At 37.6% G+C, this 288,358-nt stretch overlaps 5 protein-coding genes and 2 long non-coding RNA genes across 16 annotated transcripts; 3 read left to right on the top strand and 4 right to left on the bottom strand.

The window, feature by feature from the left end:
• Positions 1–53,649: 53,649 nt before the first annotated feature.
• LOC307171528 lies at positions 53,650–70,753 on the top strand. Its single transcript, XR_013823560.1, has 5 exons — positions 53,650–53,744; positions 60,430–60,505; positions 65,996–66,179; positions 67,932–68,013; positions 70,655–70,753. It is a non-coding gene; the product is annotated as an uncharacterized lncRNA (long non-coding RNA).
• Positions 70,754–121,531: 50,778 nt separating this feature from the next.
• On the top strand, positions 121,532–130,432 carry lbx2 (ladybird homeobox 2). The gene is made up of 3 exons (XM_079893211.1): positions 121,532–121,565; positions 127,146–127,962; positions 129,409–130,432. The coding sequence occupies exons 2-3, from the start codon at positions 127,635–127,637 to the stop codon at positions 129,852–129,854; spliced, it is 774 nt and encodes a 257-aa protein (XP_079749337.1). The 5' UTR covers positions 121,532–121,565; positions 127,146–127,634; the 3' UTR covers positions 129,855–130,432.
• Positions 129,042–274,535, bottom strand: tlx2 (T cell leukemia homeobox 2; the record flags this gene model as incomplete). Of its 6 annotated transcripts, XR_013823557.1 has the most annotated exons (5): positions 273,383–274,535; positions 266,748–266,985; positions 263,920–264,100; positions 263,242–263,400; positions 129,042–129,056 (listed from the first exon to the last, which is right to left on the bottom strand). XR_013823557.1 is itself a non-coding variant. In XM_079893209.1 (4 exons), exons 1-4 carry the CDS (start codon positions 273,861–273,863, stop codon positions 263,389–263,391), a joined length of 909 nt encoding a protein of 302 aa, XP_079749335.1. In that variant the 5' UTR covers positions 273,864–274,535. The 6 variants fall into 6 exon arrangements, 4 of the variants coding, with proteins under 4 accessions (XP_079749335.1, XP_079749334.1, XP_079749332.1 ...); XM_079893209.1 differs by lacking the exon at positions 129,042–129,056 and having other exon boundaries at positions 263,018–263,400; positions 266,748–266,982; XR_013823558.1 differs by lacking the exon at positions 129,042–129,056 and having other exon boundaries at positions 263,020–263,400; positions 263,920–264,153.
• On the bottom strand, positions 133,402–138,205 carry pcgf1 (polycomb group ring finger 1). Of its 3 annotated transcripts, none has more exons than XM_079893485.1 (9): positions 138,002–138,107; positions 136,295–136,400; positions 136,010–136,162; positions 135,847–135,918; positions 135,652–135,757; positions 134,978–135,020; positions 134,765–134,851; positions 134,054–134,134; positions 133,402–133,574 (listed from the first exon to the last, which is right to left on the bottom strand). In XM_079893485.1, exons 1-9 carry the CDS (start codon positions 138,086–138,088, stop codon positions 133,524–133,526), a joined length of 786 nt encoding a protein of 261 aa, XP_079749611.1. In that variant the 5' UTR covers positions 138,089–138,107; the 3' UTR covers positions 133,402–133,523. The 3 variants fall into 3 exon arrangements, with proteins under 3 accessions (XP_079749611.1, XP_079749610.1, XP_079749612.1); XM_079893484.1 differs by having other exon boundaries at positions 133,435–133,574; positions 134,765–134,848; positions 138,002–138,205; XM_079893486.1 differs by lacking the exon at positions 138,002–138,107 and adding an exon at positions 137,855–137,990 and having other exon boundaries at positions 133,435–133,574.
• Positions 142,847–144,707, top strand: LOC307171701. The gene is made up of 3 exons (XR_013823585.1): positions 142,847–143,452; positions 143,536–143,614; positions 144,419–144,707. It is a non-coding gene; the product is annotated as an uncharacterized lncRNA (long non-coding RNA).
• fgf24 (fibroblast growth factor 24) lies at positions 195,921–209,825 on the bottom strand. Of its 2 annotated transcripts, none has more exons than XM_079893212.1 (5): positions 208,970–209,825; positions 208,720–208,756; positions 204,280–204,451; positions 198,702–198,808; positions 195,921–197,459 (listed from the first exon to the last, which is right to left on the bottom strand). In XM_079893212.1, exons 1-5 carry the CDS (start codon positions 208,999–209,001, stop codon positions 197,181–197,183), a joined length of 627 nt encoding a protein of 208 aa, XP_079749338.1. In that variant the 5' UTR covers positions 209,002–209,825; the 3' UTR covers positions 195,921–197,180. The 2 variants fall into 2 exon arrangements, with proteins under 2 accessions (XP_079749338.1, XP_079749339.1); XM_079893213.1 differs by having other exon boundaries at positions 204,289–204,451.
• On the bottom strand, positions 228,725–253,885 carry npm1b (nucleophosmin 1b). 2 transcript variants are annotated; one of them, XM_079891786.1, is made up of 11 exons: positions 253,800–253,885; positions 253,322–253,404; positions 252,649–252,768; positions 247,584–247,677; positions 247,050–247,147; positions 245,250–245,332; positions 245,062–245,119; positions 242,475–242,558; positions 236,272–236,379; positions 234,663–234,737; positions 228,725–231,154 (listed from the first exon to the last, which is right to left on the bottom strand). In XM_079891786.1, exons 1-11 carry the CDS (start codon positions 253,846–253,848, stop codon positions 231,110–231,112), a joined length of 897 nt encoding a protein of 298 aa, XP_079747912.1. In that variant the 5' UTR covers positions 253,849–253,885; the 3' UTR covers positions 228,725–231,109. The 2 variants fall into 2 exon arrangements, with proteins under 2 accessions (XP_079747912.1, XP_079747913.1); XM_079891787.1 differs by lacking the exon at positions 228,725–231,154 and adding an exon at positions 232,757–233,076 and having other exon boundaries at positions 253,800–253,882.
• Positions 274,536–288,358: the final 13,823 nt, after the last annotated feature.

Raw genomic sequence — 288,358 nt, 5'->3', positions numbered from 1 at the left:
TTCAAAAGGAAATACATCCACACGGGACAGAAAAGCAATTTCAGTGCATGGTTTGCTGATGGTGATGTCATCACACAACCTCTGGTCCTCTCAGAGAGGGGCGTCCGGGAGAGAACAGAGGGCGTCCAGATCTTTCCCTCCATCCCCTCTCCCTTTTTCCCTTTCTCATCTCATTCAGAGACACACACAGCTGAGACACTTCATTAAAAATGGATAAATACAAAGTGCAATAGGGATTTTTTATTACGGCAGACAGTTGCAGAGAAGCCCGGTGGGTATCTCTCTCTCTCACACACACACACACACACGCACGTCTGGATAACAGCTTTTATTCCCCTGTTACTGCAGCCCATTTCCAATGCAGCAGGAGGATTTTCATAATTAAGTTAGTTCCACCATTTATACCGAGAGTCTCATATGATTTTAGCCAGAACAATGGAGAAGGAAAGATGGCTTTTATTACAACAGAGCCTTGAACTCGCTCCCCTCTGATTTCTCTTCTAGACAGTTATGGATTAATGGAAGGTTTTGCACTCATGTAATGTTTCTAATCTCCTTTGTGTGTGTTTTTGGAGACTTGAGACCACATACTGATCATCTTATGGCATTTGAACAGCATTGAAATTATTAGAGAGTCTGTGATAACTGTATTAAAGTTCTCGAATCTAGCGGCACGTTTCATTCTTTCTACATTTCTTTAATTCAATCATCAAAACAAGGCCTGATCCATCTTTACTCTCTTGGCTTCTCAAAACATGCAATGGCACCAAAACCTTTACTGTAACTTATGCTTTATAGTCCCCCTGTGGTCAATCATTTTATCCATTAAAACTCATCTTTGATCACCAAAATGAAATATTGAACGTTTTTTTCTTAGTATATGCGGTTCTATGAATATACAAATTAGCCCCGGCCCCACTCACTCACACCAGCTCTGATATCCACTATTGATATCCACTTGTTGACGATCACATGTTATAAGGTAGTTCACTGCAGTTTTAAGGAGAATATAATCAGCAGTGGTGTTGACTTATGAATTTGCACATGGTTTGTCTTAAAGCATATTAAAAACACTACATATACATATAAACAACATTAAAAGCTTGATTTTCACTACAAGGGGACTTTAAAAAGTATACATATCAATGCATTAAAGACCACACTATCAATGTGTCATTTATAAGCAAGCAAAATATAGTATAAGCAAACTATATTTATAGTACAAATAGTACAAGCAAAATATTTAGTCACAATGAAATGGAATTTGAGGATTTGGCTCTATCCATTGATTGGTTGTTGATTGGTTGAAGACGGATCTGAATGTGAGCTTGCAGGCATCTAAAAGTAAAGTGTTCAAGCTAACTATATGGATTGGAGAAGTCCTGCAGACCTCACGAGAGAGAAGTCTGTCATTTCACTGGAAGTTATTTTGATTAAAAATATCACAAGGTAAGAAAAATCCATTAAAAATTAAACATGCATGGATGAGTCATTCACAATAAGATGAATAACATGCATTTAGAAAAATGCATTTTTAGTATTTCATACACTAAAAAATCACATTGACACCAGTTGGTTAACTGTAATAGCAAACATGGCTGTGGTTAAATTTGTTCTGAGAATGCTCTAGAATCATGTTGCTTTTGGAGCCATTGTAACTCAGATTCTGTATTTCTGAATGCAAAGTAGCCTAACAGATGGGACGATATCTATCACAGCAGTGTGAACCCTCAACCCAAAGGAAGAGAGGTGACTCAATTCACAAGGAACAACTTTGAAAAAGTGAGGTGTATTTCACACAAATCTCGCCTTGATGGGACCTCCCAACCTGGTGAAAGTGCAAACGGTTGTACATGGAAATCAGGGGTGTGACCTCCGTGCTAACCGGGTCTGTCTGCATGGTATCCGGCCCTGCTTGAGCGTTTCGGGATCTCTTAGACTTGGCTGTGTGCCAGCCAGATGCACTCTGCCCCTGTACTGCACTTCTGTCTCCCGTCAAACGGAAACTTCCAGGGCTTTTTAACAGAATGAAAACATATGTCGGAATCACATGATCGTGCATGCTTCTGAGGCCTACAGTGGCTGCATATATGTGGCCAAATGTTTTGGATCAAGTTCGAGATCTCGCTCCAAGAATTTGTCGGGTGGGCGAGCTTGGTTTTAAAGCTCGGTTCGAGCCAGTTTCTATAGGGCACAGGGGTTAACTAGACTTCCTCTGCATTCGTCTGAGATGAAAGCACATAGCTGTCATAACCTATTCCAGCAGCCACTGAGCTGACGTGTTTTGCTATACGGTACAACACAATAACAGGAATTCTTCTTCAGGAGGAAAGGGCTCTGCGGTCTTTAAGTCAGAACGCTTTAACTCGAACCCTTAAGTACTGCAACTAAAATGAGTTTTCCTCTCAGTGGCCTCCAAATGATTTCCCATGAGTCCAAGTTTCACTCTGCGGTCGCAAATACACAACAAACGAGCTGACCCGTGATCCGTGGAGCCAAAGCATCTATTGCGAGAAACATTTCTTCTGCAACTTTCAAAATCGTTCTCTGTTTGTTGTAGTTTTTCTAAAAAGTTGTTATGAATGGCCAAAACACAAAAAGTGTTCAGTTTTTAGTTGAAAATGGTTGTGTAAACGGCCCATTAGCACCGGTGTTTTACATGAACTGTTTCTCGTGTTGCAAGGCCCATCCTCTCGCAGGGACCGGGGGATCATGTGACCTCGTCTACAGTCAATCTTGTGCTCACTTACCTTTAAATTCAGAGGGTTGTCTGCTGGCTGATGGGGTGAAGGCATAGAAGGAAAGAAGAAAACAAACACCATTGGACTTCATATGCAGGGTCTACACACACATGCAAAAATGCCTGTTTTCAACCATCAGAAAAAAAAAGTTCATTGCAAGATAAAGTTTTAAAAAAGAAGACAAAATGCGAGATAAGAAGTTAAAATTGTAAGAAATTCGATGGCTTATGCATGTACACCTATGACGTGTTCGAGCATAATCTTACATCCAGGACCCAAAACATTTTTGGACACATAAGTCTCACTTACAAATATGAATGCAATTATATTAGATAAAACATATCAAGCCAAATGGAACTGACTTTAAAGAAAGTAGAAGTATATAGCAATAAATCATGTCATAAAAAGATGTTTGAATGTTATGCACCAGCACTGAAAATCATAACAGTCATTAAAAAAAAAGAAAAACCCGACAAGCCCTTTAAAGATTTGAGAGAATAGGCTTTCATGTCAGAACAAACATTGTTTATTAAGATCTTTGCGCTGGGTTTGAATAGTTCAGTTCATAAATGATTCACACAAGCTTGGAAAGTTACTAAAACAGACAAAACAAAACTGTGTTTCTATTTCTCATGTACCTCAAACAGCATGTGCTAGCAACAAATGAATTGACAGAGCATACATTTTGAATGCAATTTAAGTTTTTATATTGTATATTAACATTCATTTTAACAGCAAACTTCTAGTAACTTTTAATGCTAGAATTACTTTGATTGTACATGCACTACTGCACAAAAATGTGGGGTCGGTTAGATTATTATATAATTTTTTTCCTCACCAAAGCTGCATTTATTTGATCAAAAACACAGTAAAAACAGTAACACTGTGAAATATTTTTACAATTTAAATAACTGTTTTCTGTTTTAATATATTTTACAATATAATTTATTCCTCTGATGGCAAAGCTGAAATGTCTTTACTGTCATTTTTTATCATGTGTGCCCTTTCTGAAATTTCATGTAACAAAAATCAATCAATCAATCAATCAATCAATCAATCAATCAATCTGACCCCTAATTTTTGAACGTTTCCTGTAACTCCAACAGTTGAGCATGGCACTAGCAATGCCAATGTTGTGGGTTCGATAAATTGTTTACCTTCAATGCAATGTAATTCTCTTTGGATAAAAGCATCTGCCAAATGCATGAATGTAAATGATAGGTAGTTTATAGTATAAACAAATATGCAAGAAACTTTTTAAAAACATATTTGAATGCATTCTGAATAATAAAGATCAAAAAATGATCTACAGTAACTAGTTTTGTCTGGCAGTAAGACTGAGCTGTTATACTCTACTCGTCCTACTGGGGGCGACCTGCGGCTTTTGTGTATTAGCACATTCAAATCCAGGAAAATTGTAGGAAAAGGGATTTATAATCCTTTATCCTTAATTTTTCTTTTCATAAATGTATAATTATAATAATATTTTGTATTATTGTTGATTTATAATTTCAGTTTTCAATGAAGAATCAAGGGAATAGATGAGATGGATTTGGTTCAGAAGCTTGTGCCTGTGTGTGTGTGTACCATAGTAAACTCTTCCCTTCATGTAGCTTTGCTTTTGATTCCAATCAGCTGTGGCCTGCCATTGCCATGAGATCAGAGGAATCAGTGGTAAATACATATTTCTGCTTTGATGTTTGGGTACAAAGAGACCTGACTTGAACACGTTGTTCCAATGTTGTTCAGATGCTTTCCAGGTTCATTATTAAACAGAAAGCCCAAATATCAGGCGCACTAATGACGCTTGGCAGAGTGGGAATGACTGTGTCTCTATTGTCTGGTTTCTATACACTATATGGTTTGGGTCCCTTCAGTAAATGCTAGATTTATCATCCAGCAGGCAAACAGTCTGACCAAAGAGTAATAACACACTTCTTCTCAAAAAGCCACAGTATTTGAGTTCATGTCACAAACAGACAAGTTCTACTCACAGTTATGAGTTTTTTCAATCACTAACCCTAAGTACTGTATGCACAATAGCAGTGCTTAGATTACCTTAGAAAGCGTCACTGTTTACAATATATATAACTGAATTAAGGTCTGGTGTATCTTTCAAGTCTTATATCATTTGCTCAACTCAATGTTTTGGTTCTCTCTCACTCTGCTGCTTAAAGCAATATGTGTGGGTTCAGTACAAGTTGCTTAATCAAATTCATTTTCCCCTTATACGTCTTTTTCTTTCAAAATGTTAAAGAGAGGCACTTACAATAGAAGTGAATTGATGAGGTAAATCCGTAAACTTAAAAAAAAATAAATAAAAAAAAAAAAACCATTGCTTCAATAGAACAGCCACAAGACATAAAAAAATGTGTTTAAAAAGATTTTAGTGTGAAAAAAAGAATCAGGGAAGAATCACGTACTATTATTCTGTGTAAAATTACATCCAATCATTGTCATGACAATGAAAACCAAAAAAAAAAAAAACATCTCTACAATTAACTTTACCGTACACAGAGGAATTAATGTTATTGCTTTGATAAAAACATTTCTGCTTTTGGGCCCCATTGAATCCCGCAGCAGGAACCTAACGAGGGCCAAGGCGAAATTATTTTTTGCGGTAATCAAATTGTATTGAAGCTTGTAACTTGTAACTCCAGGATATTCCTTTAAATAGAATTTGATGATCTTTTGCTTGACTATACTTTATTTTGGTCATTGGGTTCTGGAATGTTCCCACTGAGCGAACGAGAGCTATGATCCCATGTGGTTGTGGTTTGGGCTCTGGGTTGATGGCTGAGCGCTGGAGATGCAGGATGGAGGAAATTACTGCAGCTTCCTGCAATATGGTGCCACTAGGTACACTGAGCACACACACACACACACACACACGGTAATAAATATAGTTCATGTGTAAGTTAAACGAAGTCTTCAAGTACAGCACACAAACCACACACACATCCAGCATAACTGCACAGAACTGCCTCAAAGTACTCACACTTCACAGTGCGGAAACACACATTTCCCACATAATTGCACCCTGTGCTGCATGAGCACAACACATGCCCTGATACACACACAACGTATTTCTTACTGTGCCATCAGTTAAACCAAACACACACACTTTTCTAGTATATATAAAGGTTTGGTAATTAGTTGTAAGTTGTTGTACTTTGGTACTGCACATTGTGAGTCTGGGTAAAATCATTTGTCTTAATAATTTTACATTAATGTTCTTAGTAGACATTTATTTATTTATTTTTTACCAAAGCCGATTACAATAAAATGCACAAATCGTGTCTATACCACAACAGTAAGCTGACAATACACAAAGAAAGCTTAAAGGGATTCACCCCAAAATAATAATAATAATAATAAGCAATTGTCATCACTCACCCTCATGTTGTTCCTGTATGAGTTTCTGCTGTTGAACACAAAATAAGATATTTTGAATAATCTTGGTAAGACAGTTGCCATTCATTTCCATAGTATATTTTTCCCCTAGAAGTCAATGTGTGCCGTCAACTGTCTGCTGAATAATGACACTATTGGCTTGTTGAGGATTTTAATTTGTTAGTATATTGTGAAGCCGCTTTGAAACAATCTGTATCGTATAAAGCGCTATAGAAATAGAGGTGACTTGACTTGTAAGACAATTCAGTATAATTACAAAATAAACAGAAATGCAAGGGTGAATTATTATTATTATTATTTTTTTATCTAAATATTGAGGATCAAATATTGAGTGATCGAATTAGGTATATTTACATTATAAACAGAAATGCAAGGGGGGTGTAAATAAATAAATAATTCATTTCTCAAAACAATGAATTTTGATTTCTGAACGAATTATGTAAGTGTTTTAACACTTTTTTTTTCTTTTCTTTTTTTAATGCGTGTTTCCCAAATGAAACACAAAAGCTATTCGTTTGAGTGATGTGTCAAAAGAACTGTGTTTATCATTTGCCAAAAAGTGTAAAGCAGCATGCTTGCAATTTTGCAGATTTGGTCTAAAGATTAGGTACATGAGCGAATGGTTTCATTGAGTGTGTCTCAAGTAGGCCTACCATGCACTTTTAGCGTGTAAGCAATTACAACAAAAAACTGTAATAGAACTGCATGAATTTACTGGATTTAAAGATAGAGCTCTTCTGCCCTCTAGTGTTACTTATGAGGGACATATAGTGAAGAAAAATCTGTATTTGTATTTCTGGAAATACAAAACAAAGAAAACTCATGGCGTGAAATTCCGCACTAGATCGCTAAACAAATGTATGACATTGATCCTATTATCTGTTTTGCACAGTCAGACGTTCTTGCTTCCACTGAAACACAATATGCTCTTTGAAACATTTACAAATTAAGCTAGACAACACGGATTTTGCACACAAAGTTCATGCCAATTCTAGTGCTACCATTACAAAATTAACGCATAAAAACACAAGACATTCTGACATGTTCAAATGTAAAATCAATTAAACTTCACTTTTTTTTGTGCAGTGTGTGTGTGTGTGTGTGTGTGTGTGTGTGTGTGTGTGTGTGTGTGTGTGTGTGTGTGTGTGTGTGTGTTCTGCAAAAAAACAAACAAAAAAAGCATTCGAGTCAGTATTTCCTAGGACTTGGTTCACTGCTATAGTAAAGATTGCCTGTGCGGCAACACAAGTAACAGTAGATGTCGCTGTTGCGCAAGTCATGGTAAAGCGTCTCAACAGACTCTCATATTTCAGACTGAAACACTTTTTCTCAGTCGGATTAACAGTCCTACATTAATTAATTAGGGGAGACTTAACCCTTGTGTGTTCAAAACACTATAACATTTTTGATGTTCCCGGTCAAAAATGACCTACCTATAAAAATAGCTTATAAATCACTTATCATGGGTTAAAAAAAAATTGTCAACTTGTTCTCTTTCAATTAGGACTGGTTTTATATTTCTATTTGCATCTGATTAATCGTAGGCCTCATTTATCTGAGAGCAGGCATCTCATTTTTTGAGTAAAAAAAAAAGCATTATTTATGAACAATTTTCACAATATTAAATAAAATATGAAAGAAAAATGTGCACTGTTTATCACACTAGTCTACTTTAATGTTTCACTATGAAGTTTGTTTTGAAAAACTTTTATTTTGTACAAAATGGCACACTTGTGGTGTTTCAATGGGCCATTGAAAGTGAATGTGAGACCTAAAATAAGAGAAAAAATTAGTTTTCAGGAGCATGTTCATTATGTTCATGTACACATATGTGCATGCGTGCTTGCAAACATCGAGCCCTTGGACCTGTGCATATGTGGATACATGCATACACACGCTACCCAAACACACACACACACGTTAAAACACACAAACTATTTTGAGTATTACACATTCTTTTTCACAAAGAGAAACTTGATCCCACCCTGAACTGCATCTAATATCCATTCATCCATCTGACAGTGACATTCATACTCACACACACAAACACACACGCGTATGCGCGAACTGGATTTAGTCCCCAGTGACCCTGTTTCAAAAGAATCTTTCTTTTATGTTCTTTGTTTCATCACAGTTTTCAGACCAAATATTATGACATTTTGTTTTGGGACTAAAATGTACAAATATAGATGTTATAGCACAGACACATGCTTCAAAGTGTCTTACATGTCATTAATTTTGTAGCAGTACAATGGCGAAGAAGCTCTGTGCATGATGTTCTTCATCAGATCACTGGTCAAGACACAAGTGAGGAGGAGGCGATGCAGGATGAAAATGTCATTTTTGACCAGGAACACCACAAGTGTGACTATGAGCCATTTTTTTACTAAATAAAAGCATTTCAAAACAAACACCCTGATTAAACATTAAAGCACACTAGTGTGATAAACAGAGCAATTTTTCTTCATATTCTATTTAATATTGTGAAAATTATTCATAAATAATGCTTTTATTACTCAAAAAAAAAATTAGATACCTACAAGTTGACAAGTTGACAAAAAGATCGAATCCAATATTGGGTGATAATATATAGTATAATGAGAGATTTATAAGCTATTTTTTTTTTTTGTAGGCCAGTCATTTTTGACAGGGAACACTACAAGTGTAACAAGGTGACATACTGGAAAGCGTCCTCAGCGTCATGCACCTGTCGAGACACAGGTAAGCGAGCCATCTGAATAATATTCATTCTAGAGGTGTGGTCTAACCTAGGTGAAAAAAATCATGAAATCATAGTTAAACCAATAACAATTACTCCCCAATATGTAGGTAAAACATTTAAAGGGACATAATGCGGATGGTACCTACAACAGTTTCGCTATATGCAGCATCACAGCGCCAAATTAACGTTTCGATCATCTCGCGATAACTTTCTGACGTCAGACACCTGACAGTTAGTTAACATATATGTTGAGTTAATTTAACTACAAACGAAACTAGAAATTGAGTATATCCTCAAGTAATCGAGTCAATCGTAAAAACTGGGTTAACTAAACTAGGTGAAAGACATGAATCCTGAGGCGATCAGCTGTGACGTCATTAAAACCAACCAATGGCTGAAAACGTTATGACTACAATCTGTCTACTGTAACTTTCATAGAGTCGCTTCCACCACACCAACAAAAGGTAAACAAATAATCAGTCTTATTACTGAAATGTGTAAAATTATTGTCGGATACTGGATGATTCTCGTAATGTTTTTTTTTTTTTTTTTTTTTTTTTGGTTATGTAGCCTAAATGTAAGAGAAAATATGTTCAATCTTATCATTTTGCTAACATTAGTACGGCTTACGGGAACATTACTTTTGAATGTTAAATGTTAATTGTGTATCTGGAGACAAAGTGACCTGTAGCCTAGCTCTGCATTCACTGTCTGGAGAACCACTGTTGTTGAATGTAGGGCTAGGCTATAGGCCTAACTATATATATATATATATATATATATATATATATATAATGAAACACACTGACTTGTTGCTTACAAATACAGTAGTTGAAGTACTGTGTGTGGCATAAGGAGATGTCACACTTTTATATGTTTAGTGTTTTAGCTATATAATGTCCAGGGTGCAAATATTGCTAATTGGCACTGTCTGATAGCAACTTGCATTTCTTAATCAAATAACTGCACTGTAAAACCTAATAGGCTAGTTATAATTTAATACATGAAACGTGTTAAGTTCACTCAGTCACATATCACCGAAAGTAGCTTGTTCAGTTTAATTCAAATCAGCCCAATTTAGCCCTATTCCTGAACATTTTGTTGCTCTTCTACAGTCATTGTTTTGTTTAATTAATTGTGATATAATCACATGCATGTTTGCTATTGCTAACTAATAGCTGTAAACAATTTATTTGATTTCATGTGCCTTAATTCTCTTGGGTTTTAGCAGTTACACAAAATTTGAGTAGATGTTAGTGTGAATATTGTTTGGTTTATTTAATTTTTTATTTTATTGTGAATGGTAAGTATAAAGGCAATCGTTCCTCTCAAATTATGTGTTAGCTTGTAAGGTTTTTACAGTGTTTGATTAGTGGAGATTAGACCAGTTTCAATGGTTCTAAGTGCTTACTGAAAGATCTGTTCTGTGTTTTGGAGAAATGACAAAAGATTGGATATTTCAGGGATCTTGTGGATGCTTTCAGTTGCTCAAGGAAAAAAAAATTGTAATTTTTATTAGTCACCTTTATTTGTATAGCATTTTTTACAATACAGATTGTTTCAAAGCAGCTTTACAGTAATAACAGGAAAATAATGCAACAGTTTGTTTCTGCTGTACAGCAGATCTAGAGGAAAATAGCGTCATATTACTTCAGATATTCATTAGTGTATTTTTGTGTGTGCGTGTGTGTGTGTGTGTGTGTGTGTGTGTGTGTGTGTGTGTGTGTGTGTATATCAATTTTTTATATAATATATAAAATATGTATACATGAAAATTATAAAATACTATTTTTAATGTAAATATTTTTATAATAAATAATACTGTATGTATAAAAGATCTGCACTCTTCAATTTATTGTTCTAGTGTGTTTTAACTGTAAATTTTATATTATACTTTTTTTTTTTTTCACACCAACAAAACCCAAAAGAATTAATGTAAAAGTGACATGCATTTTTACTCATGATAACTTCTGAAGCCCAAAGTCAGTACTTGACCCAATAAAAGCGTTTTCTCCTGGAGTTCTCCCTTCACATTTCACAGAGGAATCCCAGTCGTTTTGTAGAGGGACCCCCATGAATGCAAACGCAATATGGTCACAGCCTGGCGCGAGGTGGGGTGGGTTTGTTTTCACATGCTTAATTCAGTTTGTCACCTTCATTCAGGGGGCTTTGAGTGCCCTAATTTGTGTTAATGAGGGGTAATAAAGTCATAGTCCCTTATATTAGTGTTGGGGGGGAGGCAGGAGAGAGAGAGAGAGAAAGCCAGGCTGACTGCTCTCCTTTCTCTTTTTCTCCCCACCTATCCATTGCTCCTTCCTTCCGTCAAAGCCAGAAAGCCTTGATCCGCTGTTCCGTCGTCCCGTGCGGCTCGCCTCCATTGTTCCTCTAATTAGATCTCTTTTGTTGGGTTAGTGGCGACGCCATCTGCTCTGCTGTCAGGAGCACGGTGGGTTTGGGACAGGGGCATTGTGAGGGTGCAGCCCATCTCCCCACTCCCCTCAACGAGCTACAAAAGAGCTGGCGTGTCCCCGGTGCACTCGCATAAGGGCCCTTTCACACTTGATGGAATTAGGAAGAGATTGATGTCCCCGTGCTCAGGGAAGACCATAAGATATTTGTAGAGCTGCAAGCGGGTTAAGCAACGCACGTCGCCTGATTGCACTGCTGTGTGTGTGTGTGTGTGTGTGTGTGTGAGGGGTTAAGGAAAGTTATTGTAAGCACTTAGCTGGTAATGTTAAAGAAAACAAGAGTTAGACCTTGCATAGCACGTGTCAGCTGTTGCACTGGATAAACTCTCAGTCTTTTGAGCTGCCTAAACATTGTTGTCAGAGCTGTCAAAACTCGCCCGTGTAAACGTGAGGCCAGAAATCTCATTTGAATACGTGGAATGTGTAGATGAGAAACCCCAGAGCTGCATTTGCCCCTTCTTCTTAGAATGGCATTACAATATAATGAAGATTATAAGTTTCTACAGCTGTAAATAATAATGTTTCATCTAAACTTGTGGGCATAGCTCACACTATCAGTGAAGGTCTGAGAGTGGCGTGGGGATGTTCTTCTCTGGGTCTGTAGGTGGCAGTGTGGTTTTTCACACATCCGTTCCCAGCATTCAGCTCATGCAACAGGAACTGACCACAGGTACCGAAGGACAGTGCACTCCGAACATCTATCTGTCTGACGCATGAGAGACATGCCTGAGAGAGAAACAGAAAACCAGAGAGATGGAATAAACCGATGTGAGCCTGTGCTGTAGAGAGGATGATATAGCAGCGTCAGGTTTGATGTGATTGCTAATGCATAAGGGCATTGCAGCTTCTCTGTATTTCTAGTCTGAGATATACATGAAATCTTATTGAGAATATAGTCATCTAAATTGCTTTGTGATCATGACCCAACTACTGTATGTGAAGCAGTTTTAATTTTAAAACAGTGTGTGTTTTCTGTGGTTTTAAAATACACACCAAGGGATGTCCCAACATAGTAGCAAAAATCTACATTAGTAAAGAAAAAAAAAGGGCATTTATTATTATTATTATTATTACTATAATATAACCAACAGTATGCACAATATAAATAATGCAGCCCTAATAGAAATAATGTTAACAATTTTGCAGTCGATAAGCCTGTTTTTTTTATTTTGTTTTTTTTTATATGAGAGACAACATATCATGCAACCTGTCCATGTTGGCAGCTGTTTTATTTATTTATTTATTTATGTATTTTCAATCGAGTTTGGCTGGATGCACAGCTTTTGACTTCAAAAGATATGTGAAGCGGTTCCCCTCCTCTTTTTTTCCTAGTTGTGCATTATATGGCTATTTGCTTTTTATTATTTTGTATTTAGACCTTTGAGCCATTTTTGGGTCATGTCCCACTAGCTGGTTAGAGTTTTTATTACAGCACTTGTGAGGCAACACTCGTTTTTTTTCTACTCGACAAATTTCTGCAACTAATTCAGCTTCAACATAATATACAGAACTTTATGTAAATCATGAATGCACGTAGAAGAGCTATGTTTAGTTTTTTGCAGACATTATATATTTCTAAATAAATGTAAGATTAAAGTTTAAAAATATCCCATTGACTTGCATGTATAGAATGTTCTCCATTTAAAATCTAACCAACAGCAATGTTATGCTTGAATTCTGATTGGTCTTGCTGAAATGGTTTAACCATTTATAGCCACGTGTCATGTGATGATTCTCAGGTGTCTAAAATATAAGCTTGCCTAAAACTTTCACATTCTGTTTTTGTTGCCTTGCCCGCACAGGTATTTCCTTTAGGAAATGCAAACATAGTTTAGGCTATTTTGCTATCTCTCAATAACAGAATGATGAGGCTCTGATGTCTCTCTTTTTCACTTCCCCTCACATTCTCTATTGTCAATCAGTATAAGTTATTTTACTCACATTCTTCTTCCTCTCTGCACAGGCGTTCAACACACTCCACGTCTGCATTCATTCCAGCCCATTCTCCCTCCTCCATATTTCCCACCCTCAAAAAATCCACAGAATGCTCCTTGGACCTTGCCTAACAACAAACACACGTGAAATGAGTTACTTTAGCTGCAAACATTTGGCCTGGCATTAGTGATGGTGCTCCAGGCTCATGTTGAAGTTCTTATTGTCGGGGAGTCAAACCTGATTAGGTCGAGGGGCTGATCCGGCATACGTTTGCATGTTCACAAAACTCATTCTGAAAATTTCAGAATATGGGGAAAAAAAAAAGAAAAAAAAAACACTCTGAACAAAATGTCAGATTATGTTAGACTAAAATAATTTAGTTTTGTTGTTATGTGGTGTTGAGTATTTTTGAACTAGCATTTTGAATTTTTATTTGACTTTTTGCTTTAAGTTGCTATTAAGTTGTGACTGAAATATCAATTGTTCACACTGCAAAAAAAAAAAAAAAAAAAGCTTTTCTATAGTATTTTTGTCTTGCTTCCAGTTCAAATATCAAAAACTTCTTGAATCAAGATGCATTTACTAGATTAGTAAAATGGCATAAGATATTATGACTTGTTTTCTGGTGAAAAATAAAATAAAAATCTAAATTAAGTGAGTTTTTTTGTTTAAAACAAGCAAAATTACCTGCCAGTGCGGTTATAAAAATAATATTGTTTCCATTTGAATTAAAATTATTTTTATTACCGCACTGGCAAGCAAAAACTCACTCACTTCATTTTTCTTTTTCTTTTTTTTTTTTTCAGAAGACAAGACATAATATTATTTTACTTGTCTAGTAAATGCTTTTTTTATATTTGGACTGGAAACAAGACAAAATTACTAAGTAAGTGCATTCATTTTCAATAGTTATTTTCAAGATTTTATTGTTAGACAAAATGCCAAACATTTTAAATTTCAAAAGACTTCTAGACTGACACAATGAATACATTTTAGATTTTTAAAAAGACAGACACTGAATAGATTTTGAAACAACCATTGGTTTGAAGATTGGAAAGTGCATTCACACTCACACTTATACATATACATAAAAGGCAGACGCACTTAACTCTATCCATTCTGCGCTGTGTTCAGAAAGGAAAGAGGAAAAAAAGCTCTTTTCCCTGCAAACACATGGAATCTTTTACAGATTTCACCCTTGGTTGACCATCACTCTCTTTTTCTCTTTCTCTCTACTAACCCCTCCTCCTCCTTTCAGACCTTGGCGGTCCGCTGCTCGCAGGGTTAAAATAAACGCTAGCAGTGAACCATATTGCGTTCCCTCCTCTAATCTCTCCTTATTCACAGGCGCGTAATTGGTAGTCAATTTGCACTCCCCCTTCACCCATTGTGCTGTATTTCCCTCTGACAGAGTGCGGAAGATAAATGACCGAACCGTGCCAGAGGGACCGCAGCTCGCCCAACACAGGCACCCTAAATTCATTACACCAATTTCCTCTTGTCCTGCTCTCCAAAAGAGAATGAGAGGGAGAATAAAGGAATGAAGATGAAGAAAAAACAGTCAGATGGTCTGTATAAATGAAGTGGAAAAGGGAAAAAGAAAGAACAGACGTGAGAAGGAGCATTTGGACTTGAGAGCATACAAAAAAGAAAAGCCGTTTTAACCATTTAGCTGGAATGAATACAGCTAAATGGTTCAAGCATTGTTATTATTGATGTATGTAAACTAATGTATTGAAAAAAAAAAGTTGTATTTTATTTTCTAGTTTACCTTGGTTGGTTCATTTTTGTAAAAATAAACTAACAATCATTAACAAAAAGTGAAAACATTGGTGAAGACAACATGAAATCAAAATCGATCCTGTATTCATGGTCTCATTATGCATTATTAATCAATGCCGGTGATTCTAAACAACAACAACAACAACAACAAAAACAAAAAGATTTTTAAAATCAAAATATAATACTTTTCTCAAACTGTGAAATGACTTTGAATTATGAATAATGAGCATTTCTCACTGAATATGTTCGCTTTATGTGGAAATGTGTCTCATAGAAATGTGTCTTTCAACCCTTAGCACTAAATTTCTGAAATCATAACACAGGCAGGATAATACGTCAGATTAACTTGATATTTTCTGTGTTATTCCGCTGACTCCCTTTGTTTTGTTTCGGACCCGCTCCGCAGTGGAAGCTTCTTCCAGACCTTCTCGTTCCTGAAGCTGCTCTGTGAGTGAAATGATTTATCTTCTGTCACTGGTTCCATTGCCTCAGATCTCAGAGCTTCCTGTCTTCCTCTGAGATCTGTATCGTTCTCTCTATCTATCATTCTGTACCTACCTAATATCTCACTATTGCTCATGCTAACTAAAGCACATTTCCATTTACTCATTTAGCATACACCTCTATCCAAATTGACCTACAAATAACAAATACAAGCAATTAATCTGTATGATATTGTTTGCTCTCTTTAACTTGTTCTTTCTTCCATTTTTTCTAACTTGTTCTGTCATTTTGTTTTTATTGTCTGTTCTGTTTGTTATTGTTTGTTATTTTTTCATTCATTCTAACTACCGTTTGTTCCGTCTTGTTTTATAGAGCAATTGTGCATTCTATCGTTTATTTAATAGCTTTCATTGGTTCTATCAGTTGTTCTTTCTGTATGTCGTTCATTTTACAGTATTGTTTTGTGTTGTACAGGACAGTTTTGTCATGTTTTGTTTGTATTGTTCTATACTGTAGCTATAGTTAATTCATTGTATTTATCTTTCATTTGTTCTATTGTCCGTTCTTTCTATTATTGTTTCTATTGTTTGTTAATTCTATCATTCTATCTGTTGATCATTTGATCATTCATTTAATCTGTTGTACAGTATGAATTGTTGTATTGTATGTATTCTTCTATCATAGAATTTATCTATTGCTTGATCTGGCTTGATTCTGACTGTTGCTATATGAATCATTTGTTCTATAGTTATATTTATTTTTCTATCATAATTTCTGTTTATCATTTGTTCTATTATTTGCTGTAGTTTGTTTGTTCCATTCGATTAGTTATCATTCATTCACTGTTCTATTAATTGTTAGTTTTAGTTTTCTATCATAGAATTGTTCTATCATTCTGTACGTCAAATACTTATCATTCATTCTATAGTTAAATTATTTCCATCGGTTCTATTGTTCTGTCTATCTATTTACTGTTCTATCTACTGCATCTTATGGTCTTTCATTCATTTTATGAATCTACAGTACTCTCCAAATTGGAAACACCAACGGCATCTCACGACCAATTCGTACAAATTTGTACGAGTGATTAAAAGGTGTCAATTCATACGATTTGTCTAAACCCACGTGATGGGTAGGTTTAGGGGCGGGGTCAGGGGTAGGTCATTCATACGAATTCATACGAATTGGGCAACTCGTAAAAAATATGTATGATTTAGCAAAAAATCGTACTAATTCGTACGAGTGAGGTCGTATGATTCGTACGAATTAGCCACCTCGTATAGATCGGGTTGGAAACACCCATGGTTTTCAACTTGAAGTTTTGAAAAAAAATCATTGTTTCTTTGCCTAAATGCATTAACGTAACTTGCAATTATTATAAAAAAATAAAAAGGGATAGTTCACCCAAAAATGAAAATTCGGTCATTAATGACTCACCCTCATGTCGTTCCAAACCCATAACACCTTCGTTCATCTTCGGAACACAAATGAAGATATTTTTGAAGAAATCCAATGGTTCAGGGGGGGCTCCATTGACAACTATTTAATTAACACTTTGAAGGCCCAGAAAGGTAGGAAAGACATTGTTAAAATAGTCCACGTGACTACAGTAGTTCAACCTTAATTTTATAAAGCGACGAGAATACTTTTTGTGCGCTAAAAAAAAAAACAAATAACAACTTTATTCAACAATTTCTTGCGTATCAGTCTCCGTCACAACTCATGCGTGTATGGTGATGATGCAGGAGCTGGCGTTCTGATGTGACAGGGCTGTGTTTACAAGCAGAGAAAGACAAACGCTCAACGTAAAACAGTTCATAACTATGTCTGTAGATTTCGACACAGAGGATGAATTGCATTTTTTTGCACAACCTTACTTATTCGAACCAGAATATACAGAGAACGAACTAAAAGAGATAGAAGAGGCTGAAACACAACGACAGCCACAAGCTTCTGAAAGACGGAGAGCAATGGAGAGCTGGTGGTGTAGATGTCATCAGTGCCAAGCGATGCCTACTGATCTATTGTGATATTGTCATGCCACATCTTGAAAGTTTGGATAATTCAGACGATGAGACGACACATGTATCACACGAATGTGTCGTGGTGCTCTCGTGAACGCGCGTCAGAGACTGATACGGAAGAGAAGAAATGCATCCATCCATCTTTCTCTCATTCTGTCATCTGAATAGCTTTCCCATGGTTGAGTACATAGTGATACCATCAAAGTTGTGTGTATTGTTGTAAATCATGGATTTATAATATAGTTTTATTTTCTTTTTTACCATAAAATCCAAAAGAGCTTCAGATTATGTTTTTTATGTGCGTGTGCACTTAGTTGTGTATGCCTGTTTTTTTCCCCCTCTGTCTTCACAGGCTGTGCGTTCATAACTCTTGTTTCAGCCTTCAAAGCCTTTGGCAGATTAACAGAGCCACAGAAGAGTGTGATTGAGCCGCTGTGGTAATTTATGTATCTTCCCTGGCTCTGCGATTCAGCTTCGCACCTGTTGAGCTTCCACAATCAGCTCTGTCTCCCTGCAAGGGCTAAAGCGTGTCAAACGGCCTGTAGAAAAGGCAATTGCTGCTGATGTACCTTATCTGAAGAGGGGTGGAGGACCGGGATGAACGGCATTCTTGAGCGAAACAATAAAACTTTCACATCAATGCAGACAAGCTGACACACACCTTTATCGGCAAGCTACTTAGCAACATGCCCGCAGATGGCACGGCTCCGAACACACCGCAAATGTTTCGCATTAAAGCCTCACGATGAGAGCGAGACAACAGAAATATGACAGAGGTGCAGGGATGGATGTTTTGAGCGTTAATAAAGATGTCATGTGAAAACATCAAGAGACACAAAGTCTCATTTTCGGCTAAGGTGCTGCCCTCCAGATGTGCGCGAGTCGAAGAGGAGATTGGGCCGTAACCGGGCCTGTCTGCCACGCCACTTCCAGCTAACAGGCACAACCTTGGTGCACGTTTGAAGTGAGGGCCAAGAAGTGTCCGGGCCCTTAACGACCAGCAATTTATTACAACACCGTCCTGCTGAGAGAAAAAGGTCAGAGGTCACCTGGTGAACCCCATAAAACCCCACTCTCTTGTTCTTTTTTCTTTTCTCTTACCCCAGCTAGTTTTCCCTTCAAGCCAGCCTGTCTTTCTTGTGCCTTTAGCACCTGTTTAGCACCTTGGTTCCTTTATGGGGGTTGTCAGATTGCTTTTAAGTGTTTCATGGTTGTGGTTCAGGGGGCAAATAAGGGTTGGATATGGTGCCAAAGGTAAGACGTGTTGTTTGGTACGTTCCAATCCATCTGAACTGTCAAGGATTCTGGCATCTTGTTGGATCAAATCCATATACAATACAAATAAAACCATCATTCCACCTTTCAACTTCCTTGGGTGCTTGTTGGAAGCTCCTGTGTGATATATTACTTTTGGAATATGACCAGTTTAGCGTTTCCCCTCTATATGAATAGACTTGCTCTGTTTCTCGTTCTCTAAAGCATTAACAGCATTAATTTGCAATGTTCAGTGATTACAATGTGGCAAGTTTTCAGAAATGTGAGATGGTAAAAATGTTTTTCAGAGACTGATATGATTTTCCTGAATCCTCTGACACAGCTGGCTCTGGCTTCAGCATGTGGTAATGTGAGAGATTCTGGTTAAAGGCCAGCGAATAATTTCAGCACAGCATGGACGGTAAAATTTGGCCCACACAGACTCCAAAATGAAATATGGGGAGGGGGGAGTCCCTTCCGACTAGTGCGACTAATATTGCTGGCTTTGCTTTAGACTGAGGTAAAACTGTGCCCAAAATCCCCAGCTTTGTCGTGAAAACGTTCATGTGCTGTACAGGTTCATTCAGCGTGGAAACGGGAGAGGGGAGGGCAAAGAAATCAAAGAACGTGTCCGCCAGCGAGATTTACTACATGGATGAAAAACAATGGTTTCGCTTGTCTTATAACCAGAAGCTGAGAGAGAGAGGGAAACGAGAGAGAAAGAAAAGATTATGTAGAAAGAGTGAGAGAGAGTTCAAAGACTAGCTGTTCTTGTTATCTGGCTGAAGTGCAGCAATACAATTCCAACTTCATATTTCGTACCTGCGGACCTGTGAGTTTGGAGAGTAACTGCATGTTTGGCCTTGTTATGCTTCCATTTATCAAATCCAGTTGCTTGTTAATTTTTGCTTATAAAAATAAAGACAAATTGTGCACTCAAAGATCATTGTGTCTCAAGGTACTGTAGAAACTGTCTTCTCTAATGCCTGTACATACATTTCGGCAATCCTATAAGATCATTATATATTACATAAACTTGGGTACGACATGTATGTAGACTGTACGATGATGAAACTATTTTTTCGTAAAAATCATAGCACTGTCACTGCCACTATGAAAGTGTTAAATGATTTTATAAGTGCTATTGATTCTAAAGAATATTGTGCTGCACTGTGTTTAGATCTTTCAAAAGCATTTGACACAGTTGACCACTGTTCTGTCTCAGAGATTGGTGGATATTGAAATGTCTCCAAAAGCTGTCAAATGGTTTGGCAACTATTTGAGTGGCAGAACACAAAGTGTTCATGTTGATGGTGTGTCCTCAAACTCATTATTTATACAAAATGGTGTTCCCCAGGGGTCCATTTTGGGTCCCATTTTATTTACTATTTATATAAATGACTTGTGTAAAAATGTAACAAATGCTAAATGTCATTTTTATGCGGACGATACTGTTTTGTATTGTTCTGCTCCAGCCTTGACAAGTGCTATAGGGGATCTGCAATCTACCTTTATAATTATTCAGAAGAATCTTCAGAAATTGAGACTTGTACTAAACTCTGATAAATCTAAAATGATGTGCTTTTCTAAATCAAGGAAAACAGAAGATGCTAGTCAAATTACTACACTAGATGAGAAAGTAATTGAACGAGTATCAGTCTATAAATATCTTGGTTTCCTTTTAGAAGAAAATTTGTCCTTCAAACAGCATATAGAGGGTCTAACAAAAAAACTAAGAGTAAAGTTGGGTTTCTATTATAGAAACAAAGGATGTTTCTCTTTTAGTACAAGAAAAACACTTATACAAACAACATTTATGTCAATGCTGGATTATGGTGATATTTTATATATGCATGCAAACAAAGCTTCTTTGAAAATGCTGGATTTATATATCATGCAGCACTAAGATTTGTAACTAATTCCAATTTTCGTACTCATCATTGCAACTTGTATGAGAGTGTTGGTTGGCCATCTCTGCACAATCGCAGGCTGGAACACTGGTATATTTGTCTTTTTAAGGCCATACTTGGTAAACTGCCTCCTTACTTACTGTATGTTCTCTTCTGACTCCAAAAGTCACTACCAGGAAGTGTAATCTTAGATAATATGGGCAAATCATGTATGATATCCCACGAACGCGAACTGTCTTAGGTGAAAGTGCTTTTAAAGTTTTTGCACCTTTTTCCTGGTATAAATTGCACAATAAGCTAAAATTTTGACTATTTACCGACAATGACACAATTTAAAATGAGGATAAAGAACTATTTGAGTACTAAATGCACATGTGATGTTACTGAGTGCTGCTGGTGAATATGTTGAGATGATGTTTAAATTGCCAAAATGTATTTTTCTGTTAAATGTTTGTATATGTATTTTTAAAATGGAACTATTATTCTGCCGTCTTGGCCAGGACTCCCTTGAAAAAGAGATTCTGAATCTCAATGGGATTATTTCCTGGTAAAATAAAGGTAAAAAAAAAAATATATATATTGAATTGTAGGCTATGACGCAAGTTAGTAAAGAAGAATAAAACTTCAGCATGCGCTAGTGTAAACAAATAGAGCAAGAAGAATCAGACTTTGGCGATTGTGCCTAAAAAAAGATTAGGATGCGAAAGAGGAAAATATGGAGGACCACCGCTTTGGAGCCACGACCACAGAAATCGCCACGATTAGTAATCTTTCGTCTGGAACAGCCCAAAATCATACAATGTATACCCGATCATAAGTCAGAATCAAGAGGCGAAGGATTGGTTGGTTAGCTTTACCTTGTTAGCCCCGGCTAAAAAAAATTACAATTACAATTATTATTAGTTTTTATTAGATCATAAAAGCGTGGACATTATTGATGTTTTCCTGGAGGAATTTATTGCTGTAGAATTTATTTCTCAGCTGAAAGCATTAATATAAAAATAGAGCAAGAATAAAAGTAATAATTGACGACAACAACGGACAATGAGATCTAGAAGTAAATGGCATTCAGATCAAAGGGAGAGTCATTATTAGACCTCAGACTATTCAACTGCCACATAGAGTCTGTCAGAGGTCTATATTTGTCCAGAGAAGTTGGCTCTTCCTCTCAGGAAATGCCAGTGAAATTCACCTGTTGCCTGTTACAAACTGGTTTCATAACAGTTCCAGACAATTAGACGCACTGTGTGTGTGTGATTGTGTTAGTAGGCCGTTGTTTGTAAGAACTATACAGAATATATGTAATTTGGCATGTCTGTGTAAGATAGTGGTGACAATGTTTTGCAAAATGTGATCATCCTCTTCGGCTGCGTTTTTGTTAGACTGGTCCTTAGTTATTTAATGTTAAATGACAAGTTGCACTGTACTGTTTGTTGACACGCTGGTATGGACTATAATGTACACCACAACCTGTCAACAGATACACAAACACACAGCATTGCCGTCCACCTGCTGCATCCACGTCACTGAAGTGCTTGTAATATTGGCGAGCGGATGGATGTGTAATGAGAGTGGGGTAGATGTCAACCTCTAGTGTTTCTGAGTGGTAATAACCATCGTTTTCTGAGAAGGAGAGTGAATCTGACCGTGACCTCTGACCCTTAGAGAGTGATTACTCTCATGTTACTGTTTATCACATGATGTTGATGAATGGCCTTTTTTTGTTCAATAATGGGGAGTGATTTCAGAAAAAAAAAAAAAAAAAAATTAAAGTCCTGAAAAAAAAAAAAAACATTTACTTTTCTATTTACATCAACATAAGTTCAAAATATGGGAGAACTTACTTGTATACAAATAATTTCATACTCTGAAATAGGATTGGCCAAGTTTTAAGCTGTTGACCTGTGATCAGTTGGAGGAAACACTTTATTTTACAATGTTCTTGTTACACGTTACATGTAGTTACTGTAGTAATAACTATAAATTATGCATAATTATGAAACTAACCTTAAACCAACCCCTATTCCTAACTCTAACCCTACAGTATGTAGTTAATTGTATTACTCAGTACTTAAAGGAACAATTGCACTGTGACACAGGCAATGTTTGTGTTCTTATTATTTGTATTTTATTTATATTCTTATATACTATGTTATTGTAAAAACAATATCGTATATAATTTATTATTATTGTTTTTTTAATTGATTATATTTCTCATAGCATATTCATTCAGAATCTGGGAATTATATATATATATATATATATATACTCATGTGAGAATTCATTATAAATAATTAATCTTTAAGGAACTATTGAGCTCAAAAGTCCCAAAATCATTCCCGGTAACTGTCCCGGCTTAAAATCTGAATACAAAAATATGACAAAATAAAAAATAAAAATATGAATAAAAGTATTTAAAATCTACTTGGGCATAATTGTTTTGATGTTTTCAACGATACCTACAAATGTAGTGATAATAATTGTCATAAAAAATATTTTTATTTTTATGACAGAAATACTTTTGTCTCCAAATTGTGATTTATCTTATGTTAACAGATATCAATGAAAAAACTAAAAAACTATCTATTTGATCTTAAAGATTACCTTAAAGTGATGATAGCTAAGTTGTAGTTTTCCATAGGTGGTTAAGTTAGTGCCTGAATATAAAGAAAAAAAAAATTTGTTTTGTCATTCCTGGATAACAAAAACCTCTGTTAGCCAGGACATGTCATCCGTTATCCATAACAATCTAGTTTTTAATTAACATTTGTAAACTTTTAGGCATAGTTATTATAGTTATAGGTGATTTTATATATTATAGGTGACCTTGAGACAGTAATTCATGCCTTCATCTCAACAAGGCTGGATTATTGTAACGCCTTGTATGCTGGTATCAACCAGTTTTCTTTAATGCGTCTGCAACTGGTACAGAATACTGCAGCCCGCTTCTTAATGGGGAAGAAAAAGTTTGAGCATATCACCCCTATTCTATTGCATTTACATTGGCTACCGATCAAATACAGAATTGAGTATAAGGTTTTGACTTTTGTGTTTAAGCTTTGCATGGTCTTGCTCCAGTTTATATTTCAGACCTTATTTGTCCGTACTCTCCTCGAAGATCTCTTAGATCATCATCTGAGAGATTATTAACTATCCCGCACTCTCGCCTGAAATCTAAAGGTGACAGAGCGTTCTCCGTTCTTGGTCCTAGACTGTGGAATTCGTTACCTCAATCTGTCAGGTTATCTTCCTCTTTATATGTATTCAAGTCAGCACTGAAAACGCATCTTTTCTCTCAGGCCTATTCATAATCGTGGGTATGTAGCCTTAGTGAGTTAAATTTTTTACTATGTAATTTGTACGACTTTTGTTTTTTTTGTGTGTTTTTTGTGTTTTTATTATGTTTCTGTGAAGCACCTTGGTCAGCAGAAATGCTGTTTTAAGGTGCTATATAAATAAAAGTGACCTTGACCTTGACCTTATATTATTAACATTAACACAATTTATATAATTGTATGTTTTTTGCAAAATGAAAATTCACCAGATTGTGTCTTTTACCCCTGGATGGTTTAGGCACAGAGAGCTGAACTACTGAGACTGCTTCAGTCCCAATGAAGTGGACATGAATAGCATAGATGTGTGTGAATTACCTACCAATGCTCCAGCAGCAACACCACTTCTTACTATGACACCAGATATTGTAGGAAGGTTTGTGATTGTTAAATACGATGCCCAGCCATTTGTAGGCCAAGTCCTGAATTTGGTGGGTGATGATGAACTTGAAGTGAGCTGCATACGACAGACAATGGGCAGAAACGTCTTTGTGTGGCCAACCACCCCAGATGTAATATTTGATTACATATCTGACATGCAAGCCATCCTATCGGAGCCTGAGCCATTAACAAACCGCTCATCACAACTATGTATCCCAGACTGGGAGAATTTCCAAAACATGTGGTAGTCACATGCCCACACTCATTGTGGGTGTCACAGAACAAAAATGTCTCAAGTTTATATGGAAATGTTCAAAAGTGTATATATATATATATATATATATACACTCACCTAAAGGATTATTAGGAACACCATACTAATACTGTGTTTGACCCCCTTTCGCCTTCAGAACTGCCTTAATTATACGTGGCATTGATTCAACAAGGTGCTAAAAGCATTCTTTAGAAATGTTGGCCCATATTGATAGGATATCATTTTGCAGTTGATGGAGATTTGTGGGATGCACATCCAGGGCACAAAGCTCCCGTTCCACCACATCCCAAAGATGCTCTATTGGGTTGAGACATGGTGGTCATAAAGGGATGGACATGGTCAGAAACAATGCTCAGGTAGGCCGTGGCATTTAAACGATGCCCAATTGGCACTAAGGGGCCTAAAGTGTGCCAAGAAAACATCCCCCACACCACCACCACCAGCCTGTACAGTGGTAACAAGGCATGATGGATCCATGTTCTCATTCTGTTCACGCCAAATTCTGACTCTACCATCTGAATGTCTCAACAGAAATCAAGACTCATCAGACCAGGCAACATTTTTTCAGTCTTCAACTGTCCAATTTTGGTGAGCTCGTGCAAATTGTAGCCTCTTTTTCCTATTTGTAGTGGAGATGAGTGGTACCCGGTGGGGTCGTCTGCTGTTGTAGCCCATCCGCCTCAAGGTTGTGCGTGTTGTGGCTTCACAAATGCTTTGCTGCATACCTCGGTTGTAACGAGTGGTTATTTCAGTCAAAGTTGCTCTTCTATCAGCTTGAATCAGTCGGCCCATTCTCCTCTGACCTCTAGCATCAACAAGGCATTTTCGCCCACAGGACTGCCGCATACTGGATGTTTTTCCCTTTTCACACCATTCTTTGTACACCATACTAATACTGTGTTTGACCCCCTTTCGCCTTCAGAACTGCCTTAATTCTACGTGGCATTGATTCAACAAGGTGCTAAAAGCATTCTTTAGAAATGTTGGCCCATATTGATAGGATAGCATTTTGCAGTTGATGGAGATTTGTGGGATGCACATCCAGGGCACAGAGCTCCCGTTCCACCACATCCCAAGCTTTGTGACATGGTGCATTATCCTGCTGGAAGTAGCCATCAGAGGATGGGTATATGGTGGTCATAAAGGGATGGACATGGTCAGAAACAATGCTCAGGTAGGCCGTGGCATTTAAACGATGCCCAATTGGCACTAAGGGGCCTAAAGTGTGCCAAGAAAACATCCCCCACACCATTACACCACCACCACCAGCCTGCACAGTGGTAACAAGGCATGATGGATCCATGTTCTCATTCTGTTTACGCCAAATTCTGACTCTACCATCTGAATGTCTCAACAGAAATCGAGACTCATTAGACCAGGCAACATTTTTCCAGTCTTCAACTGTCCAATTTTGGTGAACTCGTGCAAATTGTAGCCTCTTTTTCCTATTTGTAGTGGAGATGAGTGGTACCCGATGGGGTCTTCTGCTGTTGTAGCCCATCCGCCTCAAGGTTGTGCGTGTTGTGGCTTCACAAATGCTTTGCTGCATACCTCGGTTGTAACGAGTGGTTATTTCAGTCAAAGTTGCTCTTCTATCAGCTTGAATCAGTCGGCCCATTCTCCTCTGACCTCTAGCATCAACAAGGCATTTTCGCCCACAGGACTGCCGCATACTGGATGTTTTTCCCTTTTCACACCATTCTTTGTACACCATACTAATACTGTGTTTGACCCCCTTTCGCCTTCAGAACTGCCTTAATTCTACGTGGCATTGATTCAACAAGGTGCTAAAAGCATTCTTTAGAAATGTTGGCCCATATTGATAGGATAGCATTTTGCAGTTGATGGAGATTTGTGGGATGCACATCCAGGGCACAGAGCTCCCGTTCCACCACATCCCAAAGATGCTCTATTGGGTTGAGACATGGTGGTCATAAAGGGATGGACATGGTCAGAAACAATGCTCAGGTAGGCTGTGGCATTTAAACGATGCCCAATTGGCACTAAGGGGCCTAAAGTGTGCCAAGAAAACATCCCCCACACCATTACACCACCACCAGCAGCCTGCACAGTGGTAACAAGGCATGATGGATCCATGTTCTCATTCTGTTTACGCCAAATTCTGACTCTACCATCTGAATGTCTCAACAGAAATCAAGACTCATCAGACCAGGCAACATTTTTCCAGTCTTCAACTGTCCAATTTTGGTGAGCTCGTGCAAATTGTAGCCTCTTTTTCCTATTTGTAGTGGAGATGAGTGGTACCCGGTGGGGTCTTCTGCTGTTGTAGCCCATCTGCCTCAAGGTTGTGCGTGTTGTGGCTTCACAAATGCTTTGCTGCATACCTCGGTTGTAACGAGTGGTTATTTCAGTCAAAGTTGCTCTTCTATCAGCTTGAATCAGTCGGCCCATTCTCCTCTGACCTCTAGCATCAACAAGGCATTTTCGCCCACAGGACTGCCGCATACTGGATGTTTTTCCCTTTTCACACCATTCTTTGTAAACCCTAGAAATGGTTGTGCGTGAAAATCCCAGTAACTGAGCAGATTGTGAAATACTCAGACCGGCCCGTCTGGCACCAACAACCATGCCACGCTCAAAATTGCTTAAATCACCTTTCTTTCCCATTCTGACATTCAGTTTGGAGTTCAGGAGATTGTCTTGACCAGGACCACACCCCTAAATGCATTGAAGCAACTGCCATGTGATTGGTTGATTAGATAATTGCATTAATGGGAAATTGAACAGGTGTTCCTAATAATCCTTTAGGTGAGTGTGTGTGTATATATATATATATATATATATATATATATATATATATATATATATATATATATTAGAGGTGGGCATAGATTAATTTTTTTAATCTAGATTAATCTAGATTAATTTTGAAATTAATCTAGATTAAAATGGCTCATTTGAATTCTGCCGAAGGCATTCAGAATATGTGTGCTACCCAAATAATGACTATAAAAGTAAGTCTTTGTGAACGGGTTTCTCAAGCCAGGTGGCGCATTAGACCAGGGGCTCATCTCCTGTTTCCAAAATGCATCACAGACTGCTTGATAAAGCTGTTCTACTCATAGACTGTAAAGATTACTACTATACTGTTACCGTCCATAGGCAACATTAGGTAGGCCTATGTTATTATCAACTACTATAGGCTATCAATTAGGGATGGGCGATATGGCCTAAAATCTATACTGTGATATACATTGCAGCCTCTTGCGATAACGATATACAGTATATTATAATAAAACCATTTCAGAACAGGTTACACAGACCCTGCTAAACAACTGCTAAATGTATTTTTTTTAAAGGGTATATGTAGTTTTGAGAACATATATTGTGCAAAACTGTAAGTATACAACATAATTTTGCAGATAAATAAAATTTAAGTACACTAGCTGCAGAGACTTAAGTAGGTCTAATGTTTATTATAGCTTTGAGCTTATGAAACCCCAAATTTAAAGTGATAATATTGTCTAACTGATGTCTTTTCAGTTAAAAAGAAACACAACAACGAATCTTAAAATCGGGCATAGACAGAGATTATGTGTTAACGTTACACCACTAAGATATATTGGAATGAGAATAATACGCGCGCGCTGGTATTCAGTGATATCATGTTTCGTTTTGAATTTGAGGTGGTAGAACGGATTAGTCGTGTGTTAACTTACCGAACCGTTACCCCACACACTCTGTCTATAGTTTGCTGCTGTTTGTCGGACGGCTTAAATCCGAACCAAGTCCAAATAATGGATGTTGCAGCTTTCACTTTCAGCCGTGTTTACTTAAGATGACGACGAATATGCGTATGCGAGGTTTACCTCGCGGCCGCGGGTAGATTGCGTCATCATCTCCCAACCCAATTTGGGGAATAGATTAACGGCGATATTTTTTTTATCGCGCGATAAGAGTCTCGCGTTAACGCAGATAACGGCCCACCACTAATATATATATATATATATATATATATATATATATATATATAACGTTTTAAAAAGTTGCTTTTACCACAATGTAGTACTTTGGCCACTATTTAGTGTTTAGGCACATTTGTTGCATAAAATCATACATTTGAGCCAAACAACAAACACCCCTTAACCCTAGTAAAATTCTTGTAAGAGACAGATTCTTGCAGACTATACTGTTTCAAAATAGCATTCAGTTTTACTCTTATCATGTTGGCAGTATTTCTAGAGTTGTTGTGGCTTTGCAAAGAGTTCCCGTAGCAGACAGAAGCAGAGACCTCCGTCACACCGCATCAGAGTCTAACCCAGACAACACTGTCAGCATCTTACTCGGTGTCTCCTCCGCTGGGTCGCCATGAATCATGGAAATTGATTATGCTGTCACGTCCCAAATCCTGCTGGCCAGGGCTTGACCGCACTTGTGTGTGACTATCCACGGTCAAGCCTGCTTAGGAGCTCCGCAGCCAGTGACCGTGGCGAGGGGCCAGCCCTTGAGGACCAACCTCCAGGGTCAGCAGGCCTGAGAGCATGAAGAATGAAAGAAGATCTTTCACGTCCAATGCAGGGAATGAAGACGTGCTGCTTCACATACCAGAGCCAAACGCTTCTCTTGTTTCCTCTTTTTCTCTCTCTCTCTCTATCTCCTCTTGGCCTCTCCGTTTCCTCGCCGCTCAGTGACATCCATCTTAATCAGGTGCTGACGACATCATCTTTGAGAACGGATTCCGAGACTCCATGGAGACCAGACCAATGTTTTTTTGTTGGTTTTTTTTTTTTTTTTTCTCAGCAGCGTTCTTGTGGTCAGTTGATGACCACATATTTCAGTTATTCTGAAATATCTGCAAAAGATAGAAAAAGAACATGAGGTAATGTTTGTCTTAAGTTATTTATGAGTGTTTACATTCTGTCCACGTTACAAGAGAGTTAACGAATGCTGGTTATTAGTGATGTGAAAACAAGAATACAGACTGCCCTGTCTGCTAGCTTAGCACTCTTCCCCTGCTCCCTCGCTAATGGCTTCTGCAGATTGTTGTTCTTTTTTATTGTAAATATAAATCTCCTGTAACAAGCTGAAAACACCCGTAAATCTTGTGCCGGTTTCACGTCGCAGGAGTTTTTAAGGGTCAGCGTCAATCCGAGCGGGCCGCTTGTTTTTTTGTGGCACTGGAACAAATGCAACTTTGTTTTTCCTGAAAGACACCAGCGATAATCAGTTGGACTTTATGTAAGATTCTACATCATGCAAAGCATCTGCTTTTGATACCAAGATTGAGTTTCCACAGTGTTTCAATGTTAACCCAATAAAGAGCCGAGAGAGCGTAAAGGGTCTTGTTAAAAGCACCTGGTTCTCTCTGTCTTCCGTGTTCAACGCTAGCGACAAACTGTGAAAGAACCAGATGCAACCGACTCGCGCACACAAGGGGAAACGAGATCTGTGGCCTACGTTGAAAAATGGTTAACAGAAATGGAAGAGTAGCTCGAAGTCTAATTAGTCTAAAAAATGAGCGCAGCACATCTGTCAAAGCATTCCTCGTCGAATGTGTTGGCAAACATCACTGCATGAGGATAATTTGTCCATTTGTAAATTTTATCCAAGATTCCAGGGTTGACAAAATCTTATCTTTAGGTTTTTGCGGGGTTTTTTGTGTGCATGAGAAATGATACATTCATATTACTCACATCAAGAACTTCTGGGAGTTCTGGCGTTGTTGGCTGTGGCGGAAACATTTTTGTCATTTTTTTTTTTTCCTTTAGTAATTTCTCTTCTCTGAAATAAAACCGGTACTCTCAGTTGTAGCAATGGGTCCTATAGATGTCAGGTCGTCGAGCAGAGGCTCGTACTTTACTCTGGCCTGTGGTGGTCACTCTCCATAAGACTGTCATTAAAACGTCTTTGGTGATTAAAGGGACACTTCAGTCCAGGCTTTTTTGTCGTTAAGTCGTCTTACTTGGGTTACCTCAGCACAAAGAAAGCAAGATAATGTCCACAAAGAAAGCACGCCATGTGTCTGTAATTTGACCTGTGAACTTTTCAGGTTATGATATCAAGTGTTGTCTGAAGAACGATATGGTCCTTTTCTATAAATACATGAAAGTACATACTACTTGTTGTATTTATTTCTTTTTTTGTATTTAAAGGGATAGTGGATTGTTTTTCTTCCTTAAAGGAATAGTCCACCCAAAGAAAAAATCATTTAATCTATTTATATTTTTATAATTAATTTTATAATCTATTTATTATTACTTAGTCTTAATTTCCATCTTGTGTTTTATATGTCTATACATATACATTTTCTCTCTCTCTCTCTCTCTCTCTCTCTCTGGGGTGTGCATCATTTTTCACATGAGACATTTTTCTAGATATCTTCTTTTGTATTTCAAAGTGGAAAGTCATACAACTCATGTTTGGAATGAGCAAATGATAACAGAATTAACATTTTTGAGTGAGCTAACCTTTTAAGATTAAGCATGATGCCTAAAAAGATGTTTATTTAAAGGATATTAACCTGCGATGAATTGCTTGACCCCTGTGTGAGGACATTTAATATTATTCATAAAATATGAGGCTCTCAAAATGTTGAAATTAGTTTTTTTTTATGATTTTTTTTTTATAATTTATAATTTTACAGCATTATACATTTTGGCCCATTCTCAAATTTACCAGCCGTCAAAATTGTTCCTCAACACACACTCGCAGACACACACATACACAGTCCAATCGCCACTTTTCTTTGTTGATGCGAGTGTAGAGAGTAATGTTGTGAATAAAAGAACGGGTGAAAGGGAGGAAAATCTCAACACTTGTATAAATTTGTCAGTCAAAGTTTTTTGGGCTGATCCAGCTGACAGTTTGGACTGGAGTGTGTTCCTGATAAAGGCAGTGGTGCCTGATGGGAACCATATGCCGGCTCTCTGAATCAATGAACCGTAAAGTTTAATGGAGAACCTCCAGGGTGACCCTGGCCATATCCAGGTGAAGTTCTCTGTATAATGATGTATAGGGAGGGTCTGGGAGTGTGTATCCTTTTCTAAGTGATTCATCTCTCCCACTGCCATTAGCGATAGGAGCTTAAAGTGGCCCAATGGAAAGGAAAATAGATGCTGTCCGTTGTTTGATGTGTGGAAGTGTCACTTAAAAATGCTGGTCTGTTATCTCTGAAGTCATTTTGTAATGTCGATTCAGAGGTCATGCCATGTTCAAGTGCTCCGATGTGCTGACGCTTATTTGACAGGAGGTGCTTTTGCAGGTTTATCGCTGAAATGGATCTGGTGTTGTTCATGAAAAAGAATTTCACTGTGTAAAAGAGAATTCGTCTCCTGGCTCGGCCCTGAACACGCGTTCTTTGTGCCATCTTGGAAGATTTCCTCAAGTCAGTGATAAATGCTGAAACGATGCTACACTGCAGATGAATGTTCCTCCACAAACACTCTGAGGAGCAATCAGAAAGATTGAGCAATGATTCTTCTCTCGGAGACGGCCAACTTTCGGCCTATTTGTGATGCGATTGATCCGAAGCCAAAAGTGAAGTGCATGATTGTGTAGCTCTGGATGTACGGAGGAACAACTGGCAGTGATTAGCATGCGTTTGAGAGGATCTCCTCGTAGGACGAGCAGCCGGTCACAGAGAGCAATGGTCTCGCAGTGCCCGGATCTGGAGACGGCCCTCTTTCAGCACCTGATCTGTTTCGCTGCAGGGGCGCCTTGTTGGGAGTGCAGGATATATGGATGCTGTTTTCTAGCCCTCTAAAGGCTTGAGAAACACTAAACAGAATCTGAACCGGGGTTGAATGAGTTCTTTGATCTTCTCGTCTTTCTTCACTGAGAGGGATGCTGGTGTTCAGTTATTATAAATGGAAATTTGACACTTAATGGAGTCGTTGTTGTCCGCCCACGTGATGCAAGTGAACAAATGGTCCTGTGGTTTGAAGGACTGTGGGATACAAACATTCCATCACATTTCGTTTTCAAGGGCAATGGTTTTCCCTACACTATTTTTGTCTAGAGATGCACTCATGCAATGCTTGAATCGGTCTCCACACTGAAACTAATGCTTGGGTTATCAGGTAGATGTGACTGGTCCAAATGTGATGATGTATGTTACTGGAAAGGCACTGCTGTTCAATTTTAAAAAGATTTCTTCCAATAATTGGTTTACAGCTCTATTTTTAAATTTTACAAGATTATTGATTAAAGATTTTTACTGGAATTACTGAAAATTTTGCTACTGTAGCTTTTCAATTCCTTTTGAGACACATTTTGATTATGATTAATATATTTTGTTTAATATCAGACTATTCTTGTGCACTGAAATGATCAATGAAGAATAGATATTTCAATGCCTTGTATGAAAATGGGACATTGGTACAAGACACATCTTATGCTTTCTAAATAGTAACTGAAATTAAAGGGTTAGTTCACCCAAAAATGAAAATGGTCATCATTTACTCACCCTCATTTTGTTCCAAACATGTAAGACTTTAGTTCATCTTTGGTACACAAATGAAGATATTTTTATGAAATCTGAGCGATTTCTGTCCCTCTATTGACAACCACGCAACAGATTTAATTTAGACTTTTATTCACATATAAACATTCATCAATGCACACATCAGTTATGAAAAACGGAAGCTCAAGCATGTCCGCTTAACGTGTAAGAACCAATGAGGTTCACTCTCGTATTCCGCAGCGCGTTTGAGCTTCAGCAAGAACCAATGAGGTTCATTCTCGTGTTACACAGCACATTTGAGGTTCCGCAAGAACCAATGAGGTTCATTCTCGTGTTACACAGCACGTTTGAGGTTCCGCAAGAACCAATGAGGTTCATTCTCATGTTACACAGCACGTTTGAGCTTCAGCAAGAACCAATGAGGTTCATTCTCGTGTTACACAGCACGTTTGAGGTTCCGCAAGAACCAATGAGGTTCATTCTTGTGTTACACAGCACGTTTGAGCTTCAGCAAGAACCAATGAGGTTCATTCTCGTGTTACACAGCACGTTTGAGGTTCTCCAAGAACCAATGAGGTTCACTCTCGTATTCCGCAGCACGTTTGAGCTTCAGCAAGAACCAATGAGGTTCATTCTCATGTTACACAGCACGTTTGAGCTTTAGTAAGAACCAATGAGGTTCATTCTTGTGTTACACAGCACGTTTGAGGTTCTCCAAGAACCAATGCGGTTCATTCTTGTGTTACGCAGCACGTTTGAGGTTCTCCAAGAACCAATGAGGTTCATTCTCGTGTTACGCAGCACGTTTGAGGTTCTGCAAGAACCAATGAGGTTAATTCTCGTGTTACGCAGCACATATGAGCTTCAGCAAGAACCAATGAGGTTCATTCTCGTGTTAGGCAGCACGTTTGAGGTTCCGCAAGAACCAATGAGGTTCATTCTCGTGTTAGGCAGCACGTTTGAGCTTCAGCAAGAACCAATGAGGTTCATTATCGTGTTACGCAGCACGTTTGAGGTTCCGCAAGAACCAATGAGGTTCATTCTCGTGTTACGCAGCACGTTTGAGCTTCAGCAAGAACCAATGAGGTTCATTCTCGTGTTACACAGCACGTTTGAGCTTCAGAAAGAACCAGTGAGGTTCATTCTCGTGTTACGCAGCACGTTTGAGGTTCCGCAAGAACCAATGAGGTTCATTCTCGTGTTACGCAGCACGTTTGAGCTTCAGCAAGAACCAATGAGGTTCATTCTCGTGTTACGCAGCACGTTTGAGCTTCAGAAAGAACCAGTGAGGTTCATTCTCGTGTTACGCAGCACGTTTGAGGTTCCGCAAGAACCAATGAGGTTCATTCTCGTGTTAGGCAGCACGTTTGAGGTTCCGCAAGAACCAATGAGGTTCATTCTCGTGTTACGCAGCACGTTTGAGCTTCAGCAAGAACCAATGAGGTTCATTCTCGTGTTAGGCAGCACGTTTGAGGTTCCGCAAGAACCAATGAGGTTCATTCTCGTGTTAGGCAGCATGTTTGAGCTTCAGCAAGAACCAATGAGGTTCATTATCGTGTTACGCAGCACGTTTGAGGTTCCGCAAGAACCAATGAGGTTCATTCTCGTGTTACGCAGCACGTTTGAGCTTCAGCAAGAACCAATGAGGTTCATTCTCGTGTTAGGCAGCATGTTTGAGCTTCAGCAAGAACCAATGAGGTTCATTCTCGTGTTACGCAGCACGTTTGAGCTTCAGCAAGAACCAATGAGGTTCATTCTCGTGTTACGCAGCACGTTTGAGCTTCAGCAAGAACCAATGAGGTTCATTCTCATGTTACGCAGCACGTTTGAGCTTCAGTAAGAACCAATGAGGTTCATTCTCATGTTACGCAGCACGTTTGAGCTTCAGTAAGAACCAATGAGGTTCATTCTCATGTTACGCAGCACGTTTGAGCTTCAGAAAGAGGTTTGTTCTTGTGCGTCAATCAGGTTTGGTTGAGCTTCCGTTTATGTTCGCTGATCAATGTCTTTATGTGAATAAAAGCCTACATTTAATCGTCAAAGCAGTTGTGTCTTAAGAACATTTTTACTAAACCGCTCAATTCATATGGATTAGTTTCACAATCTCTTTATGAACTTTCTGAAGCATCAAAATGGTTGTGGCGTAGCTGTCAATGGGGGAATAGAAATCGCTCAGATTTTGTTAAAAATATCTTCATTTCTGTTCCGTAGATGAACGAAAGTCTAACAGTTTTGGAAAAACATGAGGGCGAGTAAATGATGAAATAATTTATTTTTGGATGAAAAGCCCTTTAAGCGCTAATTAAAAGGTTCTTCGTTATCTTTTCTGAGCCATCGAGATGGCATTAAAGTTTGTTTTCCTTGTGCATTCTTCATCCTGAGGGCCAGTGTGGCTACAATTCTGTCCTGCCAGAAACTCACTAAATGAAGTCCTAAGTGCTCTACAAATCCTGTTTCAGCATCTCAAGGCTGCTGACAGCCACGCCAAACATACATTTCTTCGGAGGAGGAAAGGGAAAAAAAAGCTGTGGTTTTCAGGCTTTTGACCAAGAGCATCTGCTGCTGATCTGCTTTTATTTTCCTCATTAAACTTGCTGCTTGTCCACAGAAATGGCTGCCGCTGTACATTAGATATTCCTGCCCGAGAGGCAGTGCCCACAAATCAGTCCGTGAGAGGATTCCGAGCCAGAGCTGGTTATCACCTCCATTAAACTTTCAGCAGCCATTTAAGAGCTTTTGGAAAAACTGTAGATCAAAATAAGAAAAAGAAAAAATGACACATGCTGGTGATGATATTCGTGCCCTCAGGCATTGGTGTGACTGTTTTTCACATGCTCTGATTTTCCATGCAGACTAGCAAATTGTGAATAACACATAGCCATTGTGTATGAAGAGCATTCTGGGAAAAAGTATAGTACATGCTCAAAAACACTCTTCCTTTACGCACAGGGCCTTCCAAGCACCCAGCTGAGCCGAAGTCTTTAAGATTCTGCCCGAGTCTCACACGTCTTAATACATCTGTCAGGTCTTGTCAAGCTGTCTATGACAAGGTGGATCTTTCAGGCAGTAAAGTGCAATAATGTTCTGTAATTTCCCACATCCTCCTCTAATCTTAGCTAATGAAATTGTCATCCGACACCGTGTTTGAAGAGGACTCGGGAAAGCGGCGCTCTGTAATTGACTGGATGCAGCAGTCATCCCCAGACTCACATCTATCATCTAATCTAGTTATTGCACTCACAAAAAAAAAAAAAAAAGACAATGTTCCGCTGGTTCATTGCTTTTTTTTTTTTTTTTTTTTCTGAAAGCATCTCAGTAAATAAATTAGCCAAAGCAATATCGCAGCATTTATCTGTTCTGTGTGACGGATTTATGTGCATTACAGAATAATGTTTTTACTGCCGATAAGAGCGATGCGGAATTCTGCTGAAAGCTACAATGTTGTGCTTTCTGGGATACGCAAACAAAACTTTCTTAATATCGTATACTGAGATAATAGTATTTTCCAAATCTTAAATAAACGACACTGAGCAGAAGCCTGTCTTGCATCAAGCCATGATATAATTTATTAATATCAAAGACATTTTTAAGTTTAAGAGTCAATATTTCACTTTCAACTCATAAGATACAATATAAAACGTTAATGGATGTGATTGTTAAACACTGTTGATTTTTTTTTTTTTTTTTTTTTTTAAATGGCCAAAGCTAATAGTTATTCAAAATTATTTCATTTCAGTCATTTTGTTTTCTTTTCATAAAAGCAAATCGCAAATTTTATGTGAAAGTATGCAATTAAATATTTTAATCAATTTACCGCCCTAGTCGGAATAAATTAAAGACTCAAAATAGCCTTATCAAACCAACTTGAGGCTTGCTTTGAGTGACTGTGGGTTAAAAGGTCACAGTCAATGTACAGTTATTGCTCAACCTTTTGGGGGAGTGCTTGAGATTGCTCTTTATTGAGAAAGTATGTTCTCGGCGGACAGATTCGGAGAAAGACAGCGATTTATGCTATAAAGAGAGAGAAAGCACAGGCGTGCAGCAGCTCTACACACGTGCGCTACGCCGCCTGCTCGAAGCTGTTCTTACGGCATTTTGAACTGATTTTTGGGGATATCGTAAAGCAAAAGATACATTTGTACTCCTGTCAGGAGGAGCTCTGCTCCGACTGCCGCCTCGTGGGATCGAGCAGGAATGCCATATATTCCGAGCCGTTTGCAGCAAGAGCGCTGTACGCCACAAGCCCCGTGACATTATTAGGGTACCACAGGAAATCACTCTTCTGTACGCTCACCTGTTCCCCTGACGTCCCGCCGCACTATTTAGAGTCAGAAAGATATATGTGGAGTGAAGGAAATTGAGCATGCGTCTTTTCAATGTACAACATGCTTTTAAATTTGTTAGTATTCATGCGGCTCACTTATCTATGTGCTTAGGGTTTGAACGGGCTCCAGAAAGATCTTGGCATGCGCATATAGCAGAACTGCCACGCCATATTGCTCGCCTACGATGGATGCCTCCAACACATGGGTCTCATGCATATCTCTGCACGTCGTGTTCCATTCAGATACGCATTTATTATTTAACTCTCTCAACGTTGGAATAGGTCAGCGCCGCCGAAACCTCCTGCCAAAAATAATGCACAATCCGTGTGCCGAAGAAGTGTGAAGCATGTGTTCCCACTGTAAATAGATCAATAAACTGTTTGCATTCCTCCGGGGGTGCAAATGTTGAGACGGGACGGATTCTATTGTGCTTTGAGAGATTAGCCAAAGCAAGCATCGCCATGAAATTTCATGGCGTGAGAACGGGCCCTTCTGAGCGTCGGGAGGTTGAAGGTTGTTCTGTGTGGCGTGGGGTCCTCTTGTTTGGCCCCGGGCAATAAAACTGAGATTTCTACTGTACCTGCCAGCTGAGCTTCTTATGATATCCGAGGCGCACACAGAGCGTAACATTCCAGAGGAAGCGCTATCAAAGGCCCGGGCACTCTGTAATGACATCAGAGCCCTCTGATGTAAACAGGCATGACGGCTCTCTGGACGCAAGTGCGGTTTCACAGAGCATAAGTAAATCGTACACAATTACAGTAACAACAGCTAGTCGGGCGGCCTGCGAGTGATCACTCACAATGCCTGCTACTGCGCACACACACACACACACACACATGCTTTGTACTGGTGATAGGAGCTGTAACTCTGACAGCAGAGATGGTTGTAAATGTTGTGTGGCATGTGGTATCAAATATTTATGGCTGAAAATGAGAGTGGGCTGTAAATGGTACAGGCATTCGGTGGCTGATGTTATAGGAGATGGAAATATCTGATTGAAATATTTCTTAGTTTATTAAATGCTCTGAAATATGATGCTGTTTTAAGATCTGCATAAGATTTTGTTGTACTAAATTGTTTCTATATCTTCTTATGAATTGTCTGTTTGCCTTTAAGACTTGCATGTATGCCAAAACATATTTGAACAGTGATAATCTGTCATTTTAAAAGACATTGACAAGCTACTGTATGTATAAGTTAAAATCAATTGATAGCATCTGTTGCATGCTTTTGATTACTACAAAACTATGGTTTTGAAGTAAACAGGTTATTTTTATTCAAGCACTTGAATTATTTATTTAAAAATGTATATTTTATTTACTTTTTAAATGATAAATAAAACTGTCTGCACACTTGAATCCTTTCAGCAAATTTAATAGCCAAGCTTTCGGTCAAACGACCATCCTCAACGCATTTACTTGAGGGGGGGGGGTTTCAGTTCAACCACATGCGGTTTCATGTCATCTACACACCCCATCGCCAAATCATAGAAAAATTCAGTTAAGACAGTTGTATTCATCTTAACAATACACAACAAATCAATATACAGAAAAAACAGATTTCTAAAATAAGGTATAGGCCACAAATCTGTGAGTAGGCAACAGTTTTCAAAACTGAACATGGTGATGTTGTGTAATATTCAGTTGTAAGAAACTGTTCCAGCGGGTGGAGTTTACTGGTACTGAATATTATACATCACCTGTGTATAGCCTACTCCATTAACTGGAACAGATTTTCACTGGAACTGAATATTACATCCAAATATTATGTAATCAATCAGCATATTGTTGTGTAACTTCACCTATTGGAACAGTATTTCACAATTTTTCACAGGAACTGAATATTACAAACAACTATTGCGAAAGAACGATTTACAAAACAACGATTGCGAAAGCGTGCACGGATTATGAATTTGTTCACTGTTACCGGTGTACGTAGTTTTTTTTTTTTTCTGTATAGTTCTATTTTGTTAATACATTTTGCATTCTATTTTGGCTTTCTCGGGTGACCCTATTTTTGTTGTGTTCCTTTTGAGCCACGGGGCGAAACGAGTACGTACGGATTGAAAAACCAAAGCAACTGTACGGTTTACAAATCTTTGACAAGACTTTTTCTCCGGTAGCCTACTTTTGGCGTAGGATATTTATTTCCATCAAGGTCAGGCTGCAATGTCAAATGTATTCCCAGGAATGAGTGATGCGCTTTCCTCTTTTAAAGTTTTATAAAATAAGTAGCCTATATGGCTTGAATGGTTTAAAAGCTTTAGTAAGAATGAAAGCGCATCATATAATGTAACGCCATGCAGCCAAAGGATGACAGAAAAAAACGGATGCTGCGTTAATTGCGTTAAATATTTACTTAACACGGAGTCTTTTCCCATTTCTACCAGAAACGCTTATTCAACTTCCGGCGTCTACTAGCCTACCTGCGCAGATATCGACGGCACAACTGGGTTGTAGGTTGCCAGGTTGAGCTCACAAATGGGTTGAAATTTGTATGATGTGTTCATTGCTCGAGTAGGATGTGTTTCATACAAGATCTGGCAACTGGACAACCTTGGAATAATATATTGATGTGATTATTTATATAACGACATTTGGGACATACAAATAACGGTAGTTTCACAAGAGAAATAACAAAGCGGGAGGGGGGGGCGGAAGATGGGTGTGAAATACGGGAGACTCTCGGGGAAAACGGGAGTGTTGACAGATATGGTCTATGTTTTTATTATAAGGTTAATATACAGTACTGTGCAAAAGTCTTAGGCATGTTAATACCCCACACACCCCCACCATCATCGAGTCCGTCTGTGATTACATGAAGAAACAGAAAAAACTGAGACAGACTAAATCCAGAAGAACTGCGGGAACGTCTCCAAGATGCTTGAAGAAACCTTAACGTAAGACTTTTGCACAGTACTGTATATATATATTGATTTTGAGAACATTGGCTGTTCTCACGTGACTTTTCACTTCTGAACCTTCATGTTGTTTTCATACTGTATATTACATCACCATTTGATCTCAAATTTCATAATATTTGTCTTTTATTTTTGTACTGTCAATTGCTTTCGAGTCTAATTGATTTTGGAAGGCACTGTCTCACTTGCACCTGCAACCTGCAGAGATCATAAATTCATCAAAATCGAAATCTTTGTATTCATCTTCCTCTGCAGAGATGGATATCACCTCCGCAGCCTGAAGATCGCTTTGTAATCTTCTTCCAGTGTTTTCAGTATGAAACCGAACCCTGGGAGCATTTCGACCTGTGCTTCAGAGAGCAGAGAGACTGATGTGCTTTTGTACATGATGACAGATACAGGGCCTTGATTTCACTTGATTAAATAAAGCAAGAATCTCTGCATCATAGAAGGAGACCATCTTTCTTTCCTGAACTCTCTAAGGTTTGAGGTCATTTTGTTAATCACACACTCAGACCTTCTGAGTCACAGGTTAAAACATGTCACAGCAAATACGTTTCTCCATTTTTGGGTTTGCTGGTGAAAAAAGCAGCTTTCTTTGAAAATTCATAAAAAAAACTATTCATTTTCAGCGATATCAAAGGAATGCATTATCCCTAATGAACACAATCTGTTGTCTTTTTGGTGGCTTTTTTCATTGTGAGAACAAGGAAGAGGCTTTTACTCTCCTGGCTTTTGTTTTCAGTACGACATTTCAAACTTTACAGATAAAAATATATGTATTATTACATATCTATTTTTAAGAAAAATTATGCCATAAATTCATTCCTATTTTGTTGGATCTTACATGTGTAATAGGGGTGGGCAATATGACCAAATTCTTACTTCACGATATGATACATTTTATTTCACGATAACAATATATATTACAATATTTATTTTTTGTCATTTTATCTCATTTCTGTTATTAATAATAAGAAAAAAAGAAGCCAATTACAAACAATAGGACAAATACATAGGTTTTTCAGGTAGCCTACGCCTACAGTATATTTAACATATAATTAGAACATAAATGTAATAATCAAATGTAAAATAAAACATTGCATAGTCTTCACTGTATGAATTAAATATAAATGCATTCTTATTAATGCTAAAAAAGTGATTCAGTCAAGAGCAGTTATTTTCTCTTTTGTTTGATTCACATTAATGAGGGAAGCAGCAGGGAGGTCTATTAGGCTGCTGTCACTTTAAAACCAAACGCACAGATCCATTATACTGATACACATCCAGTTGTACCCAACTGTTTACTTTAACTTGAGACATAACCGACTATGTTTTGACATAATTGTGTGTATTCGACCATTCAAGCACAATAAGACGTGAAAGAGAACTGAATTCATGATTGCATGCTGAGAGACTTTCTGTACACACTCTTATGCTGCGTGTCAGCGTGTGCAACGCATTAAGTACTTTCTCCACTGCTTATTTTACTTAACACTTTTTAACATTTGAGCATGTCCCAAATTCACGGTTGCATTCTGAGAGGCAGCTTTCTGTGCGCAAACTTTGGCAGTGCTCTTTATATGCATTTCATCACTCTGAAATGTCAATATATTTACACACCGCGATATACACGATATAGCAAAATCTCGAACGATAGACATTACATACCGTAGTAACGATATATATGTAGCCATACCGCCTAGCCCTATGTGTAGAGATGTTACACAGAACTAAACCTGTACTTCGTATTACAGAAGCAAGAGGCAGGAATTTTAAAGGTGAAAGTTTAAATTGTGAAGATGTTGATATGCCGTTTCAGCTGTGTTAGCTTTAAGCATGTGTATTTTCCATTTAGAGGACCATTCTGAGTGAGATCAAACCAGGCCAGGCCTGTTTTATAGTCTGTTACTTGCATGCAAAACTCTATTAATTCTGAAGGAAAAACATCTTGAAATATGTCTTTTTGAAATATAAATTCTTATTAAATATTCCCAGATCAATGGAAATAAACGTCTCTGCTGGAGAAAGTTTCGGGGGAGAGGAACTGAAATGGAACACCACCTTTTTGCGGTATGTGTTTCTTGACAAATGGAGTTGTGTATTAGTCTGTTCTATCAACGCTGATTGAAAACTGCATTTCTGCAGTTTGTTCACATTAATTGTAGCCATATGTTAATGTTCTGCTTTCTGTGCTTCTTTTTAAGGAAGTATTGATCCAGGTTATGAAAGGGCCTCTCTGTCCACAGAAGAATTCTGTGTGATTATTACCACTGCTGGTTTGTGTTTAATCTCACCAAAAGAATGGGCTTTTGTGGAACCATCTTTTCTTCTTCAGATTCACTCTTCACTTCCACAAGAGTTTGACATCCTGATTCTATTGGTGAACCTTTTAAGTTTGAGGTTTATTTGATGTTTCAAGGGATTCCCAAACTTTTTTCAGGTAATCAAAATATTTACTTGAAGCATGCCCTGTTTAAAAGAAGAAAAAATAAATAAATATATATATATATATATATATATATATATATATATATATATATTTGTTTATTTAATAGGGTCAATGCACATTAATGAACGTCAGTATAAAATACTTAAATGTAAACATCCCAGATTAAGGGCCAGATTTACTAACAGCTTACACTACTGCAAACCCTCTTTTGGCGTTAAAAAACTACTGTCAGGATTTACTAAAGACACGCAGTGAAAAATTAGCGCTGAAAATGCGTGGACAGTTGCTTTTGCGGCTGACCTTATCGCATATGCATTTGTAGAAGTTTCGCTTTCAGACACAAAATTTATGAGTAGAGTATTTAAATGAATCACGCAAGGTGATTTACTAAGGTTTGCGCTGGTTCATTTATTTGTATTTGCCCCATTATTTACCGCCCAAAAAAAGCATGTCTTAAAACAGTTTTTGGTCATTATGTAAATGACATAAAATCGCTAAATTACAAAAATGGGAGGTATGAGAATTGTAAAAATGTTAACTAAATCAACAAATTATTCAAAGTAGCCATCTTTTGCTCACTCTGGACAAGTTAAAGGTTGGGCCAGAATTTTGTTATTCTGGTTGAAACTCTCTTCTGATAGCAATCAATAATAGAAGTGGTTTAAATATATTTAAAAAAAATGCATATCTATGTGGAAGTCTCGGGTCCAAAAAAATTTTCATCCAATCATTGCATTCGGTCCGAATGCATTGATAGGATGTCCTACATGCCTGTCAACATATGTCTTTCCATACCTCCGCACACCTGCCTGCACTGACATCACACGTCTTCAGAGTTGTAGACAGACAGTCACCGATCGCCACAGACAAACAGAAGGCAACCTTTTACAGTTCCTCCTGAACCAAAGCAACGAGCTTTTGTTGCGTTCACAACCGAAAATTACGAGATGGCAACCCGTGACGTTCTACTGCTGTTCATGTCCTCAGACTTGAATTTATGCATTTCTATGTCAACACTTTCAATGCTGAAATGAATCTGCAGCTGTCAGGTGGTACAACTAGAGCTCTGTAAGTTTTTTTATGATCATTCTTATTGTGTAATTTAATGCCATCTTTGGTGACGCTTTGCAGACTCTACTATGGCTGTGTGCGTTCATGTGTTTTGAAGGAGGCATGGCTTTGTAGACGCTCTGAAGGGAGGGTGGGATCACATGCTTTCAAAGCTAGCTTGCTATTGCTAGCCTCTCCGAAATTGCCTACCCTACCTTTAAGTCAAGAGTGTCCAAACGCTCATCTGATGATCCAATAATGTAACATCAAGAACTTTTGTAATGTCTAGAGAACCTTGAATACTGTGTGAACTACACTTAAAGAGTGCAGATCATTCTAGAACATCTTGCCTTCTTGGTGTCTAACTCAGAAGAAGCTGTGCTTTTGGCCGATAAGCTTACTGGCAGAGGTATTCCGATACAGAGCCGATGTACTCGGGGCTGCACATCCTGTATGCGTCCAAGTGAGTGGGAGTAGAAATCCCTGCTGATGGATGGCTGGTATGGAGCCAGCGTTCCGGATGGGAATGGCTGCCCAGTGCTGGGATGCTCTCCCAAATCCCCCCTGTGAAACGGTCGCAGCTGCCACGTCAGTCACCTGAGCATTCCTGCTTTTTCATCGAACAAACTGCAATCAGGCCCTCAGCGGCTGACCTGACAAATTGATTTGGAATCCCTTCTGACGTTCCATCCCTGCCTCGCATTCCCTCTGCGGTCAACATCGAGCCGAGTGAGGCGGAGATGAAAAAATAACGGCCTGTTCTATCGTTCCTGCTCATCGGGTAAAATGATCAAAGGATGAGTTGGAAAATGAACGATTAGACCTAGGAGGACAAAAAACAAAACAAAAAAAAAAAACTGGCAGATCATTTTTTTTAATGCATCCTTTATTGAAAGTGTTGTAGAAATGCTGGTGACATGGGAACTAATCATGGTTGGTGGGGAAAAAAGAAGATATGTTTTAAATAATAGTGTAATGTTGCACTAAATTAGGCTTGCCACGATCATAAAAATTTGGATGAGGAGTATTTGTTATTTTATCATACAATTTAAGCTTAATACACATACACTTTAAATAAGTTTATTTAAACTTGGATTTATACAATAAAATGTAACATTCCCTTTGTATAGGCTTTGTATAGAAATATTTGACAAGGGTAGAATGACAGGAATAATATTTTAAATATTAAAATATTTACAAATGTTTAGAATATTTATTTTGGGTACACTCCATTTTTATTTAAACCAAGTGAACCTGTATAATATATTATTATAATGTTAATACAATTTACTATTGCTTTTTTGTAATATTTATTACAATAATAATAATAATACTATCATTACTACACTACTACTAATAATACTATACTACTATAAATATAATAATAAATATTTATTACAACATCAACATATATTTTTTTTTATATATTTGCTTCCATTATTTGGATGGCAATATGTGACTGGGAATTGCATTATAATTAGATTGTGATAAATAATTGTGACAAACTGAATGTTGTCTGATTGTTTATGTTTGTTCACTGAAAAAAAAAAAAAAGAAAAAAAAAAACACCCAGAATAACACTTTCCTTTCAGTTTCTCCCTTGTAATGCCCAAATTTACAGCTTAAAGCCCACCTTGAGGAAAGATGGACAGCAGGAGAGAGCGTTAAAGAAAGAACATAATTCCGTGAGAATACAGCGCTTCTACACACTCATTTGGGAGACATTGTGCTGTCAGTGAGATTCACCATCTCTGACCAACTGCAGCTGATGAGCACGTATCAAATTCAGCTTCTGTGTCTTCCCTCTTTCTATCTCTCTCGCTCTACCACCTTCCTCTTCTCCCTTGAGGAATCGTTTCAGTGTCTTCCTTGACTTGCTAAATGATGATGTCTAAATCTCCACACAGCTGCCATGCCAGATCCGCTGCAGGACCCGGTAATGATTGAAAAAAGTAAAAACTCTGTCAGTCATCCAGATACACTACTGCTTTCCCACAACACACCAGTTCAGGGAGCGAGTGAGATTGAGAAAGAAAAATGCTAAACTCATTTTAATCTTTCTGTATGCCAACTAAAGCCAATAAATACCTAAGATACGTGCATAAACACACACACACACTTGCACTAAAGCTTAATTTGGTTTATTGGCTGGGTAGATGGCTCATCTCCAAGCATAACATGTTTCTGCTCAGGTTGGAGAGCTGGGAAATCGGAGATGCAGTTCCAGTATAAAAAGTGAGAACTGGTCTGGCCTCTACACCCTGTCGTACCACAAAGCGCCTGTGTCCTTTACGCATTACAGGAAAGAAGGTGGGGGCTCCCGGACATGATATTTCATTTCTTCTGACCCTTAACTTGCCTTTTTTGAAGCTCTGTGCTTGAAAGTCAAGCCTGGAATTAAACGACAAGCTTCCGTTCATGCCTACCACCATTGGCGATTGGGATATTAATGAGTATGCTTTCTGAAAGAACATTATATTGCTTAGGTCTTATAAGATCTATACGTTTATGTGGATGTAGATTTTCTCAACATTTTAATGCTCTCTCACTGCTTGCTTGCTGCCTTTACCACAACCCCTGATGTTTGCCTGTCGAGGATGAATTGAAAATGCCTGCTCATCTCCGCTCACTCAGCGCCAGTGGCCTCATATGTACGCCGGCTTGTCATAAGCTCTTTGAATGTTAGAGTTATAAGCTCTTTGTCCTTGTGTCTTTTCTTGGCACCTTATTAACGCTGTAGCATCTCTCAAAAGTACATTCAGTCACGACTGCCACGTGTGGTACTGCTGGCCCACAGCCATGCACTTCACCAAAACCTATGTATAACCCGTCCAGGTCCAATTGGATCTCGTGTTAAAAACCCGAGCTCTGTCGTGGGTGGAGGTCACAGCAGATGGACATAGCGAGATCCCTCAGCTCTCCTGTAAAGCGGGGTGGAGGCGTCTTTTTCGGTGTTTTTCCGTCTCTTCTGATGATATGGCTGCTTATGTGGCCCCTGCGGTTTATGAGGAGATAATGTTTTAGATGTAATGGTGTAAGGAAAGAGGTGTGTTCTTTAACCCATTGATGCCTGTATTATTCCCAGAGATGTCTAATGCAATTTTTAGAAGCATTTTATTTGATAGTATGTATGGACTTATTATAGTTATTAATATCTGGGTAATAACTATGTACTAACCCTGAACGTACCTCTAAACCTAACCTTAGCCCATGTAGTTACCTTATATTACCCAATACTTTCTTAGGTAAGTACACTGTAAGTACACATACTGTCAAATAAAATGCAACCCAAATTTTATTTACATATGTTGTTGTATTGCAAATTATTTGAATATGCCAACTTTAGTAGGCGGTTTAGTAGAATGTGGAAATCCAATCATGACGCGTGTTGCTTGTTGAATATTTTATTTCTAAGCATTGGCATTAATAGGGTGTCACAACCTCAACCCTTCTGGAAACACTTCCCACTAGATTTGCCTCCCAACATTTGATGCACATTCAAGATATTTATTAGGTAAATGTCTTTCCATAGTAGTTTGTCGTCATAATGAATAAAAACTTTATCCATCTCAAGTGTGAGCATTTTAAGCATTAAAACAGAATTCACATAAAAATATGTGGATGTAAATCTAGTTATTATATGCCACATCATAAATATTTTTCTTTCTTATAATTAAAGGACTAGCCAAACTCATCAATCAGAAACAGATGTCACATACTGAATAATAATAAAAGTTGTAGTGGTACAGTTTGGGGTTGTTAATAAAATAAATTAATACGTTTAATCAGCACAGATGTATTAAATTGATCAAAAGTGACAGTAAAGACATTCATAATATTACAAAATATTTCCCTTTCAAATAAATACTGTTTTTTGAACTTTGTATTCATTAAAGTCAAAAAATGATTTCTAAAGGATCATGTGACACTGAAGACTGGAGTAATGATGCTGGAAATTCAGCTTTGCCATGACATTTCAAAATACAATAAAAAGATTACAATAAAGAATACATTTTATTTATTTTTTTTGTCCAACCAACTTTTGAAAAGTAGAGGAGCCTATGCTATTTTATTAAACATATTCACTCAAAAATATTTGCAGGAGGAAAAATAGTGATACTTTAGCTATTTTAGTTCAACTTTGGCTTGAGTAAGTTTAAGCACTCTTCACTTTGTTGTGTTCCTCATTTGTAAGTCAATTCAGATAAAAGCTTCTAAATGAATAATAATGCAATTGTAATAGAGCAATGCATGAATGTTAGTGGTGTTTATTTAAAGCTTCTGTGTTTAATTTCTGTGGCACTTTCGTTGAACTCTCACCTTGTCTGCCATTGTTCTCTTTCGGGTCAAGAGCGACCATTTTTACAAGAATCGTGCTGATTAACCTGGATCTCCTAAACATATTTATAGCTAACTGCCTTACCACATTCGGTTCATTGCCACAGGCATCTGAAGGAAAACAATCATCCCCTGGATTACTGAGGTTTGTTCCCAACAAATACTTCAATCATGTATATGTTTGTTTCTGATCTTGTAGTTACGTATAAATTTGGGATAGGAGGACACATTTTACCATAGGAAAAAGTGACTCGTATCACCCTTAAAGAATGGATGCATCCCCCTCACGCTCAAACATGACCAAAAAACGGCACGTGATCAAGCACACATTAATGCTGCCAGGGCCAAATCCAAAAGCAACTAAATACACACATCCTATACCAGATTAAACCCTAGCAACTAAACACATACACACTCACACTGCTGTGTTCAAGCCTCTCCTATTACTGTTTTAATAGGGAATTTGAGAGTGTGTGGAGGCCCAGGGGCGAAGGCTGTCTCTGCACATGATCGCCCGCAACTAATACATCCCACAACTGCACATGAGTGTGATGGAGCCCCTGCCCATATCACTGTGGAAACAGGTGCTCTCTGCAGCCCAGCAGATGTCCCATAATGCCGCTGTGGCAATATCTGTGCACAGAAACAATGTGTGATGCCCTGCCAAGGTTGTCCGACTTCTGTTTGACTGTATGTGTGATACAATCAGACTTGTATGTTTGTGGGTGGACTGTCCTGATTGGTTAAATACATCAAGATCTGTGACCTGCTGTCAGTTTGTGTAATACACTTATGCCAAGCAAGCAAACAAGCTTCACCTTGAAGTCATAACCACACTTAAAGTCAAAGAGAGCTGTTCAAAATATATCTTACTTGTGTAATCTAATGTATTCCGGAGTGAAAATAGATGTTCAATTTGGGGGATAATTCATTTTTATCCATCAGGAATTGATTGGAGTGTAGTGTTTGAATAACAAGAGGATTTGTGACATCAGCTGAGAAATATATAAATTAAAATATACAGATTAGATTGGGGTCGGGTGAAGCTGAAACCATCTTAATTTTCAATGTAACATTATAGCCTACCTGATAACAGACTGGTGTGTAAGTATTATTTTGGTAATGCATAATTAAGGTCAGAAAAGTAGTAAAACATCGAAAGGGGACAATTTAGGTTTTACATTTTTATTGTTGAAGGCTTTAACTAACTTTTCTGCTTTTAAACTCTCTGACCATCTTGTCTACCCGGCCTCCATTGTGAGCACATTACAGTTAACAAAATTCCATTCTTCACTAAACTAAAGGACTAGTCTAATTTGCAGTGGTAATTGGCCCTGTCCCAATTGGCACACTTTATTACGGTGCTGTGGACTTATAATGGCTGCTGTGTACGTGTGGTTTTGAAGCTCATGTCCCATTTGGTGTGAGCTCCGCAGCAGACTTCTACACGACAGTCAAAGCAATGTTATGTCACGAATGTGCGGCCTCGTAGGAAGACCACAAGTGTTTAGGGTGCAATTTGGGACTGGGCCATTGACAGCAGTTGTGGTAAACGGAAGCTCAAGCATGTTCGCTTGACGTGCGAGAACCAATGAGGTTCATTCTGGTGTTACGCAGCACGTTTGAGCTTCAGTAAGAACCAATGAGGTTCATTCTCGTGTTACGCAGCACGTTTGAGCTTCAGCAAGAACCAATGAGCTTCATTCTCGTGTTACGCAGCACGTTTGAGCTTCAGTAAGAACCAATGAGGTTCATTCTCGTGTTACGCAGCACGTTTGAGCTTCAGCAAGAACCAATGAGGTTCATTCTCGTGTTACGCAGCACGTTTGAGCTTCAGCAAGAACCAATGAGGTTCATTCTCGTGTTACGCAGCACGTTTGAGCTTCAGCAAGAACCAATGAGCTTCATTCTCGTGTTACGCAGCACGTTTGAGCTTCAGCAAGAACCAATGAGCTTCATTCTCGTGTTACGCAGCACGTTTGAGCTTCAGTAAGAACCAATGAGCTTCATTCTCGTGTTACGCAGCACGTTTGAGCTTCAGTAAGAACCAATGAGGTTCATTCTCGTGTTACGCAGCACGTTTGAGCTTCAGCAAGAACCAATGAGGTTCATTCTCGTGTTACGCAGCACGTTTGAGCTTCAGCAAGAACCAATGAGCTTCATTCTCGTGTTACGCAGCACGTTTGAGCTTCAGTAAGAACCAATGAGCTTCATTCTCGTGTTACGCAGCACGTTTGAGCTTCAGTAAGAACCAATGAGCTTCATTCTCGTGTTACGCAGCACGTTTGAGGTTCCGCAAGAACCAATGAGGTTCATTCTCGTGTTACGCAGCACGTTTGAGCTTCAGCAAGAACCAATGAGCTTCATTCTCGTGTTACGCAGCACGTTTGAGGTTCCGCAAGAACCAATGAGGTTCATTCTCGTGTTACGCAGCACGTTTGAGCTTTAGTAAACCGCTCTATTCGTATGGATTCGTTTAACAATCTCTTTATGAACTTTCCTAAAAAGTCAAAAGTGCTCTCAGATTTCATCAAAAATATCTTCATTTGTGTTCCTAAGATGAACGAAAGTCTTATGGGTTTGGAATGACATGGGGTTGAGTAATTAATGACAGAATTTACATTTTGGGGGGAACTAACCCATATCATACAGCTTTTTTTCAGTGTGTTGTATGGTAAGAGCTGCACAATAATTCTTCAATAATTCTAGTTTTGTTTTGAACAGAAAAAAATAGAGGTTTGGAACAACATGATGGTGAGTAAATAATGACAATTATTAAATTTTTGGGTGAACATTTTTGTTCCCACACTTTTATTTTGTACTCCCTCACAGTCTCTCAAAATTTCACACTGTTTCCTGTTTACAGAAATAGCCTCTGTCAGTTTTTTCTCCTCACTGGTTTAAACATCCTAAACAGCCCCTGCGTCCCGTGCCAGACAATGAACGTGATCTGTTCCTGGCTAAAAATCTGGCCCTGCTAATGCCGCTGTGTGAAGTCTGCGCTCAACCATTTGCTCTGTCTGTAGAAATAGAAGCAAGCATTACCGGCCTGATGGAAGTAAGGTTATGGCTCTGTGCCAGCCTCCGGAGAGCGCCAGAGCCAGATGGCATTAGACCAGGGCCCGACACACATGCACACACACCTTAATAACCAGCTGTACGGGCACCCTTTTGTTCACTGATGCTTTAACGATGTGCATGTTTCATGTAGTAACATGTGTCTTTGTGCATGTGTGTGTCTGTCTTTGAAGTCTAATGTATTCTGAGGCTGGACAGTGAAGTGTACAACCCTAAAAACCCTCACGTGATAACTAGAGAAAAAAAAAAAAAAAAAAAAAAAAAAAAATGAAAGAAAATGCAAAGCTTTTAAATAAAACTGAAATACACACACACAAAAATTGTTCTATATAAATTATTCTTCTAGTCTAAAAAAATAAGTTTCAAACACATGCTTAGTGAGGTCTTCATGTGACACATATATGTTCAGTGTTTGGCAGACAGGGCAGTGTTTAGCGAAGAGTCACGTACGTTGAGTTTCTGTGAAGTGTTGGGTCACGTTTCCATGTCCACTGTAGATCCACATGTCCAGGGAGCATGAGGAACTCCTCGGTAAGGATTGCACTTAGTGTTTGATATCATAATCCTGTTATGATTTTGACAGATCCCCAAAATGTGTCCCAGATGGTGAAACGATGGCAAAAATCACATGGTGTGCTCTGGGATTTAGAAGTGAATCGGACCTGATGGATTTCTTAAACTTCTGGTTGTTTTGGTGCATGTAGTTCAGGTTCTAAAACAAGTGAATCAGGATACAGGACCTTACACATACTTACTTTAATATCATTGTATATACCATTTGTATTTAGATTTTGAAATAAATGCTGTTTTCTTAAAAATATTAAGCAGCAATAATAATCAGAAATCTTTATTGAGCAGCAAATCAGCATATTAGAATGATTTCTGAAGGATCACGTGACACTGAAGACTGAAGTAATGATGCTGAAAATTAAGCTTTGCATCATGGGAATAAATTACATTTGAAAATGTATTCACATAAAACAGTTATTTTAAATTGTAATAATATTTCACAGTGTTTACTATATTTTTAATCAAGCAAATGCAGCCTTGGTGAGCATAAGAGACTTATTTCAAAAAAAAAAAAAAAAAACATTCTTACCAAGCCCAAACTGAACAATGGTGTAAATATGATAATCAAACAGTGATATAATCTCAAATACAACAGTGTTAAAAATATTTTGATTCCTTCTAATAAAAGTTAATTGTCTCCAAATTAGATATAAGGTCATCTGGGTGCCAGCAATATAGCAAAGCAGTTATTTTAAAGTAAACCTGAGGTAAATGTCACTTCTTAAAGATATAGATCATCACCATGGCACCTGAGATGTCAATACTTATATTTTTCAGCTTGATGGTCCTTTTATATATATATATATATATATATATATATATATATATATATATATATAAATCAATCAATATCCAATTAATTATGAACAAGCTGAACTGTAATCTGCAGTTACTCGAGCGGCTCTTTCTTTGGATTAGCAATATGTCTTCAACTAAAATCAATATTTCCCACCACTGTTGCTTTAGGCTTTAATTATGAAATATGCATCACTGAATCAGGAGTGAGACACATTATAGTATATAATGTTCACTGTGTTTATAGTTTATAATACCCACTGTGTCTCAATTTTTTTTCTTGTTGACACAAGAACTACACATTAATACGGTTTGAATTTTTTGTTTCTATTTCTCAGGAGTATCCGTCCTTCCGTCTGCCCATCCATCCATCCATAACTTCTCTTACTTTATCTGCAGTATAATAGTATGTATACTGTGCATAGTGTCAGTATGCATACAATGCCTGGATTACATGTGCCAGTATAGTGTGCAACAGAGGCACACTGCAAGGTATAATGTGTTTTTTTTATTTATTTATGTATTTTTTTCATCTTGTTTTCTTGCTTGTTCAAACTGCCAAAAATGTAGACTTTTTGAACAAAATTGGATTATGAATGCAAAATTTATATTTCTAAGATGACAACTGGATGCCACTCACTGAATTAAACATGAGCGATATGCCACGTGACAGCAATAGCATACTAATACTGTTAGAAAATGTTGCATAATGCATTCTATTGAATAATACTTATCCATTCAGTATTTGCATTTGTACTGTACCATTTTGAACATATCCAATGTCTCGATCCCAGTAGGAATGACTGTAGAGCAGAGGAAGGAAAGAGGAGTGTTGCGGTTCAGGACAGACAGGGGCAGCACTGCCTCACTTCATTCATTAGTCATCTGTTCACAATCACACCATCATCGCTAAAGCAAAGAATCTCAGCAGGGCTTTGGACAATATCGCTCTCTCTGTCATCTTGTCTCACAGTCTATCTCTTTCTCAATTTCTCTTTTGAAGGAATTTGCCTAATGACCCAGAGGTGTTAGAATGAGCTTCCTGTCTGACCATCAGAGCCAAACGAGATGAGCTGACTGTACAGGAAATGAACACACACCGTGACCAGGGTAATTACACAAGATTATCTTCACAACCAGCCCGTGACTTGAAGCTTTTTTGTGTTCTTTTACAAAGTCAATGGTTGTTATAAGAATAGTTCTATATAGCTTATAATATAAGTAATCAGAACAGATTAGATTCATCTCATTTCACGTGAAATTGTCTTTGATAGAGATCCACAATTGAAAAAAGTTTCCAGACAATGTGAAATCATCAGGAAACCATTTTTTTTTTTTTAGTATAGTATTTTATTTTATTTTTTTAAATAAATAAATAATCAGTAGTGAAGAACATACAATGTAGAGTCTTACTTTTTCAAATATACTGCACATAGCAATCTTTGTCATTTCATCTGATAAATAAATAAAAATGCTAAATTACAAACCCAAATGTTACCATATGGTGGAAATTATATTAGATTTAAGTTAACAACTCATGCTTACAGTAAAATGTACATTAATTGTAAGTAAAAGTTAGAATTGTTTTAAAAATTACAGAAAAATAACTACAGGACTCTACCAGATGTCATTGCTTGACATCACATTTGATTTATATTTTTATTTAAATACACTGTATTTTCATGTTTATTAGATTTGGTTCATTGAAAAAACAAATTTGATTAACTTTAAGTCATCGTATGGTCTTTTAACTAGCCACCTGTGTTATTGTGGTGGTTATTATATATTTTTGAATTTATATCAATTTAAGTAGTGATACCTGTACATGGTTATGAGCATCACTGTATTTTTGTGTAAATTGGAATGGTTTCTTTAGTGTCAGTATTTACTATAGTTTTTTGGGAAGCGGTGTGAGTATTATCTGTAGTCGCTGAGGGTTATCTGTGTGTTGACAGGCTAAATCGAATGGCCTCTCTAATCAGATAGCACTTGGTTTGAAGCACTGGTCCAATAGCTTAAAGATCACATAAACACCCTCGAGCTGTTCCTTTTCTCACCATGCCTCATACAAACACTCAGATATTCAAAGCAAAAGCTGCCGTATATCTTAGTAACAACCTGTTTTATGGCTTCAAAGTGTCAACAAATAAACGGTGTCTTCACACCAGCCTCAAATCCATCTTTACTCTCGACTGAAAGCGTTCTAGTAAACTGCAAGAGGCCTGTTTGTAAAAATGTGCATCAAAGAAAACATTCCAAGCACTCGCTCGCTCACACTGTTTCTGTAATGCTCTCTAATTTCACCACATACACACCTAGTTTAGTGGTAAACTTTGGTGCACCCCTGCTGAGAGGGACTTGGATTTTCCCACGCTGAAGAGCTCCCTCACATTTGGAGCATACCACATGTCTTGCTTTAGAGGATTTTCCCCCGCGTAGCCGTGTGCCTGCTTGCTAAAAAAGACATGGGCTGTTTTGTCAGTAGACTGTTTTAACAAGATCACAATGACATGACTGGCATTCTCCCATTAATTTGAAGAGCTTTATGGAAATCCTCTGAAAATAACCATAAACCAGAGTCTAGTCTTTTACAGTCCTCTGGGGTTGAGTCTTATTTACATGTCACAATGCTATGCAAATATCCCAAAGTGTTCATGATCAGTCAGCTACTCTTGTGCTTGTTTTGGAAAAAATGCACGTGTACCAGGTTTGTGCGCCATTCCGAATCGAATTGGGAATGCATTTAAAATTCCAATTAGGTTTCCGAGTTTAAATTGAGGTAGCAAACATGATGATGAATTGCAATTCAGATTTGATTTCAATGACCGTAGAATCAGAATGAATTGGAATTTAAAGAAACTAATTTCATTTTTTAACTAGAAAACCTTGAATGTTGGCTTGTTTGAAAGTTTCTAAAAAGTTTAAAAGGCCTTTATGGCAAGACACTACAGGCAAAACCATTGTTTGTTTGATATATGCACTGGTTAATTTTGAGATTTTGGCCTATTTTGCTTTAATAACATGTTTTCTCTTAGACTGGAAGAAAACATCCCAAGTGTTTATTTTATTACACTGTTTACCATTGGCAGTTTTCTCAAAAATATTTTTTTTCAGTACTTCAGTAGCACTTACATGCCAAACATTCCACTTTTATTCCTATCTATATTCTGGAGGTTTTTTACAGAGGGGTTTTTCATATATAATTCGACAGATTTTTTTTAATATACATATCATAATTCAAATAATAATAATTATTATTATTTATTTATTTGTATTTATTTTTTGGTGACTGCTGGCAGTATTGTATGATTTATGGATAGATACATATAATAAAAATTGATAATCTAAAATCCCCTATGTAAAAATCTTTAACTCTAATAGTATTTTGTAGAAAAATAAATATTCAGATTTCTGTGCCAGATATGTATGCAAATTAGTGCGCATTAAATTATATAGGCAAATGAGGCATTATTTAATGTAAATTTCACAAAACAATTGTCTCAATATACTATCAACTGAGGAAGTATGTTGATTTCTATTCTTTTTTCCCTGCTATTTGTGTGTTTTGCCTTAACTTTGAAGGTTTACAAACCAGATAGATAGATAGATAACTAATGTATATAATATAGTATATGATATAAACGTTGGAAAAGTCAGTGAAGATACTGACATGGCTATTCCTGGAGTTCTAATTTTGCAACGCCGTGAGTCAAACAATACACGATCGCTCGCCGGGATAGATTTCACATTCATACATGCAGAACACACACTAAGCCTATTTATAGTGTCTCGAGTTAATGCTAGCCCAGGTTGGGGTCCAGAAATACGAAAGTAATAGCTAACACTAATTCTGCCTTATACCAGTCGAACAAACAGCTGTGGAATCTGATACGCCGCGTGAGCCGTCATTATATTCAGGATCTCCATCCATCAAGACAGTGACAATGCTTTGGCCCATTCATCTTGAGGATCTTTTTGATGTGTTTGTATAACGTATCTGGATTGTCCCACTTAGCTGAGACAGCCATGGCCAACCTTTTATAGTCACCCCCCTCCCCCCTCCCCATTTATCCTCTGCCACAGTTAGACGGCTGCGAGGTGACTTTCAGATAATCTCGAGGTGAAATGGGTGAAATTATGAATCAGTTCACTGAAAATGCAAAGGTGACTGGTAGATTTTTCATAGATCTCTGAGAAGAGTGTATAGAGGGAGGCTGAGGCTTTTAGGTAAAGGACACACTCAGCTGCTAGATTAACTCATCAACGCCACATTGCTGGGTGTCAACAGAAATGTTTCACGCACAAGACCGGCAAGGAATGAGCAGCATTTGGAGGTCAGCAATGGCCTCTCCCCCCCCTTTCAAATGTTAGCGTCTGCCTTTGAAAAGAGCCGGGGTGTCACGCCGCACCTCCTCCAGGAACTGCAACGCAGCTGAACACTAGTGGTTTAGGTTTGCAAGCTACTAATGATTACAGAGAGATTCATTACTGATAATTGATCAGTTGAAATGTTCTGTCAATAATTGAATTTACGTTTTCTCAGCTAGAACATGCTTGGCGTGTGTTTTATGGTTTGGTGTCGTTGACAGATGCCTTACGGTGTGTGTAAGATGTGGATCAAATATCAGAATTACACTGTTTCACCATTTTAGAGCGCACAAGCAAGAATAAACTATAGATGTTTGCATTTTCTGTTGAGGATGGTTGCCAGGGAGTTGCCATATGCCATTTTAAGATATGAGGTTTCCGCAAAAATATTAAGCAGCAAAAACTTTTTTCAACATTGATAGAAATGTTTTTTGAGCAGCATTTCAGCATATTTTAATGATTTCTGAAGGATCATGTGACACTGAAGACTGCATGGAGTAATGATGCTGAAAATTCAGCTTTGCATCACAGGAATAAATTACATTTATAGAAAACAGTTATTTTAAACTGCAATAATATTTCACAGTACTCCTGTTTTAACTGTGTTTTTGATTAAATAATTGCAGCTTTTGTGACTTTCTTGCAAAAATATTTGTGTGTGCGTGCGTATATATGTTACTTTTTTAATATAGCTTAATCTGTTTTTAATAATGTTCTAATTATTTGTGTTTGATGAAATTGTGAGGATTTCGGTTCAACCTAGTTAATAGATGATATTAAACAGAAAGCTCTATGCCTCTACAACAGATAAATAATAAGTTTGTAGGCGTTTACAAAAGATAGAGAACTAGATGGACCACAATCTCTGAGACAGAACTATGAATTATTAAACCTTTTAGTCATTGTGCTTTTGATACCAAAGAGAATATCTCTGTATGTCTCCTAAAGCTACAGTAAAGTGTCATGAATTTCACACCGCTCTTGTATATTCTGAAAGGAAGATCGGGTGCAGGACTACGGTATGCACACAATGTGTTTACTCTGCCACACGTTGCACATCTCACTGGTGATCCTAAAACAAGTGCACAAATCTCTGCACACTGGGGCTATAGTTTGGAGGGCCAAATTACACCTTGATTCATGGGAAAAGTAATTCTCTAGAGGCGCCATGGACAGGTTCTGTGGCGTAAACACGTACATGCATTTCTCATGTCAGTTGCTGCAAAGGCCCGGCTCTTGACCTGTCCTGACAGTGTTCTTAGTGTAGTGTTTTGTCCGGCTCCCAGGAGGGTAAGGGGTTGTGGGAGGGTGCAAGGGGGCAAATAACCACACTGGCCATGTCAGCTCTTGCACTGCAGCTCCCTAGGGCTGGCGCCAGAAGCGCTTCGGCAGCCGGTGGGCAAAAATAGATGTGACACCTCCACCCCACAGTTGCTCAGACTGGGCGGAGGAGCACGAAGTGCAACAGCATTGAGTTTCCGCGGCTGTCATCGTAGCTCGGTCATTACTTCTGGCTAATTATCTCGGCCCATGTGTAAACAAACATGCTGCCAGTGCACGGCACACAATGTATTTGCAGATCCACTCTACTTTGCATTATCTGCTAGATTAGCTACTGCTAGGCTAGACTTAGCCAGCTGTAACATGCCTGAACCCGCTATTTCAAGCATTGTCTGTTGGTCAGCTCGGATACAGCAACATGCTGAACATGATCTGTATTATATAACCTGATTTTGATTTTATACGTGGTGAATGGATTTAAGTCAAGGTAGACACCCTATTTAATTTGTTTGCGATTAGCATCGAGGCTGTGAAAGGCAGGCCACCCCACTTTTACTCATTATCCCTAAGTTATGAACAGGAACAGGTAACAACAACTGAAAAAATAGCAACAATTGTATTGTTTTTCTGTTGATTTGTACTCTTATGTGAATTTTAAATGGCACATTTTATCTAATATACTCAATAAATGTTCACAACTCAAAACTACAATGATAAAATGTCAATCCACTTATATGTGGAGTGTGTGTTACAGTAGCTGTTACAGTATATTGAATACTATGTGAGGCTTGGTAGTTAATAACTGAATGGGACTGTTCTAACTTCATATTAAGTTGTGGTTAAACTAAAACTATTAAAGATTTAAACTAAAACTGGAATTGATATAAAACTAATAAAAATGACAAAAGCACATAACAGAATTACTAAAACTTAAAGTAAAATTAAAAGTGCAAACTGAAAATATTATATAGCCTACTAATAGTATACAGTATAAATAATACTAAAATAACACAGTCAAAAACCTTACTAATCGACTAGTTGACCATACTGAGCCATCCATATTAATGTGTCATTTAACCTTATAAACTAAATATCTTTCTTTTAAAGGTCCCGTTATATGCCCCTTTTCACAAGATGTAAAATAAGTCTCTGATGTCCCCAGAGTGTGTATGTGAAGTTTGAGCTCAAAATACCCAACAGATCATTTTTTACAGCATGTTTAAAATTGACATTTTTGGGGGCTCAGAAAAACGAGCTGTTTCAGTGTGTGCCCTTTAAATGCAAATAAGCTTCTGCTGCACGACACAGGGGGCGGAGCTTCATGAGCTCGCGCTCAGTCTGTCAGGAAAAATTCATCTCATGGAATGATGATAATATCAGAAACTCTCAGTAACGGCGTTCATTTCGAGTCGGACAATAATGCCTACAGAGTCAGAGTGCTGTATAGAGATGAAACAGGTATGGTTTAGTAGTTTAATTACGGTTATTATAACGTATTTGTCATCTGCTTGTAGGCTATGTATCCATTATTTATTAATAGCCTACAAGTCTGCTGTCTGAATGATGATCAAACATGTACTGATGAGTTTAATAAAGTTTATTGTACATCACACAAAAGATGAAGCGTCAGTTTTACTTCAGAAAATCACTGTAAGAGCTGAGTAAACACAGTAGCCTAAGTTATAAAAAGTGCGCAAGTAGCCAGTAGAGTTGAGGGAGCATTTCTGTGGGCGGAGGTTTAGTCAAGAAACTGTTCTAGTGACATCATTAAAGAAGGAAGTAGAGGGATGTAGTCCAATCGAGCCGTTTTTTGTAGTCAACTTCTGTTAAATAAAATATCTCGCTTGGCATTGAACTTTGAGCTTTATAATTTTACAGATATTATTTATGCTCTAACAGCAACATTACACACTAACTAAAGTTTGAAACATGGGATCACGCAGAACGGGACCTTTAAGTTTGCTTTACAATTCAGGGAATGCACAATGTTTTTGTTTTTTTGTGCTAAATATTTGCAGAATGAATGACTATTCATCATGATTTCTGATTATTAATGCAAAGAAGAGTAAAAACCCATCAAATCATTGCACCATTTCTATCACACCAGAGTCTTCATGCTCTTTTCCATTTCCCTCTTATCTTTCAGTCATTAGATGGGCGTTCCTGATCAAGAAGGCCCAACTGCAAAGTCCCGCCACAGAGAAGTCTTCCCATCTTCCCATGTGAGTTTGTTTTGTCAGGATCAAGAGAAAGTCTATGACAAATGCTTGACATGTTGCCAAACTGCGAGTTGTCACATGGATGATTCAATGGTTATTAGATGACAATGAATCATAAATCAGACGGCTCTTTGGCACATCTCCACTGCCAATTATGAGTGTTTGTCAGAGAATTGGCTGTCAGGATTTGCTCTGGAGTTCTAATGCAGAATGTATCCACTTAGAATGGACATCACTGGTGCTCGGTTATTCATGGATGCAACAGAAATCGCATTATAACATCCCCTGACGTGGCTAAATAGCTTGTTTGCGTGCTGTACCTTGTTGAGAGGGTCATGAGTCAGCTGTAAACTCTAGAAGGCTGTGTGATGAGCAGGTGCCACTAGTTATTCCCAGCTAATAGACTGATGCCGGGAAGCTAAGCACGGATTCAGCCATGGAATTATGCAATCGCTTTGATGGCGGCTGGAGTAACCCTATAGGTAATTAGCCTTTGAGAACATGTGCGTATATTCCAATCAATCCCAGTTTAGTGGGGTGTTATCCTCTATTAGCTAATTGAATTAGCGTGCTGTTTTGGTTTTAAATTTGAGAAGAGCTTGGTTAGAGATATGCTTATAGCATTCTGTCACAGAGCTCTGGGATTAGAGCATGGTATAATTATGAAGTGCAGAACATGGACCCGATACGACCTTTATCTGCAATGTAAACATTTGCCCGAAAGCCTCTTTCCCACCACTGCTGGACTCTGACGTGACAGTCTTCATGTAGATAAACCTTATGCGTAGATCATTTGCATTATGTAAATGCAACAATGTTAAAGTCTCAGGGAAGAAGGATGTGGGAACCCGTGAACAGTAAACGTAAATTGAATTTCAACATCAACACGTCAACAGGCACCCTTGTTGTTTGTGAACACAACCCGATAAGTCCATTTTAGCGAATCAGCGCGCAGTATTCAGGTCAGGTGACAAGGCTGCTAGTCACTTCGAAATGAAACTAACATTTTTTTAATTTACTTATTTACTTGTCTTGTTCTCTTCTTTTCTACAGTTTATCTCTACTCTAGCTTGGCATTGTGTACTTTAAATTTTGAGTATGTGTAGTCATAGACTTTCAAACTAACAGTCTGTATTGTTAAAAGCTGGTGTATTTATTAATAGAGAAATTAGCATGCATTTGAGTAAGTGTAGAGAAGTGAGCTGTTCGATTAAATTCAGAGATAGTGAAAAGGGGTGAAAAAGGAGGGTCATCGTCATATCTTTCAGCAGCAGAGTGAATACATGAAGGCACATCATTATTAACATAACTGCTGTGACACGGCTTTGACCCTTGACCCTTGACCTCTGCTGGCTCCCTGGTTCACAGCGGAGACAGTTCCTCTCTTGCGTCTCACGGCTCCTGTGACAAAAACCCCAGCCTTAATCTCAATGAAGGAATAACATTATCAACAATGCAAAATATTGAATGCTTTCTTTAAGAACGAGCTACATAAATTACATTTGTTCAGTACAATTGCACAGCTTCCTTTTGTCTGTTGAAGAACTTTTTGTCTGTTATGCCAACATTAAGACATTGCATTTGTAATGCGTTTATATGACATTTTTTAAAAGTGAAACTAAGTATTCAGCAGGAAATAAAGTAGATCAGGATTAAGTTTCTGATTGTACGAAGTTGGGAGGGGAAATCATGAAAGTTGCTAGGCTATGATATTATTAGTTAATATATTTCCACTAAACATGCAGCCTTGGTTATGTCAGCAGAAAGGAAAAGTTGTTTCTGAGACTGAGAAAGATATTACATTTTGATGAAAAACTTTATTTTCTTTAGAATAAAGTTGATAAATCATGCACAATAAGACCAGGACCATTTATTAATATGGTCAATATTGATTCGATTTTAGTTTTTGTCATAAATATCCATGAGTGTGCAGTTCAATTCCGGGTACGAGTCTATATTAATAACCAAAAACAGAAGATTTTAGACCTTCTTCTCTGGAGAATACCTGGAACCGAGCCGGTCGTGCTTCAGAGAAAGAGAGGATGAACAATCGCACAATTAAACTGTGATTGGAAACATCTGACAATTCCTTTGAATTAAACGTTTAAGTATAGTCCCTTTCAGCCTGTATATTAAAACAGCCTCACAACCATCTCCAATAGCTGACATAGCTTGAAAAATGAAAATGAAAGAATGGTGATGAAAACGTAAAAGAGAGAAAAGCTCAGCCAAGAGACTGCTCATTGTACAAGAGTATGAGCGGGTCCATCTCTTACCGAAAGCAATTAAATAGTGGTTATGGGGGTCTGGTAACATATGTTCGGTGTTGGTGCGCGGGCCGCAGAAGGGGGCGGGTGAAACGCATAGCCTTCGTAAGCCTGAATAATATGTGGAAATGGTGCGGCATTTGTTGTGCTGTCGGCCTGCCATCTGATAGACACTATCCTCTTACACAGACGAGCCTCTCCGTCGCTGAAGACATTCACAACTGGTGCCAAGGCCCAATAAATCAGCCAGTATCAAAGAGGCCATGTAACGCTTTCTGGATTTCAGCATATGTGGAACCAGAACCTGTCTGTCAGCGGGCTGAGCCACTCAGGGGTGCGGGGGTGGAGTTCAGCAGGACGTCCCAGCTCTAATGTGGACCATATGTGGACGGCCGCACGGGGCGCTACCTGCTTTCATCCTATCGTCGGCTGTCCCACAAATGAGAGGATCCCAGCGCTGGCAACTGAGCTTTGATAAAGAGGGACGCTTTCTTAAGCGCAGGGTGAAATCCAGTTTTAAAGGATGCTAGATTCTTTTATTATTTTTCTTAGTCATTTTATTAAATGCATTAACATTCATTGGAAATAATTAATCTGATAGTTGATTTCCAACCTAATATTAATTAATTTTTTGGTTCAACAATCAAATTTGGTTGAACTTAAGGGTTAAAAATTAATCATCATTAGTCAACATTTACTCACCCTAATGTTTTTCCAAACCTGTAAGACTTTCGTTCATCTTCAGAACACAAATGAAGTTCTTTCTGATTAAATCTGAGAGCTTTCTGTCTCTCCATTGACAGCTACGCAACTACATTTTGATGGGTCAAAAAGTCCAAAAACAGATTTGATCAGAGATATGACTGCTTTATATGATGACCAGATTTAATTTAGGCTTTTATTCACATCAACTCACACATCAGTTGTGGTAAACAGAAGCTCAAGCATCTTCGCTTGACGTGCTGTTCAAGAAACATTTCTGATAATTATCAATGTTGAAAAATATTTTTGTGGAAACCGTGATAAAAAGATTTTCAGGATTATTTTGATGAATAGAAAGAATAGCATTTATTTGAAATGTCTTTACTTGTCTTTAAATGTTGTTTTTTGGTAGAAATGTTATCCTTTACAGCAAAGGCATGTATATTTATAGAGTAAATCATTAGATTTTTCTTATTTATGAGCCGTCGTCAACAGTTAATACAGTCTCAGTTGCACTTGTTGTTGAAATGCTCATTTGTATCAAGTGAGACAAACATTTAACCATGCCTGGCGCTGTCATAAGAAGCCAATCCATCTTGATGTTTAAGACAACCCTCGCTGTCATCTGTGGTTTTAAGTTCCCTGAGCAACTGAAACTGGCATTTTGGCATCTCTCTCTCTCTCTCTCTCTCTCTCTCTCTCTCTCTCTCTCTCTCTCTCTCTCTCTCTCTCTCTCTCTCTCTCTCTCTCTCTCTCTCTCTCTCTCTCTCTCTCTCTCTCTCTCTCTCTCTCTCTCTCTCTCTCTCTCCATCTTTGGGTGTCCTGCTGCTTTGTGTTTAAGGTTTGTGTTCCATCTTGCCTCTCTGCAGAGGTAAAGATCAAACTGTGTTGCTGTTCTAGAGTAACTTTGTCTTCTAGAACTCTCGCTGGAGCCCATTTGTCTTAGTTGCATTACATGAGTAATGGTTACTGTACATTTGTTCTTTGTTATTCTTTTTTTTTTTTATTCAACAAAGCTCTATGCTTTTTTAAGCTCTATGTTCACATAACGGATGACAAATTACTGTCTGCAACAGGAAATAGAAATCAGGCCTTTCGAAATAAAAACATCCCAGCAAATGCATGTTAGTTTCATAAAGTATTATTAGTATTAACATTTATTATTATTATCATCATCATCATCATCATCATCATCATCCTCTGTTGATTATTCTATAACTGCTTATTTCTTTCCAACTCTTTTAATAATATAATATAATTTATTTCAGTTATTTAACTGTGGAACCCATAAAGGGACATGGTTGAAGGAAAAATATATGTGATGGGAGGAAAAAATACATGTCAATGCTTTTGCGTTCACTCACAAAAACATTTGAGTTCTTAGCGAGCAACCGCAAAAGTCTTGCGAGGGATTGCAACGGTATTAAGAGTGAATACAATGTTTCTCGGGGGAACCAAGAACATAAACATTAAACTGATTGAATAATTAATACAAAAACAATCAATTGAATATATATATATATATATATATATATATATATATATATATATATAGTAACTATTTACAATTGTATTTATGGAAATAAACTTATTATTATTATTATTATTATTATTATTATATTAGTGTAATAATCCAAGCCAAGTGCAAGTAAAAATAACAGGAAACTTGAGCAACAGAAATCTGTACAAATATAAATCATTTTGCAAATGAAAGTTTTGCAGTAGGCCTTGCAGTAAAGCTGATCTGGACTGAAACCGGGTCCTGCTGGAAAGTTTAGTGCTTACGAAGGAAGGGCTGCATAGTGAGCATTCCGAAGATGAGCGTAATTGACAAGGAATCTGCAACTCTCTGGGATTTTAGATCCAGGGATCAAAGTCTTGGTACTTTCAGCTGAACGGTGGGAACTCTCTCCACTCAGCACAAGCTCTCAAATAACAGTCTGAAAAACCTAAAGACAACATCTGAGACATAATGTAACTGTAGAGTATTTTTATACTTGTTAAAAATACCTTTTTTTCCTTAAATATAAGTTTGTACAATGCTTTTAAGCTTATTTGATTAATTAAAAACAAATATTGTGAATGTTCAGCATCATTACTCCAGTCTTCAGTGTCACACGATCCTTCAGAAATCATTGTAATATGCTGATAAGCTGCTCGAGAAAAATGTATTATTATCATTAATGTTGAAAATAGCTTTGCTGCTTGATATTTTTGTGAAAACCGTTTTCCAATAAAACATTTTTTGCATTCTATAATGAATAGAAAGTTCAAAAGAATTATATTGTAACATTATAAATGTCTTTACTTTCACTTTTGATCAATTTAATGCATCCTTGCTGAACAAAAGTAATTACTTAAAAAAAAAAAAAAAACTTTGAACGGTAGTGTAAATACAGTACCATCTAAATCAATTGGACAATCTGCCATTATCCGTGTTAGAGAACTGATATAGCAACAGTACACTATGCATATGCTTCTCATATCCTAATAATTAATATGAGTTGAATGTGCTGTTTTTCAGCAGATCTGTGTGTGTGTCGGCTGAGAGTTGGCGTCCTCCGGCCAGCTCAAGGTGACAGAGACGCATGGTCATCGATCCCTGTCTCGCCTCCTCTCTGTTATCAAAACGTAACATCATTATCTCCCAACCTTTGACCTCTTCTGATGGACATAGGTGACAGCAGTGCTTACATCAGCGCAGCGAGGTGAGGAGGGTCATTATTATCACATTATTCTCATCCTTTCATCACCAGTCAGTCATCAGTCGCTCCGGTCTGCCCTGGCGTAGATCTACACATCTTCTAGTGCACTAATAAGAAACTCTGCTGATATGAAATCCAAAAGACCACGAAAAATTGTTTTTGTTTTGTCAGAGAGGAAAGGACAGTCATGTGTTAAATGTGGTTCTTGCTAAGGTGAGCATCACTATATAATTATTACTATCATTTGATTTAGCGATTTCAACACTAAGCATTAAACTTTGGTGTGTAACCCGTCTCAGTCCCATAAACCAACAATAAAGGAGGAACTCAAGCCATATCTCAAAACCCAAATATCATGCATCCTCATAGCAACGTGTTAAAAAAAAAAAAAGAATAATAATAATAAGATCACCTTAGCATTTGCATAGCAGCGCCCTGGCAACCACTCTAGCAGTTGCATGGCAACTCTCTGGCAGCCACCCTAAAAATTCCATAGCAACACCCTGGCAACCACCCTAGATATTCCATAGCAACACCTTTTCAACCGCCTTTCCAATTGCACAGCAACACCCTGGCAACCAATCTAGCAGTTGCATACCAACACCCTGGCAGCCACCTTAGAAATTCCATAGCAACACCCTGGCAGCCCCCCTAGCAATTCCATAGCAACACCCTGGCAATCACCCTAGCAGTTGCAAAGAAACTCTCTGGCAGCCACCCTAAAAATTCCATAGCAACCACCCTAGATATTCCATAGCAACACCTTTTCAACCGCCTTTCCAATTGCACAGCAACACCCTGGCAACCACCCTAGCAGTTGCATACCAACACCCTGCAGCTACCCTAGAAATCCTATAGCAACACCCTGGCAACCACCCTAGAAATTCCATAGCAACACCCTGGCAACCACCCTAGAAATTCCATAGCAACACCCTAGCAGCCACCCTAGAAATTTCAGAGCAACACCCTGGCAACCACCCTAGAAATTCAATAGCAACACACTTTCAACCACCCTAGCAGTTGCACACCAACACCCTGGCAGCCACCTTAGAAATTCCGTAGCAACACCCTGACAACCATCTTAGTGTTGCATGTTGCATGGGCAAACACAAATGTTGTCTTCAGAAATTTCTGGGGTGTATAATTGCAATCTGTTTATGTCTTTGTCACATTATGATCACTGTTTCAATGTGGTGCATAAATGAAACATCACAGAGGACAAAGGAGGAAATAATTATTTAATGGACTAAACATATAAATAAATAAACTCACTTTATCATGCTGCAGCTGCACTAAATTGCCAGATTGATTAACTTCTTTGTCGTCCTGTGTGAATGAAAGCACTTTCCCTGGGGAATGAGTTACAAGACAGCATTTCAAAGACAAGCTTTCTCCTCTCTGTATTACACACACATACTACACACACTTAAATCCAGGCTGTGTTGAAGGCAGGACAGCTCGGGGCCGTTATTCCCAGAGGGCCGCTGTGTTTCAGGTCTGGGTTATTGGCTCTCTGCTTCACTTCATGTAAATGACTCGTGGTGTAATTGAAAAAAGAACTCTCGGGCGTGTTTGCCCACTTAATCCCTTTAAGATCATTATGAGTGTAGTCAATTGGCTTGACCCAGCTGCAGCAGGACGGGGAACAATGGGGTTTGTCTCCGGAGCGGGTCGATCTCCAGACCCAGCGGGCCAGAGGTTAATGAATGATTATTTCTCACTTTGTAACCTAGCTGGATCTGTGTCTCACTGCAGGGCCCTCGTCCCTGGAGAACATTTGGAGAACAGAAGAACAAGCACAGCCAGGCGTAGAGGGACACATTAGACACACACATTGGTGATTTACATTTTTTCATTTTGTTTGGTCTTACACTACCGTTCATAAATTTGGGGTCATTAAGATTGTTTGTTTTTTTTTGAAAGACATGAATAATTTTATTCAGAAAGTATACATTATTAAATTGATCAAAACTGACTAAACACAATTCGGTAAAACCTCACTGTAAGGTTTCATTAGTTAACTACTTTAGTTAAAACTGCAGTCCGTAACTTTTTTGGGTTAAAAAAGCTGCACATTCTCCTCAAAACATTGGATTTATCCGTGCTGTGCCCCGTGCTAAGGCACAACCCACGTAAAGTTGATAATTCCACGAATAACTGCAATTGCAGATTTCGAACAGAGATGACGACAAAGTGGAAAATCTACAGACTGCAGCTTGAACATGAACTAAGAATGAACAATACTTCAACAGCATTTATTAATCTCAGTTAATGTTAATTTAAACATTTACTAATAGGCCTACATTATTAAAATCAAACTTGTTATCTGTTAATATTAAATCAATGGATTTGAGATAAAATGAACTAACAATGAACATCTGTACTTTTATTAACTTACATTAACAAAGATTAAATGTATTGATCATTGCTAATGTCATTGTTAGTTCATGTTAGGTAATACATTAACTAATGTTAACAAATGAGACCTTATTGTAAAATGTTCCCAACAATTATAATGTCAAAGAAGATTAATATTTCAAATAAATGCTGTTCTTTTGATATACATATATAAGAGTTTCTATAGTTGTCCAGTACGTCGCAATTTATTTGCCATGGAATCTGTAGTAGTGATAATCCTGAATGGTTTGTAAAATGTATTATAATTATAGCTATAATTCAACATGATGAAGGGTAGTGGTTGTTTTAACTAATACTGGGGACTTGAAAATACATGTTCTGAGACAGGAGAGTGCCTGTGATTCACAGCGAGAGATGAGGAAATCAGACTTCCATAAGTCTCTGAAATATCTCCATCTGAAATAACACAGAGACATTGTCTCTGCTTCACTATGTGACCGGCCGAATGACTAATATCTTCCGAGGTTATTGCGTGCAACGCATAGTTATCCATCTACAGCAGCAGAAAACTGTAGAATAGACTGTCCCAGACTATTGTTTCGTACTGTGCCGTTTGATGTCGGAGTGGCTTCCTGGACAATTCCTGTATGAGCGATTTGTTTGCATCCACTTGGCTGCTAAATAACTTCTCACATCAAAGAGGGCCGATGTGTCCCGCTCACACAATGGGATCAGGACGGGCGATGAATGACTGGACTGTGGACAAGGGTAATGCCTTCCGCTCGTCTGATGAATATCAGTGTGTACAGATTTATGCCCTGAAAACTATAAACAAACACTGAACGTCGAGTTTATTTATATAGCACATTTACAACAGCCACTAGGCTGACCAAAGTGCTTTACAGAACAACCAGGTTAGTAATAAGAAAATAATACCTGCATAACAACACATAAAACACAAATAAAAGCAGCAAAGCTAAGAGCAACCTTAAAACCGGAGTAGCAAAACAGAATCAGACTCAAATATAAAATAGTAAAACCATCCTAAGAATAGAGATCAATATGCTAAAGAAAACAGGTACTGTAGGTTTTTAACAGAGACTTGAAGACAGACAGAGGGTGTTCTAGAGTCGTGGTCCTGCCACCGCAAATGCACACTCCCCTGTACGCTTGAGTCTAACGCGAGGGACTACCAGCAGAGCCTGGTCGCAGGATCTTAGGCTTCTGGACGGAGTGTAAGGATGAACAAGTTATGTCGAGATTTAAAAGCAAAGAGTAGAATTTTAAAATCTATTCTCTGTTGAACTGGCAGCCAGTGTACGTGTAGAGATTTGAGAATCGGAGAGATGTGGTCATGTTTGCGACACTTATGAATAAGTCTGGCCGCAGCATTTTGGACTAACTGAAGACGAGCAATTTGAGAACTTGATATACCGTGATATAAGGAATTGCATCTAGCCGAGACGGGGGGGGGGGGGGGGGGGGGGTGTGTGGGGGGGTGCCTATATCAAAACTTACTGTAAAAAAAAAAAAAAAAAATATATATATATATATAGAGCCTATGCAGACAAAGTGACCTCATATTGGTCAATTATATTATTATTATTATCAATATTTATAAAATATTGATGTTACTAAATGAATATTGTTTTAAGTATTAATATAAGTTGAATGTGTAAATTTTATAAAATAACAAATAATAAAAAATAGTTCATATAATAATAATTTATGCATTTTTAAATAAATGTTATTCTTTATGTTAAATTTATGTAAATTATTGTTGTTGCTATTGCTCTTATTAATATTATTATTATGATTGGTGAATTGTGGCATTTTGTGACTAATTTGGTCAATACATATATTTACCTTTATTTAAACTATTTTGCATGTCTATATTACGTTGCATGCTATGCATTTTTTTTTTTTTTTTTTTTTTTTTTTTTGCTAATAATAATGATGATAATGGTTATTATTATTATTATTATTTATTGTTGTTGTTGGTCGTCTTCAATATCTTTAATTGACTTGTCAACTGTCAGACATTTCAAGACATTCACCCATCCAGCCTCATAAAACACATACGAACACTTATTGATTTATCGATCTGCTCTCTCTACTAGACTGGGCCGCTGTCTTCCCCTCATTGAGCCATTTACCTCGACAGAGTCTTCTCCTCTTCTTCAAGGTGTCTTTGAGACGGCCTCTGTTAAAACGACCAGATGAACGGCAAGTCAAGCCAAGATCTGAGCAGTGACGTCTTCATTTCTCCCATAGAATGGGACAGCATGGAAATGCGGCCATTGTTTATGGGAGTCTGGTTTCTGTACCAAGTCATTTGCCTATTAAATGTTAACATAAAACAACCAGATGATTGAAAAAACAAAGATGAAAAGCAGTTAGGCGTTGGGTCGGCGAGGTTATTTTAAGTGGTTTCATACAGACAGGCCAGAGCATACACTACCTGCAAACCATCTGAAACATTTTAAAGAGATTGACAGAGCGTGTAAAGTTCAGTCCCACGCTGCAGAGACGAAGCCTGCCAACTCTTCAAACACGCCTTCCAATTGAGTTTTCACAGTCTTTTTATCTGACATTGAGATGATCTAATCATGAGAACTTTACAGCAGTAAAATGATTGTCATCATTGGAGTCCGTAAATGCAGCAGGAAACGGTGTAAATCTTTCTTTCCGCACTAAACACTACTGTAGAGGATCATTTAGGAAGCGGCGTCTGCTTGGCAACAGCGCCAACTCTCTCACGCTAAAGGATGTGCTGAGAGCCATATCCCGTGTCTTTACTAATCACAGAAAAGCATTTCACGCTCTGTCATTTCCTCTGGTGGAGCTTCTCTCTCTGGACCAGAGTAAATATAACCTGTCTGACAGAAATACACTGCTATCTCGACCGCTGGAGAAATGATGTCTGCTCGTGCGACGAGGATAAATCTAGTTGCAGTGAGATGAATAATGCAGTCCTGTCCAATGCATCAAGTGGCCCATTTTTGAGATCCTGGGCTTGACAAATAATAGTCCATTTTAAAAAAAAATATATTGATATGATAGTATGAACCCAAAAGTTGATTTTGATTGGTGAGTTGTGGAATTCTGTGGTCAAATATAAATATATATATATTTTTTAAATTTATATAATGGATACAAAAATATTTGGAAAACAGTTTCCTACATAGTAGTTCTAGTTTCATGGAAATTTCATGTTCATTCATTTCTGGTCCATGTGTATGAATATATCAGAAGCATTATTTAAACTATTTTGCATGACTCATGACTATATTACGTTGAATGCTGAATGTGTTACAATTTATAATAAAAAAATAATAAAATATTTAGCTAATAATAAAATATATATATGGGGGGGGAGAAAATGAGCCATTGCTGAAAACAGTGAACAATAAATATATTATTCATCTTTCAAATATGTGCAACTATTTCCAGAGTGTAGGCGGTGTAAATTTAGACACACTTAGACACTTTCATTCTATTCTGTCATTGATCTGCTTTGCCACAGAGGAAGAGAGCACACTTCTCTCAACACACACAGGAAGTCCCGGCTGCTCTGACGTCAATCAGGGACGTTCTCCACTCCGATTGGCTGCTCTTTCTCTCCAGAGTGCCAGGGGACGATGCCAGTGGGACGGGAAGTTGGTGTAGGTGGAGTGAAGTTGCCCAAAAGCTCACTGGCACGACGCAGAGCTAAAAAGCACTCAAGGCCAACAAACGTGCTCACATCCTCTCTGGAAACGCTACCTTTCTTAGCCACTTCCTCTTTTTTACATGCCATTAAAGTCAAAAAGACGTTTGAGTATATGTTTGAGTCACTCGTACTCTTTACTATACTGTGCACTATCTGTACTATATTTCACAGACAATGTCTGTGAGTTTGCTTTGTAATACTAATTTTTACTCAATTGGTTGCTCGTTTTGTCTTTTGACAGGTTTGATTGCAGACATAGGGAATTGAGGGCATATATGTGATGCTTTGTGGACGAGAGCATCTGCTTAATGCCTTGAATGTAAAATTAAATGAAACTTACTAAGCACAACCGAACAAGGCTTTTCATGCATACAGACTGACCAACGCTATCTCACGACCAATTCGTACGAATTCGTACGAGTGATAAAAAAGTGGCTAATTCGTACGAATTGTTTTTAATTTGTACGATTTGTCTAAACCCATGTGATGGGTAGGTTTAGGGGCGGGGTCAGGTGTAGGTCATTCGTATGAATTCATACGAATTGGGCAATTCGTAAAATATGTACGATTTAGCAAAAATCGTACGAATTCGTACGAGTGAGGTCGTATGAATTCGTACGAATTAGCCACCTCGTAGAATTCGTACGAATTGCCGTGAGATCAGGCTGGACTGACATGCAGGGTTTTTTTTTTTTAAGGTCTGCAAGAGATTTTGCCCGAGGTGAATACAGGTAAAGTAAGACACTTAAACATTTATTATTTTCTGTATGTTCCACCACTGAGCAAAAAAAAAAAAGAGTTTATTCTAAACTTGTAAAAAAGTATGGGACGCTGACAATGTTTTTCAAATAGAATCCAAATGGCAAAGTCAATGACAATTAGCCAGAAAAGGTCCCACGTTACCTGTATTCACCCTACTTATTAACATTTTCTGCAGAAATTTTATTTACATTATTTTTTATTTTTTTTATGTACTTGCTCATTCAAAAATATCCAACACAAACCTAACGTGTTGTTATTATGTTGCAGTTCTCTGTTTTCAGTGCACTGTTGTGTCCTTGCTAGATTTTTAATGCGGTGTTTTGGGAGGTCAAAACCCCACTAAGTCTCTAATATATTACTTATTAGATTACAAACGTTTGGGGTTAGTAAGATTTAAAAAGAAGAAGACATTTACTTTTTGTTTAAGAAGGACACATATACATTGAAGTGACAGAAATCTTTTCTAAAATTATAAATATTTTTACTATTTCAAATAAATACCAAGTTCTGGCATGAAACTCTAGATGGTGCAGGCTGATAGGTCTTTTGGTAGTGATCATCATTTACATAGCGCAGCTGATTGGGTGCTGTTGCATCAGAGGCCAATGAGCTGTGGCTCAACATTCAAATGAATATCGGTAGTGTTGCTGTTAGCACACTTTCAGAAACCCTCCCCCTTCCCCAGCTCCACCTGTATAGATCTGCTCTGGGGTTATTAATGTAGGCCTATGTACATGTGCAGCAGCAGCATGTCTTACATGCTCACAGCAATGTGTGTGAATGTATTGGCAGTAGCAAGTCTCGGTACATTCTCTGCAGCAGCGTATAGCAGATCTATTCTGATAAGACCAAATACATTAATATTGCCATATACATTACCATTACCATGCCAGTCTCTCAGAGAGTTGTCATGACAGAAATGCTATTCTTTTTAGCTTCCTATTCAACAAAGAATCCTAAAAAAAAAAGTATTACGATTTCCACAAAAATATTAAGCAGCACAACTGTTTCAACAATGATAATAATAATAATAATTTCTGAAGGATCATGTGACTCTGAAGACTGGAGTAATGATGCTGAAAGTTCAACTTTGCCATCAGAGGAATAAATTGCATTTTAAAATATATTAAAATAGAAAACAGTTATTTTAAACAATATTGTAACAATAATTATCAATATTGCTGTTTTTACTGTATTTTGATCAAATAAATGCAGTGAGCATAAGGCTGTATGTTTAGATTGCAGGTGAATGTGGTACAAATCCGATTTTTTTGCTCATGATTGCTCATGTGACTCTGATCTGTTTTCCTCATGACAGTGTGAAAGGCACAAACCACATTGAATCTGATCTATTCCATTCTGATTTGTGCCACTTCCATGTGTCGTCCTTAATCAGATTCAGGTCAGATCTTTTGCAATGCAACCACAGTCTGAACAGTCATACATCCGTCACAGTTCTGCGCTCATGGGAGTCACTTCAAAGATTTGACATGCACAAAGTTATCAAGACAGTTGCGAAAGGTAGTCAGTGAAGGACAGTGATGTGTCAGTACTCATAAGTATTACAGTGACAGCTCTATATACTGTACTAGCAAAACATGAAGTCTTGTATCATAAATGTTTAAAAACTGCTCTCTTTTTTTATGCATTCTCGTCTTAGTTTTCAATATAGCCTGCGCATAAATTTGCCGGCTTCCACGACAGATCACACAATAAAGAAATGTGTAATTGTTTACTTGAATGTCCCCTGTGTTTACTTCCACATGACAGCATGCTCCGGGATGTCTTTGTATCGTTCCTTTGCGCATACGGGTCAGTTCAGGATGATCTGTTCACACTGGAATCAGAATTGATATTAAGGCTTGCAATGTGAACGTAGACTAAGAGACTTCTTTCAAAAAAACCTTACCGACCCGAATATTTTGAATGGTTATGAGTTTTTGTCCGACCTGTTTATAGTTCACATAACATTAATTGTTTGTTTGAAAAGTAATATCACAGGTTTTAACAAGTTGCACAATTTGAGAAATCATTCATGGCTGAACTGCAAATATTTGATGTGTAATATTTAGGAATTAGGGATTCATTCAAATATCTAAGCAATGCTCTAAAGTAAGCAGTAAAAATAAAGATTCTTGCTTTAACCAACACTACTAATGTTAATTATGCTTTTCATTCAACTGGGCTGGTGCATGTGGCAGCAAATGTAACTCCATCTCTTCATTTAAAGGCAGAGTTAAAGGTCAGACATTCAGCTGACAGTGTCTCTGTCACACACTCACACACACACACACACACACATATATACTGCCCTGACTGTGATGCGTCAGGGGTCGCTGGGTCTATTACTAAGGGAATATGAGGGGACAACACTGAGGAGAATGAGGATATGAGCCAAAGATGCTTCAATTCCCCAGTCTCTCGCTCTCTTTCTCTTTCTCAGACCCTCAGGCTATGATCACCCTCTCCATCCCCTTCCCATCACTGCCAACATGGCCGTCTACATCACTGCTGCGTGCTCGTGTGTGTGTGTGGTGAGCAGGGGTGCGAGAAGGGTTGCAGAGAGGCATGTTGGTCCGTCAGCTCTGCTGGTGTCCCGGGGCTCGCACCAGGTGTTCACACTCGTGCTAATGAAAGAGAAAAGAGCAGGCGAGACGAAGGGAGAGCAGCCAAACTGAATGATCTCCATCTTCGCTTCGGCATTAACATCTCTATTAAACGCTAGCCAACATCTGCTACCGCTGAACAGGCAAACACCGTTCACTTACTCACCCTGCCGAGAGCGATCTGCCATGTGTGTGCGTGTGTGTGTCTAGCTTGACTGAAAGGCAACCCGCTAGTCATTTGTCACCTTTGCCTGGAAGTAAAAGATATGAGTAGAACCGCAGTGCATGATGGGATCGCCTCCTATACATTACCTCATGGCATGTACTAAATTAATTAATAACTTCTCAACAATAATGTTTTTTTCAGAGTTCTCGAATTCCCCCTTGTGATAAAGAAGTGAGCTTAATTGTATTGAATGTGCACTTCAAATCTTTAAAAAGTTCATAAAAAAAAAAAAAAAAAAAAAAAACTGTACTTGCAGAAAACATAATATGAATGAAATAAAAGGCCACTTAACTGTATTTAAAGAGAGTACTCTTCCATGGCTGCGTTTCTTAACACATTTTTTAAAAATGTCAGATTGTAAAGTGCACTGAAGAAGAAATTAGTTTAGAAACAATGTTCACTCAGAAATTGCCAGTGAATTTCACAAACGGTTACAAAGAAATAGCAAGTAACACATTAAGTTAAACATGAATTTTGAAGTAAAAAAAAAAAAAAACCTTTTTACATTGTATACATTTTAATCAGAATGTTTTAATAATCGCATATTTTGATGTGTTCACCAACATGTTAAAGCAAATTCAATTTAATTCACATTTATTTGTATAGCGCTTTTCACAATGCACATCGTTTCAAAGCAGCTTTACAGAAAATGCATGAGTTCACATTACAATAATATTTCAGAAATGTACATACAAATCACAGTTAGCTAAAAATGTATTAATTTAAACAATGTAATAATTTAAGGCAGAATCAATGAAGTAATGAATACTTGTTTGTTAACAAATGATTATGAGTAAATGTAAAGTAATTGACTATCATTAGTGTGTTTAATAGTGTGTTTTTTGATATTACATTTAATATATTTAAATGTACTAAATTGCAATTTCATCATTACAAATGTGTAAATACAAGTATATTTAAATATATGATACTGAAGTTTCAATAGAAATGACATTAAATTACATTGCTTTATAGTATATTCAGCAATACTCTTTAACCATATTTCAAAGTAATTATGAAATGACATATAAAGGTATACTTTAGTGGACCAATAAAGCACTCTAAATGTCAGCTAGTTGCATTTAATGTATATTAAAACTATGATAACTTTTAATTTAATTGCAATTGACATGCAAATACTGTAAGTGTCCGGAAACATTGCATTCAGTTTGCACTGAAGTATACTTCTTTTAAAGTATATTAAAGTGTCCTAAAAGTGTACTTTATTTTCTGCAAGGGTTCCATTGTCTTATAGGATAGAATGATCCACTGGTTGCACACTGGTTGCAGAATCTCTACAGATTCAATACATCATCCAGGAATAGTGTGTCTCATGACTACTGAGTTTTTGTACATTCTACTTATTTGACACAATCGATTTTGCATACTGTGTTTGAAAAAGTGTGCATATTTAGCCCTCATCAGGATGGGCTTCAACACATAAACAGTTGAGTGTGTGAGTGAGAACGAGAGTGAGAGAGACAGAGAAAAATGAAGAAAGAGTGCATCCCAGACTGGGACTTCATCCATCATTGGAATCAGCATGTGCTGTAATTACTGTGTCAAATAGATGGGAAGATGCCTTTGAGGAGGATGGCGGCTGTGTGTGTGTGTGTGCGTGCGTGTGTGTGCTTGTGCATCTCCCTCCTGATCATTTTCCTCTCCCGAGTCACTTCCTCCTGCACTGTCATCTGTCATGCCTACATATGCTGTCACCGAGTGCTGGCAGCTCTGGCCAATCCCTCCACTGCAGAAACAGCGGGATTTCATACGCGCTGAAGGTTATATATCACATCAGTCGACGAGAAGGCTATACATTAGGGAAGACTGATGCGATTAGGTAGGGACAGCAATCCACAACACAGCTGTAACCTTTTATCAGCACAAAATATTGTCAGTGCACACAGCGCTGGCTTGAGATCTAAGACTTGAAGGTGTTCATTTACGTTAAAGTGTTAGCCGGAGCCGTAGCGTAGCGGAAAGCGTACAGGCTTCAAGCACATTGAGCCCAGGTGCTCATGCAGGAGACTCACGTGGACTAAATGCTCATGCATTCGGTCCATTTTGCACCCTGTTCTCTTTTCCTTAAAAGTCATTTTTTCTTAACATTTTAGCAACATGCTAACATTCCTTTAGCATCCATTTAGAACACTTTAGTAAGAGCATCGCAATGTGTTCAAACTGCATAGAAATGTGCTAAAACGACATTAGCAACCACATGAAATGAATCTAACGTTAGCCACACCGCCTTTTGGCAACTTAATGAAATAATGTAGCCTACGTTAAATAAATAAAAGAAAAAGAAGTAATAGTTGGCTAGTTTTATAGATTTTTAGCTTTGCTGACTATCAACTAGCTAGGCTACAGAACTGGCCAAACTGGATTAGCAACGGTCCAATGTGATCAAAAAATGTTAATAGTGTAAACAATACATGGATGATTACTTCATATATGTAATTTTACAAGTCATTACACAAATATGAACAAATATTTACTTACCAGATTTGATGATTGATGGAAGATAAATCTGCCGATAAACTCTCCAGCATTGCCGATGATCGAGACCTGTTTCGCGCTTCACGTGATCTCGCGATAAATAACGAGAACTTATACCTTAATGGTTCAGCATATGTTTTTAATTTGAGGCGACACATACTCTAGTTAAGTCAACTTACAGACTAGTTGAGACAGTGAAAACTTAACGTTAAGTTGAACGAAGAAATTCAGAAACTACAAGTTGTATCAACTTACAAAATTACAATGAAAGAACTAAAATGCGGAATCATTTTTTACAGTGCAGGGCTTGATATTAACTTTTTTCTCCGCACCAGCAACTGTGGCTAGTGGTTTTTCTAAAGTTATAGCCACTCAGCATTTTCACTGGCCACAATCTTGACATTGATATCATAGGGGAAAAACTGCCATTTAAATATATTTTTTACCAGCCAGATATTTCTTAGATATTTGTCAGCAGGTATATTAGGCTTTCTGACACACTGATCCATGCGTTTTCTTTCTCAACTGTTTACGTGCACTTAAAACATAACTGACTATGTTTATGTGAATACTCGCCAAGTATTTTTGTGATTAGGCTAATGAGAAAATCAAAACACAATTTAATTATTGTCAGCAATGAGACATCTTTAAATTACCTACACATTTTTGACATTATTTTTGTGTATTTGACTGTTTAAGTGCAATATGCAGTGAAAAAGAACTCAATTTAGTACTGAGAGGCGGCTATATGCGTGCACTTTGGGTGTGAGCGCAAAATCTGCAGGAATGAGTACAAATATGCGCATTCACGCCAAAATTCGAACTCTGTAACACCAACAATATTCATACGGAGTAGAAGAAACAAGTGAGTGAGAGGAGGCGGGTTTGTGCGTCAACTCGCTGTCGGAGAGATGAGAGAGCGAGAAAGCACAGCTGGTATCGTCTGTTTATTCTGCAGAAAATGAGTACTGGAAGCGTTTCAGATATTCAGTATTGATATGCATAAAAAAAAAAAAATCTTTTTGACAACACTACATTGCACTTAGTTACTATTCCAGATGCCTTTTGAAAAAGGGAAAAACTACAATTGAAAATTGACCAAGTGACCAAATCCACCTGCACTGGGCGGGTTGGTGTGGATCAACATCCTGGAACAACATTCCTGTCCAAAAACATAGTCCTAACCTGATCCCTACCCCTAAACCTAACCCAACTAACCTAACATAAACTTGACACTCACTGAAAAACTATCCCTCAAATCTGATTGGTTGATTGGAATGTTAATTGGTTGATCTTATCACCACATATCAACTGTTCATATCAACAAGCATTCTTTTCAGAAAATGGTCAAATTTAGTTTCTCAAAATAATCCTCAAAGGAATGACTATTGGTGCTAAAAATATCAGTGAACAAAAACATTCTCAAAAAATAATTGATCGTAAACAAACATACTTTTTGCAAGATTAGTTGTAAAAGCTGTGAACGTGAAAAGCTTTTGTGTAAAAAAATGTAGCATCAATAGTCATGACAGTGGTTGTGGAATGGATCTTAGATCTGGGAGCTCATGTGTTCATGGAGTGTATAAAAGCAGTGATGTGTGTAAGACATGTCTCTCCTCCCCTCACATGCGCAGAAATCTGAGAGATGAGGAGAGTCCCGGGGCCATATGGCTCAGCTGGAGGTACCAGGAGTGCCCAGGCGAAACCATGAGGTGGAAACGCTTTACTCGCTCTTCTGATTCTGCGTCATGTCAAAGAGCCGCCGAACCTGTAAAGAACCCCCTCCCCCGCGCCGGCCCACATACTAACCTGTGTGACAGGAAAAAATGGTAAAACCATTTGACCCGGTGCTGGCCACTGTATCCTTCATCCGGATGAGGATGTCTCGTAAAAATATAACAAAACAGGCTGAGCAATGGGGAGAGGGAGTGCTAAGGTTTGTTTGTTTCATGAGGAAGAAGTTAATATTGGCTATGTAAATATCATGGTTTCCACAAAAATATTAAGCAGCACAACTTTTTTCAAAATTGATAATGATAATAATAACCATCATAGAATGATTTCTGAAGGATAATGAGTAATGTCTGCTGAAAACTCATCTTTGCCATCAGAGGAATAAATTACATTTATTAAATATATTATTTAGACAAGAATTATTTAAAATTGTACTAATATTTCAGAATATTAAAGTTGTACTGTATTTTTCATCAAATAAATGCAGCCAAAAACATTTCAAAATCTTACCGACCCCCAACGTTTGAGCGGCATTGTACTACCACTCCATAAAGCTTAATTATGATACCACAGATCCATTGTGTCACATACTGTTTATGTTCATATATAAGCCCTAGCATCCAGCTGTATATTAATTGCCTTAAAATTCATAACATTTAGGTTAAAAAAAAATCTATCTTTAGCCTTGAATTCATCGATTTATAAATTGAAAGAGAATCTTCACAAACTTCTTATCTTGCACATATGCACACTTTGAAAATGAATCACAAGCATGTCTTTTGCATGCTATACTGATTTGAGATGCACTCATTTCAATTACACACTGTTTAAGATGGTTTATTAATTCAGTTTTGTAAACGTTATTTCTGAATGTTCTCTGAACATTCAAAACGTCTCTTTCAAAAAGTTTCTTTCTTGGTTATGCTAACATTAGGGATGCACTTCGAAAATCCATAGTGTCCATATATTTGGCTCTATTTTCAGCATATTTACTGAGCATATTTCAGATGCACTAATTGTAATTGCAAACTGTTTAAGATGGATAGTGTGCAAATTGAAATGTAAAACTTGTAGGCCGAATCAGCTACTGCAACAACAACAACACACACATTTGACATCACCACCCAACTTGATGATTTGAGGTTCATCAGTCCACCGATAACCGTTCATGGGGATGTAAACTGGAAATCAATAAGTCATAATTATGCATACAAGCATGCCATGCAAGAAGAGGCAATGACCTAGCTACCAAGTAGTTGTGTTTTTGAACTTGGTTACCAGTCATATCTCAGCCTTTAGCTAGTTGGCCAGCCAATGTGTGCCCAAAAAACAGTTTGAACACCTGCAATTGTAGCTTGAATGTTGCAAGTCTAACATGATCAATGAGCTTGGACCAGCCAATGGCCATCTTAGACCAGCTGGAAAAATATTTTCGTCTTGGAAATACCTGCTTTTTCCCCTCCTTGACAGTTTGTTATCTTCCATTCGCGAACACCGATCTCGTGCGTTCACATTTAGGTGAGTTACACTAACAGGTTTTGTGCTTTCAGCGCTGTTGCAGCCGCAGGTTTATTAGGAAGTGGCAGCTCTCATGGGCTATTAGGAGTGTGTAACATTCTGTGCCATATGCTAGCTGGTTGTTTGGGAACAGGAAACGAGCCGCTGTGTGGCTGAATGTAACAAACATTTTGGCAGTTAATTACCACGGTGACATCTATAACCAAGACTGGACGACAGACGCCAAAGACAAAGAGACGAGACAAGACGAGCCCTCGTGAGACCAATAAAGGGGGAAAAAGGTAATGTTCTGCATTTTGATTTAATTTAAAACATTTACCATATGTTGTTGTTGCAAATATCTAAAATCTACCATTTCTCACTAAGCACTTCCCATCTAAATGTGTGGCATGTATGAGGGGGCTAGCATTCAGCAATTCTGAATTGCATCACAGCTCCAATTCCACTCAGGTAATTGGTTTGCACGCTCAGCTTCCGAACCCGAACTGTACGTTGAAACTTCGCCCGGAGTCAAACCTCAGGTCAGATCTTTATTACAAGAGCGGAATGAAACGGTTCCTTTCTTCCCTTCCTCCACTGCAGATATACAAAGCAAACGTGTCGTCCAAAGAGCCAGAGGGGTATTTTAAGCAGCCTCTGGCTGAGTGGCGTGCGTCGGGTAATCAGCATGCAAGGAGAGGTAATTTAAAGATGTCTCGTCGCTGACAAGAATTAAATTGTGTTTTGATTTTCTCATTAGCCTAATCTCAAGTGGGCCTCGTTATTGTGTAATTTTCCAGCGTTGACACGACATCTTGTTTTGGGAGCTGACAGCCTTATGCTGTCGGGGAGGTGGAGGGGTATCAAGCGTGAGCTCGGAGGACACTGATTGGTCCCCTCCCTCTGAGCTGATATGAGCAGGGATGTTATATATCGACACCTGGGGCGGGGCTGGGGAGGGGGACGTGACTGGCTTGGGCCTCTCTGATGGATCTTTCAATGTCACATTGTTTTTGAGATGCCATCACTTTTACAACAGAGTAAATTAGCTTTTCAGGGTCCTGGCGTTTCTCTCTGGGAGGCTGTCGGATCTTCAGTCATTCCTCTCGGTCTGACACTGGCTTCATATCCCAGTGCCGCCAGTCCCCTGTGCATCCGCTGAATCTGATCAAACCGGCGACCTCTAACGAAGTACGCCCGTAAGTGAACGCGTGCTGAAACTTCGTTTTTATCTAACGTTGAAAAGTTTCTTAATGTGAAGCCGTGTTTTTTTACAGCCGTGTTTTTTACAACTGTGTTTTGTACAGTGATTTTTAGCATGTCGTCAATATAATCATCAAATATACAATTACAATTGGAAAGATGCAAGCTTTGTTTCCAAATGCCCAAAATACAGATACAGTGTCAATTTAAAGTGCCCTTATTATGCTATTTTAAAGGTTCTTAATTTTGTTCTGGAGTCTCCTACAATAGGTTTGCATGCATCCAAGTGTCTGAAACTGTTCAATAAAGGAGTTTCTCAAAACCACTCCTTTCCAAGAGCCTACTCTGCTCTTATTGGTCAGATGTCCCAGTCTGTTGTGATTGGTCTACCACTTGCAGCAATGAAATGCCCATTTCCATATTGGAATTTCAGCTCCGAGTCTTCATTCTTTGGAAGTGCATGCAAAGTGGATTTATTTCTTGACAACATGAACCAAACTCTTCCAGGCCTCAGCTAAAACTAGTGTTTGAGGGCACTGGTTGACGTTGTTCGCCGGCAGCCAATGAAGACCATAGACTGGCATTAAACAAATTTGTTACAAACCTACGTAGGCTGTGCAGGAAGTAAGACTGGAATTACTGATGACCTGTTTCAGGCAGTTCAGAATCCATTCTTTTAATTAGGAGACAACAACAAGAACTTCCATTACACACATGAAAGGTAATATCCGGAAAAAAAGTACAATAGGAGCACTTTAATAAACTTTTGTGAATGAACTGCAAACACCCACTCTACTCCATTCAATCCGCTGCTGTATAAAAACCTTTAGTCATGTGGACCTCATTTCACTTTGTAAGATTTTAGACGTTCCCCATCTTACAGAATCACTGATGTGAACTTCTGGGGAAGTCATCTCCTCTTTTAAAATGAAAAACAAGAAAAAAAGAAGGCAACGTCTCATTGCCTCGTTATGATTGTTCCAATAAACCTCCTTAAAAGAGTAAAAAGGAGTGAATAGCACACAGTTTAGTCATACATTTTGAAAATAATTATTTGGAACATTAAGGGAACAACAAGACCCCTCAGCATTTCTACTGAAATCTGAGTGTATCTTTTGCATAGTTTCACCCTGATGCATTTTTATTGGCTGTCACATTTTTGACAGCGGAGATAAATCATCTTCCCTAATATCTTGGATTCTCTCCCTGGTTTCGCGTTCTGTTGCCAGTCTTTAGCAAGCCAAATGTGAACAGTGTGACCCCAGCTCTGCTCCCTACACCTGTTGTGCTGAATCCTGTGCTTAGACAGGTATAATGGGCTTCATTTCAAAGCAAAGACACAAGCTCTGTTGCAAAACATAGTGAGATGTTTGCCTAGACAGTATATTAAGGCATTATAAACATCAAAGACCAAAAGGTTGGCAGGAATATAATGCTGCCATCAAAGATATCTTCTTTTGTCTAAACTTAAGGTAGCATCAAATAAATCGTTGATGGAGGGTGTAACCCCAGAATTCATTGCAAGAAGGTCAGTGAAAGCTCAGTGTTCGTGAACAAAGTGAGAGAATTGTCAGCTATAAATGTAAAAGAAGGGGAAAATGTACCACGGTTTCCAGAACAATATTAAGCAGCACAACTGTTTTCTACATTGATAATAATAAATGTTTATTGAGCATCAAATCAGCATATTAGAATGATTTCTGAAGGATCATGTGACACTAAAGACTGGAGTAATGATGCTGAAAATTCAGCTTTGCATCACAGGAATAAATTACATGGTAACAATATTTCACAATATTATAGTTTTAATTAATTTTTTATCAAATAAATGCAGCCTCGTTGAGCTTAAGAGACTTCTTTCAAAAGCATTAAAAAATCTTAACGATTCCTAACATTTGAACAGTGGTGTAAATATATGTGTGTGTGTGTGTGTAATGTATTGTAAAGTTTACTAGAGTAACACTGGCTAACTGTAAAGCTACATTATAGGATTGTGTTTTTGCTACATATTGCTAAAAACAAAAAGATGTCTGCTAGATCAACTCATTTCTTATATGATTTCTGTGTTCCTTGACTTTGGCATCAATGCCGGTGCAAAAGTGACAGTCCACTTGAAGAAGTATCCATGCTTGCAAATCCTGTCCACTGCTACGTTAGATAAAGTTTGTAGATTTTCAACCTGACGTTTTGACCTTTTTAAGTGTTTTTCCTGTGCGATAAAAATCTGGTACCTTGGATGTGTATGCTAGTGTATTACATAAGAGCCGCTTGGCATGTCTTTGTCTTACAGGAAACATTGACTCTGAACACTTTACGGTTATTGTGTAGCGGTGACTCTGATAGTCTCTTATAATTCGGAGAGGTACTCTTGAGATCTATTAGCACCAGTCAGTATTACGTAAAAGCCCAAACCAAACAAAGGCTCATCAATAAAACAATACCGCTACATAAACAATGGAAGAGCTCAGACGCGACGCTCCATAACCTTGGTTCCCACACCTCAACACCATGCAGGAGCTACAAAAGACACGTCATCATGCTAGTTGCGCAGGGAAGGGTTTTATTTCGACAAGTCTTTCGCATGATGACAGCTTCCTGTTTGAGTAAGGATGTGCTAATTTCCCAGAGTTCCTGCAGCGTCCGTGATTTTCGCGACACACGCACAGACTTCAGCTGGGGTCTCGTTTCTTACCCTCATTTGTCACATTGGCACATCCTGGCCTTTGATTATGGCAGGCATTCATTGGTTTGTTTTAGCAGAGGAACACAGGAAAGCACAGTAGCCGGTGACGATGCCTCGCTGTCTCTTTCTCTCGTACTATCTTTCTTTTACAGTGTCAGAGGGCAGATGACCAGCTCTTTGTTACTGTGACAAGTTCGACGGCCCCCGAAGCTTCTGAGAAACCCTCCGGTCGCGTTGGAGCGAGCGATTGAAACGTCTGTTAAAAATAGCGAGGAAGACCTTGGCCTGACGTCTCTGCTGATGCCTCGCAGAGATTTGTTTTCCTGCTAACGTTTCGTCTGCTGTGTGTCTGTCTGTTGACATCCATTAGCATAAGAATTAGCCCGCATTTAAGAGACAGGATGGAACATCTGTGTTGATGTGAATTAATTGAAATCCTGAATGCTTGCAGCAGTGCTAATTCGCTGCCTTACTAACAGCATAAGGTAGAAAAAACACTTTTTTTGCTATTTAGAGATGTCTGTTTTCCGCTAATTAAGAAACAAACAAAGAACGGATGCCGCAGAATTCTTATCGGCTAATTTCCCGCTGCCGTACTGTGTTGCATATTAAGTGTCTTCGTTTGCACTCTGTCTTTTTGTTGTCGGTGCACAGCAGCTCAGCTGATAAGACATCCCAAAGGTCAAAATGTCACCGATCCCATAATTTCCTGTAAATGCCAAAGCCGCTCTGTGCCCGAGGTTGGCGTGCCGGCGCGGCCTCATTTATATGGGGCTTAATGGGCATGTGGGTGTCAACTAACGGGATCTGACTCTTACCTACATGTGCATTAGGCAGCTACTGATCTGTAGAGGCTCTCCGTTGGGGTACGCTTGCGAGCGAGTCTGCTTTACGCCGTGATCTATTGCCACGTTTAACTGCGGTGATCTATCGCACGGAACTGGCAGTAACGGATGAGCCGGCCGAGCTGGAAAAACTCCCTCATTTGTCTCTGTCGCGGCCGCTGAAGGAGAGGAGACGCTAATGCAGGCCGACGGCACAGAGAAGGGATATAATTATGTCTCTGTGCCTCCCCAAGTGCTCGCTGGGTACCCAGCCGTAATAAAGCCGAGCTTATACTGCGCTCCTCTCCAAATCCCTTCAGGAGCCGCAGGAGGCAGCCTGTGCTGTGTGTGCGTTCCCGACTCTCGTTGAGTACAATCCGAAGGGTTAGGATCTCCCTTGTAGCTGGCTGTTTTATGAGCAATATGAATGTTCTGGCTAGGGGAGAGTGGGCTAAGCAGCGACACCTTTTACTTATGTGTCCCCTGGTCAAGGAGAAATGAACTAGTTAAACATTTACATGCCTAGTAATATTTTACAATGTGTGCTGTCAACTGAAATTAGAAGAAAGTGTCAGCTGGGAAATTGTGTTTTGTGTCAAGGAGAGCATTTATTCATTGGGCAATACACAAATGTGGTCACATTATCTGCATTTTCATACAAATGTTATATTTTACATTTTATAATATTTTCTGCATTTAGAGACAAAGCTATTTGTTGATCCACTGACCCAGCTTACCCCAAACCTAGCACAATTGACCACTTAGCTACAATTTTGGCCAACAATAGTCTCAATCTTTAGAAAATTAATTTAAAAATAATGTGTGTTTGTGTGTGTGTACAATTAAAAAAAAATATTTTCTATTTTAATACATTTTAAAATGTAATTTATCCCTATGCTGCTTAACATTTTTGTACACACACAGACTTTGACATAAAATTGTTTGTATTTTACCTACCAAGAAAATGAACAATCATTTACTTGCTTTTATTTATTTTATATATATATGCACCATTTACAGATCGGTGGATCTTTTCCCACATTCCCCTTTTTGGCTGAAATGCATGTCCTTAGCAACATACAGTATGAACTTTGCTTTGAGCTTATTTGGCAAGAAAGCATCTGTCAAGAGCATAAATGCAAACAGTGTATAAATTTATACATAATTACCAGGAAATCGAGGGTTAATAATCCTGGACTAGTCCATTGAGGAACGCCATCATATGATTTATGCAGGAGATGAATCAAAACACAATTCTCCTTGGTATGGAGGCTGGGAAACATATGCAGGTCTGTAAATCTGTACACAACACTAGAGTGAGAAGAAAAAACACAAGTACACACACAAACACTTTTCCTTATGTTGGCCCTGAATATTTCACTGTAGAGTGGGTCCCAGATTTGCTAAGCATTTTGGGTTATAAACTTGTTTGAACATTGATTTGAGAATGTCTCTATGCTTTAATAGCAGCACTGGAGCTGACATGAACATGGTGATCATGTTCTCCAGCATAATTTGAGATGATTCAAAAAGCATCTTGAGTCTCAGTGGAAGCAAGAACGTTTAAAAGTCTGCACAAAGAGGCAGATAATCAGAGTCAGAGAATGTTAGAATGTTTATTATTAATCAACTTTTTTAGTTTTTAATTTTTCAAAATCAAAAAAAAATATTTTTAATTTCCACAAACATAAAATCAAAAGTATTATCTTATGTCACTGTACACCAAACGCACATATCACTGTACACCTCGAAGCCATTTAAATATTTATATGTATGCATTTGGCTGATGCTTCTATCCAAAGCAGGGTTGTATATAACTAAAACGATTTAAAATCGTCTTAAAATAAATAACCTTTAAAAAAATGTTGAAAAATGTCAAATTTGTTTTATTTTACCGAAATAAAAACTTTATAGACATTTTTTTTTTTGTCTTATATATATATATATATATATATAATATCAGCTTAACATTAAAAACCTCTCATTCAGGAACTACATATTAAACACACATGCATGGTGTCGTTTATATTCCCAGTTCCTGTCAGAATCTGGAAATGCTCCAAACAGAGGGTTTGAAACTCTTCAAGACGTGGCTGTAGTTGTCGGATCAGAGAAACCCATCACACAACCAATGTGACTTCACATGCTCCGGGACACTTTGAAGTGTCGGCTGACCACTTGTAGCACGTCTTAACACTTTCTTTCACCCGCTACAGGCCCGAGACAGAGATGAAGGGCCTGTTATGTCAATTAACCAGCCCGACTCACGCGTTTGGCTGCGATTCAAGGTTGCACGGGAGGAGGGAAGGCTAGTGTTAGAACGGTGGAGTTATTCATGTCACTGAGTATTTCCCCAACAATTGCTGCAGACCGCATGCAATCGAGCCGCAGACTGGGAGAGATTATTCCTTCGGTCCTGTAAATGTTTTGATGGATGAAGTCTTCCTGGTTTCACATCTATCTCCCAGGTCTGTGGTCCACTGAAGTTCTTGTGCAAACACAATTGGCTCTGACAAACAGGAAGGCCCTGCTGTTTTATGAGGACCCGCTAGAGCGTGAACACTCAATCTGTAAATATCTTCAATATAATTAAAATAGTCTTTTGCTTCTAAAATTTTGCTCCCGAGAAAAGGACCCCGTAATCTCAAATTGTGCAGATTTGCCAAGATACTGAAGTCTGTGATCAAACGTTATCACAATATAACCTCAATTATTTCTCATCCAATTCCCCAGTGTTATTTTAGTATTATTTATATGCTATTATAGTAATTATTCTTAATGTTAATAATCACTTTTCACTTTATTTTTAGTAATTCTGTTGTTTTTGTCATCTTCATTAGTTTTTTTTTTATATTTAACTTTAAGTTTCAGTAATTGTAGATAAACATATTTATTTTATTTAATTGCCAAGGCACCATTTCAAAGTTTTTCATCCAATATTTCTATTTTATTTTATTCCATTTCAGCTTTGTTTCGATTTCCAAAAACTATTTTTTAATATAGTTTTAGTTAACAATAACAACACTGAAATTCTCCAAAGACCAAATGACCTGAACTGCTATACACATTCATTTTGTAGCTCTATAATATTATGTCAACTATTGTCTCATTTCTTATTTCTCCTAAGGAATTTTAGGAGAAACATCTGAGACAACGTTGATATCTTAAATAAACTAAACTGAGCAATCCATTAAAAGGATAGTTGACCTAGAAGTGATAATTCTGGCATCTGCAGAACATAAAAGAAGATATTTTGAAGAACACTGGGAATGAAACAATTTTGGACCCCATTGACTTCCATTATATGGCCAAAAAAAAAAATCTAAATATCTTGTTTTTTTGTTCCACAGAATAAAGAAAGTCATACAGTTTTGGAACGACATGAAGGTGAGTAAATTATGACAGAATTATTATTTTTGAGTGAACTATACCGCCATGTTACCTGAGCCACGAAAGAGCAAACTTTGAGCAATGGTCTCTCTTTTTGCTTTGTGATACAGGAACTATCTAGAGTAGTTTATCTGCAAAAATAAATATTATGCAAACATACTTTCCTTAAAGTGTCAGACCTGAGCCAAACTCTGATTAAGCTCTGACCGAAACGTTACCTCTACCTCATTCATAATCCTCCTCTAGAACCATTTACCTGGAGAGCAGAGCTGACCTGCAAAGACAAGAAGCATCATCATTAATACAAACCCCTGCGAGAATGAACTCACTCGCACTCAGTTTGCTGATGAAGAGTATTCGGGCTGTTCGGCCAATAGGTGTTAAACTTTTACTAATATGTCCAGGATTGTGTCTTCCCAACACGAAAATCCTGCCAAACATGGAAATTACACGTCAGCTTTTGGAGATTAATGAAAGCGGTCCGAGATAAATGCATGTGAAGGGATTATACTCAGTGTGGATCACTATAAAAGGCTCATCATTCTCATTAAGCCACAGTCATGCTCTTTTAATTGGAAACTTAACAGATGCACATAAAACATCTGCTCAGTAGTGAACCACTCCAAATATATATCTTGTCTTTCATTGAGACACTTTGTGCATTCACAGGTCATCTGGTTTGAGGTCTACGCAACTGGTGACTGTCAGAATACACAGATTCTGGAGAAGATTTGAACCTGCCATTGGAGGAAGATGAAGAGGAGCAGGAAGAGCGAGTGGTATTTATCCATCCATCCATCCATCCATCCATCTCAGTAAAAAATAAATCATTTGTTGGCTACGATACAATGAGTTTCCCTTTGCATTCTGCATTAGTTAACATGAACTAACAATGAAACATGTCTAAAGCATTTATTAAGTCAATGTTAATTTCAACATTTACTAATATATTATTAAAATAAAACGTTTTATCTGTTAATATGAATCAATGGATTTGAGATAAAATGAACTAACAATGAATATCTGTACTTTTATTGACTTAAGTTAACAAAGATTAATAAATCCTGTAACAAATGTATTGATCATTGCTGATGTTAATGCATTGATTAACGGATCTTATTGTAAAGTGTTACCAATTTATTAAATATTAAATAGGTCACGTGTTGCCTTGGGAAATCAGTGGGATTATTAATGATCCTCTCTATTGCCATTAGTTGTTCTAATCAAAGTAGGCCTTTACTTTTAATTTGACAAGAAAAAAAAGCCTTAATTAAATCTGTTCATCATATTTTTTTTATTTTTTTTGACAGGGACAAAGGACAGTAAGAAACTGTCCCAGAATTAGCTGCAAAGCTAAATGTCATCTGCAGTCCTTGGTTCATATAAAGCAATCATGTCTCTTCAGAATTTTTTTACTAAACTGCTCAATTCATTTGGATTAGTTTTGCGATCTCTTTATTAACTTTTTGAAGTGTCAAAGTGTCAGTTGTGTAGCTGTCAATGGAGGGACAGAAATCTCTCAGATTTCACAAAAAAATATTTTCATTTGTGTTCCGAAGAAGAATGAAAGTCTTACGGGTTTGGAACAACATGAGGGAGAGTAAATGATGACAGATTTTCCAACTAATCAGAGTATCACATGGCATAGGCACACTCTGGTGTATAATATAATATAATAGATTTTGTTGTTAAAAATAATATTTTTTAATATTTGTTAACCTCTGTAATAGTTTAGAGTGTCTTTGCATTGATCAAAATGCATTCATATCATTTATAAAGTGTCATTCTCTTCTAATAACTGTGAAAGATCTAAAAATGTTCTTTCAAGTATAGCCTAATGAACTCACATGTGGTCCAAAGCTAACATTTGTATGTGATTCTTACAGTAGATAACGATGCTTTTGGGAAGCATTTTGTGAAGATTAAGTGCACTAATGTTGTTCTTTGTGCTTCTGGAAACCCAGCCCAGTTAAGTTAATTCTTTATAAAGATAAAAATGGGTTTTGTGCATTGCTGTTAATGATTGTTACCCACCCAGCTGACGCGAAATATCACTGGCACTCTCGCGACATGAGAACACGAGACAGGAGACGTGTCCAGTTGTCCCCTGAAGCAAGCAAGTGTTGGTATCTTGGCTGTGTCCCGTCAGTTTAGTCTGGTGGGAGAGGACAGCCCGGCCGAGCTGCTGATCTGGGGCAGCTTGGCAAATATCCGCCCCCAGAGACGGTGTGTGTGTGTGTGAAGGACTCGACTGGGCTGCCCGTGAGAGTGCTTGAGGCACTTTACCTTCTTTACCCTCTGCTGGAACACATGAACGTGTTGTGTGTCATGTTCCATAATTCATGCACGTCCCTCTTGCTCTCACTGGATCTCCCTCCTTGGCAGATTGCCGTCTTCTGTCTGTCTGAATGACAGATATGAATTACAGACGTGCCACAGGACGTCCTCAATGGTGCATTCCTCACTTAATACTGAGCTCTCAATGAAACCTGTGTGCAATCATTCATTATTGTGGTTCTTTGTTCAGTTCTCAACAGTCTTCTGGATGTATCAAAGACCAGACGAGGCCAGAAATCCCACAGACTTGCACTGAAGGACCTGAGCCACATCTAGCAACACAATGGTGGCAAAATCTTCTTAATGATATAAATATGCTAGATTTTTTCATGCAATAATCAGATTCAGTGATGCCAACTATTTTCAAAGGAAAGGAGCTAAAGCCTGCTCAGGAAGTAGCTAAATGTCGCTAGATGACATCCTGTAATGTGCTAACTGTCTTCACTTCACATCTGTTTTCTCTCCTAATCCATGCTCACATATATTCATTGCTGAATGTCCAATAAAGCTGTTCTCATTTACATATTTTCTGTCAGACAGTGGACAGAGAATGAAATAGAGACTGACTACGTTAACCAGCAGTCCAAAAAGTCGCTAGATTTGTAGCTAGTCGCTAGTTTTTGATAGAAAAAAAGGGTCTGAAAAGTGACAAAGTCTCCAAGTTGGCAACACTGAGCAGATTGTCTCCCAAACTTTTTAATAAGGAATTTGTGTTGGGTTTGTGTTTAACTAAATGTATGTATATTTGTTTATTAATTGATATAAGTAATTAGAAATGTAACCAAAGTTACATATTAATGTATTTACATACTTTGTTGTTTACAAAGCAATTCAAATAATCATTCTTAATGTACAGATAGTACAGCCCTTGTGTAAAAGAAGTGTACACGTTTATATATATATATATATATATTTGAAGTACACTACAAGTGCACATTCAATAAATGTCATTACAGTAATGTACTTAAGAGTCATTTGTAGAATTTTAAATTTCACTTGCTATGCTTTAATATTGGAGTGACAAATAGCATCTTGACTGTAGCTTTGGGTGAAGTTGACTTCATTAAATATTATCACAATGTTTGTTTGTTTTTTTTTGTTTGTTTTTTTTTTGCCTAAAGGAATAGTTCACCCAAAAATAAAAATTATGTCATTTACTCACCCTCATGTTGTTCCAACCCTGTATAAGTTTCTTTCTTCTGTTGAAAAGAAGATATTTGAAATAATGTTGGTAACCAACTGATGGCACCTATTGACTTCCATAGGAAAAAATTAATTAAAAAAAATGATGGAAGTCAACTGTCTGGTTACCAGCATTCTTCAAAATATTTTGTCTTCAACAGAAGAAAGAAACTTATAAAAACAGGTTTGGAACAACATGAGGGTGAGTAAATGACAGAATTCAAATTTTTGGGTGAAATGTCCCTTTAAAGAGCAACAATTGGACCCCCTGCAGAACTGCTTCCTTAATACAATGATGGTGTGAAAAGAAATGCAAAAGTAATATTCAGAGTAACTTTTTTAAGAGTAATGCAACAATGTGCAGTAACGCTCCCCAGCTCTGGTCCTAACACACTCTTTGTTCAGATTGATGTGTGTGATGTGAGATCATCCCTCTCTCTCTTTACAGTCGCAGCACTTGCCGAAAGCGCACTGCTTTTCCATTTCATCTGGGATGATGTGCTCTCTCCTCTCTCCGTGAAGACATTCCTGACGGCCGAGGTAACACAGATTTACCCTCTGCACCACAAATGTGTTTAGAAAAGATATGATATACGGGGCCCAGCGTTTTATGACTGGAGCTGTTCATTACATTCCTGAAGTGGCAGCATATCTCAGCGAATACTGGTCTCCTTCACCTCCCAACCTGACCTACGTGTGTCCTCCCAGATCAACAGTCAATTACAGTCTCTCTCGTGCGCTCGCTCTCTCACTTTCTCCCTCGGAGAAGAAAGGAAGTTTTTGGGCCGGCCGCGGTGCCACTGCCTGGCTAATTAGAACCAGGGTCTGTTAAAACGAGAGCTTTAGTAAAACATGCAGTAAAACCCTGAAGGCGAACCATAAACTAACCCATTTCTTTCATTCCTTCAGAGGGGACTCGGTCCGAAACCTGGGCGTAAACTTTTACGAGCACCCCTGGGGTCACCAGTAAACCCGTTAATAGAGATGAGATATGAGGGCTCCCAATGGCCTCCCATTTCGTTTCTTTTTCTGTTTTCTTGTGTTTTTTGTGTTCTTAAGGAGGGTCAAGTGCTCGGGTTCTAGCTCAGGGTTTCTTAGAGGAGCAGCACCATATACAGTATATACAGTATATGTATATGTCTGTACAGTATATACAGTACAGGCCAAAAGTTTGGACACATTACTATTTTTAATGTTTTTGAAAGAAGTTTCTTCTGCTCATCAAGCCTGCATTTATTTGATCAAAAATACAGAAAAAAAATGTAATATTGTGATATATTATTACAATTTAAAATAATTGGTTTTCAATTTATTATACTTTAAATTATCATTTATTTCGGGGATGCAAAGCTGAATTTTCAGGATCATTACTCCAGTCTTCAGTGTCACATGTGACATCCAGTCAATCACATGATCCTTTAGAAATCATTCTAATGTTCTGATTTATTATGAGTGTTGGAAACAGTTCTGCTGCCTAATATATTTGATGAATAAAAGGTTAAAAAGAACTGCATTTATTCAAAATAATTTTTTTTATATATATATAAATCTTCTTTATTATCACTTTTTATCAATTTAACACATCCTTGCTGAATAAAATTATTGATTTATTTAAAAAAAAATAAAGAAAAAAATTACTGACCCCAAATTACTGACCAGTAGTGTATATTGTTGTTATAAAAGATTTCTATCTTGAAAACATTTGCTTCTTTTTTTTTTCTTTTCTTTTTATTTTTTTTTTTATTTATCAAAGTATCGTAAAAAAGTATCACAGGTTATGAAAAAATATTAAGCAGCAGAACTGTTTCCAACTTTGATGAATCATCATATTAGAATGATTTCTAAAGGATAATTTGATAGACTGGAGTAATGATCCTGAAAATTCAGCTTTGCATCACCGAAATAAATGATAATTTAAAGTATAATAAATTGAAAACCAATTATTTTAAATTGTAATAATATATCACAATATTACATTTTTTTCTGTATTTTTGATCAAATAAATGCAGGCTTGATGAGCAGAAGAAACTTCTTTCAAAAACATTAAAAATAGTAATGTGTCCAAACTTTTGGCCTGTACTATATATATATATATATATATATATATATATATATATATATATATATATATATATATATATATATATATATATATATGAAGAGTTCAGATGCAAAAGCCTCTAAGTGCCATCTGAAATTTTCTTCTAGAATGATCATTTTTATTAGGGATGTTCCGATCCGATCACGTGTTTTCAGACTCGATCGGAATCGGACGTTACCTCCCGATCAGGACTCGGATATATATATTCTCATTATTTTTTAACACATCAATATTTATGCGGTGGCACAGAGTTACGCCGGTTTCACACTGCACGCGTTAGTAAGCAGCGCAGGAGCAGTGCGTATGGTGAGCAGGAGCAGGACACGTGCGTTTTGCTTTCACACTGGCAGCGTTTGTCACGCGCGGCTGAACCGCGGGTTGTGTAGGCTACAGAGTCAGACAGAGTACTCCATAATGGATAAGTTGGCATTGCTTTTTTTTCGTTTTCAAATACATTTAAGAGAAAAGACTTGTCAAGAAGCTTATTTTATTAATAATTTCATTTATATAACTTTTGTTTCATCTTTGATTTTATTGTTATGGCAACAAGTTTGTTTTTGGACATTTGTTTTCTTTTTAAATTGCTGTTGGTCATTTGATTGACTTTTTAAAACACAATAGATATCATCAATGCACTTTTTGGATAAAACTGTGGTGTATTTTGGCCATGATCAATGTATTATCACTTTAATTCAGCAAAAGCGGCGCAGCAAAAATTGACTCGGCGCCGAAACGATCGCGGCACTCCTGCTCTGCTCTGCTCTGCTATACGCACTGCCGCGCCGCCTCTGCGCGCGGTGTGAATGCTCTAAAGCCTGGTTTAATCTGGTAACATGGGGGCGAAAAAAATACGCACTGCACGCTCTGCTAACAGTGCAGTGTGAAACCGGTGTAAGAGTTAGGAGTGCAGTTCCTAAAAGCACATTACTGGCTTTGCAAACACTGTAGCACTTTTATTTTTTATTTGTTTACATGCCTGCCGGGTATTTTAAGTTGAGGTGCTATTTGTTTATATATTAGACTTTTTTTATATTTACTGTTGCACTAAGTCCAAAAGTGAAGAATTTATGTATTACTTGATTGTTCAAGCTACCTCACAGAAGTGCTCTGTTTGTTAACAGAGTTGTTGAATGTTAAAATAAGGTGAATTAAATAAAAAATAAGGAACATCCTGGATCTGTTTTTTCGCTCTTCTTTATTCTTTTTTTATGTATTAAGTATCGGATCGGGACTCGGTATCGGCAGATACTCAAAATCAAATGACTCGGACTCGGACTCGAGGGCAAAAAAACCTGATCGGGACATCCCTAATTTTTATCAAGCTTGTATATTTAAGTTCAGTAATTTCACTTAAATGACAATTAATAGGTAATTCTCATAGCCATTTAAGTGAAATTACTGAACTTAAATATACGAGCTTGATAAAAATGATCATTCTAGAAGAAAATTTCAGATGGCACTTAGAGGCTTTTGCATCTGAACTCTTCATATATATATATATATATATATATAAATATATATATATATATATATATATATATATATATATATATATATATATATATATATATTAGTATATTGAGTATATATATATAGTATATTAACCTAAACCTACTATCGTATAGTACATGGGAATCTTCATTTTCAACTATATTTTACTTGATGTAGGAAACAAATTTGTCTTAAATATTTTAATGTTTTAAAATGTAATGATCTGTCAGAAATCGTTCTAATATGCTAATGTGCTCAAGTAACATTCATTTTAAAAGCAGTTGTGCTGCTTAATATAATTTGTTTTCTGTTTTCTTTGATGCATATGTTCAAAAGATCATCATTCATTTAATTGTGCAATATTATACATTTATTTACTGTCACTTTTAATCAATTTAATGATACATTGCTGAGTAAAAGTATTAGTTTCTATATATAAAAAAAAAAATCTTATACATTTTATAAATCTAATCAAATCAGTCTAACAGTATGCAAATTTAATTAACTTGAATAATTCACAATCGCATAAATAATTGCTAAGAAAAGTACCCAAATAAAGACATTGTTGTGAGTAAAGTTGTGAATAAACAAAAAGTATCTTTAGAAGTAAAAAAAAATTTAATAATAATCTCATGCTATTGAACGTTTGTCAGTTCGTCCGATATAGATTTAGGGGCCATACACACACTGTCTGAAATCATTTTTTAATTTTTGGATGTACTGTAAATGCAAACAGACATCTCATGAAAAAGATGGTACTTCAAGCTTTTTCAACAATTTTCTAAATGGTCAGAAACATCATTTTTAATCAATTTACATATGGGTTGCAATGATTGTGTTTGGTCAAAAAATGTTGTTCCTTTTTTTTTAAATCAACTATAAATAGCCTACTATTTATTTAGTAATGCCATTTAGTGGCATGTAAACTGAAGACTTAATATTTTGTAAAAGCTTAGTTTAGTTTAAATTTAAAAAAAAAGAAAGAAAAGGCATTTTTAGTTCTGAATTTGTCTCTAATTTGTATTTGACTACATTTTGACAGAACGCACACAAACACCCTTTTCAGGCCCGAGGGTGAATTTAAATCCCTGATCGGAGTTACACCCAATCTATTAGCACAGGAATGATGATGCCGTTGAAAAAGCTGACAAAACAATTTGTTAATATTATAAATGATAATGATTTTTTGGCGGTCACATTGCCCCCGGGCAACAAAAACACACCCGAACGTCACGTCGCAGGGTTTATATGTCTGCGTTAGCGTTGTCACGAGGGCAGCACGCTTCATATTTCAGAGCTGTGCTAACTTTCTCGGGTTACCGCGTATCCCAGGCTTTCCTACCCCTCAGACCACCCCCGATTAATCTTCCCCTCGTAGCGCCTTTATAATTTGCCATTACAAAAGCCATTAAAGCGCAGTCTGATTCAGGCCCCCGGAGGATATTCTAGCTGAGAGATCGAGAGGCTCCTAGAGGCCCCTGGCGGCCCTTTGCACCTCGGACGAGCCCCGAGTCGAGCGGACAGGTCCTTAAAGCTGGGTGAAAAGATCAGCCAAAAGAAAACAAGCATGATTAATGAGAGAAAACGAGGGCCCTTTGCTTTCTTTCATCTGCTCTGATTCTGGTCTTCGGTGAGCCATTAACCCACAGGACAACTGTCCACCGGAACGCTGAGAAATGAGCTCCCTGCGCTCGGTTCAGGCAAATGTTTATGCCTCACAAATGAAGGTGGAACCGAGGGACATTCAAGAGGTGGAAGAGCGTGGAGGAGAGAAAAACAAAACTCGACTGACCGCTTGGAACCAGAGTTGAACCGATGTCATTAGTAACGGTCTCGCGGCTAATCGCTAATTCTCTTTTCGCGCGGCAAAGCCGAGAAAGATCGGCTGTGGAAGTGAAATAGCTTCATTTGTGGGCCATTTGAAATGAACCGTGAGGTTACAGATCATGTAGTCTACGAAATAATCACAAATCAGAACATAGTTAGAAATTTTTTAAATGCATTGAGGGAAAGCGCTCCAGCAACACTTCTGGTCAAGAACTTTATTATAATATGAAATTATTTAGAAAAAAAACAACAGTTTTTGACCACAAGTGTTGCTGTATCTCCTTCCCTCGATAATTTAGTTTCAATATATGCAGAATTATGAGATATAAACTAGAATTATGAGATATAAACTCGCAATTATGATATATAAACTCAGAAATTTGTAAAAATTGCAAGATATAAACGTATATGCAAATTGTATATCTCAGTTCTGGGAAAAAAAATAGTCATTGTGAGATAAATTGATAAATTCGCAATTTGGAGGAAAAAGTCAGATTTGTGAATTTTCCCTCAATTCTGACTTTATTTCACAGAATTGCAACTTTAGTTTTAGAATTGTGACTTTATATCTTGCATTTCAGACTTTATATTTTGCATTTCAGACTTGTTTTTCTCAGAATTGGGAGATTTATATAATTTAAATATTTATATACTTTCTATCTCACAATTTTGAAGAAATTCTCAGAATTGTGAGAGATAAATTCGCAATTTCGAGGAAAAAAGTCAGAATTATGAATTTATAACCTGCATTTCAGACATTTTTTTCTCAGAATTGGGAGATATAAACTCACAATTACGAGTTATAAAGTCAGAATTAGACAAACTGGAAGTGCTGAGGAAAAAAAGTCGTAGTTGTGAGATATAAACTGGTAATTGTGAGAGAATTTTTGAATTGTGAGAAAAAAGTTGCAGTGACCTTTTTATTTATTTATTTTACTTCCTGGCGGAAACAAGCTTCCATAAGTAACAGCACAGGCATTTAGCACTGATTATAAGTGACTATAAGAAGCCCAATTAGTTGACAGTGAGCTCATTTAAATATGGCGCAGCACTTTATCAGCGCAGATAGTGCCTGTTCAACTGGATTTTAGGTGGTTAGTGAATAAGACGTGGGGTTTTGCACTAAAATACAATGCACAAAAGAAGTGCAACTGTTTTTGTGTTTCTACTTCCAGTTTAGGCATCTTTCATCGAATTGCTGCATTCAAATGATTGAATTTCTTTCTCCATGTTTGAACATCCATGAAAAAGTTGTGAGGCCGAGGCAGACACACACTCACACACACAGGGGGTGTAAATATGGCTCTCTGTGCTAAGGGTCTGTGTGCGGGTACGGTTCGCAGCAAGTCCAGCCGCCCGCACCTGGACTGGGGTGAAACGGAATATGAGCTGAACTCTGCATCTCTGAAGGCGAGGCCTGCCAGCGAAGAGAGAGGAGTTCGGGGTCAGGGGAGAGAGAGAGAGAGAGAGAGAAAAGGTCACTCACACAGACAGTTTCACACAGTAATGTGTTTCAAAGCTGTTCCCTCTGCAGGGGTAAGAAACACTCGATCACTTTATATCACTAGAAATCTTGAGGCCTCTCGCTTACCCTGCACTTTTCACATTGGTGAAAAACTTTATGTAGCAATGTTCAAATGTGATTTAAAAGAACCTGACCATTTTATATTTCGGCTTTTGCAAATGTACCTATGACAAATGGCTTGCAGATCTTAAAAAATGGCCTTCATAAATATGAAATTGTGCTGTCACGCTCAGTGCAACACTGAATTTCTTTCTTTCTTTCTCTGGACCTAAACAATGTCATTTAATCTCATGAAACCCCACAAATTCAATCTTATGAGCGATATCTTAGTGATGCTAAAGTTTGTTTCCGTCCTGACAGCTCTGGCTACAGGAGAGAGCTCTCGGCCTGCTGGGACAGGGGAAATAATCGTTCATTAACCTTTGAACTGGAGAAGGCGTCAATTCAGTCAGGCTTCAGCCGACACACACACACACACACAAACACATTCCCTGCAGAGAGCTTACAAACATGTACTTTACATTTCATATGAGACCATAAACTATAACACTTTACAATAAGGTTTCATTTGTTGACATCAGTTAACTTATTAGACAGCAGAAACTACCATTGAAAAATAATTATAAACAAGCATTTATTAATCTTATAGTCAACATTGCAAGATAGAAACGTATATATAAACTTTATATCTCAATTCTAAGAAAGAAAAAAAGTGAGAAATAAGTTTGCAATTGCGAGAAAAAGTTCGAATTGTGAATTTATATCTTGCATTTCAGATATTTTTCTCTGAATTTGGAGATATAAACTCAAACAAGCATTTATTAATCTTAGTCAATGTTCATTTTAACATTTATACATTATCAAATGTTATGTTAATATTATTATTTAATGGACCTGAGCTAACATTAATTAATAATGAACAGTATATTTTTATTAACTAACATCAAGGAAGATTAATAAATACTATAACAAATGTATTGTTCATTGTTTGTTAATGCATTAACTAATGTTAACTAATGGGACCTTATTGTAAAGTGCTACCCCATAAGGTCACAATCTGGGACCATAAAATGTCTCTATAGGGACTAGGATTTCCGGAATAGGGAATATAGGGAATAGGGTTTACCAGGCCACACACTCACACACACACACACACGTTAGTAATATTTAAGCAATGCTTGCAGTGGCTAAGCAATGGTGAATATTTATGACAATTTTTTCCTTTTATTTTATTTACAGCAATGAATGACTCCTCAAATCATGCAGCTTGTTAAGGAAATGTTCGCTATAAAATCCCACGGTTACATTGAAGAAGGGGCCTGAGCTACATCTAGAGACCAGAATATCCCAGAGACCAGTAAGCAACCATCTACAACACCATAGCAACTGAATAGCAATGCCCTAGCAACCACCCACAGCATCCTAGCATAGTGGTGAAGACTTTTGCAAAGGCAAGCACCACTAAAAGCCTTATTTTTATGATATACTGTCCCCAAGTATTAGTGTAGACACAAGCCTGAAAAATCGTCATGGTGCTTTCTCTGCAGTTAAAACCGAATTCCTGCTGTTTGCACCATTGATTTTGTTGTCATTTCTGTCTGGAGAGCAGACATAGTTTATATCTTTCCCTCTCACAGTAGCTATAAACATCGACTGACCCCGGCCCTCGTGCTGACATTATAAAGAGTGTGGCGGTAGTCATGTGTGAGTCAGTGTTGTGTAAAAACAAACCAAATGCCATCGAGTGTGTCAGTACCGCAGCCGTCCAGCGGAGCTGTTAGCAACCGCTTCAGACGCTCAGCAGAAACACACCGCGTGACATTTCCTACAAATGGAAAGAGTGCAAGAGCAAAAGCACATCCTGGAGGAAATGGCAGATTTTTTGACTCCGTTGGCCCGTTAGAGAATGGCTTTCATCGATTTGGACCATGAAGGCCGAGCAGAACGGTCGATGCTCATGTTTGCTTTACACTAACTTGCTATTGAATGGTTGGAGAACATGATTGAGTGTATGTGTATTGCTTTCTTCAGGCTTTCTGGCTTGCCAATATTGAGTTATTTCTATTGCATGGTGTTTCCAGATTTAGTGTGAATCTGATGTCACAATCACTGGAGACTCGAGTGTCTTCTGTCTGCAGTATAAACAGTATAGTTACCTAGAAATGCTCAGATGTTAAGACACTTAATATTCAGTAATATTGCTTTGACTGCACTGACACACTCGGATTATCTGAATGATGACACTATTGTCTTCTGTAGAGCTGCTTAAAGCTGAAATTGAACTCATTTCTTAAGTGATGAACTCAGTTATTAAACTGAACTGAATCAACATTGAATTGACTTGAGCTGAATAATGAAACTATTGTCTTTTCAGAGCTGCTTTACAGCAAAATTTGAATTTGTCTCATATTTAATGAGTTTGCATCGTTGATTCTGTTATTTTCCTCTTTACCACTGTAAAGCTGCTTTAAAACAATCTGTATTGTATAGCGCTATATAGAAATAAAGGTGACTTGACCGGCATAGCTTAATGTCAGTCATTTAAGCATCTGTGTAAATTGTGTTTATATAGAAAATATTTGAGACATTTGTTGGAATATTGTTTATATTAATGTGGATAATTAGGTTTTGGAAGAATTTGATGAGAAATGTTTGAGCTCACTTTGACTTTTGATCTCAGACTTTGATATCTTGGATAATCGGAGCATAGTTTGTGATATTGTTGAGATCTTTGCTCACTGTTTAATCTCAATGTGGTCTTGAGAATCAATTGAGATAGTATAGTAATGAGATCTCATGGGTACATCTGTCACCACCTTGTATCAATCCACATCGGATAAACTGGAAGTGACACGGAGAAAGGGGCTGCTGAGGTGCAGCTGTGGATAACAAAGCTGGTTAATTATTCAGGAGTTTGTGATTAAAGGGAGGATGTGCCCCTTTTTTATTAGAGCTGGGGTAATTACTGCAGAGCCCTGTGTCTGTCCAACAAGAGCTGTAACGTGGTTAGAGATGATTCCCAAATGTAATTGTTGAAAGCCAATATCCTTCAATGGAAACATAAGTGAGATTTAAGCAAAATGTTTTGCCATATTCATGATCTTCTGTTAAATATGCCCGTTTCCTGTTCAAATGTATTTTGAAAAATGCATTTACCATGAAAAAAATATTTAATATAAAACTGATAGCTCTGACTCTGACATGTTGTTCGGCAACCATTATCAGCACACAGTTAGGACAAACTATATTACTTAAGTAAATAAATAAATAAATAAATAAATAATGTAACTAAATTAATTAAAAGTTAAGTATTTAATAAACATTGGTATATTTTATTATATTGCTCTTACCTCCATTTTATAAAATCTTTATTTCAAAAATCACTGTAACATATCCCATCTAGTGGTTTATTGCCGCAGAATTCATCCATAAAATTCTCTTGCATGTTTGTTAAAGGTACACTATGTAACTTTTGGCCCTCTAGCGGTTAAAAAAACTGAACAGAAGAACCCTGTTTTGGTTGTGCTTCAGCTCTGCGTGACTGTGCGGATGATTGTGGTTATCCTACTGGTCATAAAATAGTCATTATGGGCTTTAGAGATATAACCAGTATAGATGGAAAAGATCTCAAGCTGATTAGCTGAAGATGTTACTGTAGCTGAATAGACATGATACTTCCTTGAAAATAAAGTCAAGCACAGCGCTACAACAACCATAATGAAATGACCCTCCACAATAGATCATGCTTTACAATCAACTCTGTTAGAGAGCTAAATATGGCAGTTTATATGTTCAATAAAATACCTTACTCACCTGTTGAGCAATAAAAACACTTCTCAATTTTACAACATTTCAAATCCCGCCATCTCTGAAAAGCCAAGCCGATGTTGATTCTTGTTTTATTACGAGCTCTGTCTTGTTCTCTTTTTGCCAGCAGACTCTCCTCTGTTCTGTGGTTTTTTGATTCAGATTATTCCCTGGAATTCAGTGTTTGAGATTTAGCAGCTCCATGTCAACCAGTCACACACCAGACACGCGTCAAAGTATCCGGAGCAACTTTTCTCTATTTACGGATATGATGAGACACACAAGGGCGAGTGACATATGTACGCAATTTCCAGCATCCATCTCTGTCTAGAATATAAACACTAATAATAGGCTTACCATAGTGAATCTTAACCTGCAGGTTAAGACAAAAACACGTTTAAGAAGAAGGATTGATGATGTATTGACTCACTATTTAAATTTTTTTATTTATTTTGAACAGAAAAGTTGCGTACTCTATTTTATTTTTTTTTTACTAATTTGAAGAAAGACATTTTTAAAATCCACTTTTAAGATGGATAATAAGGATAAAGACTGGGTCATACTTCTTGCCTTATTACTGTGTTTTATTGGAAAAAAAATATTTAAACACAGGAATTGTCTTTTAATTAAGATGGATTTAAAAAAAAAACAGCTGTATAAATAGTATGCTTTTAATTAGTTTTTTTTTTTTATGTAGATGATGTAGTAAATTATGTAGACTGCATATAAATGACAACTCAAATAAACTGTTTAAATGTCTCCAGTGTCAAGCCAGTGATCATACAATGGCTGGATGTGTTTTGATATTCCATCTTTCACTTCCTTCGTTTAGCACTCGCTCTTTCTCGTGCAGTTCGGGAACTCTAATGAGTATGTCAGGCTGCTTGTGAGTGTGTGTGAAGCGTTTTGTCATCACCGTGTGTGTATGAAATGTGTCTGAGCTGATCTTCCTGTCCGTTTGCAGTCTCTACATCACCAGAAGAAAGGCAGGAGTTGCTACCAGATGGTTAAACAAACACATCACCCAACTGCACATAACTCAGACCCAGTTAGTGTGCGCTGTCAAGGGTTCGAGGGGAAGCAGAGGGACGTCCTCCTCCTTTCCTCTCTCCTCGCTCTGCGCTCCTTCCTTCCCATTACACACTTCAGGGGAATGAAAACAGGATGGGAAAGATGGAGTGGAATCCATCGCTGTGTGTATTTAATTGTAATCAGCGAGCACATTTGTCCATGTTAGCGGCTCTCTGTCCCAGGTGTGTTGAATAAGGAGTACATCTGGGAACGCATCGCTGCGAGTGTGTGGGTGCGTGTGGAGATAAAGGGCTTGGTGGGGAAAGTCCTGTGTGTTGAGAGATGGAGGACTGGTCTCTTAGTAAGCGTGTGTAGGGGAATCATTGAAGACCCGGGGGGCAGAGGTTAAGAGTTTGCAGGTCATAAGATCACTGCGTTTTACTCTCCCTTTGCCTCATCTCTCTCTAAAAGCTCTCAGCGGCTCCCTTATGAGAGTCATTTGTTACTGCAGGCCTCCCGGTTTATCTCTGCTCTCCCTGTTTTTAAACGAATACACACACACACATGCACACCAGTGTTGGGGAAGCTGCTTATTAAGCTACTCATGATTTAACTAGTCAAGCTGCCATTTTAGCTTTTAACTATACACGTTACAAACAAAACAGGTTTTTCACAGAAATTGTTCACGAAAAAAAAAAAAATCTGTTATTATCACCTTCATGTCGTTCTAAACCTGTATGACTTTATTTTTAATCTTTGATCTCTTTTCTACAGCAATAGCCGTGGCCGTCAAGCTCCAGAAAGGACCGAACAGCATCTTGAAGTTGTTCATATGGCTTGTATTCCAAGGCTTCTGAATTCATGCAATAGCTTTGGTTGAAGAAGCTGTGAAAATCTTCTCATCCGCTGCAGATCTCTAATCTCATTAATATTTCTGTATGTTATGGCACATCACATTTGCCAAAATGAAGGTGAGTAAATACTGTAATTACACAATTCTCATTTTTTAATTGAACTATTCCTTTAAGGGAACTTTTTTTTTTTTTATGTATAAGAGTCAGTGGTTTGCATATATTTATTCAAGAATACAGTAAAAACACTCATATTAAATAACTCTTTTCCATTTGAATATATTTTAAAATGTAATTTATTCCTGTGATCAAAGCTGAATTTTCGCTGTCTTCAGTGTCACATGATCCTTCAGAAATCATTCTAATATGATGATTTGCTGCTCAAAAAAAAAAAAACCTTCTTATTATTATCAATGTTGAAACCATTTGTGCTGCTTAATATTTTGGTAGAAAACGTGATAGTTTTTTCAGGATTCTCTGATGGATATAAAGTATTTATTTGAAATTGAAATCTTTTGTAGTATTATAAATGTCTTTACTGTCACCCTTGAGTATTTATCAGTATTATCTGGCACATAAACAGATTTGGATCTTAGTTAGGTTTACAAATAAATGTACTCCAAATACAATATAAAAACAGAAACATGCATTACATAATACATTATGAAAAATTCTATGCTAATGAAAAATGTGAAAAAGTTAGCAAAAAGTTCATTTAGCGTTCTATTCAGTGAGGACAGGTTGCTTATGCATTATAATAATCCTGCGTGTTTGATTACAACTGAAAGTGGAATTTGGCTTCCCTTTCATTCATCATTGTTCCTCATTGGACGAAGAGATTGCTCAAGAAATGCTGAAGAGTACAACAGGTCTTTCCTGAGCGTGAAAGTTGATTCTCACAGTAATGTTGAGAATGTCATATGCATTGCGTTACCTCGTGCATTTTCTCTTTTAACAGAAGTGCACGCTGGGTGAAGAGGAGGAGCGATCATTATTATCACACATCTCAGTCCACACCTCAACACAGGCTCTGGGCGGAGAGATGCTCTAATGTGAATTACACTGGACTCTTGGTATGTGTAAAAGACATCTGAAGTTCAAACGCAGACCAGGCTGTCACTCCTACGGCTGCTGAAATGCGATTGGCAGAGGAGGATCCGGGGGGAGGGAGCAGAGGTAAACCAGATGTGTCTCCCTAAGAGAGAGAAATAAAAGTAGCTCCTCAATTGTAAGATATTTCCCTCGTTTCACAGATGGGTGACGTGCTTCTCATTTTTTGAGAGTGCTGCAATGAGATAAGAGCAGTGCATGATGGACAGAATGCAGGCTGCATTTAGTCAAATTAAAATGCACATGTCTTGCATGCTCTACCTAGATTGTTTATGAACTTTATGCATTCAAAATGGCGCAACTATTGCTTGTTATCTGTCAGTCCCCATGACTGAACTTCACTACAGACATCATAGAGCAATAATGGCCAAACACTGCTAAATAAAGCACTGGCTTGCGTGTTTTTTATTTATTTATTCATTTATTTATATTTTCTAGTGTTTTTCCGTGCATGGATATATTTTATTTGATTTATATTTTTTTTATTATATTTTATCAGTGCCTGAATATATGTTTATTTTATTTTATTCCATGTTATTTTATTTATTTTTCATTTTTCATTTTTTTATATACTATTTTAAATCTTAAATTGATGAAATGAGTCTTTGATGTCTCAGCTCAGGAGCGTCACTAGTGAAGGGTTTGGGTCTGTGAGCCTTCTTGGTGCCATCAACCAAACATCATCATGATGTCATTTTTCTGCATGCTCAGGAATAAATTGAATTTATTGCTCAGATAATTGGTTCAAAAAGTTCTGTGATCCCTTGAGCAAAGATCCTAACATAGCTAACATAGCCTTCTTTAGATATAATATCTTTGGGTTCTATATTGAGAAGAAGCATAAACTTATTCTATTTTCAGTTTTCTCTCTCAGGTCAACTATTGACAATTTTTTTTTTGCTGAGCAAGAAAGTTAAACTAACATTTATAGCTAGCTACCTGTTAATCTGTCAACATCTGTACCTGAATAATAGCATAACTGACTTTTGAAGGAAACTCTATCACCCCCTCGAGTACTGAGGTTTGTTACCGTCACAGTAATGCAATGATGCATGTTAATACAATAGGGCTCTGTGCTGGCAGTGAATTGGAAAAGCATTGATTTCTGTGTTTGTGTACTTTGTAAGAACCCATTCACTCTTTTTACCAAACGCATAAAAACTTTCCAAATTTTACCAAAGAGCATTTCATACATGCACACACTGTCATTGGAATTGGTCTCCTGTTTGGTCAAGTTGGAAGTATGTCATTTATCTCTTGCTAAAAAGCTTGTTTTTGTTGTCAGTGAATGACAAATGATCTGACTGTGATTTTATCTCTAGCTGTCATGAAGTTAAAAGCTTATTTTTGTTGGACTTTATTTTTGTTGGATTTTGCGTTCAGTTTGCCTCCAGGGTGTTTAGCTCATTCATTTGCGCTTTTACCTTTAGCTGTACGTGTGAATAAGACTCTGCTTCAGATGTCTTTAACACTGGAGGTACAAGATGTGTGAAGATATCAATGAAACATCTGGGACTTAATCAGTATACAAATGAGCAAAAAAAAAAAAAGGTTTAAAATAGCCTAAATGAGTTGCCAAATTCAAGGGCGAAAACTGTTACACTCTAAGAAAAGTCATTAAAGTGCCCTATTTTGCTATTTTAAAGATTCCTAATTTTGTTCCGGAGGTCTCATACAATAGTTTTACATTGATGCAAAGTCAAAAAAACATTTTATTTTAATATATATTGCAGCTCTTTTCTCAAAGAGCCTGAAAAGGTTCAATAAAGGATTCGGACTCTCTAAACCCCTCCTTTCCGAGAGCTTCCTCTACTCTGATTGGTCAGATGGTCCAGTCTGTTGTGATTGGTTGACCACTTACTGTACAGTGTGTGTCAGAAAACAAATTCCCATTACCATATCTGAAATTCAGCTCTGGTGGCTTCATCAGCGCTTGATACACAGTGATATGAACAGTGACAATGGCGTCAAATGGCGACGCTTCCTCCATATCAATTCCAGTGTGAGTCCTCATCCTTTTGATGCGAAGCAAAGTGGATTCGCTGCACTGGAAACAGCATCTTCTCGACATGTTGAAAACATAAACTAAACTCTTCCGGTCTCAGCTACAACTACCGTGTTTGAGGGTCAAAGTAGACGTTGTTCACAGGCAGCCAATGAAGACCTTAGACTGGCGTTATGCAAATTTGGTACATTGTTATGCAGGAATGTAACAGGAAGTGAAACTGGAATTACCGACGACTCATTTAAACAGTTCAGAATCGATATTTTCTTTTAGGAGTCAATCATTTTATTTGTCTTTAATTTTATTTAAAACTTTGCAGACCTTTTACATTCACAAACAGCTTTTACACTGCATGAAAGGTAATATCCGAAAAAGCATAATAGGAGCCCTTTAAAATATGGGCCAATGTACTAATATACACAAATAATTAAAGGGATAGTTCGGCCAAAAATGATATTTAACCCATGATTTACTCACCCTCAAGCCGTTCGAGATGCATATGTCAATCTTTTTTCAGACGAACACATTTTCAGTTATTTTAGAAAATGTCTTAGATCTTTCAGTGGTTATAATGTGAAGCTATGGGGTCCACCTCCTTCAAGTCCCAAAATGTGCATGCATCCTTCACAAAAGTAATCCACCCGGCTCCAGGGGGATAAACGAAGGCCTTCTGAGGGTAATCCGTGCGGTTTTATCATAAAAAATATTCATATTTAAAACTTTATAAATGAAAATATCTTGCTTCCGGCAACGGTCGACGCGCGTTCACGGCAGATGGATGCCGGCGTATGACGTAGGACGTAGCGTTTGATTTAGCTTTACTTCGTTCTACGTCACGACACTTCCTACTTAAATGTGTTCGTCTGAAAAATGATTGACATATGCATCTCGAACGGCTTGAGGGTGAGTAAATCATGGGTTAAATATCATTTTTGGCCGAACTATCCCTTTAAGGTAACACTTTATTTTACAGTGTCTTTGTTACATATGTTACATGTACTTACCATAGTAATAACAGTAAATTATGCATAATTACACGCAAATAGCCCTCAACCAAATCCTAATCTGACCCTAACCCTATAGTAAGTACATGTAGTTAATTAATATTACTCAGTACTTAAATATATAATTACACTGTAACAATGACACGTTAAAACAAAGTGTAACCATAATTAATATATCAGAATTTTCTTGATTGGTTTTTCACAGGTGTTTTACCTGTGTTTTGAATTACGCATTGCATTGAGGTTTGTTTTAGGGTTGAATGAAATGTCCGTAAACATTCTCTGGTTCTTCTGCCAGGACATTATCTGTTTTGTTTTGTTTTCTTACAGTCTGTATAATGGAAATTCATATTCATTTATTAATTTAAAATGCTTCTTTTGGGGACATACTGTACTAAAAAAAAGCTCCTTTACACGCTGTCTTTGAATGAAGAAGTGATTTATAAAGATGCTAAATAATGTCTTTATTCACACACAATGTACTGTGTTAATATGCAGGAGTTTTGAAAAATAGATTTTTCAATGGTGGTTTATCTGTTGTTTGAATTGCATTGTATTGTGTTTTTGGGATTGAAAGAAATGTCCGTAAACTCAACAGATAATGTCCTGGAAGAAATTACCAGTATCTTTTTGCACGCGCGCGTGTGTGTGTGTGTGTGTGTCAGGCAGAAGTCATGCTCATCCTCTCTCTCTCTCTCTCTCTCTCTCTCTCTCTCTCTCTCTCTCTCTCTCTCTCAGAGACTGACAGTGAGACAGTAAGCGGAGATGAGGTGGTGAGAGTGAGCCGTGTGGGGAATTGAGTCGCATTGATCTGTCCCCTCCTCTGTCCCAGACCCCATAAAAATCATTAACCTTTCTGCCACAGACACGCTAAAGCTACGGCCCAGTATCTAACGGAGGTTAATTAAAACTAAACGCTGGGAAGGGGTTTGGAGAGGTGGCCGATCTCAGGGGAGAGTCACCCAGACTTCTAAATGAGCTCACAGAAGGCTGTGTCGCTTTGACACACAATGTCGTCATTGTCCCCCCTGTTATGGGACACGGACGCTAATATTCCTTGGGGTCTTTTCCCAAAGATTAATATAGTCCTTGGCTGTTGCCTGGTAAATTATGACCCCCATATCTCAGCGAAGGACTTGTTATTGAGTTATTAATAGCTTACTGGTGGGGATTCTGGTCGAGCACATAGATTTAGATTGTGTTGTTTCAAGGCAAGTTTATTAGTACATTTCATACACAATGGTAAAGTACTTTACATAAAAAGGATTTAAAAATCATTATTAAATAATCATAACAGATGCATAAGAAGTCAAATTAACAATAAAAGTAAGAAAAAATGATACATTTAAACTGATAAGAAGCAAAGAGAAGAATAAATAATATGATGCAGTAGGTTTTCAGTGTTTAGTTTTCTTTTTAAACTATAATAAAGCACATTGTGCTGGAATGTACCTGATGTTTGTGGCTTTCAGTCAAAATACTTATCTTTTTTTTTACCTTTTGCTTTTTTTTTCAGTAAAATGGATTTACAATTGAATATTTAAGTCATATCAAACCAATTACTGTTGAGGAGTAAATTATTAAAAAGTTTTGGAGGAATAGCATTGTTGCAGTTCCTTCTGGTAACTGATTAGAGTATCATTGTAATTCAATTGAAGAGGCACATTTATGAATCCTGTCAACACTAGAAAAGCCTTAAACAAAGACAATTCAATCTACAGCGGCCAATTCATTCCGTGCATGACTCAAATCTCTGATTATTATACATTTTTAATGAATTTCTTATTGGAAAACTAAAATTATGCCTCAAATAATGACATTTTGAAATTCTAAGCCTTAATATAAAGCTCTGTAGAAACGCATTCGCAATGTAGCTCTGAATTTGATTACTGTAACACTCTGTAATGACGTACAATATGAGTTCCTCTCCTTTTTGTGCTGGATAAACAGATAATGTTGCCGCAGCGCAGGGGAAGAGGACACACTTCAAGTTTATTGCTGTCTATTGAACATGTTATTGCTTTTCTCCTTGTAGAGTTTCTGTCCCAGGTGAGAGTGGAGACTTTGTGTATGTGTGTGTGTGTGTGTGTGTGTGGTCCGTCAGTCCCACCGAGCAGATCTGTAATTAAACCACCGTCGCTGACTCAGCCACTCGGAGAGAAGCACACAAGAGGCCAGCAACTGAAGTGGAGATGAGAATTTAAGGTGGAAAGTTCACTTACAGAGCATGATGTTAAGATAGCATTAGTTAACATCTTCAGGTCATATTTCACACACACACACACACACACACACACACACACACACACACACACACACACACACACACACACACACACACACATTGATACTCCTATCATTATGAGGACATTCCATTGACATAATGGTTTTTATACTGAGGTAATGCCATTTTCTAGCCCCTAAACCTCAAAGAAAACTTTTTAATAAAATGTAATAAAAATGACAAAAATCATTTAGTATGTATATTTAGCGTTTATTATTACAAGAACATCAGCATGTCCTCATAATGTAGGGGGCATGGCTTGAAACATGAATATACACTATAATATAAGGATACTTTGGTTCCTCACAATGTAGGTCGGACCAGTACACACACACACACACACACACACACACACACACACACACACACACACACACACTTGTTAGGTTCATATTTTATGGGACTTTCCACAGACATAATGATGATAACCTAACCCTACCCTAAACCCATCCATCTGTAAAAAATTCAAATAAAAAAATCATCACTTAGTTTGATTTATAAGATGTTTTCCTCGTGGGGACCAAAACAAAATATGGGGATACAACATATAGGGAATACCAGAACCACACATACAGGTATATTTTTGAATAAAGAAATTAAGTCTATGATGTGTAAATACTTCACAAGTTTACTTAAAATATATATATATATATATTTCACTATTTATATACAGTATCTTTACACAGGCAGTTGGCTACAGAACCGATGTATGTGTACCACACTGTAATGCCATATTATAAAAAGTGAATGTGTACTTCTTAACTTGAGCTATTTCTACCTAATCTAACTCTTAAAATGACTTCCATTGGTGTAAACATATTCTGGCTTATTCTGTATAAAGAATTTCTTCAATAGACCAGTTAAAAGGATAGTTCGCCCCAACAATGAAAATTCTGTCATCATTTACTCACCCTCCAGTTGTTCAAAACCTGTATGAGTGTCTTTCTTCTGCTGAACACAAAACAAGTTATTTTGAAGAATGTCAGTAACCAAATGTTACCTTGGATCACAAAACCAGTCACGAGTCGCACGGGTATATTTGTGGCAATAGCCAAGGTCAAAATGATTGATTTTTCTTTTATGCCAAAAATCATTAGGATATTAAGTAAAGATCATGTTCCATGAAGATATTTTGTAAATTTCCTACTGTAAATATATAAAACATTTATTTTTGTGAGTGAATGCAGCACAATTGCCAACATAAATGGACAACTTTAAAGGAGATTTTATCAATGTTTCCATTTTTTTGCACCCTCAGATTCCAGATTTTCAAATAGTTGTATCTCGGCCAAGTATTGTCCCATCCCAACAAACCATAAATCAATGGAAAGTGTATTCTTTTCAGCTTTCAGATGATGTATAAATCACAATTTCAAAAAATTTACCCATGTGACTGTTTTGTGGTCCAGGGTCACAAACAGTTGATGGAAGTCAATTCTATGGAAGTCAATGGTGCACATCAACAGTTTGGATACTGACATTCTTCAAAATATCTTCTTTTGTGTTGAATTCAATTTTTTAAATCCGCTCTTATCAAACCTGATTATAACTTACAGATGATTACTGATATTGGAGAAATTATTATAGTATGCTAGTGTGAATAATCTAGAACAAAAACCTGGATTGAATTCATATCATTGGATACAATTTTGTAATTCTTATTCAAATTGTAAGAAAGATTTGACAAATTTTGCGTAAAACTTGTACATTTACATTGATGTTTTAAATCTACATATTAAATTTTGTTATTTAAAAATGGATCTAAATAGCATCAGATTTAAGTTCTTTGGCTTTGAATCTAAGAGCAGGAGTCTAGTGCATGAGTACAGAATTCAGTTCTTTAGGTAAAAGTGGTGCTAACTGTGTTGCTAACCAGTCACATGTGTGAGATTGTGAGATGTATACATCACCTGAAAGCTGAATAAATTCACTTTCCATTGATGTATGGTTTGTCAGGATAGGACAATATTTGACCGAGATACGACTATTTGAAGATCTGAAATCTGAGGTTGCAAAAAAATCGAAACATTGAGAAAATCGTCTTTAAAGTTCTAAAGTTCGCGATTGTGTTGCATTCACTCACAAAAATAAATGTTTTGACCCATACAATGTATTGTTGGCTATTTCCACAAACATCCCCGTGCTACTTGTGACTGGATCCAGGGTCACCTATACAACTAAATAACCCTTTTTTTAGGGATGCAGGGAGATACTTAAGGTCCTGCATGTGAGAAGAAGAAAAGAACAAGCAGATGAGAGACTGTGAGAGGCTGATGTTTCATGTTCCTCTGCTGGTGTCCTGGTTGTCAGAGAGCAGCGCTGCTGATGTATTCAGTATTGTGTTACTGACAGAACCCGCTTTGTTTGTGATGAATGACTGTGCCAGCAGTCCTGACGGCTCTGCTGTTCGATACATATAGACACAATGCCGGCTGCCTCCGGGACACGCTGATGGGCTTTTGTCCCCGTTCGTTTCCATACCGTTTAATCTCGACCATCGTATTGAGGGTGTCGCTGGAGATCAGACCTGGCTTTTTCTCGCCGGGTGAGCAAAGAGTTTATTAACACACAGCCGACCTGTAGTTGAGCTTTAGGTGGAGGTAAAAGACTTTTCCCTCTTATAGGAATGCTGTTGTTTCCAAACAGACTGTAGTTTCTGTGGGGGGGTTTTCCTGCAAAGACCATGAAGAATCATTGTTTAGAGGAGGAAAACAAAAGGGCCATAAGGCCACTTGAATTAGACGTTTTCAAAAGCTGAGCTGATGTGGTCCTTTTTCATATTCATATTCTACAGGCTGTATGTGATTTAATACATAATCGTGTTACTTAAGACTTTGCTAAAACCAGATGCTATTTTCATCGAATACACCCTGATAATTTGTCCTTGTTGTAACAGCTGTTGCTAATTTTCTTCAGTATAAAGAAGAAAAAAAAGGAGTTTTGAGACTACTGACAATTATTTTTTTTTATTTCAATTATGAAATGCTGACCATGCACTGTATATATATATATATATATATATATATATATATATATATATATATATATATATATTTATATATATATATATATATTTATATATATATATATATATATATATATATATATATATAAAACTTGCCTTGCCTTGTGGAAACTGTGATACATAAATTTTTCAGGATTTTTTTTTTTTTTTTTTTTTTTTGATGAATAGAAAGTTAAATGAGCAGCACTTTTTTGATATAGAACATTGTGGATTTTTTTGTTTTGTTTTGTTTTTTCTTTTCTAGAACATTGTCCAGAACATCTTCCATTGTCACTTTTGATAAATTGTATTCATTTCTATCCAAATAAATTACATAGGAAACATATTTTCCTTCTGCAGAAACCCCAAAATATTGTTAAAGTCAGCATGAAACTGAAGTTGTGATTGTCTTTTCTTCCTGACTTATATCTGAGTGAAACAGCTTCTCAAAAAAAAAAAAATAATTAGGCCGGGACTTGATTTTCTCCATGGGGAATTGATTGGATGTTTGTGGTTTGCTATTGGTGGATCTCATGTGAGTGACAGGTTGCCCCGCCCTCGTGTCAGTAAACACGTCACCAGAGAAGAGAAGAGATGTCGCTGCAAGAGGGATGGTGAAGTTATTTTGATTAAAGATTACGAGGCACATGAATAAAAAAAAAATTTAAAAAAATGATGTGCACGGATTAATGATTTATAGTAAATACTGCAATATACCATAAAAGAATTGTCAATTTTGATTTCATGGTGACTTTAATTACTGGCGTTTTCTAAATCACAATTGTTCTTGCTCTTTTGTTTGTTCTACAGAGATTAAGGAAACCTCAAATCATGCATCTTGCTGAGGAGAGGTGTTCTAGTACTTCTAAACAAAACACCCCATTCTCCGTAAACATGTAGTTTGATTAATGTAATAGCATATGAATTGCTTTGTTCACAATAACTGACTTCTCTCTAGACTATGATTTTAAAGAGATCAGTGGTTCTCCTCTGCTTACTCACCCGAGGAGCCCGTAGCCTTGAGTTGAAAGCCTTGTATTCTGACAAATTTACTGTAGAGGTTTAGTTCCTCCTTAACCACTGTCATCTCCAATTATTTATCTTTTTCTCCACCAAAAACAAATCCAGAAAGCTTAAAAGGATGAAGCGAGTGCACCAAAACACACATGCTTCAAAACGTGCAGCAATAAATACAGTGGTAAGTTAGCAGCTGCCGTCAGCAGAATGATTGGGTGAATTTGTGTTTCTCGTTGTGCGTTACCTCCCTTTCCACTACCTGAGAGCGGACGGCATACAGCTGAAGGCTAATTCTGTGTGTGTATGGTGACCCCGGGCCCCTGGGAGACACACACACAGGGACTGCTGCTTGTGAATGAGTTTGAGTGTGAGCCTATTTCTGATATTTATGGGCGACGGGGACACTGTAAGTTATAGCAGGACTGAGGGCCTGGACCTTTCCCAGTTTTTTCGCTCTGCATTTTTTCCGATTACACATCTCTGTCTCAGCTTCCCTGGTTTGTAATTCTTTTTTGGGGGTGGGGATTCTGAACCTTGGAAAAATTAAGAAAGCAAAAAATGAAGTAAGCAATTTATTACATAAATGTTTATTATTGTCACGTGAAGAGAAGTTTTGAATGAAAACAATGGTATGACGGACGGACGGACGGACGGACGGACGGACGGACGGACGGACGGACGGACAGACAGATAGATAGATAGATAGATAGATAGATAGATAGATAGATAGATAGATAGATAGATAGATAGATAGATAGATAGATAGATAGATAGATAGATAGATAGATAGATAGATAGATAGATAGATAGAGATTTTTTTCTAATCTGAGATCATCTTTTCTGACACACTTTATTTCTTTCTTTACTCTTTTTTTTCAGCAATCCCCTCCTGCGTTCCATGAGGAATGTTTCACGGGGGACAAGCTCTTTTTCCTCAGTAAGATGACTTACTTCCAGGGAGTGAATAGTTTCTGTTTCGTCCAATACCAGAGGGGTAATGAAGGTTTGGTTGGGTCTGTTTCTCTGGGATGTTTTGAAAAATTATCTTTTTGTCCTCTCTGACAGCGCCGTTTATCTGCCATTTCCAATTGGACTCTATTTATGGGATCCATCTGGGATATATACGCAGGCCTAGACTTCCTGATTCCTTGTGCGTAATCAGGTCTGCACTGGTTGTGCTGTTTTGTTATTTAACTAGTCTGCCTTCATGTCTGTTTAAGAGACTCAAGACCCTTTTAACATCTTAAAAACAACCAGTATCTTATTGTCCCGATTTTCTGAGAAATGAGCTCAAATTGACCCCAAATAATGTTTTAATATTGAAAAGTCTTTAATATGATCTGCCTACTGGTTGTGACTAAGGCAGAGAAACATACAAATCATTTAAATGTATAGGAGGTTTCTTTCAAATAAGAGCTATTATTACCTCCCTAGGGTCTCTGGGAAACAGTACAGTCATTTTCAACATAAAATGAGGGTTAATAGAACATAAACTTATTCATTTGGATGCATTAATAAGTGTGCATTACTTTTAAGGCAAAATTGTCAATGCACGCTGACAAAGAATAATGTACCCACTATTCCACTCTCCCTTTCTCCATGTGAGCGTGTGTGTAGGTGTCATTTAAGTGTGCGAGCCTTGGGAAAGTTCAGCTCTATATACTGGATATGTACTTATCCTAAATATTGTTTGACCTTCCCAGCGCGAGGCCATTACTCTCCACGGAGTCGCGCACAGATGGATTTTTCATTGCATTAATCCTCCAGATCAGGTGGGTTTTGTCAAAGTGTTAAACTTTAATACTTTGGGTCATTTATCTTTACAGAAAAAGCGGGGCTCTGTCAGCGAGCAGACGAGCTATTTCCTCATTGTGGAGCGGAGCTGGAGAGGGCAGGAGCTGATCACAGCTTAATCAAACCCTTATGTGAGAAACTACACCTCTCCGGAGAGCTGCTTCACCACACACGTCATCTTATTTGTGGACGCACAGACACTCTCCTCGTAAAATGCAACACGGATGCACATTCATTACTCTCCCATCTCTACACACACTTTAGAAAACACCAATCTTCAATGCATGTTTCTGCTCTGCAATTTATTAAATGTAGCCCATGTCATATAGGCCTAGGTGACATTTTTTGCTTTGTATTATACAAGTTGGATATAACTGTGTATGGGTTAAGGACAAATGAGGATGTCCCAGGATAATAAAAAGGAAAAATATTTTTAAAAAGTGGCAAGGTCTTAGAATTTTTTTTTGTGTGTGTGTGTGTAGTCATGTTTTTTTCATTTTACAAATTTACAGTGTACACACCTTTATTCAAGAAAATTTTCACACACAAAAAAAGTCGAGAATGTATTTTTTTATTCTCATAAAAAGCTAAAAATATACATTTGTAAAAATGGCATGGAGGTACACATGACAACAAAATAGCTTTGATTTGGTGGACAAACATTTTTAAAATATTAATAATATTTTAAAACAGTGTAGCTTCATTGCTTATTTAATAAATAATAATAAATGTAAAATAATTATGAAAAAAAACATCTAATGAGATTTCTACAGTTAGGTTTAGGGTTAGGGTTAGGGTTATATATAAACAAAATAGTTTATTAATAATAATAATGTATTATATATTTTTGTATTTTGAATAACTTTATACATCCAGGCCACAAAAAAATTAAAAGTCTAATTCCATTCATTCATATGCTGACTTGAATCGCCTTCATTTTGATTCATATTTAAATTACTGATTGTCTGCCAACAGATAATGGTTATATATTACTGTCATGACTATCATTGTCAAAAACAAACACAGTTAAATAAAGTTTAATGAAATGTTCTCGAGAATATAGGTGTTACAATGTGAATCAGTTTTAGGGTTTCCTTCAGTGTAGGCTATTTATTCATTTGAGAATATAACTTATTTGTGTTGATGTATAATTTTGCCAGCTTCAGGATGCCAATAAGCTGTGCTGTATATGCTGTGCATGTTGTGCATGTGACAAATCCTACTAGAAACCTTGACCTTTGGTCCTCTGGGGATTTGTGATGAGATGATTCAGTCCTCCGCCCCAGTGGTCGCGTCCAGAACTGCGGTGATGGATTCGGCTGGAGTTCCCACGGAACAGCGTGCTCTTGTGATAGCATTTATCTTCATAAGCGCTGATATGCACCCGGAGTGCACTCCAAATTAAATCCCTCTTTTAAAAGCGCATGGTGCTTCTCAGGGAACTACATAAATCGTGTCTGATGTTGCTCCTCCGGTTACATGCGCCATCATCAGCTGATGATGATCAGTTATTTCCATTCCTGAGAGCATTCAGCACGACATAGAGTCATGAACACATCTCTTCATCTCAACTGCAGATTCATTTGTATATGTATCTATTAAGTTATTTAAATGTACATTTAAAATGCCATTCATACAGGAAAGGACACTTATATGACGACCATGATTACATTTTTAACACTTTTATATTTGTTTATAAGAAAAATGTCTAGTTGGTGGATTATTACATTTAGGCCTATTAAAATATTACAATGAAGTATACCTCACAAAGTAAAATATTAATTTGAGATTATTGTTTTCTCGTTTTTTTCCCCACAAAATCAATGTGAGTGTGGTAAAAACCAGCATGCAAACCATTTCATTGTCATTCGACACGAAACCCATAAAACAACAAGGACTATCATTGTATTTATTAAAACACACGTTTTAACCATTTTTTTTTAAAACTTGTTTTACTTTTTATTATTATTAATTAATAATGGTTACATTGTTTACATCCACGTGTATTAAAAATATATAATATAATATAATATAATATAATATAATATAATATAATATAATATAATACAATATAATATAATTAGTTTTTTTTTTCTTGATTCGTTAAACCTTTAGCTTTCTTTTTTTTTTTTTCTTTTTTTTTTTTTTTTTTTTTTTTGCAGAAATATGAAACGAACTTTACTACTACTAAATATTACTTAGCAAATCCATTCATATTTCTATATTTCTGTCCATACCGAGAATTTGTCATTGGCCCACATTCGTTTACATTTATTAATTTATAAGAACTTTAAAACTAAATATTACTTAGCAAATCCATTCATATTTCTATCCATACCGAGAATTTGTCATTGGCCCACATTCGTTTACATTTATTAATATCTATCTATCTATCTATCTATCTATCTATCTATCTATCTATCTATCTATCTATCTATCTATCTATCTATCTATCTATCTATCTATCTATCTATCTATCTATCTATCTATCTATATAGGCATTAGATTATAGTCCAAGACATCTTTACCCAATCAAAGCCATCTTATGTATGTGTGTGTGTGTGTGTGTGTGTGTGTGTGTGTGTGTGTGTGTGTGTGTGTGTGTGTGTGTGTGTGTGTGTGTGTGTGTGTGTGGTGTCATCAGTGTTGGGACATCAGCTCGCATCTCTTTGATCATCTCGCTCCGTGGGTTTGCTTCAGCTCACATGACGCTGCGCTCAAAGGCCAGAATCCATCACATCCACGAGACAGGTATATCTGCGCGCGTGCTTGTGTGTGTGCGTGTGTGTGTGCGTGTGCTTGTGTGTGTGGGTGAGACGGGCGATTATGTTTGTCTGCATGCTTCAGATTAAATTTAAAAAAAAAAAACAGAAAACAGACACGTGATAGTCGATTGTAGATTTTCTTTAACAATATTTTCTTCCTTTTTTAAAAATGTAACAATAATATTACTATAACAATTTTAAAGTTGAATGGCTTTTTTACAGTTTACTGTATATATTTGGAATCACTAGTATCCATCTAATAATAATAATAAAATCATATTATTATTAGTGTCTTTTTTATGAGGTTTGCATTTGAATAACTGAATCCACGTCGGGTTTTTTCCAAGAATTTCTCTTTTATTTTGTTCATTTATAAATTAACAAAATATTTGTACATCCATTTTACTAAACCACAACCTTAGGTTCTCTCTACAACTTTACTAATAATAATGAACAACGAATTTATTCTATGTAATCATGTTGTAGAACAGCTTGCACTTACACACTGTTAGTGTTATCGTGATTTAATTAAATTACAAAACGTGTAATCCTCAAAGGTTTTATCTATTCCGTGAATAAAAACAAATCTGGGATGTAAATTTAACGAGCTCAAATGAGTCTTCACACACGGAGGCTCTGGCAGCGTGGCACAGTGGCAGTGCCATGGACTGGAACACACAGCGGCTCTGTTTTGGCTTCTGCTCATTGGACGCTCAGACGCAGATGTGCGTAATTGCGCGTGTCCATCAGTGAAGTGTGTTGGGGTGTCAACCGTTCATTCAGGTGAGGAGAGAGGGGGTGGAAGGGTTCAGCGGAGAGGGAATGAGAATGTCCCTATGTTAAAATGGATGTGACATGCAAAAATAGCTTTAATGGACGCGGTCTCGATGTATATTCGATCAAATTATTTTGGAGATTGTAGCATGTATAATTTAACATATTTGTTTTGTCCAAATCCATGCGTGCTGACAAAAACCTCCGTGCGTTTGTTTTAAACAAGTTACTGATTTATTGCACCTTTGTTTTGTGTAGAGCAGTGACCTACATCGAATTCCCACGCCTTGCTGATCTATCCAAATAACTGCGTTTATCAGTTCGGACGAATCCATTTCCTCTTGTTCACACCTTTGCTGCTCTTTTTCGGAACTCGTGGCGAAAAGCACCATAATCCTCTCCAGGAGTCGTGCCCCTCACGGCCCGTTTTATGATCTCGAGCCGACCCCAGTGGCGCGCTGGAGGGGAGCAACACTGCTCTGCTGGGGTCAGAGCCTTTGATCCGCGCGTCCGTTTGTCCGGGCTTTGGGGCTGTTGGGGAGGATGCGTGCGCTTTGGGGAGCCGAGGCATTTGTCATCCACAGAAAGAGAAAACATCAACAGGTACTAAACACTGCTGAACATGACACCATCAAAAGCAACATGGGATGTAAAACAGCAGGCAACTCTGACGCTTTGATTATATTGTTTTTAGAGAGAGCGGTGCCTCAATAATAATGAGGGCTGTTTGGACACCTTCACTGCGCGCGCGCGCGCACAATTAACCTGTGACCATCAAATGTGCATGCGCCTCACCATAATGGATTTTCGATTTTACTGTTCCTTAATTGACTTGAGCTTGTCAAATCGCAAGAAACACTCATCGATATGGCATTATTAAACACAATTAACACTCATGACTACATCGATTAGCTCATTACATCCACCAATAGTCCTGCGTTTCTGCAACACATTTTAACCTCAGTTTAAATTAGCCAATCCAAGATGAATGATAAATTAAATAATGCAACAGAAATGTTTTTATGGCACATCACTTAAGTTACCGATTTCCAATTAAGTTAAATTTATGCAGGCTAAAATGTTTAATTAAATTAAATTGTTTTATAATTATAGGCTCATATTTATTTGGTAAACTACAATAACACACTAAAATGTTGCTTTAACTTAAAAAAAAATGGGTTGCCTTAAAATTGAGATTGGTTTAATCAACAGAAACTCAAAATAGGCTATGCTATCTGAACCACATTGATTAGCTATCTAAGATGATTTGACAAAAGAAAAAAAGTTATAACAACAAGCAGCAGCACATATTATTATGATTTCATTTGAATATATATATATATATATATATATATATATATATATATATATATATATATATATATATTATAAAAATAATGTGTTAGTCAAAATAACCCATGCTACATAAATTCTGGTTGGAGGCCTAATAACTCATGAGAGTTTGTACTGGCCGTTTTTGAGAGTAACCAAACGTCCACATGATTGGTTTACAGCTCAAATACCCATAATGAAGGAACGTGCATGTCAATCACACTGCGTGGATTTACAGCTTCATAGACACGAGCCCATAACCTCTATACGTTTTAGAACAATTTTAGGATTTGTTTTCCATAAATCTACAATTTTTTATTAAATGACCCTATCCCTTAAAAAAAACGTATCTCTTCATATTTATGTACCTACGTGGGGTCAAACTGTGCCAAGAGGGTATTTTGGAAATAAAGTAACACCTCATTTCACAAAACACCCGATAGGTTCATCACAGTCAAATGTCACCGCTTGGCTCCACGTTAATGCGTATGTCCCCGTATCATGTTTATATAGTAGTTAGTACAGCTGTTTGGGTGAGAGAGAGAGAGAGAGAGAGAGAGAGAGAGAGAGAGAGAGAGAGAGAGAGAGAGAGAGAGAGAGAGAGAGAGAGAGAGAGGGGGGGGGGGGGGGGGGGGGGGGGGTGCAATGTTAACAGAAACGAGACTATCTTTAAGTGCAATACAGATATTTGAGGACAGAGATATTGCGAGATATTTTACGAGAAATGCCTAATTAATATCTCAGTCAACAGCTCAGATTTCACGTCTTTTCTGCTGTTCAAATGTCTGAATGTTTACATTACATCAAATAAGGAATCACACATTTCCGTGTTTCTGAAATTCTTCACTTGTTGTCCGTTTAGCTTGAACAAGAGAAAATAAGGAGAAACAACTAAAAAGAAACTAGCTTTCTACAAGATTAAATCAATCTTATTTTAATATTAGATGTGTTATATCTGTAATAGTATATACAATAATTAATTATTTGCATATCACCGTTTTTATTGAATTGCATAATATTGCATTTAATTTTTTTGTTTGCACGAAATAATCAAGTCGAAAATGAATCTAAAAAATATTTTATTTTCTATAGAATTATATAATTATTTAATTTTCTTCTAGTTGCATTTTTTCTAAAATGGAATCATGTTTCCATTATATAATTCTATTCAATTAAATTCTACACTGTAAATATATATATATATATATATATATATATATATATATATATATATATATATATATATATATATATATATATATATATATATATATTGGTTTTAACTTAAAAACGTAAGTTACCTGATTGCCTTAACATTTTTAAGTTCATTGAAATTATAAATTTGACCTAATACGATAAAGGTGATTGGTTTAACCATCAAAAACTCAAAATAGTATGTTATCTGACATTAATATACCACATTAATTATCTAAGTTGATTTGACAAAAGAAAAAAAGTTGTGATAAATCACGAATACACTTTTTTTACAGTGCATTTGTTCTATCGTTGCATAATATTACATTGCAGAAAATGTGTTTAACGCAATCTCGTGCACAGTAGCATTATCCCCATAAATGTTTCCAGCAGCCAGAGCTCTGCCACTTCCATGAGCGTATCAATGCTGAGGGAAGTGACGCAGGGACGGGCTGGGCGAAAATAAAACCCTGCTCCCCCTTTAGTCTTGATGATTGATGATGTCAGGTGTTCTGTTTCTAATTAACGTTTAAATTAGGCCGAAGAAACCCTTTCGAATTAGCGCTGCTCCGCTTGAGACCGTCAGGATCCTCTCTCTCTCTCTCTCTCTCGCCGCTTGCAGAAGAGAGATGGCGGGATTATCTTTAGAACTAATAATGCTCGCGCATTTGAGAGAAATGTAACACCATGTTCAGCTTCGGTTTCTCTGTAATGCGAATGTGCTATTGTTGGCGCTGAAGGGCATCATTCTCCCTATCAGAAATCCTATCCATCCACATTACATTAATACCCATGTATCGTTTAGTAGGTTTAGCAGCTTTCCTCTGACCTGGCATTCTGAGGTGACCAATTCGTTAAGGACATCTGAACCCGACAAGTGCTATTAATATTAAAAATAATTATTATTATAATAATTATTATTATTGCTATTATTAATGCAAGCACTTGCTAATTTCAACCCAGACAACATTTTGCTTATTATATTATGATTTGTAATTTTTGACAGTAATGGCATATTTAATGGCAGTAATGGCATCATTTTTCTTTCATTACATTTCTGTTGATATTTGAATTCATATTGTTGTCACATAAAATGTCACTTAAATGGAATTTAAAATAGCTTTAGGTGTAGGCTATTCGAAAATTCTGTTTGTTTCTTTCAAAAAATTAAATGATTTAAAATGAAACAAATCAATGCATTGTGTTGAAGCTGTGGAGGTGTGACATTACCGTATGGATACATTTGTTCAATGCATTGCTTATTTGTCATAACATATTGTATTGAGTTTGGCTGCGTGTCGCCCACGTCGTCCGGTCTGTCCCCGCACTAATAGAATGTCGTGCTGTTTTACGGCTCGTGAGGAGTTTGGCTCGTCCCAGTCCCTGTACGGATGTCACCATATGGTTCTCTTGGCACGGACAATGCGATATTCCCGCGAACTGGCCATATATCGCCAATGACTCGTGTAAGAAGGACATCTATCACCCTAATCGATTATTGAAACCCTGTTAAATATTACCAGATGTCAACATCGCCACTTGTTTTATTGCCTAATGTTTTACATTTATGGGGAGACCACCAAAATATTCACCAGTCTACAGGCCTCAGCAAGGTTTAAGAGAAAATGTGTATATATATATATATATATATATATATATATATATATATATATATATATATATATATATATATATATACAACACAGTTAATGCTAATGTTAATTTTAAACAATAAACACACACATACACAACACAGTTAGTAATAATGTTAATTTTAAACAATAAACAAAAATAAAATAAATCAAAAGCAATAACACTGAAGAGTTCAGTGCATGCTTTTTAAAAATATTTTTTGAGCAGATCATAAAAATAAAAACTTTATGAATTAATATTAGCCTTTGTATAGGCTTTATATAAACATGTATTACATGTGTATAAGATAAAATTGTGTGTAGGGGAAATATCTGTATTTTGTTAAAAAGCAAGCTGAAACGAGATTTTAAATAAATATCTCGCATAATAAATGCAATATAGCCTACAGCACAAAGAAAACACGAAGTGCGGTGCAGAATAAGTGGGAAAAAATATGTTTTATTCTGTTGATTCGTTTCTTCAGTTCAAGTATCATTACATTAGTCATTTCTTTCTTCAATTTATTGTTGTCTTAAATCTTCTATTTAGTGTTTTGAATCAAGAAGTCGATTTCTTCTTACCTGCATCTTCATAGCAGGCGCGCTGCGTTTCTCCAGTGTCCCACGAGCATCATCTGAAACCCTGTCCGAGGCTGCGCGTGTCAGAGCAACACTGCCGCTTTCTCCCCTTCACCCACGTGCACTTTCACAGATTCATAGAATGGGACTGCCGTGCTGAATGAGATATTACTGAAATATTTTGTGTATAGGAAATCCTATAAAAACAACCTTTACAACAAACCACTTGGTCAATATCCTGCTTACGCATGATAGTGTGCCTTTGCAATACTTGTGCTACATTAAAAATAATTATAAAATGTCCACCAGCAAAATGCATGTAGCCTGTTTTAAAGGCTTAACTGCTTATAAAAATGTCGGTGCTTTGGAAAGATCAACACCGTTAAAATTGGCATGACATAACATAGTAGTATATATAACATAGTATATGCAGTTTGTTTTAGGGTAAAATAACCCTAACCCTAACCCCCTAACCCAATCTATAGAAATCATTTTTATTGGACTGAAACGATCACATTGCATTCTGATCTCATGTGTTCTGATGACAGCTATACACGAGGTGTGAGGGAATTATGCTGTCATAATAGCCTCCAAAACAGCAATAATCACATCCATATCTCAGTAATTAGCGAGTTGTTCCCACATGGACAACTCTTGAATGTCTTAAACAGGCCTATTAATTCTTAATGTTCATCAATGTCTTGTTGAATGCTTATTTTGTTTTATTTGTTTATTTTTATTTTGCACAATACGTTTTTATTATTAAACTGAATATAGATTCGAAAGCACATTCACATAAAAACGGAATGCTAGTGTTGGTGTTAATGAGCACACACACACTCTCCCTTTTCAGGCAGGTATACGCGTGGAGCACGTGGTTTGCCCTAAGTGGGAGTGGGATGCATCAACAGATGCATAAACATACCGAGCCATCTCCCCTCTCTTTAAACTTCAGGGGGAAACTCCTCCTATTCTCGGTCCAATTCATTATTGTGGTCTGGCCCTTTAAGACAGAGCAGCGGGTCAGCAAGTAGTGTAGTGTTTCTCTAATTGAACTTCACAAAAGCAATCAACAAGAACTAGTTAGCGGTTGCTTGCTGTTTTGAGCCTCCTTCGGACACGGCTATGGTGAAGATCCTCATGGAGCAGCTCAGAGAACACTGGAGCCGCATATGAGGACTAAAGTTCGGGTGCCCGTGACTCCTGAAGCATGGTGCTTTTGGAGAGCCACTTCAGAGTGAGGAAGAACGTTTAAAGAGAGGAATAGACAAGGCTTTTGTATGCATAAACAAGTTTGAACGAGCTAGGTGACTTCTATTCGAAATAGTTTCTTGGGACTGAGATGACCTCCAGCTCTAAAGACATGAAGGCAGGCTCCGTTTTGCAGTCCAGCGGCGAGGAGAGGCGGCGGGGTCCCTTGGACCAACTCCCACCTCCGGCCAACTCCAACAAGCCTCTCACCCCTTTCAGCATTGAGGATATCTTAAATAAACCGTCCGTCAAGAAGTCCGTCGGTAGTCTGTGCCCTCCGCGGGTGCTGGAGAAAGTGACCGGCTCGAGTGCGTCTCGGAACGGGATCAGCGCTCCGTCCTCGCCGTTATGCGCTCTGGAGGAGCTGGCGAGCAAAACATTTAAGGGTCTGGAAGTCAACGTTATACAAGCTGCAGAAGGTAAAATGTTTTGTCCTTTTTTTATATAGAGAGAGAGAGAGAGAGAGAGAGAGAGCGAGATTTATACTTGTGAATTCAGATTGTGTTTACGAATAAATGCACGAGTTTCAAATGCGCAAATGGAGGTGTACTTTTAGAAGTGTTATTGTTTAGCAGTAAGCTATTATATGTGCATTTTACAACTGATATCCAATGCTTATTTTTATAAGCATATGCAAAATCAATAAATAACAAAAATATACTTTTTAGTCAAAACGATTGATTTTTTTTTAGGTTCATTGATTACCAACTTGTTTTCTCCCGCATATTATTATTATTATTATTTGGTTATACACATTTTCAGATAATAAATTAGATTATTTTTTTTCCTGAGCTAAATGTCTTTAGCGATTCCTCGAGTGTAACTGTCAGTATTTCAGGAATTTCATCTATATCCCCCTAAAATTGAAAAGGTTCTTCGATAGTCAAGCAAAAAAACAAAAACAAAACTATTCTTATCAAGAATAATTTTCATTATATAGAGTTTCTCTCTGTTTCTTTGGCGATCAAAATGGTTTGTCTGATCATTAGACTGGTTTCATGATAGTTTAAAATTCCAGTAAATTACGGTTTTCTACAGAACTATAGCCTAGGTTTTTGTAGCTCTTAAAATGTTCCAAAACCTTTGTTTTCAGAAATGTAGCCTAATATGATGGAAAACAAGCTAACTTTACAAGAATGCTAATGTTCACTTGACATATTTACAGAAAATGACGTTCGTGTTGACATTGCAGAACTGTCTTGGTGGGTCACACTAATGGTTAAGGTCATCTGTAATAGGACTGAGGCCAGTTCTGTGGCGTGATAGGCTGCTTGATTAACACATCAAATATTTCGAATTTACTTGGCAATCAAAAGTTCAGATGTTTTGGAAAGTTTCTCCCACTCTTTTCAAGAACAGCTGTTATGCAGCTGGAATGAACAACTGCGGCCTATCGCATAACACAACATGTGTACACTCTTAAAAATAAAGGTTCTAATTTGAACCAAACAGGATTGTGCAGCTTAATTCCACAGAAGAACCTTTTAAAGTTTTACAAGGGGGGAAAAATAATCTACAGTCTGTTCTGGTCCTTTAAAGATCCTAGAAACCAAAACACTGATCTAAAGTGAACCTCTAATGTTGCAATAAATACTTTTTAATCTCCTGAGAAGCAAGATACAGATATAATATACAGCCAAAAATAGGACCATTGGAGTGCTTCCAAATAATGCTTTCAAAATGGGAAATGAAACTTCATGTATTTGTCTATTTCGATTTACATGCATTACTGAATAGGCATTAGCTTTATAATGTTTGGGAATGATTTACTAAAGAAAGTTATTCTGAATTGTGACCCAGTGGTCCTCACACATGGTCGCCTGCGTTATTCCTGGAAATCAACTCTCCTTTCTTTCCATTTAAAGGTCGCGAACATCTCAACGGCTTCGGCCAAAGACAGGCCTCCAAAAAACGACGGAAGTCCCGCACAGCCTTCACAAACCACCAGATCTACGAGCTGGAAAAGCGCTTTTTGTACCAGAAATACCTGTCACCGGCCGACAGAGACCAGATCGCACAGCAGCTGGGTCTGACCAACGCGCAGGTCATCACCTGGTTCCAGAACCGACGGGCCAAGCTCAAGAGAGACCTGGAGGAGATGAAGGCGGACGTGGAGTCTCTCAAGAAAATCCCTCCGCAGGCACTGCAGAAACTGGTGTCCATGGAGGACATAGAAGACCCTCACGGTGGCTCGGGGCCCATTTCTCCCAGCCTCTCCCCGAGGGCCTTTCCACAGTCCCCGTCCTCGTCCAGAGGCCAAACCACAGACGAGTTCTCCGAGGAGGACGAGGAAATCGAGGTGGACGATTAAAAGCGGGCCCTTGTTTTCAGAGAAGGGCATTTTTCACAACTTTTGCACGGACTCTGCGGAAGAACTTGAAATGCAAGCGAAGGTTTCTGTCTCCCTTGTTTTTAATTTATTGAAAGGACCTCTACGTTCTGATGTGCAGATCGAAGACATGGTTTAAGGAATACGCTTTCATAAGATCTGAGAAATGCTTAGAGATAAATGGTACAGTATCAAGACTGCAACATGTGTATGTACATTTTAAGCTTTATTTCTCAGCTCGATTTTCGAAGGAAACGTGTGCAATTGTTTACACCGTTCAACACACATTTATGACCGCTGTGGAACCTCTATGCCAAAAGTGATTTTCAATTAAATTCTCAGCTGAATAGAATTATATATTTATAAATAATTTCAGAACATAAAAAAAAAAAAAAAAATCACAAAGCAAATTTATTCAATCTTCATTCTACATTGTAATTGTCAAGACTCATTTCCCAAAGTTTTACATTATATATCAGTCCCTGGCACAATTCCTACAGGCATTATTTAACAAAAAAATAAAAAAATAAATAAATGTATGTCCAAAACAATGCAAGGGCAAGGTTGTGTATATATATAACAAGTTATGATGCATCTAACTCGTTAAATTTATTGTAACATTCTATTTAATCCTCATTTATGTAAATAAAGGGTATATGTAATTTCACAATGTTTCCTTACCTTGAGTCAGAATTTAATCATGCATTGTATGCTGAGCTGAATTATAAAATAACAATTGGCATAAATTTGTGGATATAGGAAATCCACTTTTTTTTTTTTTTTTTTTTTTTTTTTACTGTAAAAACATTTTTCATTATAATGCCACAACAACAACTCCATCCATTTCATTCATCACAAATAAGTCTCTCTCTTTTTTAAAAACAATTTTCTTAATCTGTAATTAAATTCACAGTAGTTTAACACCATCTAAAAATTTAAGACAGCAATTAAATTTAAGTTTAACATTTTAGTGGCATTATTATTATTTTTATTATTTTTACAGAGTAATAAGGTAAAAGTGTCATGCATCAAATAATGGCACACTCTCTGGAGTTAAACAGCTGAGAGAGGCAGAGCACTTTTACACATCGGTTCATTGTGTGTGTTAAGAGTGTTTGTGTGTGTGTTAAGTGCCTGCAGCTTAATTAGGACACTTGAACAAGGTTCCCCCCTCTCACATTGTCACGAGGACAACATAAAGCTTGCTTTCCTCCTCGCGCCATATGGTTTATGAATCTTCTCTAACACAAACTAGTCAACATGATTGATTAGGTTAACCCGCCTTTGAGTGCGCATTAACAGTTTCAGTCGGTCGAGCCCGAATAATGCCCCACATCTGTGCCCGTGTGTTAAAAACGCCCATGAATAGCAGATGATTTGCATGCGGTTCCTAATGAATAAATCTCAATAGGAAGCCGGTGGAAATGGGGAGGATTGATGCATCCTGGTCTGGCGAATTTCTTTCGGCCCATTTGTGTCCGTTTGTGAGCAGATCACGGCAGCAGTTTTGGGGCAGCGAGAAGATGGAAGTACAATTGGCCTAATCGCTTGGAATAGTTGGGGTTGAAAAGTCAAGCAGATTTTTCTGAGCGCATTGTGGAGAGCCGCATTCTCAGAGCTCTAAATGCCTCGGGTTCCAACTGAGAATCGCGATGATTGGAATTCGAAGGTATATGAATATAAATGTCTTTGGACTTTTACTATTGAAAGCCACGATTTCACAGTGTGAAAATATTCGAGAAAACAAGCGCTTTAAACACTCTGAAAGGACCCTCGGATGATAGAGCAGCATGTTTCATTTTAGAGAAATATATGTTTTTTTAAATCAAATCTGTTGGCTAGCCTACATAGTGCAACATTTCATTAAAAGGCGGTAAAAGTACGTTGTTATTTACACAGACAGATATGGAAACGCATGTTTGTTTTTTTGTAATATGTTACAGACATTGTAAAATCATTACTCTTACTCTATTTTCATTTAAAGTCTGATATAAAATATATAAAAGAAGAACTAAACCAATTAAAATAACGCTTTACCTATGTAGCCTAAGTAGCAACAATGTTGCAGTTTGCTTACAGAATAGGCCTACTTCAATATCACCGTATTGAATGTTAGGCCTATTTAATATTATTAGCCTATTATTATTATTATTAATATTATTATGCTATATTTTAGATTCTTTAAAAATATCGGCTAGGCTACTTAAGATTATTTGTTATTACAGAAGAAAAAAGAAAAAAACCCGAAATAAAACCAAACATTTTTAGCCTTGAGTCTTTTTTTTTTTTTTTTTTTTTTTAATAGGCTATTTTAGCGAATCGCGAAAAATAGTCGAAATTACATTAGAGGCCTATACCGGTGACGTAGTCCATTGATTTAATTGATTTCGTTTTTTAAAGTCATATATAGGCTATGCGTACATATAGCCTATGTAAATATTTAATGTAAAATAAAATAATTGCGAAAAACATTTCGTTTTCTTTAATTGAAAATTCACTGCAGAGTTGTTTAAAGCCTAAAATGATTGTATTCTAGATGCTTTAATAGACTACACATGAGGGAGAAAAAAACAAAAAACAAATTGTCTTACTAAAATAGGCTACTACAATTAGTAAACAAAAATTGATACAAAGTATACGTTAGCCTACTATTCATTGACCCTCAAAATTAAGCTTGTATTTTTTTTATTTTAACTGTAAATCTGTATGCATTTATAATGGTAAAATATAGGCCTATTTGGTTGTAAGGAAAATATATGCAGGAAAAAAAAAAAATATATATATATATATATATATATATATATATATATATATATATATATATATATATTCAACAAAAAAATAGCCAACAGATTTTTTTTTTTTTTAAAAGAAGAAAAAAAAAGAAAAAAGCATACTGACATTGTATAGGCTACAAAGACTGGTGGACACAGAGGCAACATAGTAATTTGGTAAATAATCATTTTACCTAATTTTAGCCTACTTTTGCCTATTACAACAACCATGTATTTCCAAATAGTGTGTGTGTTTATAAGCCTATAGGTTTTCCTTGTTTCACCAAGCATTTAAAGCGTTTCTTATCACAACTGTTACATCAGCATTGCTTTCCCTGCGTTTCTAATAGACATTCTGCCTGAGGTTTTCATTGCCTCTTCATAGCGCTACATATAATGTAACATACTGTTGAGATGAAAAATGCCTTGAGATGAAGATGATCCTAATAGAGTCATTGTGAGGTGACTGAAGGGGATTGGTGTTAGTGGAGCTCTCTTGAAGACCAACACTGCACCCTAGTGGCTGACTTCTAAACACACTGTCCATACAAATACAAACATTAATTTCGACTTTAACAAGGCTAGACATCATTTATGCTCATATATATATATATATATATATATATATATATATATATATATATATATATATATATATATATATATATAATTTAAATTGCACTTAAATAATTTCATTTATTTAAAAAAAGAAAAGGACACAAACATACAATACAAAATGCACTCAGTATTTTTTTACCACTTAAAATTTATTTTCAAAAATACAAAACAAAAAAATAAGTATATATGCACAGAAAGCTATTAAAATAGAATATGTGAAATACAAAATATTTACACCAATTGATATTTTAACATAATCCTATCTCGTCCTTTTGTCTTTTATAGTATAATGGAGTACCAGCGGTTGTGCCTAAAACGAGAGAGACAAGAGAAAAAGAGGAAAGCGTTAGAACATGAAATAAAGGATTGAAATGAAAAAAGCTAAGTATCATCTTGTTGACAGGCTAACGACTTTGACACTAAACAGATATTGCTGACAGAGCATCATCCGCCACACTTTAAAGCATATGAGGCATGGAATTACTTGTGCTAAATTCTCACAACACTTTGACGCCCGACAAACCGCAGCAAGACCCAGTATGAAGCAATATGGAGAATAGCACTTCTATTGCATTTTTCAGACCACAAGGCGACATCAGGCATATGGCTTTTCCTAGTCCTATAAATCTCTGCCTGTGCTGCTATTCCCCTCAGAAGATGTAAACCGGAGCACAGTAAATCGCTAGTGTGCTAGAGAAATGAAGATCCCTTCTAAAGGGAAAGCAAACGTGCTGATGGTGTGAAAGAATGCGGTATGAAATTAGCTGGAGACGCTTGAGACTACAATACCTTTCCAAACCAGTGAGACAGCCAGAGACGCTTCATGGTCATGTGATCTGGGAGAGATTCGTTATTAAATAACATCTGGACCTGTAGCGCAACAAAGAGCACACGATGAGGAGAGAAGAAAACAGAGCAGGAGGGTGGAAAAGAAAAACAATCAGAGGTTTAGTTAAAAATCTATCTCTGCTTCAAGTTAGAGAGATAGATGTTTTGGTCGTTCAATTCGAACATTGATTCTATCTATTATGGGATTGAATAACAAATTCTCCTAACTGGGCTATACAAATCATACATGCCATTTATATAATTAATCAAATGTTGTCTGTTTGTCTAATACAGCGTCTGGAAGCATCGAAGAAGCTGCACGTCACGTTCACATTCGCTAACAACAGACCAATCATCTGTAAGCTTAAGGCTAGACTTCATCAACACAACATGAGTGAATCATGTATAATTTTAGTACACTGAAACAATTTTATACCTGGGATCAACTGCATATAGATTAATTAAATTAGTAGACCAGATGCGACAAAAACAAAAGAGTTGGCTTTGAAATTACAGTCATTATTTCTTTAAAAGTAAATAAATTATAAATTCATAGCATATAAACAGAACTGGTGGTGATGCAAAATATTCCACAAAATATGACTTTCTGGTCCTAAGTATAAAAGCAATGGCTCTTTAAAGCATGGGAAGAAAGAGAAAAGCGAGTCAGACCTGATGTTTCTCCACGTTTAGTCGATGACATAAGACTTTCCTCAGATGCCGTACTTCAGCCCTGACTGAACAACGTACAAATTTCTGCTGCAGGAACATAACTTAAAATAAGTTAATTTGTCATCGCTTCTAATAGTAACAAACAACCAGTGTTAAGGTTTTCTTGAGAGTGAATCATGGTACATCATATTCCTTCTGTGGCTGTCGTCTTACCTGTAGAGTTAATTTATTTTTGTCCTTCCCGGAAAATGACGAGCTGTAAAAAACAAAATGAAATTAAGATAGGATGCTTTAGAACTCAGTACCACTGTTCAAAAGTTAGTTTCTTTGTTTTTTTTATGTTTTTGCAAGAAGTCTATGCTCACTGAGGCTGAAATCATTTGATCAAATAATATACAGTAAAATCAGAAATATTGTGAAATATTATTACAATTTAAAATAGCTGTTTACTATTTGAATATGTTTTAAAATGTAATTTATTCCTGTGATCAAAGCTGAATTTTCAGCATCATTACTCCAGTCTTCAGTGTCACATGATCTTTCAGAAATCATTATAATATGATGATTTGATGCTCAAGAGAAACATTTCTGATTATTAACATCAATGTTGAAAACAGTTATGCTGCTTCATATTTTTTTGTGGAAAAGGTGATACATTTCTTTCAGGAGTCGTTGATGAATAGAAAGTTCAAAAGAACAGCATCTGTTTGATTGATTTTTCTAACATTATAAATGTCTTTACTGTCAATTTAAATCAATTTAATGCATCCATGCAGAATAAACATATATATTTCCTAAAAAAATAAGCTTATGGTAACCCGAAACCTTTAAACAGTACTGCAAAAAACAAAACAAAAAAAACATAATAAGCTTTACTGCGGTCTTACCTTTGCCTTTCCAGACATAGAGAAACCTGCTCATCGTATCTGTAAAAGTGAGCTTTGGAGTGGTCAAAGCTTGTGTACGGTAATCCTGTGTTATCTGGAACTGAATCTACAAGGAAAACGCAAACACACTTCTTAATAAAACAATCTTAATAAAAACACATTAACAGCAGTATCTATCTACATGTAATCCCGTACCTTCTCCAGATGGCTGTATGATGCGTTCAAGACCCCGTGACTGATAGAATTCTTTAATTCGCTTGTCTTCGCCTGAGAAGATCAGATGGACATTTAACCACGACTGACCAGGAGTCACAAAAACTGACACTCAAGTTCAAATGATCCTGTGCACTGTACTTACTCTCTTGTAGACCCGGGACTAGTTTGTAGACAATGTCTTGCATGACTCTGTCCAGCTTTAGATTCAGCAGGGGCTGCGTTTCGTGGATTTTGATGTTACACATCGGACAATATTTGCTGGTCTGGAGATACTTCACAATGCAACTCTTACAGACTGTGGAGAGAGTAAGTATTCAGTACAACAAAGTAGCTTGTGGATTTCATCAGCATATAGTAATTGTGAAGTTGTCTGCTTTAAGTCATTTGGAAGTGTTATTAGGAGAGAGATGAAGTACACAACACTTACACGTATGGAGACATTCTGTGATGGTGGTTGCGTCGATAAAGTATCCTGCGCAGAGGTAGCAAACGATGTGTTCATTTAGGTCCTTTATCTTTATTTTAACTTCTTCCTGTGGTACCAAACAAGGGAAAACATGTCATGCAGGGACGTATTTGAGATACGTGACATTCTGAATTTACGTAAAAACACCAGCCTTTGACATTAAAAGGGATAGTTCACCCAAAAATGAAAATTATGTCATTACTTACCAGACAGTTGATGGCACCCATTGACTTCCATAGTAGGTAAAAAAAAATACTATGGTTGCCAATGGGTGCCATCAACTGTCTGATTACAAACATTCTTTAAAATACCTTCTTTTGTGTTCAACAGAAGAAACTCATTACAGGTTTGGAACAACATGAGGGTGAGTAAATGATGACAAGATTTTCACTTTTGGGTGAACTATCTATGTAAGGTGGTTTTAGGGCAGTCCTTGAATGCATATACAGTACAATATTGAAATCAAAGAGTGTCTCACGTTAAAACATATACATAACACATTTTATCCATGGCGTTCCCATCTGTCAACATCATATATGCCAAGGGTCAGTTTCAATAAATTAGGTGACTAGGGGGGAAAAAACATATCTATTCTATACTTTCTATTTACACATATAGATAGCTGACACTGAATCAAGTGTCAGCAGTGTCCTGCATTTTGACATGCTGAAATTTAATTGAAACTACTTGAATCAAAATTGTAATCTATAATTATGCCGTTTTTAGGACCTCTTATTAATTATTATCAATTATTATTTAAAACGAAGGCAAACTAGAGATGCCAAACGTGATTAAAAATTGAGAAAATTAAAAATTTCTAGTCGATGTTAAATAAAAAAGAATATATTTATGTATTTTTACATCACGTGCTTTTCTGAAATGAAGTAAAATGTGTTGTGTACAACTATTTACATGCGCGCTCCTTTATGTAGTGCGGCAAAGCGCGCACTTTTCACTTTTCAGCGAGTCAGTTGTCAGACTCATTTGTAAACAAGCGAGCCTGCGACCGGCTAAATAAACCAGAGTATAGTCTAAGCGAGTACTACTAGTTTAATATCAATCATTGCCTGGACTTCAAGCCACTGAATTCAACAAGGACTCGATGTTGAGGTAAGAAGAAAACGGCATGTCCCGCATATGCACCTTAGGTGTCACATTACGTCCCATTAATTCAAAAGTACAAATACATTTTCTGTCACTTATGTTCAACACGGACATGTGCTGCCGAAAATGCATGCTGAAGCAGATCATAACGATGCACTTGTTCACTCGTCTGGGCCAACGCGCATCAATAATCATGTGGGATATCACAGCTCAGCACGCGACGTCAACCACCACCGCTATATTCGTTAGGAGCGCACAAACAACCCTTTTTATTCGTGTATTGAATTTTGTAGATGGGAAAAAACTAAAAGGCAGAGGGGATTCGACTGAGACGGATTTGACAAGAAAACCAACGCCACGGAGAACAAAAACACAACCGCGGCTAGACACAGTGGATTGATTCTTCGCAACACTCACGCCTGCGCAGACACGCAGCACAGTCTCGCGCTCCATCTCTCGGCTTTCGCGCCACACAGAACGCCCCTCTCACGCGCGTTTATAGTAAGCGCGGGAAGCACGCGGCGAAAGACGGGCGCAGAAACGTTTATCGCCCCTTTCACTCACCTCGTTCCTTAAAGGGTCGAGCTTGTAGACGTTCTGCAGCTGATTTCTTAGCCGCATAGCTATCGCCATCGGACCTTGTTCCGCCATCTTTGGGAATTCTGCATACTTCCGGGTAACGGGAGAGTGGGTGAGTTCGGTTGCTGAGAGGCGGGGGGACATGCTGGTTTTTACACACACACTCATTTCCATCCTACATTGATATTATCATTGGGTGTGTGCAAACAGCATTCTAAAGCAGCCCGTCAGAGTATAGTCTTCACATCATATGCGTTTGACTCTTTAACTCTATTTATCTATGAGAGAGATATGTGACAGGATCATCCCTTATAAAAATGAACCATGGTTTTATTAAAGTAGAAGTAGATTGATTGCCATTTGTAAAACAGTTTTACTACAAAAACCGCTACTAAAATATGCTTAGTATTTCAAAACCATGGTTAAACTAGTTTTGGTTTAACTTGAAACAATGTTTGTTTGTTTTTTATTATTATTTGTAGTAAAACCATTGTTAATTTTCATAAGGCCATTATAGTCCAGTCATTTTATGAAAAAAGGTTGAACAAATTGCAACAGAAGCAAACTCAACTGATTTTGTATTCTCAATATGTCCTGAGTAATGAAAAAAAAGTCCCGAAGATTCCAATTAGGGGAAAGTTTCGAAAAAGACCCAAATATAGCCTATACGCCTATTCATTATTTTTCTTACGTGAATAGGGTAAAAATATTAACCTTTAGATATCACCATGAAAATTACTGAGTTGATCACTTACATCAAGACAAACAAAAATTGTATTACAAGTTTTTTTAAATTGTTTGTTAACATGGACAAATGGTGCATAATCTAATTATGTATGTGCTAATTTGTATAAATACCACAACAGATCTAAACATTGGGTCTTGCCAGGAGAAAATGTCTTGTTGAATCTTGTTGACACATGACAGTAAAATACTTAATGTTAAGGTCTGAATGGAACCCATTTAGGCTACCCATGAACATTAATAGAGGCAGGAAGAAGTACTTTAGAAACCAGCCTTTATTAATTATTATTGCAGAGATGGGGTTTGGGGCTGGGTCCGTGGGACTGTTTCTGGGGATTCACTTTTTATTTTACTTACCTTTTGTCTTCTGCATTCTCCTTATCATTGTCTTCTGTTCTTCCCTCAAACTCGTCCCCCAGAAACAGTCCCACGGACCCAGCCCCAAACCCAATCTCTTAAAAATTAATAAAGGCTGGTTTCTAAAGTACTTCTTCCTGCCTCTATGTATTAATGTTCATGGGTAGCCTAAATGGGTCACATTCAGACCTTAACATCAAGTATTTTACTGTTATATGTCAACAAGATTCAACAAGACCTTTTCACCTGGCTATACCCAATGTTTAGATCTGAATTCACGTAAGAAAAATAATGAATAGGCGTATGCATAGGCTATATTTGGGTCTTTTTCTAAACTTTCCCCTAATGGGATTCTTCGGGACTTTTTTTTCCTTACTCGGGACATATTGAGGATACAAAATCAGTTGAGTTTGCTTCTGTTGCAATTTGTTCAAGGTTGACCCCCATTTTGGCTTAAAATGACTGGACTATTACCTACAAACTCAAACGGAATAGAATAGAATAGAACAGAATAGAATAGAACATGGATAAAATGTTTAAGATTAGAGGGGGCAAACAATATAAATTTAAGAATCTGTCGACCCCATATTGATCAACCACTTTTTGACGTGTCAATGGTGGTTACGAATAGAATATAACAGAATAGAATAGAATTCTAACTCAAACCTGCTTATATCTCCATCCTGAGACCTTCAGACATAATTTGCTTTTATTTTTCTCTCACTAAGGCTGAAATGTAAACCAACCACCATACTCTCAGAAACATAGCAGCCTATTTAAACCTTAGGCTATATCTTTTTTTACCTTTACTTTTTGAATGAGAATAATTATTTTATTCGAATGCCACAAACAATTGTGTATGTCTAATTTCCATTTTATTTGAACAATTTTTTTTTTAAGTAGATTCACATTTAAATGAATTTTCCATGTAGGCCTTTGTACAAATGTTTAGCTTGCCATATTTAATGTTTCGAGAATGAAAACAAAGATGTGAGGTATAGACATATACTGCACGTCGTGTAGGCCTACAGTCTGTTCAATTTGGTTGTAGGCCTACTGTTGTATAGGCTACCTGATTGATCATTCAGTTGATATGAATACAAGTATACAACATTAAAATTGTGTCTTTCCAAAACACTTTTTGGTGCCAAGAACTCTGGAAAACATGTTTTGTGACAGTTAACTGTTATACTGACCTCTTGAATGGACCATAACCCTCACAGCATTTTATTATTATTATTATTATTTGTGAACAATTAAACCGTTACGATTTTAATCGACAGGATGCCACATATACTGTCTATAGGGCTTAATTTGTACATTATTTAACCAAGAACGTATTGGATACACTCAAAAAGTGTAATGTTGCAACGTGACCGCTAGATGTCCCTATACTTACTTGAATGTCGTGATCAGGGATTCCTTTTAATGCTTCAGAAACAAGTGAACAGCCCGCACTTGTTCTGCAGTCCAAAGTCTGGTTTCTGCTCTTTTTCATGACTTCTGGAATTTAGCAAATGCAAATTCATCGTTATTGTTTCCAATTCAAATGTATCTCTAAATGTGCTGCAGCAGTGTTTCTTAAAAATCTTCAGAAAGAGTTCATTTTTACCACACAATGTCTGATAATCATGGCTTTGTAGTTTAAATTGATTGGAGATATACAAGTACAACATTGGCTTGAGAAAATAAATTTGTAGATAGTTGGACTGCACACAGAAATATTAATTTTACAATTGGTGAAAAAGTACAGCATTTCTTACTTCTTCTTATTATAATAAAACAATGGCTTAGAACAAAGCGTCTTTATGTGCATTGATTTTCTTGATTTTAACTAATACTGTCTCATAGGTGGTCTATTTTGTCTTACCTGTCAAAACCCATTACAATTAATCCTGTTTTCACCTGTTTGGACTCGATGTGTACTTTACACAAAAGTCTAATATTGACTGTCATTGCGAACCTGAATGAAGCAGTGTTTAACTCAGCAGTAACTGTAGAAATCCATATGAATTTTTAACACTGCAAGTCTGAACTGTGAAGCTGTGTTTTGTTTTAACATAGACATCTGATGGGGTCACTGCACATCTGAGTGACAGCACCTGACTCCACATACAAATCACGCCTTTGGGGCGGACAGAACACAACCACAAGCTCTGAAGATAGCTGAACGCATCAAAGAGAAGAGAAAGAAATGCTGAACCCTTTGGCACACAGTGGCATTTATTTCTTCGCCTTATCTCAGATGGTTTGTGGACAGTAAGACCTTCTCTTGTTGCCTTTTGTCTAGACACATATCAAATCCTTCCAGCTTCTCTCCCTAGTATCTAAAATAAAATAACAATCTGATTGTTTCACCTGTCAGCCAAAGGCTATCAAAGTGAAGAAGATAAGGTAAACTAATGTCCAATAACTGGAGTAATTTCCATTGGATAGAGTTCAGTGCAGAGAGAGATACGAGAGGGATGTTACAGAAGTTTTAATGAAAACATGTCACTAAAATCACAGGGTGATACAATCTGTTTCTTGTTGAGATTCATTCATGTGAGGGAGAAGAACAAGAACATGTTTTACTAAAGCAATTACAATTGCCGACTGCTTTTACCCTGAATTGAAGCCATATCTTGATAAGTGGAAACAATCCATCTCATTGATTCATTAAAAAGCTGCTTTATTTTCTTCACTGCTGAGATGTGTAAAAAACTCATGCAGCATGACTGAAGATATGTAACCAGTGGAGCTTTATCAAAACAAATTGGTTCTGTATTTGCTATTTTCATTTGATTAGAATTAGAACAAATGGTCTTAGCCCAAAATTAATTAACTGTCTATTTCGAAGGGATTCCACAACACTTTTCTGAGATGCTATTTCCTCCTTGAATTAAGGGATTGAGTATGTCTCCTGTAGGCAAAAAAAAAAAAAAAAAAAAAAAAACGAGATAAAAGAAAAGGGAAAGACAGCATGCTGAATTCAGTTCCCCCGGCCTAGACCTGTTCACCTAAAGCTCCAAAAACAATCAAACAAACATCCATACAGGGGAGGAGCCTCGCCTGCCAAGTCATGCCAAAGTGAGGCTCTCTGTTTGGGGCGCACAGACTTTTGCCTCCCCCTGTCCCAGAGCAATCAGAGCATGTAGGGACGGACACCGAGCTTTTTGTTTTCGCCTGCTCCAGCAATTAGCTGCCAAGTGGCAAGCTAATGAAGATAACCCCCTCCAAGAGCCCTGATCAGCTGCCAGGACGCTGACGACAGCTCAAAACACAAAGACTCTTACGGGAAGAAGAGGGGGTAGTTCGGGATCATTTTATTGTCATTTCTTTTTATAAAACAGATTGTTAAAATTCGGATCAGTCAAGCCGTGTTTAAAGCGCTGTAACATAATACAATATGCACATACCTGTGACTGCACATCATTTGAATTCTACAGTGATGCATCAAAACTATTAACTATATTATTTGGTGGAAGAATTATTTTTATTAATATTATTGTTAATAAATCCAACAATTTACTGAAATACTGTTTTTATAGATTTTATTATTTTATAAAGGCCTCTCAAGGCTGTGAGTTACATTGATATAGCTTATTGCTTTTATTAATATTAGTCATAGTAATTCTGAGGTAGGCTAGATGGTATTCTTACTTACAATTCATTGTTGACAATTGCAGTAAATACTATCTGATATTTTGATTCCTTACAAGTTTTTTGGTACGTAGTTGATTAAAAAAAACTTAAAGCATTTTGACATTGCTTCAATTTTCTAAATTAGAAATGTGAGTATCAACAGCCTCTTTGAATCTGAAGTCAGAGGCACTGAACTCCATCAGCTCCTATAACCTGATGAGTTACTTGGCTTACATGCTGTTGAATAGTGAATGAGGAACTGAGTTATATTTATGTGACCTGGATAACTGAACTGACAATGTGTGCACTAAGAAGAACAGACTTGACAACACACGTTTCACCATCCTTCCGTGATGTTCTACATCTAATGTTTTGATCCTTTATTTAAATATGTACATGTCTGCTGGTTAAAGTATGTTCACTCAAAACAAGACGATACATAAAGATTTGGATTTGAATTGTTTTAAGTATAATTAGCAGACAGTTTTTTTCCCACCAAGGGGCGCTAGTGCGGAGAGTGTAGGCCTTCTGGGCAGCTGATAGTCCATCATTAGGTAACTGCAGTTAACCTAGACAAACTGCCCATGTCTGTATGTCTATTCTATAATGACTGGCAATATGCCCGTAATTTGGGTGTGCCAGCATACTGGTAGAGTCTGAAGCTTTTCAACTCAGTGGGATCAGAGATTGTGGCCGAACTAGCTCTGAAAGGTAGGCTATGTTTACATTCAAATATATATATTAAGCAGACACTATCTTAACAATACAATTTAAAAAGTTGTGTTCTGTTCCAGCGGTCTATGCAGTACTTCACAGAAACTGTACAGGTGCAGTGCTAGAGACAAAGAAAACAATACCAAACTACTAAGGCAGGTAAGCTCTTGGCACTGTTTAATGGTAAATGTCTAGAAAAACCACCATCATGTGTGTATTATTAGAATATCATGAATTATGAACACTTTTGCTTTTGTGTGTGTGTGTGTGTGTGTGTGTGTGTGTGTGTGTGTGTGTGTGTGTGTTAAAAATATAATTATTTTTGTGTTCATTTTATTATTTTTGTGTTAAAAGTTTAATAATAATAATTAAATTCCACAATATGTCATTACGTAGGAATTGATCAGTATTTGTATGTATATTTACTTATTTATTTTGGAATATGTAATAAATCTGGTGCATTAACTTTTGCCCAGGAATACATCTTTATATGAACATTTGAAATGAATGACCATAAGTGTGGCGGTCCAACACATACTGGATAATGTACGATTTCATTGCAACATGTCAAAGACTCACATATGAAGAGAATTCTTTAAATGGACTTCTCAGTGCCCCATGTGACCCCACAGGACTGGGTTATAGTGGATATGTGTGCATTTTGTTTTCATGGTAACGTTTCAAAGCAGAGTGGATTGGGGCAGGGTACACACGCTGTACACACGATGGCCCTCTCTGATTTCACCCTCTGGAGAATGTACTCAGGTGGTCCTATCAGGTGTGAAACTGACTGCTGCAAAGACAGGGGATTTGTCAAGACAAGCTGGAACCATGCCCAGAGCGAGGGGGTTGAAGGCTTTTAGGGTTTTCTTTTAAAATGTCACAATGCTGTCATTCACTAAGTGTGGTTGATTGCAAGCAGACCAGACTCATTTTTTGATGCTTATTCTTATTTTTCCACAGGTAGACCGAGGGAGAGATTACAGCAAGCATTCAAGAAACCATTTTGGACCCATCTCTGACTGGTTCAGACTCTGACACCTTCAATAGCAGAAACCAAAATGACCTCTGCATGCAGAGATACTGGCAGGATAACGTTTTTGTCAATTTAATTAAAACTAAACCCTGTAATTCCAAATCATTAAAAACTCTGGTTTCCAATAAATCATTCAGTTAAATCAATGACAGGTATGGGGCCGCTGATGGCAAAAGACTGAGCTTTTTGGTCTCAGATGAACTGGCATGGTATTCACGCCCGAAACTCCTGTTTGTTCAGAGGAGCAGCAGCCGTGCTTGCCTGGCACGGCTTTACATTCCTTCATAACTGGCTCATTCTGGACTGGGCCCAATATAAAGTAAATTTGAACATAGAAGTACCTTTTCACAGGTGTTAAGACTGATACAGCAGCCAGTTCAGATGGGTTCTCCTGAAAGGAATCAACTAAATGTAAACCTCTCAGAAATCCCATGCTGGAGTTATCAGGGGTCAGTGGGTTTGACCTGCATTGTTTTGAGTGGTAAAGACTCCAAAACAACATTGTGGGAGACTCTTAGAGATATTTATAACGAAGTTCAAGGTTCAGGGATGGAGGTAGGAACCGGCACACGATGAACACAACTTTAATAATATAAACAAAACAAAAGTAAAGCAGCAGGCCCTCATGGACGTCTGCCGCCTAAACGATAGTATCCCAGGCCTGGTCCTCTCATCTTGCACTGTCGTCACTCCTCCTTTTATCCTTCCAGAGCTCCTCCATGGGACGAGGACAGACTCTGTCTGCTACATCTCCTGATGGATGGCGACAGCTTCTCTGGCTTTGGGCTCCTGGCCACGAGCCCCCCATTTCCTCGCTCGCCTGCTTCTCCCCAGCATAGAGGAAGGCACCAGGCTCTGGCCTTAGGCGAAAGGGGGTAACTCCTCCTTCCCCTCATGGATGGCAGATGTCCCTCCGAGTTTATCCATCCCCCTGGCAAGTCACTCCAGCACCACCACCCTGGGTAGCCACTGGCAGTAACCGCTACTTCGTGCTGCCATACCCCCTCAGCACCGCGATCCCCTCAGTGGGGCTTTCTGACAGCATGTCCCTCCTTCCTCCCGTGTTTTGGTACCGATGTTCATGGAAGGAGGAGGCGGGAACCAGCAAACAATCAACGTAAACTTTAATCACAAAATAACCACAAAAAAAAAAAAAAAAAGAATGTAAAGCCGGAGGCCCTCATGGACCACTGCTGCATAATCTAAAACAACAACATAAAGTCCCAGGCCTGGTCCTCTCTCATCTTGCACTGTCGTCACTTTTCCTTTTATCCTTCTGGAGCTCCTCCGTAGGACTCGAGACCAGTGTGGCACGCAGGTGATGTTCATTAACACTCGTGCTACCAGCCTCACTTTGCTCCCACATCTCTTGGCCCCGCCCTGCTCGCCACAATGTTATTGAAAAATAGTTATTCTTTTATTGGATCAAACCAAACTACTGTCAATTCCCACAGAAAACAATGCTTTTGGTTTGCACTTATAATGGAATCAAAGTCAGAGTGTTTAGAAGCAGATCGAAAGCTTGTGTATTTTGTGTTGCAAAGTCATGTGGGTCTGCATTTCTTGGTGGATAAATATCTGGCAATGTTTTACCACTGTAAATCCTGTGGATGGAGTTTGCTCCATACAAATATTATTTTTTTAATAGTTAAAGTGGGGAGAACAAGTATTTGATACACTGCCGATTTTTCAGGTTTTCCCACTTACAAAGCATGTAGAAGTCTAAAACAAAAATCCAGAAAATCACATTGTATGATTTTTAAGTAATTAATTTGCACTTTATTGCATGACATAAGTATTTGATACATCAGAAAAGCAGAACTTAATATTTGGTACAGGAACCTTTGTTTGCAATTACAGAGATCATACGTTTCCTGTAGTTCTTGACCAGGTTTGCACACACTACAGCAGGGATTTTGGCCCACTCCTCCATACAGACCTTCTCCAGATCCTTCAGGTTTCGGGGCTGTCGCTGGGCAATACGGACTTTCAGCTCCCTCCAAAGATTTTCTATTGGGTTCAGGTCTGGAGACTGGCTAGGCCACTCCTGGACCTTGAGATGCTTCTTACTCAGCCTCTCCTTAGTTGCCCTGGCTGTGTGTTTTGGGTCGTTGTCATGCTGGAAGACCCAGCCACGACCCATCTTCAATGCTCTTACTGAGGGAAGGAGGTTGTTGGCCAAGATCTCGCGATACATGGCCCCATCCATCCTCCCCTCAATACGGTGTAGTCGTCCTGTCCCCTTTGCAGAAAAGCATCCCCAAAGAATGATGTTTCCACCTCCATGCTTCACGGTTTGGATGGTGTTCTTGGGGTTGTACTCATCCTTCTTCTTCCGCCAAACACGGCGAGTGGAGTTTAGACCAAAAAGCTCTATTTTTGTCTTATCAGACAAATGACCTTATCACATGACCTTCTCCCATTCCTCCTCTGGATCATCCAGATGTCATTGGCAAACTTCAGATGGGCCTGGACATGCGCTGGCTTGAGCACGGGGACCTTGCGTGCGCTGCAGGATTTTAATCCATGACGGCCTTGTGTGTTACTAATGGTTTTCTTTGAGACTGTGGTCCCAGCTCTCTTCAGGTCATTGACCAGGTCCTGCCATGTAGTTCTGGGCTGATCCCTCACCTTCCTCATGATCATTGATGGCCCACGAGGTGAGATCTTGCATGATGCCCCAGACCGAGGGAGATTGACCGTCATCTTGAACTTCTTCCATTTTCTAATAATTGCGACAACAGTTGTTGCCTTCTCACCAAGCTGCTTGCCTATTGTCCTGTAGCCCATCCCAGCCTTGTGCAGGTCTACAATTTTATCCCTGATGTCCTTACAGCTCTCTGCTCTTGACCATTGTGGAGAGGTTGGAGTCTGTTTGATTGAGTGTGTGGACAGGTGTCTTTTATACAGGTTACGAGTTCAAACAGGTGCAGTTAATACAGGTAATGAGTGGAGAACAGGAGGGCATCTTAAAGAAAAACAGGGGCACGTTCAAGTTCAAAACGGTGCGCAACGTTTTGCTACGGTTTCCGGGTTGAACGTCATGTTTTCTGGAAACGGCGTGCACCGGTGTGCAACGGGGTTTGAGATACGTTTTCTCTTGTTTGGTGGGTGTGTCAGAACTGCTGTCCAATCAGCAGCAACATGTATATAAAGCATGCGGTATTAAAGTGAACTCGCACAATGGGTTCAAGGAAAGTAATTTACAAATGTGTTCGATGCAGCTCGTTATACGCAACAACTGAGGATATTAGAAGACATGTTTGTCGTAAGTTTTATTGTAAAAATATAGGATATCAACATGATGTAGTTGTTTATATATTTAACTTAATTGCAAGTGTATGACATTTGGTATAGAAATAAACAATGGTAATTGAGTGCTTTTCCTAAAAATGAGAAAGAAAATACAGGGTATTAAAACAGTATGAACTACAAATAAAGTCCGTATGTGAGGCTAAATAGATGTGTTTTAGTCTGAATTAGGTAAGATGTGTGCTTCCATTTCAGTTTCCACAAATCCCTTCACTCGATTGGGATGTTCTCTTTTGTCAGAACAGTGTGTTCAACGCATCACCGTTTCTGTTTAAAAAACGTTGTGCAACGTTTTGTCGGGGCTGAACGCAGCCCTGGTCTGTGAGAGTCGGAATTCTTACTGGTTGGTAGGTGATCAAATACTTATGTCATGCAATAAAATGCAAATTAATTATTTAAAAATCATACAAGGTGATTTTCTGGATTTTTGTTTTAGATTCCGTCTCTCACAGTTGAAGTGTACCTATGATAAAAATTACAGGCCTCTACATGCTTTGTAAGTAGGAAAACCTGCAAAAGCAGCAGTGTATCAAATACTTGTTCTCTCCACTGTATGTAATTTAATAGTTATGTACCCTTCCGTGCCATAGCTTGAATCATTGGTTAGATATCAAGCAATTCATATAAGCAATTCATTTTGTCAGAGTTGAGATTGGACGTTGCAATTAATCGATTTTATTCTTGCAAATGATAAATGACAGTTGCTTGATAGGTGATGGATTAAGAAATTTTCAATGTTCTGATAACAGTTCAAAAGAAATTGCATGTTTTGGAGCCTTTGATAAATCAGGTTTAGGCTTACCCAAAGATTGTAACGTGACACACCAGTTTCCGCTGTAATTACGGAATGGCTGGATGTTCCGCCATTGTTATCTGCCATGGCTGTTTGAGATCATGCTTTAAGATGGCAAGAGACCATGTACAAATCTAGCCCCACTAGGCCATGCCTAAGCAGTCAGAAGGGCTCACCTAACAGCCCACAATGACGCGAGAGACGCCAGCACCCGATAACCGCTAATCAGAAACCTTGACCGCCCGTGAGACGTAGCAAGCTGGCAGAGGCAGATAGTGGCCGTCTTTGAAGATTCAGTTCTTTCTGAGTTATGCTTTTGGCTCTTGGGAAAAGCTTTGATAGAGTTACAAAAAAGGCAGGGAAACCCTTATACCCGCGCTACATTAAGGAGAGGATTGTTTTGGAGACTGTATTCTTCTATCTGGTCTTCTTACAACCAACATGCAGGCATACTTTCATCTTTGGGTTACATCTTTTTGTTGGTAGCATGCAATGTTACTGTGCTGTTCTTGACTATGCTAGAAAGAGTAAGAGGGAGACAGACAAGGAGAATTCATTCATTCAATTTTGTATTGCATTTCTGAGTATTTCTGTTCCAAACAGGATGCTTGCCCTCATCATTTAGATCAAAGAAGATTTGAAAGTTCTTTGTAGTGGCACAATAAAACCATCCAAAACCACTAAGGAGCTGAGTGCAGGAATAACTTCTGTGACACGCCAATCCTTAAAGCTTGCATCTTGAATCTTGAAGCCTGCAGCTTGCAGCTTGCAGCTAACACATACACACAACAGGTGTTTTAACCCCACTCAATTAATGACACTCTTCTTGCATTGGTCACATTACATGTCTCCTACATCCTTTTTGGTTTCCATATAGTACTTCTTCATAGCAGGGGAATAGGAACTATCTGAAAATTGTGTATGTTTGGGATAGGTTTGTGCTGTGCACCAATCAGAATTGTTGAGAATTGTAATTGAATTTGAACTGAGGTAGTAAACAGGATGCTGAGTTGCAATTCAAATTTTAAATTAAGGAAATGGGATTAAAGTTATTTAAAATTCAAAGAAATTCATTTTTAGTATTTTACTTGTCAAGAAAGACAATATTTGGATGTTTGATAAAGCCTTATTTAAAAGTTTTTGTTTGTTGTTTAAGTTTGAAAACCCTTGAAGGTTTATAGGTTTTACAGACAGATAAATGTGTTGGAAATGCCACCTTCAAAATATTTTATTTATTAACAAAAATGTATTTATTTAATTATATATATATATATATATATATATATATATATATATATATATATATATATATATATATATATATATTACCGAATGCATTACCAGCGTTGAATTTCTTTGAATTGCATTTCAGTAAATTCCTCTTCGTCTCTAGCCTGGCTAACGTCAGACCACTTTCTCTTTGAGACGTGGTCTGGATACCACATGTACATTTTCTCGTATTTGAGGCGTGGTTTACGAATGCCCAGAGCCGTTTATTGGGCGCTACGAATGTCTATCAAATGCGCCTGTACGCAGCTCATAGCCAATCATTTCAAATTATTCCAGATGACGTATGTAGAGCGACAGATATTCAACGAAGAAGACGACGATGGGTCAGATTTATGTGTACACCAGAGAGTCCTGCACGGGTCCGATTTTGTAAATCCGCACCCGACCCGTTTTCCAACAGCAGCACTAATAAAAATCTGCACCGACCCGCTTAAAATAGAACCGACACCCGACTCGCACCCGAAATAAAATCAGTTTAGACTATCACATTATAGACGCACTTACAAACATTTTTATTGCCAGGTCATACAGAAGTTATTACACGACCATTAACACAAGGACAACTTCAGCCGAAGCTGTCAAAAGGCCGATACATGAAGAACATGGCTAACGTTACCACACAAATCGAACAGACGCGGCTACAACACTAGGCCTATATGCCACACAATTTCGTCTAGCCTACATCTGACAATTTTGGGTTCAAACACACCCTGCACACCACACATACTAACAGTGTTAAATATGAAAAATACCGTTCGATAGAGCTGCTTTGTTACCAGTTATCTGCGTGCTTCCTCAGGGATGAAGTTCCACATTTGCGGCTATCCAACACGAAAATGTTTGCAGCAAAGCCTTTCACAATATTTTCTTCAGATAACTCCAAATTTCTCCCACACACTAGACTTGATTTTTGATGACGTATTGTCGACAACTTTACAATCTCCACTAGCTATTCTTTTCTTCAACTCCTCAGCATCCATCTTGACGACTGCAAGCAGAACGCGTGCGCGCGGTTGTGATGCATTTTTAAAAGTCGAAGTAGCCTAGGTTAACGTTATAGATCCTGGGAGGGCATGGCGCGTCGGCACAAATAAACTGATGTGGATTTTAAATTATTTTATCAACTTGAAATACAGGCATATTTTTGTAGATGTGTTCCTAAAAATATGCATATATTTTTACGTCTGTCATGTTGGATCCATAGATAAACAAACTGCTTCGGTGTGTCGCATATACTTCGTCATCGTCTTCCTGCTCCCTCCCCGTTCTGTGATTGGTTCCCTATTTCAGGGGAAAAATTAGTCCATGGTATCCAGACTACCTTGCAGCGTGAATAAAATCGCGCTGCTCAAGGCAGTATGGGGAAACCCAGGCTACTTCGTCTCATTCCTATTCCATTTCCTGTGGGGTGTGGTCAATTCAATTCAATTCAATTCCAACTCATGAATTTAAAGGAAGTCAGTTCTTCGATTCTGAATTTTGAATCCTAGAGTTTTTATTGCCCAAAATAAGCAGGGACAAAGTTATAATTTTAAAAGTAGGCAAAAGAACATGGGCACAGCAAGCAGAATTATTTTTAACCAGAAGATAATCGCATAGCGGTGCATGAATCCATTCTGTAATTAACCATAACTTATGTGCTCTCTCCTCAAGTACACCAGAGAGAAGATGCAGGTGAGAATACTTGAGACAGGGAGGACGTAGATCAACCTTAGGAATTATGTCTGCTCCGTGAAATTGAATTTAAAAATGAAGACATAAATAATATAGTCATGTCCATAGATATCTTCACCTCAGTAGGATATGTGGCAGACAAAGCACTCAAAAATCACACGCTGAGGCGCACACACAGACACAGATAAGGTTGTCTCACTGCCTGAAAATTAAGAAATCATTAGAACCATTCATCATTGTGTTGGTGGGGAAAAAACTTCACTCTTTTAAATAATTACTCTGAATCAAAGGCTAAGTGCAGAGAGATCAAAGTCAGGCATTCTTGAGTAATCCTCAAGTGTTGCAAATCTTCGGTAATCTACCTTGCCAGGTCCCCACTGTTTGACATGCCTTTACTGTAGAAAAGGGAAGGGTGCCATTAATTACTGCTTTGCTGTGCAGTTGTTTACTTTTGTTAAACCTGAGTGCTGCTTGATTTGTGGATCACCCTGTTTATGGATCACCCCCGTTTTTCTTTGTGTTTGTATGGACGTTCACACGATCAGTCTGTTTAGCTTGATGTCTGTGTTTGCTTTAGCATGTTTGTCTGCTTGTTCCAGGAGTTAGTAGTGTGTTCGCATGTGTGTGTTTCTACACTGGGGGAGTGAGGATGAGATTAGCTGTGGACTCTGAGAGATCGGACAGTTTACTTTTGTGTGTCGAAACGTATTCTTATAAAAAGTGGATGAAATTGTGCAACAGTGTGTCCCTCCCTCACCCCAAACACTGCCAACCCCTCAACTCAAAACCCAGCGTTGTTTAAATTCAGAGCCGGGTCAAGGAAGTTAATCTCTTCATGCTCAATGATGAACCAAAGAGAGACTTGTGCACAGGCAGTTTAAGTCTTTGTCTGTTAACTGTGGTGACCAAAGAGTCACTCCTTCATTACATGCACTGGTGTCCTGGCAAACTTGTGAGCCAACTGAAGATTTGTGAGTGGGTGGAAGGTCTTTAATTTTCCTGCAGGTCCTGATCAGGGGGTGGATCAAAGTTACAGCGAGATTAAAGGACATTGGCCTGAGAGCGGAGCACCGAACAGCACACAAACTCTTTCCCTGCATCGCTCTAATCCAGGCAGCAATCAGCAGAGCCCTGGACCACATGGGAAATGGGGGAGCCCCACCGAGATGGGAACGAGAGTTTAAAGGTCACATTAGAAATCCAGTAGATTTCTTAGTCATGTGATGAACGACACAGCTAGATATACACAGACGGCCGCTGAATGATCTATGAGCCCCTTGAGCTATCGACGAATGTAACTTGGCCAGTCAGTTGAACAGGATAGAACTGATGAAGCACTTTGAACAGTCTATCCTGGTCATTGACCCCTATTTTAATCTCAGTGTCTACCTCCCATATAGCCACATGTGCAGGATTTGGCCAGAGAAGAACCCTCATCCCCGCCTGAGGAGTCGGGAAAGGGGATTCTGACCGCAGCGATGAGGTCATCTTTAGCGGAACCTCATTTTCCTTTAAATTACCCTGGCTGATGACCTCGTCTTTTCTTGCAACAATTAACTCTGATTTGCTCATCAACAGAGCAGAAAAATGACCGCAGGGCAAAAAAACAAAGACCACATAGTTAGCCAGGGCCGCTATCTCCCATCAGGGCCTGGGCGCTTCTTTGGACGTCACTGTGTGCTTTGATTGCAAAGCAGATGCGCTGCTGGCTTCCTTCTATCTGACGGTGGGTGACTTTGAATCAGGCGTGAGGCAGTGGCTGCTAAACCTGACACGTATTACAAAAACACTTTATCTCACTTATCTGTCTACTGACTTTATTTGAATATCTATATTTTCTCAAGTGTTTACGCAACTTTGACGTGTGTTGATAGGTTCTTGTACTGTGAATAGGGTGTTGGAAATAAGTCATCCAACAGTTTCAGACATCATCTGAAGATGAAAACAAGAAAAGTTTGCTGTTGTAATGAATGACTCAAAGATTTCTCACTAAGACTGAATTGCGTAGTATTGTATTTCCCATACTGCGGCCAGATTTTTTGCATGCTATAAAAGCTGATGTTGAGTCAGTTCGTTTAATGTAAGAACAACATTTTTTTTTAAAAAATTAGAATTTTTCCGGATAAGAAGTGCCTCATGGTCTTCACAGATGAGTGATAAAGTGTGCTTTATGGCGTCAATGGGAGAGACGGGATTTTGATAACAGCGGGGGGACCGCAGTCTCTGAGCTGTGTTTGACAGGACATTGATTTCCCATTTGGCTGGTGTGTTTGGTTCAATCAGTTACAGGTATGTGTGAAGAGCTCAGCCAGGTCAAGATATACTCTGCAGTTCAAACGCTTGCAGAGGAACACAAGATTGCGAGGTGGATTTTATCGAGGTAACCCCATTAAGTTAAAAGCTGACAAAGTAAATGGAGAGCAAATGAAATGAGATCGATAATGTTCCAAGCTTTGTTAGACCTCTGACTCCTGGACTCTGTATTCATAAAAGTGCTCAAACTTTCTTGAATTGTTTTAAAAGAGAGAGGGGAGTTTGGAACATCGAGGTTGCTTCCATTTTGCTTCTTGTCTGCTTTGGGTTACAGTATTGTCTTTAGAGAGAAGCTGGGGAAAGACCCTCCTGGACACATCATTGTCTGAGCAGCAATTTAATTTTGAATTACTCCAGTGGGGGCAGCCAAACTGTCTGGGATAAAACTGCTGCGCTTGCCAATAGATTTGGATGTTCTTCAGCTTTGATAACACCTGATCTATGTGTCAATATTTTACCTCTACTGTAAGTGTTAATCACCTCTAAGATGTGAAATGATCTTATAGTGGGTTCCTCGAAATCATTCAGGCCACCAGGATGATACTAAACGTCTGTGATCTAATAGCCAATGCCATTGGCTTTTTTATAATCCCATATATTATAAATATTTATAATCCCATGTTTATAATCCCATGTTATTGATGCATTTTTTTATTATTATGTATTGTCTCCATGTTACGCAACTCTTGACCTTGAATTTTCTTCTAAATAAAATGAGTGGACTGGATGTTCCAGAATTTAAGTTGATTTTAATTAAGATTTCTATAGCTGTAGTTAGTACAGATAGAAAAAAATAAAACAGAAACAACATGATTTTTTTGACTGTTCTAAAGAGTGAAGCTCATTTTAAGGATGTCTCATGGTAAGGACTGTGGACAGAAAATGGCATGTTAGTAATTATCTTGACCAACAGAGGGCAGTGCAGAGCAGGTGCCTTTCACCTAGTCGCATCCATCGTAAGGTGCTCAAAGGACAGAGTCAAGAGTGAAAATAGATTTTCGCCTCTGAGACCAGTACTATGATTAATTGGAATGTGGCACTGTTAAATGCAGAGAGGGGCTAGAATTTGATAGTCTAAAGTGATGGGTGCATTAATAAAAAAAAAAAATCCCCTATAAAGCATTGAAAGAAAATAGAAAAAGGTGATAGAATGAAGATTGGCGGCTTGCAGCTGCTGTGTATGTTTACTTGATTATACATTGGAGACAAAACTAAATCTAACAAAGTGTGTGTGTGTGTGTGTGTGTGTGTGTGTGTGTGTGTGTGTGTGTGTGTGTTTAGTGTGTCAGTGGGAGCACGGAGTGTATTATTCACTGCTCACTAAAGGTCAGTAATATGGAACATCACGCTTTCATCGCCCATATCAAACAATGATGTTATCACTGGAAATTGGATACTTTCCAAAGTTAGAGGAATCAGCCGAGTATATCAGATATCTTTCTTTTACTCACATGCTTAATTTTTTGTCTCTCTCTCCAATGGATTTTTTTTTTGGTGGTGGTGGGGGGGGGGGGGGGGGTGAATGTGCGTGTGTTCTCTCTTACACTAAATGACCAAAGTTTCCCATTCATCAGGATGTTGTAGGTATCATAGTACATCAGTTCAGATAATGCACCCTCCACATGGCTCGTGACATAGCTGAGGACTGATTTTGGAGATATGCCCATAAATCTGTTAGATTACCCCCATGCACACAGATGTATACACACAGATTCAGGTATTCCTTGCGTGCACATCTCTGTCAGACCTCACAAATAGACACATATTTATGCAATATTCCAAATTTCCCAGTTTGCTCTCTTCTCACCTCTCCACTCTGAGTATTTTTAGGTTAACGTGCATTGCTCGTATTGCTGCAATCCTTGCCCCAAGATGCTCACACACGAGTGAAATCCTGACCTTCTTTTGTTAGAGGTGAGTGTTTGCTCGAGAGAGGCTGGAGAGAATGCATGGGGAATAGAATAATTTCACCGTTCAGAATTCATGCTACAGGTGCAGTAGGACTCGGCTAGGGGCGGGTTTAGTTCATGTGAGCTTAAATGGAGTCTGACACACATTTTGGCATTTTTGCAGCACAGATGTGCAGCACAGTCTGCCCAGACCTGGCCTGAGCATCCCACAGAAATGGGGACATAGTCACAAAGACCTCCCCAAGTTAAGAACGTAGGGTATTAAAATACAGACTGACCCGCAGCTGCCACCAAATAAAGACTTTAAACATACGTTACCCTGAATAATAGTGCTTATATTTCACATCTGTTACTATTAGCAACAGGTTTTTCTTTGTCTGGTAAAGGTGACCTCACTATAGTTGAAACTCTAAAACTAGAGAAAATTCTAAAACATGAAAATAACAAGTGGAGACAGATGTAAATTGACCGGTGCTGTAATCCTTGCTTTCTTCTGAAGTCTCTGACATGTTTACAAAACTCAGTTCATTCATAATGAGTTGTGAATGTTTAAAATAAGAGGGGTTAAACAGAGTGACCACAGGTTATTTGCTGAATCTGATATTAACTCACCTTTCCGAGACCCTGGTTGAAACCGTGCGGCTTTCAAATCCCATAAGACTTTGCTCTCTGGTCAGCACTTGAAAGAAGCTCGTAAATTCCACAGATTAGTTTAACATGACACCACGCACACTTCTGACTTTATGATCATCTTTTTCCTCCTTCAATGGTCTTGTTAAAATAGCTTTCCTCAGTGGTGGAGTTCAGTCTCAATCTGTGAGGAACCACTGATAAAGGCAATAGATAAGGGATGTAGTGTTGTTAGAGCACCTAATTGCCCTCCTTTCCTACTTTAAGACTTGTCTACTGTCAACTAACTTTCTTTCTTTCTTTCTTTCTTTTCTGTATAATATGCAATCATCTATGGTATTTAAAAAGGGGCAGAAATATTTTGTCCAAAAAAAAAGTTATTTGACTGATGACCCAGGTTTGACAAACATGTGAAAAAACTCAAAATGCACTCTAAATCTGTGGGCCTTATTCATGAAACACAAGCTAAATGAATTTCTAGGTAAATCATTCATAAATCTATTTGTGTGGAAATTGTTGCATTCAATTCAATGGTTTTATGTAGAGAAATTCGTTCTGCCCGTGTTTCATGAAAAAGGCCCAGTGTGTCTGTTTCTCTCTTCTTGGCTTTGCTCTGTCTGAGAGACCATAGGCTTGCCAGAATGGTTCAAAACTTTGAACCAGCTTAAAATTGACAGTCTTACAAGTTTATTTTAATGGACACTTAAGTCGTTATTAACAACTCTGCTTTTTCCAGCAGAATGAAAGTATTGTGAAATGATAGAAGTTTCTTCTCATTTCATTAAATACAGTAGCAGAATACATACAAGAGTTAAACAGTTGGATTAAAAATTTGGTTAAAATTTCACTGTGCTGTGAGTATTTATTTTTCATTATTTTTAGCTCAACCATGACTTATTTTATGTTAATATGTCCCAACCATCCATCCATCTATCTAGCCATCTATCCATTTATCTAATGATGCTGTACAATCCCAGGGAAGTATGGTGGTTCATGTAAGTCTGCTGCATTCACAAGATGTGGTATTGCATCATGCATATTGCATTCAGCAGTAAATTATTAGGGTGTATTTGTGCCGTTACATGATTTGCATAAATCAGCGTGCTAAAACAAAGCAGACAGTGAGTGCAAATAAACAACGCTATCAGTGGGCACAATTCATTAGTGAATTCCTCCAGTATGTTTATTTAGAAAAGAATGTTCATTGCAAGGTGTCTAGAATCCTCATTCCAAAGCAGCCTTTGTGATGACAACCACCACAACACTTAGATGAGTGAACTAACCTGTACCAGGTGGCTTGTTCCTAAAATCTTTAAAAATGTTATGAAAATTGTATGCTCATTGGTTAGGAAAAACATTTTTTGTTTTACTCCCACAGAGTTCTTATACACTACCCATTACACTAAAAGATATGTAACACGTAATTCAGAACCGGGCTCGAAATACCACAAAGAATCAGTTACTCATTAGATGGCAAAGCACCGCTTTAAACATGTGTTGATTCCAGCCACATGCCATAAACATGTCTGTGCAGTTTTGTGTGAGCAGTGCAGATGTTTCTGCCGTTGATAATGCCATTATCTCTGGGACTATAATTACCAACAACGAGTCTCGTATGGTCATATGATCCTCTGCATTTTTCAGCATATTTCTCGCAATGCTGCTTTTTCTGTTCTTTCTTTTTTACAGGAGCAAACAGCTGTTTTATCCCAGAGGCAGTGTCCTCCTCCCAGACTAACATTAAACATAGTCTTTACCTTCCTGAAAGCAGAGAGCATCTGTGGCTCTTCCTGCCAGAGAAGTCTGGTTACAGCTGTCTGCCGAGAGGTGGGGCGTCGTCAGGGAAACCGCTTCATTAGGGTGTAATTAACATCCACGCTAGACAATGGATGCCATGGTGATAGACTCACTTTCAGTGTTCTGAGGAATGACGTTATGCAGGTAATGGGATAAGTTTGCATTATGCTTTTACATCACAAACCAGTGATGTGTACCAAATTAGGCAGAAAAGATGGCGTAGTTCATTTTAGGTGGTGAGGAATGGAAGTGCAGTTCAGTATTTTATTTTCTGTGATTGTTCAGTCAACAAACCATTGAAAATGCATCTTTCCAGTGGATAAAATGATCTGTAAAATGTGAGCTATGAAACTTTAACTTACTGTACTTCTGTCCCACACATCCTTGTTTCCGTTTTCAAATTAAATGGAGTTCATGCAAAAATAAAAATTCTGTAATAATTTACTAAGAGATAATGGAGATAATCTCCCCCGTCCGGGCCGTGGAACACTGGACCAGCTCTATACCCTCTACAGCACAGGTGTCAAACTCAGTTCCTGGAGGGCCACAGCCCTACACAGTTTTGTTCCAACCCTGCTTCAACACACACACACCTGCAGTTTTCAAATAAGCCTGAAGGACTTGATTAGCTGATCAGGTGTGTTTAATTAGGGTTGAAGCTAAACTCTGCAGGGCTGTGGCCCTCCAGGAACTGAGTTTGACACCCCTGCTCTACAGGGTGCTGGAGGGTTCATGGGAGTTTGCCCAACCAGTCCACATGTGCTTTGTGGATTTGGAGAAGGCATTCGACTGTGTCCCTCGCGGCGGCCTGTGGAGGGTGCTCCGGGAGTATGGGATCCGGGGTCCTTTACTAAGGGCTGTCCGGTCCCTGTACGACCGAAGCAGGAGCTTGGTTCGCATTGCCGGCAGTAAGTCAGACTTGTTCCCGGTGCATGTTGGACTCCGGTAGGGCTGCCCTTTGTCACCGGTTCTGTTCATAATTTTTATGGACAGAATTTCTAGGCGCAGCCAGGGGCCGGAGGGTGTCAGGTTTGGTGGCCACATGATTTCGTCTCTGCTCTTTGCAGATGATGTTGTCGTGTTGGCCTCATCAAACCAGGACCTTCAGCATGCACTGGGACGGTTTGCAGCCGAGTGTGAAGCGGCTGGGATGAGAATCAGCACCTCCAAATCCTTGGGGTTTTGTTCACGAGTGAGGGAAGGATGGAACGGGAGATTGACAGACGGATCGGTGCAGCTTCTGCAGTAATGTGGTCGATGTACCGGTCTGTCGTGGTGAAGAAAGAGCTGAGCCGCAAGGCGAAGCTCTCGATTTACCGGTCAATCTACGTTCCTACTCTCGAGAAGGGTCAGCTGAGGTTTCTCGGGCATCTGTTCCGGATGCCTCCTGGATGCCTTCCCGGGAAGGTGTTCCGGGCGCGTCCCACTGGGAGGAGACCCCGGGGAAGACCTAGGACACACTGGAGAGACTATGTCTCCCGGCTGGCCTGGGAACGCCTCGGTGTCCCCCCGGAAGAGCTGGAGGAAGTGTCTAGGGAGAGGGAAGTCTGGGCATCTCTGCTTAGACTGCTGCCCCCGCGACCCGGCCCCGGATAAGCGGAAGAAGATGGATGGAATAATCATTTACTCACTCTTCAATCATATGATTTTTCGGTTACACTTTATTTAGATAGTCCACTTTAGACATTCTACTAACTATAAGTAACTTTTCAACTACATGCCAACTAACTATCATTAGAGTAGTAAGCTGCAGTAGACTGTCAGTGGACTATTAGGTTAGGTGTTAGGGTTCGGGTTAAGAGAATAAGTTGACTTAGTTGCCAAGTTACTTATAGTCAGTAGAATGTCTGTTGGGGGTCCAACAAAATAAAGTATTTGCTGATAAATGAGCTTGATCTGTATGGAGGTACATGGCAGGTTTCCTGGTGGTATCGAAAATGTTATCGAATATCAATATTTTTCAAAGTATCGTATCGATGTTGGAAATTCCAGTATTGTGATAACATTAATTTACCTTCTCAACTGTTCATTTTGTGGAATACCAATGTTGAAATGTCGTTTTAGAATGCTTGTTTTTTCTATTCGTACTTAATTTTTGCTTTCTTGTTTTACACTAATCCAGTCTGCATTCACTTAGTTTCCATTGCATTCAGATACCACAAGGCTGGCACAGATTCAAAGACACACAAAGAATCGGGCACATTAGTCTTTTGACATGTATGAATGGCCTAAATAAACAGCGAAGAGTTGCAAGCGTGTCCTCTGTGCTCTGATATGTCTGATTCGTTTGATCTGGGAGTCCAATGACAGCTTGATGCGGCTTTAGATCGCCACAAACCATTTGTCAGGCGTTCGACACACATGCCGAAAAGAGGCAAACTGGCAGACGTGAGCTCGGAGATGCCTTGTGGAAATATAGACGTATGAGGAATAGACCCGGGGCAGATATTTGTGTGAGGCTCTAGAGTGAGCACTAATAGAATGTGAAGGGAGAGCCAGATATTTGCAGTGATACGAGGTGAGCGGGAGCAGCTGTGTTCGCTATGTGTACATACATGGAATGCAACACTGCGTCCCAAAGCATACGTTCGTTTTAAAACAAATCACCTATAGAAACAGATGAGTTGTGCAAATACACACCCACCTGCCCGGTTACACGCACACATTGTAACACACATTATGAAACGGATAGGCTGCACTCCTGGGTGGGCCGTGTATTGTAAGAGACAGGTCCCAGTGCATGAAAAGTGAGACTCTGTCAAGGAGTAGCTGTGTGTGTGTGTGTGTGTGTGTGTGTGTGTGTGTGTGTGTGTGTGTGTGTGTGTGGTGATCGCTTAACCCAGCCAGTCTTAAGAATATATGGTGAAATAGATTTCTCCAGGGGAGAGGTGTGTGTATGTGTGTTAGCCCAAACACATGGCAAAATGGAGGCCCTGCAGCGAGTGGATCAGAATGAGGGTGGACTCTCTATGCCTCTCGGCCAGCCAAAGATACAGCACTCGTTCCACTCAATCCCGTCATGACCTCAGCCAGCGCTGGGAGACAAACACCCGTACTATTCCTGACGGAAAACTCACCACTCAGGGCATGCAACGAATGACTCAGCACTCCGCCTCGTACGTGATGGTCAACCTGGAGCGCTCCAGTCGTGATGACATCACTGCGAAGGTCAGTTCCCACCCCGCCATGGGCCGCGGCGTTAATCAGAGTCAGATTGAGCTGGGAGGGGAGAGGACAAGCACTCTACGATTTCAGCTGTGCATGCTATGACAGAACCATTTCCATGGAGAAATATCCCCAAACTCGAGCCCAGGTCAACAATTCCCAGACAATTAATGGGTACTAGTGCAATTAATATTCTGGGAATTTTTGAAGCATAGTTATTAGTTTCATTGCAAACAGATCGACTTCAATATACAGCCTGAAATAACACTGTTAAATGCAAAAGCATACCATACACTATAGTGTTCAAAAGTTTGGGTTAGCAATTTTTTATGTTTTTGCAAGAAATCTTATGCTGCACCAAGGCTGCGTTTATTTGATCAAAAATACATTCAAAACAGTAGGTTAATATTGTGAAATACTATTACTATTTAAAATAACTGTTTTCTGTTTTAATTTTTTTTTATTTTATTCCTGGGACAGCAAAGCTGAATTTTCAGCATCATTACTCCAGTCTTCAGTGTCACATGATACTTCAGAAATCTTTCTAATATGCTGATTTGCTCAAGAATAATTTCTTAACTGGTGTTGCTGGTAGGGTAGGCAATTTCTGAGAGGCTAGCAATAGCAAGCTAGTTTTGAAAGCATAAGATCCCACCCTCCCTTCAGAGCGCCTCCTTCCACGCCACCTTGCGACACTCATGTGATGCCATGTATGATGTTTGGAAATATATAGGTTGACAGGCAGGCAGGACATTCAGACCGAATGCAATGATTGGACAAACATGTTTTGGTCCTGAGACTGTTTTTTAATTTTTTTTATTTTTTATTAAGAGCATTCTATTATTGATTGCTATCAGGAAATGACAAGAGCTTCAAGAGTATCAAAAACCGTACCTTTATTTTTTTTTTTTATTAATTTAATTTTTCAGAGGTTTTTTTTCTTTTTTTTTTCTTCTTTTTTTTTTGAATAGAAAGTTCAAAATAACAGCTTTTATTGTATATCCTTGCCAAATAAAATGATTGAGTTCTTGTTAAAAAAAAATCTGATACAAAACAATTGAACCGTAAATAGTTGCACCACTTATGCTAGTGGTCTGCTATTTAAGTGCAAAAGAATGTGTTTTATTTACAAACCAATTGCAATCCATTCAAATTGCACTGCACCGTGAGCTTTTAATTGAAGTTACTTTCATCAAGCAAAAATATGCCTCCTTTCTAAGTAATTACACATTATAATTAGTAAAAAAAAAAATGAAAATGTAAAGTTTCTTAGTGAATTCCCCCATAGAAAATTAGCAGTTGATAGTTTTAGAGGGAAAAAACACTTTTGTAACTACTTTGATAGGCCAGTGGTGTGAGGACCATAGAAGTAGTCGAGATCACTGGAGTAACACCAAACCCGTCGTCGTTGTTAAAGTTTCTCCCAACGGAGCTGCTCTCAAACTGATTCATCACAGTTACTCACCATTAGGAATAAACTCAGCACTCATAACTAATAACAAATGCCAAAACATCTCACCTCGTTGACAGTAATGGTCTATATGAGATTTAGGTGAGCCGCAAAATGAATTGCTGGATTCTAGCTGATGAATCACTGTTCTGGAAGTTTGATGGGGGCTTTTAAGAGACACTGAAGATACCGTATGGGTGTCCATACAAACAAAGCTCAGTTACAACCAAATTCCATTCCTGTCGTGGGATAGCAACACAAGCTTGGCTACAGTAATATGTTATTGGTTCACATCTACAGATTCAATTACTTTTAATTCTATTGTAAGAGATTCTCTTTCTCTTTAAATAGCATTCAACTGCATTTCAGTTAATACATGAAGGAACGGGGCTTATTTAGTAGCTGAGTAAACAGTATACATCATCTATAATGGTCCCAGGCTGTGGTGTGTCCCCACAGGTGACGACAGTGCGGTCAACACTTAACCTTCTTTCTCTAATGTTGCCCATTGGTCCGTGAAGTTTCATCAAGTTTATGAGAGGGAAAGGCCTTAAAAGCTTATTTATGAATAGTGAGTGTTTACCCTGTTCTTCTAAATGGATCTCTGAGGGCAACAGGAGAGCGAGGGAGAGCGAGAGGTGAGCTGGGTCAGATCGATAGACAAGAGTCAGAGAGCAATAAGAAAGTATGCCAGTGCTTCATTTGTGCAAGAACAAGCCGGACCCAACACCTCTGTAATTGGATTTAGGGCCAATTTTAGTAAATCCCCTTCCAAAGGTGCATGCTATGATTTGTATATGTGTTTGAAAATATCTTGATTTTTTGATGATTGATATTCAAAGTCAATATTGAAACAATTGCAATTGATATCAATGATCAATGTCTGTGTGTCTATATGCGTTCAGTTAAATTCTATTATTAGATTGAATTTTTTAAATGTATTTTAATATTTTAATTTTCACAGTAAATAGCAATGATTTTAATTCTGTAATTCTATATTTTGCACTATCCTCGTAAAAATATAAGAAAACTTAATTTTTTTATATATTCACATTATGTGTAGCTAAATAGTGTTATGTGTACAAGCTGTATGTTGGGTTGGTCTTAAGAAAAGAATTGACAGAAAAGAGATAATATCCCCAAACTCAAACCCAGGTCAACAATTCCACAACAATTGGGTACTAGTGCAATTAATATTACGGGAATTTTTGAAATGGGAATTTTTTTTTTTTAATGATCATATGCAAATTATTGGTACACTGTGGAAATGCTACTCAAAAAAGCTTGCAGTGTAGACAGATTATTTGATTTTAATGAGACGGATAGTTTTATCGCATCATACATTGGATGTTAACGTCCCTTCACCTCTGCAACCTGTCGGATCCGTGACCAGTGAACCCTCTGGCTGGATTTCACACCGAATGAAGAGTGACACGGAATAAAAAGAGTTTAGAAAGAGTGAAGATGGCTCTCAATCGGCAGTGCATCTGCCTCTCCTCCCTCTACTTTTAAACATGAATTAATGTAAATTCCAGGCGTTTTCTCACTCCGGCTCTGACGCTCCGTCTCACCGGCACACTGGAATCTCGTAGGGGTGTGTGAATCTTGCAGTAATGGCATTCCTGCCCCGCTACATTACCGCTATTTCCCAGCCATCAATCAGAAGCCTGTAGTGAAGTGTTATGAGCTGAGAACAGGGCTGGACCAGTGGACAGGGAGGGCCGGACAGCAGATAGCTACTGATATTAGCACCAGGCCTGCAGTAGCAGTATGACAACTCCTTAGCCTTTTCAACTTGAGCAATCGAAAAGCCCAAGTGTCAAGATTAGAAAGCTGGAGACTGTACTGCCGAAAGTGAAAATTTCACAGTGAGCAAATCGAACGGATCCCAGCGGGAAATAGGATCCTCTGAGGACATGACCATTATTTTAACATGAACTTTCAAAATGCACTTTGATTAAGCGGTTTCTTTCCTTAATAGACATTCAATCAGTCTTTATCTCTGAAGCCCCTCCCACAGTGAGATCTGTTCGAAATCATTGTATCTTTATGAAACACCATTCACAACCCATTTTACTTCCGTAATGTGATGTTTCTAAGTACAGCAGTATATTCAACACACACACACACACACAGAACTTAGGCACGGGAATTTAAAAAGTATTCTCTATATGGTTGTTAAAAAAATAAGAGTGCCTGCATATTCTAAAAAAGTTGTTTCATAGTTTCAGGTTGTTTCAAGTTATTATATTTTCATGACAGATTGTTGAAATGTTTTGTGGTGGAGTAATGATGAATTGTAAAAAGTAGGATCAGCAATGTTTATCAAGACCGTTTGATTTCATAATGATTTAAAACATTATTATTGGTTGTGTCTTTGTTTTTTAATTAATTTTATGATTGATTTATTTATTTATTTATTTATGCATATCATATGTGAGAACAAAATCTATTAAAAATGACAAATTAACCAGCATATATGACCATTCCTACAAATACTAAATGTACAGTATTCTTATTGGCACTTTATTCTGTCAATTATGCCAGAAGAAATGTACTTTTGAATCTTGTTACATAACAGAATATTTCAAAGATAAGAGATATTTTTTCTAGCTTTAATATGACTGATTTATATTCTGTTATATAACTATCTCCAGGAGTATATTAATAGCATGCAAATATTGTGAATATGTTTTCCGTGTAAAAATCCCCGGAGTAGTGACAGAACGATCACATCACTGGACACTCAGTTAGTCATGATGAACCCCTCCTAACTCCTATCTGTGTGTAAGATATGACATCATCGTACTATGATGTCTGCATTATCTGATTGTGACATCATAATTCTATCAGCTGGTGCACTCCCACCGATGAGACTGCAGGAGCATTTGGTTTGAGGTGTTTCAGAGGGCTTCTTCTACTGACAGTGACATTGTACACTCTCACAGATACAATACAAACACACAGATTGTACATAGGTAGTCGCATAGCGCCGTAAAGGGTGTAAAGCAAAACAAAAGGGTGTGTTCCTCATATTATATCTGTTCCACAGAATTCACTAAATCAGTCATTGTTCTGAGGGAAAATATGAGATACTGAACCATTTTCACAGCATGCATTTTTTTTTTTTTTTTTTTTTTTTTTTTTTTGCTGTCCTCTTGTTAACTATCTACTTGCAAAACTTATTTTTACTTTAAACTTTGCTTTTTTTTACCAGCTGTTCTGCTCACTTATAAAAAATAAAGGGTTCTTCATTAGCCTCTATGGTTCCATGAAGAACCTTTAACGGCAGTAGAACCTTTCCATTCCACAAAAGGTTCTTTATAGTAGAAAAAGGTTCTTCAGATTTTTTAAATGTTCTTCAAACTCAGGGGAAAAAAAAAATGGTTCTTTAAAGAATTGTTCACTGAAAGGTTCTCTAGGGAACCAAAAATGGTTCTTGAATGGCATCACTGTGTGGACCCCCTTTTGGAACCTTTATTTTGTAAGGGTGGTGAACAGCATCAAACCAGTTGAAATTCAAGCTGTTATAAGCTGGTCTTTTTTAGCAGGCTTGGCTGTCTAAAATAAACTACAGCTTGAAAGCAAACTGCATGACCAATTAGATCAAGTATCCACCTAGTATTGGAGGGACACTCCAGGAATGGTTATGTAAACCCGATCACTTAAACCCCGCCACAGAGCATTGCTCATCCCGTTGTACAGTACGCTCCAGAGGGCAACTACCTAACTACTTAGTCACCTCTAAAGAGTATGAGAAATGTCTTTCCTCCTTTATAGACATGAGTGTTTAGTGCAGATCAAAGGAACACAATCAAATTTATGCTAATGGATTCTCTCTGCATCTTTCTTTCTTGCTCTTTCTCCCTCTTTAAACTCTTCTGCTGCTTTGTGATCTCAAGAATGAAACAACAGCCGTCATCAGATTGCTGTTATGTAAGCTATTTGCTATCTGAAAGGTTACGAAACAAGGGGTTTTTTTTGCATCTCATGGCAAGTAAATAAATATTAATATTAAGAGTGGCAATCGATTACATTTTTAATTGAGATTAATAAGTGTACATTTATGCAACAGTGCTTTTTATACTTTTTATGCACAATAAACATCAAATTCTACTTGTCAAAATGAAGCTCATTTCAAATCTTGACAAATTATGATCAGCTTTAAAGGCATAATAAATATTTGATATTTATATGTATTTGACAGCCCTAATATTAAATGACTACTGACCAACAAAATAGCCGTTGGAATTGCAGTTTAAGGATGAATTGTGCATCCCGGGAGCCTTTGATTTGGGCTGGAAACTATTTTTTACTGGAGATTTTATGTTGCTTTTAGAGAGCAATTTTTCTTGTAATCTTAGATTAGAATCAGACAGTGTTTACACTAGACACGCAAAACTTGCTGCACTCTTTGAAGGGTGAAGATTTTCTCATCACTCAGAAGGTAAAGCTCTCCAAAATACCCTGGTTCACCATTTAAGAGATTCGTTCTGAGGACGAGCGTAACCAACGTGTAAGCTCAATGTGTAACCTATGCACACCAATAAACAAAAACCTGTTTACCCTCTAGATGAACTCTGTGACACTCAAACCTAGTGAGTAGCAGCTGCCTTTTAAGGAACCTCATAAATTAAATGGTTGATTTGGTACAATAAATGATGCCTTAAAATGCTTTCTTACTCAATGACTTATGGCAATTAAAAATAAATATTAGGGCTGTCAATTGATTACATGTTTAATTGAGATTAAAAGTGTAGTAAGCGATTTCTGAGAAACACTGTTGATATTTGAAATCAACCCAAACAAACACACTCCTCCCTTCATTGCTCCGCCCCCAAAATGCACAAACTCTCAGAGTGGATGTCTCTTTATCATAGCTGAAGCTAAACAAAATAATGCGAAAATGATGAATGAACAACAAAGGAAGAACAAAAAATGAACATAATAAACAAGAGTATATACAAGTGAGAGTTTGTTGTTAGTCGCCAGCAGCACAGCAGCTCCAGACAAACAAAGACACTCAAAACTGTCCTGTTACTAAAGCTAACATTACGACAACAGCATATCTTGGTTCTGTGAAAAAAGCAAAACCAATGTTATTCACGTATGGAGCAGAAACAACGCAACCTCTGCATCAGTTTTCAGATCTTCTCGCTTTGGTCTCTCCAGCTCTAGAAAGCTTTTCTAATAATAGCGCGGGTCCTAAAGCTCTTGCCTAATCATAGCACTTCTTTTTCCAGTGATATTCCTCTGACCTTTTCTCTTTTAATGTCTCTCAGCCATCTCTCTTTCTACAGTCTTTCTTCAAATCTCCCTCTTGCTCCTCCCCCATGACGAGGGGACAAGCCTCCTACTGCTGATTGGATCACCCTCTCCCCTCCCCCATCATGAGTGGACACGCCTCCTACCGCTGATTGGATCACACTCTCCCCTACCCCATCATGAGTGGACACGCCTCCTACTGCTGATAGGATCACCCTCTCCCCTCACCCATCATGAGTGGACACACCTCCTACTGCTGATTGGATCACCCTCTCCCCTCCCCCATCATGAGTGGACACACCTCCTACTGCTGATTGGATCACCCTCTCCCCTCCCCCATCATGAGTGGACACACCTCCTACTGCTGATTGGATCACCCTCTCCCCTCCCCCATCATGAGTGGACACGCCGCCTCCTGCTGATTGGATCACTCTCTCTCCTCCCCCAATCATGAGTGACACGCCCCCTACTTTTGATTGGCTACAAATGTGTTGTGCTGCTCGGTCCGATCCACTTTCAACAGCAATTCACAGAAATAAATTTATGCAGCTGAGCTTTTTATTTGTTTTACTTGCACAGTAAATATCAAATTCTGTATTTGAAAAATGAAACTAATCTGGAATAATTTACAAATAATTATCAGCGTTAATAAAATTAAAGGATTGTTGATATCTTACTCCTCAGTAAGCATGTAATCACTGGCTTTCTGACTCAACTTGTGTAAGAACAATGACCAAAGAGGAAGAATCTACAGTGAAGCAACCGAAACGAGCCTGACAGGCATGGCTGAAATACAGAGCAATACAAGTTGAGTAAGTACTTAAACATCCTATAATGCATCTAAATCTGAAGAAACCGTCTGATGTTGCTGCGATTTACTTGGGTTTGAATATAATTACAGGAAGTTAGTGTGGAATTTGTGAACACCCAAACTTTCAGCAGCCTGTCATCGGAATAGCTTTGTCTTATAAACATGTATGTAAACATACTGAATGACACAGAGATGTTCAATGAAATCCCTTCAATCTCACCCAGATGAGTAAGTTTGCAGTGCCAGAAGGAGATCACGTGTAAGCTGATGTTGTATAGTAGGAGATTAGTCCTGTTGAATGTGTGGCTTTGATTACAGCTCCCCGAGACACTTACGGACACTCTCATCCCTAAATTTTTGAATCAAAGCTCTTCGTTTTCGGCTGCACTCAACATGCCGTGGCCAAAACCGTTTGTTGGGCTGTTAAAAGCCAGCGGTACATTACCAGCTCTAAGCCTTATCTTTTTACACATGCTCACATAATGCCTGAGATCAAGACGGGTCCTCTACAATGTGCCATTAATTTCATCTTTCAGGCCTCCTTATCAAAATATTTTGTTCCAGCTTCCATCAAAATACTTCAGTAACCTTGGAATCTGTCAAAACATTTGGGTATTTTGGAGTTTACCTGACGGCAAATGATTCCATCTGAAATCGCTGCCTGAAATATTCTCTTCACAGATTAAAGGGCTGCGTGCTTTAAACAAAGGTGTATTTGAGTGAGTCGAGCCGGGCTGAACTCCGCCTTGAACCGTGACATTACTGAAAGCAGGAGCCTTTGACTTGGCGTGTAGCGAAGCCAAAATGGGCTGGGAGGGAACATGACTGAGCAACGTTTAACCTCTGACCTGTCTATCTGTCTGCCTCTTTCCCTCCCTGTCTCTCTCACATACGCATCAGCACGCCACAGATATGTAAACAAATAACTACAGTGTTGCCATCGCCATTTATATTATTAGTAATTTGGTCTGAGCACCATGTTTTATATATATTGCAGGATTTATTTTAATTTTGAAGCAACTAAATTGACCCTATTATGGTGTTATTGGATGATAATTTTGGTGCCTATATATTTTACAATAAAATCAAATCTGCTGTGTGCCTTAACACTAATAACCACTATATAGATTTTTACTGTAAATTGTATCGCAATATTTTTTGTTCTTAAAAAACAGTAGAAAAAATTACATGCACTGTCCTGGTAAATCTATTCTAAGTTTTATTTTATTCAGTTTTGTATTTAAGTTAAAATGACATTACTTCATTTAAAAATATGTGTGCGTATCTGTGCATTTTATTCCAAAATGTTCTGCTTTAATCTTCCTTCAAATTGGAGTTACTTGCTCCGCATTTGAACAGCTTTTCTTTTTCAGATAATGTGACAAACCTCTTTTCTCAAAGCCCACTTTTTATCATGCACTCGAGTGCCGATGGATGGATAGAGTTAAATTACACCATTTATTGTTTCTCATTAATTATCCTATTTTACTCTAAAATATATTACAGTAAAACAGGTTGTGCCATTTCATATAGTTCTACTTTCATGTTTTCATATGCTACTGACCAGGGTAAAATTCATGAGAAGAATGAACAGAAACTAATTTGGTGATATATGCTTCCCTGTATTTAATTGTATAAAACACAGGTTCTGTAGGTCTGCATGTATCTGGGATGTTTGAGCAGCTGGTCTCTCTTAAAGGAGAGAGATTTTCTCACAGGGTCTCTCTCCTGGGGCATTTAAGATGACCACACATCTAGCACAAACCAAATGCTTTCGTCCCACCACCCATCCGTGCACTGAGATTTCCCAGTTCTTGAATGGAAGCCAGCGCAGCCATAGTTTAGCTTTGTGCAAACCTGTTTGTTTGGGCCGTATACCCAGCAAGGCTTCTTCTGTCACAGAGCCGTCACTGTCTGCCCTTCTAGTCAACCTGCGAAGATTCCTCAGGGATGGAATAATCACAGGTGAGGTTGCACCATGACAGCAAAGTGAAATAACCCTATATTGTATAAACATTATGTCACTGCTTCTATAAGTTGGGGCTGGCAGTGGTCCACATTTTATTAGCTGTAGTGTGCTTGAGAAAAAGGGAAGTCGTTTTTATACCTCGGTGTCCATTTCCCAGCACAAACAACAAACACTAGATAAACATAATTTGCAATCTTTGGGTAAGGGTTGCTTAGACAAGCCTCACTATTACTATTGCTCATAATAGGGCTTGTCACACTTAGTTAACCCTGGATCATTTAAAAAGCCCAGATTATCTTGTTTCACATTTCACTCTGCTCATGATTTAGCCTGGGTTAACAATCAATCCTGCTGACGTTTCACACTGTACATTCCTAAACCATGGGTTAACATTCAAATTTGCATATTTGTGATGTCATTGATCGGATGGGGCACTGCACGGCCTCATATTATACCTTGCTGACTGTACTATCAAGTTTTTTTAGACTAAAAATAAGAATGAAATGGTCTCTTTTTTAATCCAATTGACTGGTTTTCCATCACCATTTGACATTGTACTCAAAAACTGAAATAACTGAAATAACCAAAGCACGTGAATATGAGTCATGCCATTGGCTGTCTGTTGCTTTTAACACCGCATCATTTCACAATGCACGTTTGGCACTGCAATGCGCTGCGAATCCTGCTCTGGGGCAGGGCTTCATAAGCCCAGGTCAAAAAGCGGTGATAACTCCAAGTATGAAACGTTACTTTACACAGTTTGGTGGCTCAACGTGCTGCAACTGATGCTGCAACATATGCAACTAGAAAAAAACACCAGCACATTAAGAAAACGTCTTCATCAGTTTGACAACACATGTTCTGCAAACAGAACTCACAATGCAACCAAACTACTGTTTATGGTTTTAACCATTAGTTAAGCATTACAGAATTTATTTTTGTGAACATTATTTAGTTACAGTTGTGAAAGTAAGTTAGCCAGCTTATATAAGGTTTCACAGTTAATTGTTATTTTTAATTTCTTTCAATTATTTAGGCTAATAATATTCAAAAGGCTAAGGAATCCTACGATCAGGATGTTAATAAACAAAAACCTCACCTTTTAGATCAACAACACCACTGATCAGTAGATATTGAACAATAATGTCCCAGCAAGTTTGACACTTGTTGGAGTCCCCTTGAAACATTTCCATTGTGGTCTGTGCTATTTGGTTGCATTGTGAGTATTTGCAGCACGTTTCTTTATTTGCTTTGGTTGTGAGTATTTGCATTGTGTTTCTATATTTGGTTGCGTTGTGTGTATACGTTTCTGTATTTGGTTGCATTGTGAGTATTTGCAGTGCGTTTCTGTATTTGGTTGCGTTGTGAGTATTTGCAGTGCGTTTCTGTATTTGGTTGCGTTGTGAGTATTTGCAGCGCATTTCTGTATTAGGTTGGGTTGTGAGTATTTGCAGCGCATTTCTGTATTAGGTTGGGTTGTGAGTATTTGCAGTGCATTTCTGTATTAGGTTGCATTGTGAGTATTTGCAGTGCATTTCTGTATTTGGTTGCATTGTGAGTATTTGCAGTGTGTTTCTGTATTTGGCTGTGTTGTGAGTATTTGCACTGTGTTTCTGTATTTGGATGCGCTGTGCGTATTTGCAGCACGTTTCTGTATTAGGTTGGGTTGTGAGTATTTGCAGCGCATTTCTGTATTAGGTTGGGTTGTGAGTATTTGCAGCGCATTTCTGTATTAGGTTGGGTTGTGAGTATTTGCATTGTGTTTCTATATTTGGTTGCGTTGTGTGTATACGTTTCTGTATTTGGTTGCATTGTGAGTATTTGCAGTGTGTTTCTGTATTTGGTTGCGTTGTGAGTATTTGCAGCGCATTTCTGTATTAGGTTGGGTTGTGAGTATTTGCAGTGTGTTTCTGTATTTGGATGCCTTGTGAGTATTTGGTTGGGTTGTGAGTATTTGCAGCACGTTTCTGCATTTGGTTGCACCTCAAAGGCATTTTTAAATTTCTTGATTTTTGAAATGTTACTGCACATTTTATTGCCTCTCATTTGTTAATTACTACTTTTTAACTCAAACCCACAGCAACGGGGTCAAACCTAATCCCTTTGGAGCTCGCTGAAAGGTGATTCACTCTCCATGTTTCTTTGTCACGTAACATTTCCTTATTTTGACTCGCTAGGATATCCGAACCCATCAGAATTGAACTTATTTTGTCTCCTTAACAATAAAAGTGGATGAAAGTGTCTTTTTTCACAAAAGGCAAGAGTAAGGCCAAGACAGAGAGACAGATTGTTCAGAGCGATATGGCTCTCAGACTGCAGCTGAGAAATGGCGCGGTTTTGTTTATGGAGTGTGCGTGAATATATTCCAGACTTTATTAAATTGTGAACTCAGTGGGAAGGAGAGAGGACCGAATAGCACTTTGGAACAAAAGGCCTCAAGTTTCATGTTATGTCTTGGTTACAAATGACACAGCTTAACCCGGGATAGGAGACAAAGGCATAAATTGAATCTGGCCCCAAACCACAGACTCCTTAAGTGAAGGAAGGACATATCTGCAACACTTCTCTGACACTGTGAAGTGATACTCTTTTATATTGTTATGGTTAGACTGACACCCCTAGCCAAAGAATGGCAGAAAATGGATTTCCACCCTACAGCTTTTCCAGCTTTATCCAGCGGATTTCTCAACAATGAGAAGATCATTCCTGAGTCACGCTCCGAGCTTCAGTGAATCTGCAACGAACGGCGTGCGCATGAATGCTTTGGAATGTGCATCATAATGAAAACTCATCAATATCCCGAGTTCGTTGTTGCGATTTAACGTCTTTTTCCGTGCCAAGAAAAGAGCCATCAAACACAGACAACTCCTTCTGCTTCTATTGTTATTCAACTCATTAATAATCATGTTATACCTCTGATCTCCCATTGAAATTAAATATATTCCCAGATGTTTTTCTTGTCAGTTCTACCACTCCTGTCTTGAACATCTTTGCTATTGTTTAACTTATGAGCAGGAAAACCTGCAGCCTTTAATAGACTAAAGAAAACACAGGTTTGTCATCAATCATTGGCGGTGATTTTCAGTGCGGCTACACGACAAAGCAACACCTACAAATTGGCTTTGAATTGCTAAATAGTGAAATCAGTGTTTCAGGGCAGGGCGTAATTTTTTTTTTCCACCAGGAATGAATCACTAAAATGTGACATTCATCTTTTTGATGAGTTTGCTTTGATTAATGAGAGTCTGAGAGTGGAAAGTCCCTATCAAGCATCGGGAAGTAGGCAGGCATTTCGAACGCAGCGCTCATCAGAAATCAGAAAGTCTTTCTGAAAACAGCCTACATGATATATTTTTTTCTTCTTCTTCTTGACATTCAGAAGTTGTCAGCATGCCCCACACATGCTTACTCTCATTCTTAACTAACACAAATCTCACATTTTGGGTAGTTTGTCTATGGAATTATTTATTTTATTTTATTTTTTATATATCAACAATAAGATTTGCAGAGACAATCTTACAACTGGTCAATATTTAATTTACATTTTGTTTTACTTTTTTTTTTTTTTTTTTTTTTAAGTTCTGTGAAATGATATATATGTATATACATATGGGTTTTTTTCTGACTTTTTGAAGAAAGGGCATTTTCAACATATTTTAATAGGCATGTCTTAGAATAAGATTATCCGACCTCCTGATGAAGGACTTTATTTGTAAATACCATCACAGATTTCACTACTAAGACGCAAGATACCTTGATGATCCTGACAGGCATTGTGAAATGCTGCAGTATGAATGATAAAGATCGGAATTCCATTGTTTGTTATTCTTTTAGCTGATTTATCCTGAAAGTGACTGTTCCCGGTCCAGGGCCAAGCACTGTCATGCAAACCTCTGCTCTAATAATTTCAGAACATGTGGTAGGACGATATTTGCACAGCAACACCTGTAGGTACTTCCCCAGACTATAAAACACAAGAATGCTATGCTCTACCTTCACGTCTAGCATTTGAGTGATGGCACACGATGTGAGTTTTTTACAGGACAGAGATTAGTGTGTATCTGCTTAAGGCAGCTTTACCAGCGCTCAAGTGAAGCTTCCTTGTGATTCCCTGATGGACAGATTAAACCCTGAGCAGCATAAAGTGCCTGAATGGTATCTGTCTTCACAGGACCTGCTGAAGTCCAGGTCCATTTGAGCTTCATGTTCAAAGTCAGAAATCATCATAAAGACATGATTTAACTCATTTAAATTGGGCTTGTACAAAACCCAGCAATTTACGTCCAATCCACTTAAAGTTGTAAAATGAATGTTAACTTAATCATTTTGTACAGAGACTACATGAATGAATATACACTCACCTAAAGGATTATTAGGAACACCATACTAATACTGTGTTTGACCCCCTTTCGCCTTCAGAACTGCCTTAATTCTACGTGGCATTGATTCAACAAGGTGCTGAAAGCATTCTTTAGAAATGTTGGCCCATATTGATAGGATAGCATCTTGCAGTTGATGGAGATTTGTGGGATGCACATCCAGGGCACGAAGCTCCCGTTCCACCACATCCCAAAGATGCTCTATTGGGTTGAGATCTGGTGACTGTGGGGGCCATTTTAGTACAGTGAACTCATTGTCATGTTCAAGAAACCAATTTTAAATGATTCGAGCTTTGTTACATGGTGCATTATCCTGCTGGAAGTAGCCATCAGAAGATGGGTACATGGTGGTCATAAAGGGATGGACATGGTCAGAAACAATGCTCAGGTAGGCCGTGGCATTTAAACGATGCCCAATTGGCACTAAGGGGCCTAAAGTGTGCCAAGAAAACATCCCCCACACCATTACACCACCACCACCAGCCTGCACAGTGGTAACAAGGCATGATGGATCCATGTTCTCATTCTGTTTACGCCAAATTCTGACTCTACCATCTGAATGTCTCAACAGAAATCAAGACTCATCAGACCAGACAACATTTTTCCAGTCTTCAACTGTCCAATTTTGGTGAGCTCGTGCAAATTTTAGCCTCTTTTTCCTATTTGTAGTGGAGATGAGTAGTACCCGGTGGGGTCTTCTGCTGTTGTAGCCCATCCGCCTCAAGGTTGTGCGTGTTGTGGCTTCACAAATGCTTTGCTGCATACCTCGGTTGTAACGAGTGGTTATTTCAGTCAAAGTTGCTCTTCTATCAGCTTGAATCAGTCGGCCCATTCTCCTCTGACCTCTAGCATCAACAAGGCATTTTCGCCCACAGGACTGCCGCATACTGGATGTTTTTCCCTTTTCACACCATTCTTTGTAAACCCTAGAAATGGTTGTGCGTGAAAATCCCAGTAACTGAGCAGATTGTGAAATACTCAGACCGGCCCGTCTGGCACCAACAACCATGCCACGCTCAAAATTGCTTAAATCACCTTTCTTTCCCATTCTGACATTCAGTTTGGAGTTCAGGAGATTGTCTTGACCAGGACCACACCCCTAAATGCATTGAAGCAACTGCCATGTGATTGGTTGATTAGATAATTGCATTAATGAGAAATTGAACAGGTGTTCCTAATAATCCTTTAGGTGAGTATATATATATATATATATATATATATATATATATATATATATATATATATATATATATATATATATATATATATATATATATGTATATATATATAATTGTTACAGTGTCAAATGTTACAGTGCCATTTGACAATACAGTATATATATTTATTGCACAATGCACAGTACCAAGCACAATATTCTCTCGCCATTCCTGACTTTTAACACACACTCACAGCGTTCGGCTGGTCTTGTGGCTATCAGAGCAGAAACTAAATCTGCCGCTGCTCCAAATGTTTTCCCATCGTCTCCTTTTGTGTTCATGTAAATTGCGCAAGCTTATTTCATCCATTAGATTGAAAGATCTGAAAAAGCCCATACATTTACCCTCCCATAGACCCTCCCCTTAAAGAAATAAGGACAGAAGTGGTTGAACGTGGACAAAAGAGACGGAATAAAACACCAGGTGTAAACAGAAATGTGTCTCCCTCGTCTACTTGTGATCCGATTGACCAAAGCGCATCTTAACACCAAACAGGGCCATATATAGAAACCTTTAAGGGTTCCCATCATGGGATCATTTTATGGATTTATTTTTAATGAATTAATTTTGTTTTAAGCAGTTCATAAACATATTCTTTTTCATTATAAAGGAATTGAAATAACCCATTAAACATGAAAGAGAATTCTCCTTATTGAAACTTTATTGACCTAGCTGTCAACTCAATATGTTTTGTGATTATTTTTTATTTTTTTTTAAATCAATCAATAATTCAATTCAATCAATACAGTCAATACAATAATAGAGACCAAAGAAACATAAAAAAGTCAGCAGATCTCTTCATGTTGAATTAATGCTGCAAAACTTTTTATTTTAACATATTAGATGTTTTATCCCATCTTGTTTACAATCTTCTACAACAGAAACGGACTGTGTTTACATGAGCTTTGCATCATATAAGCATTTCGGAAAAAAAACACAGCATGTATCGCAAGACGTGTTTTAAAAGTTGAAATTATTTTATTGATTTTTCCTCCACCCCCTAAATAACTGTGCTAATACAGATCTGAGACCAGTTTTTAGTAGCACTTTATTTTGATAGTCCACTTTAGACATTCTACTGACTATATGTATGGCGGAGTACGGCCAGATTACATTCATTCTACCCACATTCATAATATAGAGCATACGTTTTTAACAGTCGCAAAGTAAATTCAAATGTAGTACCTACTAAGTGTGCAATTTCAGACAGGTTTTATTTAGCATGCTAACCCCCACTATTGCAAGCTAACAGTCATCGGATACAAGGTGACCATTTGTTGTTGAACGAAATTGTTCTAGTCTTGTTGTATGAACCTAAAACAATTGTGTGGGGAAGTTTTCCTTCATTTAATTGCGTTACTTTTTGGGTAAATTATATTAACTCACCGAATTCTTTGCATGACTTTGGAAGCATTTTGTGCACTTCAAGAGTATGAAGCTCAACCACTGTAAGGGTGGTCTGCTATGTTTCTGTCTGTCTGCTTGAGTTTGTCCTATACACTATAGAGTCTGTTTTCACTCTCAGACTGTCTCTCTCTCTCAACCTCCACGCTCACACACTCAGTCAACTCTATAACCTGTTCAGTCTTCTCTGTAACCCAATCCAGCATTTAAAACAAAAAGGTAGACACTCTTCAACAAGGAAAGGTCCTTTATCGCCTTCCCGAGAGGTTTTGAATATCAGCCTGTGGAGATAGCATCTCTCCATGGCTATTCGAGTGTGTCATGGCCTCTTTCATTTGATCTTTATTTACATCTGCCATTGTGTGGCCTAAGCCATTAAACCAGAAGCCGTTCTGAATGGATGAGAAGTTCAGGATAATGCCTCCGCACTCCATTCAGCTTCCTTCATTAGCAAGCTGTCCATCCGTAGTGACGGATGAGAGAAAAAGTTAAAAAGACGAAAGGGATAGAAAGACAAACGGAGACCCAAAAGAGATTCACTGTAATGCAAGTGAATGGCTCACCTCATAGGATGCCATTCAAATCAAGACTTGAAGGCTGAGTCAAGCTTGGTTTCCTACAGACACAAGGAGAGAAAGAGAGATAGCAAGTTTACATATGATGATGTATGGAGGGGTGAATTCATGATGTAGTTACTGACACTTTGTCCAGCTGTAGGTCCAAAATGTGCACCTATAGTGCTGCAGTAAGTGCATTTAAATTCTTCTTGAAATTAAAAATCATTCTTATATATTTTATATATCATTTAGGTGTATTCACAAAAGTCAACATTTATTGCCTCATGCGATAAAATATGTTTCATAATAATTCATTACATGTCAAATAAGTTCTGTAGCTGAACTTTTATCGCTGTCAAATGTGAAATTTATTTTGATTTATTTTTATATTTAAGTTTGGAATAATTATGACTTTTTAATCTTTTTGAAAGAAAACAGCAATATTGTGAATGTGTTTTCTAATGTAATATTTCATGAAAAGCTGAATTTAGCATCATAACTAGTATTTGTTGATGCTCAAGAATTTTTTTTAATTATTATTATCAATGTTGTAAATAGCTGTGGTGCTTTTTTTTATAACATTATAAATATCTTTACTGTCACTTATGATTAATGTGTGCTTGCTGATTAAAAGTATTATTAGTTTATTTAATTATTTTTTATGTTATTTTTAAATCTTAATCACCCCAAACTTTTGCAAGGTAGTAAATTATGAATTTCATAAAATGAGGTTCATAAAACATGAAGCAGCACAGCTGTTTTCAACATTGATAATAATAAGAAATGTTTCTTAAGCAGCAAATCAACATATTAGAATGATTTCTGAAGGATTGTGTGACTCTGAAGACTGTAGTAATTAAATTGCAATAATATTGCACAATATTACTGTTTTTACTGTATTTTTTGATCAATTAAATGCAGCCTCAGTGAGCGTAAAAAAAAAAAAACATTTTGACCGGAATACACTAGCATCATATAACAGATTATCAATACGCCTGAACTTTTATCATTTATTCTGTACAGGGATTGTGGCATCCACATTGTGTTTGCGCCATTGCCTCATTTGCATAATTCATGTGTTAAAACAATGCAGATTGTGTATGCAAATAAATGCTATCAAAAGGCACACTTCATTCTTAGTGAATTCCCCTATGTGAGTGTAGTCTGAACGGTTTAATGTTCATGTGTGTGTGTGTGTGTGTGAGCACACACTCATGCTGGTCCTTCTATAGATTGCACAGGGTGTGGGAATTTCCCTCCTGTAGTGATCTGTCAATCAGAGTGTGTGTTTGTGTCCATGTGCACTTTTGTGCGACTCTGTTTGTGTATGTGTTTTCTCTCCACGCAGTTCCTCCGGCAGCCTCCTGATGTTGCTTGTTGTGTTAGTGATCATTCATGGCTAATCCTGCTTCTTTCCCTCCCAGGTTGCTGTGTGATGTTGGTTAAAGGTAACACAGGCTGGTGGGGAGACGGATGAGAGATTTTAGGCCTCCAGGGTGAAGAAAAACAAGAGTTCACAAGTTTAGATGTTCATATAATCTAAAGGATGAGGGTTGACAGGACTGGTGTGCTGTCTGCAAAGGAAGAACTCAATCCTGAGACTCGACTCAAGACCTGAGTTCCTCCAACAATGAAAACTGTTGAAGAAGAGAAGTGTACAACTGTTTATATATTATTTACCCAGCATGCTTTTGTGGCTCAGGTCAAATCAGACTGAGTTTGATGGACTGAGAAAGTGGTTTAGGAGGGTGTTTATAGTAGATTGTAGTTTTAAATGTCACCGTTGTTGAGAGTAGTCTAAAATGTAAAGTGCCAGCTTGCCAATCATTTTTGATGTTACATTATTTTCATGTACAATGATTTGTTGCTTTCTATCCTGTAGTGTGATTTTGCGATATGACAACATCAATAAAACTGAGATGCATTAAATAAGAGGTGTTGGACTAGCTGCGCTCCTACTGTATAATTTCAAACTCATAGTTTCACATAAAATAAAGGAAATTTTGATTAAAACATTTTGTTTTTTGCTGAAGTTAAGTTGGTGCACAGCTGTGAATTTTGCAAATCGAGCTGGAATATTGTTCCAACAGAACAAAGCAACATAACCACAAACTTCACAGTCATACTAATTGGGAATATATTTTAGCATCCAACGTAATTTAATTCAGCATCTTTATGCAATTTCTGGCTTCAAGGTAATAAACAAAAGTTATTTAAGCAATTTGAACAAGGGCCTGTTGCATGAACACGGCCATTTTGTTAAAGGGATAGTTCACTCAAAAATGTCAAATTTGTGTTTACTCGCCCTCAAGTTGTACCAAACCTCTATGAGATTCTTGCTTCTATTGAACACAAAAAGAAGATATTTTGAAGAATGTTGGTAACCAGGCAGTTTACCATCAAGAGTCCATCAATTGCCTGGTTACCAACATTCTTCAAAATATTTTCTTTTTGAAGATGAAAAAAATCACATAACAACATCATTAACAGTTCCCGGTTCAAGAGAAGAGTTTAATTTTAAGAAATGTTCCAAAGCCAATTTTTCCGATTCAAAACCACATTTCCATCAATGGAAACATTCAGAAGGAATTCTGAGGTGTCATGGTTTTCATATTTGCCTTTGCTGTTTGAAAGATCCTTGTCTTAAAAACAAGCAGAATCAGCATCACATATGATGGAAAAACAACTTCAGACGCATCCAATACAACTTAGAAATGAGGAAAAGAATAAGCAAAAGTTCATGATACCTTCCTTTTAAATCTGCATGAAGTTGTGATGAAGTTCTTTTATTTGCTATAGTGACGAATATCAGTAAAAGTTGAAACTGCTTCTCCAACAAGAAAAAATTTAGGGAGGGACATGATTTTATCCATAGGGAATTGATTGCGTGGTTGAATGGTTGTGGTTTGCTATTGGTGGATCTCGTGTGAGTGACAGGTTGCCCCGCCCTCGCGCCAGTAAACACATCATCAGAGAAGAGAAGAGATGAGCTGCAAGAGGGATGGTGAAGTTATTTTGATTAAAGATTATGAGGACACATGAATGTTAAAAAAACATATATATATGTGCACAGATAAATCATTTAGAATAAATACTACAATATTCCATAAAAAGTAAGAATTTTCTATTTGTATTTCATTGTGGTTTTAAAAACATAGCTACATTTACATACCCCCAAAAAAATGATGGCTCAACTGGTTTGAAAAGCCATCAATCTGAAAGAATTTTCTAGCGGATAGAAAGGGGTGAAAGACCTTAAATAATCAGGACAATAGGACAAAATAAAGCTTTTTAAACGCTTGAATATGACTCACATGTTTAACAGAGCCCTTTTATTATAAGATCTCTTTACATATGTTTTACTTCTTAGGAACGTGTTTATTTACGTTTCACAAACTGACTGAATATTTCCTAAATATTTACTAAAAAAAAGCTCTTCTGACATATTTGTCAGCTTTCCTTAGGTATGTCATCAAGGCAGCTCTCATGACAATATCGCAGAGGCTTTCTCCAGTTTGAACGGGTGACTGGGCACTGTGCATGTGCTGAAGTTTTGTTCAGAATACATAAATGCATGAGAAAATCAGTGCATTAAAATGGGCTGATTCAGGTGAGCTTCTGCCCTGCTCAAGTCACTGGTGCTGGTTTGTGTGTTGAGTTGGCCGTGAGCGAGGGGTGGGGATGTCGAGCCCCCGCTTTCATTGCAGACGGCACATTCCAGGCTCAGCTTTGATAAGACACAGGGCAGTAGAAGACAAGGAGTCAGTCAGCGGTGGGGTCCACAGCAGGCCAATGATTAATCCGGCCCCAATCATTAGCAGACTCCAAACTCTCACAGACGCAGAGGAGAGACGAGGGCCAGCCCTGGCTTACAGACGCATGCACGACTGAACCCAGCAGAATGTGGGAAAGCGTTTCACATGACAAAAGCACCAAACTCATCATGCATACACCTGCAAATCTTCAAAACTACCAATAGGATGATGCCTTTATGAGCAACAATGCACCATTTTTGCCAACTGAACATGGTTTTTAACCCTTTAAAGCCTACTGTATCGTAATTGATACGCACATTTCTAAGGCCTCTAAATTATCAACATAATCAAAACTTGCTAAAAAAACTTGTTGCACACAATCTGTCATCTGATTGATAGTTTATATTTTTTAGCAATTCAAAGGCTTTTTTATTATAATTATAATAATGTCCCATTTCAGGTTGAGGTTCATGTGTCTTTTTGCTGTAGAATCTTTACTGATCTTTATAAAGTAAATGTAAGATTAACTTTATAAGTAATATTTCAAAATGAACACTTACTGGACTTTTTTTTTTTTTTTTTAATGGTGTTAAAATGTATGTATCAAAAATGATATAACAGGCTTTTGAGGAATGTTTGTTTCTCTCATTCATAATTGAATTGCATTGCATTATATGTTTGCCAATAAAAACTACAGTACTTTGATCATAAAACTAAGCATTTAAATGTCATCTTACTAATGCATATTATTGGAGATATAGAGTGACAAAGGCATTTTAAGTAGTCTGCTATACGGTTATAAAGATCTAATTGGTTTAACATTACAAGCTATAAGAAATCAATCTTATTTTTGGTCATATAAATATCACAAAATGCAACAATTTCAGCCTCTGAACAAATGTTTTTTCTCCTTAAGTTTGAGCTCTATATTCTCACATATCACACTATATGAGCCATAAAAGCTTGATACTCAACACATATGTATAATACTCTTTCTGTCTAAAGGTTTGGTAAACTGTTCCATAAAAAAAAAAAAAAAAAAAAAAAAAATGTCCATTGACTTTTATTTCAAATATCAGGCTTTACAGGGTTAAATAGAGTCATTGAACACTTTGACCCTTTTGTCAAGATAATGCATCTTACTGTCCTTGATTTGGACCCGTCTTAGTAAAGGGCCTCTGGGTTTGGAGATAGAAGGCAGCTGCAAAATCACTATAGTCTCATGCTGAGTTTCCCCGATCCCTTCGGTCCCCTTGATTCCGCTGGCTCCCGCCTGCCCTGGTTCCTCCATTGTTGAGTTTTGATTAGTTGTTCATCAGTTTCATTAAAAGGAAACCTAACCTGCGCACTCGTTCTTACGGTGATGGATTCCCTAAAGCAAGCCTGTGAAGTCGGGAACCACATGAGTTCCTGGTACCATTTAGCATTACCAAACACAGGAAGGAGTGTTGCAGGGGTCACTGTGTGTGTGTTATTCTGTATGAACCTGCACCACAATCCATTTTTATACATCTTTCTGTTTCTTTCTTTGAGGTAGAGTTGTTTAGGGTCACTGGTTGGTTTGAACTTCTGAGGGGGTTTTATTTGGCTTGGGCTTTTTCTCACCTTGACCTCTTCACCCTGATCAAACACTCTCGACCGCCAACACAACACCATCCAAGCCGTCAAGTGTTGAAAGAAAGGTGTGCAAGCAAGTACGCTCTCAAAGTCCAGTAGTCTGCTGTCCATGACTAGCTCAAGGCTTCCCAGCGTGCTTGACTGTGTAAACACATTAGCAATGCATACGCTAACGCAAGCTTTGTGATGTGTCTCTGTTTTCCAAGCATTCCTACGAAAAGAAAAGCCCTATCAAGACATTACTTCTGCCATGGAGAATTGAGAAAATTATACTGTTCTAGTTTAAACAACTGCAATAATCGGCTTTTTGAGTTTGTTTGGAATGGATGTACTAGAATATTAGCCTATGTAGTTGTTTCAAGTGTAACAAGTAATGCAGAAGTAATACAATGATCAGCAATAAGAAGCTCTATTATAGCAGGGATTCCCTTTTTTTTTAATAAACTAAACTCCTTTAAAACTAAATATTTTCTTCAAGCACCCCCTGAGATTTTAAGTTAACATTTCTTTTTTTTCTTTTTTTATTTCTTTTTTTATTGCAAGTTAAAACATTGTAGCTTATACAAGGTAAAAGATCAATGTCATATATATACACATACAGAAGAGTCAGGGACATACAGAACACCCCCCCCCCCCCCCCCCAAAAAAAAGAGAGAGAAAAGAAAAGAAAAGAAAAAGACAACAACTAAATATAAATATATCAATATAGTGATGTATGCAGGCACATTGGTAAGTTTAAGCAATGAGATATTTTAGTGATAGAGGCAATTTAAGAGAATCATAGTAATAATTATAACAAAAATAATAATAGTAGTAGCAATAGTAGTGGTAGTAGTGGTAACAATAATATTCATGATAATAATAGTAGGAGTAGTGGCAGTACTGTAATTTATAATAATAATAGTAGTAATTATAGTAATAATAATAATAATAATACCATATTTTAGGCCAGTCAATACAATTGTTGTAGATATACACTATTCTCTAGGCCTGGGGGCCACTCTACCACTGCCAGTGAGCACAACCAACAGACAAAACATTTTCATGTTCACAGTTCTCTGAACTGATTAATGGTCACATGACATGTATGTAAACAAATACAATATTTAATCTTTTTTTAGTAAGTATTTTTTTAATTGTTTTTATTTTAAAGTATTAAATTATCATTTTTATGATTTAACTATTAGCTCTTTATCAACTTACAAACCCCCTAGAGTTTTATGAAGTCGAGTTTGGGAAACCATATTGTAAATATAAGTTATTTTAAACCAGCAGCCAAAAGAAAAAAGCCAGATTATTAGGTGCACCTGTTCAACTGCAAACACAAATATCTAATCAGCCAATTTTGCAGCAACTCAATGCATTTAGGCATGTAGAGATGGTCGAGACGATCTGCTGAAGTTCAAACTGTGCAAAGAAAGTTGATTTAAGTGGCATGGTTGTTGGTGCCAGACGGGCTGGTCTGAGTATTACAGACACTGCTGATCTACTAAGATTTACAGACAATAGGAGATTGAAAAATGTGTTGCCTGGTCTGATGAGTCTTGATTTCTGCTTCAGCATTCAGATGGTCGGGTCAGAATTTGGCGTAAACAACATGAAATCATGGATCCTGCCATGTATCAGCAGGTCAGGCTGCTAGTAGTGTAATGGTGTGGAGATATTTCTTGGCACACTTTGAGCCTCTTAGGATCAGTTGAGCATAATTTAAACGCCACAGCTGACCTGAGTATTGTTGCTGACCATATCCATCCCTTTATGACCACAGTGTACCCATCTTATGATGGTTTCTTCCAGCAGGATAATGCGCCATGTCACAAATCTCAAATCAACTCAAACTGGTTTCTTGAACATGACAGTGAGTTCACTACACTCAAATGGCCTCCACAGTCTCCAGATCTCAGTCCAGTAGAGCAGCTTTGGGATGTGATGGAACGGGAGATTCACATCACGGATGTGCATCCAGCAAATCCACAGCAAACGCGTGATGCTATCATGACAATATGGACTAAAATCCCTGAGGAATGTTTCCAGCACCTTGTTGAGTCTTTAAGACAGTGAAGGGGGTCCAACCTGGTATTAGCAAGATGTACCTGATAAAGTGGCCGGTGAGTATATATTGAATCAGTTAACATCCATTTTACAATGGATAAGTGTGTGGAATGGGTTTTAGGGTGTTCGTAGTTGACTGAAGATTTACATTTCAGTGTAATATTGTGTGTTGTGTATGTTTGTAACTGTTGTTGAGCTGTGTCCCAGAAGTCTAGTGCCAGCTCGCCAGCCATGTTTTCTGATGTTGTTTGTTGCCAACTACATTCACAGCATGATTTTTATGGCATAACCTAAATAATATATAAAAATACAACTGAACAAAAAAAAAAACACAATAATTTAATATTGCACTGTTGTACTCGGACAGACGGAAGAAGACCGTAGAAGAAACTGATTAAATATTTTGAATAATATCAATCCACAATCTGACTTGTGATGCAGCCTGGAATTAAATCACACCATGTTCGATCGTCTGGCCCCACTTACTGAGCCTGCTTTCTCCCAAGGGTTTTTCTCTCCATTTCTGTCACCGGATAGAGTTTGGGTTCCTTGCCACTGTCGCCTTTTGGCTATAGCTTAGTTGGGGACACTTAATATTAGGCACTATTATTGACTTGACTGCACTTTCAACTGAAATTGAAATTATTGACAACACTGAACTGCTTTCAACAGAATAATGACTGTTTACTATAGTATTTTACAGCTGCTTTAAAGCAGAATTAAACTCTGTTTGCATCATTGAATCATTATTTCTCTGTTTATCACTGCGCTTTGAAACAATCAGTATTGTATAAAACGCTATAGAAATAAAGGTGACTTGACTTGACAGCGCATGTAAGCGTCCGGTGTGAGGAGGGACTCCCTGCTGTTGGATGCAGCATGTAGAACAGTGGGGGGCTGTGCTGTGTTTGTTTAAAACTCGCAGGAGCCCCATTAAGCCCTGATTCCACTCATTTAGGGCTTCCACAGGAACAGGGAGCCGGGCCCCTGGGAAGCGGCACGTTGCAAGGGACACCAATTATGCGGCGGAGGACACAGGCCCGCCTGTTCCTGCTCAGGCCAGCTGTCACGTCGCAGGATGACCCTCTCTGTCAAACCCATTCAGCGGAGCACATGGAAAGCCAGCCTAATTGGTGTTGGGCAAACAGATTTTGTCACAAAGTTGCAAAGGAAGCTAAGTAGCTGAACGTTCACATTGTCCAACCCCTGACCTGCAGTTCGGGGCCGTTCCATTATGTTCCGTTCCGTTGATTAATCGTCTATGACCCCTGACTCGTCCTTGCAAGCTCGGGAAATCCAGGGCAGCAATTTGAATCAATATTATAGCAATAAGCAGCAACGTTAATAAGAAGTGAGCCCTTTTCTCCCTGTGGAGTGATATGATATGTACAGAGAGCCGGTAGAGGTCTTTCGGGGCACATTCGATTCGCTTCTCTTTTGTCTCCTGGTTCGTCCGCCTTTTTTCTCAGCCTGTAAGCACTTCTATCCTCCGCTTTCAGGGGGGTCTTTCATTCCGCATGTTAAAAAGAGGATTTTGTGAGGGATTCACTTGACATCATTAGCTCTGGAGAAGGGCCACAATAGCTGATTGCTTGTCTTGGCTTATGAAAACATATGTTGGATCAGCTCACAGGTGAAAGGTCCGGCTGGTTTTGTGCTTGTTTATCTTTATTTTAGTTTAGTTTAACTTCCTTTTTCCCCTTTCAGTCTTTCTACTTTAGCAAGCATTCATCAAAAACGTATCATTATTATTCTGTGGTTCTGTGACTGTCTCCTGCTTCATACTGTATCTCTCTGCTTCCTTCAATCATATACTTATGGGTCCTAATATAGACAAAAACAATAGTAATTGATAACAAATCTTTCTTTTTCTTTATCTGGTGCGCTCACATTTAAGCTGTAAGGTGCTGGATAACACAACATATTCACACTATTGTCAGTTTAGAACAATGTCAAGTCTTTGTTTGTCATTTATGCATTTATGCTTTGGAATAGAGCAAAATCAGGCCAGGCACAGTGGTTTGACCTCAACAAAGGGGCACTTTAGTCATTTAATAAAACAAACAACACATTGTGAGTGTGTTTAAAAAGCGGGATTAGGATGATGAATGAAGAAAGAGTGCAGTGATTGGGAACCCTGTAATAAAAGCTCATTGTGAAAATTGAAAAACCTTGCATTGAGGTGGTTTTGTCATTCAAGATGATATTGCTACCTGATACGAGCAGCTCGTTTTTCTGATTAATTACATGTTAGGTGGGAGGTGACGTCAATAATTCTCAGTGGAGTAAAGAAAATAATCTGGGGCCGGCCACCCGCAGAACTGAAGCGGAAATAACACTGGCTGCAAATGTGTAAATATCTGCAAATTAATGACCTTCATTTTGCTCTGTCTTTTTCAGGTCATTGATTACAGGGGAACACACTCAATGTTTATTAATTCTCAGAGAAAAAAAGAAAGACATCTAACTACAAAAAAGAGACATATTTATATACAATATAAAGAGAGAAAGAGCAAAGGAGGTTGTAGAGTGCAAAAAAGATAAATGCTGTTTTTAAATTTTCTATTCATCAAAGGATCCTAAAAAATTGTACAGAACTGTTTTCAAAATTGATAATAAGAATAAATGTTTCTTGAGCAGCAAATCATCATATTTGAATGATTTCTGAAGGATCACGTGACACTGAAGACTGGAATAATGATGCTGAAAATTCAGCTTTGCATCACAGGAATAAATTACATTTTAGAATATATTCAAATAGAAAAGCTTTTTTAATATATATATTATAATGTATTACTAAAATGTTTTTAGTAATTAGTTGTATAATTTAGAGTAATTAGAGTAATTTAGTTGTAGAATTTTTAATCAAATAAATGCAGCCTTGATGAGCATAAGAGACTTATTTTAAAAACGTACCAATCCCAAACTTTTGAACGGCAGTGTTGTATATTAACATATACATTAATAATAATAATAATAATAATAATAATGTATTTTTTTCTACAGAACATAACATAAAAGTATATGGGTGTAACAAAAAAATCACCTTTAATACTAATACTACTACTGTTCATAATTATAATAATAACTTTAGATATTCCAACCATATATTCCAAGCAATGCACATGTATATAGATATGTGTCGATATGTGATATCTTGGTCCTCCACTATCAACTGCAGGATCCAGACTCTGTGATGACATAAGTATGTTTTTGACAGAAAAAAACAAAGGAACTCTCCCCCAAAGCATCTCTGCGCTGAAGAGAGGGGCTGTTTGGAGGGGGGGGGGGGGGGGGGGGGGTCAAGAGGCTTTTGCCATCAATGGGAAAGCACTGATTAATTTTGAAGAATTTCTGTGAGAAAAAACGCCCCGCGCACAGTTCACTAATTACAGCCCTGCACAACGTACAACAAAGAGCCATCTCATATCGCAAGACAATGAGGAGCCCCGAGAGAGCGAGGGAGAGCCAGATAGAGTGAGAAAGAGAGAAACTAATGAGATGAATCACCTGTCAGTAGAAGAGGATTTGGGCCCCTGGTGGCCCCCGGGAGGAAGGACATGCATGAGGGCCCAAACGCTGCTCCTCACCAGACAATCTCCCTCTCATGACAGACAGAAATACGCCGGATCTGTCATGCGGTGGCCCAAAGATGCACTGCTAACAACAATCCCAATGGGATTTATTTCATGTGCTCGTTGAGTACACGGGGTCAGAGAGTAGTTTAACCTGTCAGCGGAGAGAAACAAACTGTGAATATTTCAGATGTAAAAGTCAACATGATGGCAACTTTTGTTATTACATGTTCCTGGTCTTATTGTGTATATATCAGTGTACATTAATTCAAAGAATAAAAGTATTCACAATCTTTCAAAATGATTTTTTTTTCTCTCTTTTTTACGGTTGAGGTTTTTATATACTTTATATATAGAAAGATGGAGACAGATGACAGGGAGAAAGTGCAATGCACATGGCAGAATAAGTCCCGCCTTCTAAAAAAAAAAGAACCAATCGCTGACTGATAAAGTCATTACGTCACTGTGTTCTGAGATGCGAGCTTAGGACTGCACATGCTCATTGGCTGGTCTAGCATTAGAAACAATATTTTTGTGACCGTTCATTTGAAATGTTATTCAATTGTGAGTTTGGCAAGCAGATTTTGAGATGTCAGGATTCCCCCATTTAAGTAGACTTGGTCTTGGATGCCCAAAATAGCTGCCTGGAGGCGTTACAAATATGGCAGCAGAGTGAACAGACTTTCCTTTAAAGTCCCCATGAAATCAAAAGTTTTTTGGCTTTAATTAGGAATATGTTAGCCTTAAGTTATCTATAAGCTAGTGTGCTACAAAACAATGTAAAAAATTTGCATTTAGAAGATATAAGCATTCAAAACTTAGTCTCTCACTTCCGCCAATATGGATCAATGATTTTGATCCATCACTCTGCACTTCAGCTTCTCATCAGATTTCCTGCCCAATCAGATGCTCTCTAGAATCTAAAGCTCCGCCCCATTTGAATTCTGCACAGAATTTTATTTATATAGAGCAGGGACCTGTATCAGGATGGTAGTTAATCAAAGTCTGTTAAGTTAGTTTACATAAGTGATAATATATAGTTATACATAAATATGTAAGTTCACAATAAAAATGCTACATGAAATGGTGTATTGATCAACTCATGGCGCTAAAACTTAAAACTACTTACTTCAAGATCTATTTGCAAAATTGTCATGCCAAGTTGGCTTTTTTTCCCCTAGCCATGACCGTGTCCATATTCTCCTCTTTCGCCTTCTGCTCTTTGAAAAACCACAATTGCGATTCATCTTGCGAGTGAAGAAAAAACATATAAACTACCCTCCAAAAGTTTGGGGACAGTAAGATTTAATTTTTTGAAAGAAATGAATAATTGTATTCAGCAAAAATTGATTAAATTTCAAATAAATGCTGTTCTTTTGAACTTTTCATCAGAGATTCCTGGGGGGGAAAAGTATAACGGTTTACACAAAAATATTAAGCAGCACAACTGTTTCAACTTTGTTAATAAAAAAATAAATAAAAAAATCTTGAGCAGAAAATCAGCATATTAGAATGATTTCTGAAGGATCATGTGACACTGAAGACTGGCGTAATGATGCTGAAAATTCAGCTTTCCATCACATGAAAAACAGCTATTTTAAATTACAATTCAATTTTACATTATTAATGATTTACTTTTGATCAAATAAATGCATCCTTGCTGAGCAGAAGAGATTTCTTTCAAAAACATTAAAGTCTTACCCCAAACTTTTATATATAGAAATCTATCCACATAAATCTTTAGTTGTTTCTTTTTCCATTATCGGTTCTCCACATCTCAGAATAGTTGTCTACAGGCACACATATGTAATCCTATAAAAACAGTTCTCTGCTATACATATGCGAACGTTCATAAAGACAGCGAGGGAATCACAAAACGCTCTCTGTGTGTTTCACGGTTTGAGCAGGGAGGCCAATTGTGGTCAGATTCACTGAGGAGGGAGACGAAAGCTGTGTGGTTTTATGAAAAAACTGAAAATGACACTCAAAGAGCTGTGACAGTTAGGATTATATTAGAGGTCAACCTTTATTTTGGTTTCGCATGTTTGTTCCCCCTCAAAACCCTGAGGCAAAGTTAAATAATATTTAAGGAGACAAAGGTTGTTCTGTGTCGAGAATAGAGGGCCACCAAATTTCTGTTGACATGGCCCTTTATTAAGTGTGTGGTTGCTGAGGAGAGCAATCTGAGGAGTGTTTGGCCCCGTGTCTCTCTCGCAAAGTCTAACCCCACCAATGAGAAACGTTTTGCGCGAAAGTGACCGCCATGCTGCGGCACACACCTTATTTTCTGCTTGTCACTCTTGAAAGAAAACAAGTGCTGACTGGCACTCATGGAAAACTTGACCCATATTTACGGCTTTTACCGAAAGCTGACCCAAGGGTGCAATATTTTTAAAAGGCAAAAGACTGGTCAACTAAAAGAGAACAAAAGTAGTGTCCTAGACAGTCATGCACTGCTGGAGTCATCCATGATGGAGTCAGCACTTCTTTTGCCTAAGAATAGCTGTCGGCCGTTGCGGTGAGTTCTGAAAGGAGCCTGAAAGGAGCGGCTAAAGAGAGATTGTATGATTCATTTCAACATGTTGGGTCAATTCCAGGGTCATGCTACACTGATCAAAGGTTAAGGCAAAGGAGGGAAGCGTGCAAGAGTCCGGAGTAAAACCGATGTCTAACTTTAATATTCAAATGTCAAATTATATATACACCACTATTCAAAAGGTTAGGGTTGGTAGATTTTTTCATGATTTGGCGCTCAAGAAAACTTTCTTATAATCAATGCTTTTGGTGGAAAGTGGAAACCCATGATAAAAACGAATTTTCAGGATTATTTGATGTATAAAGCGTTGAAAATAGTAGCTTTTAATTGGGATTGAAAACATTTGTAAAAATATAAACCCAGTAATTTTGTATTAAACAGTAGTCTAAGTAAGAATATACAGTACATACACTCACTAGCCACTTTAGGTACACGTGTTCAACTGCTTGTTAAAGCCAACATCTAATCAGCCAGTAACATGGCAGCAAAACTGCATTTAGGCATGTAGACATGGACAAGACGATCTGCTGAAGTTCAATCTGAGCATCAGAATGGGAAAGAAAAGTGATTTAGAATGGTCAGACTGGTTCGAGCTGATAGAAAGGCAACAGTAACTCAAATAACCGCTTGTTACAACCGAGGTCTGCAGAAGATCATCTCTGAACGCTCAACACGTCCAACCTTGAAGCAGATGAACAACAGCAGCAGAAGACCAACAGCAAACTGAGGCTACAATTCACACGGCTCATCAGAATTGGCTCATCTAATGAGTCTCGATTTCTCGTGCGTCATTTAGATGGTAGGGTCAGAATTTGGTGTAAAAACCATGAAATCATGGATCCTGCCTTGTGTCAACGGTTAGCCTACCTGAGTATTGTTGCTGACCATGTCGATCTCTTCATGACAGTGTACCCATCTTCTGATGAAATCTTCCAGTCACAAAGCTCAAATCATCTCAAACTGGTTTCATGAACATGACAGTGAATTCACTACACTCAAATGGCCTCCACAGTCTCCAGATCTCAGTCCAGTAGAGCAGCTTTGGGATGTGCTGGAACGGGAGATTCACATCATGGATGTGCAGCCGACAAATCTACAGCAACTGTGTGATGCTATCATGACAATATGGACTATTTCCAGCACCTTGTTGAATATGTGCCATGAAGAATTAAGACAGTTCTGAAGGAAGCAAGGTGCCTAATAAAGTATACTGGCTATAGTGAGTGTATATAATTATTAATTAATAATTTAATGACCTCATATTCATTGAAATACTACATGGAATATTTGTATTTAAAAAAATCATTTGTCACATTGCAGGGCCATTTTACTTTTTCCTTCACAAAAATGAGACTTGGTAGTAATTTCTAGAGCTCTTTGTCATTTATTCAGAGAATGAGAGAGAAAAACTGAGATTTATCTGTGGACATGTAGAACGTGTGGTGCCGTGAGGTTGTTGTAATGTGTACATATTTTTCAGCAACTTTAAAACATTTTTAAGTCTTATCACCTCTTGCATCAGCCCTCCTACTCACCCCAACACCAAAAATGTGTGTAGAAAAAATGGGGTTTGAGTCAAAGCAAACCCAAAACAGCAGCGCTGCATTAAACATCATCAGACTCGGACAGACTCCTGTGTGCGCAAGCTTGAGGATCTTTTCAGATCAGTCTGGCCCGAGTAATTCAAGCTTGGAGGGGACACCCATCTAAAAAAAATACGGCCTGCTATTATTCAGCCTAAAGGAAGGAATAATAAAAAGGGGAAAAGAAAGACAATCCGTCAGACATCTAAATCAGCTGACATCCCCAGGTCTCCCCGCGCTGTAGGTGGCGGCGTCTGATAACATCAGTGAGAAGTTAAACAAAAGGCATTTTTCCCTCAAACCGGCCATCTTTCAGCTTGACTACTGCTGTAAACATCATTCCAGAACACAACATTATGAGACATCTTACCCTACATTCCTGATCCTCCTTTTTAAAGGGAGAGCGAAGTCTCAGAGCTTTGCCAAAAGAAGACTCCTAAGAGCTTTGAGACACACGGAGGGGGAGAGTTACAGCGTTTAAAAAATGTACCACCATTCTGACAGCGGTTTTTGCTTGAGAGCTCTCGGTTTCACCTTCGAGTCTGTTATTGACACATCGAGAATTAGAATAAATTCTCTCTAGTGGCTCATGCAGACTGTCTAATGAGCCCGCTGTCATCCACAGAAGTAATTTCTCCCAGAACAAGGTTTCATACCAGAAGTTTTGGAAATCCATTTGGAAAAGGAATAGTTCCATTGACCTTAATACCTTTCCGAACATTCTCTTTGAGCATTCCTTCACTCCCTTCGGTTCTAATTGATTTCATAAAAGCGGTAATATGTAAAGGCGAGGAGGGGCTCTGTTGATATAACCTTGAATCTAAATGATCCTTGAATCCCCATGTTGTCTGAGAAACTTTTCACTGTCTTTAAACGCCTCATAACTTCCCCATGACACATTTTCTGGATCGTGTCTTTAACTTGCAGAGTGCAATTCGCCTCTTCGTCTCGTGTCCTATGGTGAATTGTCTACCGTAACCGCTGCGTCAAAAGCCAACTCGCTCGCTCTGCGTTTAGCACGCTCCGGATGCCTACTAGTTAAGACCATATTCACACGCGGTGTGTAAGAAAGGCACATTATGTCATGAAGGGAATGTAGACGTCAGATACCAGCATTGGCCTATTTAACGTATTTCAAGACCCATCTTCTCCAAAAGCTTTTTTCTTTCAAGTCTTGGGCCTTAGTTTCATCCTAAAGTCGGCATTAAAACGGAAGTTGTGATAGTCTTTTTAGTCTTCCCTATTGTGAAATAGCTTCTCGAACAAGAGTAAATGTAAGGCGGGACTTCATTTTGTCCATGGGGAATTGATTGGATAGTTGTGGTTTGCTATTGGTCGATCACATGTGAGTGACAGTTAATCACGCCAGTTAATCATGCCTGCGAACAATATTTATCATGGCACTGAATGTGAATGTTTAGCATCCCAGTTGCTCTCTCTCTCTCTCTCTCTCTCTCACTGGCTGTCTCAGTGTCTATAGATTCCAGCGTTATGTATCAGGAGATTGTGCTGACAGAGTTTGTGCTTGTGAAGATGAAGGACATGCAAGAGTTATCTGGAAATACACAGGAACAACGATTGCAACAGGCAAATAAAATTCCAGAATTTATGTATTATTATTAAAGGGTTAGTTCACCCAAAAATGAAAATTCTGTCATTAATTACTCACTCTCGTTCATTCTCGTGTTACGCAGCACGTTTGAGCTTCTGCAAGAACCAATGAGGTTCATTCTCGTGTTACGCAGCCCGTTTGAGGTTCCGCAAGACCTAACTAAACCGTTCCTATGGATTAGTTTTACGATCTCTTTATGAACTTTTTTAAGCGACAAAGTGGGAGTTGCATAGCAGTCGATGGAGAGACAGAAAGATCTCAGATTTTATTACAAATATCTTCAATGTGTTTCAAAGATGAACAAAAGTCTTACAGGTTTGGAACGACATGAGGGTGAGTAGATGATGACAGAAATTTCATTTTTGGGTGAACTAATCCAGATTTACAGATTTATGGTATCCAATATCAAATTTGAATCAAAATGTTGAATATCTAAATGTCAATGTTGTTTTTGATGCATCTGTGATATTAAAAGCTAATACCAAACCTGACAGTTTGACAGTTGTTTCTAAACCTCAGAGAGTGAATTAGTCACATTTTCAATAACACATTAGACTAAAAGGAGTCTTTTGACTCACACATTTGATTATGAAATCATACTGCATGGGCCTATAGGAGCAGGTAGTATGGAGTAGTGGAAAGAAGAGACTAGTCAAATAACAGAGATAAAGTCTAAGTCGAGTCTCTATCACTGCAATATTTGTAGTCATACATCCACATTTCCGAACGCCACAAAAACAGTCTGATAACATTTATTCATTTTCCATATATAGTCCTCTTTTTTATTATTATTAACAGAGGTCAAATAAATTCATCAAGTCATATTTACAGAGAAAGGCAATAAATATTTTATAATAGTAATAAAATTATTATTTTTGCATACATTTTTTTTTAATTGTACGTGTGTCATGATTGTTAGTAACGTCTGACAGACGATGAGTATATAGACGTGTGAATACTACAGCTATACCCATATGGAGAGTCGACCGCACCAACAGTGGCCGGAGTCCAGCGTCTGCAGAAGGGATTTCCTCTGTGCACCCGCGTCTCCAACGTTCTAGAACTGAGAGCAAGTGTTCTAGAATACGAATAACATGACTGATTGTCAGGTGGACCGATTTCATTGGCTTAATGACCTGGAAGTAGTCAAAATCCCACACTTAAAAGAGCATCAGGGACATTAAGAGCAATGCATCATACCTGGATTTTATACATGTTTTGGTAGCTAAATTTTAGAAAGGACACAGGGTGGCATCATCAGCACAGGATCCAGCTGTAGGCTTAGAGCATTACAGCAATTCCCGGAAATCGTATTCCGGCTTCCGTCTGTTGGTTCTCACACACACTATTACCACAGCTAATGCTGATATCTAGCTAGTCAAAGCATGTTGATCTAAGATGAATCACAGAATATCAAAAAAAAAAAATCAAAGCGTTCTGCGCGTTCGGCCCACGAGAAGGCCTGGTGTCCGCTCAGACGAGAAAAGCATCCGACACGGCTCTTCAAAATATTGCACTCAAAGCTTCACGTTTACCTATGGAGGCCTGCAAAAGGTCACATGACCTTGTTATCGTTCTCTCGTTGCGTCTCCATGACAGCCCATTCCAGTGGAAAATATTGGATCCTTGTTCTCAGGGGCAACACAAATGAAAATAAAAAAAGGTTTCCCAGGCGGTGCGGTTTGCTCTCGTCGCTATTCCAGAGTTTTATCAGGAAACGTGTCAAAGCAGGAGACACTAGTTCCTTATAGGTCATCCTTAGTTAATCCAGTATAAATAAAATAACAGACACCAATATTACAGTTAAAAAAAAGACCCACATTCAACTGCTGGGAGAAACTCAACGCTTCTGAAATATAAAAATAAAACATCTTTGAACTTTTTTTAAGCTTCTTGTCTTTTTTCCGTAGCAATTGTTTATTTGTGTCCTCTTCCTTCTCCTGTTTCGGATAAGATTAAGGTGTTTGTAAGGCAAGAAGCACGTAGTGTCCTCGGGGAGCGGTGCGTACTCATCCTCACCGACTCAGTTCGTTTTAGGGTTGGTTTTTAAACGCCGCGCCCTTCGTGTCCGTTTGGTTACCGTCGTGAAACGGAACTCCTCCAGAGGGTCCACTTTTCCTTTGGGATGGCGCTTCATGAAATGCACTTCCTGCTGCGTCTGCGTGGTCTTGGAGCCTTTTTTGGGTCGACCCTTTCGATTGAAACCCAAATACCAGCCTTTGTACTTGGCTGACACCAGCGCCGTGTAGTTGTTCTCCAAATATTCCTCCACGAAGACGCACTCCTGGTTATTCCCATTGGGCTGAGGAGAGAGGACAAGACCAAATGTCAGAAAACAGCCCATTTATTAAAATAACCCCTCAACTCAACTGATGGTCTGATTGGATCCCCTAAAATGAAATGAAATGAAAAAATATATATATATATTTTTTTTTTTTAAATAAAATAAAATAATAAAATTAATAAAAAATCTCAACAGCAATCAATAATGATGATAATGGTTTACCAAATAATTAAATAATGGACATAAAATAATTTATTTAACTTCTAATATCATATGTAAAACTAAAAAGAGTGTAATGTGTTTCAAGACACAATAGCAAGAGAAACTAGTAAAGGTATTTTGGAAATCAGTTACCTGGTAACAATATTTGACTGAAAAATTTTATGATTGACCAATTAGAATAAAGTACCCTAGAGCGATTAATAACCATAAATAACGATATCATTGAGTGAAGAAAAATATAGAAAACATCCTATGATGAATTTACAATATAGGAGTCTCAAATTCAGCATAAGAAACTAAACACACCAAATGACATTATCAGTAGTGATTTTACGCTGAATATCCCAATGTGGTTTGAAGAACAAGAGAACCTTCATTGAAAAAATCACATTTCATTGGTTCTCTCGGCTGACTGGGCGAACCGATTTTAAAGTTTGATTAAAACTGATCTGCAGTTCACACATCTGCTACAAAACTGTTGTATGACAGGACAGATACGAGTCTTACAAAGCGTGTTTTTTAAAGAATGACTAGCCTCTTTCCCAACAAGACACAATAATTGTGCCCTTCAACTCCAGGACCAGTTCAAAACAAGCCAGTGAAGCACGTAATGTCCTATTCATGGCAAATTTAGACATCTGTTGGTCTTTCCACTTAGATTTGTTTGTGGTATGGCAGTTACAAGAACTTGGAAAAAGGGACAATTTTAAGTTCAAAAAGCAGCCTCAATATTTCATTTTTGAAAATATGTGTTGACTGGCTCCATCATGTAACCATTAGGAGTTGGTTGCAGTAGCAGTGCATTGCTCATACATCAAGTTAACATGCTAAACATGCAAAACACAGGTCATTATATTGATGCAACAATAGATCAGCTCATGAGTAAATCAAATGCATACACACAGAAACCAAAAACACTTTCTCGTTACATTCACATCACAGTTAATGTGGCCCAAATTTGAAAAAAAATCTGACCTGTTGTTTGCATGACGGTCACATTGAGTCCGATTATAATGCAAACCAGTTCTGTAAACATACCTTTCCAATAATTTTGCCGTTCTTGTTCATGCAGATGTAGTATCCACTCTCTTTCCCTTTTATTCGAATGTGACTCCCGAATGTCTCTGTTTCCACAACAAGAAGAGCTGCAGGTAAAAATAAAACACAGGTTACACAAAGGTCATGAAGACAATGTGATGCGCACAGAATGATTTTTTTAATAAAAAATGTATATCCTTCAAGATCACACCTGGGTCATATTTTTTATATATATATATATATATATATATATATATATATATATATATATATATATATATATATATATATAAGACATTATTGTCATGACATTTAAGCAATTCTTTTTGACCATAATGCTAAAACATATTTAAAATATTTATAAAATTATTTATTTATTTAAATATTATTTAAAGTATTTAGACATTGTTGTAATAAAAAAAAATCAATGTATAAAGTCATTTTTGTTTGTTTATTTATTTATTTTCCATGTTTGCAATAAAAAATATTGTCAATATACAAACAGTTTTAATGGTCAATAGTTGTATATACAAAATATAATTTATTTGTTTCTTTCTTTTTTTTTATTTTTTATTCTGCAGTAAAATATGACCTGTACCTTTTTTTTCACTCATCAGTGGGATAGCTGTTGTAATTTATTTTATGTAGATGTACAAGAGAAACTGTATCATTCAGTAGGCTAGTATTATTCAGAAGAAGCATTATTCACATAGTATATAGGATATATACTATATATATAGACATTCAATGCATTTTCACACAGTATTTGGTACACAAAATAATTTGTATATTTTGTGTATATATTTTTTATATAGTAAATAAAGAAAAACTTAATGATTCATCATAGACTACAGCTCCCTCACAACTACTAAAACAGCAAACCCTCTCCCTCTCTCTCTCTCTCTCTCTCTCTCTCTCTCTCTCTCTCTCTCTCTCTCTCTCTCTCTCTCTCTCTCTCTCTCTCTCTCTCTCTCTCTCTCTCTCTCTCTCTCTCTCTCTCTCTCTCTCTCTCTCTCTCTCTCTCTCTCTCTCTCTCTCTCTCTCTGTCTCTCTCTCTCTCTCTCTCTCTCTCTCTCTCTCTCTGTAAGCACCTTTGTTAAGGGTCCCCTCTCTCGGGGGGAAGCAATCTGCCAAACTCCTTGGAGCAGTTCAGATCCCCAGGGATTGGGTTTCCACTTGCCTTTAGTTCGTGCTCACTCAATCAAAAAGTTAGGATGATCCATTTGTTTAACACACTGGGCTATTCAAAGGTGCTCAAAGCAGAGAGGCTTAGAGAGCAACACCAAAACTGTCCCCTTCCAAAACAGCCCAGGGCAACATGAGAGGAACGACTAATCCAGGCAGGGCACTTGAGATCAAATGAGGGTGGGAAAGATCCCACTCCTCCGAGCAGAGCCCTTCACAAGAACATGACGTTTTAAAAGATATGCCTGAAAGATTCCTGTATTTAAATGAACACTGTGCCTAAAAATGTAATGTTCAAAGCAGTCAGCCCTCCATATGTGCATCAGCCGATGTCTTCCTGTTGCAGCTTATTAATATTAAAGCACAGATGTCAACAGTAATGTGAAAGTCAAACAGGGGTGAAACCGAAGACATTTTTGAGATGTTTCTGGGAAGGCGAGTGTTTGCTGATAAATGAGCCATACGAGTGTACGATCTGATCCAGCACTGTGTGCCTCATGTCAGTGTTCAAATATAAGGTTGTTTTCATTTTCCAGAAAACTGTCGGTTAAAGTTAATGTGAAACCAGCCATTTTACTTCCGTAACATGACGTAAACCAAGTGAAACTGAATATTCGGAGGGGATGGGTAATCAATTCTATCCTGCATTTTTATCTCACGGAATATCAGTCTTCACACATAGGTTGCAAACAGCAATATATGTTGACTTTACACATTTTGACTTAAACATACACAACCATTCAAGAGTTAGGGGTCAGTAAGATTTTTTTGTTTTTTAAAAAGTCTCTTCTGCTCACCAAGGCTGCATTTATTTGATCAAAAAATACAGTAAAACCATAATATTGTGGGATATTATAACAATTTAAGATTACAATATTCAAATCTAAGTTATTCCTGTGATCAAAGCTGAATCTTCAGCATTATTACTCCAGTTTTCAGTGTCACACGATCCTTCAGAAATCATTCTAATATGATGATTTGCTGCTCAAGAAACATTTATTATTATTATGAATGTTGAAATCAGTTCATTGCTGATTAATATTGTTGTGGAAACTGTGAAACTTTTTTTTTTTTTAGGATTCTTTGATGAATAGAAAGTTCAAAAGAGCAGCATTTAATTGTAACATTATAAACTTATTTACTGTCATTTTTCATCCATTTTATGCACCCTTGCTGAACAACAGTATTCACTTCTTTAAAAAAAAAAATCTTACAGATACGAAACTTGGTATACCAAATGGTAGTATAAATGTGCATAAATGCTCATAAATCTTAACTCAATTTGACTCTTGAATAGCAGCTCAGAATTGAGGCATGATTTGAACATATGCTCTGCTTTCCTTTAGTTTTCAAATATTTCAAATACTTTTCATAATAACTTTGACAGGACAGCAGAGAGGGTGTGTGTGTGTGTGTGTGTGTGTGTGTGTGTGTGTGTGTGTGTGTGTGTGTGTGTGTGTGTGTGTGTGTGTGTGTGTGTGTGTGTGTGTGTCATGGAGTTCACAGGTGCCAGGTGTGGGGGTTTACCTGGATCTGCCTCCTCTCATGCTAACACAGGTACAGAGGAACAACTCAGCCAACGCTGCACTGCTTAACCAGACACTGACATATTTAAGCAGTAAACAACAGCTAGACCTGCTATAAACACTTACAGCTGTCAGGGCCAGTTCAAAACATGACGAACAATAACTAATATTACTGTAAATACTTCCTGAATAAAGAGCACTACCATCATTTCCATAAATACTTACTAGACCCTATTTTAACATCAACAAAAGCTTTAACTTTATCAAAACATCAGCTTTAAATTATTCAGCTATGAATAAATAAATAGTGAACATTACCAACATCGCCATAAATAAACACTCACTGCTGAACATTAAGGCTGAAAACACAACTAGCCATACAAGCTCAATTTCACATGCCGTCGTTGCTGTTTCTGTGTTCAAATATACACAACAGATACCCAAACATATTTTTCAGCCAAACTCCTTTGACTTAAAATGTTTATTTGAAGTACCCATGAGATTTTAAGCTAATATCTCATTAATTTAACATATTTTGACAATTCTTCAATGATGGGTGATGGTCACATGACAGGTGTTTTTTTTTTATTGTTTTTAAATGATTGTATTTATTTTAATTTTCCATTTTTATGATTATTCTTTCCTATTCTAATTATTAATAATCTTTTCATTAACTCACAAAACCCAGTTTGGGAATCCCTGGTACGACGCAACTACAGGCTGCATTCTCAACACTGCCACAAGGGGCACTATAGCAGGCATAAGTATAAAAATGTCTGCTTCTATGGTACCTCTTTTCATTTAGGTCAACTTCTGTTTGAAGAAAGTTTGAAGAAAAATACTCGATTAATAATAACTGTCGCTTAAGTTTAGGGTCCAATTCTCACTAACATAAACTAACTGTTAACTACGACTTTTGCCTTGATAAACACCTAATTACTTCTTATTAATAGTTAAGTCTAGGTATTGGGTAGGATTAGAGATGTAGAATATGGTCATGCAGAATAAGGCATTAATATGTGCTTTATAAATACTAATAAACAGCCAATATCCTACTAATATGCATGCTAATAAGCAACTAGTTAATAGTGAGAATTGGACCCTAAAAAACACAGGTTTAATGAGTTTAATGGCACAGGCATTTGAAGATAACAGTTGACACACATAACTGCTGTGAGTTGTTGTAAGACTTACTGCAATCAGAACACAACCCTAACCACCTAAACACAGATATGAACACAACCCAGTGACTAACCAAATGAACTATCAATCAAATTCTAAATGAATGAAAATGGGATATCTGATCATTTACTCCCCCTCATGTAGTTCAAAATCTGTATGATTCATTCACGAATCAGGCATCATTACTTTTTTCATTCATGTGCAAAGGAGAATTAAGGTTGATATCAAGATTTTAAGTGAATAATGACTTAAACTTCATAAATAAAGAAAGTCCTACACGTTTGGACCAACTTGTGAGTAAACGATGACAGAATATCATTTGTAGGTGAACTATGCCATCAAAATGTAATAATCTTGATCCTCCCTTAAGAACTCGAGAGTCAAACAGAAATGGGGAACTAGGATTATAAGACGGTATGAGAAACAGTATTATGCAGGTACAGGAATCCAGGACTAAGGGTTTATGGAGTCGTGTGTGTTTGGGAATCTTTATGCTGAACATCTCTGACTGACACAAACGCGCACAAGACTGGAATATAAACATGCTTGTATCAGTCGGCAAAGTTAAGTGCAGCATTCAGTGTGTTTATCTTCACACAGAGTTTCTGTTCTCACACTAGTACCGCTGGGGCACGCTGCCCATCAGTTCTGCGCTTTTTGTTTTGTTTATACTTTGATACATTTTGATTAATAACGGTTCAGGTTGGATGTTAAAGAGAAGAAGTTCATCTTAGATATGATATTAGCAGATCCAGATGGAATGCTGATCTGGGGAAATATGGTATTTAAACATGGTACAATTTGTTAAATGGAGCTGAGAGAACTACACACTTTATGTTTGTAGAAAGCATTATAAAAATGAGGCAAAATATTTAGTACATTAAAAATCAAGAGGCAGATTTAATGATTCTGAAGCTATCTATTCTCAGATTCAAGCACGCTCACAGCCAGAGACTCGAAAACATGCAAAAAATAAATAAATGCGAGTTAAAGAGAGTTTAGTTCTCCTAAAAAAATCTTTCATCATTTACTCACCCTCATGTCATTCCAAACCTGCATGACTTTTATCATGTTGAATTTCTAATGAACATCCTGCAACTCTTTTAAATATATTTGAAAGTGAATGAAATCTAACTCTTAAAGTTAGATCCTTGCATGATCTCTGAGTGATTCGTTCATGATTCAGACTGATTCGGTCAATGACTGTGTTTTCCGACATGAATTTGAAAATATTTCAATTAGTATTGGGTCATGCAATCCATTTTAAGACAATATTCTGATTTCCCAAATTCCCAATTCACACCCCTGCAATAAAAACATTAAATGAATGTCCAACTAAAAAGTTTCAGGAATGAATGATGTATAAATAATGTTTTTGTGCTAACATTTTGAGAACATTATTAAAGACCAGACCAAACGTTCTATTAATGTTACTGGAAGAATGTTTGCTCATGACTCTGAAAGAGAATCTTGCCAGAATGTTAGCTAAAGTTCTGAGAACGCTCAGTGTTAGCTGAGAAAGCCAAACCGGTTTGAAACGACATGAGGCTGAATAAATGATGACAGAAGTTTCATATTTGGCTGAACTATCCATTTAAATCCTTCCGCCTAACAGCAGAATAGAAACGGAATCAAATGATAAAGGTTCTTTTGATTCATCTGAGAGCACAGGAACACTCCCGTACCGTACTTGCCCCCATCGTCTCCATTGGCGTTGATCTTCTTGCCCAGGATCTGCACATGTTTCCCAGTGGTTCGGCTGTAGAGCTGATATATCCGTACCTGCTTCCGACTCACGTCGTCTCGAGTGTGGTTCTCGATGTAGAACCGGAAGTCGGCAGAACTCTGGTGAGATTCCTAGAATCAGCAACAACAAAAAGTGTTGATCTATTTCTTGGTTCAGTTGTACAACTGCATGCATTTTACATTAAGTCAACATTAAACCACATTAACATGTGATGAAAGTCAACATGACACAACTGCCAAAATCAATTCAGCCAATTAATGCATGAATAATTAAATAACAAAGGCATTTTTTTTTTTTTATTCAAAACCATATAATAATTTCCATTTTTACCCCCCAATATGAAGAGTGTTAAATACAAGGTTAAATATATTGATAAACACACTGCTGTTCAAAAGTTTGGGGTCGGTAAGATGTTTTAATGTTTTTGAAAGACATCTCTTAAGCTAAACCTAGGCTGCATTTATTTATGGAAGCTTGTTTCTGCCACAGAATAAGAAATAAAAAAAGGTAATTGCGACTTTTTATCTCACAATTCTTACTTTTTTTCTCAGAATTGTGAGATATAAACTTGCAATTGTGAGTTATAAAGTCAGAATTTCTTGATATAAAGTATATAATACTTTATAATGCGAGTTATAAAGTCAGAATTGTGAGATATAAACTCGCAATTCTGAGAAAAGAAGTCAGAATTGCGTGATAAACTCAAATGCGAGAAAAAAGTCAAAATTGCGAGTTTATATCTTGCAATTCTGACTTTATAAATCGCAAATGTGAGAAAAATGTCAGAATTGCGATATGTAAGCTCGCAATTGTGAGGAAAAAAAGTCTGAATTGTTAGATAAAATCTTTTAAATTGTTTTATTCCGTGGCGAAAACAAGCTTGCATTTTTATTTGATCAAAATTACAGTAAAAATATTAAGATTTTCCTTTTATCATGTGAAATAAGAGAGGGTGGGATGTCAAGCAATTTATTACATTTTGCTGAAAGATTATTATAAACTTGCAAACATGCTGCACTAAGATCACTCACAATAAGACCAGAATTGTGTATTAAGAAAGTAAATAGGGTCAAATTTTTCAATAAATGTTCAGATCACAGTTCAGATCACAGTGATTCCTGCATGTTTTAGTGGCCGTCTCTCTCTCTCTCTCTCTCTAAATAAAACATCTGAATATTCTGAGCCTGGAGCTACAACGAGAAGTGAAGTTTTCAATTTCCACTAGCAAGTCTCCAGCAATTATCCACCTGAAAGATCTAACTCTGTCATCAAACAAATATCTGCCTAAGGTAAGAATCACACTCATAAATCACACATACACACCTGTAAGTATGGGAAGTACATGTACACAACTGTTGCACTGACACACACACACACACACACTAAAGCACTAACATAATATAATACAATGCAGCTTGCCATGGCCTCTCTTGTCGTTCACATTCACACTCGCTTTATACAAAAATCACCAATCCACTTCTCATCCAAAAGCCTCTATCTTTCCTCCTCCTCTTCTGTCATCCTTCCATATGTGAGGAAAACATATACCTCCAAAAACCCTGGAATCCCCGTCCCAGCCAAGACTACTCTCTCGGGCTGAAACGAGGGGTAATTATCCTGTAATGAGCTTTTATGTGGCTTCTCTCAGGTGGTTAATTACACTCACATTACATGCTTTCACTTCATGTTATTTTAACCTCAGCTAATTAATGACATTTAGAGAGCACAAGGGGAAACACGCAGCTCACGGTACAAAAAAAGAGGGATCTATTCAACAGAGTTGAGAAAGAAACTTCCATTGAGATTCACGCTGAATGCAGGACCGCTTAGAAACACGTCAACATGACACAACCGCCAACATTAACCCATTAATGCAGGAATTATTCAGTCCAAAGCAAAACAGATTCTTTTAACAAAGGGGGTCGGATTTTTTTTTTTATAGTTTTGAAAGAAGTCTTTTCTGCTCACCAAGACTGCATTTATTTGTTCAAAAATACAGTAAATATTGTGAAATATTATAACATTTTAAAATATATGTTTTATATTGTAATATAATGTCAAATATAATTTATCCCTGTGATGCAAAGCTGGGTTTTCAGCATCATTACTCCAGTCTTCAGTGTCACATGATCCTTCAGAAATCATTCTAATATGATGATTTGATGCTCAATAAACATTTTTGTATTTTTTTTTTTTTACTTTTGTAACATTACTGCAACTTTTGATCAACGTAATGCATCTTTGATAAAGTATTTGATTATTTAAAAAAAAAAAAATCCTGACCACAATCTTTTGATTTTTAGTGTGTATTTATTAATAAATGTCTACAATGCATGCTACAATAAATAAAAACACAATGACATACAGAGGACAGTTATATAGAATTATGAGAAAATGTCAAAGATCATGAATGGTTTAAAAACAACTTCTAAAGATCTGGACACATGCATTGAGGGGTTAAACAAACCCAAAGGCATTTCACAACGTAGTTAAGAGTTATTTTCGTGTTAAAAAAACAATTAATAATTATTATTGGTTCAAGTTGGCCGTCTACCTTCATCCTAAATCTTTCTAGCAAAATAAACTGAATTTATTTTAGTCAGTGTTACATTGTTTTCCCATAGATAAATCCATGAATCACATTCAAACAGAAGCTATCACACGTTGTATCTGCACCAATGCAACCTTTCCATTCCACAAAAGGTTCTTTATAGTGGAAAAAACAGTTTTTTAGATTATCAAAATGTACTTTACATTAAGAAAAAATGATTCTTTTAAGAACCTTTCACTGAAAGGTATACTTTGGAACCCAAAATGGCTATTCTATGGCATTGCAGCAAAAACCTTTATTTTTAAGAGTGCATACAGAAACCAGGTTCATTTCTGCTTGCAATAACACATACACATACACAGCTCATGCGCACACACAGCCTATCCTCGGAGTCGGAAGGATTCACTCTGAAATCTGGCAATCTAGTCAAACACAGAGATGTGTTTTGTAGACAGTTGTGTATACGGACGGGAGCGGGAAGGCAGAGGGCATGCCTATGCAGAGAGCCAGCCACGGCCAAGCATTTTTATCATGCCGCCCGATTCCCTTCAAAGCAAACCAAGGCAAACTGATCTCACTGCGACTTCAAAAGCCCGACCCCGTCCCAGCTAAGAAGCCGAGCCACTCTTGCATGTCAGATAGGCCCTATCTGCAGACACCACTCTCTGAGCAGGATACATCTCAGGAAACAACGCCACTTAAACTGTGCTTATCGCCCCGTCTTTCACTGCATCTCCTTAATAACAACTGTGTTTGTTTTCTCAGGGAGAACCTATAACAACAGCGAAGCAGGTGATACTCTGTCTATCATACTACTGTCATCACGGACTCAGAAAGCAGGCTGTGCCACACTAAAGCCTTGTTTGTGCCAACTGCTTTGGAACAAAACTGAACGCACGCAATTATATAACCAACATGGGTCTCGTTTTCTTCAAACCAGTGGCTTTTGTTCCCGGTTGGAGGGGTGATCGCCCCCTTTTATTATGACATTCTGATGCAAGTTTTATAATCACAATGCCCTGACCCATTTGCCATGAGAAAAAAAAAAAGTCTTTATTAAGCCGTCCCCGCCTTGTGAGGTATGTACATCTGTCAGTAAAGACGGATTTGAGGAACTGCGCATATCTAATTACTTATTTGTTGGCTGAATTAGTCACCTTCCTGAAAAAGAGCCCGAGATTGCAGATAGTCTTACCTTAATAGCTTTTAAAAGGAAATACGATTTGTTTGGTCACTTAGCTGCCTTAGATTACATTTTTGTTCTAGATAGATAGATAGATAGATAGATAGATAGATAGATAGATAGATAGATAGATAGATAGATAGATAGATAGATAGATAGATAGATAGATAGATAGATAGATAGATAGATAGATAGAAAATGAAATGCACAAATTGCTTATTTTTTGTACTCACATTAAATCAGTCAAAGCATGAGTTTACTAGCTACTGGGAAGGAAGTAATTATGTTTTAGACAAGTACAAGACTCGTTAGAAGAAAAAAAATACTAGATTTATTTTTATCCCAGCTCTAAATAAAACACAAAGAAGCACAAAAGGAAAACTCAGACGCGTTTTTTTTTTTTTTCGTTTTTTTTAGAGAGAGAGAGGGAGAAAGATAAATTCAATTCCTCTGGCAAGACCACCAACAAATCCAAAGGCACTTTTTAATTTTACAGCCTCTGGGGTGTAGATTTCCCATGCCTCTGTTTTCAAAAACCTTAAAACAACAAATGAAACAAGCTTTGTGTTTGCGCACCGGCGGCACATCCTCATAATCCCTCCCTTAATCCAGATTCATGATGACAGTGAAACAGCCAGACTTACCTGCAACTGGAAGTAGAGGACCAGTAAATGTAAACACCTGGAAAGAGAAAGAGAGAGAATGAGAGGGAGAGAGAAAGAGAGAGAGAGAGGGGGGAGAGACACAGGAGGGAAGTAAGGAGGGGTGAATCACAAGCAATTACACCAGATAAAAATATAGCAGTACATCTTAAACCTGGCTTTGAGCGACTTCTATTGGCAAGAATGCACGAACTCAAAGTGAATCAAAGAGACTATTAAGAATATTCCTTACACGTAGATGAACCTTGACGGCAGGACAGACATCTTGGTCAAATACACCTGTTTCCAGCGTTTGCCGCTCCTGTAAGTGGCGCGCGGAGCCCCGCCAGTGTCTCACACACAAAATCCCGTAGGAGAGGTGCAATCCCAGGGAAAAGAGAGATGCAGCACGTGTAAATGTGCCGCTGGAAGCAGCATGAGGCTGTTTCTTGTTTGAAAAATATCTGAATAAACGCAAATCAGTGTCTTCCCAGTGATCCCTCCGTTCCTCCGCGGTCCGCGCGCGCTGCGCTCTCTCGCCAAAGCGCGCAAAGCTTGAATTGGAAAAGACTGACGCGGGGTGTCTCCTCCTCGGTGAACAATCCGCGACCTTTCGTGCCTATTCTTGATCCAGTATGCGATATAAAAAAGATAAATTCCGTTCGTACCTGCCGAGGACACCGGATAGTGCACACCTTACGTGGATCATTCCAAGCTTCCCGTGTTCATTGTTTGAAGAGGGAAAAGTTTCCCAACAAGTCCAAGCTGTCAGGGTAGATGAGTTAGGGTTATAAGTGTCTTCTTTAGATGTTGCTTGACTGTTATCCAAGTAGTTTTTGCATTAAAGGCGCTCAGACCCGTGGCAAATCCTGGAAGAGCGCTGGGTGATGGGACGGGACTGTCTGTCTGTCTGTGTGCCGAAGAGGGCTGGAGCGCACTGAGGGGTTTTGGGTTGGTGGTGGGTGGAAACCTGTCAGTGGTTTTGCACCTGATAGGGTGATCTGAGAGAGTCCATCGGTGCGCGGAATGCGCTTTTCCTCTGTCTGAGCAGTTTCCTTTGCGCTCCTCGTAGTTTCTTGAGCTCTTTCGTCGTTTCACTGTCAGTCTGTGAGAATTGCTTGCGAATTTCACATATGAACTCGTAAACAGGTGCATTTCAGTTGAGCAAAACCAGACACTCGCTGTTGAGATAAGCAAATTCTCATCTGATCGGGTAGCAGAGACGTTACACTCACTTTTTCAAAACTAATGACTTTATATTAGTTGTCTTGTGTGTATTTACATCAAAAATAAGTACAATGTACTAATTGTGTTATTGTACAATGTAAAAACATGGATGTATGCACAAAAAAATAAGTGCATTGTATCAAATGATTCATTTAAATGTTAGTACATAGTTAAAGACAATATAAAGTGGAACCGAAATTAATACTTGGATCAAAGACAAATAAAGTTGTTGGAGCCGATAAAAATGCAGAAATGTTAAATAATCAAGTATTAAAAACACGTGCCAAATTCTTAGAAATGTCATATTTGTGTCCATGATTGTGTCATACATTTTTGTAAAAAAAAAAAAAAAGTTTAATTTCTTTTTAAAAATATAAAGTTTTGATTTAGTGACTATAAAAGTTGTGTAAACATCAGGTAAAAGTACTAAAATACTTTGCTTACACTTTGAATACATGTACACCAATAATTCTTATGTAAACTCTTTTTTATTATAATGAATATTCATGAATATCTATAGGTTGTCTAGGGTTACTCCATTTGACCTAAACAAATCATGCCAAATATGTCAAAATGTGTGGTATTTTTAATAACTTAATGACCTTAACACATTGTCTCTCCTTTAATGATTTTCATATAACATGACAACAAAATAGCTTTCTTATTTTTATTTTTAATTTTTTTAAAGTAGCCTATCACATCATTGACACACATACATTTGTTTCAGGTAGAGGTGTAAATTAAATCCCTATATGTACTAGTTAATGGCACATCAACATCAAAATTTAAGTATTTAAAAAGAAATGTGCTTTGAGTATCCATCCACTGATTACCCTCATTTCAGCTCGTTTGTTAACTTCCCAAAGCAGAAAGCGTTCCATTGGTGGAGTTTGTTGATTCCTCGCAGACAGCATTGAAATGCAAGTGCTTGTCGAACTCGAATTTTCAATATTGTGCTATAAGTAATCGGGCATTGAAATGCACCAGAGGTGTGAATGTGTTTACAAGGTCTTCTGAACATGCCCCCTGCCAGCTGCAGGTTTATTCCCTCAACAGCCCTTTTCTCAGCTGTGAACAGAGCAAAAAGAAACATTTACTCATTTACATTACTGCTCTTACATGTTTTACCGGTAGTGGAGTCTATCATTTGCACAGAAGTAACTTACAAAGCACAGCTTCAATTCAATTTAAAAGGTTAAAAACTAACAAAGCATACTGGTCCCAGTTGACATTTTTGGTGTCCATGAATCTGATTAATTCACTTTTAAAGTCTGGCCTATAGAACAGCACACGCCAAGATAAGGTAGTTGAAAAATCACACACTTCATTAACACCAAATTAAATCCTAGTGACACTATACTCTCCTTTTAGCATGTGCTCTTTCTTTTTTATTATTTGCATGCACTCTTCTTCTAATAAAATAATACATAAAAATAATAGCAATAAAAACGCTAACCTATAAATCAGGCAGGTTGATGTCGAGTGAAGTGAATATCCTTTGAAGTGGATCACCTGGACCATGCGGTAAGCTCACAATTATCCATTTGGGAACAACCAAAACAAAAGCGGTTTCAATGAAGAAACGAACACAAAGATTAGTCCGTCATCATCCAAAAAAGATCAAGGGAGGCTTTGGCAATATGACAACCTACAGAACATTTCCTGCAACAAGGCCGAGATTGGGACGCACAGTTCTAACGAATAGGAAGTTACACTCTGGCATTCTCTTGAATTCGGAAGTGGCTAGATCTTTCCGAATATTCAAAGCTTTGGATACCGCATCTGTCTTACAGGGTATTAATTATTCACGTGGCAGATTCCAAGTGCAACTTATACTACAGCGAGGTCCAACTTCATTTATCTAGTGTGAAGCATAGACATAGTTGTGTTTAAATTGTCTTTGTTATTTATTAGAATTGCACTACTTGGAAGAATAAAGACAAAACGAATGAGCGATCGATTCCAACAGTTATTCCTGGGAGAGCTGGAGAGGTCTACATCACACATTTAACTTGTGAAAAACTGCTAAAACTTTCAAGTGGGTCACACTTTGTGTGTGCAGTGTTTAAGTGGACCGAGGAGTGATTTAACTAAACAACAAAGGATCATTAGTCAGAGCGGCTTAATGACAGGATAGAATGCATTAAAAAAAGATAAATATGTCAGATCAAGGCATTCTGAACAAAACCGAGGCCTAAAAAAATAATAAAAACAGTGTGTCCTCGGTGCATTGGTGCAATGAAAGTTAGCAACACTGTGCAACTTCTGCGTCCCCTGAAGCTTAATAAAGCAGGCAAAAAAAGGTCACGCACAGTTGTTCAAAGGCTTCAGAGGACCTTTTAAAGCTTGACAGAGTAACTTCACAGTTGTGGAAGTGAAGCCCAGCGTACCACATTAGTGTCAGAACACCTCCGACACACCCAGCTTCCTCCCTGCTTCCGCTTTCATCTCTGACACAAACATATAGATGGAGGGAGTCACAGCATCTGTGTCCTATTGAATTTGAAGGTGACGGAGAGACCTAATTGGCTGATTGATTTCTGATGGGCTTTTTGAGTCCAGTGTGTGAAGAGATTGAACTCCATCAGTGTCTCTTCTCTCTCACAGGATTAAAGGTTTATCTGCAAACAATGTAAAGCAAAAAATAGTTGACCTATTGTTACGAATTAAGCCTTTGAAAATCTATAACGACGCTTAATTAGCTTGAGGTGTTGCACGTATATAAATTTAGCCCATGCGTGTAATATAGCAAGACAAAAGAGCTCTCACAAAAGCTGTAGAGATGTCTGAGAGCAGCAGAGAAAACACATCGATTTACTACCAAAGAATCGCAAGACAAACTGATGAAAGGAGGAAAAAAACGATTTAATGCAAACTATAAGAAGAACACTAAACAAGCATTGACTTCATGCCCGGACAGCTCAACAAACGCAACTCGTGACCTAGAAGAACATAAAAGGCCAACTCGAATATGCTAGAAGGAAGTTGGATAGGCCCGTGGAGTTCTGGAAGAATGTTGAGACACAACTAGAACTTTTCTGGACCCGTGGATCAGCGGGATATCTGGGGCAAAAAAAACGATGGCTTATGACCAGAAGAAAACCATCCCCAGGGTCAAACATGGAGGTGGACAAGTCTTGTTACAGTGCTTTGCTGCGCCAGGAAGTGAGAATGTGATGCCTTTTGTGCACAGACTGATGGTACTTTTGCAACGGGACAATGATACCAAGTATACATCCAATTTGACCAATTAGAGATCGGTCCTTGAATGTTCTTAAGCGGCCTGCTCTGTCTCCAGATTTAACTCTCATTTAAAATATTTGGTGGTATTTGAAGAGAGCAGTGGCAACATGGAAACTAAAGCTTATCTGTGATCTGGAAGCTTTTACACATTAAGAGATTTGGGGCTATCTACCTATCTACCAGGGGTGTTTCCTCTGAGGAGACAAGGGAGGCAGTGTCTCCTAAACAAAAACTTGATGAGAAAATAATATACAAATATTACAAAATGTGACATTAAAAAGAGTAAAAGTCACTTGTTTTTATAAAGTAAAACTGTCCAACAGCGACACCTGCAGGTAAAGTTACAGCGGGACGCCGCGTCTCTCTTGCCTCCCCTGAGCCCAATGAGTTTTAACAGACCCCCTAATATGTGCGGTGGGTTTAGTGGGGGGTAATTGAGAATGAATGGGGGAAAGTCACGTGAGATGTTTGGTGTTTGGATATGATCAGGTTTGATTGGATATGATTGGTTCATGCGTTAAATCCCACCTCTTGATTTCGTTTGTGTTCTCGAATTGGTCTGAAGACAATATGGGAAGACTACTTAAAAAGTAACAAAACAGCTCAGCCACTTCAGCTCAGCCAAAATTAAGCTTAAATGACCTGAAAACAAGATGACTGTGGACTGTTTAGTGAGCGATCAGCTTGAGGAAGTTAAAGGTACATCTTCGTGTCTCTGACCAGTGTACAAGCTTGATGACTGCTGAAAATAAGTTGACTATTAAAATGAAAAGCTGAACATTGGCCAACAAATAAAATATATTGTTTAAATTGTTACTGCATTTAGTTATTATTTTGGAATAAATGTAAAAATACATAACAACAAATTTGATCAAATTTACACTTGGTTTTAATAAATAGAACATTACATAGTTAGTGAAAAAAACTAAATAGAATTGTATTTGGTCTCTCTTTTTAATCTAATGTTTATTTAATCAGAAAAATTAAGTGTAACTGGGGCATACATTTACATTTGATATATATAAATTGTGAGGACTTTGCCTCCTCGTTTTAAAACACCACCGCACACCACTGCTACCTGTCTGTCTGTCTATAACCACAGCAATGGTCAATCCCACTTGTAAAACCCCTGATAGGTCGCTGTAGGGTCATGTCGTGTCGGACTCTGAAGGTGACAGAAAGGGTGTGTGGGGGAATCAAAGCCTTGATGTTGCTTTGAGGGTGTGCATGCATTCCTAATTTGTCCCCCATCACACGTCGACGGCATGGAACCGTTTAGAAGCCCACTGAAGTGCAGGACGCGGTGTGTGTGTGATGTTGGATAGGTGTGTGGGTGGGAACAGGAGTGTGTGTGGGGGGTGAGGAGCGTTTGAAGGTGGTGGATGTCGTGGTCGGTGGGTCTGAGAAGGTGACGCCGCCTTGGCAAGTGAATTAGATATCTGCTCTGTCAGTGCGGTGCAAATCCTGGCCCGCACATAGAACACATTAGCACGGCCCGCAACCAGGCTGCGCAGCGTGGTGCTAATGATGATATTTCCCCTCTTGCTCTACGTTCCCCGTCCAACGTCATAAACACTCGGTACAGCTCCCTTGCCACTAGCTGCTAACATATGTTTTTATTTTCATGACTCCATCAATTTCCATGGCTCGGTGAACTCGGCGCTCCTTAATTATTCCACAGTCGTTTTAGCGGAGTGTTTGCTGTGGAGTTTAATAGATTTTAAAGAGCCGGGCTGTCAGAGCTTGTCACAATAGAGTAGATGTTTCAAACCGGAGAGAGTAATTGGTTTGGGAACAGCAGGTTTCTTTGGCACATCTTACCGGCGTGAAGGACGACGCGACGGACGCAGGACGGCGGTGGATAATCGCATCTCGGGTTGCAGAGGACCCTGCGATTTAAAGACACAGGGAAGGCGAGTTAAATGCGAAACGTTCTAAATCGGACACCGAAAGTGATTTGATTGCTGTAATTACACCATGACGCCTTCAATCCTCACAATGAGGCAATGCAGAGTCAAAACGTCTGAAGTGTTGATGGACGAAATTTGCGTTGTCAGTCAGAGAATTACTCGACTCTGGATGTGGGCCAGATAACCTTGTTTACATCATCTATTTAATAAAATACAATGAAGTAGTGTCACCCACCAGTCCCGAACAGAAGCCTTGTCCTCACAATGCTCAATTATATAAAAACAGTATATCCGATTACAGTAAACACTACCTTTGCTTCAAGCTTGGGTCATCTAAGGGCACTTTACTGTTTTAAAACAGAGACGCTTTGTTCAGGGAAGCAGACAAAACTGTTCTTTAGTTTGAATTCACGCAGTCTCAGGTGTATTCTCTTACACCATCACACACACACACACACACACACACACACACACACACACACACACACACACACACACACACACACACACACACACACACAGATTAGCAGACTTTCATGAGAAGTGTGCTGGAGGTGTACTGTGTGTGTCCCTCTGCAACTAGCTGAAACCAGCTCAAACTCAATGGACTAGTCTAGTCCCCCCTCCCGGGCACTTTATGGGCTGGTCTGATCCATTCCCCTGTCTAACACCTCCTTAGAGCCTGCGTTTCCTTTGTTCTGTCAATACGCAAACAACCATTCACATATGGCCACTCTGTAATCAGTGAAATACTAGCCTCTGGGCTTTCAGCGAGAGAGAGAGAGAGAGAGAGGGAGAGAGGAGAGAGAGAGAGAGAGAGAGAGAGAGAGAGAGAGAGAGAGAGAGAGAGAGAGAGAGAGAGAGAGAGAGAGAGAGAGAGAGAGAGAGAGAGAGAGAGAGAGAGAGAGAATCATCCATGACCAATCAACTCTTAAAGTACCTGTCTGGCTTTTGGTTACAGATGTTTTCTGAAGAGGACAGATGAAAAGATCACTTTTCTGAGAAATTCACATTTTTAAGGGAATAGTTACAGTCATCATTTACGCACTCAAAACCTGCATGAGTCGCTTTCTTCTGTGGAACAGAAAAGGAAAAATAATAAGTCATTTCCATTAATCATTTTTGTCTATATTTGCAAAATGGCATGTAAAAACAAAACCAATGGTTGGTGCAGTCGGCATCTTCCTGTCTAAGTGGGTGGTTCTTGACCAGAATATAATGCAACAGTGCCAGCCCACTTTTTTTTTAGTTACCTTGGTTATGGATTTTCTTTTCAAATTAAGTTTTTCCATTGTATTTGTTAAAGAGTTATAACCACCAAACCAACCAGCTTTAAGGGGAATCATAAACTTTGATTAGAAGCTTCTTTGAAAAAATTCGAAAAAGACAAATGTACGAAGACTTCAGCTTTAGTGAGTTAGCCAGGCCCTGTTCACAACTGGTATTAAGATGCGTTTTAGTGGACCGGATCACAAGTAAACGAGGGAGACACATTCCTGTCCTGATTTCTTTAAGGGGAGGGTCTATGGGTGGGTACATTTATTGGCTTTTCAGATCTTTCAATCTAATGTATGAAATGAGCTCAGACAATTTACATATGAATGCAAAAGGTGACGGTGTAAAAACACAAGTATAGCTGCAGCTTTCTTTTCTGCTCTGACAGCCACAAGACCAGCCGAACGCTGTGAGTGTGCGTTAGAAATCAGGAATGGTGAGAGAACATTGTGCTTGGTACATTTGTCGTCTTCAAACCAAACTTGTGTCTTCAGACGACAGTTTAAATCCCGTATGGCTAGAGCTCTTCCCGTAATGTTCACGGGTTAGGTCAGTGAGAGAGTAGGCGTCTTTTGTGGCTGTTTGAACACATTCAACCACATGAGAGTTTACACTACGAAATCAATCCGGGCGAATGTGTTCTCGACTACATCTGGAAGTGGTCGAAAGTGGACAAGCTCAAAACGTTTTAGACCCCGCTTACACATGTATTTAGCGTCGTCCACTTATGATTCGATCGATCAAAATACATCTTAATACCAGGTGTAAACGGTGCCTGCGTTGCAAATGACAATGTGTGTCCACGGTTTGCAGTGTGTGTGTGTGTGTGTGTGTGTGTTCACTACTCACTGCTCCTAATGTGTGTAACTTGGATGTTGCCATACTTGGCCTTCATGTCACTTCACTTCACTTCAAAATGTAAATATAAACTATAAATAGATAAACATAAAACTATTAAGTATACATAATTTATTTAACAATTTATGTTATATTAAATATTTGTTTGTACCTTTATATTTTGCAATAAACCAACACAGTCTCACCCCCAAACGTCACATACTGACGCGTCTTGACCAAACGGCAATATACGACGAAAAGGGTACCCCTAAAACGTCCGTATGTGACTATTCGGGTTATGGGTAGGTTTAGGTATGCGTTAGGGTACCGCTAAGAGGCGCTGCTGGTGCGCTTATGTCTTCGTCTCATATGGACGTTTTAGGGGTACCCTTTTCGTCGTATATTGCCGTTTGGTCAAGACGCGTCAGTATGTGACGTTTTGGGGTGAGACCGGGCTGAATAAACATAAATATTGCGAAATATAAAGGTACAAACAAATATTTAAGTAGTTTGAGAGCATAGGGAGATAGACTATTACGTCATTTGCAGTACTTTATGGGAGTGGGCATGTCCTAAATTGTTTTAAAGAGTCTTGCATTTTAGCTTTTTATTGTTGTTGAATCATGGGAAATTTAGTTTTTAACCACGAATCTCACTGTTAAACAATTATTTTTAAAAAATCAGTTGAAATAATGTGGGCTCATGGCTTTAACAAAAGCATGCACTATCGATTAACAACCTTGTAGCTCACAGTAGGTCTGTCTTAAAAGATTTATAAGTTATTGTTCAGAATCAGTTCCCATATGGAGAAAATGAATGGGATTTTCTACTTTTAGAATCCGACTGTAGCACTATATGAATTAGACCAGACATTATGTTGAGTCAAAAGTCAATCTGTGTGAGATTAGAAGAAGCCTGAAGATGCTTCAGAAACACTGCTATGATTAGAAGTAAGTTTCTACTTCAATTGAAGGTCATTTTAACGGTTTATATAGCGGTTTATTGGTTGAAAGTGTGAAGGGGAAGGCCTTGACGGTAAGTACACTATTAAAAACATCCACCCTGCTCTCTCCAAAGCAGCCTGGCTTAATGTGGTAATCAGGGATCACATTCTGCCTCCTCTGGATTCATTTCACATCAAAGTTATTTCAGTAATACATTCACAGATTTGACTTGTTTGGCCTGATTTATTTTTTAGCCTTTTTTTAGTGAGAGGTACAATGGAAATCGAGAAGACAGGGTAAACGAGGTCGAGAAATGACATGTCAGAAAGCGTGCTTATCGCTAAGCTTCAAGAGTTTTGCATTTAGTAAATACTGTTGTAAATTAAGCTCAACAAAAGGTGATCCACACCAGGTGTTATATGACTTCATTCCCACTTCAAGCCTACAATGATTATTTGGTCTGATTCGTATTTCTACGGTCTTCTCATTTTACTCTTCGTATGGTAAGTCTCAGGATGTCTGGATCAACCTGGCTAAGTTGTAAAGATAGATAGAGGACGTCGCATCGGAACAAAAAGCCTGCAAATCATATGGCCTGTCACACACCATTTAGCTGCAAATGGTTCAATTAATCTCGATAAGGGTCTCACGAACTCAGTCAGGAAGGAAAAAGCAGCAAACCTCATCCCATCATTCTCAGAGAGCTACAGGTGCCCCATGCGACCCTGGGCTGAGCACGTTTGAAGAAACCACTGGGACTGCAATCTGTGCAAATATCGCTCACTTTATTTCACTCAGGAGATGCTTAGGAGTGACAAATGGCCCTTTTTAGCTTCACCATTTCAAAAGCTAACTAATGTACCTGGAAAACACTAAAACAAAATTGTTCGCAGTAATGCAGGATGAATTCCAAAAGCTAAAGAGGTCTTTGTAGGTAAATATATGGACTTTTGGTACCGCTCTCATAACAGCTCATTTTAGAGGTGTATGAATCAGGATAACACAGATAGGCAATTAGCATAACAATATTACAGTACTTCCACTCAGAAACTGATTCCAAAGTTCTGGATAACACAATTAAGAAAGTAATCTTCCTTTAAAAGTATCTAAGCTTTTACAAATACTTTTTTCAATGCTTGTCAGTTTGTGCCAGTGCTGTTAAAATTGTCACTGGTTTAGTAATATTATATATATATAATAATAATACAATTATTATGATTACAAATTATTATAAACTAACAAATAAATAATTTATTAGGGTTTCAAAAATAGCCCATAGAACTGTAACTTCCTATAATGTAGCTTATGTGTTCATATATATATATATATATTTTTATACTGGAATAATGACAGAATACACAGCAAAACTGATTACTGATTTGCAGTGCTGAGTAACTGATGAATGTAATCTAGATTACATAATCAGATTCCAAACGTTTTGCTTTAAAATGTAGTTTTCTGTTTAAAAATGCTCATAATCAGATTAGTATTTATGGATTAAATATTTACACAATGACAATGGCATTAAATTATTTATAATTTATTGATTCAACCTTTTTACTCTTTTACATTTTCCTTTCTAAAAAAATTATAATAATTACAATACAGAACAGCCATGTAAATGTCTTAATTTGGGGACAAAAGCAAAAATATTTCAAACCTGAAAAACTTTCAATGTGTAATGTCATTGCTGTTCACTGTTTGTTCATGCAATGCAGGGATTCCCAAACGTTTTGTCAGACAAACTCCTTTGACTTATAATTTTAAGTTAATTTTAAAACTTTTCAAACATTTTCATGTTCAGTTCTTTGATTTCAGATAATGGCCACACAAACATGCAGGTAAACAAATAAAATATTAATATTTTGTTTGTTTGTGTGTGTTCAATCGTTAGATTTTAACACAAGCATTAGAGTGATGTCCGTTTTGTCAAATGGCCCAAAACGCTTTCACACTGGCCCTGGGCTATCGAGCCGTCCTTATTGTTGAGCCACACTCTTGGACTGGCAGATAGTAGATCAAGATTGAGAAACAGAGTCTTGGCTATTAACAAAAACCCATGATTCATATAGTTTTACAAGAGTAACCACAGAGACACCACAAACTAACCACACAGCAGCTTCTAAGAAACCACTGACAAGCTATAAAACCTGAAATGAAATCCTTTCCAAACTGGCCCTTCTCTCTAATGCCTCTCTGTGCTCTGAGACGGGGCTTTTTGTGGGTAGTGGAATGCAACTCACATCTCTGCCATAGCCAGCCGAGGAGGTAATGCACTCGCATGTTGGCACATGTTAAGGGAAGCGCGCCTTGTCTCTTATTAATAAAGCTTGGCCTCCTCTCTCAAAACTGGCAGCTCGGTCTTTACCACTTCATGAATCACGCGGCGCACGTCGCAACCCACAACCATCGCAACCGTCCTACATTAAGACTTAATGATGTAAGAGAGGAAGTTTTCAACAAAAAAAGTATCTCTAAAAGCGTATATATATATATATGTATATATAACAAAATATACATATCACCGTGAGAATGCCCTGCTTGAGAGAGAGATAGAGACAGTGGTTTAGGTTCTAATAGATTAGAACAGGATAGAATGTCAAAGCTCAGCAAAGTATATATATTTAAAAAAACAAAACAGAAATCTGACAATGACAATGATGGCTTCCTTTCTGTCTAATCTAAACATACCAGCATGATCACTTATTTTCCCCTCGGGCTATCGTATTGTTCAACTTCCATTCTGAAAGCTCTCCACAAATAGTTGAAATGCTTCTTTGCTTTTTTTGGGCTGTATCTAGACAGTGTGTTAACATGTCATTTTTGATGTACCTGACCTCTAACAGCGATGCACACAGAGCAGGTCTGAAAGAAAAAAAAAAAACTCTTAGAAACATCTTAGAAGCAACACACAAATAAACATGCAAAAATGAGAGAAAACATATAATGTAAGCTGACAGGAACACCAGTCCCGAAATTTACCCAAGCATGGCAAGTAATGCTGTACTTTATATCAGTGATTCTCAACAGGGTTTTCTTAAGGATACAGATTTAACATTGGACATCAAGTGATCCAATGCAATGAACTAACAAGTTGTTGTACAAAAGTATATACATACAGCACTGTATGTGATTTTATAGGAAATTCATAAAAGGAAGAATATATAAATTTCACTTCAATGGAATGACTTGAGTAGAATTACTTTTTCTTATTTATCTTGGAACATAGAGAAATATACAAATCTTCCCAGAATGAGCGCTTACCCTCTTTGAGTGATGCACTGAATCCAACCTTGTTCAAATGCTGGGAAATTGAGGCCACATTCACGCCGACCCTGCTTCAGTGCAGATTCCAGTGTGATATTGCAGAATAATTAGTCCCTCCATCTCATACTTCAGGCATTCTTTTTTTCCATCGGTGGGGAAATGATTATGCAATGTGTTCCTCCAGAGGCCCATGCTACCTGAGAGAAAGTTCACGCCAGCACAGGCGTAGCCTGAGACTGTGGGAAAGTGAACGGTTCCACAAGCTCGCAATGTTAATGAAACAGTTAAGAGCTTAGTTTGCTTCTAATGAACCAATGGAACAGATGGGACATATGTTGCGGAGATGATGAATTGGGTTACACTTTTCTGGTCAGCAAAACAGAATGAACTGTAAAATGTTGTGGTATTGCTGTAATGCGTTTGTCTCCAAAAGCCTCGTAAAAATGAAAAGCTGCTGAAATCAAGAAGTCCAAAGAGTCACCTCACTTCTCGTCACATAAGATGATGCGGTTGGTTGCAAAAGCAAAAATGGGTCATTGGTCTGTTCTGGTTTGGCTGTGGATAGCGGTGGAAAACAATGCTTAAATCCTCATTAATCCTTATATAAAAGAAAGTAAAGCTTGCTTTCTGTATCTATTGTTGATTACATCAAAGGTCCACTTCAATTAAATTCTATGGTTTTTAGTGCAAATTCATCTGCCACTTAATTGAATCTCATTAAATTAGACTGATGCTAACATGGGTAGGCTGTGTGACATTCCCTTTTCCTCAAAAACCAGAACAAAACTACTCAAGACAAAACAACCCAGACTATGGTTTTATGGGTAATTCACACAAGCAGTTCATAACTGCAGTTTTGCAATGCAGTTATAAACCCAAAATTTTACCTTCTGCTGTATCTTTGCATCAGGGATGTCCACTCCTGCTCCTGGAGAGCTACTGTCCTGCAGAGTTAAGCCCCAACCTTAAACACACCTGAACCAGCTAATCAAGGTCTTGCTAGGCATACTTAAAACAGGTGTGTTGAGGCAAGTTGGAGCTAAACTCTGCAGGACAGTGGCCCTCCAGGACCGAGTTTGGACACCCCTGCTTTACATTTAAAGGAGAACTCCGGTCAATTTTAACATTGAGCTCATTTTTTTGTAAATTTGGAGTGCTGTCAGTACAGAGAACAATGACAGAAATCGGTGTTGCCTACACCGTGTTATCCTCTTTTTAAAATTTGCACCCTGTTGACTTCAATGGGGCAAGTTTTAAACCTTCTTTTAGCCTCTTAACATCCTTGATGTGTCATTACAAGTGCCCAGCCATGTGAGTGATTCCTTCAGAGTGAACACGGGTGAATCTGACTGCAGTAGATGTGAAAGATATGAATAAAAGTGAAGTTAATTCAGCCAGCGCTCATAGCCTACCTGTATTTATTTCCTGTTTTCGGTCGAAGTCCACAGTAGTCGATTGTCGAGTTCACGCGCGTGATCATAGGTAACTAACTAGCTGCGTGAACTCGACAATCGACTACTGTGGACTTCGACCGAAAACAGAAAATAAATACAGGTATGTGCACTGGCTGAAATAATATAATTTTTATTAATATCTTTCACATCTACTGCAGTCAGATTCACCCGTGTTCACTCTGAAGGAATCACTCACATTGACTGTGCACTTGTAATGACACATCAAGGATGTTAAGAGGCTAAAAGCAGGTTTAAAACTTGCCCCATTTAAGTCAACAGGGTGCAAATTTTAAAAAGAGGATAACACGGTGTAGGCAACACCGATTTCTGTCATTGTTCTCTGTACTGACAGCACTCCAAATTTACAAAAAAATTAGCTCAATGTTCAAATTGACCGGAGTTCTCCTTTAAGCATTTGGCAGACACTTTTATCCAAAGTGACTTACATTGCATGATGTCTCTAGTGCTGCTACTCTTTGAGCTAATGTAAAAAAAAATAATACAAAAATAATGATTGTTACAATTAGCAATCACAACTTAAAATTTAGCATTAGATTTAACTTGCTGAGGTAACTCAAATATCCGAGATGTCACTTAAAACAACTTCACATTTCAAGTTGACTAAACTGAAATTTTCACAAAAGAAAACTCAAGACTATAATCGAGGCATTTTAGGGAGATCAGAAATTGTGTGCACTAATATAGTAATCTAAGTAACACTAATATAATCCCTTTGGAGTGACCTTGAGCTTTGTAACTTTGCAGACCTTTTAAACAGCAACATTACTAAAGAAGGTTTAAAATGTAAAAAAGCTTTGTAGGATCCCTTTAAGTTAAAACTTTTATCTATTTATTTTATTAATTTTTCTAAAGTGTGAATGCTGCAGGAATATCTTATTTGCCCTTCCAGGTATTTAAACTTGCACCGACACAATAATTCACATGACACACAGGTAAATACGGCGATTGGCATTAAACTTGGCATGACCTGTGAAGAGAAGATTATCAGTGAATAACAACTTAGTTTTGGGTCTGTTCCTCACACAAAGCTCTCATATGACTTCAGATGATTTGGGATATAGACTAATATTTGGCCCATGTTCTGATGGATGTTGGTGTCCAGGTCCAAACCAATCACTCAATATCACAGCTCTGCGGACCCAAATGAGACTGAGCCATACCACTGCCAAGCTCATGACAGCTGAAATTGAAGCTACGTCAAACATTTAATCAGCCTTGATCCAACCAGTTTTTGCCCCCAGGGTTCCCGTTAAACATGCCAAGTTGCCATTCTTTCACTCTCCCACAGTCAATGTTTACAAATCTGTCTCCTCTGCACTTCAGCAGCCTGTTTTATCACCATGAGCATGAGTTCTTTGTTTTACCTGGCCCAGGTATATCAGACAGGTTCAGCGTTGCATCTTTCCACACAGAGCACTAACTGGCGCTATATGCTGAGAGGCTGATATATCATAGTCCAAGCAACTTCACCACTAGAAAGACACACTTACTTTGAATATACTGAAAGATCTGGGCTCTGTTCCCAAACCTAGTAAGCTGTCTACTGTCTACATAGACCGCTACCTTTTTTGAGAGTATAACTCTGCCTGCTCTACTCACCGAAATTTTAGATTTGTGTATGTTACTAAGTTAAAAACATAAGTCATAAAATTATATCACATTTTATGTACAGTCATATGAAAAAGAAAGTACACCCTCTTTAAATTCTATGGTTTTACGTATCAGGACAAAAAAAAAAAAAAAAATCATCTGGTCCTTATCAGGTCTTAAAATTAGGTAAATATAACCTCAGATGAACAACAATTCATGACATATTGCACAGTGTCATTAACAAAAATAAAGGCAAAATGGAGAAGCCATGTGTGAAAAACTATGAACACCCAATGATTCAATAGCTTGCAAAACAACCTTTGGCAGCAGTATTCATTTTCAGGCTCTCAAGTCGTTGTAGAGGAATTTTGGTCCGCTCTTCTTTACAACGTTGCTTCAGTTCATTGAGGTTTGCGGGCATTTGTTTGCACAGCTCTCCTGGTCCCACGACTGCATTTCAATCAGGTTGAGGTCTGGACTATCACTGGGCCATTGCAACACCTTGATTCTTTTTATTTTAGCCATTCTATTGTAGATTTGCTGGTGTGCTTGGGATCATTGTCCTGTTGCATGACCCAATTTCAGCCAAGCTTTAGCTGGCCTCACATTTGACTCTAGAACACTTTGGTTCATGGTCGACTCAATGACTGCAAGGTGCTGAGGTCCTGTGGCTGCAAACCAAGCCCTGTGTTTGGTTTTTCGCCAAACGTGGCGCTGTGATTTTTGTCCAAGCATCTCCTCTTTGGTCCTGTATGTCCAAAGGATATTGTTCCAGAAGTTTGTTCAGATGCAACTTTGCAAACATAAGACGTGCTGCCATGTTCTCTTTTACAGAGAAGAGGCTTTCTCCTGGCAACCCTTCCAAACATGCCATACTTGTTTAGTCTTTTCTAATTGTACTGTCATAAACCTTAACATGCTAACTGAGGCCTGCAGAGTCTGCAGAGATGGTAGCTATTGTTTTTTTGTTTTTTCGATTTATCTGAGCATTGCACAGTCTGACCTTGTGGTGAATTTGCTGGGAAGATTGGCAACTATCTTGAATGTTTTCCACTTGTGAATAATCTTCCTCACTGTAGAATGATGCACTTCAAATTGTTTGAAAATGTAATATAACCTTTTCCAGATTGAAGAGCAGCAACAATTTCTTCTCTAAGATCATTGCTGATGTCTTTTCTCGAAGGCATTTGATTAGAGGCATCATTACTTCCTATGGAAGCAGTAAGGGTGTACTTCTCCATACTGGTCTAGTTTTTGATAAATAAATAATGACATAGTGTAATGTGTCATGTGTTGATTTTCATCCGAGGTTGTATTTACCTAATTTTAAGGACCAGATGATTTTTGTATGATGCCCTGACCTGTAAAACCATATAATTCAAAGAGGGTAGTTTCTTCTTTTTTTTTTTTTTCATGACTGTATAGTATCCCCAAATAAAATGGGTAAAATAGTCCATTTCTAATTAGATTTTTTGAGGTAAGATTTCTGCACTCAAAAAAAAAGTATGGCATAGATTTTATTTTAAGTAATCATATTTTCTAAATGCATTTATTCAATTTGCTTAGAATATAAAAAGTCTGACAATTGTTAAATTATGGCTAGGTGTGTGAAACAATCATTATTCAATTAGTTAAAATGTATGAGATTGAAACTATTTGGATTTGTTGATGATGAATACATAAACACATCTCAATAGCTTTTGGAACAGATGGAAGCACATTGAGTACGGAACTAAACCTGTTCCACTGCACCTGTAGCCATCGATCATAAATATTTCAAACAGCAGCACACTACATTGATTTCACATGACTCATCAGTTATCATCTCAGAAGCTGAAACTGTTATTTTGAGATTTTTAATCCAATTTAGTGTAAAACCGTTACCAAATAATGGGTCAAGGAGGAGATGTTGAAGATCACGGATGATGTCGCTTCCAATTCATTCATCACAATGGATGGAAGGTCAAGTCGAGCGCATTTCATTGTGGGATACAGGTTTCCCACGCAGCTGTTTTTATATCGCACATGCATACAGAAAATGTGCATGCTGTTCAGAGTATCCATACTGCTTTCTTTAAAATAGTCAGTGTCTAGAAAATCTCAATTATACAGCTGTTCTCCTCACCTGTATGCAGGAGCATCATTAGCACATTTAGGGGGCTTTAACACACCACCATTTTCAACTAAAAACAGAATTTATCCGTTTTGGCCATTCATTTACACGACTTTTTAAAACGATACCGTTATCGTCTCAGTGTAAACTACAAAAACGCAAATTTGTGAAAATGGTGACGTCATGAGCATGTGTATTACTTCAGTCTATAGCCGCATAGCGTTTCTTTACAAAGTGACATCGCCAACTACTGGCCTGGCATGAATAATACAGCGTTTTTAGTAGTTGTGGCGGAACCGTGTGAATGGGGATTGTTTTGACAATGTTGTCGCTTGTACGTGAAAAACAAAAAGGAATCGATGTAGGTCTTTAGTACATCGTTGTCATGTAACCAGTGGCGGTCCAGGCTTAAATGAGAAAAGATTCTTTCCATAAAAGTTAGATGCATTATAGTTTTTGTTTAGTGTACAAGAGGACCCGAGTTCAAATCCCAAACTAATGCACAATTATTTTTGAAATAAACAAAGCAAAACTGCAACTGCACTGAGCCAGTGATCAACATGCATTTTCAGTTTGTAAAAGGAGAGGTATGATATTTTCGACGCCAAATTTCAAGTAACAAGAGATTTCTGCCACCCATACATAATCGTGCACCTGAAATATCAAAGATAAATTTTTATTTTATTTTTTATTTTAGGAATTTGCATTCAAAGTCCATTGGGCTTGAAAATATCTCAAAGGGCATGTGAAATCTTTGATGGAGTCTATCCCCCGGTTTCACGGACAAGGCCTTGTCCTAAAATTCATGTTTGAGCTGTCTTAACTGAAAACAACTTGTACTGACATATCTTAAAACACATCAGTGCCATTGTTTCATCTGAAGATGCACTGATAATGTTTTTTTCTGATGCATTTATAAAATCTACTTAAATGTCCTAATTGAACTAAGGCCTGACTTAATCTAAGCCCTGTCTCTGAAACCAGGCCTAAATGTCTTAGTACTCATAAGAACTAAGTCTAAGATCATGCAAGGCAAAGGGCCTGATAAATTCTTCGATAAATGTTCTAGAGAATACAGAGACGTAAAAGAGTAATGTTTGCACAGTTAAACACTAACGTGCAACACTCAGGACAGCTGCTTCTGTCCCATTATTAAATGGGATCAAAATGGTTTCTGTTCCCAACATGATCTTGCTGACACTGTTGTTTGTGCAGTCATGACTGGACACTTCAGTCAGACAGCTGAATCAGTGAAATGTTTCATAATTCCTACTAACCGCTGATTGGAATTGCTTCAGGTAGAATTTCTGTACATTCTCATTCATCCTTGTTTCTGCCTGGAGTGTGCGCTGATCTGGAATTCCTCACCCTTGGGAAAGAGGGGGAATTCCACACAGTAAATCCCCCCCCCCCCCCCCCAAACCCACACAAACACACACACACACACACACACACACCCTGTCTGCTGAGCTCACTTCCTGCTGTAGACACAGACAACAGGAAGTAGGTAAGTGTCATCAGGCATAATGAAGGAGTGCAATCCAGGTGAGTGGCTGATTAACTGTCCCTTACGCGATAGTGGGAAGGAGCTTGCCATAAATCAAAATACAATGTCATCATAAGCCATTATCGCCACCATGTGGTGAATGCATGAAGAATAATTTACAAACTAAATTAGCAAAGCAACTTCAGGATAGCATTTATAAGGAAAGATCAATGAAACCGAGAAAAGAAACCGAAAAAGAATCATACAAATGTAAAAATCCCATTGGAGAGTTAATGATAGATCTCTTCATTTGAGGCAATTTGCTGATAAAGATAACTTTCTTCTCCTCTAAAGTTTAATCTCTTCAAAAAGATCATGAAAAGAAAAGTGAGAGCTGTAAAATGGCAAATAATTTAGGAAGTGTGACGGAAACAAACACGGCTGATAGCAAATGTTTGTTTAGCCCATTCCAGAGCTATCATCATAACGGCTGTGAACCTAGGTTTCTAGAGTTTAGTAACCATGTTGGTCAAAATGGTAAATCTCTGCTTCAGATGTTCAGAAAAGGCAGAAAAATGAAGCAAGTGCTAAAAAAAAAAAAAAAAAAAAAAAAAAAAGGAGAAAATGCAACACCATTTGTTCAGTTGACATTTTTATTAATTCTGTTTGACAATGATGGGACGGAAAACAGTGTTTTTTCAAACAAGCCAATCAGGCGAACACCTCGGGAGGAGAAACGGGCCGAGACTTTCTAGAAGAGGAGAAATGATCGCTGAGGTTGAACAGCAGACATCATTTACCCCTTCTGCACTAAAATGGTGCTCGGTATGCTCTTTGTTGGCAAGTGTTTTGAGAACATAATCTAATAGATTTACTTGAACAGAACTAATTTTGATGCAACTGTCAGAGATTAGGTCTAATAATGAATTAAATTATTATCAAACAATTTACACCTATGATGTTTGTAAATAAAAATTATTTTAGAAGGACGCGGCATCCAATGCGATTCATGAATAGGCCATCAGCCTGTGCTTTGCATTGAATATGTTCAGATTACAAAGTCCGATTGATAGTTACTACTAAAATACAGTTTATTTTGCGTCAGTCTAGCCACTTCTTGATCTGAAAACTGGGACTGAGAACATGATCTGACTCCAGCCTTTAATGTTAGCAGTTATAACAACACCTTACTGGTGAACTTGGTTACCTTACTCCAGAGACTGGTTAAAAGTATAGGCAACTTCACATAGTTATAATTCACAGACAAAAAGTTGATGTACAGTATTTATTTAACTAAAGCTGGATTACCTCAATTTCCATCCAAGAAATGCATGAAACCCAATCTAACACTGCAAGCGAGAAGCATGATGTGACAAAACTAGATTGCTCCCAATGTAATCAACTTCAACAATCAACAAGCACCACTGAACTTGAAGTGGCGGCCATTTTGTATCATAATGGAAACAATATAGTTTTGTTGCAATGCACTGCTTGCTTGGAGCATATGCATGGTACAAAAAAAAAAGAGATTTACTTTCATTCAAAGCTACACAACATCAAACTAATTAAAAGAGATCAAGGAAATTTTTCGGTTTTCAAAAACACCTACGTATATTGAAGGGTTTTAACTAACAAATTAAAATGGTTTAGTGCAAAAATAAAAACAACTGATATGACAAAAACAACATAACATATACAGAAAGCTGGATTTCAAAGCATCAAATCAACTAATCATCTTTGTTGTCATATTTAATGACCTAAACCATGAACTAACAATCATCTTTCTTTTTTTTACGAGGTATAATATTCTGGCCGCACTTCTAAAGAGAAATTTTATGGGAGAGTCTATAGCACTTGAGATAATAGTGAAGTTTAAATGTTGAAGGCCATTGGAATTGCAGCAAAGCAGAATCCTGAGGGCTGAATACATTTGAATACTGTGAGCTAGAAGGAATCTTCAATCAGAGAGAACACTCAACGTTAGCATTATTACACTTCAGCTGCCATCTTTACACAAAGAAATTAAGGGGACGATTTACAGTGATTGTGGTTTCAGATATATGCCAGAAGCCAATTGGTCTTGGGCTGGTAGTGCAAAAAGCTATTTTACTCAAGCTAATGTTCAAGTGTTGTTGTTTCAAATGGCCTCACAAAAAATAATAATAATTTTTAAAAATAAATCATGTGATAAACCAGCACCAAGCAATATCAGTTTTCCATTTTCTACTTAAGAGAGAGACACAAAAACATATCATGTTACATATAAAAACATATCACAAACATGATTACAATTTATCCAAAAAGCATTGAGAAAATAAAGCATATTTTTATGACCATTAACATTTTTTGCATGAACATTTTCACTTCCCAAATTGTCATTACCGTAATGTTCCACTCAAGTTTTTTTTTGCATTATTCACAACTATTTTAATATAGTAAACTTTAACTCGTTTTATTCAGTTTTTTATATTATTATTATTAAATCACCATAAATTATAGTCCATACCACAAAGCTTCCATGATTTATAAATGCTTTACAATATTTCATTTTTTATTATTTATTTTTTTGATAATTAGAATAGGGGAAATATTATGCTTAGTTCTTATGAAAATATCCCAATTGCAAAACATTTGTTTAGTCTAAAATAGGCTTAATTTTCTTTATGCAGATTTTGATTCTGAGGTGACATGTGACCTGGACATGTTCTTGATAAGATTTCATGAGATTCACCCTAAAGCTGCATTTTAAAATGATAACTGCCATGGCAAAACATCCCATTAAATGTTCTTCTAAAAAAAAACATTGTGGACCTGACAAAAAAAAAAAAAAGGAATCCATGATTAAAAAGGAAAGAAAGTAAAATATAAAACTTGAAGCATGATATCTATGCCATTGCTGAGGCTCGTTCTGGGCAGACGGATCACGTTAAGAGGGGAAGAGGCCAGATCGCACAGCTGAAGTGCTGTTACTGGCTAACCCCAGACTTCTGCTGCACCGGGACGGGAAGGGGAGCGCAGAGCAGCCATTACTTTTTTAGTGATTGTAAAAAGTTCCAAAGGTCTTTGATCACCTGCAAGAAAACAAATGGGGGGAGAGAGAGAGAGAGAGAGAGAGGGGAGGGGGAAAAGGATGAGTTGGTGAAGCTGGAACGGAGTTTCTCTGATGTAGCGACTCATTTGGATGGTTAATAATTAGAGCTGTGTGAGTCAGTTTGGATGAAAAACTCCACATTAGCGGAGCGTCTGGGGTATAACTACAGCGCCGAGCCCAGAGGAAGGGGGTGCAGTCCTTGTACATACCAAAGGGTATGACTAGTGCCTCTCTTTGACAAAGACATGTCTCACACCTCTTTGCCTGCTGTGCTCCCAAAGCCGTTTCTGCTCGAAAACACACTCTCACACACACACACACTCCAGCCGTTGTACATCTGAGAGGACACCTGCGCAGCAAAGCCTGACACGCTCCAGCCTTGTTTCTAGAACCGGCGCACAGGGCGCAATGCATCAAATAGCTCATTACCGACCAAAACACGAAAACATGTAAACTCCGTTCCAAATCCTAGTGAGCTGCCTACTTTCTAAAGGGGCTTTCGCACCGGAGGAACCTTTTCATAGTTCCTAGAACTATTGGCGGAAGTATCCGGATTTTGGCGTGTTCGCACCGCAGGAACTAGGAACGATTTTAGTTCTAGGAACTCCTTTTGGAGGAACTACTTCAGAGTAGGGTCTAAACCAGCACTATAGGAACTACCAGTGACGTTAGCGTGTGCTGATTGGCCGAACGCACGCGAAACACCAGCAGTCGCCATTTAAAAAAAAAAGCTGTGTAAACATACAGATTATAGCCTATATATTTACTCCAGAAACTAACTCATGGAAAACAACCTTTACGCTAAGGAGAAAATCCAACGGAACTTTGAAGGGACCAAGCGAAACATGATAATGTATTTGTGCTCAGCTAGCAAAACTTGACATCAACCACACGGCATACGTGATTAACTTTTCATTACTGTCTGTCTACTTTCTATGTATAAATAATAATAAGAATAAAGTATTAGACATGACTGTTAGACAGATCATAAACGAATGAACACGGAGAATGCGAGCGTTGGGTGGCTCTGGCTGGCGTTCTCAGCGGCGTCAAAATAAAGGTCTGCCGCGCCGTCAAAATAAAAGTCACAACAACAAGCGCGGCTGACGTCACTTCAGAGTTCCTACTGGCGGTGCGAATGCAACCAGGAAAACGTTCCTAGGGGAACCAAAAGTTCTCGGGGAACCATCCTGTGCTCCCAAATCCGTTTCTGCTCGAAAACACACTCTCACACACACACTCCACCCGTTGTACATCTGAGAGGACACCTGCGCAGCAAAGCCTGACACGCTCCAGCCTTGTTTCTCGAACCGGCGCGCAGGGCGCAATGCATCAAATAGCTCACTTCAGAGTTCCTACTGGCGGTGCGAATGCAACCAGGAAAACGTTCCTAGGGGAACCAAAAGTTCTCGGGGGAACCATCCTGGTGACTAGTTCCTAGAACTACCTGGTGCAAAAGCCCCTTAAGGCAGCATCCTAACTGAAAAGGGACCTCACAAGTGATCTGGAACCAGCATAATGCTCCTTAAGGGAAGCACATTGAATTGATGATGAGCATAAAAATACAAAACACACAATTATTGGATAAAATAGTCAATTTTAATAGATTTACTGACAATTTTAAGTATTTAATAAAATGTGAATATATTTATAATCAACACTTGACACATTTAACATCTATTGTAATAGCGGTTTCTTCTGTAGCATGCCTACAATTCAAGGTCGACCGATATATCGCCAAGGCCAATAATATCGGCCGATATTTGCCATACGTTTTTCTGTAGGGCCGATTAGTGTCAGAAGCAGGACTTTTATTTTGACAGTGCTGAGAATCAGTGCCTGCAGACGCGCTGGAGATGCCATTCTCCATCTTCATGCGTTTACTGTCTTTATTTAACAGTTCTGTCAAACAATTAAAATGCAAACACTGTAATACTTTTTCATACACTGTTGGCATTCAGCAAATATGCAAATTGGAAAGTCATTATAGAATAAACTGTTAAACCTGCATAAAAACGCATGCATTTTGTGTTTGATGGTCTGTCTATGCAAAGGATCAAAGCTATGTGAAATGCGGACAGGATAGTTCGGCTGTCACTTGACAAACACAAGCGATTATTTAATTGCAGAAATTGTTATCCACATGTAATTTAAATGATCTTTTAATTAAATAGTAGTACTTGTATGACCTACAAACTAATTTTTAGGGGCAATGTGTTTTAAAGGGGTAATGTGTAGCTCAAACAGTAGAGCATGACACAAATATAAACCTTGAATGAAATGCAAGTTGCTTTGGATAAAAGCATCTGCCAAGTGTGCTTAAATATATAAAAAAATAAGATTACATGCAAACAAACAAAATATTAGGGTAAAATGAGATCTTTTGTACCATTGGTACCACTAACACACACACACAGACTCTCACACTGACATTTGCACCCTCTCGTGTGTAATTCATCCCGAGAAAATAGGAGCTACAGCAGGCATGATAGTGCACTTTACTTAAAAGAGAGATTTTTCTCTTTTGACCCAAGCGTGGCCATTTGTGAGGGCTGCTTTACACTACTGCAATATTTTAGGTCAACACCCAGCCTGACACATTCGACTGCAAAAAAAGCTCTAGACCAAAAGACAGCGAAAGAGGAATGAGTGAACGAGGGATGTAAATCACAGCTAAAGATGTCAGGCGTGACAGCTCCCCCCTGTTCTTTTGAATGCCAAGAGGTCAATCAGTACATATTTCATTTGCTGATAAAAAAAGAGAGAGCGGCAGGAAGATCTCAGTATGCCACCCCCCAACCGGCCCACTAAGACAGAAGATGTTAAGGCCTAAAATATACTGAAATCAAGTGTGTGAACATAGATGCGATTATTTCACATAGAGTTTTTAGCTAGGTACCTGAATAAGACATTTCAAGGCAACTATATCGCTCACTTGAGGTTTGTTTCTTCACAGTAATGGTAAACTTGACGTAGTTAAGTATGCCTTAAATTTCCACTTTACTTTTAACGTAAGAGGAGGCACGGTCATTTGTAATTTGAATGTGCGAGGCTTTCTGTGTCAATCGCTTCCGTTCAAAAACAGGCCCTTACGCTGCTTGATATTGCAAACTGGTATTTGTTATGTTATTTTAATGTAAAATCATAACCAAACACTGGCTTGTATTGCATATGGTTTTAACGTTTACAGCATTTTGTTATGCTTCAAGTTATTAATCTATAGCGGCTAATGAATCGTAAGTCTCGCACGTTCAATGAAAATGAGATAGATTCAAATGGATATTTGAGTATGTTTCTGTATCTCTCTGCTGGCTGAAGAGTGTCTCATCTTCTGAGCAGAAGAATTTTAATCTTTTAAGTGGACAGTTCTTAAATAAGGAGGGTTGATACATTTTGTCAGGGTCATACATGCATTTTATGCAACGTAAGAACGCTAGAAATACTCCAGCCATAGGGTGACAGTGCTTTATGAAAAAAGCGATACTCACTTGTTTATCAGTGATCTTGAAAGCGCTTCTAGCGTAGTTCTCAAACTTCTGTTCCGTCTTTGGAAGTGCCCTCCCCTGTTTCAGAGAAACATATTTTTGCAGAAATGAAATGGCCCTTTTTCATCACTTGTGTCTCTCTGCTAAGTGTTGAGCTCATCCTGACTCAGAGCCAGAGCGCTGCTGCGGTGATGAACAGGGTGAGTCGTTGGGTGTTGGACGCACTTCAGTGAACTCGCATTTTTTTGTGGCCTTCACAGTAATTCCACTTCCCCTTATCTACAGCAGACCGAATGAAATCACACGGACACAAATCATCATATCTGCTCAACACAATCCATCCGCTGTATCCTTCCAGTTTCAAACTAGATATTACTGCACAACATACTAATCATCTCACTCTCCAGTTTCTGGAGTTTCTAAAAAGCGTGCAGCAGAGATGTCTTAAAGGAATATTACAGGGTTGTTGTTTTTTTAACCTTCTGTCGATTACCACATACAATAAGTGACCCATCCCTCAGTATATACACTACCGTTCAAAAGTGTGTGTCAATAAGAGTATTTTAAAGAAATGAATGTTTTCATTCAATTGACCAATGATGACAGTAAAGTTTTTCAAATCAATGCTGTTCTTTTGAACTTTCTATGCATTAAAGAATCCTGAAAAAAATGTATCACCGTTTCCACAAAAATATTAAGCAGCACAACTGTTTCCAACATTGATAATAAATCAGCATATTAGAATGATTTCTGAAGGATCATGTGACACTGGAGACTGGAGTAATGATGCTGGCAATTCAAAATAGAATAGAAATAGAAAATAGTTATTTTTTATATTTCACAATATTACTAATTTTACTGTATTTTTAATCAAATAAATGCAGCTTTGGTGAGCATAAGAGACTTCTTTCAAAACATTAAAAGAATCTTACTGACCCCAAACTTTCGAATGGTAGTGTAAACAGTGCCGGGGAGAGAAGAGTTTTGCATTTTTTATAAATCAAATACTGCATGTTAAACATGTACTTGTACTTGGATTCCTAGTACTTGTACTGTTCATTTTGACAAACTGAGGAATGAATATGGTCTGGTACTCAACAGCACATCACACATGCGGTAAATAAATATTTAGTTAACGGGGGGGGGGGGGGGGGTCCTAATTATCCTAATTATAGCATTATAGCATGTGACTGTCATGGTGTGTAAAAGAATCAGTGTCAGTTTCAAAAACATACCGATGCCATGAGAGACTCGCGATGATCAGAAGGCTCTTACGAAGCGGAGGATGTGAGAATGAAGAGGGTCAGTGGTCAGGGGTACTGAGTGAATGAGAGGAAATGAGCAGGTGGACTCAGAAAGGCTGGTTAATCCCAATATGCTGATGTCATATAGCTGGTCATTCCCCCTCCGGCCTTCAACTCAGACGCCTCATTAACATCTGACCATCTCATCATCTGCTAAGTCAGCGTACTTACTGTTAACACACGGCATGTGTGCGTGTTTGTATGCATGTCAGGGCTAAAGCATGTGTGTGATTACGGAAGAGAAATGCATCCACAGTTAACAGAGAGACACATTTTAATGTGGAAGCGAATATGATGAGTATTCGTACCTCTTTAGATGCTGATGTAAGTTTGTCTTTGACCTCGCTAAGGCTGAGAGTGCTGGGACTCTTCCCAGAAGGCCCTGCTGGAGACTTGTCTTTTACTTTCTGTGGTGTCTGTAAATAAGAAAAATGCAAATCCTGTTAATCTAGACAAGTTTCAAACACACAGCAAAGTGTCACACATCTCATGCTAGATATTGACAACAAAAGGCATACATAAATAACATACACCAACAGCTCCTTGACTCGTCCTGTTAACCATTAGTCTAGTCTGGCCCAGACCTCTGCACTAATGACAGCACCCTTTGACAAATTTAGAGGGGTACAAATGATCCTTTTATTGCTTCCATGCAGGAGAGAACAAGCCCAAAGCTCTTAGATGTGGCGGTGGGACGGCCGCTCTGCCAAGGGGAGGAATAAACCACTTGTTTTCAGTGACAAGACCCTTATTTCCAACACCTTCGTGTTACATAGCAACTTAACAACTTAATGTATCAGTATCACACAATTTATTTTATTATATATTAATGCTATATTGTATTATATAGTAATAACATATGAATGTCCTTTAATACAATAACCAGCGATGCAAGAAATGCAAGGTTTTCTCAGAACATCACATTTCAGTCATTTTTGCAATTTACTGACATTTTTGTATATCACTATCAATCACTATGACTATATATACAGTATATATAAAATCACAATTAATGTCCGAGAACAAACTTCACTAACCGAACCCCCTCTTTATTTATTTATTGTTAATTTCAGTTACATATTTACTTTTTGTGTTTATTCTTTTTTTTATCTATTCCTTTTTTATATACAATTTTTCTCTTTCCCTCCTTTTTCTCCCTTTTTTATTCTTAGACTTTTGCCTTATATTTATATACTGTATATTAGGATACATGACAGATAGAGAGGTACACATGCACAACTTCACACTTCTCATAATCACATGTAAAACCAAACTTTGTTGTTTTGATGTTTCAGACTTGTTTCGCATTTACAATGTTGTCTCACTATGTCCGACATAGTTTAAAAGAATTCAGGTTTTCTCGGGTACTGAAAAAATGGCTACAGTCCATATTTCTCAGTGGAATCATAATGGCAAAAATGGAATCATAAAAAGGTTCAGGTTTCGGACAGAGTTGATGTATGAAGTCATTTGATGTATCAAGTACACACAGGTGCTCTGATGGCTCACACGGTCTGTGTTGGTGCTTTAAATCTCCTCATTCTTTGTGCAAGGTTGCTCAGAATGACAGGGCCTGATAGCTCCTAATAGGGCCGTTAGGGGATTGTCTTTGTCTTTCTCAGGTGTGAAAGCCATGCATATTAATGATGTGATCACGCCTCCCCGCATAAAGCTTTCTCACACAAAACACGTCTTACAAATCTAAAATCAATATATTGTCTTATCTGAATGAGCAGTCAGGGTGATTTTCACATAGTTTTGGAGCAAATATTCTAGGCTACGTGATACAATTTTCAAAAGTCTTGTGAAGAAATAATCAGTATGGGTTTCATGGCCTTATTTCAGTGACAATTTTTTTTTTGCATTCTCACAAACCACGCATAAATGTCATTATCTCAAAACTACAAACTTTTATATACATGCTGCTGATATATTATTGTAGCAGAGTTTGTGCTAAATACAGTGTAATCAGACTTTAGCCATGAAAATGTCACAAGTAACAGAAATAAGCACAAATGTCAGAGCATGTCAGAACACCTCCAGGGCCAGAAAACCCCTCAGACCCCAGAGGGTTAAAGGTAAAATGTTTTACGCGCTCACTGATGCTCTGTCATAGTATAGACGGTCTGAGATATTGTGAGGGCAAATGTCTGTATTATTACAACTTCCTAAAGAATCTGGAATATAAAAGAGCGGGTCTGTGTCTGCTCATGGGGCACAGGTGTGTGTCCAGCTTTCAGCAGAAAGATACTGTCCCTCTGCAGACTGATGTAAGCACACACACTCCCACACACACACACAGTGGCCTGTCCATGCACGCAGCCCAGCCAAGAATCCACACTGATTGCAGGGTTACATTGATGGACAGAGCCTTGTTTTTCACAGCGAGCGAGAGAGAGGTAGTAACAGAGGGAAGAAATGGAGATGGAAAGCATGAAGACTTCTAACATATGGGATTAAATGAATGCTTCAAATGACCTCAGAGCATTTTAAAGCGAGCACAACAGAGGCCATCGTGGAAGGAATGCTAAAAATGGATACTGAATTCAGTGTTGTTAAATAATAAGAATTGTAATAAAGCTGAAATAAAAATATTCAATGAACCAATTAAACTTAACAAAAAAAAAAAAACACTTCAACGTCAATGAGATATGTTGATATCTAGGCAACTAGATGAAATAAAGTAAGCTGAAGTACTAAAAAAGTACTATTCAGTTAAACATCCCTCAAGAATGCTCCAGAACTTTTGGTCGTGCAAGATGAAAGTGGAAAGTGAGAGAAGAACAAAGTAAAGGACAATGTCTTCCAGTCTTGTTTGGTAAGAACAAAATAAATAATCCCCTTTTCCTCTGTAGCGATTGACGAGCATGCGATAGATCAAAAGGTATCAGATTAAAGGACAAACGCACTCACAACACACACACACACACACACACACACACACAGGACTGGCAGAGGGCCAGAGAGGCCCGGTGTGGTGCAGTCATTATATAGCAGGGCGTTTTTGTGTGTTGGGAAAGGACAGCTGTAGAGTTAAGACAGCTGACAGACAGAGAGTGCAGCGAGCTTTTTAATCTACGCCAGACACTGATTACAGATGCCAGGGGACGGCACTTAATCATTAGCACGCTAGCATTTGATGTAATCAGCTGTCCTCAATACACACACACACACGCGTGATCAAGCACATAACTTCAAAACTTTACTGACCTTTAACAGTCAGGGACATTATGAAGGATCTTGTGCATTGTTCGCCACTCTTATACACTAATGTAGTTTTTATGTATGTTATGACAGGTAACTGTCTCTGCTGCCCAATAGGAATCGACTTTACAAGCGTTCATATAGCAGTCATCTCAACCTCTTCTCTGCGCCCCATTGTCAAAACTCCTAACGTACTCTGCCACACATATAACAAGAGACTCGTATAACTTTTCTCGTATTTTTGACTCAGCAACTATTTATAATGATTAGATTTTATGCAAATATACTAGCGGTCAAACGTTTGAGGTCGGTAGATCTGCATTTATTTGATCGAAAATACAGTAATATTGTGAAATATTACAATTTAAAATAAATTGTAATTTTAATATATTGCAAAATGTCATTTTTTCCTGTAATGCAAAGCATCATTACGCCAGTCTTCAGTGTCACATGATCCTTCAGAAATCATTCTAATACGCTGATTTACAGCTCAAGAAACATTTCTTATTATTATCATGTTGAAAACTGCTTCTTTTTTTTTTTTTTCAGGATTCTTTGATGAATAGAAAGTTCAAAAGAACAGCATATTATTTGAAATACTATTTCTGCAACACTAGAAATGTCTTTACTGTCACTTTGATTCATTTAATGTGTACTTGCTGAATGAAAGTATTAAATTCCTAGGGTGGCATAAAGATTCAGCATTAAATAAATTTGCCGATCTGTCAAAAAAAAAAGAATAGTAATGTAGTCAGCTACATTTTCATTCAAGTCTCAAGTCACTAGAAATACAGATGATACACAGATCATTATGTTGAAAAGAGGTAATCAAGTGACCAACCACAATTCACTCTTTTTACACAACAGCTGGGCGAATCTCATCTCAAAAGTGGATTATACAACAGTGCAAAAGGATAAAATTGCCAAAAATCAGCCAATCAGAATGGAGACTGCCATTTTGAGTAGGCTTTCACCAAAAGATGGTCAATGAACAGTCTGTGTTGTGGCTGAGGTTGACTAACAAAACTAAAACAACTGGACTGGACATTCTTGTATACTTTATGACAGCCATTCACAGATGAAAGCATCTTACAGTTATGTCCCGTACTATTGTACTAAACTTGTTTCTACACGCAAATACAGTCTTATGAAGCATTCCACAACTGTTCGAGCGTGTCATTGGGAAATGCAAGCGATTTCTCTTCATGCATTCATACAGATATACAGCACTCCGTTGGGAGAATGTAATGAACCAGCCACGCTTTAATGACAGAGCACTCGGTTTCCGCTCGCCTCATGGCCTGCAGGGACACCCAGCAGCTCCAAGCCCTAATGATTTCTAATGGCAGAGGAGTGGCAACCGGAAACAAGGGTGTGGAGAACGACGAGTAGGAGTGGCCGACCGGAAGCTGAAGTGCAAAGAAGTGCCAGAGTTTGAGAAAGATAGGAGGATGTCTGCTTGACTATCTAATCTCGTAAGGTGTTTTAACAACCACCGTCTTGCACCAGAACGTAGCCATTATGGAATTAGCCAAAAGTGGGTGCGCGCGCACACACACACACAGCCCCCTGGGTGTTTCTATAACAGTAGGTAATTAGTGCTCCTCACGTCAGGCATCTAAGATGCTAATAACATACTTACAGAGTCTTACATTGTTAGGTCAAGTGAACTGCCAGCGGGAGCGATGGGAAACTCATTTAGACATTATGTGGGTGCTTACGTGTTTAAGGTGGTCCGGGTTTGAATGCCAAAACCAAAGGTCACACTGAAAAGGTATATAAACCTGTCCTGAGGGTGTGTGTTCCAGGGGTCAAAGGTCAGACAAATTTAGTGGTGAAAGCTCAGTCTTGCTTTTGTTAGTCACCTGTCTTTCTTGTCACCCGCAAAAGTCACACAACTTGCCCTCTTAGGTAATTGGTCATTGGGTATGTGAAATCACTTTGGGATGTTTGAAAGGCAAAGCTTGACGGACATTTACGAGCATATTTCAATCTGGTAATTCCTCGAGCACTCAATAGAGCGTTACACAGTGACCGCCCACTTTTTAATTGGTCCCGGTTCGGGATTTTTTTTTTTCACCAGTAATTTTCTCCAATTAGACATTTGAAAAGCTCTGTGATGAATTGCTAAATAAAAAAAAATATTAATTAAAACCTATTGATTTATTGACTTTATTGATTATTTGTTCATTGCATATGTAATGGCCTTTACTTTGGCAAGATAGAAAATGTATGGAGAAAATGAAAGATATTTTTACTTCCCAATGCTTGTCCTCAACTTCTCTCTCAAGTTCTCTTCTCTCTCTGTGCATGTCTTTAAAGGACTCTCACTGTGTGTATCGTTCCTGTTCCTGCGTCTTTCTGATTCAGCACCACAATTATGGTGAAAAAATCTACATCAAAGAAAAAGTAACCCCACACAACTGCGTGTGCACCGGTCAAAGGAGGAAAATTTGTGATTAGAAGAAAGTCTGGTGAATGCATTTCAGATTCCAAACATCGGTCACCCTGCCAGAAGGCCATGGCTTTGAGAGTAGTTTGTTGTTTTAAAGCAGACCACAAATGACCCTTCAAATTGGACGTTTTGGGATTGTTGCCACCAGCAGCTAGTTAAGTACGCTTCACCATTTCCTTGCATGGGAAAATACGATGTCCCATTTCTATGACCTAAAAGAAAACCTTTGAATGTCAAGATGTTTTTCTCTAATGCGCTTGATTATTAAAAGTGTATTAAGTGCATTCACTCCAAAAAAAAAAGGCTTTGGGATCATCGTGTCCTCTTAAGACTGGGCGGTTTGCAGCTAATCACAGCTGGAGTTTTGAATGCTGTTGCACACATTTATCTTTAGGGGCACTGCTGGTCTAATTCACATTTTGCTTTTGGCGGTGTTGGTTGATCGTAAACAAAGACAGGCCGTCTCATTATCCCGTGGTTTTCTCTGTGAGGCTGCCATGTCGTCGGCGCTCTAAACTGCACCTGGACGTTTGGTAAGAATTACCTCTGGCATCCAACGGTGGACCTTGGCTTTTGGTTGGCACGGCTTGGCAATTTGGGAATGGGATGTGAACTGAATACCAAAAACTGAAACCCAGACGGCTCCTGACCCAAATGAACTTATCCTAAAGTAGATCTGGGCAGTATGACGGTATATGACCGTAAAAATGACTTTGAAACAAACTTGACTTGGATAGTATACCATTACCATGAAATAAAATGACTCATAGCATTATTGATTTGAAGATTTTAAACATACCACCCACATCTATCCAGCAGTGTTGCTTACTTTTTTCAAAGTAAATAACTTACCTGGGTTTGGGGCTTCCCTGATGTCCCCGCTTTCTTGTCTGAAGAGCCATTCTGCTTATCTGCACTTTTCTTCTTCTCTGGGGTCTGGAAAAATGACAGAGAGAAAAATCCCAGGTTAAAATGAGCAGAAAAAAATATTTAGCACGTGTCAAAGACAGAGCTGCTCCAGTCACCTGTCATGCTCAGCGTTAGAATCATAACAGCGGATAATGTTTGTGAATTGAGTGATTCTGACGGCTTTGTTCTTCGGTGATGTAACACAATACGCTTCTCGGATGTTTTTTTTTTTCAGTCAGGCTGTCAGAGAGCCGTGATGAAAGAGAGCAGTAATTTGTAGAAAACGTAGCCCGTTTAGTCACGGCCTGAAGGGACCACAGGACACTGTCATAGCTCTACAACTCTATACATTGGGAGAAAATAAAGACGAGCAAACGAAATCTGGATGGGAGAGTTTACACTTTCCATGAACCCTATATGTTTTATGTATCATTATGCCTTTTTAACGATTTTAATAATGCAAATTGTCTTATAACTAGTTATATGGTTATAATTATTTACAGGAACAAAGTTAGTACATTATAGAACCTATACATAGTAGTATATACCTATTCATTCAAATGCATTACACTCTTTAAAGGTGCAAACATGAATAAGCATGCATTATCTTTAGAAAAAGATGCATCATCCCACTTTTCTCGTTTATAATGTGTAATTTGAACAGTGCTTTATATACAGAGTTCATAGAAAGTGTTTGGGCCTGATGGGACAGAGGTAGAGACTGAAAAGCTGTGAGAGGAGAAGAAAGCATTCAGGACGGAGGGATCAGAGGAGATGTGGAGTGTGTGACAGAAGTGCTCATCTGTCGTTCCCCCTCGGGGCAGGAATCAGTCCTCACAGAGCAGGTATGTGCTCGCTTTGATCTCTAAACACACATACAAAAACACACTGTCACGCTCTCTCAGACATTTAAATACACAGCAGGGTTATTGGGTTTTAGTAGGGTTGTCGCTTTCAGTTTAGTTCCCGAGTTTTAATGGTGCATAAATTGTTTCAATTGTGATTTTCACTACATTACTGTTCAAAAGCTTAGATTCGGGAAGATTTCTTTATGTTTTTTCATTTAAGTCTATTATGCTCTCCAAGGCTGCATTTATTTGATCAATAATACAGTAAAAACAATATTATTGTAAACCAATCCGTTTACTTTTGTAATTACTTTGAAATATAATTTATTCCTGTGATCAAAGCTGAATTTTCAGCATCATTACTCCAGTCTTCAGAGTCACATGATCCTTAAGAAATCATTATAATATGCTGATTTGCTGCTCAAGAAACATTTCTTATTATTATCAATGTTGAATACAGTTGTGCTGCTTAATATTTTTGTGGAAACCATGATTTATTTGAAAAATAAATCTTTTTTAACATCATAAATGTCTTTACTGTCCCTTTCGATCATTTTAATGCATCATTGTCTTCTTATTCATATTAATTCTCTGACCTAAACTTTTGAATGGTAGTGTATATCTATAAAATGATTGCTTTTAGATAAAAATGGACATTAATAGCAAGATCTGAGCTACTTGAATGAGGCACATCAAACCTAAGTTGACAGAGAACGTTTGTACCGAGCATTGAGAGACCGCTGAACCGGATCTAAACCAGGTTGGATTTATCTGGATTTCTGAAACTCAGAGTTTGTTCAAGCTAGCTTTGTGTAACAGGCCACTGGATTGCAAGTTTTAAAAACAACAACAACAAAAACAACTTAGTATTTAGTTTTTGGCCATTAAGTACAGTTTTTTTTTTTTTTTTATCAAATTATTTAAAGCATTTTTAACTGACAGTTTCTGTCATTTCTTTATATCAGATTCTTCAAAGTAGATAAAGAGCCACATGCAGTCATCAACACATGTAAAAGAGAACGAGAGCAAGTGATGGGTAGAGAGGTGAAGTCATACCGTCTGTGAAGCTTCCTAGTATACATGTGATCATTATGCTCCAGACAGATGAAAACAGACAGACAAGCGAAGGACGCAAACAAGGCATGATAAAGATGACAGAAGACACTGGGGTTTTATAAATGTGACGTGAGAGAAGAAGAATATTTGTTACATGAAGAGACAGACAGAATGTAAAGTGCTCTATAAACTGATGTAATAATAACAGGTGGTGATGAATGTGTGATGGGGGTAAACCCCCCCCACCCCCCCTCCCCTCCCCTCCTCTCCTCTCCTCTCCTCTCCTCTCCTCTCTTCTCTCTCTCTCTCTCTCTCAGGCAGAGACTGGCACCTGCTGGTCAATCTGTTGTTCATATGAATTCATTTAGGGCAGTAGTGGTAACATGCAGCAATATGACATACACAACTGTTCAAAAGTTTGGGGTCAGTAAGACTTTTTTTATTTATACTAAGACACACTAAATTGATCAAAAGCCATTTATAATGTTACAAAAGAAAGGCAAATAAATGCTGTTCTTTTGAACTTCCTATGTATCCTTACAGACCCAAAACTTTTGAAAGGTCACGTAACACACAGCATTTCCTCTTGCCTGATTCTATGAACAGCGAGAAACGGCAAGACTCACTTTTTGAGGGGTTTTGATGGGGCTCTTTTCAACAGTCTTTTCTTGTTTGTCGTTGTCCCTGAAAAGGAAAAACAGACAGAAATGCACACGTTTCTTTGACTTAAAAATGATTCCTCACAAAGTTAAATCTTGTTCACTGAGAGTATAAAAAACTTTCAACAGAGCATAAGTTATAACAGAGTTCTCACTCTTCATCATCATCATCGTCGTCATCATCGTCATCATCTTCCTCGCTGTCCTCATCTTCATCTGAGTCCATTTTCAGCTTTTTCTAAAAAGACAGAACACCATCATTGGAAAAAGAAAAAAGTATATTTTTTATAAAGCTGAGCATTCTGGTACTAAAATCTTTGGCAAGAATAACCAAACTATATTTTATTTTAATAAATATATTAAAGGGTAAGTATGAAATATTTAAATAAATAATAAATATTTAAAGTATAAAATACATTCTCTTCAGCCAATTTATTGTTCACTGACTACTATCAGTATGCCATCCATGGGTTTCTCTCCCCCAAAAGTGAAACACTGAGCCCCCAGGCACCATCAAAACATTAAGAGTGGTCCGCTCAGATCCGTCAATCTCTTTCCAGCTCAACCTATAGCGAGAGTTTGGGGCGTGGCTTCAGTAGCAGGCAGAGCCAGAGGGGGTTTAGCTGGTGTGGGACCATGGTTGACGCGTTATATGGGAAAAGAAATTTCACAAAGGTTTAACAGGTCATGAACACGTCAAAGCGAACGGGACGTGGCAATACTACAAATGGACGCTTCATCATGCATCCATTCAGAAAGACAAATGTTCTAGTTTATATTGTTTACTTTGACATGTCCAGTGTAGACAGACTCAAACAGCTGTGACGCGTCATGTCAAAAAATGCATTGGATGGGTTTATTATAAGTGAGACCATCACATTCGCTCTTGACAGAGTGTTACCCTACTCAATTGCTTCCTCATGACACATAGCAACACAGCTAAAAGTATTTGAACCTTTTATTGAAGGTAGCTTACTCTTAACTGTTGAGACATGCCTTCACAAGCACCCGTTAGAGCGACTACTCACACAGGACGAGCTAAAGTTTGCAGAATATGCTTTATTTTTGTAATCCCGCAAAGGGCCACTAGTGTCACAGAAACTACATACTTCACCTTTAATACATTAATGTGTGACTTATCTTGCAGTTGTAAGCATTTTATAAAACCAAAAGCCATTAAAGGCTGTGCATTACAGTGAGTAAATCACAACAACACTCCTAAACCCTAGTAAAATCACTATAAGTGACAGCCTCTCATGGCTTATTGCTTCAGTAAGAATTCTGGGATCATTTCAACACTCTGACAAAAGATTTCAAACAGGCTCTCTGAGTATCACACTGATGGCAAGCTGTTGCTTGTCTCTGACACTTATCTAGAGGATTAAGTGTGTATTGAACAATGTGTCTCTTTATTGAGATTCCATGGAAGTCAACATGGCAACCTCACAGTTTTCTGGACACCAAGTTAAACCCTTTTCAATTCTTATGAACAGAAGAAATAAAGTGCCAAATTTTCTGCGATAAATACATTGCAAAACAATTATTACTCAATATATTTGTCTTTTTTTCCAGTACAAATATTTAATATGCTTAAAACAAGAAATCAAGTCTGTCAGTGGGGTAAGAAAAAAATAATAATTATAAGGCAAAACATGATTATTATTCTTACCTCACAGACTTGATAAATTCACTTAATTCATTTTTCTTTTTTTTTCTTTCAAGTAAATGTATCTTGATTTAAGAAACTTTAGATATTTGTAATGGAAAAAAGACAAAAATTCTGAGTAAGAATAACTATTTGAGTAATCGAACTATTTATCTTAGGGGAGTTTTATGCATAGTGGGGCCAACTTCTGCATATATGTCCACTTATTTTAAATCACATTTAATGTTGGGACAGTCATAATTTAGTAGTTTTATATTTAATTGTAAAGTGAGATTAAAAACAAAATCACCTGAGGCACTTTTGCGAGGGTCATGTTGGACGGTCTCTTCACTGGTGATGTGTTATTCTCCTCCTCTTCCTCATCCTCATCATCTGATTCCTTTACACCTGAAAAAAAAAAAAAAACACAGTGATCTCCAGACATCAATAACTATGGTTTAAATAAATACAATACAACTTCTCATGTCAAGGTTCATATGACAAAACCAGTCTGACATATGCAAGTGCTGCACTTGTTTAATATCCGGAGAAGCTGAAACTGTCTGAACAGCCTGTGAAAACATATGGAAGCGATTATATCCGCGCAAATGGTGTCACATGGTGCTGGTTAATTCATTCTGAGTCCGTATGGAGAGTGCAGGGCCCTTTAGGACGGCCGGATTAGTCCCATGGACATCACAACAGGTACAGAGAAACATTCCATCAGAGAGAAGAGTAAACAACAGAGGCAAAAGACACACTTGGGAAATGCTCTTTCTGAACTCTCTGTTTTGAGTAGTCATGTTCAGTCCTAACAAATGTGGAAAGACAGAAAGGTACTCACTGACGAAATGCTGGCCGCTGATGTAGACCGGACCCCCTCCGGACCGCAGGCGAAAGGACACAGGAGGAGTGACCTCAAAACCTCCCAGACTTAGCTAGAGGGAACATACGGACACACATGTAGTTATCCAAACTGAGCCGAGAATGATCCCTTCAACAAACTCAATACTAACAAAAAGTTTGAATTATAAGCTACTTTTAGAACACACACACACACACACACACACACACACACACACACACACACACACACACACACACAACTAGGGCTGCACGATATTGAAGAAAAATGCGATATGCGATAACTCATTAAATAGTGCGATATTCGATATGCGTTACGATAATGCTTATAGTGTGTAAAATAAACTTTAATTATTTTTGAAATATATTTAAAATTATATGACCTACATACGTGTTTCACATTCTTTTTGTTACAAGAAAACATCCCTACAGCTTCTGAAAGTGAACAGCAGTGTTTTACTGAAACATAAGTAGTAGTATTTTAACATCAGTGTAAACCACAGGGTTCAGGGGTTCAGGAAGGCCTACATTAGGTTTATTTAACAACAGAATCTGAATAATCAAATGTAAAAAAAAACTGTATGAATTTTCACTGTATGAATTAGATATATATATATATATATATATACATATATATACATATACAATATATATATATATATATATATATATATATATATATACATATATATACATATACAATATATATATATATATATACACTGATTCTTATTAAAGCTACAAAAGTTATTCAACCAAGAGCAGTGAGTGATTTTCTCTTTGTCTTTTGTTCATGACCCCAGTTATTGCAAGCTGTTGCGATATGCATATCACGATACATACATTTGTGATATTTCGATAATTTCAATATATTGTGCAGCCCTACACACAACACACAGTCCACAGCTTATTAAATAAACATCAAACATCTTAAACTTACCACATCAAGGCACTTTGCTTTCTAATACCTACACTACTGTTCAACAGCCTATATTATCATATTATCAAAGTTTCCACCAAAAATATTAAGCAGCACAACTGTTTTCAACATAGACATATAAGAAATAATAAGATATAATAATAAGAAATTATTCTTGAGCAGCAGATCAGCATTTAAGGGTGTGTTCACATTTCTAGTTCTGTTCTCTTGGTTCTTTTGGTCCAGGGATTTAAAAAAAAGAAAATGACACTTGCTCGCTTAGCGTTCACACGGTCATGTTTAAAGGAATAGTTAACTTTAAAATGAAAATTCTGTCATCATATACTCACCCTCATGTTGTTTCCAACCTGTATGAATTTCTTTCTTCTGCTGAACAGAAAGGAAGATATTTAGAATAATGTCAGTAACCAGACAGTTTCTGGGTCCCATTGACTTCCATAGTATATTTTTTTCCTACTATGGAAGTCAATGGGACCCAGAAACTGCCTGGTTACTGACATTCTTCTAAATATCTTCCTTTCTGTTCAGCAGAAGAAAGAAATTCATACAGGTTTGAAACAACATGAGGGTGAGTATATGATGACAGAATTTTCATTTTAAAGTGAACTATCCCTTTAACACCAAACCTACAGATACTAAACAAAAACCAGCTTTTATGACAAAACGTCTAAAACAATGCTGTGCGTGCTGCATGCGCTCATTGTATATGCGTACATATGGTGGTATTTTAACCAGCTGAGAACTCACGAAGAGCATACAAATGTGTAAAGGAGTCAAAACAGCACCTGAAATGTCTCCGTCACACACACAAATGAAGATCTGCTGCGAGGAGACGGCAGATCCGACACCTTTACCGAACTGAAATGGGCAACATAGAGCCTATGATGAGAAGAGCCAGGTATGCTTGAGCATTTTGTACTTTTTAGGGTCGCATCTTGTGACAACACATCCTGTTTTTGTGGTTCGCTCAGATGTCTTTGTTCTATGTTGCATGCATATTTCAGTTGAACCACACCAGAGTTCATTTGGAAATGGACCCTAAAAAAGTGTGTCTTGGTTCAAATTCAGCTTAGTTTGCCATAACAAGCATTTATAGAAAACAGATATTTTAAATTGTAATTTAGCATTATAATGGGGCATAATAATATTTAGCAATTTGACTATTTTTTTAATTTTTTTATTCTACTGTATTTTGAAATAAATGTAGCCTCGGTGAGTATAAAATACTTGTTTAAAAAACATAACCAAATTTTTAAATGGTAATGTAAATTGTTGTGTCTTAAAGGAATAGTTCACCCAAAAATGAAAATTATCCCATAATTTACTTCCCCTCAAGCCATCCTTCTTTAAGCCAAATACAATCTGAGTTATATTAAAAATAGCCTGGCTCTTCCCAGCTTTATAATGGGAGTGAATGGTGGCTGAGATTTTGAAGCCCAAAAAAGCTTCGATAAAGGCTTTCTGAAGCGAAGCGATGCATTTTTGTAAGAAATAAGTCATGCATCAGGTCAGAGGTCAATCTTCCACCGGAACTAGACTCGTGGAAAGCCAGCGATTATATAAAGCACCCAGAATATTCTAATCAATGACTAGAAGACAGTTAACTCTGCTACATTAATTTAGCAATTAACCATTCAGAAATGTCCAGTTGCTTCTACATGTTGTCACTTCTTCTTAAGTCTCTCCATCATTGTCTGACTCCAGTTTGAACATAACATAAAAGGCTAAACGATTTAGACATTTTTAGTGCATGTCTGTGTGAGGTAAAAGGATACAAGCTGTTGAAGCTCCGCCCCCTGTGCCGGGAGCAGCAGCTCATTTGCATTTAAAGGGACACACACAAAAACTGTGCGTTTTTGCTCACCCTCAAAAAGTGACAATTTTAACATGCTATATAAAAATATCTGTGAGGTATTTTGAGCTAAAACTCCAAATACACACTCTGGGGACATCAGAGACTTATTTTACATCTTGTGAAAAGGGCATTATACCACCCCTTTAATATAACTCCGACTGAAAGTCGGAAGAAGAAAGTCATATGCACCCAGGATGGCTTGAGGGGGAGTAAATTATGGGATAATTAAAATTTTTGGGTGAACTAACCCTTTAAAACATGTACTACTAAGCAAGGCTACTGGCAGTTTTGTGCAAAATCAGATGATAAATGATTCCCGCCACAAACAACCAAACAAAATTTGTTTCCCAGAAAGAATTCACGACTGGGAGCCATCCTGATCATTCCATGCCAGTACATCTAAGACAGGCCTACAGCTAAATATCAGTACACAATTGCACAACTCGCGAAATACAAGCCACGGCCAAAAATTCTGAATGAACATTCCACTGCACCAGGCAACGGCACTTGCATCGATGGCAACCAGATGTAAACAGCTGAGGGCGCGATGGTCTGCTTAATGCTTTAAATGACAGCTATTTAACTGTTGTAATTACGCTGAATGGCGAACAATCCCTCACGTCCAAAATCATCTCAGATGATCTGTTTCAACATAAACGCTGACTGATGAGTTGATTGTCTCCCGAGCAATCAAGACAAAACCTTGTAATTGAGGTACAATTATTGCTCGACTCTTTTTTTGAGTCAGATATCCTGGGGCGTTTTCTAATTTTGGGGATTGCGTAAACTGAATAAATTCCAAGATCTTACAGACAGGGTCAAAATTACACACACAAAAAGAAAAGGGCTTTTGCTCTAAACTCGTTGACCACAAGGTGTGAAGGAGGTCAAAACGCCAACATTAAAATTCCTGAAACTCCAGCCACTGTGATAGCCTAATCATACCACCAAGTTGGTATTTATCTGAACACAAATAGAGTTGCAAATTCTGCGTTCTGTTCGCACTGAGCCATAAAACATAGATTCCTCCCACTTCTTTGGAAATGCTCATGTTTTCCATAGCTGATATAAAACAGAGGCGAATATGTGCTGATGTCATGGAGAGCTTGTGTCTGCTGTCCTGATGATGCAACAATGGCCCAGCCCCTTCCATAAACAATCTGTCAATCACAACTTGACCAGCCTCGGCACAGCTGGAATTTTTATTAGACACATTCTTCCAATACCATAAAACACCCATAACAGGAATCCCTCCACAGTATAAATCCACATTCAAAGTGTTATTGAGGGCATAACAACACTTGGCTGGTTCAGTAAAACTTTAGAATAAGTTAACGCTAGTCAATGCATTAACTATACATTTGTTACAGTATGTATTAATCTTTGATAATATTAGTAAATAAAAATACAACTGTTCATTGTTAGTTCATGTTAGCATAGGTCCATTAAATAATATTAACAGATACAACTTTTATAATGATAGATAGATAGATAGATAGATAGATAGATAGATAGATAGATAGATAGATAGATAGATAGACAGACAGACAGACAGACAGACAGACAGACAGACAGACAGACAGACAGACAGACAGACAGACAGACAGACAGATAGATAGATAGATAGATAGATAGATAGATAGATAGATAGATAGATAGATAGATCTTTGGAATGTAATACTGTGTATTAGTAAATGTCAAAATAAACATTAACTAAGATTAATAAATGTTTTAGAAGTATTTTACATTGTTAGTTCATGTTAATTAATAGTTAGGCTAATTTATGTTAACAAATTAAATCTTATTGTACAGTGTTACTGCATTTCCTTTTTGTTTTACAAAATGAGTTGTAGTAAACTTGTAATATCACCTGCAATATTTATTTCTCTGCCAAATAATTGATTTAGTTTTTTGACCACAAAAGTGTTTTGAAGTTAAAGTCTCTCAATTAAAGGAAGCTTTGGTTACACTTTATTTGAAGGTGTCCTAGTAATTATACAATTAAAGGGATAGTTCACTCAAAAATGACAATTTAAAGGACACTGCACATCACAGTGTTACCGAAGCTTTCTTACATTGGCCAGCTTGTACATGGGAATCAACAAAATTATGATCACTGAATTAATAACAGTATAAAAAAACTGCAGTAGAATAACTTTTGAATGATGCATTCAGGACTAGATAAATGACTACAAATAGAGGTTTATGTTCATGACAAAACTCTATAGAAATGGAGCCTAGCACACTTACAGAAGGCAGAACGGACGGCTTCAGGACAGCGAGAGTGATTTTGGTCGTTTTGCCATCGTAAGTCAATCCCTCCATCTCCACGGTGTGGAATTTATCCTCCGCCTCTGCACCCAAACACACCTGAGAACACAGGTGAAGACGTGCGCGTGAGAGAGGAAACTGCTTTGTTCATGAGAGATCACATGCTATTTAAATAACACATCCATAATATGGATCACTTGCACATTGATGATGAATTCTGACAACAAAATTCCCATTAGATCTAGTCCAAGCGGATAATTCTACAGATACTACGACAATAATATTATAGAACTGTGTGCAATGTTATAGAACAGAATGATATCAAACAGACCAGAATAGAATGTTTTAAAATAGAATAGAATTCAGAGTTAAATAAACCAACTCACTGCACCTGCTGATTTCACATAATCATGCATTTTTACAGGAGTTCAGATTAATTAGGGTCTAAAAACCCATATGGAATAGAATACAACAGAACAGCAAAATGATAAAGAGAACAAAACAAAAGTGCTACATCACATGAGAAAATATTATAGATTACAATAGAAAAGGAAAAGTTCACAAACTCCACATTTATCTTTAAACTATTCCATGCAGGACTGAATATCTGTGTTATTATTGAGTAGTTTAAATGATAATTCATCTTCCTCACCGCCTTGAGTGACAGCTGATGTTCAGACTCATCATCATCCAACTCAACTTTGTGCTCTTTCTTATCTGCTTTCAGTGAGCAACCTACAGCAAGACGACAAAACTTGTGTTTTATTCAACAATGTTGTGCAAACTTAAGGAAAAACCCTCCTCAGCGATCAACAATCCCACATAATACACTAATTTACATCCTTTATACAGGCTGTTGACACGAGATCATAGCAAACAAAAGAGGAAAAGAAATACTCATAGTCCTCTTTTCCTTAATAACGTTATATTTTAAATAATATTGAAAATAACATTTAATTGTATAAACATAAAGCTATTAACAAAGACATGTGGCTAGCTGCATTAGCCACAACTCTTTTATTACGCTGCAATACTGCAGCAGACGCATGTATATTATATATTACATGATGGTATATTATTGATCATCGCAGATATATGATTATGCAACATGAGGGTTTATTTCAGCTCACCAAATAAATACATCTGAGGTCGGCTGATGTCTTTAATGTTATCCTCCATTTTTTGCGCCACAGAAGTCCTGTTAATCGTAGTTCCGGCGTGTGATTGACAATTGAATGGACGAATGAGAGTGCTATAGTGGGCGGGCTTTTGGGAGTATCATCCAATAGCATGCACCATTGGTGCTCTGACAGCGCTTTGTTTTCTTTTTCTTGCTTTCAGTACCACGTTTATCCGCCAGATGACGCCCTATAATAAAATATCATAGACCGGTATATTTGCCTCTGCGTTTTTTCGCCAAATATACCTATTTTGTTTTTTTTATAATTAGCTAAATGTTTCATTATGATTATATGTATGATTTAATGCAATTTGACATCCATCCCAAATAATACAAATAATGACACATTATTATTATTATTATTATTTATTGTTGTTGTTGTTGTTTTTAAAATGATTGTCTTCCCCATCTTTCGCGAAAACATAATAAATTGCTGCATTGCTTAAAAAATAAAAAACAATAATAAAATGGCCATGGGTAATATATCAAGTCCCGTTGGGTTTCTCGCTGAATATCAAGTTTAGCCTATCCAAAGTATAACAAAACATTTCAAATAAAAATTTCCAACAGAAGTTAAATGCAAAAAAATGAATCATCAAGGGACATTAAAATAAATAAATTAAATTAAAATTCTATAATGTAGTTGGTGCAGACCTAATGTGAACTGGATATTTTACCAATTGAAAATATCCTTTGCATTTTGAAAGAAGGCACTGTGTGTGATTTTTCATACATAACATGTCTCAACTACCTCACAGATAAAATAAGGAAATATTGAGGAAATTGGGCCTGTTGAAAAAGCAAGAGTAGATCAACAGAAATGGGCTGCTCTTTTTAGCCATTCAAAACGCCTGTCAATCATTTTCGCGCCGGGTTTGGTGATATCGGGTTGGCTGACAAGTCTTGAGAGGGCGGGGTTTTAGAGAGAGGGCGTTTAAAAATGGCGAGGCTCACAATGGACCACTTGCACTGAGCTTCGTGACGCACTTCCGTTTGCAAATAGTACCTCTCACTTTTTTCCGGTTATGTTTACTTTCAATGTACTGTGGTCAATGAGTTGAACAAACACTAAAATGAGGTGTATATTAGGTAAATCATGTATATTAGGTGCGCATAACTCTCGATATACTAACTAGAACGCTGAAGTAGCCTAGTTGTGAAAGCAGTCCATACCTTTGTAGTCTACTGGTGGATAAATTAAAGACTGAAGGAATGTCCCAACAACTGTTAAATACAAAGTAGGCTACACTGCACTGAGGAGGTAGTGATGGGGGAAACGAGGCTTTTCGAAACGTCGGATCAATTGAACAAATTGTTTCGTAAATTTGATTCACTGTGTCGAAACGCTTGAAACTCTCCACGCTGAGGACATCTGCTGGTTAAAGCGAAAAAGTTCTGCAAAATAATGGCTATTGTAATCAATGTCATCACACATAAACTGTATATGTAATATGCTATGCAGTAATTAATTAATTTATAGCACTTATAATGTAACACTTTAACAATTGGAATTTTCAATTTGTAAAAATTCTACACAATTTTTTTACGCACATAAATTATAAAACTGATAAGAGATCAGTTATTATATTAGCCATAAGTTCCAATAAAGATACATTATATAGCCTATATAATGTATCTTTATTGGAACTTATGGATAATATAAGTTAGTGATAAGGCTAATTATTCTCTCTCTCTCTCTCTCTCTAAACGGTATTGGATTACTTATAATTAGGCTACTTTCTAAATCCCATCAGCCTCGACCAGTTAAAAACTGAACTTTTCATTCTTTCAAGTAGCCTAAACAATATACAATTGCATAAATTATTCTTGAATTGACCAAAGTAATTAAAGGGAGAGTGCCCCTGCCCCCTCTGTCTCAAAATGTATTGAGTACCTATCTGATAAATGTAAATAATAATTATTATTTTTATAAGTATTATAATAAATAACAATACACTTATACACCATTGCCACTAATGTCATTCATTTTTATCAAGTGTTATTAGCTTGGGGAAATACATCTAGTGAAATGAAATCTTAAGTCCATGTCCAACTCTAATTTGTAAGGAATTTATATATTTGATTTCATAGTAGGCCTAACACTATACAATAAGATTAATTAGTTTATTATTCACAAACATGAACTAACCATGTAACACATTTGTTACAGTATTTGTTCATCTTAGTTATAATAATAATACGACTGTTAATTGTTTGTTCATGTTATGTCACGTTATGTCACAGTTAGTGCATTAACTAATGTTAACAAATAGGCCTACAACTTTTGATTTTAATAATGTTTTAGTAAATACTAAAATTAATGTTAATTAAGATTAATAAATGCTGTAGAAGTGCAGTTTATTATTAGTTCATTAACAAATTTAACCTTACTGTAAAGTGTTATTTCATGATAGCTAACACTTTCATGCATATAATACATACATAAAATTTACAACATCAACAAAACTAAACATGAATTCCTCATAACTACCTTCTTGATTCTCACTGTTTTTGTTTGGTTAAGTAGGCTAAATAATATTTAGTAATATTATCATAATTTCCCTATTTTCGTTTGATGTGTCATGCATTCTATCAACATCTTTTCATAGAATGCCAAGGAAAGAAAGGATTAAAAATAAACAAGGAACTCTTCTTCTTCTTTTTTTTGCCCTTTCTGTCTGTGCACGCCACTTCTTCGAAGCATTGATTCACAAGATCAAAAGATTCGTAAAGTGTTCGAAGCTTCGATTCGAACGCAACGCGCCAGGCTGAGGCTACCGACGCCTCGTGTTTCACTAGGCCATGTCGCTCTTCGACTATTTATTAAACTCTTCAGAGGATTTACTCGATTTCCTATTCACAAGAACAAAGGTTTTTTTTGCTTTGTTAGAGGTGACAGCCATAAAAAAAACGATGAAGATAACCACTTCCAGTTCCACCCTTCATGCAGGCGCTTGGTGAAAAGGGCCATCTTGAAAGAAACCCGTTCAAAACAGGCAGCAGCACTTTAACGTGAGTGACCCGTATACACACACAGACATGCTGGTCTGACGACACACCCCAAAACACACTCTCTAGAGCTCTCTGTAGTCTCTGGCTCCTGCCAACACTTTCAATTCTTTCTCATAAACACTCAAAAGGAGAGTTCCAGTTTATAGTCATGTTTAGTATGGGGTATTTATTAACATATAGGCTACATGTTCTTTTTAATTCAGGGTACCTTTTGAAATGAAATTCCATGGTGGATGTTCATTGTTTTTTAGGGTCAGTGCTAGTAGAAATTGCTGAAACACACAGTACAATATTTATGTATAACGTTACACTTCTCTACTAGCCAGATTATCACATGTCTTTTTGCTGTGAAATCTTTACTGATTTTTATGAAGTAAACTTAACAAAGCTTGTATATTGTTAGTAATATTTCAGGATGAACATTTTCTGAACTGAACCAACTTAGGTTTACTTGATTGTATTACTTAATTAATCATGTTAAAATGTATCTAATATGATAGATACATAACTGGATTTTGATTGATTTGTATACCTCTCAATCATCATTGTATTGCATTGTGTTTATTTTGCTACAGATCTTTGATCATAAAACTAAGACATCTTATTAAGACATTATTGGGAGACTACTGATATCAATATGCATTTGATGAAAGTCTGCTATACTGTTACAAATATCTAATTGATTTACATTCATTTACAAGCTATCAGAATTTCATCTTAAGTTTTTGGCCATAACAACTTCTGCACCAAATTGTCTATTATTGCCCAGTTTGGGCCTCTGAATAAAATTGAGGTGTTTTTCCTTCTCGAGTTTGAGCTCCATATTCTCTCAATATCACACAATACAATATGAGCCACAAAAGACTTTTTAAAAATAACAAACAAAACAAAAAAAAATACCCTTTTATATATATATATAGAGGGAGAGAGAGAGAGGTTATCTTAAAGGTTCAATTAACTGTTAATGTAAAAAAAAAAAAAATATATATATATATATATATATATATATATAGGCTATATATATAAACTATGTTATAAAATATGTATGGCAATATGTATGCCACACTTTAAAAGGGTTAATAGGCCTGTCTTTCGTACTTTATTATAATGATGAGAAATTCAGTTCTTAGATATTTTCCCAACTTCTCACTTTCACAAGAATGTTTTTGCAGACCTGTATCGCTTTCTAGAAGAGAACCAGCTATCTGATGTTCATAAACGCAGGTGAGCAGATCGGCAATTCAGGTGTGTCAGTAACTGCAGGTTTATCAGTTGTTTGTGTGTGTTGCTTTCCTATGGTGATGCTTTTGTCGACCCGACATTGTGTGAAAAAGCCTTATTATGCTACATTAAATTGTATAGCGAGTGTCCCATAGTATGTCATTCTTCGCTTGATAAAAAGAAATGTTGGCTTTTATTGAATTCTTTCGAAAGATTTGAGTGACTAGACACATAGACATCACTTCATCTATATAAGATAAAAAAATAATACATGTCGATACAGTCTATTTTCAGCACAGCAAGATATACCAAGACAGGAGTTTAAAAAAAAAAAGATACGGTTTCAAAATGTCTAATATTGGCTGATATGTTAGTCTACTTGCATTAGCTGCCAAATGGAGCTGTCATAGATGACATGAGATGTATGGATGATGCATTGTGTTTTTCACTGTTCTGGTATGTCCGGCCCTTTGTTAGTCTTGTATATATCTTTAAGGACTGTGTTTATTCTTCTGGTTGTGTTTGGAAAATGCAGTTGGATCTTTGAACTGTTGGACATCTGTAATCTGAAGAAGTGGAGGCCATATAGGTCATATTGGTTTGTAGCGTCTGTGAGATAAACCGGAGCCTGTCTAGGAACATTGAGTGAGATAGGAAGTGTGATTCTTTAACCTCTCGCTTCTCGCTCATCTTGTGTGGCAACATTTTATTGGATGAGGTGAGGGCCCTCAGGTAGATAGGGCAAAAAAAACAAAAACATCAGGCACAACAGGAGGAGAAAGAGAAGCTCAGAGCACCTGCGGCCAAACACAATAGAGATTTTTCGAAAACAGAGACCGAAAGGAATTTCAGCAAAATGAGCCAAGTCACGTCGCAGCGGCAGAATAAGACAGGAAGATGAAAGCGGCTGGAAGACTGACGGAGGAAATGAGGGTTGGAGAGGCGTTACCGCGGCGACCGACTCACACTGACAGGATCTTAACCAGGCAAGATGGCATCAAACTTAGCTAAACAAAACAGGAGTGTGTGATGGCTAAAACAGCTTGTCCTTCTGCTTAGAGGGTATAGTCTGAAACAGTTGAACCACTTTATAAGAGAAGAGAATGAATACACAAAGAAAGTTTTGATCAGAAGATTGCTTAATATATTATACTTTTATTCTAATGAAATCTAGTTTTTTAAATATGTGCCATTCAAAAGTTTGGGGTTGGTATGTTTTTTTTAATGATTTTGAAAGACGTCGCTCATGCTCGCCAAGGCTATAAAAACAGTAATATTGTGGTGATTGTATTGTGAATTTAAAATAACTGTTTTGTATTTCAGTATATTTTAAAATGTAATTTATTCCTGTGATCAAAGCTGAGTTTTCAGCATCATTACTCCAGTCGTCAGTGTCACATGATCCTTCAGAAATCATTCATATGCTGATTTGCTGCTCAAGAAACATTTCTGATTATTATCAATGCTGAAAACATTAATATTTAAACAATATAATAATACATTGCATCTTGAATGCAATGTAAGTTGCTTTGGATAAAAATCGTGTGGATAAAAGCATGTAAATTATATTTTTGTGGAAACCATGCACTTTTTTTGCTGGATTCTTTGATGAAGAGAAAGTTCAAAAGAAAAGCATTTATTTGAAATATTTATTTCTATAAAAAATATCTTTACTGACACTTTCAATCAATTTAACGTGTCTTTTCGTGTCTTGAATAAAAGTATCAATTTATTAAAAAAAGAAAAATCTTACTGACCCCAAATTATAGTGTGTGTGTGTGTGTGTGTGTGTGTGTGTGTGTGTGTGTGTGTACATGTTTTTCAAACCTGAATGCACACAGACTCATGGGGGGACCTAAAATGTCCCCATAAACATGAAAACAAAATGTGTGTGTACTTGATTTAAATGTCTTCTATAATTTCAGAAACAATTTCCAAGATTTTAATGTTTAATTCACCTTCCCTATAACTAAATTGGATCATGATTATGTGTAATGAATTTTAAAATGGGCTAATCTCACAAGTCCAACAGTATTATTGTTCCCGTTGTTCATGTTGTGTTCCAGTCAACTGCTGGCTCTTTCTACAAGCTGTAATCGGTTTATGCTTTAGCATTTCCTGGGAGATGCAGTCGTGTGTAGAACAGAATGTAAAGGCTCATTTACTGTGAATAAAACTGCTATGATTCCACGTCCCCTCCCTGTGTTACGTGTATATCACTCCTCTGTGGTAACCAATGCGATGGCCTGTTTTGACTGCTGTTTCGGCTCACAGAGATCCTATCAGTTGTTTACGCCCCTACGGTGTCTGGGTGGACATGGGTGATGAATGCTTTCAAAATACGTGTCAAGAACTTGTTTTCTGTATAAAACTGCACTCAATTATCGTCAATTTTACAAGTTGATGAATAATGATTTGGACTAAAATTCTGTAGTAAAATTAAAAGTGGTCTGTGTAACTGCTTATCAATGTTAAAGGGATAGTTCACCCAAAAAGAAAAATTCTGTCATTATTTACTCACCCTCATGTCGTTCCAAACCTGTAAGACTTTTGTTCATCTTCGGAACACAAATGAAGATCTTTCTGATGAAATCTTGAACGATTTCTGTCCTTCCATCGACAGCTACGCAACTACCACATTTATGCCTCAAAAAGTTCATAAAGAGATCGTAAAACTAATCCATATGAAATTTTCTAAAGAGACTCGATCGCTTTATCTGATGAACAGATTGAATTTAGGCTATTCACAAATAAACATTGATCAACTCACACATCAATTGTGGTAAACGGAAGCTCAAGCATGTTCACTTGACGTGCAAGAACCAATGAGGTTCATTCTGGTGTTACGCAGCACGTTTGAGCTTCAGTAAGAACCAATGAGGTTCATTCTGGTGTTACGCAGCACGTTTGAGCTTCAGCAAGAACCAATGAGGTTCATTCTGGTGTTACGCAGCACGTTTGAGCTTCAGCAAGAACCAATGAGGTTCATTCTGGTGTTACGCAGCACGTTTGAGCTTCAGCAAGAACCAATGAGGTTCATTCTAGTGTTACGCAGCACGGTTGAGCTTCAGTAAGAACCAATGAGATTCATTCTAGTGTTACGCAGCACGTTTGAGCTTCAGTAAGAACCAATGAGGTTAATTCTAGTGTTACGCAGCACGTTTGAGCTTCAGCAAGAACCAATGAGGTTCACTCTAGTGTTACGCAACACGTTTGAGCTTCAGTAAGAACCAATGAGGTTCATTCTAGTGTTACGCAGCACGTTTGAGCTTCAGCAAGAACCAATGAGGTTCATTCTAGTGTTACGCAGCACGGTTGAGCTTCAGTAAGAACCAATGAGATTCATTCTAGTGTTACGCAGCACGTTTGAGCTTCAGTAAGAACCAATGAGGTTAATTCTAGTGTTACGCAGCACGTTTGAGCTTCAGCAAGAACCAATGAGGTTCATTCTAGTGTTACGCAGCACGTTTGAGCTTCAGCAAGGAACCAATGAGGTTCATTCTAGTGTTACGCAGCACGTTTGAGCTTCAGTAAGAACCAATGAGGTTCATTCTAGTGTTACGCAGCACGTTTGAGCTTCAGCAAGGAACCAATGAGGTTCATTCTAGTGTTACGCAGCACGTTTGAGCTTCAGCAAGAACCAATGAGGTTCATTCTGGTGTTACGCAGCACGTTTGAGCTTCAGCAAGAACCAATGAGGTTCACTCTAGTGTTACGCAGCACGTTTGAGCTTCATTAAGAACCAATGAGGTTCACTCTAGTGTTACGCAACACGTTTGAGCTTCAGCAAGAACCACTGAGGTTCATTCTAGTGTTACGCAGCACGTTTGAGCTTCATTAAGAACCAATGAGGTTCACTCTAGTGTTCCGCAGCACGTTTGAGCTTCAGTAAGAACCAATGAGGTTCATTCTAGTGTTACGCAGCACGTTTGAGCTTCAGCAAGAACCAATGAGGTTCACTCTAGTGTTACGCAACACGTTTGAGCTTCAGCAAGAACCACTGAGGTTCATTCTAGTGTTACGCAGCACGTTTGAGCTTCAGCAAGAACCAATGAGGTTCATTCTAGTGTTACGCAGCACGTTTGAGCTTCAGCAAGAACCAATGAGGTTCACTCTAGTGTTACGCAACACGTTTGAGCTTCAGCAAGAACCAATGAGGTTCATTCTAGTGTTACGCAGCACGTTTGAGCTTCAGCAAGAACCAATGAGGTTCATTCTCGTGTTACGCAGCACGTTTGAGCTTCAGTAAGAACCAATGAGGTTCATTCTAGTGTTACGCAGCACGTTTGAGCTTCAGCAAGGAACCAATGAGGTTCATTCTCGTGTTACGCAGCACGTTTGAGCTTCAGCAAGGAACCAATGAGGTTCATTCTCGTGTTACGCAGCACGTTTGAGCTTCAGTAAGAACCAATGAGGTTCATTCTCACTCGTCAAGCAGATTCGGTTGAGATTCTGTTTATGTTCGCTGATCAATGTTTAAATGTGAATAAAAGCCTAAATTAAATCTGTTCTTCAGCGATTGTGTCTCTTCAGAAAATTTGGACTAAACCGCTCAATATGGATTAGTTTTACAATCTCTATGAACTTTTTGAAGTGTCAAAGTGGTAGTTGCGTAGCTGTCAATGGAGGGACAAAAAGCTCTCAGATTTCATTAAAAAGATCTTTGTGTTTTGAAGATGAAGCGTGAGTAATTAATGACAGAATTTAAATTTTTGGGTGAAATATCCCTTTAAAATAAGCCATTTGATTTCCCCAAAAGTTATAAAAACTGTGGTGGTGCTATCCCGATCAGCCCAACACGACAGCTTTGGCTCAACCAATTGTGTCCAGCTGTTCTGCCATTATTTCTGGAATCATCTATTCTGTAGTTGTGCAAAAATGACACGCTTTACCTAGGAGATTATTCTAAAATAATTTCACAGAGGAGGAAGAGGAATAGTCTTAGAAGTCACGATTCTTTTTAATATAAAACACCTTTAAACGTCACGTCATGAAGAATCCAGAGAGAGCGCCTCCATAATTGCTTCCAAAGTGCGTTTTAGGAAGGACTCCAGCTTGAAAGAACTAACAGTTTTTAGTCCATCTCTTCATACAAGAAATGTAGAGAACATGCATCACAAACACATCTTACAAAGTCCAAAGGGGGAAAAAAAAAAAACACAAATAAAAAGAACAAGAATGAACGAGTCTGGGGTTGAGTCAGTCTCCTTGATGCCAAACGGCACGTAGACAGCCGTCTTGATGGGTGAAATTCATCAGACAGCTTTGCGGTTTTGGGGTTGGAAAGGACATAGCCCGTCCCTCTCTTAGATGGGTAGCTGAAGAAAGAGGAACGAGAATGTATAAGGGTCGAGCAAATGACCAGTCAGATTCAGGTGGGAATGAAAATGTAAACTGGGTGTGCTTGTGTTTGTTTGGTTTCCACTTTAACTGGGAATACATTATGGTTTTTGCTCCACGCCAAGACTTAAATATGCACATTTCTGAAAAATGCTTGAGTGATAAACAAACAAATACACAAAAAATACAGTTTAATCTGTTATTGGGGTTTTTTTTCTGAAATTGCTCTAGCGATTTTTATCCCAGGCTCAAAGTTGATCCTGTCAAAAATCATTGGAATTGAATAGATTCTTTCCATGAGTGATTGGAAAATACGTTTTTACAGAGCAAGAAAAAAACGTATGGCGCTTGTGAGTCCAAGTGAGAATGTGAGAGATCCACCCAAATTAAGGACTAATTGGTGTCCTACAATGTACTATAAAATCCTTTCTCAATTAACTAGCACACATGAGAGTTGTGGGTCAGACCACAGATGCGACTGAGGTGACGGACGTCACCTTGTTGTCATCGGCCCACGGCTGTAAGTTCTGCAGGGCGTAAAGCGAGGAGTTGTGTAGGCAGAGAGGGTCTTGTTGGAGCGGTTGACTCAGGGTCTTCTGAAAGGCCTCCTGTTGGAGCTGTAGCATTAGACGGTTGGCTTGCTGTCGCTCAGCCTCTCTCTCCTCAGCGGTCTGCCTCCTGTCATCAGAGACGCATGATTGAAGTCAACATGATGTGCAGTGACAGAGCCCCTTTTCAAATACAAAAGTGGATTATGTCAACTAACATGTTTATCTAGTGCAGGTCCTAGGCTGGTTTTAATTACCTTGAGAGATCTGAGCTCTCCACATACACAAAAGAGATGTCATGCCTTTGTGAAAAATAACAATATGCGCGTTATGACTAAAGTCGTTTTGAATGAAACATGTGAATGTTAATGGTACTGTACATTTAATAATGCCTTGACTGTACACATGAGGAGCCTATTGGAGCTGTCAGCATAACAGATGTGAATATTATTACATAACAGTACGTGACAAAACAATGAATAAATCCTATTTTATTGGTCCGGGGACCTGAGATATACTTTGATAGATTGAACATCATTAATCTTTTTATCAGCTGCATTCATTTAAAGGGATAGTTCACTCAAACATTCAAAATCTCTCGTTTAATCACCCTCGTGTCGTTTCACGCTGCTTTTATCATTGTGATTTTCATTGTAAGGACAAAAAAAAAAAAAACTGTATGAAGAAAGAAAGTCATACAGGTTTGGAACAACATGAGGGTGAATAAATAAACAAAACAAAAAAAAACATTTTTAGGTGAACCATCCCTTCAACATTAAATTCACTGAAAATGTATTTAATTGGAATATATAAAAGTAGATTTGTTTTACCCCCTATAAAACCCTTCAATTTTAAAGAACCCTTTATAACAAAATGGTTCGAAATGTCTTAAATTATTGCATAGTACTTTCATGTTTTCTGGTTCTTTCACATTTTTTCTAGTGACACTTCTTAATTCATGAAATGTAATCAAATTAAAAATTAATTAAAACTAAGTCCATTAAATGATGGAAACCCCTGAAAGGTTCTATATGAAGCGCCTGACAGAACCCTTTAAAGTTATCTAGAACCTTTTCTTCTAAGAGTGAGCAAAGCAGAAAACAAATGGTTAAAAATGTTTTTAGAAATAAATTAAAAGGCAAAAAATGATCAGTGTAATACAGGTTGCACCAACAAAAGCATTTTAAGGATATAAATGGCTCCTTACAGTATCAAAACTGCACATTTTCCAACATATTTTTTGAGACACTTATTAGGGTCGTTTATATATATTTAAAAATGTCTTAAAACTAAGTTATACAAGTATCATTTATGTATAATGCCATATTTTATCACATTTAAGATGATAAATGGTTCAAGTTTGATCACTTACAGCCTGGAAAATGCAAAGAAAAACGTCTAAAAACAAATGAGTGCTGCATTTCCCGTCAGGTTTTCCAGTTTTGTCGTGATGTATAATATTCGACTAGTCTAGAGACACTTTTAGGATGAAGGATGTATTTGTGTGTCGATTGTACGCGTAACAAGCCTGTGATCAAATGAGCAAAGTGCAATCACATTACAGTCATGCATTTAGCTGCATGTGTGTGGCTAATGGACGCCGGGCGGCAGGTATAGCAACTAAATTAGACCCTCATGGTGGACAGATTTGGTCATGGAAGATGAGGTCTTTAGACTGTATGATTTTCATAGAGGCCTCTCTGAAATCTGAATTCATTTTGAAGATTCAGTGTTGTTAAATTCAATTGATATTCGGGTTTGGTTGGTATCCAGTAAGATTTACCAGAATTTAATTCCTAAGAGGCACTGCAAATTCAACAGTGCAGAGAAGGGACCAGGCTAATGAATGTTTCCCAGCAGCTTTCATCAGATACAGATAATTGTTGAATTAAGTTGAGCTCCATAAATATTGATGAGTAGGCTGAAACGACCATAATACATTTTTATTTGTGAAAGGCCATGACTCAGCTTCATTATAAATAAATCACGTTCAGCCAGCTCTTGTCTGCCTATTGCCTGTTGGTAAAACCAAAGGTAAGTAAGCCTGCTCTTAATTAGATTGGGCACTTATTTGCTCCAAAAGAGCCAACAGCAAAAGCTTGAGTAGATTATGGGGAAAGGATGGACATGCTCTCAATTATTCAGAAGTATAGGTTCTGTACTGCCTGGACAGCAAGTTTCCACAGAGCCTTTTAAGAGCTTCAAGGTTTCTGCTTGGTCAAGCCAATTGGTGTCCAATGGAAAATAAATAAACAAATAAAAATGCAAACCTCTGCAGATTCAAAGTATTTTCCACTCTGCCTAAATGCCCCTTTCACTTAAACTAATTTCTGACTAAATTATAGCTGTTATTGGGAAATCTAATCATGTATTGCCAAATGTGTATAAGCTATGTTGTGAACACAACTATGACTAAGTAACTATAAATGAATACAAATAAAGGCAATATAATGTACCACCATTTTTTTTTTAAATTAATGCAATTTTCAAAGATAAAGTTTTAATTTCTAATAGAAGGACATTTTTTAAATTTGTGCATAAATTCGTGGTAATCAAATTTAGTAAAAAAAAAAAAAAAAAAAAAAAATAGGATCGCAAATAATATTGAAAAAAAAAAAAGTCAGCAGAAAGTTTTCTAGTATTTCTAGTTTGTAAAAGTGCTGGTGTTACATTCTTGGCTAGGTATTATTGTAGCTTATTTCTTTTATTAAAACAACATTTGGACTGATTTGGGATTGTACAAAACAAGGCATTTATAATCGTATATTTTCACTCACCTCCATTTTGTTCTTCTGTTCTGGAACCAGGTTTTGACCTGAGCGTCTGTCATCTTCAAGGCCTTGGCGAGCGTGGCGCGCTCCGCGGACGCCAGATACTTCTGCCGGTGGAAGCGCTTCTCCAGCTCGCAGATCTGCACGCGGCTGAACGACGTGCGCGGCTTTTTCCTCTTCGGCGGAGTTCGGTTCTGGTACGGGTGACCGATCCGTCGTGTCACGGAGAACGGTGAAAGAGCTGCTGAAAAACACAGTCTGGGCGTGAGTAAAGGTGAAAAATATTTGCATTCGTTAACACTTTCACTAAGCCAAATAATATTCACGCAGAACCATTAGGCCTAAATAATGCTTAATATAGAATTGCATAAGATAATCTAATGTCATGAAAATAATTGTATCCTATAATAATATTTTAATTTTTGAAAATTACGTTTGATAACTTGAAAATGATTAGGCTATTAGTCATAAAGTGTTCCCTTGTTTTGTTCAAAGTTTTAATTCTAAATGTATTTATTGTATTTTTTTAAAGTCTTCAGCTATGCCGTCATAACAGTGCAAGTAAATCCATGGTCAGTAGGGCAGAATTAAACACTGGGTCATATAGCCTATTCTGAAATATGTTGGCCTAGGCCTATTTAATTTGGTTGAAAGATGAAATGAACATCAAAATGAGTCACTCGACATTCTTAACGACGTTCTAAATAAAACGTACAAGTTGTTTGTGATTTCTATGTGTGACTCGTTTTCCTGAACTGAACTGCGCGTTCGATCGGCGCACCGTTGCTATGGTTACCTCAGAACGCGACTGTTTTTAAACTTCAGCACATGGACACATTATATTTCAGGTTTGTATGACATAAAGTGCTTGCAGCAGCAGCAGTGAACTCAGGTTCATTTCTCATTCACTCCTTCTGTATTATGCATTAGCTATTCATGGTTTTACAACAGAGGTCTTGATTTTTGTATACAGAATTCTTTGTATGTATTTTTTTCACCTCTCCCCTCCTTCCTGTTATTTTGTGCTACTAATGTTAGTTGTGGAATCAGCTGTGAATTAGTGATATAAACACCTTGAAAGAATGTATCCTAAATGCGAGCCCACCTTGACCTATGTTACCTTTTCTATAAGTATGAGGATTGTATCAACTTGTAAGACTCTCTATATATATATATATCAGAAACAGTGTTTTGGAGTCCTTAATTGGACCGTAAAAGGATTCCCAGACATGGCGAGACCTTTCCATTAAAGGGTAACAAATTGGAACCCAGTCAAGGAGTCAAACCTATAATGTTTTGCTTGTCCAGAACAGTGTTTGCTCTCCTGGTGTGTTAGATGGACAGTGTGTATTGTGTACCTGAATGAAACAAACGAGGAAACTGCATAAATAAATCACAGGTCATGCAGTGTGCACAATGACATTCATTTACTCATTTCAAACAGCAAATGGATGATGACACTCCCTCTCTTATGCTACATAAGCAGTGTGTGGCAAACTGTCATCGCCATTTGATGAATACAAACAAGGTTGGAACCACATTTTCAGGAATAAAGTATAGACCAAATGTCATATAAGAATCAACCATGGAAAAGCCCATATTATCAACCATGATGTTGCCCCTCACATGTCTGTATACATGTTACAGCCCTGAATATAAATGTATATATATTTGTATGTTCATATATCATTGTTAATATAATACTATAATTTTTCATGTATTTAATGTATTATTAAATCAACACAGTATGTGTGTGTGTGTGTGTGTGTGTGTATTTACACACACACACACACACACACACACACACACACATACAGATACAGAATGTATATTATTCTTACATTTAGACATGTCCCTATAATTCCTGTATTGGAAAAAAATCAGTCTGTTTGATTCCGTGTTGCATTGGAATCCCAAATTAATATGGATCATCTAAAGAAAATGTTTACATGGACAGTGTAGTGTGTATTAATTGTAATTTTGTGAAAAGAAAACATAAAAGGGAGAGATTAAACATTGCATGTCCTAGATAATTATTTTAAATTACATAGTTCATTTAGACAGAATAACTTAAATTGTATGACTATCCTAAAATAAAAGGGAAAAAATGAAATTAAGGAATTGGACTATGACAAATATTTGGAGTGTAAAACCCTGTTTTTGAGTAAACCAAGCGAGTGACCTTTGACCAAGTGATCCTTGTGTCTGAATTTGGGTCTTGCCATGGTTGGCTGGCCTTGTGTGAAGACAGAGGGATATTTTTTTCTGTTTGGCAGGTTGGAGTTCAGATAATACCATGTTCAAGATCTGTAAATGTCAACTACTCAACTACATTCATTCACGTTCTTGTGTAATTGAAGATTCACTGCTGCTCTCAGAAGAACTTCTCAACAGTTCACACACTAGTCACGCTGGGATTCCTGACACTAGGTCAGGCTGACATTGAATCTGTTTTGGTCCAGCTTCATTTTATTAGAGTAACTGATAAAATAAAATAAAAGGTGTCATAATTTTATTTATTTCTATATTTTATTTTGATCAGAACATTCCTACCCAGGTCATTAGTTTATTTGTCATATTTTATTAGACAAGCTAGTAAAAAGACTTCTGATTGGATTAAGCGCATAGACTCTTCATTCCTGTGCGTAATTGGATTTGATTGCTTTTAATTAAAGCGCTGATCTTGAGTGACATGCGGCACGCGTCATCATCAATTACGCACACGGATAATATTCGGTCTGATCCTAGAGCGTTTGACATCAAAATTATGAAGAGAAATTAATTATATTATTTGATTCTATTTTTATAGGTATATGATATAGGCTACTTAATGTCTCCCTGCGTGGCTATGTGTTTGTTTGTTTTTTCTGTCGATGTGATGTCACAGCTTTTACTTGATCGGTGTTATTTTTTCTTTTCTACTATATGTCAGGTGTGCAGATTGCAGAACAAAACTAATAATAAATGTCCCAGAAACACACCTCCGCAGATACATATGTGGGTCAAATGGAAACAAAAACAATCCCCGTATTCACTCTCGACAGCAGAGGGAATTCTAAATGATAAGTCTGTGTAATAAAATTTATGGTGAGCACATCAAAAAATCAAAGCTTGCCTTAGAGAATATGCGGCCAGTAATAAAATCAGTTATACGTGATATCACCTTCATGCGACAGCGCCTGCCTTTCCCATTGCGAATATTACCTTTGTAGAAATCTAATAAATATACATGTAATGGATTCAAAGCGCGATATTGAAATATAACATGGGCATTTGTCGCTATTTACGCGCAGTGAGGCAAAACAGAATGTGCCTTTAAATTTTCCCTCATGATGGGAATTGAAATATCGAATAAAATAGAATAATTGTCAGGAAAAGCCATAAACCGTCCGCTCGAGAGCCTCGTCGTCCCTTCAGACACTGTCACCATGGCTACACGGCCTCGTCTCAGTTTCATAATCATTTGTATTTATGGGTGGGAAAGATCATTATTGTCATTTCAGATTGAGGGGCATCCACATGCAATTTCATTTTGCAATTTCTCCAAGGCCAGTGATATCAGATTACGACCATCACCTGCCCCATGTTGTGATGCAGCTGGACCCAATAGCCCCTACCAGCGGTAACACAAATAGATTTACCTACTGATGAATATACTGTTATGTGAATCAGTGCAAGTGGCTGCGGTGCCTTTTCAGAGCACGCGCGGAAACGACTACAGGCACTAAACAGAAGTTTGAATTATAGGATACGTTCGTTTTTCTTGTGTCGGTGCAGATTCTGGCATCGTGTATATTTGAAAATGGTCTATTACATCAGTCATTTTGCTTACAGGGTTGTATATAGCTCTTTGCACATCGTAGTTGTCACCAGTGCTGTTAACTGGAACAGAAAAGCCGCGCGTAAAGGCCGCGCGCCGTTACCATCGCCAGAGCACCTGTGTTTATTGACTTGAGAGCGACTGATCTGTTTATGCATTTCTGGATTTTTATAAACTTGCAAACTGCCAAGGAGTCAATTAACAAAAGAACATGTGGTATAGCCTTTCATCGCCTCCCAATTCGGCATGATATGTCCGGCCTGCAGTGCATATCGAGTCTCAGGCCTGTCCGTGCACCTATACGCGCCGTGACACTTGTGGTGAAATGCAGACATGCAATTCAAGCTGACGGTGAAAATAACTGGAAAAAGATAAACCTGTTCCAGACAGGCATCGTGACTTTACAACAAGGCCTATGCGCATTATGACGAAGTGGCTCTGGTTTGTTTGGATTCATTAATTGCAATGTTAAAACTACTATTATATATCTTATAATGTTGGTATAATTTAGTCTAAATATCTTGAAAATGAAAAGAGAGCATTCAAGGTTTTTTTATGTTATTTTTTTATTTTATTATGGTTTCAGCAAACAAATTTTGTATGTATATGTATATAGATATGTATGTGTTTTTCACATCATCTAATGTTTATATACTTATATATACTGTACATTTAATTTCTTTTAAAAACAAAACTGAAATAGGCCTTGCGTTACTTCTATATCCAGCGCAATTCAAAGGCACGGAAGAGATAAAATATAATAAACGAGTGGCCCAAAGTGACTATGAGTAAAATTGATAAGCATATTTACAAAAGAGCATTTGCACTTGACATAGCATTCTCTCATTTTAATAATGAATGAGAATAGAGCGGAATTCTGAATATTTAATGCGCAGAAATCCATATTCTTCTTTTTCGTCTGACTATGAGTGACGTCATTTGAAGACTAAACTAAAAACGGAGGAGGATGTTACGGCTACAGACGTCCGGCTAACGTCATGCACAGCCTATATTTTCTTGTTATTTATTATCTGGAATGTGCTTCATCAAAATATACATTAAAAAAAAAAGATATAAAAAAAGTAATAAATAAAAAGATTAATAAATCTCAATAATAGGCCTACACAAATATTAATCTAACAAAAATGTAATATCATCGTTATCATACACAGGCTAGGCTATTCTTCAGAAACGCATGCTTTTTTTTTTCGTCCCACTTGGAAATGTTATCCAAAATCGTCCTCTGTTGGATCTCTATTGGTATTATGTTTGCGTAGATTAAAACGATTTGTCAACATGCCATTACGCATTACTACTGGCTGTGACATAGTGGCAACATTTAGCTCCCTGCAACCACAGGATCATCATTCATTTGTTCTAATGGCCCAGAGAGACAGTAGCTCAAGAATATAGACGTGACGGTGTCATAAAACCATTCCACAAGAAATCGTGATTTTGAAAGCCACTGTGTTTTTATGAGCAATACACACGTATAATATCTACAGGCCGAGGTGATGCTGGAGCAACAGCATGTGCTGTCTCAAATAAAACTGAATTATTGTGAGCGTGCTGGTTTAAAGGATTGTCTAGTGTTACTGTTTTCAGATGTGTCGCGGGTAAAGCTGTAGTGAAGGGTTTAGGGGATCTCCCATATTAATTCAAGCGCGATGCAGAGATGTGACACTTCAAGTGTATTAGCAAGAACAGAGAAAAAAGAAACGGGTAAAACTACAACAAATCACCAACCTAAATAATGGCAACAGAATTTATCTTCTAGACTAAAGTTAGAAGGCATTTATTTTAAATTGAAATGCATTTGGCTCCAGAAAAATAATCTTGAAAATTCTGTTAGGCTGAAATATTATATTTATGCATATATCATTATTTTATATGCAAATATATGTTATTGTATTGAAACGTGAATATTACATTTTAATGGTTAAAGATCGTAATGCATTGAAATATGTCTTTAACAAACGGCAGAGTCAAAGAAAATATCTCGGTGGAAATGTGGGCCTGAAAGGAGGCTCTCAGCTTTGAATTTCTGCTGTTTTTCATTTATTTCTTACAGTAATAATATTATTTATTCTTGTAATTTTGAGACTTACTCTTCTCTTTTAAAAGGAGCAGTAAAATACTAGGCCCATGTAAGGAATTTTAATAATAAAATACCGTAGCGTTTTTTTTTTGTTTTTTTTTTATTAAGTCTGTGTGTTTAATTTCGGTATGAAATATATTCTGCTATTAATTGAAATGCCGCTACAACAACATTTTTATTAATAATATTAATGTATGGGTTTAATTTATCATTGGAAAATCTGCATGCAGCAATTTAAGTTTAATCAGCAAGTAGATTTTTTTTTTCTCTCTCTCTTGATAATAAAAGACGTTCATTCATGACAATGCGTCTCTATATTGTGTTTATCGTGCAATTTATACGTGAAAATGAGTTTTTACGTGCATGTGTTACTCAGTTTTCGCGTGCATTTGATACACACTTTATTGCGTAATAATAATACACACGCACCCCAAATCACTACTAAACCTACCCTATACGTACCACTACGTATCCTGTGCACGTAAAAACTCATTTTCGCGTAAAAATTGCACGATAAGCACAATTGCGTGCTATAGAGACGCATTTAGTGTGACCGGGTTGTTCATTCAGTACTTCTGAGCTAATGAAACAATTTTCTCATTGTAGCAGATAACATCGACCTTAAAAGTCAGCAACAAATGAATTGTCCGTCTTCGTTGATGTTGGTCATTATTAGTCTATAGCCTGCTTTCTAACAGCGCTGTAAATATAATCAAGTCTTACCGGTAAGCCGATCTTTCGCAAACCTTCTGCTGCTCTCCATCCAGGGGAACGAGAAGCTGGCGGGACTGCCCATGCTGGGTATCGTGGGCATGGTGGGCATCCCCGCCGCGATGCCCGGTGGATGGGCTGTTGTCGGCGGGTGATTTGCGGGTGGCATGGGTCTGTGGGCCGGGACGCGGATGACACCGCCTGCATTCCCTGAGTTCACGTTAACGTTCATATTCATGCTCACATTCATGTTCATGTTTACGTTGTAGTGACCTGCCAGTCCGGCCGCCATGGAACAGGCCGGATTGTACACGCTGTTGTAGCCGTTCGCATAGACGTTCGGCGCGAGCGCATAGTCCGGGTCGCCGGTTCGGCTCGGTAGCATACAACTACTCGGCTGATCGGAACCATTGAGAATCTGATCTATTCCAAAACTGATGGGTTCGTGCTGCTGGTGGGTCTGGTTCACCTCTTCGATTCCCGTGTGCTCCATCGTCGTGGTTCGTTCTTTTACTCACAGCTTGGAGGGTTGAGATGTTTAATTCCTAAAACTTCAACACAATACGGTTTATTCCCAGACGTATAAAATTGTATTTTTTGTTTAAAAAAAAACCAACAACAACAACAAGAAAAATAAATATTCTTCCTTGAAGTGCTCAGAGCTCGTGCAATTTATATCGCTGCCATTTAATGCACAAAAACTGTGAAGATCAGAAATCACTTTGACTCCTTCACGATTAAATCAACGTTATCCAACACTTTCTTGCATTGCGTCTGGCTCTTTATCAGTTCCATGATTATGCCTAAAACAGCAACTCGCCAGTGGAAAGGGCTCCGCGCTCACTGTTAAATCCCGGAGTGATGAGTTGCCGAGTTGCCAAGTTGTATCAAACAGAACGACGCGTTTCTGGAGTGGTGCTGTACCTCAGAAAGGCGCGCGGCCCAGACTTGAGCTCATCACTGTTATCTAAAGTGAAGTGTTAACTGTCCGATACGTGCGTATTAATTGTCGTGAACTGAAAATGTCCTGTTCACGCTCCTCTTGAAGTGATTTCGAGCAGGTGAGACAAACCCCTTCTGCCCAAACTCTGTCACGCGCGTCTCCATTGGCTCTCGCGCACTTCTATAAAGAGACAATGCCTCGCGCCCGCACCCCTCTCTTAAAGAACCCGCTTCTATTTTTTTCCCCCTTATCCGTGGCTGTTGTTTTACAGCTTGCGTTTAAAATTAAAATGTTTTATGTTTCTAGAAAATAGAGCAGTGTAGCAGAATTAATAAAAAGCGTTTACGTAAGTAGTTTGGCATAATCTTATATTGTTGTTTCTTTCAAAAATAAGCAGTGAAGTGGTTTTGTTTTTAGATATCAATATTTGTTTTGCCAAATTAAAGTCAGTGTGGTGTAACCAACTTGCAGGAAGCCATTTTGTTGTCATGTGACAAGAAAAATATTTAACAGATAACTTTAGACCCTAATGACTGTGGGCCACCAAGGTCATTTTTTTCCCTTTATTTATGAAAAGTCAAATTCAAATTGAGTAACCTTAAACGTATTGATAATCATTATATTTGTTTTCAGTTTTTTTATTCATCATTTTTAAAGGTGCAATTTATTTAGCCTTTTTGTACTGGCTGATTACTTTTAGATCATTTGTCATTACATCAACATTTATATAGAATATAAATAGAGGTTTCGAAAATGTGTGAAACCAACATAAATACAACGATTACAACTTGTGGTTAAAAAAGATTTCTCATTTTTATCTTGTTTGCCATTAACTCTTGTAGGTGAATTTTATTGACATGGTTGGGCTATATTAGAATAATAACAGTAATAAAATACAGGCTTCATTTTTAATGTTGTGAAAGATAAAAAAAAAAAAAAATCACTTGCAAACCACAGGGTTGATGCTGTTAATTATCCCATCCAATAAAGGCCAACATGTTTAGTTCAATTCTGAAAAGAGCTCTTCGGGTTTTGTCAAGGGTACAGAAACATGCAGCTTTACACATGGCAATGCGTTTGCTTAATCAAATGAAAGTGGATTTCATTGAAGTGCACTGTAGCCTTTGGGTGCGTAAAATAAAGGCTGAAGCCAGAGAAGCATCAGTTGCCTTTAGTGATGCAGAAGCCGCTGTGATTGGCGCAAATAATTTAACCTTTTTCTGCCTGAAGCTACAGTGGAAGATTCTCCGCTTTCAATTCAATAAAAATGAAAAATGGCGCATAATAAAACCTGAAAGCAAGGAAAACGAATTTAATATATCATCGTTTTATTACGTACTTATTTCAGCTTTCGCACGAATAAAAATATTTCTCCGCAGCACAAAGTGGCTAGAGGGAAGCATAAAAATCAATTTTCTGAATACAAAGCTGTATCAATAAGAAGCGCTCCTCCTGTGTGTGTGTGTGTGTGTGTGCGTGCGTGTGTGTGTGTGTGTGTGTGTGTGTGTGTGTGTGTGTGTCAATAGCAGGAAAACATGTTGTTGATTCTCAGTGATGTCGAATAAAGCATCCTGAGTCGTGGCTTTTAACTGCACGAGGTCGTGTTGTGCAACAAAAACATAGTGTCACAATGTGAGTTGGTTCTCTTTAAAGTTTGTCATATATCTGCCATCATAATCGTTCGCTTTCAGTTTGAGAGCATCACGGTTTTATAGGCCCTTATCTGGGGTCATAATCTGCATCTTCATCACGAAGCAGTTTAAAAGAAATAAAGCTCAATCATAATTAACAATCATGATTAAATATTAGTTCCTGGTTTTCATTTCCATGATTTGGCCCTAATGCCATTTTGTGCTCTATATGCACGAATGCAATAGTAGATCTAATTTCTTGCACATCCATATTCCTGCAGCACTTATTTTCCCTAAGATTGCTTTATTTTAACCACAGTTATTATCGGACTAAATGAACTGTGCTGGAAATATTTTAATTGCGTTTCTCTCTTGCTGTTATTGAGTTGAATTAAATTCCAGAAGCTAACGCTTCCCCGCGTTCTCGAGTTGTTTTCGTCAGCAGTGAATGTTAAACACAATTACATTTTCGCGCGGAGGCAAAATATTATCTAATGGTTACTAATTGCTTTAAGTTGTAATTATTTTTAACACTAAGAAGCACTCGAATTATTGAACCTGACAAACCGCGCCTACCCAACTCTTGTTTCATTTCATTAGGTGCAATGGAGTGTTTATTCTAAAATCCATCCAATTAATGTCCTGTTAAAACATTGCAATGTATAAATCAAGACTGAAAACGCGATTTTCAGATGAGAAAATCTGAAATGCATGCATAATATGAAAGCAAATCAGAACCGTACTTTTCAAAATTATTTCTGCCAGTGATTTTCAGGGCTCAACCAAATTGTCTTTGGAATGTTCTTGTATCTCGTGATGTGCAAATAATATCTGATGCTACTTCTGCCAGTGTCTGATAGCTAATAACGAGCAGCTGTTGCCATGGTTACCTCCGCAAGCGAAGGCGATTTCTGTTCGCGAGCGCAATTTGCGCACTCCAACTTTTGTGGATACTAAAATGTTTGTACGTAAAACGAATGCATACTTTAAACACCCCCTAACCCTTTCATTTTGACCTAATTTGGTTCATGCCCGAAGCCTTCCTACCAGTGCAAGCCTAATATAAAGCCCTTATTGCTGGTTGCCCGTAGGCGATATCTTGTCAAGGATGTTGAGGGTAGCCTATATAGGGGTCGTTGATAAATCGGAATCTCCAGGCGATGCTGATAATAAAGTATAAAGACAAAGCGAAGACAAAAAGAATTTGTCACAGTGCGCCTTTCAACAGATTCGGTGACCCGCCGCCCTCCCGGGTGTATAACCTGTTTCAGGGCGCTTTTGGAGATTTGCAAACAACTGCGATAGTGTTTGCTCAATATGGTGCCACAGGGATTGGAAGGCGATACCAAGCAGCACAGCTCATGACAAATGGCGATTGCAACGCTACATAAAGAATGAGATGAGTCAGTAGCAAAATAGGCTAGTTACGCCGAGCCTCTTTTTCCCAGTTATTTACATGAGCTGTCAAGCAAATTCACGTAGAGCTTTTTTTATAGTGAGAAACAATCCAACAAAAACAACATAACAAACAGCCATTAAAATGCATTGCCAGAACACCTGCCGACATGTTCAATATGAACCCGGCACGTGGGTTTGAAAGGAAAATCCCACCCATCACAGCTGCATCCATCTATAGATTATGAGGATTGACTGTGCACTGCATCTGTTTTTCACTTTAAATGCAAGACGATCTTTTACATTTTAACTGCTAGGCTACTGTTGCAGTTGTGCATTAAGCTGCAATTGCGGAACAAACCACAAATAATACATTTTAACACTTTACATTGTCATTATTACATGTTACACGTTACTATAGTTATAACTATAAATGATGCATTATTACATGCAACTAACCCTAAACCAAACCAAACCCTAATCCTATAACCCTAGTTATTTTATATTATCAGTAGCCTACTTAAATGTATAATTACAGTGTATCAAAGACACCTTAAAATAAATTATAAATATAATACTGTGCTATTATTATTATATAAATAGTAGTAGACTATCATTAGCCTATATTTCTTTATTTTATTCTCTTTAATCTTCTATATTTATCTATATCTCTAAACTCATCTAATATGTTATAAGCTTCAAAAGAGACTTCAGCCTGGTGTGTTTCAGCAGAGAAATCCCTGCTCCTCTTAGTGTCAGTACATCCTTTTACCTTCAGCATTTCCTCGTGTGCATTTTGGCCTCGTGCCCCTCAAATGCGTGTGTGTGTGTGTGTGTGTGTGTGTGTGTGTGTGTGCGCGCGCGCGCCGATGAGCCTGTCAAAGAGAGGATTCGCATCCATTGCACCATTCTCCATCCCTCCCATGACTGTTGTGCTTTCTGCTGTAATTAGGTTGAATTCAGAGCAGATTGAATTACGTTATTCTGCATCTCGAGCTGCAGTCCTTGACTGTCTCTCTCCCCCGGGAGAACCTGGCGCCTGCTTGCCCGATCAGACGGCTTCAACTGGACGGACCGCCAAAAGAGCGCACCGGGATCTCCGATACGTCATCTGGTAATGTGGGCTAAATGAGAGGTGTGAGGGCAGGGGAGACGGGATAACATCGCAAGGTCTTGTGTGACCTGGAACAGATAAAGTGTTGGAATAATGAATTGTTTTATTCACTTTGTCGATATGAATTTTGCACGCAGAGGGCGTTTGGGAGAAATAGGGATGGTAAAGGAAGAAAAATCATTTTGTTTCGTTATTGGATGTATAGTTTAATTCGAACTTTATTTTTTAGTTTATTATTATTATTGAATGAATGAGATAAGAGGAAAAATAATATTAAAACGCATTGGTATCGTTTCCTCTTTTTTTTTTGTATGCATGCATACGTTTGAAATCATGTAGCATTTCTTCTTTTACTTAACATTATGTATTATCAGAATTAGCATTTTTATATTAATTGAGTAAAAAGATTATAACTCAAGGTTTTCAATCTATTCGATGTAACTAATTTAGGCAAGATATATGTATGTCAATAATATGTAATGCAGTGTTTCTAAATAAATAAAAAAAAACAATTGTAAAACGAATGACATTTTTTTCCCTCTTCTCATTATTCTGTATTTTTTTACACCATTTCAGGACATTTCTGGCAGTTAATTTTTCGTAAACAAACGAAAATATGACTTACTAAAATATATTTATTTGCGTAATTATTTGTGTGTATATTGATGTATTAATTAATTAAATTAATTGTCCTCATCTTTCACTGGAATGACCATGTTTGCGAAGACATGAATTGTTTTCAGCATATTCGAAGGTGCCTTGTATTAGTTTAAATCAAGTTGTATGTCTTCATAGATTACAGATTATTATAGTAATCGAGGAAGTTTTTTTCCCCTTTTTTTCAGTATGAAAATGTTGAAATGTTAGGAAATGTCCATTTAACGGTGACTGACACCATGTTGGTTCATTTGTGTCATTTATAGGCCTATGCATTTAGCATGAAACCAAAGTTTAATAAGAGCATTATTAGTTTACTTATTGATAAAGACATTAATCTAACATATGGTTCTCTGAGCACTGGATAAACATAAGATAGATAGATAGATAGATAGATAGATAGATAGATAGATAGATAGATAGATAGATAGATAGATAGATAGATAGATAGATAGATAGATAGAGCAACAATGAAAGCACTACAAGGAAACATGTTTAATTTAAACGCATCTGCTTCAAGCATTATTGTGTTTCTTGTAATCCATCTTTTGTGTCTTTCGTTCCGATCGCGTTTCTACACACGTCTCGTTGAAGTGTCAAAAGCGTAATTAAGCGTATCATTGGCTTTGTGTTGTTTACAAACCGCGAGCTGTAATTTAATTTGGTCCACCAGCAGCCGCCACCGGCAGGGACTCAGCGCTGATGCCCGCGGGCCCCGGGCGGAGAGGGACCTTCTGCCGGACACCTGCGGGGGTGGAGCCCGTTACCCGGGGGAGGGGCGGCATGGACCAACTTAATGAAAACACACGGGAAATGTTCGAATGAATGTAACAATAACAGTTTGTTCACTCTTTTGATCCTACTGCTAGAATCGCGACGAAATTAAAACAGCAATAAATGAAATAGACTAAGTATAAAGAATCTCAAAAGTTGTGTACGCAGTAGCCATACCTGAACTGCCAAAAAAAAAAAAAAAAAATAGCCATAGTTTTGTTGACTCCTAAATGTTTTTTGCATATATTAATTGTAAAACTTAAAATTTATTTATTTAGTAATATGTGTGTGTGTGTAAATATATTCATTAAAACTGCATTATTCGTTGACTCACTATTTCATTTATATATATATATATATATATATATATATATATAATTTAAATAAATATCTTTATCCTTATCATTATAATCTAATTAAATTTGAATTAAATAAAAACTTATTTTTACAAAATATTGATAGTGTTTATATATATAAATGTTTATATATATATAGATATAGATAGATAGATAGATAGATAGATAGATAGATAGATAGATAGATAGATAGATATATTTAAATTATATATATATATATACATAGGCTACATAAAAAAATTGAGAGAGAGAGAGAGAGAATACAGATAAATACATGGAAGTGAAGGAGCAGGAGTGAAGAGAAAGAAAGAGGGAGAGGTGGCTTTTGGTAATAATGATGTACCCTCAGGCTTAGTGCTGTCTATCATACAGCCCCCCCTCTCTCCCCCCCCCCCCCCCCCCTCTCTCTCCCCCCCCTCTCTCTCTCTCTCTCTCTCTCTCTCTCTCTCTCTTTCTCTCCATCCCTGCACAGTCTCAGCACAGACAGGCCTGTTGTATTAGATGGGGGGGACCCAGCGTCTGGGCCAGAACACAGGGAGCTCCAGCCTCCTAATTGATGACTCCCTTTGAGTGAGGAAAAACACTAGCTGAGATTGATGGCCTTGCAATTTAGGGCTTTTGGAATGAGTCCTAGCAGCATTAACTCAATAAGGTGTCTATCAAACAGGCCTTAGCCCATCCTATAACAGCACTGAATGACTTTAATTACATGGAATTTGCATGAAATATTGGGAAGACTCAGGGTAAAATAGGGGCAAAGAAAAAATCATCATTTGCACTTTAGCATATAAGAAATCCTTAGAAATGATTTTGATTAAGATGATACACACTGTAAAAAAGACAGAATTTTTACAGAATTTTTTTATTTTAGTTATTAATGTAAACATATTTAAAGAACAACCTGTAAAACCACCATAATAACACTGGAAAGAGAAAGTCACATGAGTCAAAGTTCATCACTTTTCTACAAGCTGAGGTAAAAATTAATATAAGGTGCACATAGCATCATCCACAAATACAAAACACCATCATAGTAGCACACATAGCATTATTTAACAACATGCCATGTAATAAAAAAGTAAATCCCTAATGTACATAACTGATAACAATTAATAAAACTAACTTTTAATTATTAAAAGTAACTTTCCAAGTATGTCAACTTATTCTACTAACCCCTAACAGTCTAATACTCAACTAATACTCTGAGAGTTGACATGTAGGTGTTATAGTCAACAGAAGGTCTACCATTAAAATAAAGTGGAACCATATTATTTGATATTGTGAGATTTAAAGGGTGAGTTCACCCAAAAATGAACATTATCCTATAATGTAATAAGGCCTGGTTTAATAAAGGCCTTCTGAAGCGAAGCGATGCATTTTTGTAAGAAAAATATCCATATTTATAACTTTATAAACTATAATCACTGGCTTCCGGTAACGGCCGTACACAAGTCTCTTTCTGAGGAAGAGTGACCTTTGACCCGACTGAAAGAAGTAAGTCATACACAGGATTGCTTATGGGATCATTTTCATTTTTGGGTGAACTAACCCTTTAAATACTTAATTTCACAGGACCAATGCTTTAATAACCTTAGTTAGGTGATTTTATGCTGATCTATATAGGCTACGATTAGGTCACAATGGGTAATACTTTTGTGGGGATGCTTATACCGCACATTATTTTTATTACTATAACCATTAATTAATGCAATATGTTCAGTGTTCACAGTGTTACCCAACATTATCGTAGTCTCCCACAGTAATGGTTATTTGTGAAGTCTAGATTGGACTTAAATAATTTGGCCTTGTTGTCTGAGGTTCCTACACTGTTTAATTTGATGCCATTTTATCTCGATGTTTTTCCAGTACAGTCAGTCTTCAACGAGTCCTGTTTTCCCAGCCATCTCAAACGGGTAATTGCATTTTCCATTTTCTCTCGTGACAATGGAGCATCCACAGTCTGCGCGTTATTAATCATAATGAGCTCACACAAATAAGCCCTCATGTATCGAGAGAGAGAGAGAGAGGCTGTGGAAGAGTTTACAACTTGCATGCACAAGCATTTTTCTCCATTTTAAAGTAAATGGATGCGCTTTAGGTTCATGCTCACTTCATTTTCAATCATAAGAATGTTTATGTTTCATATGCCCCATCTGCATTTTTTTTTGTAACGGGTATTAGTTAAACCATAACGAAATGTAATAAAGTGTTTTTGCATGATGTTGATGCAAAAAAATACATTTTAAATATCATTAATTTATTATTGTATTATATGATGTAATAGTCTGGGACAATTCAGCAATTTGTCAGAAAAGTATCTATGATTTAAAGCAGTGATTTAATTCGATAATTATCATTACAGTACAGAGATTGGGATTTATGATTCTCATGATCTTAAAAACCTTATAGTCTAAAGTCCAGTGTTATTTTAATATAATTCAGATACTATTATAGTTTTTATTAATATTTTTAATATTAATAATTAATATTAATATTCAAAGTTTTAGTAATTATATATATATATATATCAGTTTTAGGTATTTTTGTACATCAAGTTAAACGAAATGAAAATTATAAATGTTGCCATGGCATTTTATTTAAAATAAACAAAAAATGTTTTTATAGTTTTAGTTTCAGTTAACCGTAATAACCCTGCTATTGACTTATGCTTAAATGCTAAAAAACAATTTGATTTGCAGTCAAACATAATCTCTCCATAATAAAGAATTTCTTTACAACACTAAAATGATTTATGTACATTTTAATGGATGAGTTTGTATGAATAGTGAAGATAAAGCACAATAGAGAATAGTGATAAAGCATAAACAAGTGTTCATCATACTTGTGTAAAAAGCATCGCAGGATGTATCTAATGAAGTTTAGGGAATGTCCAGATTGCTCACAAAGAAGCTCAAACACTTGATAATTCTCATACTTCCGTTTTTATAGTTTTGTTGACTTTAATATTATATGCTAAAAACAGAAAAATGATACTAAAGGATGAGCAGGTGTGTCCAAATGTTTGACTGGTAGTGTACAGTATACTAAAACCTCTTCTAAAACCTTTATTTGTATTTTTTTTTATCTGGTATAAGAAGAAGGGTCGTTTGAGGAGATGAATATATGCAGGCTATCATTGCTGTTCATTTGCAATCCGTTTTAGAACCGGCCTAAAGGTGTGTTAGCAAAGTTCTTGATCAGTCCATTTCATGTATGTTTGATTAAAAAGGTGTGCAGATCAATAATATATATTATCCCAGAGATCCTGAGGTGAGATTTTAGCTGATAATGTCGTTATCTAGAAATACGGCCGCTCTGATATCGTTTATTACGGTTCACGGTTGGACCTCCAGGCTGAGTCTAATAAATCTGAGAGTAACAGCTAGTCTGCTATGGCCTCTGCTCTGCTTCACTCTATAAGAACACACCGTCTGAGGACTTCATTATGTCTTCACAAACACCTCCAAATCGATCCGGTCACCCTTTCAGTGGCAGAATCAGTCGTGGTGCAAGCGAAAGGACCAATCTAATGAACAGTGTGTGTTTAGGGTTGCTGTGGTGCCCTGTAGGAGTGTCTGGCACAGAATATTTTGTCCCATCTCTAATTAAGAGGGTTAAAATAAACTCAGCGTGAGCCCTGCAGTGGGACAGGGGGAAAGGAATGCATTAACACCTAACGAGAAAATGATTGCAGCCCGAAAGACGGAAAAGACTGAACTGGTGAAGTCAGACGACTTAAGAACCGGGTCCGACACACCTTTCCTACTTTCTAAGGGTCTTTTGGCACTGATCTGTGTTTTTTATATATACAGTGTGTGTGTGTGTGTGTGTGTGTGTGTGTGTGTGTGTGTGTGTGTGTGTGTGTGTGTGTGTGTGTGTGTGTGTGTGTGTGTGTGTGTGTGTGTGTGTGTGTGTGTACACATATGTTTTTTTATAATATATTGTATTTTGATTTTTTTTTTTTTTATGTATAATTATATTTTATATAATTTAAAAACATTTATTTAATTAATTTCTTCAAATGTTGAGTCATATCAGAGACAATTTTGGTCATATACACATAAATATATGTAATTAAAATATATAAGTACATAGATGAATAAATTAAATGTATTGCATAAATATTAATGTAGGCTATATATTGTAAAGTAAAATTATAAATATACACAAATAAATGTATGTATGTGTATATATATATATATATATATATGTGTGTGTGTGTGTGTGTGTGTGTGTGTGTGTGTGTGTGTGTGTGTACACGTATTTTATAATATATTGTATTTTTTTTTTTTATGTATAATTATATTTTATAGAATTTGATGATAAAAAACATTTATTTTTCTATAATTAATTTCTTCATATACTGAGTCATATACACACATAAATATATGTAATTAAAATATATAAGTAGCCTACATAGATGAATAAATTAAATGTATTGCATAAATATTAATGTATATATTGTAAAGTAAAATTATAAATATACACAAATAAATTATGGATGTATGTATATATGTGTATACAATTTTATATTTATATATATATATATATAAAATTTTAATTGATATAAATAAATATATACATTTATTTTATTTAATATATTTTTATTTAATAATTCAATGATTTATCTGGCTACTGTTTAGAGAACCTTTAAGAAAATTACAGTAAGGATTGTAATTTAAGGCCTGTTGAATTTCAAAGGATCTCACAGACTGAATGTGACCCTGGGGCCCTTGATAGAGCTCTTGATTTCTTTGAAAATTAAATTGATGTACGGTGTTTTCTGGTAGAACCAGCATGCGAAGGCTTTTTAAAGAAGCAGAGTTTTAAAAGTTATTTTATGCAAGTTAAAAAGGCTCTCCCTTGGCAGTAAAACCCTTCTTGGCGTGTGCGAGTATGTGCTTGTTTACTTGCAACTGACATTAAGTACAGTATGTTTGTATTTTAAGTGCGTGAGATTGTATGTTTGTGCTTGAACAATGTGTGTTTAAGCCTCTCTGTGTTTGTGCACTTGTGAGTGTGTGTGTGTTGAGCCATCAGTCAGGTAACTCATGTCAATAGTTCTCAGTGCAGGTGAACCCTGTTGAACTGCTCTGCTGCTGTAACCTATGATGAGTGATGACACAGCAGGAGACTGACAGCCGTTAAAGGCTGGGTCTGAACTCTTCTGCTCCACGCTTCACCTTCCCACTCAAATACTCATTAAATGGATCTGTACGCTGCCAGAATATCTCGGCACATCAACAGGTCTGATCGGGCCCGGAAATAACCGATTCGGTGGAATCTGACGAATGCCAAACACACAGAAGAAGGGGAATCACAGCAGTTTTGCATTCACCATATGTCTGTCATTGCTATTTTTCTTTTCATTTTTAAGAAATGTTGTTCAATGATGTGAAACCACACACTAATGCTGTTGATGAAATTTCTGAAAAGAATTAAGATTTGGACTGCGTATGACCTCGGTTTTATGACCCTTTTTATGACCTCGGTTGTGAGAGATGAGGGATAGTGAGTTTAAAGATGATGCTTATTCACAGTCACACATATATATGTAAAATAAATGTGAGCATTTTTTTTTTTTTATGAACTTATATCTTAGACAAGGAATTATCGAAGTACATTTCTGCCTCAGATAAAAAATGTAAAAAAAATAAAATAGATAAAACGTGAGAGTTTAAGAAATAGTCACATTGGGAGATATAGTTGCAATTGTGAGAAATAAATTTGTGGCATATAAAGTCACATTTTGAGGTGTGTGTGATATACTAATATATATATATTAGGGCTGTCAAACGATTAATCGCGATTAATCGCATCCAAAATAAAAGTTTGTGTTTACATAATATATGTGTGTGTACGGTGTATAATTATTTTCTATATATAAATACACACACATGCATGTATATATTTAAGAAATATTTGCATGTATATACTGTGTATATATATTTATATTATATATAATTTATATTATATATAAATATTTTATATATAAATAACACATTTTTCTTAAATATATATGCATGTGTGTGTATTTATATATAGAAAATAATTATACTCCATACACACACATATATTATGTAAACACAAACTTTTATTTTGGATGCGATTAATCGCGATTAATCGTTTGACAGCCCTAATATATATATATATATATTGTTTGGTCTTGTAACTTAGTCCTAATGATTAACTTTCTTCTGACATGTATTTGGTTTTACATGGTTTTTCAAAGTTCTTCCTGTGGGTTTTGTTAATTACACTTTATTATGTTTACTTTTTTTATTATGTATTTTACTGCTACATTTACTATATTACTCACAATTGTAAGAATACAAAAAAAAATGGATTGGTATAATAAAGCCACAGTTGTGATATAAATGAAAATTGTGAGTTACAGTTATGTAAATTAGTAACAATTACAACTTATCTATTAATCAGTCTGCCTTTCGAAACTTTACGAATCATTTCCAGGCAAGACTTGAAGTCAGCATTGAAAGTTTGACGAACTTTTCCGTAGAGATTGGTTTGGTTGCGTGAGTCAGAGCGCAGGTCTCTGCTCATCCACTCAGCAGACACGTGACGGCTCACACACACACTTTGAGCTGACCGCGGTGAAAGGTTTTGACTGGCGAGATGAAAGTTTGTGAATTCCAGAGTGCTGCTCTTTCTCATGTTACAGAAGCGAGGTCAATCCACTTGTCCCGACTGCACTGGAGCGCCGAGGCCCGGGCCCAGTCTCACGTTGGCCGAAGGGCATTTTCAGTTGTGTCTGATGTGATCTTACATTTTCAGCCATGTTTATGTTTGCAGAGTCGAAACATTAATCCGCTGAATCCATTGTTGCTCTACAACTGGCTTAGCTATCAGTGCTGTTAGGCCATACAGACCAGCGGATTCGCTTCGGCCTGTGGAAACTTCAAGCTTTTCTCACCTCTCGTGTTTGTGGAGACACACAGTTTCTTCGCAGACGCTTCAGCCTCACCTGAAATCCGATCTCACACATCTGCGCTTGCTCTCCGAGCCCAGATTCTTGGCTACTGTAGCTAAAGGCTTGTTTTGTTCCAGTGTAATGCAACTTCAATACTCTTCTGCTCGGACCTTCCATAAAAATGTCAAGGAAGAAATATCTGGATTAAGCCCAAGTGAAGTAGTGTTCATTTTCAGCACATTGATGTGAGGTTGTCCAGTTGCGCAGGCCTCGCTCGGGCCCAGGAGGAAAATGCATTAGTTGCAAAGGCAGAGAGAGAGCGCCAGAACACGCCTCGGTAACCAGATACGGAATAAAGGAAGTACCTTCGATATAAAGCCAGCAGATTTATGAGAGGGTTTAAATATGGCAAGTTGATTAGCTTGATTCGTCTGTCTCATGTTGTTAAAGGGGGGTCAGTGATCCGTGCAGGTGTTGCAAGACACTACCAGCATTCTTTGACTAAAGCCCAGTTCTCACACAGCTGCACTGAGACCGCTTTAACCCAGTCGAATATGGAGATCTGGGAATCAAGTTATTATCAAAATGCTTTAAAAAAGTCTAAAAAGTTCTTTGCAGCACCTTTTTAAACAGGAAACATTTGAGTTAGTTTATTAACACTCTTCAGTTGGTTTATTGCATATTTAAAACATTTTTGATGTGAGACTCCAGATTATTTAGATCAGCACCTGAACACACACACATATATATCCATATCCATAGGTCACATAATATATGTTGAAGGTCACATATACGGTAGTGCACTCCTAAAAGTTGTGTATATATATATATATATATATATATATATATATATATATATACACAACTTTTAGGAGTGCACTACCGTATATGTGACCTTACCGTATATGCAAAAAGACATGGACTAATTGCCGCAAATCTCAAAACCACAGTAACAAATCCTGTTTTGATTTCATAATGGTCTTTAAAAACCTTTTCAAATGGCATCAGACTGTGTAACCTAACCTATGTGGAAGCTTTTCATTTCACAGTTCTGACTTTATTTCTCTCAATTCTGAGTTTATAGATATAAACGTGCAGTTGGGAGGAAAAAAGTCAGAACTATGAATTCTAAAGTTCGAATTGTAAGTTATAACCTTGCAATTTGTGGAAAATTGTGAGTTTATATCTGA

This window comes from Squalius cephalus (genome assembly GCF_949319135.1).
Source record: "Squalius cephalus genome assembly, chromosome: 14".
NCBI classification, from domain to species: domain Eukaryota; kingdom Metazoa; phylum Chordata; class Actinopteri; order Cypriniformes; family Leuciscidae; genus Squalius; species Squalius cephalus.
This window is presented reverse-complemented; position numbering and strand designations above follow the sequence as displayed.

Excerpts from the sequence above, each read along its gene's own strand:
- lbx2 (XM_079893211.1), top strand. The coding sequence starts at position 127,635 with ATGACCTCCAGCTCTAAAGACATGAAGGCAGGCTCCGTTTTGCAGTCC. Across the intron at positions 127,963-129,408 it reads CGTTATACAAGCTGCAGAAG|GTCGCGAACATCTCAACGGC; the intron begins GTAAAATGTTTT and ends TTCCATTTAAAG.
- pcgf1 (XM_079893484.1), bottom strand. The coding sequence starts at position 138,190 with ATGGAAATGAGTGTGTGTGTAAAAACCAGCATGTCCCCCCGCCTCTCA. Across the intron at positions 135,758-135,846 it reads CATACAGCCATCTGGAGAAG|ATTCAGTTCCAGATAACACA; the intron begins GTACGGGATTAC and ends TTTTCCTTGTAG. Across the intron at positions 134,849-134,977 it reads AAAATAAATTAACTCTACAG|AAATTTGTACGTTGTTCAGT; the intron begins GTAAGACGACAG and ends TTCCTGCAGCAG.
- fgf24 (XM_079893212.1), bottom strand. The coding sequence starts at position 209,001 with ATGTCTGTCCTGCCGTCAAGGTTCATCTACGT. Across the intron at positions 208,757-208,969 it reads CCGTCAAGGTTCATCTACGT|GTGTTTACATTTACTGGTCC; the intron begins GTAAGGAATATT and ends TTCTCTTTCCAG. Across the intron at positions 198,809-204,279 it reads AGACGATGGGGGCAAGTACG|CTCTTCTTGTTGTGGAAACA; the intron begins GTACGGGAGTGT and ends TTTTACCTGCAG.
- npm1b (XM_079891786.1), bottom strand. The coding sequence starts at position 253,848 with ATGGAGGATAACATTAAAGACATCAGCCGACCTCAGATGTATTTATTT. Across the intron at positions 247,148-247,583 it reads CAGCGGCCAGCATTTCGTCA|GTGTAAAGGAATCAGATGAT; the intron begins GTGAGTACCTTT and ends TTTTTTTTTCAG. Across the intron at positions 234,738-236,271 it reads TTACATCAGCATCTAAAGAG|GGGAGGGCACTTCCAAAGAC; the intron begins GTACGAATACTC and ends TCTCTGAAACAG.